General features: G+C 37.5%; 3 protein-coding genes and 1 long non-coding RNA gene across 6 annotated transcripts in view; 2 read left to right on the forward strand and 2 right to left on the reverse strand.

Moving 5' to 3' along the window:
- Positions 1-16689: 16689 nt before the first annotated feature.
- LOC138119142 (uncharacterized) lies at positions 16690-30622 on the reverse strand. The gene is made up of 4 exons (XR_011155400.1): positions 30523-30622; positions 28465-28593; positions 22551-22664; positions 16690-19396 (listed from the first exon to the last, which is right to left on the reverse strand). It is a non-coding gene; the product is annotated as an uncharacterized lncRNA (long non-coding RNA).
- A 37933-nt stretch (positions 30623-68555) lies between these two features.
- DYNC2H1 (dynein cytoplasmic 2 heavy chain 1) lies at positions 68556-225474 on the reverse strand. Its single transcript, XM_069014810.1, has 89 exons — positions 225148-225474; positions 222611-222781; positions 221967-222102; positions 221532-221650; positions 220833-220977; positions 219830-220062; positions 219456-219590; positions 219249-219362; positions 218956-219067; positions 218675-218799; positions 217399-217574; positions 215829-216024; positions 215182-215277; positions 214567-214719; positions 214358-214456; positions 212051-212190; positions 211732-211960; positions 211148-211275; positions 209756-209871; positions 208350-208477; positions 204648-204797; positions 203644-203849; positions 202644-202799; positions 202440-202554; positions 201756-201926; positions 201191-201573; positions 200339-200471; positions 200131-200248; positions 199857-199969; positions 199649-199768; positions 198936-199086; positions 197251-197453; positions 196596-196778; positions 196125-196307; positions 195750-195973; positions 195059-195174; positions 193992-194191; positions 193076-193340; positions 192048-192255; positions 191556-191685; positions 189923-190078; positions 188743-189002; positions 187859-188105; positions 187020-187171; positions 186357-186501; positions 185000-185102; positions 182937-183104; positions 182692-182816; positions 181278-181526; positions 180381-180489; positions 179273-179386; positions 178317-178459; positions 176944-177025; positions 175580-175734; positions 173767-173904; positions 171340-171453; positions 170032-170192; positions 169745-169868; positions 169030-169151; positions 168067-168153; positions 166574-166700; positions 164752-164893; positions 164095-164204; positions 161578-161676; positions 160340-160463; positions 157314-157477; positions 156476-156595; positions 153645-153779; positions 152739-152882; positions 151014-151103; positions 149009-149074; positions 146883-146933; positions 144763-144840; positions 143456-143587; positions 142034-142106; positions 138642-138802; positions 136597-136722; positions 133482-133592; positions 131536-131691; positions 129520-129595; positions 127790-128001; positions 125949-126053; positions 107254-107370; positions 99789-99998; positions 96829-96918; positions 81398-81507; positions 80986-81067; positions 73022-73138; positions 68556-69130 (listed from the first exon to the last, which is right to left on the reverse strand). Exons 1-89 carry the CDS (start codon positions 225346-225348, stop codon positions 68972-68974), a joined length of 12921 nt encoding a protein of 4306 aa, XP_068870911.1. The 5' UTR covers positions 225349-225474; the 3' UTR covers positions 68556-68971.
- Positions 225475-226407: 933 nt separating this feature from the next.
- On the forward strand, positions 226408-242544 carry DCUN1D5 (defective in cullin neddylation 1 domain containing 5). Of its 3 annotated transcripts, XM_069014780.1 has the most exons (9): positions 226408-226801; positions 227256-227293; positions 229387-229473; positions 231926-231996; positions 232423-232514; positions 237353-237461; positions 237556-237660; positions 238504-238606; positions 239352-242544. In XM_069014780.1, the coding sequence occupies exons 1-9, from the start codon at positions 226722-226724 to the stop codon at positions 239405-239407; spliced, it is 741 nt and encodes a 246-aa protein (XP_068870881.1). In that variant the 5' UTR covers positions 226408-226721; the 3' UTR covers positions 239408-242544. The 3 variants fall into 3 exon arrangements, with proteins under 3 accessions (XP_068870881.1, XP_068870890.1, XP_068870899.1); XM_069014789.1 differs by lacking the exon at positions 227256-227293 and having other exon boundaries at positions 226409-226801; positions 229391-229473; XM_069014798.1 differs by lacking the exons at positions 226408-226801; positions 227256-227293 and adding an exon at positions 228800-229011 and having other exon boundaries at positions 229391-229473.
- A 39901-nt stretch (positions 242545-282445) lies between these two features.
- The window catches only part of LOC138119149 (collagenase 3-like), a 6382-nt gene continuing 469 nt past the window's right edge, over positions 282446-288358 (forward strand). Inside the window, exons 1-9 of the mRNA XM_069030719.1 lie at positions 282446-282580; positions 282681-282922; positions 284035-284183; positions 284283-284408; positions 285306-285467; positions 286058-286175; positions 286764-286897; positions 287245-287404; positions 288091-288194. Of these exons, the coding sequence (XP_068886820.1) occupies positions 282458-282580; positions 282681-282922; positions 284035-284183; positions 284283-284408; positions 285306-285467; positions 286058-286175; positions 286764-286897; positions 287245-287404; positions 288091-288194 (1318 nt within the window). The 5' untranslated portion in view covers positions 282446-282457. The remainder of the gene's footprint in view (positions 282581-282680; positions 282923-284034; positions 284184-284282; positions 284409-285305; positions 285468-286057; positions 286176-286763; positions 286898-287244; positions 287405-288090; positions 288195-288358) is intronic.

Genomic DNA, 288358 nt, shown 5'->3' on the forward strand with positions numbered 1-288358 from the left:
CTGAATTATTTACTCAGGGTAGCTCAATGAGCACTTCATTCATAACTGTATGTCCTGGGTTAGGTGGTCCTGTGGGGGGGACTAATTTTGGCCTCAGTAGCATCAGACTGGCCAGACTTCCTCATCCTATTTTCGATATCCAAGGACTCACAGAGTTTTTACTGTTTTATGGTTTTCATGATCATGGGTACAAGCACTGAGTACTTTGCAATCCTAATTCAGTATCTCAAAAATCCAAATTCTACTGACTAGAGAGTCAAAGATGGCTGTCAGTACAAAAAGCATAAAATGCATATGAAGCATGCTAAAGATGATGTGGAAATGCTAATACACTTAGAGTTTTTAAGTCTGTATAAGTTTAACCATGAAAATTATGTCCTAGCACATCCTCAAAAGAGAAAAAAAGGATGCCGAAAGAAGCAGAATCAAGGGAAATGTTTATATGTGGCAAACAGTGCTCACACATCTAGAACAAACCACAAAATTAGATTGTCTAGGCAACCACTGAAATTAAAGTTTAGGTTAAAGGTAAAATTTAGTTTGTCAAGAGACAGACAATTAATATGTTCATTTATTACACTTGTAATAATGAAGTTTTCTGTCAGCAATTAGGCCATAAAAATTCCAATCAGCAGTTGTAATGAGATACTCTCTTCTGGCTTAACAGCTGAGGCTTAGACAAGATTAAGCCTTTCTTAAGCAGACCACCCATAAGTGTTTCTTAATATTTAAACCTTATAGGAATAAATTTATTAAAGCACTGTATATTTTACACCATTTCAAGATTTATAGGCTTCTTTCATGAACTATTGTATACTTATTTGACTAATTTTATGTTTCCATAAAGTAGCACATCAGAAAAATCCTTGACTTTCAGAACACCTTCAACATGAACCTCCTAACCAAGAGTTGCGCACTGTAGCTGAGGAAAAAATGAGTTTGCCATTACTGGGAAGAAGCCACAGACTTTGTATTAACCCAGTAGTACAAGTTCTCTGGACTTGTCCACAAATCTGTTGTCCTGAGCTGATTTTAGCATGTCATAGCTGTGACAGCAATTGTCTAGAGGTCACATAGCTATGTCCTAAATTGTTTTAGCTTTGGTTTAGCTGTGTGCAATGGTGCAGTGCAATGAATGCCTACTGCTAACTAAGAGGTAGTGATAACAAGTAGTTATTCTGGGTGGAGTGAGCTGCCTCGAATAGGATCCTAGAATAAATACGCCATGTAGTACAGCAACAGACATAAACAAAACCCCAGGACTGCAAACACAAATGGTAGTTGCCAATTACTTGGCACTGTAGGAGTGCAGCCATGTGTGTCTGGTTAAAAGTTTTTAAAGGATAATAACACAGAACAGAGAAGCAATAAAATATGAAATTGGGAGTTACTAGTTACTAGTTTCTTTAACAAGAAAGCAACATTTTAGTTTAGATAGTATTTAAAGATAATTCAAGCAGATCCTAGGCAAGGAATGACAGCATCACACTCCTCCCTGCAAACAACTTGAGACACTGACCACTTGAAAACCTCCACTGTTCTCTTGAGAGGGCTGTGGCAAGATGAGGGAAGAGGATGGGTGAGCAGAACAGCAGGGAAAAGTGATAGGTACCAGAACGTTTGCAAATATCAGTCCTAAATGTGTTGTTAACAATTTAACAATATTGTAAATGAACCAAGAGAAGTTTTAGTTAGACATAAAAGATTTTAGTTAAACTAATGATGGATTCTTGGTTCCCCCTAGGAAGCTTAGTTCTCATCAAGATTTTTGATGTAACAGCATTCATTTGGGACAATTTCCTTTTCATCTGTAATTCAGATTTCATCCTCTTCTTCTCTTTTCTATCCTTTTCTTTTGAAATGCATGAAATTGAAGCAGGAAGAAAATCAGACACTTTGCAGAATATTTCCTTAATTCTTGTAGATATTTTGCAATGGTTGCAAGTTATACAATATTGAAAAGTGCTGTGGATACAGTTTTTAATATTTGTTTTTAAAAAATAACATCCCTGAATTCCTCAACAAGTGGAAACCTTTAATTTCTTGAAATATTTTTGGGGAAAATAAGTGTACTGACTTGACTGTTCCCCAAGAAGTTACACAGTGAGTTACATGACAAAAAGAAGTTACCAACATTGTAATTTGATCAGCTCATCATTTTATAACATCTGGTACGACATGGCTCTGTTTACCAACAAGCAAGTACTTTACTTTCATGAGGAAGGACATTAACTCACTGGAATGCCTGACATTTTGTTCCATTGAAATCTATGAATTCAGAAGAAGGAATTCAGTAAAATATCTCAACTCATCCTGTGGGAGAGTACACTGCCATGGGGGCTGTCTCGCCGTGCCAAGAGAACACAACCGCTCTCTACTGGTGAACAGCCAAGAGCAGAGGGACTTCTGTGGCTCAAGGCCAACCCAGCCTCTCCCACACTGTGCTCTGGCTGTTAATATGAGGCAGAAAGTCAAGGCCAGGGCAACCCTCTGTCCCTCTGTCAGAAAGCACTCGTGTCACTGCAGCTGCTGGTAATGGTGAGGGAGGCGGGAGTGAAGTCAGGCTGTACAGACCTGTGTTAAGGGCCAGCCTTGGGACCAGATAAACCAGACATTGAAAAGGGAGGTTGCAGGTGGCTCTGTACTCCTCCAAAAAGCCTTATCATTGTCCCCAGAGGCACAGTCCAGAACTGAATCCAAAGTCTCACGGTGCAGTGTGTTTCCTTGCTCAGGATATTGACTCCTTTCGGCTTGCATAGTGCCTTTTTTTCCCAAAACTACAAACACAGATTTCCTTAGGAGTCATGCTCAATAGACATTCTTGTTTGTATTAGACTGCACATGCACTGGGACAGGAAGCTGCAGCATTTCCAAGGCATTGATAGCAAAAAATAATAAAAAGACACATTCTGCGCAATGAGGTGTAACTTTGTACGTCAATTAGTGATTGTAAATAGATAAAAGCTTCATTTGACTCAAAGATTTTCAAGACACTTACGGAAAATAAAAGTCATTTCCCTTATTTAAAATGGATCTGAAACCACTAGGGGAGTGCTTCAAATGCTAAGCGTTGGCCTGATCATCATCTGAGTTACCCTAATGCATTGTGGCTTCCAAACACTGCCTGCTTGCCCTACATTATTGCCATGGAATACCTGCCGGGCCTGCAAAGGGGCATCAGAAGCCCTAGAGTCTCTCAAATGGCATGAGATGGGTTTCCGTGCTTGAGAACGGCATCCTGCTCCATTGTCTGCTAACACCATCATCTTAGCAAAGAGAGGTCTCTGCACAGGGAGAAAGCAACAGGCAAACATCTCTCCTCCATACCGTGATTTTCAGGTGTATAAAATCTCTCTGAAGCATAAGGTATCACTCCAGTTTATCATGAGAATTAAAATGCTGTGTTCATCATGTTCACTACACTCCATGACGTCTCCATGAAAAACTGTCATTATTTTGGAGAAAATAATTATTTGTTGATCCACCTGTATTGGGTCTGGCTGGGATGGAGTTAGCATTCCCCACAGTGTCTTTCATAACACTGTGCTTTGTAGCTGGAAGCTGTTGATAATGCACCAGTGTTTTGGCTGCTGCTGAGCAGTGCTCCCACAGCATCGAGGCTGTCTCTCCAACCCTACAAAAAGTCAGTAGGATGGAATAGGTCAGGAGATTGGGAATGGACATGGCTGGGACAGCTGACCCAAACTGACCAAAGGGATATTCTGCACCTCATGACGTTGTACTCAGCAATAAAAGCTAAGACAAAAGAGGAAGAGGGGGGACATTTATTATGAAGATGTTTGTCTCCCATAGAAATCACTATACATAACGAGGCCCTGCTTCCCAGGAAGTATCAGGACACTGCCTGCTGTTGGGAAGTAGAGAATAACTATTTTTGTTATCTTTTGCCTCTGAACACAGCCTTTGGTTTTCCTTATTAAGCTGCCTTTATCCTGACTCAATAGTTTTTTGTCTGATTTTTGCCCCCTGACCCTTTGAGGAGGGGGTCTGAGAGAGCATTTTGGTGGGCACCTGACAATTAGCCAGAGTCAACCCACCACACCATTGTTTCAAGAAACTTATCTCCATAAGAAAATATAAGTTATTTTCAGTTCATTTCTCTACATAGTCACATTCTTCTGTGAGGTTGGAGTTACTGGGAAAAAAAAATGAAATTGAAAACTTTCTTTGACACAGGTTCTGTACAAACTGAAAATACGGTATTGGTAAATGAAGACAAATTCTTCAATGGACTACAGACTATGCAGGTTAGCAGTCTGGGTGGCAAAGGTGCCATGTAGCCAGACCTTGAGCAGTGGGCAACTTGATTGACATAGGATGTGACTTCTTGAGATGTCTCTGTTATATGCAGAAGAAAAAAAGACAAAACAAATCAAAAAATCCAGCAGCAACAAAGCCCCCCAAAAGTTCATCATTTGTTGCTGGAAAAGTTAGTAAGGTTGGTGGTTTTATACTGCTGGGAGTAAGGTAGGAACAAGATCTTACTCTAAGCAATTATCCAGTTTGTGCTCTCAGTATTGCTGCTTTTTTTGGACTAAGACCACTCTTAAACAAGCAACTCTATTTGGGAGGACCATGAAACCAATTGTGCAGAGACCAATTTCTGCAAGAAACCTATGTGATACAGCAGTCATTGCCTTAGTTGCCCTCTGTTTGCAAAGCCATATTCTGCCAAGAGTACGACGCTGACCATATGCCTAAGGCTTTGTTCTATCAATCATTCAAAAATGAGGCTGTTCATTTATGAGTGAAGCATGTCAACACAACCTTAATAGGCTAAGGCCTTACATCATTCAAATGGAAAAATCCAAACTTATCTACATTAATAATGTTATCAATTGCATAACAGTGTAAGAGGCACAAGGATCCACGGGATTTACCTGGCCCAGCAAAGCCCTGTGTGGAGGGAAGAAGTCCCAGCCTCCTGGCTGAACATTTGCTCCCATAACATTACCTCACACAGTAGACCAGTGTAAAGGAAAGAAGTTTCCAAAAGATCTGTGTCAGATTAGTTCCCTTGCTAATGACAGGAAGGACGGGGACTTGAGCCAACTAAGCTGAGTCAGAGTGTATCCTGCCCTGCTACATGCTGTGCTCTTGCTCTTCCTCTCACTGAAGCTGGAGTCAAGGGAAATTCCTGCATCTCAGGGCAAACATTTTAGTGGCAACCGAAGTGACTCTAGGTCAAGAGCTTCACCCCAAGTCCATGATATTTGTAAAGACTTATGGGATAACCATTACTGCTGTAGAGTAGCAGAGTACTCCTCATCCTCCCAAAGCCAGCTGGCCTTTGGGTGACAGGAATGCACTCTCCTGAGACAGCTCCAGGCCTTAAGGATACAGAAGTAAATGAGCACAAAGAATCAGAAAATTAGTAAAATCCTTATTAGAAGTGGAAGCATAGAGAAACTCTATTCTAAGCAAAAAATACACAGAGCAGACAGAGACAGTGAGGAACAGGACAGCTATTGCAAGGGCAGGGGATTGTACAGAAAAAGGTTCCGAAATTTTGGAGACAACCATCCAGGGAAGAAAGTGGATGCACAGAAAAGGAGCAATGAATGACATAGTAGAAAAGAAGGGACTATATTTTCCTGATAGGAGTGTCCTAGTGTCTACTTGGTGTAGAACTGAACTTGCTCTGCAACTCAGTTTCCTCCCACTTAACTTACCATGGTAGAAGTATTTAACTACTGCAAAACTTGCAATTAAACTTCTCATTTTCAAATCTCCACACTCCTTCTGTGCTGGAAGATTGTCTGCAGTTTCACAGCTTAATGTGCCACCGTGGTGGACATCCAAAATACCAGGAAATCACAGACGGTTATTTTTCACCTGCCAAAGTCAATGAAAATAACCTTTAGCTTTCTGATACCTCATTTAGGGTCAGCATTGTCCCATGTGCAAATTTCTTTTTTTCTTTTTTTTTTTGGTTGGTTGGTTGGTTGTTTTTTTTTGGTTTGTGGTGTTTTTTGTTGTTGTTTGAGTTTTTTTCGGTTGGTTGGTCAGTTGGTTGGTTGGTTGATTTGGTTTGGTTTGGGTTTGGTTTGATTTGTTTTGCCTTTTTTTAAAGGCAATTGCATTTAAAAACCCAAAACAAAACAGGAAAGCATGGCAAAGGGAGACATTCAAATGTAAATTCCAAGTTCAGTCCTCATGCAAACATTCAAACAGAAGAGAGCTGCAGATTTCATAATTGTTATAGTTCCCACTCCACCATCCCTAACTGACTCAGTGCCTGGAATGAACAGTGCTGCCTGAATAGCAGCTATTCATAATTTATCACAAGCTTCCTGAGGAAGTGGTGCACTGAATTCTTTTCTGTGCAACTACTCAAAAATATATCTACAGGGAGGCTATTACTACAGTATCTCAAACAGCAGCACTATGTGCATCTTTGCACAGAAAATTGCATATAAGATTAAAGCTTAGCAAAACAAGAGAACAGAAATGGGGTGAGGGAAGTAGTGCTTTTCATTCAGCGACAGAGGGTACAATTTGTAGGTACATACCTTCCCTCAAAAGTAAAATTTTACAAATTTCAAAGGTCACATTGAGATTAATCTCTCAATATCAAACATTTCCCAGGTCATTACAAGAGTAGAAAATAATATTAAACTCCAAACCACTGAAGCTTTTTGATCTTACCCAGACAGATAGTGGAATATCACCACAGTAAAGGGCATACAGAGAAATTCCATGTCCCTCTGACAGCAGAAGATGGGAGCACAGGTAATCCCATGGTCTTCCATCTCCTTTCTGCACATTTTATGAGCAGGAGTTAAAAACATTTTGCAGTGTCTCTGAAACAAGGATGACATAAAGCAGAAGTAATGTAATGAATAAATCAACACAGCTAGGACGTAAAAATATTTACCCTAAATGGCTATAAAAGTTTTAAGGACAATCAACACACAATCAGCCTTGGCTTTTTTATCCAGGTGGCTGAAGACTAGGAGAAGTGCTTGGGTCATCTCTCTGGAGAACGTCTGTAGTACTGGGAATGACAAGGACTTAGTAGCTCTTATTTTCTTGTTATTAGTGCTGTATAAATATGTGCAAAATACTTTTCCCGTGCTTAAAAAATTGCACTTGGTTCCATACAGAATAAAATAGAGACAATAGAGACCCTTGGAATTTGAATAAGATCCACATAGATATAGAAGTAGGAACTCAATACCATGGAGGTGGCACAGCAAGGGGCTGGCATGGCCTGTGAAAGCAGGACCTGTGCCCATGCTGGAGTTGGGCTATCTCTGCATGGAGCAGTTTAAGGCCCCTCATTCATGGGAACACTGGTGTTTGTAACACCGGCTGGGTGTCTAGCAGCGAAAGGTAGTAGCCAAGGAGTTAGACAGAGTGCAAGGTTAAATAAGGAAAATGAAAATCTAACTCAGCAGATGCAAAAATCAGAGCAGTGGTTAAGTTACCACCTATTTAAAACAGAAGTGGAGCAATGTGTGTTGTCCTGAGGTCCACACATCCACCATACAGGCCTAGGTGGGAGGTTTTGCTTTAGACTGGCTGTTATCTGGTGCTGTGGATGGAAAACACGATTGCCCAGCTGTGGCTCAGGCATGCACCCCTCCTTTCTCCAAGGATTGCAATTCATCCCTCTGGAACTGCTCTGTCCTGGAGCCAGAACACCGATAACAGGGACAATTGGGAGATTTTTACTTCAGAATCCAAGCCAATGTGGCGACACAGGTATAGCCTTAAAGGACTTCCTGAATGACCCCCAGTGGTAGCTGTTTTCCAGCAGCCTCTGTGTCCCACTGGGGTTTCCCTACAACAGGCTGTAAAGCGCTACAGAAAGCGACTTTATCACTTTTTTGGCTTGGTAGAATTGTTGTGGTTCAGCTCAGTAATAAGTATTGTTAACAAACATTTACTACTAGAATATATGATTTCTTTACAAACTCAAAATCTTCCATCCACTTTTCTGATAAATTTTAGCAATATACCAAATTCTGCTGAATCACACCATATTGAACTCAAAAAACACTGATTAATTATTATAATTAATACAAATTACAGGTTAAGCGATAGCCATCTGTCTTCTCTCCCATTCTTTGTAAGCATTTCAGGGATGTAAATATCAGGCAGGGAAAACAACTGTTTAAGCTAAAGGCCATGCTGACACAAGAACAAATGGGTATAAATTGGCTATGAATAAATTTAGGCTTAGGAAAATTAGGAAGAAAAAAAAGATACAGCAGCAAGGATCTAAAAAAGAACTTTTTATGAGAGCAGTGCAGGACTAAAATCAGCCTACTCTTAAGGCTGAGACAGATATGTTTAAAAAACATTCGAAGTAATATGGAACTTGTTAAAGATTGGAAAAAAGGAGGTACCTTCAGAGAGGCCCTTTTGAAGCCATGTACATGACAGTGCAGCTACAGCCACATCTCCATATGGCCCAGGAACAGGGAGACATCAGGCTTCAGATGACATTGGAGGTTTCTCTAATCAGACACCGTTAATTGCTTCGCTTTATCTGGTCTAGATAAGATCACATGTGGTTCCACAATATTTTGACTGAAGATTAAAATATGTGAATTTTGTTTGAAGCAACAGAATATGTTTTAAACACCTAGAAAGAAATATAGTGCAGGTGGGAATATTGGTAAGGCAGGTAAATTATAATCTACCACTGCAGTTTTGATGCTGAAATACCTCTCTTCAGTTGTTACTACTTTGAGCTTTCAATTTTTATCAGATTATTTATAGTAGATATAGGCTATATTATCCTGTACAATCCTTCTCTTAGCTTTAAGGGACCTACAGAAATACAGCAGGCACCAAGAAGAGCAGATCTGTCATGGGCCAAAGATAGATGAAAAAATATATATCCAATTCTGGAAAGAAAAATTCCGTTACAGGGTTTAATTTAGTCAATGAGAAATGAAACAATGTAAGCTTCAAATATATTTCTGAAAATGTTTCTTACTTTCTTACTCCTTTCATAGCCTTTGTCCACATTACAAATTCATAATAAAAATTATGTGGTTTATGAAGCATATGTATTAAATTAGCTTCAATTCCAACCTTTCCTGAAATCTTTGCAGCCTACATCTTTTTTCTCTGTTTGTGTAATATACCTGTAATCTTTTATTTGCATTGCAATTCACTATTCAGCATGAGTAAAGAGAATGGACTTTCACCTTACAAAAGAATTAAGATAATATTTTTTTAGCTTATAGCAGCTTATCAAAAATAAATAAAATATCTTTTTCTTTTTAAAGACGCATGAAGTAGCAGTTTGTCCTAAGGGGTACACTACCAGCTGAGAAGCTGAAGGATCATCTAGCTTAAGTACAGCTGGAGAAGAACAGATTTATTTGAATAAGTTTATCTTTGGATGGCTGCAATTTCATTTTTGTCTAGATTGAACCTGCTCAGGAGAATTTCAAATTACTGATTCCAGTGTCCAATACTTGCTAAACAGTGTATTATTGACCTGGTGAAAAGGAGGGAAATGTGACTGCTTGAACATTATCAGTACTTTCTACGACTCTGTGAAACATGCCCCAAAACACTGAACAAAGCAGAAGTGCATAAACTTGGAGGCTATCTTCATTATTCTATTAGCTGAGAAATGCTGAGGGCAAGAACATGGCTTTGTGAGTCCATGAGATAAGGGGGTAGCCTCAAAGTCTCAGCCGCTTATACTTCATAGAGTTACTAAGAAATTCAATCAGTTTTACTAAAAAAGGAAACCAAACCAACCCAAATTTGAATTGTGGGGGGTTTTTATTCAGCTAAATCTGAGACCCCTGTACTGAACAGTTCTGAGCCAGACACATCCTCTCCAGTCAGACACCTGCTCTCTGGGCCTGGCCTTGTATCCCAGCTCCCAGAGGATCCAGGAGGCTGCTGTGCACTTCTGAGCCAGATGCCTTTTCTGGCACAGTCCTGTGCGTGACCTTGCTGCTGGGTTAGGTTAGCTGGCTCCCTGCTCCATCTGAGAGTGCTGAACGAGCTCCACTGAAGTATGAAGGCTCCCAGCACAGTCAGCAGAGACTTTTTGATCAGCTCCACTTTTGATCATTATCGAGAGTTGTGCAGGGGTCCCTGTATCTCTGTGCTGACTGTGTAGGGTGTCTGGGACATACCTAAGTGCCTTGCATCCCACTGGCAGTACCTACATGTACATGTACCTACATGTACAACATTTCAATGCCTGACTTAGAAACTTTCTTAATATAGAACCACAGACACAGCAGTTTTGAGTCAGGAGTTCAGGATTCTGGCTTCCAGGTCCATTGTAGGAATAACAAGGAAAGCCAGCACAGGGCCTGTGAGAAAATGCTAAGAGTCATTGGCTTTTTTAGTCTGGTAAAGAGCTGGTCTACATGCAGTCTGCAAATGTGAATGTGGGAATCATAAAGGAACACAGCCAAATTATTCTTGGTCATGATATACATATGCGAGGAGTAACAGTCACACATTGTGAATTGAGATGTTCAACTTCTGCTTTAAGGTCAACTTTTTCACTGGTGGGTAGCTGAGCAATGAAGCAGATTATCCAGAGTGGTGGGGGATCCTCATTACAGGCTTTACTGGTCTATTGATGGTGACAGTTTCACTGGGAGGAGGGATAATATGCTACTGAAGTCCCTTCCAATCAACACCAGAAAGGTTTTCTGTTTCCATCGGAACCTCAGAACACAGCTTGTAAAAACAACCCCTCAGGTTCATACCAGTAGTTATAAGCAGAGTTTAAGGACTCCAGTGGTGTGAAATAAGTTTCTAAAATATAGAAATATCTTTCATCTTATGACTTGTATTAACCATCATCTGTTCAAAATTCTTTCCATTCCCTGGTTAAACAGGTAGAGCTGAAAAGAAGCATAGGGGACCTGAAGACATGTGCAATGTGTGGTTGCAGTGACCATAATGCTGAGGACAATCCACACCAGAGAGTTCCTAAGAGTTGTTTGCTGGGAAGCAGAGGGCATTGGAACCTCCTAAGCACCTAACTTGTAAAAGACATGGGTCTGGATGTAAGATATAAAGAGGTATTTCTTACAGCTCTGATTTTCTTGCAGCAACAGTTCTCATGATGTTTTGAAACAATTACAGAATTACAGTTGATACTCAAAAACAAGAGTAGGTGGATTTTCTTTTACTTTGGAGAAAAAAAAGGAGGAATTGGTAAACAGCAGTTCTGTAAAAATGTAAGAACATTCACTGAGATGACAGCAGCAAGCAAAAGAACTTTCTTTTTATCAGCTCTGTAGGCTTAAGTCATACACAAAGGCAAGAAGAAAAATAAAGTCAACTCTGAACATTCATTTCCATTTGTGAGAAAGATGGAAAAAAATTGCACAGTTCCTAAGAGAATTAAGAACTCAAAGAATGTGAAAGAGTATCTACAACCTCTCTGGTTAGGGGCCACAGATGAGAAGAAACTGCAGAGATCTCTGATTTCAAAACTCCAATGTGTGGATGCACAAACCAGTAGAGGTGTGAGAGTCACTGCTGATTGAGGCTTGAGCCTGGAAGAAGCCCAGCCATGTCAGTTCTGCTACGGCCTTGTTAAGGCACACTCCTGCACTTGGGCTGTCTCCCACACTGCCGATTCTCCCTGCTTGGTGTGCCATCACTTCAGGGATCAATGCAACTATGCTGAGCTCAAAACTTTTTGTCTGCATGGTCTAGATATGTCCAGCATGTTCAAGAACTAACAAAATCATCCTTACTAGCTGATATTTTTTTGGAAATATATGGACAAAAGTACACTGGTAAAAGTCATTAGACTCCAATTCTTTTTCTTCACAGAAGAAAAGAAGCAGAACCTGACTCAGACCTAGACCACTAATTCTGAAGTAGACTTAATGTTGAAAGAATCTGTTATGGTTAAACATATTTATTAATGACAGAAAGTTTCTCATACATATCTCTTTTCACTCTTCAGGACAGCAAATTAGTTAATATAATTACAAGTGCTGCAAATATGGAAATAAAAACTGAACCAGATGTTGCAAAACTTAAATGTTCAAAAGATTGATTTGATTTAATGCTGTCATTAAATTAAGAGAAAAGAAGTCAGTCTTAAACAGTTGTAATTGTATTACATAATTTTGAATGCTTTGGGGTCACAGTAAAGAGGAGGTGGCTACTCCTGCCAGTAGTTGCTACACAAGCAAGATGACTTCACTAACTTTCTGGAGTTGTTTCCAGCAAAACATAGACTAGAGCTCTGTAATATACTAAAAGGACATGCGGCTCAAAACCGAATATTATGTTTCACTACTATGCAAAGGAAAATTTTTAGGATCAAATAAACAAGGAACAGTTTCTTGTTATGAATGTGACAATGTTAAGATGTGATAATGGTTCAAATTCCACACTTAAATAATGGTAAGACTGGATCCAGCCTCTGGGATTGGCTTACAGTGAATAAAGTGCGATTAAATGTGAAAGAGAAAGGTAATTAATGGGCATTTATGGCAAGTAGCAGTATATTTCTTTTTCTTCCAAACTTTAAATGTCATCATTTGATATTTAGATTGCTGGGGGCTTCTCAAAGTTTCTGAAAAAGAAGCAAAAAATATAGGCTAAGAGGTAACTGCATATCCCAGCAATATGAATTAAGATTATTTTGAACTGTAATGGAGCACCATCTCATTCATTATCCTGATATTTAGTTGAAATAGAGTTTGAACCAGAAAGCAAGGTCAATCTTGTGAAGGTGCTGTAATGGAAATGGATAGTTTACAGCAGCCAGGATCATTTACATCAGTTTTCATCAAAATTTTAAACCCCTGTAAATTCTGAGTCCTTACAGTCTGGCTTTTAAATTACACATCCTGTCTTTAACACCTTCAGGTGAAGGTTCCTACAAGTGGTTCCTGCATCTTCAGTTCTCTTCCCCAAGTAGGAGATTGTGTCCATCAATGTTAATGGTGTCTTTGCAGACACATTCAGCACTGGCAAGAAGTGTGAATTTTCTGGGAGTGTCAGGGAAGACATTGCCTGCTCTGCTGTCAATAGTTAGAGAGACAAAGCAATCTTCAAGAAACCTGAACACTGCCGTGGCTGAGTCCTGTACAACATTTCACCTCACCCATGGTGTATCATGAAAATACAACTCCTTTCCCAGCAGAACAAATCCCATGGAACAGCAGGTCTTTGGGCAGCCTGGCTGAAGGCACTCCCTAACACCTGGACATCAGCACAACACTGCCTAAAGGATGAACAGGAACTTCTGGTGTTCCACCTCAGCCAGCACAAAGAGAGGAGGCACAGTGGGTCCTCTCAGATTAGACCTGGTAGGAGTTTTCATGGAAGTAATTTAAAATTTGACTGCATAGTACACTATTAGCAGATAATTTTGCAGCAAGGGGGAGGGCTATTACTAAATGGGTCATGACTGTGTAATAAAACACTGCATGTGGTACACAGGTGCTGAGCAAGGAAAATCAGAACTTCAGCATCTGCTGTGATTAGATAAGGGGAAGATTCTTACCAAATGCAAACTGTCTCATTCTTCCACACATTTATCTGACTATGATATTTACTCCAGTGAGGATCTATCCAGTGGAGTATGCTGTCAAAGAGATTACAAATGAACTAGAAAAATATTCTCAGGGAAGGGTGTCCTCTAATAGCAGCACAATCCAAATTCAGCCAAAAACGCCAGCCAGGTCCAGATGAACATTTCAGTAACAAGTATTAGAAACAAGTCAGGGTTGTGTATAGCAGCACACGAGGGACTAGTTTAAGGTCTGTGGCTGAGAGAAGGAACCTGCCACCATACTGCAGATGGTTTTTATTACAGGCTTCTTGTTGTTCATCAGAAGGCACTTAATGAAACAGATCAGCAAATAAAACAAGAACAGAGTTTACAGTTGTAGCACAAAACCAACTAAGCAGTAAAAAGCTCCAAGATACATTTTTTTTCAGTCCTGACTTCTTAAATGCAACAGGCAGAGCTCTGCACATTTCAGGCAGAAGGATTTCAGAGGAAGTCTGAAGCAAATCTTTGTCTGAAGGCTCTTCTGCCATTGTCATGGATAAGACCACGAACAGCTATGCATTTTGTCATATCAAATATTTTGAAAAGCTGCTGAGAATGTAACAAACCAAATTCTGCTTTTAGCAATATTCCAGATGACCCCACTGGCTATAGCAAACAAGCTTGGGGTGTTAATGACAGCAAATTTTAGTCAAAGGGATAAAGATTTCTTCCAAAAGGCAAAATCAAAATCAAGCTGCAATTGCATTTCTTTATTCTTTCTACCCCAGCTACCTAGGGGCAAATATGTAGCTGAAATCTTATCACCCAAATCAACTGATTAAGAATAACTTCAGTCTAAGCTGATGTAACTATATATGCCTAATTATTGCATTTCAAAATATTACTAGGAGGAAAATAAAAGCAGAGAAAAATTGACTGATGTGTTCTCACTACATTTCCTTAGTACTGTGTCAAAATAGAGGAGGTTTTGGGCAAGTCAAATACTCTCTTCTCAAGGTCCTTTCCAGTTCTCCTTTTTTCTCTCTCTCTGACAGTGAGATTATGCAAGCTTCATGAAGTAAAGCACTCCATGATCTTCAGATGAAAAGTAATTTGGAGAGTAGATTATTATTTTAGACAAATAAATGCCATACTTTACTGCAAGGCAAAGATAATTTGACTGCTGTTGGAAGAAATGGAAAGTAGCAAGAGCAAGAGAGAGACTATAAGATTATTTAGAAAGACAAAAACTCATGCCCTCTGATTTAACAAATTTGTATTTGTCAGATATAATAATACTAACAGATTGTGGTCCATATGCTTTAATAGCAAAAGGTAGAGTTCCGCTTGCTGACAACAACTGGGGTATGGTTGATTTAATGCAAGGATGTAGCTGATTTACTGAAGTGCAAAAAAAGATAAGGAAAGTCTAGGAGATATTCCAATAAGAATGGAGCAGAATCATTTTTTGCCTGGCTCCAATTTCATACAAACAGGCAAGTCTCTTGGAGTATAACCATCACTAGCCATGACTATGGCATGTATTAATGATTACTGAGATTTTTTGCTACCTTAGAAATTAAAAGGGAGGTCTAGTATGTAGACAGAATATGTTAAATTCATACAGAGGTCTGCTGAAACTAGGAACAGGCTTTAATACAATTCCCCTCACCTTCCAGGCCTTTTAGCAAAAGAATTGTACAAATAGATTCTGACTCTGTGACTGAATAGAACCCTAAGTATCTGTGTTACTGGATACTGCACAAGCAAAGACAAAAAAAAAAAATTATTTTCTACTTCCCACCAGTGACCAATGTCAGACTATTTCCTGGGATGCAGGGCTTCAGCACACGTCACAACTGCTCTGAATGCAAACACTGAAAATAATGTGTCCCTTTTTCCTCCTTCTCTCCTTAGCTTTTCTATCTGAGCTGATATGTTATGGAGTAGCCCTTTGGTTAATTTGGGACTAGCTGTGTCCCCTGCCAGGATCTTGCCCATTCCCAGCCCCTTGATGGGAATGTTAGAGAGACAGCACTGATGCTGTGCCAGCACTGCTCAGCAGCAGCCACAACACTGCCGTGTTATCCACAACTTTCTAGCTACCAATGCAAAGCACAGCACTATGGGGGCTGCCATGGGGAAAATTAACTCCATGTCAGCCACTCCCATTAAACTGGCAATTTATACATACGGCTGGTGGGGCAGGAATGGATTTTAACATGAGAAGACTTCTGGGAGCAAGAAGAGTTAATGTAAGAGCCTTCAAGAGATAAACAGAGATTCATGTATTCAGTTCATCTTTGTTTTAACTGCAAACAAGCCCTCTTCCCACTGAACACTTTTATTGTGTGTGAACATTTTGAGTCCATCAGCCCAGAAACAGCTGTACCTCCAAGCTGCATCCCCACAGCACAGACACCACAGGCACAGATCATTTTGCCAGATTTCAGAAGCTTAATCCAGTTGCCCGCATCTGGGTATCTTGTGACATTGGGGTGATTTAACACATTCTACCTGGCCTGCAACTGCCAGCCTTAAAGGATATGGGCATCTGTGTACATTGTAAATACCCCATGGCACCTCAAAGTCACCAGGTAAATATACACATCATAGATTTCTCAAGCTGATAAAATAAAGAGACAGGTCAGCAGTGAGCCATGAGAGTGACTTTGGTTGCTGTGTCCACAATTGTACAAGTTACACATCTGAGCTCTCTCGCTGAGCTGAGGAGTCTGAACAAATGCAACACTGACTAAAGGCACATGCCAAAAATAATAGAGCTAGTGGGAGATATTCATCACTGCAAGCTTAAAGCCAGTTTCAGTAAATGTTCTTTTGTTTTCACTCATTAATTTAACCATATAGCCAGTTAATATCTAGTGCAAATACAGGCTATAGCCATCATTTGCCATGGAGGAATTTGGGGCAAGGCATCTGGGGACAAGTCCATCTTCTCAGTGATATAATTCTAAAATGTTGTTTTAGAAATTATTTTTCCCTTGTCAGCAAAGAGCAGTGAACTAATAGCTGTGTTAAAAGAGTAGCTGCATGTTTCTGAAAAATTAAATAGCCAACCCTCAAGCTAATGAAGCAGCTTAGTGATGTACTGCAAAAGGTGCAAACAGCAGCAGGGGAAGCTTTCAGAAACTGAATCCCAAGGAGAATAGGCCAACACGACATTATCTGTCCGCTTAGAGCCTCAAAGCTTTTATTTCTCTGGAAAAAATAAAACAGAACTCAGAGCAAATAGGTATATCATGAATTGAGATTTTGTTCTCTCAAACGGGGGTTGACATTGTCATCAGAGCTTGCTCATGGGATTACAGTGGGGCAACAACTTGTTCTTAATTTTATTTTTAATTTTACATTTATTTTTACCTTTACCTTTATTTTTGCTTTAATTAAGCATGGAAAAGAAGCAAATAAGACATTTTAACCTGTGATAGTATAAACAAAAAGTCATTGTGGAAGTTTTATAAAGAAAAATCAATATAAATCTACACAATAATGAAGTGAATTAATACAACAACTAAAGACCATCAAGTTGAATAACTGCAGACAACTGACTTTATTAATTATGAAAAGATCTGAAAATTCCATAGTTTGGAGTTGGACTCTTAGCAAATTACAGTCTTCCTTGTCTCACTTGAGAATTTTAGCAGAAATGCAAGAGCCTGTTTTCCTACTCAGACTGATCTGTCTGCAATGATACCTTTAGTCAAAGTATTGCCTTGGAAAACAAATGTCTTTAGAGATATATATGGAATATTTTCCCACGACAACTACTAATCACCCACATGATGTGCCACTATTAAAGAGGAAATCCAGTCCTGTCCCAATTAAAGATCATTTCAGGGTTAATATTATATTCCAAGCCTTTCACGTAGTACCAAGGCCAGAGAGAAACAGATTATGGACCCTTTGTGCATGTGGGAAACTCCCGTGAGAGACTCTGTTTATGTTTTATGCATATTTTTTATGTCATTAGCTCTCTAATCAGTTTACAAACAAACACTCCTAACACAATTCATTCTCACAAAACAGAAGCATTTAATAATACAGGATATTTCTATTCTGTTCCTAGATCTGGGATAATAGCCTTTAATTATGTCATTTCCTGCTTTGAAATCTTTTAAGTAGTATCACTGTGGGTACACTCACCTTGAAATGCAGACTTCTATTAGAGTTTTCATGCCTTGAGAGGCCTCCCAGAAACAGAGACTAGACAGGAGTAAGGAAATAAAGGTAGTTATTTATTTGAAAGGCCTTCAAAGGTACACCCTGGGCAGGCAGGTGCTACTGCCAAGATGGACCCCAAGATGGATGACAGGTCACGAGTTCTTCTCACTTTTATAGGTTTGGTTCATTTGCATATCAGGGTTAATTCTCCAATTAAAGCTTAAGTTTAATGATGTAATTCCCCTCCACTTGCTCCCCCCTCAAAGGCTTTTGGTTTATACTTTTTGGGCCTAGGACGGTCTGGGTGTCCTTGGAGAGCAGGCCTGGGGAGGCTTTGTTATGTCTACCTAGCACGAGAGAGCAGAAGTTAACAGGCTACAAGAAACTTCAGAGTTACACACTAAGCAGTACAGAATTTGAAAAATATAAAAGTTACAATCTAAGGCATCAGTTTGAGCAGAAACATGAATATTGTGGCAGCTGTACAGTGTGATACCTATGAAGCGTATGAGGCAGGAGTACTACACAATACAATCTAAAAGTCTGTGCATATGTGTGTGTGTGTGTCTGTGTGTTTCTGTGTTTGAAATCCCAACAGTATATGAAAGAATATGGGAAAGATTGGCCTAGTTATATCTAACATTACTTGTACTTGCAAGAATGCTATAAAAAGGTACTGCCTCTTAAATCATAGCCAGGGCCATACCAAGAGGGCTACCCAGCCTGGCACCATGCCTGTAAAAAGCCAGTGAGTAGGCACAACAGGAATATAAAACCAGGACAAATACCAAGTTATCCTTCCCCTGGTGTGTCCTCCCACTTCAGTTTGGAGACTTTTCAGAGCAAGAGGTTTCTGCTGTTCCTTTGTGCTTTAAGGCAGTGGAGAGGGAAGTCTTCTTTCATTCCTGAGTATGTTTTCACTCAAATCCCAATCACTTCTTGTTCTTTTTATGCCATTTATATTTTTATATATCTACAATAGTCATCTCTATTCCAAACTAAAAGCTACTTGTCAATTCGATCTCTTTTTATAGCCATGCTATTTTAAAGCCCTGATTATACTTGCCATCCTTCTCTGATTAGCTTACACTGGCATATGCAGAAGCAAATTATGCTTTTGATAGCCTTGTGGTTAACACACTGATAAGGTTGTCCATAACTGAGAAATCAACCCCACACACATATCCCAGTTCCCACGTGGTTTCCAAGGCAGAGATTTACAGAGACTTGAGTAAGAATGATAGGAAAAATAGTCCTTAATTTCTCCCTTGCTCAGTCATTCCCTTCCAAAAAGACTTATCCAAGATCCATGGTCAGGTCCTTGACCCCTCCCCACCCAAAATGTCCAGATATAGAAATTTTTGTTTCTATTGATCAGAATTGCCAAAACTGTAAGACTTGAGAAAGAAACTCGTAAAACCAACATCAAGAGCAAAAGACAGTGGCAGGTTTGGCAACCAGTGTGCCATCCTGCCAGCCAGAGGCACTCTCAGTTTGAAAGCAGAGGTCAGTACTAATTCATTCCATTTCAAAGGCTTGCTGGTCTTTTCTTCCTTGTCAAAGTGAATATGTTTGTGCTTGACCAGTCTAGTCATGGCTCACGTGATGTGAACAGTGGGCAAACCTTGAAGTCCTCTCTTTGTGCAATTGCCTCGATCCATTGTCCCTTCCATGTGTTACGTCTTTGGAAAAAGAGACACGCTGGGAAAGCACAGCAGCATCCAATTCCTGAGGGCACATAAAATGGCAACGATTACCGGTTTAAGTAAATATAGCAACAGTGGTGGCAATGCAATCTATTCCTATAGTGAATAAAATTTAACATCCACTTTCAGACACTTCCTGTTATCCATCAATTACTGCATCAGCAGGAAATAGCATACTCAGGAGGAGCCACCTGGGTAATTGCACGGCAGGTAGTTAAAGGAGTAGGCAAGTCAGATGGTTAAAATTTAAAGGAGATCAAACAATTTCTGTTTGAAAATCTCAGATTTTAGTGAGGACCATGTTATTAAAAATTTTAAAAAATTATTTCTGCTTCTCAGTCAGAATTTATGTAGCACATAGCTGCATGAAAACAGGAAGAAGAAAGATCAGCTGGATCTGTTCTGTCAGTTCCAATATCAGGCTCTTATCTGTAGACCTTTTCTTGAAGCACAACAGTGAGTCACTGATAGCAAAGTGATGGTATTTCCCATTATTTCCCTTTTGCAGCTATTTCTGGCTGATATTAAGTTTTATCCTGACACTTTTTGACATTTTTTAATCAATTTAACCATCTTAAATATTTGTTTAGGTTCCTATTGAATGAAAAGAATAAATATGTATTTCAACCACAGCCTGAGATTAATTCTTTGCTGGTCTTACACAGAAGACAGTGCAATTCTGTAGTGGATTTAGTGACATCCACTAGCTGATGTGGTTAGATGGATAAAACTCCCAGTGGGCATCATACTAGGAAGCCCTTTATTGAACAGATAAGTTCTTCCCATCCAATATAAAAGCAAAACAAGGAAGAAAAATCTAAGACAGAGTACCAATATAAATTTGAGAAAGCAACACTAAGAGAGAAGTATCAATTTCCTTTTCAATAAAATGATGGCTGTTGCAGCTAGGAAAGGAAGATGTGATAGGTTCTGGCTACTCAGGTTGCACAACCTAATACCCAGAGAAACTGGTATCATACCTGGACATCAAATGTCCTGCTGTCTCCTACGCAAACTTTAAGTGTGCCAAAAATGCTATTATTTTCAAGGAAGTCAAAGAATGGCTACTTCCCAAAGATCCTACTTCCCAGAACATGCTGTCTTCTGCCAAACCCCACATAACTACAACTCTGACTTGGTGAATTTAATTTTGACTTAATTTTTAAGGGAGTTTCAAAGGGAGTTCTGTGCTTACTGTGTTTAGAACAATGCAAGAGGGAGTTCTTCTAACCCTGGGACAAAAAAATAATGCAGAGAAAAAGAAAGGAAATGGATCTGTACAACCAAAATTCAAATAGTAAATGACAAAAGCACCTCCTTGGCCCCCATCACATTCTCTGTCTTATGTCTGATGTTCATCTAAAAAAAAATTTGTTAATAAAGCTTCTTATGAAATTTCTTCTAGATATTTTTAAAATAGAAATTGTTAGGTACATTCAAGTAATGACTGTCAGACCTCCTTACATAATAGTAATAAAAATATTTATATTGCCCATCATTTACATATATATTTTACCCAATATAATCACTCCTAGCAACTATTTGAATTTCAGGCTATTTTCTCTAGCATGATAATTTCCCCCAAGTTACTCACTTTGCTACTTCCTTTTCTGATGGTTCCTTCTCTGTTTTCACTGAAGCTTTAAAAGCTGTGCAGTCCATCAGCTTCTGGCTGTTTGCATCAGCAAAAACCTTAGTTCATTTCCCACAGTTAAGGCCAGGTAACATCTTCTGTGCTTTTGCATAATATTTTCATATTAGCAATGTTAATATTGCTCTAGCTGTGTTCTTCCTTCACGGATATTAAATGAATGCTCAGAAATTCCTATTGTGTGGTAGGTCTGAGGAATCCATTAATCCCACTTAAAAGCCATATTACAAAGAGGATGCACAGAGCACACTGTGGAGAAAGGGACCTAAGGTTCTGACAGCAACACACTGTTACGTATACCTTCCCTATACAGGTATAGTATGGCTTCCCTTATCCAAATTCCAGTAGCTGCATCAGTGCATTAGACAATGCCTTGTAGTGTTTAAGCACAGAGAACTTGTGCAGTATTTTATGCTTTTAAGTGATGAAAAGGGAAAAAAAAAAAGGGAGCAGGCCTTGCTTGGCCTTCTTGAACCTGCTCACTTTGAAGCACACAGTGTGGTTGCTTGTCCTGGCCAGGAGCTCTCCTTCAGTGCTCAGCAGATTCTCTATCTCATGCAGCTGTTCCTTCAGGCACAGCCCATTGTGGACGACCATGGAGCCACCATGTTGAGGACATGAAAACTACTTGCAGGACTCCTTTTACTTCTATCCTGATGTATTTCTCCCGGGTAAGGAAACTTCAAAGTGAAGAAAATTGTGTTACCCGTTTTGAATACTTCCCTACTTCACTCAGATGGACTAAGAAAAAAATTATCCCAGTAGATAAAAATGTGTCCCAGAGTGAAATTCTGGCCCAGGAAAAGCCATGGGCAAAATCTCACCACATTCAATCTGACACATGGTTCTATTCTGGACTTTATATACATGGTAAATGGAAATTTAATTATACCTTTATGCACTGCTACAATCCACTATTTATCTGCTCTGAACTATTGACCTTCTTCTGTCATGCCTCAAGCATCAAGGGGCTGTTTGTTCGATTTAATTGCCCACAGGCAAGTAAGTCCGATGTGTTCTTCTTCACCTTGATGATGCGAGTGCTGTTAATTGAGAGTGATTACAGCACAAACCATGTTACTGGGGGAGCTGGAAAAGTCAGGCCAATATGTGTAGTTCTGAGGGATGATGAGAATCTTTCAGCTTTTAAGGAATCGATGCAAGTTGAAAAGCTGAAAGGTATGGCTCTGTTCAGGAAGTGAACATACGGTGATCACACTCCTGGAAGGGAGGCAAGGAGATGCCCTTCATGTCCAGCTAGACATGTCCTTTGTGCATTTCCCTAAAGACATGTCTTTTCTTCATGATACCCTTATTAAGGAGTGACAAGGTAGTGTTGTTTTTCACAAATGAATGTTTGCATTCGGCAGCATGCTCCCGAATTTCTGTTTTATCAGGTTGCAAGTAATTACCATGCGTCACATCACCTGGAGTGCCATTATGCAAATTTGCATATGGCTTGAATACTCTGCTTAGGCAAATATTTATCATCCTTTAAAGCTTCTCTTGGAAAAGAATGTCATACCTTCTGTTCTCTCTTATCACTTCACATGTACCATGATTCAATAAGAATTCACAGCTGAAGGGAAGGTCTGTGGAGAAAAGGCTTGGTGCCTGCAGAGAAATTTCTTTCAGAATTCTGGAAGAATAAGACAAAGGGAAAAATTGTAAGTAAATAGCATATAAAAAGAAACATATATCTTGATGGTCCACCTTGTTCAGAAGTAATTTTATTCTCTTGTCCCAGGTTCTATTCTGTATACTCTTCCCCTGAGCCTGACTTGAAGGGTTCAGTAATCACTGCAGGAATGTTATTACAGTGAAAGTCTTTCTCTCCTCAAGGTTGCTGGAAAGTTTGCTACCATCCCTCATTTGCTCTCTTACTGAATGTTCATAGAATAAAATACATAATAAAAAGTCTGTAAGAATAATGAGCAAGAAAAATATGCTCTTAATCAGGTTTCCTTGTGAGGTATTAAGGATTATCTGCCTAAAAAGTGAATGAGGACTAGCAATGATACTTCTGCCCAAAAATTAAGCTGGTACACTATTGCCTCATTTAAATTTCTGGACCACAACTGTAATTTAGAGATCCAAGCAAGCCACACTGACAAATGCAAGTACGAACTTGGTTTTGACGGAAAGAAAAGGAGCAAGATAAGAGCGTTCTCTGCTATAGAATTTTGGGTTTAGGCAAGTGTCAAACCTCACTTGAGACCCAGGCATTTATAAACTCCCAGTCTTGGCTTTTTCAGAAAAAAAATGGAGGAGGGAGTTTCTCAGGGAGACAGAACAGACAGTAGACACAGACTAGGCCTGCTTGGTGTTCCGTCTCCATGCATGGTGCTTGTGGGGTCTGGAAAGCATCAGAAAAACTTTCCATTCCACAGGGATGAGCTGCTACATCTGGAACTGGAGTCTTGTAAACATTCCTGTTGATTGGGCAGAGAAAGACCAGATGTTGTTGTGGTGAATGTTTGTTGCATTCACCACTGTTTCATCCAGCTAGACGTCATTTCACCCATCCAGAATAAACAAATTGCTGCAGGCCTTGTCTATCTGCTCTTCTTCCAGGTGTTGGCACTTTTCATGAGGTCTCAGAAGGCAGCAGCACAGCACCATTGCATCAGTTGAGTACCCTAAACCCCCTTGTCATTGGAGGACCCCACTCACATTGTGGAGCTGAAATGCCTGTTCTGTTTATTTGCACAAGCTGAATATATGACAGGTATTTTTTTCCCCAGTCTTCCTTACTCTTTCTTAGAGAGCACTACAAAAGATACATGTTGCCTTCCCAAAGACACGGCATAATAGCATCTGATTATCGGAGGACCAGCAATCAAGAAACGGGAAGAAAATAGAGCTTTTTATTTTAAATTATAAAAAAGAAACTAGCTTGACTTTATGTAAGTCAGGCTGATCTGGTACAAAAATCGGTAGATAAACCAGGGAAGGGTATTTTGCCACATAAGAAGGAAACTTAAAATCCCTTGAGTGCCCAGCAGTCTTGATTCTGTCAGCTGAAGAAAGAGATACATAGATGTACACATCCAGGTAACAATTTGAGATGCCTTGGAAGAAAAGGTGGTGGTAAAATCTTTGCTAAGCAGAAATTAGTAAAATAACGATTTGTTCTTTTTCTTACCTGTTTTTTCCTTAATTGTCTTCTTTGTCATGTGAAATTTACAACCCAAGTTGAACCAGAACATAGCAGTACATGGTTAATGGCTCACATAAATCAGGTAAATTAGCTATTTTTACCATTTTTCTTCCTGAAAGCTTTAAGACCAATTTGTGTTGCCCTCTCAGTTGAAAGAAAAATGTCTGTGCCTTTGTGTGTTGATAATGTGGGAGCTGCAGGAACTGTTGTATTAAACTAGCTGTTTCTTAACATACGATTTTTTTTAAAACTGTCCATGTTCACCTGCTTTAGAACTACTCAGTCCTGCCTCCTCTTAGTACTGGGATATGTTCAGAGCTATACCCTCAGTATAAAAGAACTTTAAAACGATATCATACTCTTAAGTCTCTAACTACAATCTCTATGAAAATGCTACAAAACACTTTCAAGCATGGTGTAGTGGGTTGGGTTTGAAACCGGGCAGAAACACTAATTTAGTGTAGTGGTTTGGTCCAAAATACTCATTACTGTTTATCTTCTGTGAGATAAGAATTATGAGAAATGCAAAGCAGGCACCAAACTTGAAAGAATATAAAGAAGTTTATTAACAGACCTAAAAGAAGGAAAAGGGAAAAAAAAATTATACCATACCTTCAGAACTCTCCTCCTCCCCCCACCTTCCTCCCTTCTCCCACTGACAATGTAACAAGACAATCCTTGAGATGTTCAGTCTGTTTACCACTTCCATAATAATCTTGTTCAGTTCATTTAGGAAGAGGAGTCTCTCTTGCCCATGCAACGGAGAAACTATCACAACAAGACAGCCGCCCGGGTTGGTTCTCTGCTCGCATCATGTGAGAGTCCTCCTCCCACGACTTGCAGCTTTTCCCACAACTGCTTTCGAGGGTCCAATCTTGAGCCAATGGGGTGCAATTTAAAGGTTGAGCTGTTCAGAAACAAAAGTTCTCTTCACCCATCTCTGGGAGCATCTTCATCTCTAAGAACAGAGGTCCTCCTCCTTCCCTGGGAGCAAAGGGTCCTCCTCATTTTCATCTCTAGAACTGTCTCTGGAAGCATCTCTAGGAACTGAGGTTTTCTCCTTTCCATTTGGAGCAAAAGTCCTCATAGCTTCCATCTCTCCCTGTCCAAACTTCTCATGAAATTACAGCTGCGTCAGCATCTGCCTATCTCAGCGCAGGTGCTTTTGCTCACAAGTTCAATGCTCCACCCCCCATATCTTCATAAAATTACAACGGGATACTCTGATATATCATAGCTTCACAACAGAATTTCAGCTTTAAGCATCTCCTCTTTCTTCTCCCTCAGGTTTTCAGCTCTTCACAGCACAAAAAGGGTTAATCTCACCTCAGCCTTGCAGCTGGAATTTCACTTATCGCTGGTGGCTGGTGGCTACATGATCCCTGCTGGACAACAGAGCAGCTTCAGCTGAATCTTGGCCGCACCGGAGAGGGGGAGCCGAGCTGCTCCATCTGCAGGTAGCAGGGCTAGGGGGCGGGGGGATGGGGGGGGAGGTGTTCCGTGGGTATAACAGAGCCCATCGGCTCCAGGATGGCCATGGCCTGGCCCGGCCTGGCCTGAGCAGGGCCTGGGCTGGGCCCACCGGGCCCCCGTACAGGGCCCCACAGCCACCTGTCCCAGTGCTGGAAGTGAGAGAGAGACCTGCCCAGGGTCTGTCTATTCTTAAGTGTGGATCACAGAGGTGGTCAAAATTTTAAGTGGCTTAAGAAATTGTCCATATTCAAACTGGCCACTGATAGGTTCTGTCAGGTCATAGAAGAGCTGTAAGCAGCTCTTTGCAAGAAAATCACTTTTCTTTGCAAGAAAATCACTGCTTTGCTAACCCATGACACATGGCAAAGTATTATTGTTTCCTTCATTTTGGAGATGCCTAGTTTCAGAAACCTTAAAAAGACCCTGGTTTTCAGAGAGAAGACACTGACCTTGATATCACAAGGGACAATATCTTCCTTTGGTTTTAGTTGCTGAGTGATTTGACCATGATCATACAAAATAAATCAATATTATCTTTTAGACTACTAAATGTTCATGATCAAACCAGGACCTGAACCCTGACTAGAGAGTGGCAAATAACTATTATAATCACTGAACAGCCTTTCATTTTACACTGGAGTTAAACTGCTAAATCTTAGTTAAAGCAAATCCTGCTTTGCTTTTTGTACTCCATGCCCTTCATTTACTTCAGATGGCTTGAAAGTCTAGTTGGTAAACAATGCTCTGAGGAACAGAAGTTACCTTGTCCAGCCCAGAAGTAACTAACATGTGGTATGGATCATCAGGGCAATGCACTTGCAGGGACAGCCTGAGTATTCCTGCATCCAACAAACCCCCTACATAGATTTTCCCACTTACTGCTTCAAAGCATATAACATTTTGCTTCACTTAGCACTTCTGATGTTATTCCAATAATGTTGAATGGACTTGAGCAGCAAGGAAGAAATTTTAATGATGTCATAAATACAGCTGGCAGAATATTGCACTTTCCCAGTAGAGACAATAGGGGTGTTTTGTGATACAGCTGAAGAGCTAATGCTGTCCATAGGTTTGGTAACCACTGTGAGAGCGTAACACTTCAGCTAGCTCAATAGCATTCCTTGCAGCCAAAGAGAAAGGACTGAGGCTTTGGAGTCCCCCCAGCCTGCTCATCTGCTGGCAAGCTCTCCCCACTACAAACTGCATAAATCACAGATGAACAGCAAGAATGGGTACCCAGGGTGGGTAATCTGTGAACTTCTGCAGGAGGTTTAAATACATCATATGTACAAAAAAAAGACCTAGCCTCTGCAGGGCACCAAGGCTGATATTCCTATGACACTCTTTCTCCAGGAGCATGAAGGCAAGCATTCCCCAAAGATGAGAGCTGGAATGCAAAGTTGTTGTACTGTCACACTGTGTACCCCCCAGCACAGACAAAGCTGCTATGCAGCTCTTGTTTTGGTATCAGTTTATCGTTTCATCATTCTTGGAAGGTTGGCTGCTGTATCAGGTGCAATTTCTCTTGACAGACAGAAACACAGTTATGAAACACCACCTATCACCATCACGTACTCTCAATTAAGAGAACTGGGCCTGGGGGCAATAATAAGTCTGGAATTATTTCACAACTTGATTTTACTCCAGGAAATAAATATTCCATTCTGCTATTCTTTTGTTCTTCATGAAAATGTGGATTTTCATTTCAAAATTAACAGAATAAAGAAGACAATCAGTTTCACAGTATAAAGCTAAATTGCTAATGTGTTGCACTTTTACATTTTGCAGCATGCCAGTGATCTTTACTGTTGGGAACTGGATTACATAGCATATACTTAATAAATAAATTTCCATGAATCTAAATTCCTTGTTTCATTCCACCTTCTACTTAATTTCTCTGAATAAATTAACTCTTGTTCACTCAAGCAAAAGTGGTTGTAAAGCACATAGCATGTTTATGAGACCGCATTGTACACATTCAAAGCTCCTCCTTCCCTTTCTCTTTCCTCCCCTCCACACACATGACTCCGGAGGAGAAAACAATGTTCCACCACAAAAGTTGTTGAAAGGACATAAACTTTAAAGGAAAAGTGAGTATGGACATGCAACTTTGGGATATAATGTTTCAGATTCACCATCAAGCTCCAGTCTAGGACTATCCAACCTTTTGCCAGGTAAACCACAATTTTCAACCACTTCTCTCTGTACTGCGGAAAACACTTTATCTTCAAGCTTTCCCTAATATTCAGTGAAGAGCCATCATCTAAACATAGAAGACCCATTTACTTCCATCCACTGACTGTCAGTGACACCCTAAGCATCTGCTGGGCCTTTGATCTGATGAGCAGGCAGAACAAGGGAGCTTCCTTAGCAATGAAGAGTGGCCATTTATCAACAGTGAACATATTAAATAGAAATGCATGTAAAAATAATACAATTAATGTTTTCAGAAGACAAGATTCCTGTCAATCTCTGATTATCAAAATATTGTCCAGCCTTACCCATGGGCAAAGCACTGGAGTAGAACTGTGCTGCCAACATCTGCGTCTTTGCATGATGCCAACATGCAGAACCATGCTCTGAGAGGCAACAAGCAGGCCCATGACCAACCCCCGAGGCTCTCAGATGCAGAGGCACTTGGGGAGCACAAGCCTGCTACATGGGATCCTGTTGAGCTATTTTGAAAACAGCTGAAGGTAGTGCAGGCATTGGTTGCCAAGCATTTCTGTTTGGTTTGCCAGCTACTCATATGCTTACTGGAAGGTGCACACCATTAAACACATCCTCATAGCCTCTATATTCCCACCTGGTGTTCCTGTATTTCGAGTTGCCCAAAGCTGATTTGTCCAATCTAGGCCACTATTCCTCTTCTTTTTTGACCTGGGACATCCTCCAAGCTGACACAGAGTAACTGGCTGATATTTCTCCTTGATGTCTGAAAAGTGAAAATGGACCATGGGAGACTGGTTAATGCAAACAACAGGGCAGAGATTATGGGATGTAATCTCTGTTTGAGCCTTGTAATAAAGTCAGGTTCCTGTTAACTTCAGAAAGGCAACAGAAATTTCTACAGAAGAGTAGTGCTAACTGGTTCTGGCGGCTCTTCCTAGTAAGGACACTCAAGCCTTGTACGAGACAAGGCATCTCTGGTGTGCTACTACAGCAAAATATTTCTCATCCTTCAGAACCCAGGAAAAATATTTAGTGCTGGGCTAGCTCAGACAAATATGATTTTCATTGTGTGAGACAGCATTTTGAAATTAATTTCTGCACTGAATTAGATTGTTTATGAATACTAAAATCTATGGGAAGAAGAATGCCTCTGCTAAAAATGGGAAATGCCACTAAAACTGTTGGCATTTTCAATAGAAATGAAAGTATTCCATTTGCTGAAAGAAAATCAATTTTAACCTGACAAATGGATGCTGTGTTCTTGTGACTTACTCACTTATGAAATGTAGGCTCCAATTTTCACCTTTCTGTTTTCATCATCAGATTTGTTAGTTAAATAATAAAAAGTAAGATTTGGTCTGAGAAGTTATTTACCTGTGTTAAAAAAAAATCATATTTTCTGAAGGGAATTGTCCTGCATCAGTCGCTTTAAGAAGCATTGACCAGAGCATGTGGCACGTGTGGTGTGTCCATGCACATCTCCACGCAGATGCACCCCTTTTTTTCCTTAGGACCCAAATAAAATCTCCAATTCTTAGAAAAACAGGCTTTAACTTCCGTTGCATGAGGCTCCCAGCAGTGTCTCTCCACCTCACTGCAGCAGATTTACTGCTTGTGCTAAGCTTTGCTGTTCTGCAGTATGTATGCACTTGCAAAGTTAATTCTGACTACTGAGAGACTACCGGAGCCCCAATTTAAGCATGGGAAATATAGCTGGAATTGGAAATGCTTCTGAAAGCACAGTGAACTCCTGAAGTGTGCCTGCTGTTTCTTCAAATTACATCTGCCTGGGAGATGCAACGTTATATGCTTTGGGATTTGTTTTATTTGGCTTCTTGTTTGTGTAAGGCTAAAAGCATAAGCAAAATCAAATCTAAGTAACTGAAAAGTTCAACTGTGAAATAATAAGCAAAGGAGAAACATTTCTTTCTCTTTGTCTCCCAGTGGAGGGTTATTGCAATCCAGATAATCATTTTCTTAACTTCTTCACTCTTCTTTGCACAAAGAGAGCAAGCACAGGCTTCACGAGATACAACCTCTCTCCTGCCCCAGAAGAAAAAATAAAAGAAAGAGCCCCTCTTTCCTCTAAACCCAAAAGCTACAGGAAGCACTTTGTATTCGGATTTGCCCTTGGCTTTTTCAAAGAGGATTTTGTCAATTTAAATTCTCTTCATGCCCCTCCATAGTTAACTTCTGTTTTCTCAAGCTACCCACTCACCATTAGCATGATGGGAATATTTTTCAAATGTCAGCCTTTACCCTGAGTCACCACACTCCCAAAGCATCTTGACTGTGGCGCTGGATGCAGAACACAGAGTGTTTTGATGAGGTTCCATCTTAAAAATCTGATATGGGCAACAGTTTTTACATTGTCTCATAATGCAAAAACAAAATGAAAGACTGAAATTAATAGGCTATGGAGAATTGCATCAGCTGCATGAGAGATAAGCTGGCACTGCAGAGTGCTATATTTAACCTTCAGGCTCTGGAAGCATGGAAGCATGCTGACCACCGACAGCAGAGCTAATGGTTATTTTTGTACTGCTGTTTATCATCACTGCTCACAGTGTTTAGGTGCAATAGTTTATAATACATCAAAGGCTTAAACTGAGAGAATGGATTAGTGAATTAGGAAGCAGGTGATAATAGCCTGGAGTTCTACAGCAAGACAGTAAAAATGTTTAGTACATACCTGCCTCCCTCCTTCAGCCTGACCAGCTGTGGTCTCCGGTTGTGACAGCTCCAAGATAGAGCTTGTTTCAAATGTACATCCATGGGATAACACAGGAACACATTGCTTTTCACAGTTGTGGCACTTAAGCAGGAAGTGATAGAGATTTGTCAGAGTCATGAGAAGGCAGAACATTGTAGAGGAGGTCATATGGATTACTGTCAACACTTTCGCAAGCATGTAACATGCTGCTCCCCACTGAACAGACACCATTTTGTGAGGCTGGAAGAAAGAAAAAATAACAGCACCATCTCAGAGCCACAGTCTGAGAAAAAAAGTAAAGTGTTATTAACAAAACAAAACTAACACAGGCTGTGCTAAAAAAGGACTTTCTTAGGTCATATCAGCAAGACAGAACATGCCAAAGGTTGCAGATGAGGCTTATCTCTCTATACAAGATAACTGCAGAGGTTCACAGATCCATGAAGTATGTCCCTTGTCAGTGCTGGGGACCTAAGAATGACTAGTAAAGACTATTCATTTCTGCTTTATACTGCTTTTTTTTTTCAGACCAAAGCCACCTTTCTAAAGAATATACTTAAAATCATACAGATTAATTCAAGTTTTCTTACTCAAACGCCTCACATGATAAACGAGTGTTGTTCATTGGTTTGAAAAATCTTTTCCTGAGAAGCAAAACATTCAGTTTATAAATTACACAGCTGAAACCACACATTTGACAACTGACCTTGCAGGATCTTAAAATCACAGAATCACATACGCTGGATAGTAACACTGGGAGTCATCGATCCAAACCTCCTGCGCAAACCAGGGATAGCTCCTATGCAGATCAGGTTGTCTGGGGTCTTGGGCAGCTGAGTTCTGACTACCTCCAAGGATGGGGATTCACAACCTCTCTGGGCAGTCTGTGACAGTGCTTTACCACTATTGCTGCACAGATTTTCTCTTCTCCTTAACGCAACTCATGTCTGTTCCCCACAGTCTCTCATAGAACCCCTCCGCAGACAGTCCGGTTTCTATGCATTCAGTGGTTAGGTGTTTAGACACTGAATAAGATTTCCTTGAGTCTTCTCCAGGCTACAAAGTTTTTGCTCTTGCAGCCTCTCCTTACATAAGATGCTACTGTCCCTTCATTATTTTCATGGTCCCTCCTGTTACGATCTGGTTTAAACCCAGAGAAGCAAAGAAAGCTAAGTCTCTGCATAAACTGGAAAGAATGTAGAAGGTTCAAAATATTCCCAGAAACAAGATTAAAACCAAACGAGGTTAGATGTTGATGCCAAAAATTGGATGTATTTTATTTAATAGGAGAGACGCAAAGAAGAAAGAAAGAAAGAAAGAAAGAAAGAAAGAAAGAAAGAAAGAAAGAAAGAAAGAAAGAAAGAAAGAAAGAAAGAAAGAAAGAAAGAAAAAAAGAAAGAAAGAAAGAAAGAAAGAAAGAAAGAGAAAAGAAGAGAGAAGAGAAGAGAAGAGAAGAGAAGAGAAGAGAAGAGAAGAGAAGAGAAGAGAAGAGAAGAGAAGAGAAGAGAAGAGAAGAGAAGAGAAGAGAAGAGAAGAGAAGAGAAGAGAAGAGAAGAGAAGAAGAAAAGAAGAAAAGAAAAGAAAAGAAAAGAAAAGAAAAGAAAAGAAAAGAAAAGAAAAGAAAAGAAAAGAAAAGAAAAGAAAAGAAAAGAAAAGAAAAGAAAAGAAAAGAAAAGAAAAGAAAAGAAAAGAAAAAAAAAAGAAAAGAAAAGAAAAGAAAAGAAGTGTGCGTGGGGGTTGGGGGGACAGGGAGAGGTGACAGGGGTTAGGTGGAACCCCATCACCCATCCGAGGGTCCCAATGCCGTCTCGTTGCTCCCCTCCATCTGCTCTGCTGGTGCTGAGGGTCCCCTGTTGCCGTTGTGGCCATGCCACCACGCGCTGTGCCAGGCCGCCCCACGGCAGAGTACAGAGTCCCATGGATTAATATATGCTTTGGGCCAGGTGGGAACCCCCACGTGTCTCCCCTTGCAGGGGCCAGCTTGACACACTGTCCCTTGCAACACTGGGGGTCTGTTGCATCATCTCTGGTGCAGGGTCTGGGGACCCCTTTGAGGGGGCCCCTGTGATGGGCCATGTCACCCCCTCCTGCTGTGGATAAGCTTCCCCCCCCCCCGGTGAGGACCCCTCAGCCGGGCTCCTCTGCACAGTGGAGGATGGGCAGTCACTGTGCCTCTGACCAGAGGCTTTTCCAAGATACCCAAAGCCTCTCCTCCCTCTACCCTCTGGTTCGAGGGTCTGTTCAAGCCTGGCAGCTGATAGCCCTGGGGCTGTGGTCTCCACCTTGGAGGTGTTAAGCTTGTGATCTGTGAATGTCCCCAGCCCTGAGTTGTTACTTTATCTTATCTTCATCAGTGAGCAGTGTAAGGCCTCAGTCAGAGCCCCATTCAGGGTGCAGTAGTCTTCTCTGCAGCTTTTGTAATACAGTTTAAAAGTCCTTTAAGAAAATGTTTAAGTCATAAACAATAATATTTCAATCTCTGACACCTTCCTGGACCTGCTCCAGAATGCCCATGTGTCTCTTGTCCTGGGCAGCCCAGCACGGGACCTGGAACTCCATCTGTATTTCACCAATACTGAGCAGAGGGGAGGAATCACCTTCCTCAACCTCCTGTCCCTTCTCTCAGTACCTGGAACCTGCCAGAGCATATTTCCACCTCCTGCTCCATTTGTGGTTCCTCAGGCCTCTCTCTGCAGAGCTGTTTCCCAGATGGTCATACCCAGCCTGTCATGTGCCTGGGGTTGTTCCTCCCTGGGCTCAGGACTTTGACATTGCTGTTGCTGAGCTTCATAAGGCTCCTGCCAGCCCATTTCTCCAGCCTCTACAGTTCCCTCTAAATGGCAGACCTGCCCTGCAGCTCATCAACAGCTTCTGCCAGTCAGGCAAACCATATATCTGTGCTCATTCCCAGAAAAACTCCCAGTCTGAAAACAGATCCTGAGAAAAAACTAAACCGAAGAAACAAACCAAACCAACCAACCAACCAACCAACCAACCAACCAACCAACCAACCAAAAAAACCCACTACAGACCTCCCATTATTGTGTATTACTTGTAAACACATTCCTGGAAGGAAAGTCTCTGTATGGAATGTGTTACATCCAAAAATCACCCCATGTGCATGATACTTCAAATCTGACACCATCACCTGAAGATCTCTGAGGACCTTCCATTGCTACCACTGGTAATGAGTGGGAATATGTGCTGAAACAGCACTAAAGTGCTGATCATTGGCTTTGCCTGTGTCATTTTGTGGTCTCCTGAGAATCAGTTTGGCTGGGACAGGGAGCACCCTGCACCTGTGTGTGTGCCTTGTATCCCCACCTTGCTGCCTAGTGGTGGTTCTCAGTAGGTCTGTTCTAAGATTCTGATGCACATTGTAATGTGAGAGAGCTACTGAGTGCCCAGGAGAGCTGTACTCCGTGAATACTAATTTCTCTCTTGCATTCCTCCTTTTCTTCCTAAGGTACAACTGATAAAATTCACTTTCCTGACAAATTGCTATCATCCACTCAGCATTAGAAGTGGTAGCTTTTAGGTGACAATCAGTATATTTTTCCAAATGAATTGAACAATCATGATGATAGAAGAAGAAAGTAATTTTTACTTACAGTACATTTGCAAAGTGGGGGGTAGCCATTAGAAATACCGAAGAGCACGAAGGTTAACAATACCTGATTTTGCACTGAGAGAATATTTGTACAAAGGGGAAAAGAATGAACATTTTTCAGTGTAACCATAGTGCATTTGTGATTCAATAAAACCAGAAAAGCCATGGAACAGGGACACAAAGATGGTTTAATCTATGACTATCAGAGATTGATTTCCATTGAGAGTTAATGCAGGAAAAATGCTAATATAATTACTTTCCTTTGGAAAAACGCAGTCAAAGTGAAATAGCATGTCTTTATTTTCCATAGTATTTTTATGTACAACAGTGTGACGGTTTGGACAAATTTGGAGAAAAATATCCTCTGATAGAAGGCAGGTTACAACCAGCCCTCCCCCACCAGGTTCGGGAAAAAATAAATTTTCCTCGGAGGAAAGCGAAAGCGATAAAAACTATTTACTTAACAAACACAGGAAAAGGATAATGATGCTAAATAATAAAACCTCTCGTCGTGGAGAGAAACCTGGGAAAATTCAGAGTCCTTCTTAGATTGAGTCTTTCTCCTCCTCCTCAGAGCTAGGTCGTGATGGGCCTACCTCCAAGACCTCAGTGGAGAACTCTCCCGATGTGTTCTGATGTTGAAACAGCCCAAAAAAGAATAAAGAAAAAAAACCCAAAGTCCCAGGGAAACAAAGTTCAACTCTCCGTCTCCCTCCGGAGAAAAAGTACCCGAAAGCTGGCTGAAGAGCAAGCAGGGTGCTTCCTCCTGCTCCCACCTCTGCAGAAGCAGAGAAGTCTGTATATCTCTGTGTCCTTGAACAAACTGCTTTGAAAGTTTGCTTGGGTTTTTTTTCTCTCCCCCCTCTCAGGCTCAGTTTAAAGGCACAGAAAGGTACAAAATTAATTTCTGGGCATAAAGCAGCGATAGGGGATACACATCATAAAGTTACCCCAAGAAAAACAGTTCAAAATATTGGAAACCAAAATTCTTGGATGGTAGGAATATGCAGATTTTATGATACAGGAGAAACCCTGCAGAATGCAAAGGCCTTGTTTCTACATGCTGTGCTTCTGAGGGTAAGGTCTGACCGCCTGCAAGACATGATTTGCTTGTCCCTTGCAATTTAAACATGACCTGTGTAAGGTCTGTTATAATTCTGAAGCTCTTTATGTGTGCCCATTTCCTACAGAGGACACAGATTTATGGGAAGAACAAATATTGTAAGAACCAACAGCCTTAAATCCATTATTTTAACAAACTATAAATGAATTGTCATCACTTTTGCATAGTTTAGAGGTCAGAAGAGAGATCTGATGAGGTAGTGCAATTTGCTGCATAGCACATTACAACCATCAGGCCCATTTCAAACCTCCAGATATGTAGAAGCTTCACTGGTCCCCTGCAGCCTTCCAAGTGAACCAGGGATCCTACTCTTGGTTTCAGTGATAACTGAATAATGGTAACAAAGTGAAATCAATTGGATTTTGAAGTCTGTCATTTTCTATGTTTACAGTTTTGAGTAAGCAAGATGAATGCACATGGGAGTGTGAGCGACTAATACAAATCATTTACATTGAAAGCATCTTTTCAGCAGAAAAATTTCAAAGCACAGGTATTTTATCTTGGCGAGATCTTCATGAAAACAAATAACATAAGTCATCTGTAAGACTGCTGGGCTTGCAGGAAAATATTACCTGACTTTTCCAGCAGTTCATGCAATCTGTTGTCATAGAAGGATGCTTCACTTTAAAAACTTAAGCAACTGCTGTCACATGCTTTTTTTTTTAAAACTCAGAGAGAACAACGCTACACCGCACATCTAAGGCTCTTTTGCATACAGTGCCTCATTATTTTATATCTGCTGAGGCCTCCAAAGTTTTGCTTACTGTATGTAAGAAAGCTCCAGTCCTTGGAAAGGTTCTTACGAGCTCTGTAAAAAAAAATATTCTCAGGTACACACCCTTTGGAAATAAATGGAGAGGTGTAGCACATGATCTTCCTTGAATGAAAGATGAAGGTCTTAGTCAAATTTTCTAACGGTTGATAGCAAGGAATTTTTAAGAAAAAACTCTTTTATTTAAAGTATTACATGACTTATATGTAATGATGATATACATGACCCTTTTACGTGGTCAGGGTAGTTTCCCACAGGGAAAGCAGCAAAGCTTGGGACTGTGCCTGAAATTCCCAGTGTGAGGCTGCCTGCATGGGTTCTGAGGGGCCCATAGACCCCCAGCCACCATGAGCTCCTCTTCAGCAATAACTGAGGGCACATTTCCTCCCTTCTGTTGCCCTTTGAGTCACAGACAGTTTATCATTTAAAATGCTTTTGGAGTTCATATTGAATTGTGAAACAGTGAGAGGACTGACTGTGGGAACCTGCCATGCCTGTTACCCCTATAATGTAACACATGGGTGGAACAACAGAGCATGAAAGCATGTGGAAAGCACAGGCTTTTTGGAAGAGTCTTCAAAGGCCATTCCAAGCCAAGGCACCAGGACATCATGCAATCCCATCCATACTGCCAGGGGGAGAAATCTCTGGACCATCTAACTACAAAACCACCCACAGTTTTTGCATACCTATTTCTTCCACTTTCAAAAAAAATTTTTGGCTAATACAGCAGGCTATGGTCAATCAGGAGAACAGGGTCCTGGAGGGAACCAAGAAGCAGTCCAAACCAACAGCGTAAAATGAGACAATGATTGTAACACAAATTTTGCATTAAATGAAATAATTCACTTTGAAATTCTGGAATAACTTTCTGAAGGTGACAGGATTGCTGATGATCCACGTATGAGTGCTTCAAGCATGGGCTGAAGACTTTCTGGTTTTGTCTTGCTGCTCAGATCAGTCCTCACATGAAATATTCTGACTCAAGCCCCAGCTCATGGCTAACTAAACATAGATCTTCTATTACAAAACAGTAATTCCACTAGAATCCTAGTAGAGCATGGACAGTAATAGATCCTCTACTCCTCCCTTTCCCTCAAATGAAGCTTTAACCTCAGGATAAACAAATCTGCAAAATTACTTCTGGAGGAATTTAATTTCCCTGTTCACTAGTTTTACTTGTATTAATTAAAAGAAAATTCTCAGTCATATCTTATTTGGCTGGGAGAAAATATTTTACCATCAAACCTTTCTGAATAAAATATCCTTTCTGCTTTGAATAAGTTCCTCCTCCATAAAAATCCAGGTAAATTATCGAGCTATGAACTTTTAATGAGTACATCTCAGTATGTAGGTATCAGTCAGAAACCTAAAATACATAAAAAATTCAGTTTATTTCACCTCATCCTGAGTTTAGCAATATTCATGTATGTTCCTGGGATGTATGGGAATGTTGGAGTTTTTAAGTGTATACTTTGTTCCTTGCCTTAAAGGCACCTTCACACTGCCTTTTGGTTTCTAATTGTAGAGCATGACAATCATGCCATGGAACATCTGAGATCTTCCTCCCAATCAGTCTCAGGAGTCCTAACAAGGGAAGAGAGTATCTTACAGGGAGTTCTAACCTAGATTTATCTTTGGGAAAAATCCCAGTTTTACATGTTCATTTCCTGCTGTCCTTTTAGTGCGGCATTCTGTGTCATGGGAAAGAACTGGCCATTTTAACATCTTCTTCTTTTCTGTAATATCCCAGAGAGGGACAGTTAGACTATTCTTTTATACCAAAGCATAGTTTTTACTAAAATCAGCAGTAGGAGAGTACATTTGTATAATCACAACCTGCATCTCTCCTCGAACAGAAAACAGTACCACAGTAGCAAAAAAACCAAAAAGATCTGAACAGTTCATTCAGATTTTGCTAAATGACCACTCAATTTGCAGGTGTATAGAAGAATGTAGTGTCAGCCATTAAAGTTATTTTTTCACTGTAGGACATGCTCAACACAATCATAAGCACAGGCAACCTTTCAGAGGCAGACTGGTTGCCTATCAGAAGGTTAGAGAGACTCCCCAGAGAGGTGGACTGTGCTTCTTGCCAGTAGTAAGGTCAAAGTGATCACTGCTTTTTGGCTCATCTTTCTACTACAATACTATATTTTCATACAACTGGGCCCATGGCATACAAAAACTCGCAGCCCTGGCTAGGTACCTACTGATACCTTTCTTCCAAGCTGGCAAAAATCAGCAGGTTTCATAATCTGTGTTTTTGCACAAGCATGGTACTAATAATGCCAAGGTCATGGATTTGACCCCCATATGGGCCATTCACTTAAGAGCTGGACTCAGTGATCCTTGTGAGTCTCTTCCAATGGAGAATTCTGTGATTCTGTATTTGTCTCTTGCTGTAATAGTTGAGTTTCTACAATTGGTAACATGTCTTAACAACACTCTTTGGAAACTTGTCATATAACCTGTGGTGGGAAGTATCACGGTTTAACCCTCTTTGCTCCCTGCAGAGGTAGTCCTTGGGCATTCAAGGTATTTTAAATTAAGTCCTCAGTTCTGTGTACGAGATGTCAGTGCCCTGGGCAGAAGGGATGCCATCCCACATCATGTGATTGTGGTTGCTGTCAGATTCTGTGGATTTGCATATCCTGCCAAACATTCCTGTAAACATACCATGGAGGGTGAACTTTTATTATGGCAACGTGATCAATATGCAGAAAGGCTACCTTTCTAGTTAAATGGCTGGTGTGTTTGTTAGAGTCCTCTCTTATTGTGAATGCCTTTCTTCCCTCCAGGACAACACTGACAGATAATTTGAACATTTATTATCCAATATGTGAGTCATTATCATAAAATATCATGAAAAGTATTGATTGAAGAAAAATAAACCTTTCTTAACATATAATCAGGAGTTTGGGACAGCAAAAATAATTTAATAACTGTGAACTGTCAGCAGAGATAATGTACATGATATCAATTCTCCAGTAAATACTGATCACAAAGGTTATCTGATCGAGATTCTCTGGTGTGGATAATACAGCAGGACTGTAGTAGTTTATGAGACAAGTACAGCTGAATAATCCAAGTTGACATCTGTCTGGGTGCACTATCACAACTCGTTCCTTAAATTCCTAGATGCTGGTCTAAGATGTTTGTTCACATCCGTGAGCAGTGAATGAACAATTCCCTCCCAAGACAGGTGTCCATTAGCAAAATGGCATGCCTCATTTGGCCTTAAGCATGGGTGACAGCTAATGAAAGCATATGAACATGTGTTATGCATATATATGTCATAAAGCATAATCCTCTTTGCTCTGTGCAGAAATATTTCCTATTGCCCCGATTATTGTGAGTGCTGGGAAGTATTTCAGCATGGAATATTATGTCCTTAACATCTGTGTCCAGGCTGGAAACATGCAAATATTGCAGAATACTTTTCACAAACATCCATTTAGGGGTTATTCTATTCCTGCTGTCTATCCACAATAGGATCCATATAAAAACAGTTCACTGACACGTGCTGCCTTCCTGCCAGCTGTCGCAGTCGCTGCTGCTGGGCCCTGGCGCTGAGTTAGGGCTGACAAGTGGAACAGGCAAAGGTCGATGCCCCTTCGTGGTGCAAAGCTATAGTCCAGGAAGGACAAATTGTTACTCTGGGCTACTTTCTGAAGCAAATCATGAATGGAGCATCTATCCTATAAACCACCAGATAGTTTTCAGCATTTGTGTACAACTTTTTCCCAATGCCTTAAAAAGAGATGTGAAAATATCTTCTAATATGCTCACTGATAGGAAAGATACATTTCATTTTAAATCTTTTATGTGACAGTATGTTTCACCAAGTAGATCATAAAAATTTAAATTACAGAAGAGGGGGAGAAGAGACATGAAAATGCTTCAAAGCTTACTGAGAGCTTGTACAAATCTGACTCTGCATCAGAATTTTCACTTAGGCAAATGCTTTCCATCTCCCAAAGAAGATTTATTCTGACTAAGGAAGGCTTCTGCAGTGGACATTGATTTCAACTGCATCTCTGCAATACAGCTAACTGCAATGAACATGTCAAAGCTGATACCCCCATTGCATCTGAAAGCAAGATGTCTCAAAGCAGCAACTGAGAGCTAGATGAGTTTTCCATGACAAAGCAAGGAACCCTTGTTTATCTAAAGCAATACGGTGTTTTCTTCCAAGCTGGCCAAAATAACAAGCCTGTGGTAGTTTCTGTCTTAGATACTTTGACAGCAAATAATTATTAGTACTGCAGGACACAAGCTCAGTAAGAAAAGAAAAACATAAGAAAACATCCTTCATATCATGATGTTGGTTTCTGCATCTGACAGCCCCAGCTAACAGCCACTGTTTCTCAAATTTTAGATCTTCTAACAATCACCTTCAAGCATTCTCCAAATAATGAAAATGTCCCTTTAACCAGTCTCAAACACTTACAGCATTAACTTCCCAAAAGCTCCCCAGAGATGAATGACTACAGAAAACGAACATATTGGACATACCTATGCAGTATTCATTACGATCAATATTCTTTTACAACTTCATTATGCTCCTTATCTGCATACAACACTATTACACCTTACACTTTGATTGTACCTGCAGATCCTCGTTGCCTTCTGGGCTTGTGCACAGCACTAATTAAGCAAAATGGCAAATTCACTTACAAAGTCTGGCCAGACGAGGATTCAGCAGCAGGGTGCTGCAGCCTGTGTGGCTGTTGGAGACACAAAGAGGCAGCTGATGTCCAGCTCCTCCAGCACTGCTTGACAGACATATAAAGGTCAGGGTTTCATGATATGGTGCTCTTGAGAGTATTGTGGACCCTCTTCCTTGTGCTGGCTTAGCATCTTGGTGTGCTTCTTTTTTCTCTCATTCTTCATTGCCGTTTTGGTTTCCTGGTCCTTGGCTTAGCTTCCAGTCATCTTTCCACGCTGCTGGGCAGATGACTCCTTATCTTGATGTCTAGCCTACAGACTTGGATATTAAAGGAAAAGGGAGAACGGAGAAATTATTTGCATCCACTTAGCAGAAGTGGAAGGGGAAGAAGAGAGAAGACTCTCAAGTGAGTATTCACAGAGAGACCAGGATTAGCCATTGGCTTGGGAGCAGAGGCCACTCTGGGCATGGTTACAACAGGGAGGTCACTGAAGAAGAGAAAGCACCAAGACGTGCTCTCAGGGAGATCTTCTGTCTGCAGCCAAAGCATGCACAGGAGGGTGAGTTGTGGTGCTTGGAGCAGATCATGTGTAGCCTGAGGAGCTATGACTCTGGTCTTCCAGATCCTCACTGGCATGGACAGCAGAGCCAGGTGGGGGGACACAGCCAGGTGGAGAGTCTAGTGCACAAAAACTGTAGAGAAGACTCCCTCTTTCCAAGATATCACACAGATATATGGATATATTTCCTGAAACTGAGCACCAACCAGGCCAGAAGTGTGTTTGAAACACAGAAAATATAACTACTGGTGTTGTGATTCGGAAGGTTTCCAAAATGGTTCTCCTAGCTGGAGGCAGATGCTACAGGCCACAGAGTTTATTAAAACAGTCCCAACCAAAGCTTTACAGCACTAAACTGCACACTTGAGGCCATATTAGTATAACAGATGGGCAAAATATAAAGCTGCACAGACTAATTGGGTGCTGTGTTAGTGGACACTTCCCATAATCAGGAGATTTTTGAATGACATATGTTTATTTCCCCCCCCCCCCCTTCTTGGGATACTATGTCATTATACACAGTAATGAGACACCTGGCTTGGTGGCTGCTGGGCAGAAAATCCTTATGAGGATGTTCACCTGCTGTGTGCCAGCTTCTTCATTGGTAAAACATAGATGGTCTGCCCTGACTGCTTCTCTGGGATCAACAGCAGACAGGCTATCTGGAAATCACTGTGATTGGAGCTATCAGCATTCAGGAGGCATCTCTGCCTGGGCTAAGAAGGTCAGCTGGAGGTCACTTTTTAGCCAGGTAGAGTGGGAAAAGGATGGAAAGGAATGGAAATGACTTCAAACATGAAATTACTTCAAACATGTCACAGACAGTATGAATAGAGGCACAGCAGCAGTGAGTGAGTTCACAAGACCTCAGTTACCATCCTTGCTTGGAGATGAGAATCCTGCAGCCATATTCCCTCAAATCCACATGCAAACAGTGGAATTTTTCCTCCAAGAAGGCGGGGGTCACTGAAGCATTGTGGTGGAGGTTTTTTATTTCTTTGTAATTCACAGATATTTCTGTTCACAGCCCCTGTTCAAGCAAGAGACCTCATGATGGACTTTTGCAAAACTGACTGGCATTTCCAACACCTTAAAGGGAATTTCTTCCTTCCTGATGTGGTATAACCACCATCCCAACAAACATCTAATTTTTTTTATGTTTTTAAGTACAAAACAAATCCGTTTGTGTCCCTGTCCATTTTCTTCTGCCTTTATATATATGTTCATTGCCCCTGGTGGACACAAGATCCTGCCACTTGCCCTGAGATGTGTGTCAAAGCTGGAGCAGGGCAGGTCTGTACAAGTTCTCACCTCTGAACACCTGTGGAATTGCTGGTATGGAGCTCTAGAGAGGAGCTGGCTCTAGCCACAAAGACTGAACAAAGCTCAACACTAGCTGAGTTATTGGAGACAGGCACTGAGTAATCATGTTCCTACCTGTATAAAATGGAATCAAAAGTGAGTTATTCAGTCAGTGGAAATAAATGGATTTTTCCAGCTGGTGTGGCTGACGTGTACCGTGTATATCACGTTTATATATCTTCCTTCCACCAACCAGCTCCCCTTTCAATAATCAAGCTCTATAGCTATAACAATTCTACTGACTGGAAAGAAATGTGTGTTCACAACTTGCTCCAAGAGATAAATCTTGTTACAGCACCGGCAACACATTCCATGCATTACATGTGCCAAAGGAGTAGGATTTATTCGGGTCATTTATGCTCCACTGGAGTGGAAAAATGAAAAAAAAATAGGCTTTGCTATAATGAATTGGGCTCTTTGAGTCCTGCAGAGAATAATCCCCATGCATGGGTTGACAGGGATTGCCATCCATCAAGGCAGCAAGGGGTGGCCTTGCAGGACGTGTCTGTCCTGGACTCACAGCTCTCTGTGCACCCTTCCTTCTTTCAGCCATCCGTACTCAGAGCCCTGCTCCGTGTGCTGCACACCCGGGCAGCAGCCCCTCACACAGCCGCCACCATGCTCTCCCCACACTTCACAGGAGCACCTCCTGCTGCCTGGCACACCCTGTGCCACATGAAAACCCTTCCTGAAGCTCCCTGCCCCTTTTGGACAGGCCACTCTGAGGGAGTTTCATTTTGCACAAGCTATTGTTCATCCTGCAAAAATGCCCAGAGGAAAGTGACCAGTGTCCCACTTGGCTGTGCAGCTGCAGAGCCAGACTCCTGTGATCTAAATAGAACAATGAGGAGAAAAAAGGGCAGAGGAAGGGGAGCACAGCAGGACAGAGCTATGGCTGAGACCAGAGCTGGCTTCAAAGCCATCACCATTCCCTCAGAAAAAGGAGGAGAAATTAATTTATAAACTTCTGGGAGTTGCTGCCTCCTCCTTTGTCTGTCCGTAAGGCTGTGAGCTCTCAAAGAAGAAAACACCCCTTTCCCAGGATTAAGAAAACAGCTAGCCCATTGTAGCTAGTGCTACAGCTACAGGGTAACCCAACATACATCCACAGGGAGCTGGCTGGTATCTCACAACTGCTGTAGGTAAACAGCTAATCTATCTATCTATCCCTTTATGCACCAGCATGTTTCCTTTATTCATCACACTTAAAATTTGTTGACACAGAGGACAGGAAGTTGAAGGAGAAGAATAGAGCAGGGAAAAAAGGCCAAAGTTCTGTATTTGAGTTTCAGCATCAAACAGAATAAACCCATCAGGATGTCACAGGCCACCTGTCCCTACACGGGAAGAAGCAGCAACAACTTCATCTTTACTCTAAGGGGAATAGCATCAATGGTGCTTTTAACCCTTACCAGCTTTCACTTTACCCAGAAGACACTGTGTGAAGTCAAAGCAGCCAAAAAAGTATCATGAAATGTAGAAATGTAGGTATGGAGTTGTGTTCACAAAGAAATCAAATGGCTCTGTTCTTTTTCAAAGTGAAAATTAAATGCATTTTTCTGAATTAATATCACTGCAGTAATACATGTGTGGATCTGAAAGGACATAATCTTTAGTCTTTCACCGTGAAGGTATTTTAGATAGTATAGATATCTCCAGCTTTTGAGTAAAAACCAGCAGACTACTAGGTTCACTTCTTTCAAAAAACTTCAAGCTACACAGGAAACCATCAATTATGTATTTGCCATTCAATCTATTGACTCTACATCTGCATTGTCACAGGGAGGAAGAAACAAGAACTATTACACTGTGATTAAAATGGTAATGAAAAGGTCTGGGAAGGGAGAGTGCCTTCAAAAGAGTGCAGGAAATGTTTGCACAGCTCCTGAGTGTCTGGTAACACTAAGCTTCTTGGTCTTCCTAGTTTGAGGCAGGTTTCTCATATTGTCATTGCACAAGAAGAAAGACCCGGGGAGGATGGTTGGATATATCGTGTTCCACCAGGCACAGAGAATTTTTTAATTCCTCAGCTGATGAACCAGGCCAGATCTAGGCTGACTTGTTTTCCCATCATCCTATCAAGCCTCACTGGTCTGGCCAAGATAAATGAACAGGAGGTTCGTGCTATACAGAAGTGAATGGGATGGAGGACTGCGGAAAATTTCCTTTTCTCTGTCATTTTCTCTGGACAATCAGAGTGAGACACCTATCTAAAAATGACATAGTTTGAGACAACATAGCACGATATCTGAGCCACAGGATGCAGAAGGATAGTAGGTGTCAGAGGATCAGTAAAGGAAGGGTGAAGTATATGGTAGCTTGGAGTGCACTCCAAGACTTGGAGTGAACTCTTGGGTCACTGACTGTAGTTGGCAACAGTCTTTGCAGGCTCCCTCATATAAACTCAATCCTTACTCAAGCACAATCCATCATGAAATACTGAAGGATGCTCCTGTTGGAAAGAAAATATACCTTAGTGTCCTCTTGCTCTTGCAGTCAGAAACACACCCATTATTCTGTCTGGTCTTACTCACAGCCATGTAGGTTTCTGTTTGTTCATGCAAATCTTCTCTGCTCTTGTTTATCCTTCCCTACTACTATCTCTAAGAAATATTAGTTAGTCCTAAGGTTGTTTTCTGAAAAAAACTTACTGCAACATGATCTGTTACTGCAAGTTTCATTTTATGCTATCTCATTCTCATCTCCATGTGTTCCGTTTTTTCTCACTCAGAACTGGATTGGGTTTTTTGGTTTTTATTTTGTATGTTATTCATGTGTAATTGACAGGGTATGGATGTTTAGGCTATGTTTTCCCTTTTATTTAAATGGAAATGCTGTGGGTTTTCACTTTCAGGGAAGGTATTTGAAAGCAAAATGGTGTAGGACGAGGAGGGATTAACACAATGGGATACACAGTTTCAGGGTGGGAAATGCAGTTTGAGGCATACATTGAACTGCACCTTAGGTTCAAATATGAATAAAATATATATATGCTTACATACATATGCACTCTATAATCAACAGTTCTAGAGACACAATTAGGTAAACTGTTTAGAAACACAAGAGATTTGAAATGCTGTCATTTCTTTCTAAAGAGAATTGGAATGCAGCCTCAACATGGAACTGGCAAAACCACACAAAAGGCAAACTAATTCACATTTTGTAGTTGTATGCTTATCCCTAAGATAGTAAACATTACTCAAAACAATAAATGGTAAAAAATAAAACACATATTATGCATATTTGTGTATGTCCTGATATCTCTGCCTTGTTAAAATCAATAGGAAAAGCAGAGCATGAACCTGAAGCCAGGGTACAGCAGTGGCTGCAGTATATTTGGCAGAATCCAGCTGCACTGCTGGAGCAGATGGCCCAATATAAACAAAAAGAGTTGTTGGTGTCTTCAGATAGATAGATCTGACTAAGCAGTCACTGATGTTTGTTTTTTTTTCACAACCTCCCTCCAAACCAGGTAAAAATTATAAATATGCCACTGGTGAAGTAACTGCTCTGTTCTTTATTCAGTCTCGGGCATAATGGTTTTTATAGCAATCCAGATTTCTTTCACATAGCATCCTGATGAATACAAAGAGCCAAGAACATGCACGGGCTGGGAGGAGATACCTGATGTTTTCCACATATAACTTGTGTCCAGTCCTGTATCCTGTCAAGTAGTTCAAGGTACGCTCTTCACATGGGTGTCTCCACAGGCTGCGGTAACTAAGAAACATCAATGTCATTAAGCATAGCTCAAAAAGGAGTGATAAGGCTACCCTTACTCATGCTTTGAGATCCTCCCTGTGGAAAAGTAGGTCTTTCTCAGACAAATCTGATGATGGGATCAATAGTGAAACACCACAATTTCTCCTCTGCCATATTCTCTATGCATACATTACCTAGACAAATCACCCCAGAAACAGGAGACTAGCACTGTTAATCAGTGTAGCATATTAAATATTCTTGATGCTTCAGGGGGGAGTGAGGGGAAGTCAAATGTAATTGTCCTGAGCAGAATATATTTCCATTACAATGAAATCTCAAAATCAGTCCCCTATTCATTTCAGCAAAGGAAAATTACCATACCCCCAGATATTTTGGGTCAGTGGGGATACGATTACAACCTTCTGAATCTGTGAGAGCCATTTTGAGCTGCATTGTTTTATGATGACTCTGTCACTGCAATGTGACAAAATGGCACAGGTTTTAGTTCAGACCAGTAGATGGGGATTAATCAAGCTGTTATTCTTGCTGTTGTATACCACCAGTGGAGGCTTTTAACTAACCAGCTGAGAGACTTATGAGTGTGGAAATTGGTTTTTTGCATATTCATTAAGAAGGAGAATTGTTCTCCCTTAGCAGAGCAATCTGTATGAGAGTAGAGGACCATAACTTCCAATGGAGTCAGGCAAACTGCCTGGTTACAACTGAGCCACATCTCTGGGAGTGGGAATGAGAGTTTGAATGCCTTGGGAACCTGGACTAGTCTGTAAATAAGAGATTTTCCCTGCAGACAAAATCCCTGCAGAGTTCAAAGGGACAGCAGGAAGCACTACATTTTCTCCTGAAGCCGTATAAAAATCAGGTAAAAATAGAAAAATCTGCTGTGTGTTCTCCTCACTGTGACATAAGAGACTGTTACCTCTGCATCTGGAGAGAATAAATTTGGAAGAGGCGCAAAACCTCCTATTGTCTTTATCAATCTCCAGGTGAAAACAGTGACATTCAGGGAAGAAACTTTAAGCTGCTGCTGGGAGTTTGCGATTGATTTGAGGGGTAGGAGAAGCAGCACGTCGATCTCTAAATGAGAGAGCCTGGTAGACACAAAGTCTGAGCATCTGAAACAATCACCTGAGATAGTTACCTTCATAACTGGCCAAGGAACAGTCATCATCAAAGCACAGGTCAAAACACCATGAAGTACATCTGGCAGGTACATATTGGGAGCTGTGCCCCAAATCAGTTTGTGTCACTCTACTGCCCGTAGATCCCAAACACTGTCTCCCAGCACTGGCATGGTGACCTGTTTTGCAGATATAAAATTGCTTGAGACAATTGCCACTTTATCCTTAATTTAAAAAATGACCCTTGAGATCCTCAGAAAAATGACTTTTTGGTGGTGTTTTTTGCAGCCTCCTCTGATGCACTGCAAAGCCATGTGCCACACATGGCTATAAGACGCCATGGTCCTGGGTGAGGTGTGCATAGAAACAGGTACCCCAGATCCAACTCTGCATGGTATGTAGAAAACTGCTGAACTCAGAAATAGTTGCTGATGAAGACAAGTTTACTGAATTTGGTAGGTTTATCTTTTTCTAAGTCATGGCTCAGACTGGGCCTCAACAGTCTATTCTTCAATGTCAAATCCCTGAGGAGTATATTGCCAGAAATGTTTAATGACTATTTAATAACAGCTGCATAAAATATCTCCGATCATATTTTAATATTCCCAATGACAGAATATTTCAGTGATGAAGTATCTTATGATTATAAAAAATATATCACTCAATTTTCAGAGAGCTGCCCTTAAAGCAAACCCTAGCCATGCAGCATGACCCTCTCATCCCAGATGAAAGGGCAGGCCAGGTATGAACTACATGAATCAGAGGGAGAAAAGGAGGGAGAGAAATCCTTTGTCTGTACATAGGAACTCACAGCAGCAAAACCTGTGTCTGGCTTTTTAGAAAGGCTGGAAAATCTTATCACTTAAGCATTTGCAAGTGGGCAGGTGAAGACAAGATATCAGTAATGAAATTCCTTGCTTGAGGGCACCAGCTGATCACCTATGGGGTGTGAGGCAAGAATTTAGCTCCAACAGCTGCCTGAAGAGCCCAGAGCAGATGCTGACATGTTACTGGAGTGTTTGGTCTTTCCCTGAAATGTAAGCTGCTGCCCAGAGGTGGGATACAGCTCTGCAGGGGGTTTTCACACCCCAGATGCATCCAGCCTCTCCCTCGTGAGCAGCCAAGGCAAAGCAGGCACAGCGGGTGCTACCAGAACCTGCCATTTGGTTTACCTGAACTTGCCAAAGGCACTTGGGGCTCCCTTTTGTGTCTGCAGTGTTGCTGCTCTCCTCAGCTCAGTCTGGCTGCCTTTCCCTTTGCTTTTGGTTTTGGAGCCAAATGACATCAGCACCTTGTGGTAGTGTCCTCCCCTAGCCCTGGGGTTAAGCCATAACCCTCAGTGGGGGCTGTGATGGCTGCATCCAGTTCACTCTGGAATCTGGGGAGCAGATGTCAGCAGGGTGGCTGAGGGTGGTCTGGCATGGTGACCCCAACATTTTGCTGGTTTGCAACTCTAAGTCAGTCATCTTACTCCATAGGTAGTGGACAGGCCAGGCCCCACTGAGCAACACTGCATGCCAGGATCTCCCCTTGAGTAGGAATGTCAAGGTTATTCCTCAGTGTTTAGAGAGTCCTTATAGCATCAGATACTAAACTTTGAAATCTTTGGCAACTTTAGTATGCTAAACTTTTAAACCTTAGCTGAGTGATATAAAAGATTGTGCAGATATAATCCTTCAGACATTAACTGTTGACCAAGCTGGGACTAGGACTGAACACAGCTACACCTAGGTTCCTCTCTGAAAAGGAGTTTAGAATAGTTTAGTTCAGTAGGGGGTCCTTTCTGAGCCCTACTCAACAGGAGGATCTTCCTGATAGTTCTGACCCTGCATGCAGTTAATAATCAAGTTTATCTTGCCATCAAGTCTTGTTAAACCACAGTCGCATTTACCATTGAACTCTTTTAACTCACTGGTTTAGATCAATAAAGTATATTGTAGCTTCCCTCTCACAGGTGAAGTGCTTGACTCCATCTGTGACAGAGCTACACCTGGGAGTTAACTTGCCTTGGGAGAGATGTGTGCCAAGTTCTCATGAACCAAACCACTTGTTAATGTGGATGTGATGCTAGTCAGGAACTTCCTAATGTAGAAGGTCTTACTTTTCTTTACCCAGATATCACCTGAGCTCCCTGCTCCTGGTCTCAGACAGGCCTGGGCATCACTGCCAGCCATATACCCCATTTTGTACAGTGGCTGTTGGGGTTCACGCTACTCACAGGGACATCTGTAATAACCCTAAATGGTCTCTGGTCCCAAACAGAACTGCAGGTCAAGCATGCAAAGAGGTTTACAGCCTTCAGGTAGATGAAAGAAATACGTTAAAACAAGTGAAATGTGTGTGTCTGTATGTGCATGAAATAAAATAAAAAGAAAATTTACATGAGTTCACAGTGTTTACACATTTACATGACCATTAAAAGCCAGTTTCTGGTAAATGGATTATTGGCCCAGTTGACTCAGATTCTTGGCTTCCATAATTTATCGCTAGTTTAAACATTTGCCACTCTCCTTATGATCAAGTTGCTGTGAACTGGGGAAGCAAAATGTGTTCTTAAAGCACTTTACATTCCTAAAGGGGATTGAAGTAATCCTAGACCCTGTTACATTTCCATTTTTAACTGAATTAGTGACCCTATTAAAATGTGCAAAACTTAGACTTTTCTTTGCAAATAGACACGGTTCCAGAAGGAATCCTTTTTTAATGTATCTATCCTCATCACTATCAGAAAACCATTTTCTCTACATTACTTATATATGCATTTAAATTCCCTTTTGAATGGACTTCACCAGTCTGAGACCTTTGAAGTGCAGCTACCTCTGAGGAGAAACACCTTTAGAATCTATTCAGACCATTGCGGAGTATTGATATGGAAGAAAATCTGCTGAGTGTCTTGAAGGTTTATGCCTGTTCTTTCAAGAATTTTTACAGGCTATTTATGTCTTTTTGGAACTGACATTTCCTAAAGCTGTCTGTAAAAGAACATTCCATGGCAACCTTAAGGCATCAGCTGCTTTCTAAAAGGGAGCAGCATCTCTTTATAATTCCAGCATTTACAGTAAATCTAAGCCTATGTACAATAGCATTGCTAAATTCCTTGTTTACGTATTGATGATTTAACTCCAACCAAGGAAAGCAGAGAGCTCCCTTGTACCTAAAATATTCCTTTGTGTGGTGTGATTTTAGTGCAAGTTGTATATCAGTTCCAGAGAATTTACTTTCTGTTGAGTGAGTGAGTGAGTGGCATGACTGATGCAACTCATGTAATCCAGACTTCTTGGTGTGTTGCAGGAAGTAACAGGGCATAGAATTCTCTCCCTTTCTGTATGTGGAGATGCTTGGTCAGTCATCTGCACAGGAAAGTTATCGTTCTATAGATTCTTGTAATGCCTTGATCCATCATCCTTTTGTAATACCTGGCTGACAGTTTGCACTTAACGAGCCTTACAAGGCAATACTGAAATGAGTCTGGCTGTTGCCTCGTCCTTCAAGCAGCTTCACACAACTGTGAACCAGTGTGGTTTAACCTCGCCAGACAGCTAAGCCCCAGGCAGATGCTTTCTCAGTCTTTACCTGTGGGATGCAGGAGATAATTGGAAGGGTAAAAGGGAGTGTGCTGGTTTGGGCTGGGGTAGAGGTTATCTTATTTATAGTAGCTGTTATGAGGCTATGTTTTGGATTTGTGCTGGAAACAGTATTGATAAATGAGGGATGTTTTCGCTATTGCTGAACAGAGCTTACACAGAGCCAAGGCCTGTTCTGCCAGTGAGAAGGCTGGGGGTGCACAAGGATTTGGGAGGGGACACAGCTGGGACAGTTGACCCGAACTGATCCAAGGGGTGTTCCAGACCACATGGTGTCATGCTCAGCACAGAAAGCTGGAGGGAGAACAAAAGTGAGGCACATTTGGAATGATGGAGCTTCTCTTCCCAAGTCACTGCTATGTGTAATGGATCCCTGCTTTCCCAGGGATGGGTGAACACCTGCCTGCTCGTGGGCAGTGGGGAATCAATTCTTTGTTTTGCTTTTCTTGTGTGCATGGCTTTTGCCTTAGCTATTAACTTGTCTTTACCTCAACCTATGAGGTTTTTTAGTAAATTTACTGTCTTGGATCCATTTGCAAATTCTCAGTGGAATGATCATAAAAATAATAGAATGGATTGGGGCAGAAAGAACCTTTTATCTAATCCAACCTCCTGGCAAGGACAGGAACATTTTCCACTACATCAGGTTGCTCTGGGCCACATTCAATCTGGCCTTGAGCAATTCCAATGATGTTGCACCTTCTCTGGGCTACCTGTTCCACTGCAATACCACCTTCATCACAAAAATTTCTTATTTCCAATCTAAATCTACCTTCTTTCAGGTTACAGCTGTCGCCCCTTGACCTGTTAGGCCCTGGCAAAAGAGCTCTTTCCATCTTACTTGTAACTCTCCTTTACATATTGAAAGGCCACAATAAGGTCTATCCAGAGCCTTCTCTTCTCCAGGCTGAACAATCCCTGAGGTGGTGGCTTTGCACCCATGTTGCAGAGAAATGGGGCACGATGGTATCTTTGTAGACAGAGACATTGCAGTCTCACAGAGAGAAGCAAAATGAACAAACTGGAGGATTTCACATGCTGAGGAAGACAGGCACACTTGCTCCTGCCCAGAGCCTAGTCCTGAGATCTCTAGACAGGGATGGTCTTTTCTTCTAGTCCTAGTCAGCCCTAGTCCTATGCTAGAAAAGACTGCCTGACCTCCTATGCAAGCACACTGTGGGATTTTCTCAGGCAGCATGCCCTTTAATGGCTGGCTTCAAACCCAGATCAAAACATCTGCATTCAGCCAGTACATGCTCAGCATCAGCTGCACGAGGCACACAAACACGTGGGGAGATAATTGCTCTACTGTTACTTTCTTGAGGCATTGAGAAGTACATCATGATCTCCTTTGGGATACCTTGTGAGGACAGAAAGAGCATTTTTGAACAGTTACTTGTGATCCAGCCCTCCTTTGGTCTGTTTGCATGGGAGACACATGGCTGTTTTGAAAGGAGTCTGAAAGAGATTTATTTATTCATGTGGTCTCTGAAAGGTTATTGCCTGCATCAAGCTGCTGAGGACTTGTCCTGTCATGTTGTCCGAATAAAAACACAGCTCCTAAACCTGCACGACTTCAATAACCTTAGTGAAACCTTGTTGGCTTTGATGGAACAAGTGGACATGACATCAGATGCCAAGGATTTGCTTGTCAACTCCATTGTAGCTCCACTTCAGGATGCTTGCTGGGCTACAGAAATCTGTCAGAGACTAATCTGCTTGGGATGTCAAGGAAGCCAGAACTGAAGCCTTGATGTATGAATCTTATGTGCTGATAACTCTCTGCTGAGCTTTGATGAATGCATAAAGAGTTGGCAGATGAGTGGGGTTTTTGATTAACTGTGCTAGTCTATGCACACTCAAGCTTCAGTGAGATTGTATATTGTCAGTCTGCTGTCTTCTATGTGCTGAATTCTCATTTAAGCTTTTGTATTTAACAGAAAATTTTGATTTCTCTTTCACTATGGAGTCTAAAATGAAGTTCAAATCAGACACAATTTACAACATTATAAAGACTGGGTAATAATTTCTGTCTCTGTAAGTAGCTTTGAGATGGGATTGCCTTTAATGTTTATAACTTCTCGTATTCACATTTGCATTAATGCATGTTCCTTAACAAGATAAAAATATTTCTCCACCAAGCACATCCATCTAGAGTTGTGCTCATGAATATTTTTTTCCCAGGTATCAAGTTCCTCAATTTTTGCAAAAAAAAAAAAGAAGTTAACTTCTGCTTTTTAAAGGGCAACTTGGATCTAACTGAATCATTTAGACACAGAAGAAACCTTAACAATAACTTGGAAGATCCAAATTTAAATCGCAACATGCATCCTGAGCAAGGCAAACAAAAATACAGAAAATTATGTATTTTCAAACCTGTAAGAGAAGACAAATAGTGTGTTCTGCTTTTCTTGTAAAAAAAAACAGTGCCTAGACAGCCACCAAGGTGGGGAACCACTATCATCATCATGGACAAACATTACAGGTAATACAATTTCTGTCCTGTTTTGCTTGTGGACTAAAAGCAAAGTGAGGCTGTAGGAACAAGAACAGACACACAATGTAAGAAGGATATCAAGCTATTAGAAAGCATCCAAAGAAGGTCTATGGAGATGGTGAAAGGTCTGGAGGGGAAGTCACACAAGCAGCAGCTGAAGTCACTTGGTCTGTTCAGCCTGAGGAGACTGCGGGGAGACCTCATTGAAGTCTGCAGCTTCCTCATGAGGGGAAGAGGAGGGGCAGGCACTGATCTCTTGTCTGTGGTGCCCAGAGACAGGACCTGAGGGAATGGCCTGAAGCTGTGTCAGGGGAGGTTTAGGTTGGATATCAGGAAAAGGTTCTCCACCCAGAGGGTGGTTGGGCACTGGAACAGGCTCCCCAGGGAAGTGGTCATGGCACCAAGCCTGCTTGAGGTCAGGAAGCATTGGGACAATGTTCTCAGGCACACGGTGTGATTCTTGTGGTTGTCTTGAGCAGGGCCAGGAGTTGGAATTTGATAGCCATTGTGAGTCTTTTCCAACCCAGGATATTCTAAGAGTCTATGATTCTATGATCATACAGAAATAGTCAACACTGTAAGGTGCAAATATGGCCCCAAGGTGTCTTGATGTGTTTTATGTTTTCATTTTGTGGTTTGTCGTTTTCTTATCCTAGATATTGAACATGTTCTTATAGCCCTTGGTTTTCATCAAGTTTCTATTCAGTCAGTATGTTGGACTGTCTGGTGCAAATCATCCTGGCTTAACTGTTTTCCTGCTTCAAATTAGCTGGAGTGCATCTCAATACATTGGGATGAAACTTCTCACAGCCAACATCAGATCTAATTTTTGCAGCATATCTGTGTTGACTATAGGAGTTAATCCAGTTTTCAACAATGCAGGTGAGGCCATACCCTGTCTCTGACCCGTGAGCTTGTACCTCTTCATACTTGATCTCACCTTGTCACTATGATGGCAGTAAAGCATTTGCCTGATGAAGAATTATATGGCTTCATCTGCTGTATTCTTCTGTACTGTCCCTTGCTACTATCCATTTTGTCCAAGGAAATCACTATGGAGAATTAAGCCAGAGTATGTATTATTTAATAATTATTGAATATTAGTTATTGAATAATTTTAATACATTGCCTCACTGCTCTATCTTGAAACCTTTCTGCCAGTGTCAGCTATATTTGTAGGAAAACATCTCTTCTAATTATTATTTTTGAACAGGAATCCTCTAATTTATTATTTTATCTCTGTTAAACAGGATACAAAAACTAACTCAATGCAACATAAAAGTTCCCAGTAGAGCAATTTATTGAGGTAAGTCGTCTCCACTGTATGAAACTCCTGAAAAGGAAGGGACAAAGGAGGAATCGCAGGCACTGGGTTTTCCTGCCATGTTTTGCACTCCTCAGTGCCTGAGTTTCAGAGAAGCCTCTCATCCTCTTTTAACCAATTTTCATTATGTTGGGCAATGGTAGCACTTACTGCTTCCATAGTTTCTTGTGCCCTTTACTGTTTCTAAGCCATGCAGAATTCATCCAGTCAAAATCCATGGTCTGGATGTGCTACTGGGTCTTTGCTACTTTCATGGCTCTGCAGCCTGATGTATTGACAATGTTTAAATGTTTTTATTACCTCTGTATATCCTGTCAGCTGTTCTTCCCGCAGAAATGCCCAAGAGGTCTTTAGGAAGAATTGGTCACAACTGACAGGTTTTGAAAACACAATTTTCAGTGTCCTTTATAGGAATGGTGCCATTTACAACTATTTCTGGCAGAGTGCCCCTCTGTGCCCAACAGAACCAGGAGAAATCAGTGAAGTGTGTGGCTGAAGTGTTTCTTTTATTACTTTAGGGACCTCACAAGTTTTGAGTTAGACATGAGGAATTAAAGGAAAAAAATTCCAAAGCCAGTTCATTTCATCTGTGCTGGGATGACATTAAAAGGTCTGTCTCCTACCAAAGCTCAGTATGCATGACCCGTTTGCTCTTAACAAGTCATCCCATCTCAACTGAAAGGTGTGCAAACCCTTGAATGGTACAGAAAAGACAGTGAGAAAAGGAAAAGAAGGAAAAATCCCACACATTTTGAGTTAACAAAGGCTCTACTTGTTCGCTGCTTTTGAACACAATGCAACATTTGCATACACCAGTCTTCAGTGACTTTTAAGTTGTCTTTCGAAGTGACCCAGTGCACTTCAGAGCGCAGCCTCCCGTTTTTCACCCAGCAAGCAGTGCACCTGTCCAAGCCATGAGCAGCCAGCTTCTTCAGGAGACTGTTGTGGGAAATGGTGTTAAAGGCTTTACTAAAGTCCAAGCAGAAAAAATCCACAGCTTTTCTCTCATCCACTGAGAGGGTTACCTGGTCACAGAAGGAGATCTTGTTGGTCAAGCAGGACCTGCCTTTCACAAACCTGTGGCTGGGCCTTATCCCCTGGTTATCCTGCATGTGCTGTATGATTGCACCCAAGATAATCTGTTCCACAACTTCCCTCAGCACTGAGGTTAGGCTGACAGGAGTTCTAGTTCCCTGGGTCATCTGATGGTACATCCTAACTCCCTTCAGATGGTTTCTTCCACCTATTTTACAAATTAATTTCAGCATAGGATGAAAGGACTGCTATGCTTTCACTTAAAAAAAAAGAGAGGCTGCAAAATAATGGCAATCAAAGCCCAGTGTTCCATGACAGCTGGTGCCAAAGCCAGCTGCCCTGCAACCCCTCCTAGCTGGTGTGGGGAACTGGGGCAAGGCTCTTGGGACCTACAGTTACACCAGGATTTTAGGTCATATCTTGACAGCTGAGGATGACTTGCCAGGCCAAGTGAAAGCCATGGAAAACACTTGGCTGGAAAACACTCAAATGCTGATGAGAGTAATTTTGTGTAGAGCAAAATATCCTGGTATTATTCCCAAGTAAAAGCCTGTGTCAACACTTCAGCAGAAACCTGAGAGCTGGGGTTTGCTGACTACCAAATCCTCATAAAATCCTTAGAAGCCCAAGACAGGATTTTTCGTAAGGTTCGTAACTCCAAAGGATAAATGTGCCTGAGGCACTTCCAAAGTCCTGTTCATAATCATCAAAGTATCACCTCCCGTATATTCTGAAGGGAAATGTTGGTGTCTGTGGTTTCAGATTGTTTTCTGTACTTTGTACTGTGCACAACAGCTATTTTAGTAACTGAATTTAAATTTTTGGTAGTCTTCTTGCTTGTCTGATAATACACCTTTTTTATACTTCTGTTCCAGCATCCAGAACAAACCCCAAATATTGCAGCAATCTGTAGGAACCAAACAGCATGAAAATCCAGTGCCACATGTTTTGGAGTCATAAGCTGGTAGACAATTTATCCAGAAGGAATCTAAAATTGTAGTTTCATTTTTTGGAGTAAAAGCTACAGTATGTACATTGAAAGTGGCCAGACTCTGTAAACTAAATTTTATAATGGCAGGAATGGGTCCCTGTAGTTCTCAAAAAATGCACTCACGTATCTTGGATTAAATCAAATCCTTGTTTACAAAGCAAATTAATTCTCTTGACATATAATTTTAGTGTTAACTGTTTCAAGATATTTTATTTTGTGATTGGATAATTTGTCAGAGAAACTGAATTAGATACATCTTAGATGTATCAATTTATTTTGGTGTCCTTTGGTGGTTTTGTCATATCTTTTATACTGGTATTCTTTTAGATATAGAGGAATATGTTCAGATTTCAAAACAGAAAATTCCTATGAATTGAAGGATAAAAACTTCTGTGTTTCAGCAATCCTAGAGGGACACTCTAAAGTGTTAAAACCCTTTTTTAGTCTCTTATTTAGGACTGGTTTCAATGTACTTTCCTTCTCAGAAGTCATGTTCTAGTGAATCATCATTTTCCAAAGGAAAAAGAAATCAGCATAAATTTCTTAATCAGGCCCATGAAAAAAAACCCAACCAGTAAGTTCTGCTGTTCACCACAGCCATGGCCCCCACTGCAGAGAGTTAAGGTCAAATTAACTCAAGGAGACATTTCATCAGCTGATGTGAACCAGCACAATTTCCCTGAAGACAACAGAGATGTGTTGACTTACAGCTGCTCAGACTGTCCACGTAAATTTTCCAAGTTTTCCACAGCACTTAACCCTTCTGATGATTTATGTTAATGACACTGCCCTAGACAGGTCTTCAAGGTGGTCATGATGGACTATAGAGAACAAATAACTTCTGTCATATCACAGAATAGTCTGAGTTGGAAGGGATCCACAAAGGACCATCATGTCCAACTCTGAACTGAATGTGGGGGTCAAACCCACGACCTTGGCACTATTAGCACCATGCCTCAACCAACTGAGCTGATCATATGAAATCTTCTGTAAAATCTCACTTGGATTAAACAACCCACACGATGGATCAAACCACCCCTGTCTCCAGCAGCATTCAGTAGCAGATGCTTTGCACTGAGTGCAAAGATGTTCCTTCAACAGATGTATCACTTCCTTCTTGGCTTTCCAAGAAAATCCCCACAACACTCCTCCCATGCTTTGCAAATGTCCTCCATAATGTTAAAAACATTTCATAATAGGCTAAGATAAGAGTGGTTTTGCAATTTTGAAAGAAAATATAGTTCCTTCCTGTTCTTATTCTCTGTTAGTGCATTTCTGTTCTGTTAGAAGTTTGGAGCCTGGCAGTAGTGGGAAGAGGTGTGTGCCTGCTCTGGGCAGCTGAAACCTCTGGGGAACAGAGGGGACCTTCCACCTGGGAAACAACTAGACCTTTCTTGCTGAAGGGACCTTCTGGAGAATAGGACAGAGGTAAAAAAACCCAAAACCACAGAGGGCAGGAATCATGCTACACCACAAAATAAGTATGTCACAAAATAAGTAAGAATTAATATTTCTTTTATCTTGAGTATTTTCTCAGAAAAATAAAAATTTCTCTGCCAAACACCTACCTCTGAAGTAGTTCCATTTGTAGGTAGGAAAGAAAGGTGATCTATTTATAAATAACATTAAAATTAAAAGATAAATTTAAAATTTTAAAGATGTATTTAAATTCCATGTTGCTTTAAAGTAAAATGGCAAGAAAAAGTAAGTATTTGCTTAATGGATCTTGGCTCAACTCCCCTCATTTAATGAAAGAAGATGGGCAACCCCTCACATTACAATATTTGGCTTGTCTTGTTCATGAAAAAGCACTGGGAGAGTGCTGTTCAACAGGATATGAACCTTGTAGGAAGCAATTTACTATAGTATCTGGATATCAAATAAAATAAAAAAAATTACATAGTTTTACCTGAAACTTTGTGACTACCTGATCATTAAAAAAGAAGGAAAAAGTTCCAAATTCAGAAAAACTTAGCAAAACCAGTTGAAGATGGCTAGATGGGAAATAACTTTTTTTTGCTATCAATAGACTCTGAAAGGCTGTGATTGTTTTGTTCAGGAGGAAATTATTAAGAGGGGATATCATCAATATGTATAAAGTAAACAATCTAGATAGAAAAGTCCAGTCATGAGTATGTTTCAGGCTCAAAATTTCAGACGCCTCAAAGAAGGGTTGTACATACATATATGCATCACAGGAACATTCAGGGATATACTGGGTAACATATGTTTTCCTGGAAAGGGAATGAAATCTGCCCTTTGGAAAAATTAAGAAACCTTTCATTTGTAGGAAAGAGAAGGAAATATACATGGCTTTACCTTACTGCTTTTGCCTGTTGCTGGGTGCATTAGCTTTTATTATTTTTGCCCCAGTATGTGTAGTGGCAGCCTACTGGATCAGTTGGTATGTGGTTCTGATCTAAACCAGCAATTTTCACCTTCCATTCATGATGGCAGCACCCAGTCAGATGCTAAATTTTACTCATCTTTCCATTATTCCACTGCAGAAGTATTTCGTGGATTACAAAGCATACAATTCTTCATCAAGTCAATATATTTTCACTGTGGACTAAATTCTACTCTTCAGGGTAGCTGGCATGATGCCAGTGGGTGACTGGCTCTTCCGACTGCAGTTGCTTCACATTCTAGTATTGAAACACTCCACTATTCCTCAACAAGCATGGCAAATCCATTATTTAGGATTCTTCAGTAATTTTAAATTTTTTTACCACTTTGTTTTTAGCTTTCCCTTTATTTAATTTTGTTCTGTTCAACTTTTTATTGGTTAGGAAATTGCTGTGTTTCACTTGCTTTTTTAAAATCTGCATCAGCTTTCTTTTACTTCAGTTTAGGCTGGTTTCCAGTTTCAATACTTTGGACCTTTTTGTTTCCATCCAATGAAAGACAACAAATTCAATAATACTGGAATAAAACATATTTCAAACATCTAGCTGAAGCTGTTGAAAAATGAGATTTACAGGGATTAGTTACATTGGCATCACAGACACAAGACAGGGTAATTTTGACTTGCCTGTGGCAACACAAATTTCACATCTCATCAGCTCGCTCCTAGAAGCAGCTTTGTGCTAGGAAGTGATCAGCTTGAAACCTTAAGGTCTGTTTCTTATTACTTCTGGAGTTGACCGGGAAATAAAGTCAGGATACTTTTATTTGCATTAATTCCTGTGATTCTGCTGTTGCTGCTCCAGGCAATCCCTTGTGTGATACAGTCTATTCTTTGATATGAACTGGATCATAACTGCCAAGATATGAAAAAAATTCTTCATTCCCCCTTAACACTATTTCAGTGAAGTTTTCCTCATTTTATCTACCTTAATGGCCAATCACATATCAGATGAGTTGGAGGGAGGGAGGGAGGGAGGGAGGGAGGGAGGGAGGAAGGAAGGAAGGAAGGAAGGAAGGAAGGAAGGAAGGAAGGAAGGAAGGAAGGAAGGAAGGAAGGAAGGAAGGAAGGAAGGAAGGAAGGAAGGAAGGAAGGAAGGAAGGAAGGAAGGAAGGAAGGAAGGAAGGAAGGAAGGAAGGGCAAACTAAAAATTGACTGATTCCCTGTTTGCTACCTTTCAAGATGATCAATCATACAACACCTAAGAGAGAGGCATAAAGGGTATGCAGGTTAAGAGAGAAGCGACCCTTGGGCACAGAATGTCTGAATGTGGAAAAAGCAGTAAAATTAATGCAGACTTCTCCTTAAAGAAGCATGCTGTTGCACTGAAGAGCCACAGCAAATATTCTTGCCTGGGATTCCTGCCCTGGTAAAGATCAAGTATGAAACTGAGATTCTCAGCTGTTGTAAAATGGCACAACACTACTCACTCTCTCCCTCCATCTTTCTCTCTCATTTTTTCTTGTTGTACAGTTTAGTTCCTTTCTCCCAACTCTTCCCACATTGTGAAAATCCCTGTATACTGTGTCAAATTATTTTCCTGACTCCATCAATAAATTCAAGCTTTTTTAAAGGTTAACAAATTGTTTCTCTAAAATCTGACCTCAAAAAATCCATGCTGACCTTCCTCGCTTTTGAGATAGTCGAGTATCAGATTTTTTCGGTTTACAATTTCAGTAGGCTTTACATAGAACAAAGTCTTTATGGAGGATTGTTTAAAAAAACAACTTTTCATTCCCCTAGAACCACAGCCACTTACATGATAGGTTAGACACCTACGTTGACCAGTAAGGCAACATTGTGCTGGAGTTCTTTGAGTTTCTTTAGGACTCTTGGATGAGGACCTAATAACTTATTTCTTACAAGTATTTTCTAGTTTCTTCTCAAACATTTTATTTTGACAGGTCAGTTTAAAATGATCCCTAAAGCTCACCCCTTATTTAAAAAACACAGAGCGAGATGTCAGTATGGGAACCACACTCAGCTTCTCTGAAATGAATTTTGATGTAAAGAATTTAGGTTTGTGTTGTGGTTTTGCCTTCCCTGCGTACTCTTTTTGCACTTCCTCTAATAACCAAATACTCCCCTTGGCAGGCATCTTGCTTCTGAAGTATTCAGAACATTTATTTTTGGTTTTATGCCTTAAGTGAGGTTCCTCTAAATTGTTTTTGTCTTGCTGTATTATGGTTTAACATTTCATTCATCCATTTATTCTGTGAACTGCTTCATTTTCCATTGACTAACCCCTGAACTTGCTGATAGCTTATGAGGCAGCAGTAAAACTGAAGGACTTGCAGGTCATTTCTATATGGAGCACAAAGTAGAAAGAGCAAAATTACATTATTTTCTTACTGTAATTTATACACTGTGCTTGAAATGATGAACATGTAACTAATCCACCAGACAGAGGCAGAGTGTATTTCAGATTGGAGGGGACACTGTGAGGTCCCCAATAGCAGAGTCAGCTCTGAGGTCAGAAAGCACTGGTCAGGGTTTTATCCAGTCCAATTTTCAATACTTCCAAGCATGGTGACTGAACAACCTCTCTGGGAAACCTGTGCTTGACTGTCTTCAGGGGGAAAAGATTTTTCCCTGTATGCAGTTATCTTGTGTCCCCTGTCCTCCTGCCACAATATTTGATAACCTCCGTGTAGGTAATGGCAAGCTGCCAATAAGTCCCTCCCAGTAAAAGCTGCCTCTTATCCAGGCTGAACAAGGCCTGGACAAGTTCCTTAAGCCTCTTCCCATAAGGCATGTGCTCCAGCACCTTGACCATCTTGGGTAACTATCTCAAGTTCTCCAATGTCTTGCTTGGACTTTCTCCAGTACGTCCATGTCTCTCCACCATGGAGCCCAGCACCGGGCCAGAATGCCAGATGTGTGTCACCAATACTGTGCAGGGAAGGATCACCTTCCTCAGCCTGCTGGCCTGATGCAGAGCAGGAGGCTGCTGGCCTTCCGTGCTGCAAGGGCACCCTTCTCCTCACTGTTCCTTCTTCCTATGCAGGTACTGAAGATGCACAGAAACAGCTGCACACAGGCCAGAGTGGTCAGTCAGTGCCTTTTCCACTTGCGCAAACCAGGCATCTTGAAGGAACGAGAAGTCCACTTGCTGAATCACTTACTTCTATAAAGAACTACATCATAACTAACTAGAAGCATTTGTTTACATTGTAGCTGCTTGTTCAGCATTGCTATAAGAAATTTCCTTTGGAATGGACTGTTGATGCCATGTTGTACAAATTGTCCTACCTCCCAAATCCCCCTAAGCCCCCTGTGCCAGTCTCTCACCAGGGTCTAGCCCACAGTACCACCTAGTGGGAGATGCTGATATGACCGTGCCCATCCCAAAAACGCTGGGAAGACATTGTCATTTCTTCCCGATCTCAGCAGGGAGAGAAAAGTGTATGAAAATCCCCTTAGGTGTGGCAATAGTACCATGTGGGATTGCATGAGGAGAACTCACCTTGCCAGGGGCTGAGACGAGTCAGCTCTGACGATGAAATTGCCTATCTGAAACACTTCATAAGCAGGATTACTAGTTACTTTTTCCAAGGCTGATCTGTTGAGAAGATCCATATCTGCTGCTCTGAAAAATTAAGTGGATCTAACACTGGGGGAAAATGATAAAGAATACATCTAAGACTTCTTCTAAAGAGAGCTGGGACAGCTTGCTGCCTCCTGAGATGCAAAGCCAGTAGCAACTCTGACACTTCTGTAGAAACTGCTCCCACTTAGAGTACACAGATCTGACATCCACCTAGGGCATCTGCTCGCTGCAGTTCAGGCAACTTCCTTTACAGGATCACCAAGTAGGAATGAACACCACACAGGGTACTTACTTACAGGATACTTACACAGGGTACTTACATGTCCTCAAATGACATGTGCTCTCAATTTTTGTGTTGGAACAACACACTGCAATGCAGATGGCTTTGATGAGAAGTAGAATAGCAGCATATTCTAACACAGGGTGAATACCCAAGTGCTTGCATTGACTAGCCTGTCATACCTACACAGCCATTCTAGAATTGGCGTGTGCAAAGATTTCTGGATATTCTATCGTGATTGTTTATGTGCTATAATCAAGCCAAATTAATTCAAGTTTAAAATAGAAGGAAATAGCCACCTCAGTTTCCACAAAGATCATATCCTAAGAATTATTCCTGAGGCCAACTGCAGCCCATATTAAGAGTAATATTATAAAGCAGTCCAAAGAAGTAACACCAATTTTGCTCCTTGATTTTCTAAAACAGGCCAGTGAAAAGTCTTTCTGTTTGCAGCAAACATATAGAAAGTGAAAAAACCCTCTTCTGTTGCTTTCTAGGTATCTTACATAAAGGTCATGAGAATCAGAAGTAAGACATCTAGATCTTAAAGACTGGCATTTCTTAAAACACATTCATTTGGTGAGCTCTGCTGTAAGGAGCTTCAGTATCTGAAATGTAAAGCAGATCCAGGAGATGGGGCTGAGCTACGCAGCCTCACTCGTTGGAGGCCATGAGCTGAGGTGAAGGACAATGGCCTCTCAGGCATATGGAAAGCTTCTGATCTGTGAAGAACTCCAGTGCACTGATGAAGCTGCACACCTTCAGAGGAGAACACAGCGTAAGAACTCACAGAGGCTGAGCTTGGTTTCTCAAATGTGACCTGCTCTTTATTGGTCTTGAGACTCTCCCACATGTCGTTTCTTATTTGCACCTTTCATTTTCAAAGGATTAAAAATGTAAAAATTAAAGGGAATTAAAAATATCTATTTTTACTATGTAAAACTATTTTTTTACTATTTTACTATGTAAAACTTCATATGGAAATTTCTAGCCCTGGTAAAGGCTGCACATTTGTAGTGGTTTGGTCTAAAATACTCATTTTTATTATGGTAACCAATATTAAGTATAATTTATGCAAACCCATTTTTGTTGATGAAAGACAGTCTATCATATTAATAAGTCATATAATTCATATTTGATGCTTTTGAGCATGGAGTTCAGGTTATTACTCCTTCAGTATATTACTCCAACAATATAGCTGTTTGGGGACAAATTACTGCTCGTCTGAGTATTGGTCTCTGAAAGCTGAAATAAAGAAACAGAGGGGAAAGACAATTTACATCACCAGTTCTATTTATACTCAGCATAACTTGCATAACTTGCCTTTCACTGCTGCATTTGGATTTTTATGAAATGCTAAAATTTTTCTGGAAAAAATCCTAAGTCAACTTGACTTAGCACTAAAACATGTGAGGTATTCTATCAACATCCTAAGTCTTGTTTCTGAAAGACTGTTTACCTCAAATAGCAAAAAGTGAGTCTGACTCTTCAACAAAAGTATATTCTTCTGTTTTGGCACACAGCACACTCTGTGACATTAGACTTGCAGTGAATTTGATAAATGCACCAAACAGCATATCTTCCAGTGAATGACAGCACCAATATCTCACAGAAAACTGACTGCTATAAGTGTAAAAGAAACTGTTCCTTTTTAAATTTAAAATAAATGCATTTGCAAAAAAAAAAAACTTGTATTTTAAAAACATTCAGATATTACTGCATAATCTTCATTTTTTCAAAGGTTTTGTTATTTGTTTAAGGTTTTTTCACTTTGCATTTTGTCACTTTGATTTCACTTTGATAACAATTTGCACTAACTGAAGATATGCCTTTCTCAAGTCTTCAGAAGAGAGTGTTTAGAGAGTAGCAATGTGTGTTTTCTAAGATCTCTTTACATATCTCTTTTTAGTCTTACAAGTTCCTATACCCTTGAAACTGAATAGCAGAACAGACTCTTTCAAACCCTGGTCCAACCATTAAGGCATTTCTGATGTTTTTATTTCTTGTGTTTCCTGATTCATACTTCTCAATGGCCTATGCATGCAATACAGCCGCACTTTGGTGGTAATAAAAACTCTACAGTTCTGTTTTTACTGCCAAAAATATAATTCCTATGATCTAGAGTAGCAGTTACCCATAGTATCTTTCATTTAGATTACAACATTGGGTGGAAAGAAAGCACATTGTACATTGCAAGCAGACAATACATATCAAGAATACATGATAAGTAATTTTTTTTTCCTCTTTAGGTCATCTGGGAGCCATCTAAAACATGAGGGTTATAACTCCAGTTATGAGAAGCAAAGATTAGTGAATCACTTAAACAAAATAAGTACCAAACATACTGCTTAATATACTGTGAGTGTAATATACAGCTCCCAAGGTTTGAGGGTCTTTTTGTGATGGTAATATTACATAATTAAAAATCTACTCGATTTCAAGCTGAAAAATTAGCTTCACATTTAAATCAGTTTATTGTCCTGTGCTAAAAAATAAAGACATCAAAGACACCTAGGAAGAGAGAGCCTTTCACATCTGTAACCAAGATCAGTCTCAGTGGGCTCAACAGGACCTCTGTCCAAATAAAAACATAACTCAATGCTCCAGTTATAGCTAAACATTAAGAAGGTTGGGGTTTTTTTGTATCATTCAGGGACAGTCTTAGAAAGAGCAGAAGCAAACAGACAGTTCTAGTAATGTGAAAGGGCTCCAAACTGAGAGGACAACCAAACAAAATGAGATTTAATCAAGCTGGCTAAGAGAAGGCTCTGACAGAAATGCATGAATGCATGTCCTGGGAGCAAAACTCCTGATGCTGTGAGGTGAGAAATATTCCACAGTTGTAAATCCATGCCAGTAGTGGATGATAGAAGAGGTAACAAACCTCCAGAGATAGGCCAGTTCTGAGGGGTTAGGATACAGACAAGTCATCAGTAAGAAACTGAATCAGTTCCTGACCCTGAAATAGAAATACGGTGTGATAGGTCTGGAGGAGTCCATTTTATATCTATTCTTTGTGATAGCATCAATATCTGTTGTCTTGGGGTGACTTTATGATGTGTATCCCATGTCACTGCCCTATGCCCAGAAATTAACTTTGTGCCTTTCTATGCCTTTAAACTGAGCCTGAGAGGGGGAAGGAAAAAAAACTGAGCAAAACTTTCTCAAAGCAGTTTGCAGCTTGTTCAAGGTCACACAGAGATAGAAACTTTTTTTTTCCAGCTGCGGCAGGGGAGTGAGGAAGCACCCGGCTTGCTTCTTTCCCCGTTAGCTTTTGGCCAGTTGTTCAGTTTCTTTTTCTCCAGAGGGAGACTGAGAGTTGAACTTTGCTTTTCCTTCCCTGGAATTTCAGATTTTCTCCCTTTTCCACTGGACTACTTCAACATCAGAGCACATCAGGAGGACTTTCCACTGAGCACAGAGGGCCTGGCCCTGGGCCAAGCCCCAGCTCCAAGGAGACCAAAGGGAGGACTCGAACACTTTCCCAGGTTTTTTTCTCCACAGTGAGAGATTTTATTATTTAGCATTATTTTCCTTTTCCTGTGTGTTTGGTAAATAAATAGTTTTTATCTCTTTCACTTTCCTTTGAGGAAAATTCATTTTTCCCGAACCTGGTGGGGGACAGTGGTTGTGCCTTTTCTCAGAGGATATATTTCTAAATGTGGCCAACACATTTAGAACATCTGTTTATTAGTAGGATGAGTAAAACTAAATATATAGCAAGAGGAGACTTGAAAAGAGAGACTTTAAATAACAATCGTACTTCTCTTGGCAATATGGAAGGCATTTTGAAGCTTACAATGAGGAGAGAAAAAAAATTTAAAAAACAAAACATGAAAATCCTCACAATATTCTACTAATGATTCACTTCAGGGTTTCTACCACTCACTACAGTAGATTTTTACTTCCCATTACAAGCAAGATTGGTCATCAAAGCCACCTACTACATCTCTGGTCTTTACTTTCTGTGCAAGGTAGGTGAAAATAAGATGTATTATTTTCCAGACATATTTGCCCTAACAGGCAAAACAGCCTGAACAGCTGAGTATCTCTATATTTCTCTACCTGCCTACAAAAGAGAAGCCGGAATTCATAAGAGCCAGTAGATCCCTCAGTTTTGAGAGATAGGAAAGCTGAAATCCAGTCTAGGTTATGAAAATGTTGGATCCAAAAGGGAAAGTTGCAGCATGTTCTTTACATGTGCCTATGGGAATTAAAAGCATGCCCTCTGCAAGACTTTTCTTCTCCCAGAAAGTCCAGTATGGCAGAATATTTTCTCTGGACAAGTCACCCTCTAAAAACCACACTGAGCTTGTACATAGATTTACACAAGTGCTTTTGTTCTGATGGAGATTGCAATTTTTTCCCCCAAATTTTCTTCAGACACAATTTATTTCCAAATTTGCTACCTTTTTACTCTTCAGTGAATCAGAGTGAAATATATACAGGAAGATGAGGCAATTATCTGAAAAATATTAAGTAAGTATATTCTGCTTTTAGATAGTATTCAATTTTAAAAATGTACGTTCAATGTATCAAATTATTTTAGGACAGCTTTTAATTAGAAGAACAACTAAAATGGAAAACTTTCCACAGAGACAAAAGATGAGAAAAGAAAAACACTTTCTTCAGGAAGTTGACCTGGAGAAAAGGCCAGTCTTTTCTCTGCTTTCTTTCTCTCTCCCTCAAACCATCAATGAAAAATATCAGGAAAGTGAAATATAGTCTTAATTTAAATACTACTTGAAAATGAAGATAAAATCTATCAGGTATCTCAGAGCCAAACCATCTATTTTGTTTCCCAAACAATCCAAGAAAGTGCTATTTTGCCTTTGGCTTTTAAAAATATCTTCACGAGGTGTGTAGTTCCAGTTAAAAATTAGACACTTTCAACTGTTACGTTGAGACATCAGTAATGCTGCTTCCTGCTGGATTTTGGGATTTTGTCCAATTGCACTCCAATGCTGTGACAGCATCCCATGATACATCATGAAACAGTGAAATCAAACTTGGGTATCCTGCACTAAGAACAAGATTCCAGGTGTTCCTCACGTCACCAAAAGCACTATTATACCCCTCTGTTATTCATTTAACAACTGGATGGAGATCTCTTTTTTTTTGTCTAAGGAAGTGTTTGGCTATTGTGGGCCTTTATGTGCACATTTTTACGTGAATTTAGTACAGTTTCATTATTTTTTTTTCAGTAACTTTTAGATAATCACCATGATAGTAGTCTAACTTTGTAACACCACATGAATTTGTAACTCCGCATGAAGTTAGTGGAAGTCCTATTATTTACTACTTATACAAAGAAATATAATTACAAGTGAAACATCATTAAAAGAGACTGAAACATTTATCCTGACTCTTATCCTCAAGTAAAAAATTAAAGTTCAGTTACAAAAGGTAAGTTTTATAGTTTTATTTTATTAAATATCAGAGGAATATGAATAACAGTTCCAAAAGAATAATGAAAAAAAACAATCAAAGGAAAAAATGCTGACTTTCAATTTATATTCAGTATTTCTGGGCAAACCAGAAGAGATTTCAGCAAGTTCAAGAAGAAATACAACACATTACAATCTAAAGAAATGTCCCAAATTAGCAGTCTGCTGAATAGTGCCATGTTAATTTTTACAGTATGCCACAAAGATACACTGAAGTTCTATCAAGTAGAATTGAATATATCTTAAAAAAATAAACAGGAATTAATAAACCATTGCTTTAAAAATATAAAAGCAATTAATCTAAAGTTCTCTTTTAGTAAGTAAGAAATTACATGTTTAAATGTCTCTTAACTTCATGAGTTAGCACAGTTTCAGATTACTGATTTTTTAAAAACAAAGCAGCACCACATTGAATCCACTGGTCCTGGTTTCCTCCACAAGGTACATCAATATTTGTCACCACACGGTCTCTCTCCATGCTAGTGTAGACTGGTAAAGATATACATTCTTCTGGAGAATATGGGCCACATGCATCCTGTCAACAAACAAGCACTTAGTTATCACCTAAAAAGGCAACAAAACATGAGAAAGCAATAATCTCCACTGGCATGGTATCTAAAGCTAAGATACAGTTTGGACACTGCAGTCTTGGGCAAGAAAGTCTGCATTCAGGCCACTAAGGAGAAGGATTACCAAGGAAGCAGAGATTTCAGAAAAATTGCTCACTCCGTAACTCAAACACCAGGAAGTACATAACAGGGTGATCCTATGAACTAGGTATAAAAACCTTCCTTCAGCTAAAACCCTCCCAAAAATTACATGCCAAAAGTGTCTGCAAACCGGGGCAAGGGAAGTGCTGAACAGTTTCCTGCAGGGAGAAAGCTGCTCAGGAGCCCCTGTGCTGAAGTGCAGTGAGCAGCTGTCCTGGCAGGCTGGAGTCCTGTGGTGGCTGTGCCCTTGGCAGACCCTACTGCCCCCTCCATCCCTGCTGCAAACCCTTGCCCTCCTCCTGGGGCACAGCCCCTGGTGTGATCCGAGATACCTGCAAGCATCATACTGCAGGAACTACAATCCAAAAAATCTTACCCCACACATTCCAGGGTACTTTATGGAACTGCTCCTCTCTGCTGTCTGTACACAAACTGCCTTGGTTGCAGTTTGCTTTTAGGGCTTTGCATGGGGCATTGTCTGTATGTGTGACCCCAGAACAGACCTCAAAGACTCAGTCTAGACTTCCTACAGCATTTAATTTCAACCCATAATATATTTAGTTACTGCAAATAATTCAGGGTTTGATTCAACTGATATATATTAAGCATCACACTCAAAATGTCCCTTCCTGTCAACAGGAAAATGTCAGAAGATTTTCACAAACCAAATAACAAAGCAGCACACTTGTCAGAAAAGAATTTAAAATAAAAATGAGTGTCATTTTAACTCAGATCACATCAAATGTGGCTTAGTGATGCTCCAGTATTAGAAAATGACTAAAAACGGGAAAAAGGAAACATGCAAACAATAACTGTCTCCAGCACTTTGCCTTGCATGTCAAGTGTAAAACCCTTACTGAAGAATTTTATTTGTCCCTTTTGAAAATCAACTTCTCAGTCTTTTGGACATCAGTGTTTAAATCCTTGCAGAAGATCGATGTGCAGCAATATTTGTATAGAGTAACTTAATAATCAGGAACTCAGCTGTCTCAGAAGGATTGTACTTACCCCATTTATCCCTTGGCTAACACTACTGAAGAAGACAAAATACTAGCCAGTCTGAGAGTAAAATGTTAATCAGAGAATTTAAGTTTTTCCAAAGCTGGGAGCCAGGAGCTGGCCAGTTTGCCTTTAAAGACCTTTTTTTACACTTTGTAGGGACAAAATATTCTTGTGCCTTTCTCAATCCCACTGATGTTTTAAGGAATTACATTATTGGTGGGTTGAAGCCATTCTGTGGAAGTCTTTTTGAATCACAAATCCTTATGTCCTTGGCTTAAGTACAATTCAAAAATTCTTTGTCAGACTGCATCACACACAGTTCCTTCCCCTTTAGTGACGCGCTTCACAGCATGGGATCTATCAGTGGATTAAAACTGGCAAGGACCTTCACAGTTTAATGAGAATAAGCATCATGTTAGCAGCTCAAAATATTGTTTTGAGCACTGCAGCATTTTGAGGGGAAATCCTGTAGGCTACTTTAAGTTTGGTTGAAAATTACTTCAAAGCATTACATTATAAATAGATTTTTGCTCACTAGATTTCAAAAGATGTATTTATGAAGAAATGAAAAAAAATTCAAAACCTAAGAATCCTAAGAAAATATGTTCAATTTTATGCACTCTTCTCCTAAGGAGAGGTAATGAAATTAAGGGAGATGCATGATATCCCATTTTGCTTTGGTTTCTGAGCACAGTATTTGATTATAGTCAATTTTTACAGTGATGCTCACAGCAAAAGAACTCAAGGGTAGACCAATTCAGAAAAACTCTCCTTAGAGAGACTTTGTTTTTAAAATCTGGGCAGTTGACAAGTTATGGCCTGTGTTTTATGAGAATTGTATTTTTTTCCAACACAAAGATGTCAGTTGCTACTCATTTCAAATATAAGTACATTTGAGAAAGTTGAATTCATGGATAATTGAAGAATCTAATTTTTTAATTTTATAGATAAAGATCTCTGCTGATTTCACATATTACTTCTGGATCCTACCTTTGGAGTTTAAAAAATACAGTCTTATTCAGAAAAGTACTAAAAAATTTGTTCTATTTCTAACACAAGATGAATATTTTTCAAAACAATGGGAAGACTACTTACAATTCTCATTTTCAATGTGTTTCCTCTTGGTGTTACCATGGAAAATCACATATATTGCTATCCTCCACCATCCACCACTGAGCCAATATATTTGAATGTCTGGCAATTCTGTATTTATCCCATGCACCACCTCTCAAGTAAATTAGAAATCTGTTTATTTATCTGAAAAAACCAAACCCTGTAAATACTGAAGAACTGGAAAATCTTTCACTGGTCAGCTTTGTAAGAGGTTTTGTGATGTTTTCATTTTCTGTCCTTTTTTTAAAATTTTCACTATTTTCTTTCCTAACCAAGCTGGGAGCAATGGTGCAGATGGTGTCTAGCATTTACTTCTGTGTTCAACGTCTAAATCTGTTGACCTTTACACTTCTAATGCTGTACTGTAATAGAATGCTATATTTCCACTGCTGGAAATAACAATGAGAGAAAAAAAAAATTGGCATACAGCAGTGTGTTAGCAATGGAGCTCCTTGCACAATATCTATCACAATATACAACAAAGGTCATCATTGCCATAATTTATCATAATTAATAAACTCAATTCTAACTGAAATTTCAACTTTTTTTGGTCCAGTGAAATTTTCTCTCTAACAGTTTTCTAACTAAACATGGCTTTCTTTAGTGATAACTCTGCTGAGTTATGTGGCTTGCCAAATAATAATCTCCTACAGTTAATGAATTTATCTGCCTGGTGAGTTAATTTCTACAGGACAGGATAAAAGTTGACATTTTTCTCCATATATATATATATATATATATATACACTGCTAATTTTATTTATTGTGATAAAGATGCAGGGAGAAAGCTGTGCCTGGTCCTATTTCTCACTTTCTACATTTCCACTTGTTTTTTGTTGTGGTTTTTTATGTCCACGTGCATGGGTGTACATGGGATTCTCCTCACTTGTCTCTCCCCGAGTTAGCAGTCTAGGTTGTCTCTAGAGTCATGCCTAGACAGATTTATCCCAGCTACCTTCTGATGGCATGGGCTTCCTAAATGTAGGTGGGATGAATTCTAAAATAAGCAATTTTTTAGTTAAAAGACACATCCTTGAATATATTCTACGTGACTTCTTGAGTTATTTATCAGTGACTGCTAGGATAATTGGAGGGCAGAAGCAGTAACAGTTTTTACTCTTTGGATTACTTTGCTCTCATCTGAAAATCTGCAAGCACTGGCATTTTTTAAATTAGTTTAACTAGGGGAAAGGCTTTCTTTGCTTACAGCTCACATCATATTCTCTATTTTTTTATTGCCGTTGTATTTACTTTAATATTTAAAATGCAAAGAAAATATATTCTAGGAAAGAACTCTTAAACACATGTATACATTTACTAGATACAGGTTTGGAAATATGCTGATGTTTTTAAAAGACAAATAAAAAAATGTATGACTGAAATAAAACCCTTGCCTTCATCTAAGCAATATAAGCAAAAGAATATTAACAAAATTATAACAATTTCTGTCTTAAATAAAGTAACTGTTTTTCCTAGTAAAGACTGGGATTTTTATTTTGAAATGGAAGGAAAACAGGTCAGCAACATCATAATGAAAAGCTAGTACACAGAAAAAATCAAATTATGGGTCTTGAAAGTTTAGGGCTTTTAATAATTTAGTACCTGTGGAATCCAGGCCATGTAACAAGGGAGAACCGATGACACACTGGGAGAATCATGCAGATTTTCTGAAAGTCGATTTCCATCGAAATGACAACCTTCCAGTTGTAAGCCACTGATCTGCCATGGAAATACAAAATATTCAAACATAAATAATAGACTTAATATGCCAATAATGATTACACTGTGCTTTAATAAATGATGAACCTTGTTACTGTGACCAAATTTTTAAATAACAGGAAAGTAATTATTGTTATGTCCTTTGTGAGAATAGGAAACATGATTTAAAAGCAAGATCTGGACCACACTTCAGTGTGAACTTCCTCTGATTTGGATTCACATTCTTTGATATGTTGGAGAAAAATACCTGTAAATGTCATCAATTATGAAACTGCAGTTGCCTGGCATTAGATCAATGGAATTATGATAGCAACAGCCAAGTTCACAATCATTATAATGTCTAGAAGAAGAGAAGAATAATCACTGCAATAAGCATGATTTCCTCCTTGGAAATCTGAGCACAGCTTTCAAAGAATGGAATGTGCAGTTACACAGCTTCAGCAAAGGCAAACAAAATATACTGAAATAATATGAGAGAAAATTTTATTTAGCAAACCCAGGATTTCTTAGACAAACTGTTGTTTCGCAAAAAATTAAAGAAGAATCACAGCTGCTTCTTTAAGTAAGTATGCAATGCTTTATATGCAACATGTTTCAAGTGTTTTCTTTTAATGAAGTCATTTCAGCCTTTGAATTACATGTTCTCTCTTTTCTTCTCTGAAGTCTTCCATAAGTTAGTGACAATTATACCTATTCTGGATTTCTTAAAAATACCTCCAGTATTTGTTGATCATATTATTTTCTGCATTACAAATAACACTAGTGTAGTGGGTTGGGTTTTGTAACCGGGCGGAAACACCAATTTAGTGTAGTGGTTTGGTCTAAAATACTCATTACTGTTTATCTTCTGTGAGATAAGAATTAGGAGAAATGCAAAGCAGGCACCAAACTTGAAAGAATATAAAGAAGTTTATTAACAGACCTAAAAGAAGGAAAAGGGAAAAAAAAAGTATACCATACCTTCAGAACTCTCCTCTTCCCCCCACCTTCCTCCCTTCCCCCACTGACAATGTAAAGACAACCCTTAAGATGTTCAGTCTGTTTACCACTTCCATAATAACCTTGTTCAGTCCATTTAGAAAGAGAAGTCTCTTCTTGCTCGTGCTATGAAAACAGTATCACACCAAGACAGTCGCCCACTTCCAAATATTGTTCAGTCCACTTAGGAAGAGGAGTCTCTCTGCTCACATGTGAGTCCCTTCCCCCGACTTGCAGCTTTTCCCGCAACTGCTTTTGGGGGTCCACTCTTGAAGTTGTTTGGGGTACAATTTTAAGGTTGAGCCGTTCAGAAACAAAAAACAGAGGCCCTTCCTCCTTCCCTGGGAGCAAAGGGTCTTCCTCATCTTCATCGTTAGGACTGTCTCTGGGAGCATCTCTAGGAACTGAGGTTTCTCCTTTCCCGTTTGGAGCAAAAGCCCTCATCTGGTTCATCTCTCCCTGTCCAAACTTCTCATGAAACTACAGCTGTGTCAGCATCTGCCTATCTCAGCGCAGGTGCTTTTGCTTATGAGTTGAACACTCCACCCCCCATATCTTCATGAAATTACAACGGGATACTCTGATATATCATAGCTTCACAACAGACTTTCAGCTTTAAGCATCTCCTCTCTCTCTTCCCTCAGGTTTTCAGCTCTTCACAGCACTAAAAGGGTTAATCTCACCTCGGCCTTGCAGCTTTGCAGCTGGAATGTTGAATTTTTCTTATTGCAGTGGAGATGGGGGAGAGCCGAGCTGCTCCGGCTGCCCACGGCAAGGCAGTGGGGGGGGGTTCCACGGCTGGAACAGGCCCATGGCTCCAGGCTGGCCGTGGCCCGGCGTGGCCTGGCCCAAGCAGGGCCTGGCCGGGCCCGCTGGCCCCCGCACGGGGCCTGCAGCCACCTGTGCCAGCGCCGGAAACGAGAGAGAGCTTGGGGGGGGAGTTTGTCTATTCTTAAGTGTGGATCACAGAGGCGGCCACAACTTTAAGTGGCTTAAAGAATTGTCCATATTCAAACTGGCCAGCTGATAGGTTCTATCAGGTCCCAGAGGAAGCTGTAAGCACCCCTTAGCAAGGATATCCCTTCTGGGACTATGCTTGCTAACCTATGACAACTAGTTATACTACTACTACTACTACTACTACTACTACTACTACTTGTTATTTTGGCCTGCTGAAGTGAGAACTTCAGTTTTAACTGCAGTAAAACTTAATAATTAACTTTCATGCAGCTTTTTGAAAGGCTAACTCTCCAGCTGCAGCTCTCTAACAGAAGCTACAATCTGAAAATCATCTTTCTGTTATACTATCATACTAAAGCACTGAATTAAATTTATCATGGCTGAGGACGGCTTTCACCAAATGCAAGGTTCATAAAGCAGTGCTGGAATTAGGAAATACAGTGCTGCTGGAAACTGAATGAGTGACCACATAACCAAAATGGAGAAGAATGTCATTTTCTAATATATTTTCCCTTGCAAGAAATTTTAAAACATCCACCAGATTGCAAAAAGGGGCTAAAGTATGATGTTACAATGAAGATCAATATCATAGAAGATATAATGCATATAATTTTCTTAGGTAATTTTAGTATGCTGAAATTATTTATTTGACACGAAAAAATGGAATTAAACAGTAACACAATGGAGGTTACTGTCATGCTTGAAAAGCAGTGCTTTCCTCCCAAGTGTTAGGGGTTTTTAATTAATAGTGTAGTAACTGTAAACAAGCTAAGATTAAATTTTGCATTTTTAATATCTAACTATTCTTTTTATTGTAGACAGGCATTACTCTTCAAGAATTTGCTTCTTTAAACTCATATTTCTCTTTTAACACTTAGCTGGGGACTCTTCCTTACAATGTGCAAGATGCAGATGTACATACTCTAACATGAAAAAAAATTGTTATAAAACATGGCATTTAAAAAGGACATAGAACAAAGCTGTGTTTCTGTCTGTTTTCAGACAGACAGTGACCAGAGAAGTGACAACATTCTTTGGAGCAATCTGTGCTTCATACAGAATAGGACTTAGAGTGAAACCACCAAAACTGTGGATAACGTGAACCAAAACAACCCCAAATGGAAAGTTCAGAGTAGACTTTTTCTCTAACTTTCACAAATTATTATAACAAGTCCTCAGTGAAATGAATGATATTTTTCAAGTTTTTATCTGGAACTGCAAAAACTCTTTTTGTCCTTCAACCTCTTGTCAAAAGCTTAAGGTCTGCGATTTGCTATTGAAGTGCGACACTATTCTCACTTCTGCTGCCAAGTCTGTGATCTCTTCAGGTATGTTCCTTTTAAGGTACAGTGTTAACCTTTGATATTTTGCACCACTTCTTTTCAAACTCAAAAACTCTTTATGCAGAGAGATTTTGGAAAAAGCTGGCTTTATGCAGAAAAGTTTGGGTGTCAGTAATCTTTAATGATAGCCTATAACGATAGCATTCCAGTGCCACTTCTGTCTTGAAACAACAAAGATTACGAATAAAAGTATCCTAAATGGCATAAAATGAAGAAAGTCTTACTAATGAATATACGGAATCTTTAACACAGACTCCTTCCTACTGCTCTCTGTTGTTAAAGCCTCATACTTAAGGCCTCACTTTATAATATGAACAAGTCCTAGATTATACTTTATCTCACTACAACTCTGATTGAAAGCTTTCAAAGGTCTTCCTTACCCCTATCACACAAATATTAGGAAGATTCATCTCCTATGTTATTTTTTCTGTCCTTCTCGCTTTCTGCAGGGAGTATTTTTAGGGAGTTTATTTTAATAAACAAGTTTGGCAAAGTTATTGCAGAAAGAGTGGTCTGAAGAAGAGGTTTTAAAGTTTATTGCTAGGGTGTTCAAAGGTCTGGCCATCCTGAACATCTCTGAAAGAAATTTCTGTAGAAGTGGGTCACCTATTGAAAAAACTTTTTACTGCACGTTTCTTCTTTTGATATCAGCAGTCCTTTTGACATTATAGTTATGTAAAATAATACCATTTGATCTCCTGGAAAACTTCAACCAATGGTAGAAACTCCTTTGAAGATTAAGACCAAATTTTTGCTTTGATTCAATATTAAAAGATATTAAGAAAAAACTCAACAATACCAGAACAATGGTCTTTCAAGACACCATTTGTCTGAGTACTCCCATAGCCATGTTTTCATTTCTATAATAAATTCAGAAAATACAAGTACTATGAAAAACATGAATTTCACAGCATCTGTAATATAATCATAATATCTGTGAAACTCAGCAGAGAGTAATGGCAGGAGTTGACCATAATTTTTAATTTTTAGAAAGAATTTGGCAGTTCACAGCTATTGGTACTAGTTTAGGTTCAAAAAAGTTATTTTTACACATTCCAGACTATGTTTCTTTAAAATACCTTTGTAGAAAGTGTGCTGATACCATGGTCCAAAGTATGTCTGTTTCCAAATTTCAAATTCTCTGCAACAGATTTTCCCTTACTAATTAATGCCAAAATTTCCCATGAAACAATGCAAACTGCAGTGGAATTCAGGAAGTCATATTTTCACTTCATTACCTCTGCAGGCCTCCATCACTAATTTATTGATATTTCAGGATGGAGGTATACTGTAAAAAAAACCTCTCAGGATGCCTTATAATAATATATCTCTCAGTTGCTAAGAGTATAGTTTTGATATCAATACTCATATTGTGAATTTGAGACTTTCAATAATTTTTTATTTTTCACTATTTATATTAAGTTCTAACCAAGGTCATATTACTTACTACCCAATAAGTCTCTTGCCATGTTTCTTCCTTTCTTTCACTCTTTTCTACAATACAGAAAATGGAAGGCCAAAAGGAATGACTACCTGCTTTTGTACAACAGCACAATCAGTGCACAAAGCAAACACAAGAGATGTATTTGCATATCAATCTGTGATTATAGTGCAATAGCCATACATTTTCAGTACCTTTTGTTAAAGCAATTCAGAGTGCTATTAAAGAATGTGTAATTTTATCCAGATTGATTCTAAATCAAATATTCATCACCTCCTACTAGAAGAGATCCGCTCCACATCATACATCTAAACCATCACCTGAATTGACACTGATAATTTAACATCTGATTTGATAATTCATACAGACTTAGGTGTGTTCTTGCCCTGAGTGTTCCTCTGCCTACTTTGTAGTTTCACTGACAGTATTAGCACTGCATGCTTCCAACTTACAGATGATCACTGGCTAAATTATTTGTATTTTTAGGCATAGAAAGATCAAATATCTACAATTGCTGAAGCTTGATGCCATTTTTTAAAATCACAGGAACACCAAGAAAGCATTTTCATCACACAGATCATAAAGAGATCTCCTTCTTCTTTTCCTTATCACAGAAAAAATTCTAAGCCATCAAAACCTATTAAAGGTAAGAAAAAATCTTGAAGAACATGTCTTCAAAACCTGACAGTGTTACTAAGAAAGTTACACAAAGTATGTGTGACTATCAGGTTTAAATTCATCTGCATTCCTATTTGTGCCAATCCTTTAACAGAGACATTCTATTAGGCTTTTAAATATTTGCTGATTCAGGGACTCGAGCACAACTCTCCCAGACCCTGAAACAGAGTCCCCCAACTCTGTGAGTACGGAATCAAGTCTCTCAGTGGAGTTAGTTACATAAAGTGAAATAACACCATTAGCATCAATTGAGACTGACAAACCTCAGAATAGCCTATACCTGCTCTGGTTCCTGTAGGGGAGTTTGCTAAACTCCAAATTTCTGATTTAGGTGGGGTAGAACAAGGTCCCAGCTATCTCATCACAGTATATGTTTAAGGACTTAGCTATTCTGCTGATTGAATTTTTTTTTTTTGAGTTCCCACTCCGAATAGCTTCTCATTCTACAAGGTTAGCCTGAATTTTTGAAACTGCAGATATATAATGTTTACCAATATTAAAATTCATATGGCTCAGGCAAACCAAACTTAATGTGCAAGCCAGAGGATCCTTATCAAACAAGACACATTTTAGAGAATGATTTTTCTGAATTGATGACATTTTTATGCCCTAGTTACAGTCCATGTGGTATTTAGCTTTACTAATGGGAAAGTTTCTCCTCAGCTCTCCACGAGCATGAGGAAGGACTCATGGTAGGGAAATCTAAATATTCAGCATTGCAAAGGGTTCCAAAGTGCTTCTGTTCATCAAAGATTAAAAGAAGCAGTGAAAATACTAGTGAATACTTACTAACAGAGAATCAATGAATATTTCTCTTACAGAGGAGAAGATAATATTCAAATCAAGTGAAGAAACATGACAAGATTCTTATGTTTTGCTAAAAATAACCACTCACCTAACTGCTTGTATCATTCCTGGGGCAGAGAATTTGCTCTTAAACAAAATTCTCTTTTGATTTTCAATCCCTTGTAGAACATGACACATTCTTGTAAAGCATTAGATTATATACATTAACCTTTTTGCTTACATATGATATAGACTGTTAACAGTGTACTTTAACTAGTATTGCCAAAAGTTTACCACATAAATTCTCACACATTAAAACATTTTAAACCTCAGTTAGAAGTTTAATAAAAACTGGAGTACTGTTACAAAACTCTTTCCTCTCATTCTTTATTTGATAAGCAGCTATTTCAACCTAGCAACTGTAAAATATTGTGGTATTTTTTAATAGATGAATATACTGAGATAATGTTATTCAGGGCATTGAGATACTTGACATTGACTTCAGACATTTTTCAAAAATGTTAAGATGGTTTTGGAGAACTTTAAGCTTCTGTAATCTGCAGCTGACAGCCAGCCTACTGGAATGACTGGCCTGAGATGTGAGTTTTGCTTACTGTTATGGACTTAGAAGTCTTGTCTGAATCTGAAACATTAGACCATGTGACTTGCAGGCTCCAAGGTTGGTCCTACACCAGGTTTATTCCTAGCCCTAAAAGTCCCTTGGTTTTTTAATCTCAAAGTTCTACACCCCTATCTTCTCACACTTCTCATGCTTCTCATGAAACGAAGCAGGCAACCATTACTCTTAATTAACTATCAAGACTGAAAACTCCTCAAAATTACATTTTCTAGTTCCAGCAGGAATTAATTCAACAACATTCAAAAGACTGTACTGTATTAAGGTCAGATTGGATGATTACAGTTATTGCAGGATTATTTTGGGATCGACATACCTGTAGGAAGACACAGCACAGAAAATTTATTTTCTCAATTCCCTACAAAATTAAGTATAAAAAAGGTGCACAGAGACCTGTACTGACCAAAGAGGTAGTTTTATCTGGAATGTTAAGCAGCTAAATTAAACCATTTGAGGATTCATCTCTATTTTGCTGTCTAAGCAATCAGTAGTGACTTTATGGCTGCTGGCTATAGGCTTAACTGGTCATTAAAAAATTGTTGTGTCTTTATCATATCAAAAACTAGTCATCTTATAGTTTACTTTGGTTTACTTCCTTAGTAGTCTCCTTTCAGTGACTAAAGAAATGCTAACACATGGCCTTAGACTTACAGATTTACATGTGTATTTCCTCTTGCTACAAGCCACTTGTCTTTATGGACAAGAGTGAGATTTTAACTAATGAAATTGCAGCTTCAATTTTCATCTAAGAGGTGGTTGAAGAGAATGGAGCAAGAATAAGCTTAATTTTTAAATGAGAACAGTGATGAGGAAGAAGAAAAAAGGATAACTGCTTTCCTTTTCTAATTTCTGTGGAATATTTGCACTGCCGTTTTTGTAGCTGTATACCATTAACCAGCCCTTTTATCTCAGGTACTCTAATGTATTTACAGCTCAGTTTTCCAGAAAGTTTATGGACAGATGATTTGGACTGAACTGATAAAACATCCTCATAAAATCCTAGTAAAATATTCTAGTAAAATACCTTAACTTGGAGTTTGCCTTCCTGTATTCGCCCTTTCCATGAAGCTGTAAATTTAAGGCTGTCCACTGAACAGCTCATTACTCTGCAATGGAAACACATATACAGTAAATCTTATGGACATGTAACAACAGGATATCAAACACAAAACCAAACCCCATGTATTTTCAATGTGTACCATATCATATTAAGTCTTACTTTGAAGAAAAATACATCTCTAACTGAAAAAAACGTAACAATCAGCATTTAAACAAGTAACAGCTATTTTACTTCAAGGCAAGAAATAAAAGTAAGATGACTGATGACAGCAATTGACAAAACTTTTTGGATCTGTGTCCTGAAAATGAAATAACCATCCTCACACATAAGGAACACTGGCACATGAGCACAAATAGCCACATTATTTTCCCCTCACCTTGCAGTCTCCTGGCGTAAGGCATTGAGAAAAGTGTCTGGATGAAACAGCTCCGAAAGGTCAAGGGTGTCCGACAACAGTTTCTGTTTCTCTGCTTTTTCTACCCAATTCTAAAAGACAGAATATTTTCAAAAAACAAAGAAAAAAGAAAGAAAGAAAAACATGGGAAAACAAAAAATCCTGAAATTATTACTTGATTTTTCAACATTTTGAGTTAATGTGGGTATGTCAATTATTATGATTAATGAAAAATGTTTCTGTAAACATACTGTAACCTCAAAGCTTAATATTAATTTCAATTATTTCAAACTGATGAAAAGGAAATGAACACCTTTTTAAAATATAAAGAAAAGCAACAGTTTATGTGTAACATGACTCATCCATTCTAAATAAACTCTTGTTTCATTCTTTTTTCAGTGCAGCTTACTTTGCACAGTGAAAATTCATCATTGTACAGTGAAAATTATCATTTCAACAATTTTATCAGTGTTGAAACCCTTTCACCTTTACTTACAGGGGAGTTTATATTTTCCATCAAAAGGGCTGCCATTACTGTCTTTGCTTTAATAAGTTCAGGAAAATAACTGCATTTAGGTAGGCTTTAGACCATTCTTTTGTATAAAGGGCAAATTATACTGAAGAAACACTTGATTTTCAATCTGCAGTTATAGTTTTTAGAAGTACTTGCCAACAGGCTTTTTTAAATATCTCCTACTACTATGTTGATGCTGTCATTTTTAGTATACTAGTTTGAGACGTGAATTCACAGAATTTATTATAAGACAAAAATTGGCCCCTGTTATATGTGGTAATAAATGAGTCTAATAAAGGTGGGGGGAGTAACTGTCCTCAATTATCCTTACAGAGCACATGCCTCAAACCTCTTCCACTCTTTCTGACAGGCAGCTATGAAGCCTGTTAGGAGCAGCAAGCTCGGAATTTCCCATCAATGCAACACCTTATGTGCCAATGTGAGAAAAGAGACACACATTGCACCTTGCAATCTTTATCAACCATGCATCCCAAGAAATGCAGTCTGAGTTTGATCCTCAAAACATTAACAATCTCAGACTAAAGAATTTGCTATCATCAAACAAGTTATTTAGATACCTGGGTAGTTACACAACAGTCCACGCTCAAAATCCTCTTCTGAAACTTACAATGTATCTCTTTGGTACAGTTTCTTTATATGATATAGCCCCAGTCCTGACTATGGCACTGTAGTATGAACCTGCAGTCACTGTATAACCCACACTATAAGTAAGCTCTTCACAGAAAGATTAAGTCTTCAAGGCCAGGTTGGATGGGGTTCTGAGCAACCTGGTCTAGTGGAAGGTGTCCCTGCCCATGGCAGGGGGTTTGGAACCAGATGATATTTAAGGTACCTTCCAATTGAAACCATTTTGTGATTCTATTAATACTAAGCTAGAAACTATTCAGAGAATAAGATTCTACATGCTATCACTAAATAGAGAAAGACAAGTCCCATTCCTTTCAAAATACCAGCTCCCAGGAAATTATAAAATTGCCATAGTCACTGAATGAAAAATCTTGGGAGTTACACTCTCATCACACAATGCACCTGCCAAGCACCTATATCTTGTTTAAAAAGTACTTTAGTGTATTGTTTGGACTGCTAAATGATGAATAATTCCATAGAACCATTTTGGAAGTGACAAAATTATATCACTCATGGAGTTTTATTTTATTTTGGCAGTGTGTCACACACATCTTCATAATGTTTCCACCATGTTCAAGCCTTTAATCAGTTTTTTTTTTTAATCTGCCATGTCCCTGATTATGAGCCCTCAACCCAAATGATTATGAATCAGTTTGGAGATTCTTGCTTTCCATTTCCATTAGGTAAATGTACACGGTTAATGACTCTTGTCTGCGTGAGTCTTTAAATGACTACATATAACAATTTCTTTTATCATACAGCAGTAACTCTGCATTCTGGTTAAGAGAGGCTTAGTAAACTGCTTTGTGTAATAAAAGTAGACATCATTTCAACTTGTAATTAATACAATCATTCTATTGCTGTCATCAAATAAACTTTTAATGTAACTGCTAAAGAGAAACACTGTCAGGAACACAGATGTTTATATTCCACCCAATTAAAAGACCAGTATGGGTGACATTAATTCTGAACTCATATAATTAAGTAGAGCTAGGATGTACTCAATAACGAAAACTTTCATTTGATCACAAAACCAAAATTGTATTGGCTTGTACTGCTCTATATAAAGCTGAATATGTAGCTCATTTACATCCATTTAATAAATAATTTTAGATACAATCAAATGTATTTTTCAGCACAGTTGTAAAAAATGTCCTTATGCTTATTTTAGTCCTATAACACCATATGACAGCCTATAAGGGAAAGGCTTCAGTCTCAAAAGACAACACCCCTCTATCAAGAGACCATTTGTCACTGGTAGTCCCACTGGCCTAAGGCTGGAAGAGATCAGGTGTTGATGGGAAGGAAGTTTAAGATTAGTTGTAGAAAGACTGAAGTGATGTTTCTTGAGAGGGAGAAATCCTGTAAAAGATAACAGCCCTCCCCTCATCCCAACTCTGACAGAAACATATATTGACTGCATTTGTCAAAGTGATGAAAAGTTGTTCAACTTGTTATTCATCTTGGATGGCCATGCAGCATTTCAGTCTCAAGGGCTTTCTTCCATCACCAACTCTTATATAACCATTATATGAACAATGTGGTCTACAAGTCCAAATATCCTAACCTAGAAAATATTTTTACTCCAAAATTTAAAAAAAAAAAAAAAAATCTATCATTCACTCTTTTTTGCAACTCTTTCTTTCAAAATTTCATTATTTCAATATTTCCTGAATCTTTCTTATTAGAATTACATTAGAAATTCAACTGTCTGTGATAGATCAATTTAGGAAATTATGATTATAAATATAATATCAAAACTTATCAGCAATACTCAAACTGCTTGGAAAGCAATTCCTTGCAGGATATTTCAAAAGTTCCATTAATGTGCGGTTCTGTTTACTATAATAAAAATATTTTATTTTCTTTTCCCCTTACAAAAACAAGTCTCTAAGTGTGGTCTCGGGTGGTTCAAATAATATTTTTTCATGTAGCTTAACATCCAAGAAACATCTACTCCATTTTCAGAGAGAAGTCTTCCTTATCATCTATAATCCCACAGCAAACTGAGAACCTCGTTGAACAGTGGAAGGAATAAGGAGGCTGCCAGATTTTCACATTTTTATACAGCTTTAGAATCACAGAACTCCTCTAAAATGAACCAAATACTCTTCCTTCACCAGTTTTAATTCATTCCAAATGTATAATCTTCTACTGCTGTGGTCCCCAAAGAGAACTTACACTGAAAAAGAAAATCATATAAATCACTACAGAAGTGATTTCATTTTTGTGCCTAGATGGAATTGTATTCAGTGTTATATGAATATGCATAGCCAGGAACCATGTGGTGTAATTCTGTTTTTCTACTAGTTTTAGAAGGTTTCCACTTTACTGGGCAAAAAAGTGCAGAAATTTGGCTAAGTCTGAGAGCAAACGATGGTGAGTAGCACTGCTAGGGGAGTAAGTACTCAGCTAACTGGGGTTTAGACTGAGCAAAGGTCAAACAAGCAGTTATTCTACAGTGCTCTTTTCCTCACAGTGTTCTACAGGTGCACTCTTAAGTGCAGGTATTCAGTGGTAAATGCCAGCAGGAGTGACAGTATTACAGCTCAAAGAAATGAAACAGAGGGATTTTTCCAGGCATTGAGCCCAGAGGGGATTATGCCGAAGTTCTGAGGAACAACTGGTATACAACAATTCGTTCCCTTGTGGTAAGTTTTTTGTATGTGAAATCCTTGAGTCATTATTCTTGAGGTAGTTATCCTTTATTAAATGACCATGTGAATACCGCAGTGTTTCAGGTATATGATAAGGTGTTGTCTCATACTATCTTTCAAATGGTAAATAACACAGTAATTTAATTCAGAGTTTATGTTTGGTTTAACATTTTTCCCCTTCTCCTCTCCTCTCCTCTCCTCTCCTCTCCTCTCCTCTCCTCTCCTCTCCTCTCCTCTCCTCTCCTCTCCTCTCCTCTCCTCTCCTCTCCTCTCCTCTCCTCTCCTCTCCTCTCCTCTCCTCTCCTCTCCTCTCCTCTCCTCTCCTCTCCTCTCCTCTCCTCTCCTCTCCTCTCCTCTCCTCTCCTCTCCTCTCCTCCCCTCCCCTCCCCTCCCCTCCCCTCCCCTCCCCTCCCCTCCCCTCCCCTGCCCTGCCCTGCCCTGCCCTGCCCTGCCCTGCCCCAGGGATGTTGAAATCTATACTGTGATGGTGCTGGTGTGACTAAACAGGGATAAAGAATACTCAATATATTAGCCACTAGTAATGACGGGATGCAGTGCAGTAATTTGTTTTACAGTACCAGCCTGAAGGCTGTGTTACAATAAAGAGAGCCAACAGAGAACTGCTTACTTTGCTATGGCTCGTTTTCCTTGGTAACACTCCATAAGATACAGATTTTCCACTAAGCATCTCCCTCACAGTCCTTGTTCCTCTTCTGAAACAATGACCCCTTGAACAGCAGTCAGCAGTCTCTCTCCATTTTTTTCCCCTTGTTTACTAGTCATTTATTTCTTGTTAACATCCTCTTTTAAGGCTGACAAAACAAAGAAAATCTGTCACCCATGCCTGTGTCACAGAACCCTACCATATTAGTAACTATTAAGGCTTAACCTAACTCTCAGATAAGTAGGGAATGTTAAACATACTAAAGCAGTCTAATCAGAAATTGTTTAACTCTGTGGGGGGTCCATATCCCAAAATACCCAAAAGATACCACAATTAAAAGGTAAAGAAGGAAATCTGTTTTTTTCAATGTGAAAAAAAGAGATCACAGAATGGCAACAGTGGCTGATGCAACCCCATGTAAACCAAGGAACTACACGATGTCATGGCCATGTCTGTGACATGGCATCTTGGCACACCATGCTGGCTCATGCTAAAGCTGCTTACATTCCATTAAACAGAACACTCCAATATGGGATTAATGCTCAGACTATCAAATAGTTTGTTCAGCAAAGGAGAATTTTGTGTAGACACAGACTATAATTAAGGTTTTTTTTAATTGGTGCAGTAAGCTGCTATGTATTGCTGTTTGCTCCTACACTGTAAAGCCAAGCCAGTTAGCATAAAGGTACCTCAAGTGCAGCATATCAGCTCTCTGAAGTTCATAAAACCTTTTATTAAACCTGAAAGCGAATTTTTGTTAAACACTTTTGTTAAATAGCACACTATTTTTTTGTTATATTTTTTAGTTAGTTTTTATTTTTTTCAGATAATGACTTTAGTTTTTAAATTACTTCCATTATAGAAAAAAATTATTCATAAAATTAAACATTTTGGCATCCAATCCAATTGCAATTCAGAGTCGTGCCAAATTCAATATCAATTTAGGTTGCTCAGAGCATTGTCTACTCTAGCTCTGAGTATCTCCAATGAAATCTCTACAAACCATATATCTCCACAAACCTCTCTGGACCATCTGGGTAATGTTTTTCAACTTCACAGCCAAAAACTGGACAAGGGTTTCAGATGCGGCCTCAAAAGTGTAGAAGAAATAACAACTCTATTTCACCTTTAGTAAGGTCATTAGGAATTTTGCATTTCCATGGTATGTTTGGATATACATATTGGTTTCAGTTTTATTATTCTAGTAATATCTTACTGGGTTTTTTTTATTTGATAGATTCTTCTGTTGATGTATTCAAATCATTACTTTGTACTTTCTCAGTGTGATAATATAATACATGAATACACATGACAAAATAAATCCTTTTCATAGCTTCATAATCTACGTATCTGAAGAATGAACAATATTTGGTTTAGTTCTAAATTATTTACTGAATTTGGACTGATATATAGGTATTTTCACTTGCTTAATTTATTGCATGGGATAATGAAATGTTAGAAATAATAGTGAAAATGTTAATGATAGAGAACCTATAGGAAAACACACTGTATGTATAAGGAAAAGCACATACAACACTGTGCAACAGTACAAACGTGACATGAATTTTGAAACTCAAGTTCAGATGTAGAGAACAGATTTCTCACTGGATCATAACTCTCTTAGTTCAGAATGACTGTGTGGAATTACCAATACAAATACATCAATATGCTTTTGCACATTCTCCTCCATGTAGGAGCACACATTTTAATTTAGTTGCTATTTATAGCACTCAGTTGAACACACTGGGAAACATTATAGAGCGGGAGGGTATTTATCCTTCCTGCCTTTAAGCATCACTTACACACCTTAAAAATAAGGATCTAAGCTTCCCATCACTCTTAACAACTCTTCTACTTTGACTCAAGGTTTGGTTTCTTTCTTCTTCAATTATGTACCTTGCTGAACATTTAAAGACCACACCAAAAATAACTGTACTGAGGAAAAAATCAAACAACAAAACAAAACCCCAAATCTGAATGCCTTTCTGTTGACTTCAGTTTTAAAACGCAGTTATGTCTGTTTACAGAACTGTTGAGTGCACTTGTATCCTGAACTGATTGCTTTATTTGACTGTAAAATCTCAAGAGTAAAACAACTGCACACACAGTAGATAAAGAACGGTTTAGTCAAGAATTATTTGTATGACTCTTTTCCTTCACAAACTAAATTTGAGATGTCAGCCTTCAAACTTAAAAGACTCTGCAATTTTAAATATTTTTTAATATATTTGCAAAGGAATACAATATGAAACTATGCTATAATTTCCAATTTGGTAATATGACATCTCCTTCAGAGAAAGATAGGTCAATATGCAGCTACATTTCTGCCTTCCCCCAAAGAAATGCCAAAAAGATTGCTAATTAGGGATGGTGCTTGCTTGTAGAAAGGAAATGTGTTTCTATTTAAAAATGGGCTATTTTTTTTTAAATACATATCTGCAAATGATATTTGAGAAATAGTTACAGCATCTTGCCATTGACTTTGACCGATTAAAATCTCAAAACAGGAGATGAAACATTTTGCAAACTGTTACACCAACCCAGCTCCCAGCAAACCATCCAGAAGTCAAAAAAAGAGCCACAATCACACCTACTTTTTAGTTACAAAGCTGTCTTATTACTCTAATTTATGTATGCACTTCTAACTATGACATCAGATTTATAAATAAAACAATAAAGGATTTTGAATAGATTGTTTATTATTAGTAGACAGAATATTTCTGTCAATATAGTAGTGATCAGAAGAGCAAGTTACTGTAAACAAGGGCAATCTGCCTGACCAATCTAGTGGCCTTTTATGATGGAGTGACTACAGCAGTGGACAAGGGAAGACCTACAGATCTGGATGTATGGGCCATCTATCTGGATTTCTGTAAAGCCTTTGACATGGTCTCTCACAACATACTTCTCTCTAAACTGGAGAGAGATAGATTTGATGGGTAGATTGTGAGATGGATAAAAAATTGGTTGGATGGTCACATCCAGAGGGTGGTGATCAATGACTCAGAGTCCCAATGGACATCACTGATAAGTAGTGTCCCCCAGGGGTCCATACTGGGACCAGTGTTAATTAGTATCTTTGTTAATGACACAGATGAAGGGATCAAGTGCACCCTCAGCAAATTTGCTGATGACACCAAGGTGAGCAGCGCTGTTGACACACCTGAAGGATGGGATGCCATCCAGAGGAACCTGGGCAGGCTTGAGAACTGGGGCCATTGGAATCTCTTGAGGTTTAACATGGCCAACTACAAGCTGCTGCACCTGTGTGGGGCATCCCCCAGTATCAAGACAGGCTGGGGATGAGCAGATAGAGAGCAACCCTGCTGAAAAGGACTTGGGGGTGCTGGTGGATGAGAGGCTGGACATGAGCTGTCAGTGTGCATTGACAGCCCAGAAAGCCAGAGGTGTCCTGGGCTGCATCCAAAGCAGCGTGGGCAGCAGAGCCAGGGAGGGGATTCTGCCCCTCTGCTCTGCTCTGGTGAGACCCCACCTGCAGTGCTGCAATGTCCTGGGGTGACTACATGCTACTGTATTCCCTATCATCTGCCCTATGCCAGACATGAATCCTGTGCCTTCCTGTGTCTTTAAGCTGTTTCTCAGGAGAGGGAGGAGAGAAGCCAGGCGAATTTTTCAGAGCGGGTTTGTGCTCAAGGACACACACACTCCCCTGCGTTCCTGCAGCAGAGAGAGGAAGCACCTTCCTGCTTTTAGCCAGCTCTCGGCTCCTCTTCTCGGGAGAGAGACCGAGAGTTAAAACTGCTTTTTAGCTAGCCTGCTAGCTGAGCTGCTTGCCTCCTTTGGCAAGAACTTTTCTTGGGACTGTTCTGCTCCGGTCTGGAACATCATTCCCAGGAGGCCCTACACCGTGGGGGCCATGCCGAACCCCAGCTCTGGAGAGGGCAGAGCCACACCGACAAGGGACTCAGCATTTACCAGGTTTTCTCCACAGTGAGAGGTTTTATTATCTAACATCATTCTTCTTCCCTGCCTGCGTACACTTTTCTTGTTAATAAATAGGGGTTTTTTTACTTTCCTCCAAAGAAATTTTTTCCCGAACCTGGAGGGGTAGGGGCTGCTGAAATCTGCCTTCGATCAGAGAATGTTCATTTCAGATGAACTCCTCCAATTTGTCTCAAACCAAGACGTGTTCAGCTCTGGGGTCCCCTGCAGCGGAAGGACACAGGCCTGTTGGAGAGTCCAGAGGAGGGACACCAGGATGATCAGAGGGCTGGAGCATTCCTCCTATGAGGAAAGGCTGAGAGAGTTGGGATTTTTCAGCCTGGAAAAGAGAAGGCTTCAGGATGACCTAACTGCAACCTTCTAGTACCTGATGGGAGCCCTACAAGAAAGATGGAAAGAGACTATTTACAAGGGCATGTAGTGACAGGACCAGGGGGAATGGCTTCAGACTGAGGGTAGATTTAGATTAGATATTAGGGAATAAATTCTTTCCTGTGAGGGTGGATAAGGTATTGGATGCCCCATCCCTGGAAGTGTTCAAGGCCAGGTTGGATGGGGTTCTGAGCAACCTGATCTAGTGGAAGGCGTCCCTGCCTATGCAGGGGGTTGGAACAAGATGGTCTTTAAGGTCCCTTCCAACCCAAACCTCTCTCTGATTCTAAGTTGTCTAGAAAAAGCAAAGCAGATTGACAGGATGAACCTACAAATTGGTGCATTAGCATGTGCTGCAGCCTTCTCATTTATTAATGGATGGAATTTAAAATTACCAGTCTTTGACAGAATAACATAAGGACTCATGTTCACATGTGAATGATAATAACATCATTTTCTACCCCTTATACTAAAATTAACCTTTTCTGCTTGAGCTTTTGTCAGACAAGACTATCCATTTTACTCTGCTTTCTCTTTTGCAGACAGCTCTGTCCATGATAAAGGAGATACAGTGAAAAACAAGCTATTAGAAACAGAGCAATCTACACTTTTAATTTTGACAGATTGAATGCATAAAATTTATTAATATTTTATTATTGCATCTTTTCAGATTTCTTTCTGTATTGTGAAAATGTATTTTGTAGCTTAAAGAGAAAAATCAATGAATGATGATTATTTTATTCGTTTAAATAAAGTATATCAACTACAATTTTAAATCTTATAAAATATATAGTACAGCTTTTTGTAATTTACTAAGTATATAAATACTATCTTTCATCCATAGAAAAAATACAAAATACTAAATCTAGGTTTTTTACATTTAAACCTAGGTTAGGAAAGAAGATAATTTTCTTTAAAATATGGTAATTTCTCAGAGACACAATGTCTGTAGAGACAATGACCTGGGTTCTTCTTCTTTTATTCAACATTTACAAAAATCTTTTTATGAGTCATTATCTCCTGCAATAAATATTTTATAATCAAAGAGCTAAACACCTGGTTAGTGGTATGATAAGGAGTGCTGCTCAAACTTCTGCTTACAAGGTAGTATTTCACAATTTCAACATAACAGCCATTCTCACAAATCATGCTTAAAATTTCAAGAGTTTAGTGAAAAGCAGCTGAATTCTGTTGAAACAGATTACATTTCACAACAGTTAAGCCTGATATTTATTGAAAAGCCCATAATTTGCGGATGCCTCAGTTTAACGGAGCACCTAAACCTCACTGGGAATAAGCTTCAAAAGCTCACAAGGAAAACCAAAAGAAATGCAGGTAGCAATATCTTCCATTTTCCAATGCTGCTTTTTAAACACCATTTTTCCAGTTTTTTTGTGCAACTGTTTTTTGTGCAAAAGGCACAATGTTTTTCCAAAACTTGACATAAGTCTTGCTCACTCGCAATCAAAATTACTTACATTTGAAATAGCACAGTTTGCAGATTTAGTGTTAAAACCCACTGTATTTTGGAGGAAAATAAACATTTCACTACGAAAAAACGGTGATGTTCAGTTTTGGGCATCACAATTTACGACAGATGTTAAGTTATTAGAGTGTCCCAAGGAGGGCTGAGAAGATGGTGAAGAGCCTGGAGGGGAAACTGTACCAATGCATGAACACAGCTTTCTGTAAGTGACAAGAGTACACAATCTCTTTAAGCACAAAAATTGCTTCAGCTTCTGATTTAATTTCCTTAGAAATGAGATCTTATTTCAGTGGACAACTCCTATTACCTATCCATGTCCAAAACTTTGATCTCACATTCTGTGTGGTCCCTTGTTCAGATGGTGCATCTTTACAAAGCACTACCACTCCGTATCAGCCATAACTTCATCAGTGCAATCTCATTGAGACAGTGATTAAGAGTGACATGATAAAACAGCTGCTAAGAGCTTCAAATTTGCATATTAAGAGAAACAAAACATATTTTTTTAGTAGTACTTGCAAATTTCCAAATTTTACCAAGCAGTTATCATTTAGATATAAGGTCTTGAAAGACATATCCTGGCTGATAAACTCTGAACAAAATGAAATCATGCTGCAAGATGATGAGAACTGAGGGAGCCAATTAAGGATCAGTTCCTTAGCAGATAATGTTAGGCTGTAGTTGTATTTTTGTTTTGATATTCATGACAGCTGAAGAGAAGCCAAGAAAAGTAGCAGAAAAATGCTAATTCTTCAGAATACAGTGGAAATTTGAACTAAGATAATGGAATGGGTGGATTTAAAACACATTACTTTTAAGAATTTTTGTGCTTTAGTATTAGAATACTAAATCTGGAGCATTCTGCACTGTACAGATACCTAGGTAACAGCTGTCCAAATAGAGAGCCATGAGAGGAACAATGACAAGGTGAGGAACAAGCAAAACTAATCCATCTGAATCAGCCTCTCCTAAAACTGTAAAAGACAAACCATCAAGCTATTGTCCCTGCTGCAGACTCTACTAAGGCAATGTATTAGAAAACACTCTGGAAACTAAGTGTGATTACTTGAATTGGGATAGGCCTTATTATGGAGTGCCCCAGTGGATGAATAGGGGGACTGAGCATGACAATTCTGGATTTTTATAAGAATTCTGTGAATTCTTTAGCCTGGTGAAAATTGAGAGGACTCAATTCCCTTGGTTTTCTAAGAGCAGACTTTCTGCCTGTTATCAGTGAATGAAAATTTAGTATCTCTGCCTAGATGCCTAGGATATGACAGAGAAATCCTGTGTTTCCTATTCCCAGAAGGTTTTCCAGTATATTCAGCAGGCAATTTCCAAGAATTCAAACCTCATATAACTTGGGTGTCCAATCCACCTTTCTGGGGGCCTAAGTGTTGAAATAGAGGACTAGGGTTCCAAAACAGGAACAAAGTCATTCTTTCTCAAATACTAAAAGACCATTAAAACAGCAAAAATATTATACTAGGTGCTCAAATTGGTATTGAAGTTAACTATTACCACCTTAGATTTTACTCAGGATGGAAAGGGACAAGAGACCAGCATCTCAGAAAATAAATATAAGTCTCTTGAAAAAATACGAAATTTAACTTCTTTATATACTAGGAGTACTTTATAGATAAATGCACATTTTCAACAAAACCGTTCATAAATTATGCAACTAAAGACTTTCAGTATTTATAACATTACCTTGATTAGAACGCTGAAATTGGTGCTTATGATTCTGAGGACAGAATGTATGCTGCAAGACTTTTAGCAGCTCTCTGACCAAACAATCATCCTAAGGAAGAACTGGTTTTGTAAATGACATAAAACCAGCAGAGTCCAAAAGAATGAAAAAGAAGGTCTTTTTGGAATAAGAAGGGTTTGGGGTTCTTTTTTGAAGAGGTGAAATTAAGCTCTTTATTTAGTTCTTGTGGAAACAAAAATTAATTTCCAATTTTTTGATCTGAAACATTTTTTCAAGGTTGCTGTTCAGCTGACATTTGCCTGGGCTGCTGTTTTGCCTCTTAACAGCTGCAGTTGTGAGTCTCCTCTGTCTCTTTCTCTCCTGCTGGTATCCACAGCCACGAGAAGACACTTATCTAGAGACTGGGATGCACTAAATACCCTTATACTGATGTGCATTATTGCTGAGCTATGATCATGAACCATGAGAGAAGGAAACCACAGAAAACATTTAGGGTGCCATCATGAGGAAACTGACAGTGTAAGGACCAAGCATTAAAACTTATACAATAATCCATGATAACTCATACGTTTCATATCTTAGTGTCAGTAGCAAATACGTCACTGTAGACAGACAAGCTGAAACACAAAATTATAAACTTCAATGTCAGCACTGCTTATTGAAAGTATTCAGAACTCCATCTTAGAAGAATGTTCAATACATACCTTTTGTTTCAATTTAAAGCAAAAGCTACCATCCAAATATCAGAACTTCCACATGGGAAGAAGTCACCTATTTATATCAGGTCTATCACCGTAACTAATAGTACACAGCAATGCATGCCTCTACTGCATTTTGCATATACAAATACAAATTTCTTCACACTTTCAATAGGCAGGTTTGGGTTTTTTTTATTTTCCTTTCTACTGAGTGAATTCAGACCTGAAAAATGCAACACCTGTTGTTTTTCTGCCTGTTGTATAATGCTCTCAGAACATCTTTACACTTCTAGAAATTCTGCTATAAATATTTTACCATCTGGCCTATATTTTGTGTTCCTTCCCATCCCCATTAAATGCTTGTTGCAGTTACTTTTACTATTTTCTGCACTGGCAGCAAACCTCTTGACAAGGCAGCCTTTAACTAATAACCTAGGTAGAGACTTACTGCATCCTTAGGAAATGTAATCCTTCAATACAACTTTGATCTTTCAATATCTCCTATTTCCTCTTAAAAAATGCCTAAATCAAACCTGTCTCAAACAGAAAGTCAATATCTTACAGTCAATGAAACAGAGGGAGATAAGAGTAACTATAAAAAAAAGCTTATAAAGTTGGTCATATAAAACTAAACTAATCCAAAATATGGCATTTATTGAAAAATAAATCTGAAGATAATTTTCAGAGTTATGAAATATCTTTATTGAAGCCTTTATTGAATTTTTGAACACTAAACCTAGAATTAACTAATGATTAATTACATTATAAAATCAATAATGAAAAGTCACAAAAAAGAAGAGTTAATTAAAAATGATCAAGACTAATTGGAAAGGTGTAATGGGCACAATCATGATTTGGAATCACATTTATGGACAAAGATGATTCAACTGAAATGCATAACTAGAAATAATCAACATTTTTCTAATCATATACACCAAAAAATATAGAAATCGTATTTCAGATGTGATTCAACTAGAAGCTTGAGAGGCAAAGCAGACTGATACTGTATTATTAAGAATTGCTCCAAACACAACTATATTACATATTTGCCATTAAAGAAATAAAATGAGACAACCAGTGACTGTTATGACTAATAAAAAATTTAACATAATTTACTGCTTAAGGACACAGTTAAGTATTTACTGTAAAGCTATGCCTTAATAATCTTTCTCTCTCTTACAATAAATAACTGATTCCTTCATAATAACTTTCATAAAAATGACTAATCCAAATGTACAATTTTGTCAGCAGTTTGAGCAATGAGAAAGGAAGATTACTATCGTGGTAATGCAGCAAATATAATGGAGCACACATTTGTCAATAGCTGACTGGAGTAATATATGGAAATAAAAACTTTTGGAATATGTGTGGTTGAAAATCATCTATTACCATTAACACTAATTTCATCCTGTTACCTCTGCATTATCACTTTGTATGGGAGGTGCACTACACACAGAAGCTTGAACTCTAATCTCAGACTTCCATTAAAAATAAATCATATAAGTAAGGAAAATTCCATGCAGTTTGGTCACAACCAAATGAAAGCAGAAGTAGCAAACAGTAAAGTACTCTTGAAGCTTACAAACATGCTGACTCACCACAAATGATGCTTTTTTAACATTAAAGGCTTTAGTAGTCAGCAAAAAGACAGATGAGACTTAAGTTCAACTCCAGCTGTATGACAAAATACCATTTGAACATGCATTATCACTTGTTGCTATACATATTTATATTTTTTTCTTGTTTATACTTTAAGCCTTTTTTAAAGAAAAAGATAAAGAAAAAATAAGCATTAGCCAAAAAGAAATTGCTTGCCTAACAAGAATCTTATCAATACTTTGGAAACATCTGTTTGACAGTTTCTTTAGAAAAAGTAATGCCTAGAAGTCACATGCCCCTCATATCTTTCTTCTGAATCTGACAGTCAACACTAATATTGATGGAAATCTTGCTATCCCATTTGACAAGATGTGTTAATCAAGATCAAAACCAATAGTTTTCTATTTATTGCCGGGACATAACAAAGATCTGTCCTTCCTAAAGTAGTCTTCCTTCCTTGAAGGTTCTCACAGTTTTCTCTCTATGTATCCAACACAGATAAGGAATCTGTTTCCTCAAATATTAATTAATTTAGATAAATTATTTTTATTTTTTCTGCGTATTATCTTACATACAACACTTCTGTCAATCAAAGTATATACAGATTTACCTAAACTAAAATTTACCTTCTTCACTGTCAGACTATGGACAGACAGGGCTGTTGTCAGACTCTGCACATTCTCTTATAGTCCCTTCTAAACCTGGAGAATGCAGATGTTTTCATTTTTTTCTTCAAAGACTAGTCATCTATGAATTTCTACATTACCTTTATTAGAAATGCTTCACTTCATCTTGATAGGCATCTCTCTACCAGATTAAAGAGTGTGTCTTGACTTAGATGCAAAATTTCATCTGGGTAAAAAAAGTCTTTTTTCCCCACAGTTCACAATAAAGATTAATGACTAAAATCTAAGATGCAAACCAATTGTGAACTAACAATATTATCACATTACTCCTTGATCTTCATATTTTTACATGCCTTTTCACATATCTAAAACTCTTTGGGACCTGTGTTTGTAGAGGTCTACTGCAGTGGAATTTGCATAATATACTGTGTCACTGAACACCAGCATGCTGAGGTAAATGACTCTTTGAAATTACCTGTATGGCAAGTGCTCGAGCTACAAGACTTCTGAGATATTGCAAAGGATCTTCTGGACCTTCCCACTTGCTTTGCCATGTGACAGGACACTGAAATAAAATATATATTTACTGAAAGGATCCATTTCAAATCCATCGTCATTACATTTTAAGCCAGAAACTTGAATGAAAATAAATAATCTGGAGATCAAATACATCAATAAAGAAAAAGGGCAATACTAGCAACATAATGATCAAGAACATACAACCAGAAACAGAAAGGTCATATTCCTGCTAATTCTTTGTGTGGCCCAGACACAGTGCTGATGGAGAATTTGCAAGAACCTCTGCTATTCAATAAGGAAACATCAGTTGGTACCACAAAGACTTCCAAAAGGCCTAAGAGAACTGTTTATTGGAAAATCATAATGCCATCTTTCAACTGCAACCACAGTTTCCTACTCCTTTGCTGCAGCCTCCTCAGACTTGAACACGCAGTTGTGTGGCTGTGTGGTGAAGACAATCTGGTACAATTCCTCTGCATGATTATTTTCTCATCACCTTACAGTTTTTGCAGAGCAACACCCGAGAAAAAACATCCTGCAAGACTTCCCTGTACAAATTTTTTCACTGACTTCAAAAAGAAAGGCTTAAAAGGGCATCTGTTAAATTTCCTCCTTAAAAATAAGGATAGGAACATTAACTTTACCTAGTCCACAGGAATCTAAACCACAGTGAAAGTGACTGCAAGATTCTCCTACTTATGAGAAAGAGAACTGATGTGAAACAGTACCTGTGGAATACTGCACACTACTGAAGATGCTGAGCAGAATAAACAGTTTATACTGTTTAATATTTACAGCTGCATTTTCCAGGAAGTTCCCATTCTAACAGCACATGTACTGAACACGTATTCAAAATCTGATCATAGAAGTTTGTAAAAAAAGGTATCTTTCAAAGTAAATACTCTATGTTTACCTTTTATAGATAAAAACCAGAACAAAACTAGATTTGAGGATACTAACTACAAATGAATTGAATAAGCTAGAGCACAGATGAGACAATTAATAAAGCATAGTTAACTGCATTGGGGGGGTCATCCTAATTAGGATTTTTTGAAACTTATTTTTTATTTGAAACCTGGCATTTTTGCAGCCTCTTCTACTTGATATGCATTTAAAAACAGCTCATCAATTCATCAATATATCACTTAAAAGGCATTTGCCTAATGTTGCTAATATATCACTAAATTACTTTAAATCTAAAGAAATAGCTTAGCTAATTGTTATTATGTAAGTGTATCTCAGATGTACTTATGCTCACTTTGGCTGGGATGGAGTTAATTTTCTTCACAGTGGCTAGTATGGGGCTAACATACCAATTTTACACAAATACAGCACATTGCTGAAACCTTTGTAAGTCATACATTTACTGAATTTCACAGTTCTATTAGTAATCCAGCAGTTTCTTCAGGTGCTATAATCTTAAAAGAACTACAACCTTAGTGGGTTTAAAATATAGGTTTTGAAAAATAGTCCTTTGCTACATAACACATGAAAACACTTAAGAAGAGTGTATAGAAAATACATGAAGCAAATCACTTTTTTGATGATAAATATAGTGAGGCTTAGCTGCCATGCCACGAATGTGGCACTAGCCTCTCTGGAAGGCTGCTGAAAAAAACGCTATATGGTCACAATCCAGTGCAGTGATCCGTGTCAAGGAAAGTGGGTAAGTAAGCAGATGAAATGACAGAAGCACTGGTCAATACATCAGGAAGCACTGAACTGATACTTGTGAGAGGTTAAAATGCATAGAATTTTTAAGAAACTTTCTGTGGTAGCCATCAGCTTCACAGCTGCTGCCGGTTCCAATTGAAGCGTGCAGCTTAAGCACCCAAGCGAGCCATGCTCTCCTGCTCAGTAACAAGAAATATAACTGTAAGAACTGAAGAATGGCCATTACATGTATCACTTCCATTCACTATGACTTGGACTTAGTACCAGTTTCTACCACACAGTCAAAATGTGCTTTAAAAGGCAATGAGATTGCTAACATGAAAACATTAATTTATTCTAATTGTACAGCAATTTTGCTAACAAATGCTGTCTTGTGAATCTGAAAAGAAAACAAATGTATTTATTGTTTTGATTAGAATTTGATATATCAATAAATGCATAACAATCTTTTTAATAGTACTTGTTCTCCTCATGAAGATAAACAGGATGCTAACAGGAATTATCATTCATTGAAGAAGCAATCTCAATATCTATGCATTAGCATTGACAGAATTTATGAATTGCTGGAGGTGAAACAAAACCAGAGTTTCATGTCACATCAATGCTTGACTATCTTTGTAATCCAATTATCCAGCTATTAATGATAAAGCATGTAAACTTGCTGTCACTAATTGTGCCAGATTATAAATGTGTCCAGTTTAATGCCAAAAATCATGGAGAAAGTACATGTACAAATTCTGACTGCTTTTCTTCTACATCAAGAATACAGGGTGAGATGACAGGCTGGTATGATAGGCACAGCTTGTCTGGTGTGGTATGGCAACACTCCATACTGAATAAATGCAAAGAGAATTGTTATTACAACTTAAATTTTAAGCAAATGTAAAAACTAAGTAAAGGGACAGATTTACATGTTCTACTAGCTAATGTATTTGACTTATCTAGCATGACTTGCTATTTAAAATTGAAATAGTATTCCACAGCTTCTAACCTTACTGCATTTGTCTGTAAGAGAGTAATACATTCAGAAGCTTCTGCAAATAGAAAAAATTTCTGAAAAAAATTCTGGAAAAAAAAAGATTTTGCTTTAGGTTTCTATCTTTGAAGAACTCCATTTTAGAGTCTTTATCAATAAAAAAACTTAGAACAAATGGTAACATGAAAATATGTGTCAGAATTAGTTCAGCTTCCTTGGGTTTTTCAATGCTTATTACAATGTATATTTATTACAAAATGACTTACCTTCTGGTTTAACAGAGCACTTGCTAGTCTTTGTACTTCAGAGCTCAGTAGTGAGGTACCTCTGATGACCTTACTTAACGAAGCAAGTGACTGATGGACACTCTGCACAAGGCGAATGGCATTGAATTGCTCCAGAGTAATGAATGATAAGACTGGAGATCCTTGTTGCTCTGCAGGAGGAGACACCTTCTGATGGATCAGGTTAGAATTCTAAGAAAGAACATGTGATATCCAGTTAATAAACTCAGGGAAACTCTGATGTTGTACAACATATTGTTTGTTTAATTCATAATACCTCATATGACCTCGTTAGCTTTGAAGTAGTGGCGGTATCATCCCTTTTCTGACACTGGATTAAAAGTATAGTGATATTTTCAGTACTGTCTGTGACATCTTCAATAAAAGCACCACTCTTCTGAGACAAGCCTGTCTGCCCAGTTACTTCAAAAGTACTTGAATTGCTGAAAAATCTTCACTTAGCTGAATCACTGCTTTTAGTATTTGTGTCAGTGTGCCAGTGTAAAAAGTAGCAGTGTACTCAGCACAACAAGATTTTCTGGATACTGTAAACTATGCTGCCAGTTCTTGCTTTGTGAGACTGGTTCAACATAGAATTAAATTAAACAGAATAAATACAAAAGATATATAATTTTATGCATAAATCTTGAGTAACTCAGGCTCTGAGAGATACTGCTGCCCTCACATTGCCATTTTTACTACTTACTTCCCTTCCATTAAAGCCACACTGAAAATCCAAATTTATTCAATAATTTCAAGAGATGGTGTAATTTTGCAAATCTTAATTTATATGCAGCTTATTACATAAGTATATTTTAGCATGTGTTTGGAAACTGCCAACCTGACATGTGACAAGATGCTGCAATGAATTCCAGTTATAGAATTAAAAACTTTATTGGAAAATTCTATAAGGCACAAATATAAAAAGTAAATCCTAGACTACAGGGAAAAAATGTTTTGCTATTTCAATTTCTAGTAATGTAGTAAAGATAAAATCAGATTTTACTTTCTCTGAAATATGTAGTCTTAAAATAACAAGTAGTTTTGATTATTTTTCAGGTTAAATGCATTTCTGAATTGTCACATGGCGTCTCGCTTCCCAGAACACAGAGGATATTTACCTCTATAATCTTTCCCAGGCACTACATGTTTGTCAGAACTTTTACATTTTTAATTTCAGGCTCATACTGCACTCAGCTACAAAGCTACAATAGGAGAGAAGCTAAATGAATGAGCAATACTTTGGCTTATGACTGACCAACAGAAAAATGAAGAATAAAGTCTTCAAACATTGTTAAAATGTATACAAGAAAGTTACTGATCACAGTGTAAGAAGCATATAGTATTTACAATTGTTATGCTTTGTATTTTTTGTTTGCATGCATTCAAAAATCACAGTACCAGTTTCACATCAGTTTTTCTGAGACCATAATCTGCTGAGTATATGTAAACTGTAATATAAAACTACCATAAACTAGTTGATAATTTCTTATTGAGGTATTTAATTGCACAAAATAAAGAAAAACCCAAGACACTGCACCTTGGAGGTTTTGCTCAATCTTTGACACTTTCAAATTTGCAAAAGCTTATTGAAAGAGAAGTCATCTAAGTTCCTCAATATTGTCCTTTACATAACAGTCTCCTATGAATTGCATATTCATTTCATCACTTTTCAATGCTTTCCCCAAGGAATTTGTTGAAACAACCCATCTGTCATTTCCATAGGAAAATTAAACATGAATACCAATATCAGCTTAAACATTTAATGTCCTATTACATTCCCTTAAAATCCATTATGTATATAACTCACATCAGCTTTTAAAATATGTGTATGCTCATGACCTGCTTGGGAATTAAGACGAAGAACTAATAAAGTACTGAGTGCTTTTCCTAATCATAAGAAACTGAAGATAGATTCTAATCTTTAATATTCAATATTGTATTATGCTACCAATATTAATCAGGTGTATTTTGAGACTTTGATTACTTTCCCTCTTTCATTTCTGTATGTGTTGCTATCTTGGTACAATGTAACACCTCATATAGTCTTACCTAAACTGTCCCAGAGCTTGACTTTGTTACCTTCTTAAAACTCAAGCTTTTGCAAACTCCAGTGTGTTTTGAAAACTGCCTCCTCAGAAATGTAACAAATGAAAATAAACTCATATACCTCTATTAGTTCTGCATTTGATTCAGAACTCTATTTTGGTTGTGGTGATGGGTTTTAGAAATCTCCATTGCCCTTTTGATGTACCTATTTTGCCTCCTCCATTGAGTCTCTCTGCCTATTCTTTTAGATATTAGCCTCTCACTGTTTTACAGGCTTTTCATTGTTGAAAATACAATAAAGAATGACCCTATATTTCTGTTTCACTGATTTTCCTTCATTGAAAAAATCCCTGGGCTTTTTTAAAGCTGAGGTAGATAATGAGGTGCCAGGCACATGGTGTGATTCTTGGGGCTGTTCTGTACAGTGCCAAGAGTAGGACTTCACAGATCCTTGTGGTTCCACACAAATTCAGAATATTCTCTGATTCTATGATTCTACAATGACAATTTTCTTGCATCATTATGCAACTTTATGAGAACAGTGAGTTACAATTTACAAACATAAGACACAGGACATACAATAATTCATGATTATACATTCAGCTAACAATTTTGAAGGAGTTGCTGCTGAAATTATGGGTGGGCCTTCTAACTTTCATGGAGCTGATAAGGGGTTTTTCTGAAACAAGGCAGAAAATGCAACCACCTTACAATGAAAATATAGCACCGACTCCTCTCTCTCTCTCGCCTCATGAGAGAGCACCATTTGGACATGATGAAACACTTATGCACTCTCACTGTGTCCTCATACTTTTGTGCTTCTCTGACAACTATTACATGATGGGTGATGTTCCACAGGACAGTGACTTCCAGCTGATCCAGTTATGTGACAATGAATGCTTATACAGGTGCTCAGCCACATTCTGTCAGGGCAGAAGGCTGTGTGGGATGAGAACGGACACCAGGACAGAGACTGGTTGAATTAACTCTGATTAACTCAAGGGCCCAGCCCTTGCAAACACCCTTCCACATTAAGGAAGGGTTTTTTAAATTTGGGTGACATTTGACAACTTATTCAGTGAAGACTTTATTTTACAGCGCAACAAGTCTTTCATGCAAACTAATACTGGGCGTATGAGTATGTGATTTTTTCTAACTAAATGGCAGGTTCATGAGAGTTTAATTAATTTGATGAGTGTTAAGCTGTTATCAAATCATGCCACAAAACACTGCAAAAGCAGTTTTAGGGCAGTATTCATTACAAGGGTGTTTTCAAATGGCAAGAATTAAAATGTATGTTTTCAAATGAGGCTAATGTAGGCGAAAATGTCAAGATATTCTGTATTAGTTCAGAACAGCTCAATAAAAGGAGAAGTTTGCTTGTGTAATTTCAACACAGGTGCACACTGATATGAAGCATGTTTTGAGTATCTACTTCATTTAGAGTAAAATTCAACTTAAAATTTCAGTCTGAATTCTGGCTGGACTAATAAATACCGGACGAAGGAGAGGCAGCTGCCATGATTCTATTGTTATAGATAAAGAATAATAAACTTCCCAGCTCAACAATTTCAGGATATCTGGTAGTAATATTTAACAGGGTTTTGAAACATGTATGGTCTGAGAGGAAAAATTAATTTTTTTTTCTTAAAAATTTCCAGAAATATTTCTGAAAAAGTAACAACAAATAAGTCCTCACTACTATATTACTGTATAAGAATTATTTCCCATTTCAAAATGTCTAAAATGGAAAAAGCTAAACTTTCCAAAGTATACCTGCCATTTTTGCTGTTTGGCCACAGAGAATGTGATTAAGCTCTGAAAACTGAACAAAAATTACTCCTATTCACAGAACCACAAAACAGCCGAGGTTGGAAGGAACCTCTGGAGATTTCCAGGTGCTCAAAGCTACAGCAGGCTGCCCAGACCTGGAGACTGCATCCAGTCTCCAGCCAAGATCCTTTGGAGCTTCATATGCTCCACACTACCCCTAGCAGTTGACTGGAGTCTATGTAGAAAAGCTCCAAGGAGTCATAGTCTGAGGGCCAGACAAGCCTTGGCAGTCTTTCCCACAACATCCCACAGCTGAGCCCCTGCAAGGCAGCAAAACTCCCCAAAAAAAACAACAGATGAGGTCAGAAAACGGGTGCATCCTTCTCCCACCTGCAGGGAATTGCTCACTATTTTTCCTTACCACTTCCTCCTGGTGCTTCTGTGTGGATCAGGCTTAGTTGGCTTGGGAGTTTCATTGAGTGCAGAGACAAAAATACAGCCACACTAAGAGATTGTGACCAATCATAGAGGCGTAAATTCTACAGGACATACCTATGTCAAGTGGTAAATTTTGGTGAATTTCAGAATTATCAGTACATAGATATACAAAAACTATTTTCAAGGTATTTGTAAGATAATCCTTTTTTAATTAATCCTTGACTTACATACTCAACATGGGAATAAAAATGTTTAAAACACACTTAATCTTTGTCTACATATTAACAAACTTCTGAGTGTCTTTCTGCCTCTGGAATAATTTTTTTTTACAGACTTCAGGAATACTTTTTTTTATTTTACTTCTTCATATCTGGGAAACAGTTTTAGTTTCATATTCTCTGCCCATTCATGCATAAGTAAAATAATTTATGATTGTTAACTTAAGCAGCAATTCAACAATCTTCTTCATTCCAATTTCCAGGTCTTTAAAAATTCTGCAAACAAAGACGATGCCTTCATTGAGCTATCAATCTAGAATGAGAATGTAGAACTGTATGCAATGTCTGTGAAATATTAAAGATGCCTAGGCTTTTTCAAAGCTTAAAGCAATTACTGGTTGAACAGACTATGAAAACTAATTTTGATAAAGAATATTATTATTTAAATTTTCTGAAACACTCAAGAAAGTGTCCCCCCCACAAAAAAACCCTATAAAATATCAGAAGCCATCCTATTCTAAAGGATCTATTCAAAAGATTAATTTCATTATCTGCTAATAGCATAAACACTCTAGAAAATCAAAGAAACTTCAAGATAATACAGAATCATTGAATGGTTTGGGTTGAAAGGGATCTTAAAGATCATCTAGTTCCAACCCTCCTGGACAGGCAGGGACAGCTTCCACAGACCAGGCTGCTCAAAGCCCCATTTAACCTGGTTTTGAGTATTTCAGGAATGGTGTATCTGCTAGTTCTCTGGCAACCCTGTCCCAGAGTCTCACAACCCTCTCAGGAAAGAATTTCCTAATATCTAATCTAAAGCCACCTGCTTTCAGTTTGAAGTCATTCCCTTTTATTCTGTCCCTACACGCCCTTGTAACACATCCCTCTCCAGCTCTCTTACTGGAAGGCCACAGTGTCTCCCCAATGCCTTCTCTTCTCCCAGCAAATAACTCCAACTCTTTCAGGCTGTTCTCACAGGAGAGGAGCTTTGCAAACAATATACAAAATTTCTGTACCCAGTGATTCTGTGAAAAATGAAATTGCTCTAGCTAGGAATAGGTCATGCTAACCAGGTCTTATGCTTACTGTGCAAGGCTGGCAGTACTGGCCTTCTAGATGTGTTACCAGCTTGTTAGGAGAGCTTGCTGTGTGAAGTGGAATTCAGCATCAGGTATCTCCTATTATTATGTGAAGCTTGGGATAGCATGGGATAATAGCAAAGGTCTTGAAAGTATGAGCACAGTTTGAAAAGAGAGGCCTCAGAACTATGAACAACAACCTGATGGTCATGTAATGGCCATTAAGAAAGGGCACAGTTAAGAACTGGCAAGGCTACTTGTGCTCTTAGAGAAGAGGCAATGCAATTATGCAGCAAAGAAAAGATTCTTAGTGACACAATAAAGGTACCTGCTACAGCCTGAAAAATAACCCCACCTAAGTGTCACCCAGCCTGTAGATCAGGAACTGAAGTAAAGGGCTAAAAAATCATATGAAAGGAGATCTCAGATTTGAGGGTAATGGTAGGGGTGAAAGAAGAGGCCTGCATCAGGTCCAGCTTCCCTTGTCAAAGAGCTCTCAGGTAATCTTGATTACCTCCATGTAGGTAACTAAGACTATCGAGAACCTCAGCCACCAGTACCAGCTACGTGGCTTCAGCTTCATGGTACTGCATGCTCACAGCTAATTTATGACCCAAGTTTTAAAGAATATGTACTTTGAATTTGCACTGCTAATAACTAACAATTACAAAGAACTAGCCATTAGCAACATGTGCTGTTAATGAGTACTAATGTAGTGCAGATTTGTTTTACTGTTTAAAACTGGCCTAATTTACCCATCTTCCAAACACTACAATCAAAATCTGTATTTTTCTGGTTATTTGTGTATGTATATGTAATAGTTTCATCTGAGCTCCTTCAAAGAAGATTTACAGGCCTAAAGGTATGTTTAACTCTAATCAGTAAGAGATAATGGAAGGTGTCACACTGAAATATACTTTTTCTTACAGGATCACAGACCTGGTTAATAGAAGTCCATGTTCAGAGGCCACAGATTTCAACATGAAGCTATTTAGTATTGGAAGACTATTTTGACACACATAAAAATGTTTAAAATACAGACATGATGTATCATACACTTAGCATGGATTAGATGAGAATTTAATGAGATATCCCAAAATGTAATGGTAAATTCTAATGTGTACTTCATGTCACTTCCTTGTATGTGGTTATTTGAGTAAGGGAAAGGTTTTTCCCAGTACAGTGTTGCTGTGTACAAGACAGAGTTTTAGGCCACAATGTCTCTGATCTATTACTTAATCATTGAGGAGACAAAGTAACAGCCAAATGTCTACGTGAGCACCTAGCATGAGGTGAGAGAGATCCTTCCTAAGTATGTGTAGTGTCTTCATTCACACACATCACAGTTAATGGGTGCCTGCAATAAGAATTCAATGGCTAGAAACCAAGCTTTACAATATATATTAAAGAACACCATCAAACTGAACCAAGCTAGACCAACAAAGGAATATAAAGGGAGTGATACTGGATAGTGAAGAAGGGATTTTAATGAACCTCAGTTTAAAGCTAATACCATATTTCAACAGTATAAAGAAAAAACTTCATTATATTTAAAATCATTAAACACTGCCTTGTGAGTATTAGATAAATGCAGAGACTAAATTAAAATCTAAAGTACATTAGTATTTTTCTTGGAAACACATAAAGGATGTTAGTCTCATGTTTTGAGTGTGGTCTCACCCATATGGAGACAAAAAGTACATCCTGCTATACCACATAAAGACTTCATAGCTAATTATGCACCTAACATTATACTTCCCAGCTCAAATGCATTTCATTTACTTTTTCTCTTCTTATGTTTCAAAACTCAAGATAATTCCTTAGACTATATTTTTAATGTAGTTACCAGGAAAAAACGTTGTCTTTTCAAATTAGGTACATTCCTACCTGATTAAGTTTCTTCCATAGGTTGAGAACAGGAGAAAGTTCTGTAGACCATATTTCTCTGTCAAATTTGCAGCCAGCAGTTACTGACCTACTCAGGATCCGAAGCTGTGAAATCACCTGAGTGATGAGAATACAAATGCACTCTTGAAGATGGATAAACAGACTTCTTTTAGTATAAAAATGTGATACACTAGCAAATACTCTTCAATTTATCTATAAACTATCCTTTCCTGCACACTTAATTACTGATCATGACCTGATCAAAACACAAACAATATCCATATTCAAGTCCAAACATACTGGAACCTCATTCATATTAAGCTACAAAAAAACCTCTATATATTTTTCTTATCACAGTAATTGTCTTTGTTCAATTATAATTTAAAAACGAATGAGGTGCATAATTAATTAAAAAGCCTATTTTCCACAAAATTTAGATACAAAACTCGAGCTCTGCCTTTGGAAACAAACCCCCAAAATATGTTACTAAATACATACAGTAACTATCAGGCATCAAAACTCAAGACAATTATAGGAAATTAATTCTGATCTGACCAAGATCTCTTATTTACACATTCATGCTACCTCAAACTATTTAAATGCATACTCATTAAAGAAAGAAAGCAAGAAATTAAAAGGATAACTACAAACCTTCCAGAAAGAAGGGGAGATTTTAATTCATTAGGTCCAACTGCCTTTTATTGTTAGCAACCCTGCTAAGTTCAAAAATCAACTGATAAAATATATACATATATTTGGAAGAAAGGACACTGAAATTAAAATTCTTCAGTGATATTAATCTGTTCCTTAAACTGTATATAAACACCCCTGGTATTTTTGAGGCATTTTAGCTACATTTTAGCTATTTTTCACAGTGTGTATTTTGCAAGGCATGTTAGAGAACAACTTATTAATTCTCTCTTCTTGCACTTGACAATAAAGAATTAAGCTTGATAGTAAAAAATGTATTAATCATTTAGAAGGACTGGACTCTTTAACTGTAACACAGACTGAGGGAGAAAGTCAAATTGTTTCTGCTGGGATTTGGCTTATTTTCTAGTCTTGAAAGATGTGCAGTGATGAAGTGTTTTCTTTTGTTTTTCATTTTCTTTCACTGAAGCAAACAGCACCTTCTTATTTATCAGCTTTGATAGGGACTATGAAGCACTATAAGATGATAACACACCATCATAGTAAGCCATCATTTTCACTTCTAAAACAAGCACTGATCATGAGACTGTGTTTTAAAATCCTGAGAGAAGATTATAAGGCCAGTAGTAGAATCAAAATCAAAATCAGAATTGAGGAAAGATTTCATCTTAGCCAGGGACCTTTTTAGCAGGAGACAGTTGGCAACTCTTTTGGAGGGCAAAGAGAGGCCAAGAGAGCTGGTTAATCCTCAAGAAAAAAAATTCTCAAAGCACAAAACCAGTTCTTTCTGATGCAGAGGAAACAAGCATGACAAGCAAGTCAAAGAACAATCATGGCAGAAGATCATAATGGATGTAAAGGAAGCTACTGACCTCCAATCACAGAATAAGCTGAGTTGGAAAGGCTCCACAGGCATCATTGAAGTCCAGCTCCTGGCCCTGCACAGCACCATCCCCAAGAGTCACACCATGTGCCTAAGAGCATTGTGCAATCATTTCCTGAACTCTGTCAGGCTGGGGCAGTGACCACTTCCCTGGGGAGCCTGTTCCAGTGCCCAACCACCCTCTGGGTGAAGAACCTTCTTCTAATACCCAACCTAAACCTCCCCTGACACAGCTTCAGGCCATTCCCTCAGGTCCTGTCACTGGGCACCAGAGTGACGAGATCAGTGCCTTGCCCCTCTGTTTCCCCTCATGAGGAAGCTGGAGACTGCAGTGAAGCCTCCCACAGAAAATGGGCACAAGGATGGACTACCCAGCACGGGCATAAAGACATAGCTCAATTGTGTTAGGATGGAGCGAGGAAAGCCGAATCTCATCTGGCTTTGAAAACAGCAGTGTATGCAAAAGCCTAAAAGGGCTTGTGGAAAGTATTCTGGTAGCTAAAAGAAAAGAAAATATAAGGCACTGCTCTTTATAGCTTCTGTTATGTAAAATAACATTTCATTCTCTCATTCTCGTAACTTAATTTTAAACTTTCATAATCCTTTGTGTGCCCCAGCTATTGTGTATACCAAAAAAGATTCTTGTTTAATTTAGCAAAAAATTAATTTCTCTGATGGATGTTTTGATCATAGTATCTTTATTATTCCTGCTATTCTTCCTCGTTTTCACTCTGCACATATGCAAATGTTCTGACAAGCAATACAGATAATAAACACACATTTGTGCCTTCCAGATATAATTCTTTTAGCTATAGTTTTGTATCTTTTAATTTGTTTTTGGATAGTTGCCTGCCATCATTTGCTAAGCAATAAAACATTTATATCAAATACACTTTAACTGGTAATTCACTATGTAGTACTTCATATAAACTTGCATATAGTGCATACTATAAAGCTGAAAAATGTTTATACGATTGCTTTGTGAATATGGGGGATTGAAAATACTAACTCTGATATTCATTTTTAAAGCGCCTTTAGAGGCATAAACATGTATCTCCATATAGCTGAAATGATTTTGAGAAGTAGTGACTGCAAGAGCAAGTAAACTATTTTTCTAACTCTACAATATGGGGTTAGCTGTCTGTTTCTAGTTATCTAATTATAAAATTTGTCAATAAAGTTTAAATAGGAAATATACTATCTACCCTTAATTTCAATTTTTTTTTCTTCAGTGTGCCTGTATGTGTTCCTGGTTTGCAAATTTCATCAAAGTAGTTCAAAAATACTGGGTTATCATTATCAAAAGTTAAACACTTAAATTAACTGAATCAAAAGAAATCAAGTTTTAGCTCTCAGTGTTCTAGAGTACTGTAACATACAATGATCTTCATCAAATATTCATGGAAAATCTTTAACTCTTAACAGTTCATCCCATTTCTCTCAGGTATAACATGTATGATGGCAACATAATTTACTCCTAAAGTTTCCATGACAGCAAAGATTTCAATTCACTGTAATTTTTTTTTAATTAATGGGTTGGGCTGAAACTTTGTGTACTGGTGGCTCTTTCAGCCTGAGTATTTTTTGAAAATTTTAACCTAGAATAGTCATTCACCTTCAAGAAACAGATGAAAATACATTTGATTCACATCAAAATACTCAGGTTAACCTCACCTTTGAACTGCTTCAACACCCCAAACTTTTGCTAATGAACTGCAAATTCGATGGCATGACATCTGTCCAAATTTAGGAAAGCATTAGAGATTGTAAAATAGTAACACATATTACTATTTAAGTACGATTAAAATTATGATTTTAGAACTTGAATGGCACAAGTATTTCATTCTCACAGATCCCACTGAAGTTCCTTGCATTATTGACCAGTCTGTGCTACTTTGAATCAGCCAAATCTTGAGAAAATGTTTACTCAGTATTTTCAAATCAGTCTCTTTCTGGATGTTATGAAAATGAAAAGAGAATTTTTTTTTTTTTTTTAATAGGACCATAGAACAATTAATGTTGGAAAGAACCTAAGGAGGTCTCTAGTCTAACCTCCTGTTGGAATCATGATGAGCTTTAAGATCACACCAGGTTGCTCAGGGCTTTATCTGGTTTTGAAAAATCTCAAGCAGAGAGACAGAACAACCTCTCTGGATGACCTCTTCCACTGCTTTACTGCCCTAATGATTAAAAGGTTTCCCTTAATATCAAATCTGGACCTTTCTTGTTTCAGTTTATGTCCTGTAAGAGTCAGATGCATGGATTGGGACAAAGAATGTGTTAAGATTGGGAAGGGCCTGAATAAAACCTCGAGTGGGATATATTACCCTGGTAGAATTCTCAGGTGTATCACAAGTGTCCAAGGGATTGTGGTATGTTTGCAGTTGCTCCACATAACTGTTTTCACCTCCAGGCAAGAGAAATAAGTTTTGAGTTGGAAGGGACACTGGATTTGAAAGAAAACGGATTATCAAGAATACATTTCTGGGGGTCATATGAAAACCAAAGTAACAAGACAGGAATGAACACACAGACTGGATAAGTACCTAGAAGGAAGGAGACCTTGGTTAGGATGACAAAGAGAATACGATTAGGAATCTGTATTTAAGAAGATGAAACAACTCTTGGGTTGAAAGAGGGCACTGCATGCAGTCACATTAGGCAAGCACAAATACACCCTTACCTATCCTCAGGCACTTACTTAAAGCTTACTTAAAACTAACTCAAAAATATTATCACCTTAGCCTCCCTAAGTAATCAACAGACAGATCTTAAGTGGGCTAACTTGAACTTGAAAGGCTCTCTTATTGAGTACATAGGAAAGCGAAGTTCCTTACATAGGTACCTGAGATAGATGGGTCTGTGCTGTGGAAATTAGAATGAGGGTTTTAATTTCATTTCCTGGAAATCTAACTACAAAGCTTGAGAAGAATTCAATTTCTCTCAATGTTCTATATATACAATACCATCAGGCCAACCTATAATCAACTTCAAATACCTACTCTAGATTAAGCTTGCCTTAAACACAGTGTTTCTACGGCCACAAAATGAGATCAGAAGTGACCAGCACAGATGCATATATCCAGGTCTGTGGAATCATATCCTTTGCACTCTAACCCAGTTATTTATTTACAGTACCAAGGAAACTGAAAATTTAATCATAGGTGTATAATAAGAGTACTTTTACAATACCTAACCTTTGAATGTTCTCCTTTGTTATTTCAATGTATTCTTTTTATATATTATACACTAAAAGCTCTTATATGTTGTGCTAGTCCAGACCAAACACACATTTGAATATTCTGAATAATGAGAAGAGTGAAAAAATCCACCATTAAGCAGAAAAACAGTACCTTGATTAAAAATATGAGAGGGATAGAAAAAGAGGAAACAAAAATATAAAAGGAATCACCATTAATGGTCTGTTTAAAGAGGAGCGAGAAGATTATTCAGACTCACAATTCTTTGCAGAATCTGTCTGTTTTAAGTAAGGTCACCTAATCATAACAGTATTTATACAAAAAATACAATAGAGCAATTTATTTGTGAACAATGCATCTAATACTGATGAAATGCCTACAGAAACTGCTACCAAGTATCTTCTCTATTCTTAGTGCAAAATTCATGCAGTGCATGTTTTTTTCTGAGTTATCAGTGCAGAAAAATACAAATTGCATATATTAAGAAAGGTGGGCTGGTCAAACTAAGAATTCAATATTTATTTCTCTAGTTATTAAATTACTTATACATCTCAGCTTTTTAATCTATTGCCTATTTTTGGGTGCATCTGTGGACATATGCTGCTATGATATTGACCAGCACATCAGAGTAAAACACAGATTAATCTAGAGAAATTATGAGAGATAATGAACAGAACGGAAAACTATAAAGACAACAAACGTTCCCATGTGACTTCATACGGAACTACTAGAAAGTCATGTTTTACCTGAAAATTAAAATTCATGGAAAAAAATAAAAAAGAGGAAATGAGAAGATTTTAACTTTTCATTCTCTGGAACTCAGACAAGACAGATTTCTAGGGACACAAAATCTATTTCTGTTCATTACTCATGCACAAGATGAGGAAAAAGTCTTGCCTTCAGTCATTCACCACTACTACAAAAACTGCTACTTCACAAATACAATATATAATAAACACAGACTTACATCTAAGTCTTGTGTTCATTTCAGAAGCAATATACCCTAAAAATCATGCAACAAAATCAAATTTTACACACAGTATTACGACTTGAAAAGGAGGAAAGTAATAGAGTCAAAAACATCTTGTGAAATTCTATGTCAGTGAATTAAAAAAAAATCTCAGATCAATCATTTCTGAACTCAATATGATTACTGTTTTAAGAACATAAAACTGCAAAGATTTGCTAGTCAGATAACAGGTATTTTTTCTCACAACTATGGAACACAAAAAAAGGATTTTCATTTTTGTACAAAAATCTAGCAAAGTCCTCTCAGTAAATCTACAGATGTCAAAGCAGATACTCTACTGCCATCTACCAGTTTTAGAAGGACATAGTCATAGCACAGAAACAACTTCGATGCTTCATTTCTCTGAATGAAACAATATATCCCTTTACACAGCTGTTTGAGGAAATATTTCTGTTTTTATAAGACTTTACAGCTCAAACTAAAGGATGAAGCTTTAGACTAATTACTTTGGTAAATATTGTGAAAGTACTAACCGAATACATCACAACTATGTCTTTATTGCATCATGAGAGGGAGGAGGTTTCTGTGTGACATCCCTTCTGTCACAACTACATGCTTCCAAACTGTTTCTCACAGCTTGGTTCCTGTTCTCTCATTGCTGTGAAAGTAGACTAAGACTGAGCTGCCACTGGAACCTCTCTTCAGTCCCTGACGGTGTCCCTTACCCTCTCTGCAAGAAAAGAATCCATGGATGCTGTTAGGATGAGGGTACTTTAATGGCACTTGTAAGCGAATCATTCCTACTGTATGTGGATCAGTAAGATACAGTGTAGGTTTAAGCTTGCTCTTTTGTTGTTCCATCAAGACCACCTCAAAGCTGCACTCTCACCCATTAAGGATCTGAAGTAGGGCTGGACTCTATACAGAGATACATGCCTTCTCAGTCAAATACAAAGCAAATGTGGCAAAGACATTGACCACACCTGCATCTTCCTTTATATAGAAGCACATCATTTATCATGTACCTTTGACAACAGGAAGACTCTCGGCAGAGCAGGGGTTCAGGAAAGGAAGGAAGGAAGCCAGCACTGTGCTGTATATGGACAGCACAAGCCCAGTACTGACACAGACAGTACTCTAGCTGAACCTTCTCCTGAAGAATAAGTGAGTTTTACTTCATACAGGTCCACAGAATACACATTACCTGGAGACCATGATGCTAAAAGGCATTCCTGAAGAGGTGGGTTGACCTTGACTAATTACATATCCTGACAAAATTCAAGGAGACTGGAAAATGGCAGCCTGTTTTTAGAAGAGAACAAACTTCTCATATGCAGAGCACCACCAATACATTCTCATATACACAGCACCAATCCCCCAATGGGAATTAATAAGGTTATTTGAAGCATTACATTGAATCACTAAATTGGTAAAGAGATGTTTTCTAGCTCTTTTTGCTAGAGCACAGTACTGTGGCTTCTACTCCATTAATGGCACAGCACATTTCTTTCATGCATCACCACACGTGTATTCAAAATATTCCCCATATTTTAAAAATCCTTTTTAAGTACTCAGATCTCTCAGTTGCAGGGTAATAAATACAGATTGACATTACTCATCAATTTCTACTAGAGACTGTTAGTCATATGTTTGTGATGTGGGATGTAATAAATGTCAGTAATTAAACTCTCTGAACAATTGAAGGGTTATATAATTGCCAAATTATTTTAAGAAAATAAATTTATGTTCATCTATAGTAATAACATAAGAAGTTCAAGAATAATATAAATTGCTTGTCAGTAATTAAAATACTTTTCAATAATTAAACACATTACTTTATGTGGCATAATTAGAATTACGGAGGAGCAGTAAATATAAAATTCATTCTCTGAGTTCTGTTGAGCTAGATTGTGAAAGAGAAAATTGTGTCTGTTGACAAACACTCAAGAAGCTGCAGGTATCATTACAGCTGCACCTTGAAAAATAACCCCACACCACAGCCCACCTATTCTATACACAGTAGAAGTACTGCAGAGTCAGACGTATGACTGCAATATTGGGAGGACATACCCTAACTTTCCTTTATCTGACTTGGGTAGTAACAGCCGAGGAGATTTGGTGTACAAACTCAAGCATGATCCAGCAATTTAAGAGTTGCCAGTGTCCTCATACACCCTCCCCTACACCTTCTGTCTCTGTTGTTCTCAGAAACAAGGCAAAAAGCAGCACTGGAACCATATACCTGATCACAGTTCTAGTAAGACAGAGAGCAGTTTTAATCTAAGTAAAAGGATATGCAAGGAATATTAGGAAGAGGTACAGAATCAGCCAGTGACTTGCTGAAAATAAGAGCACATCAGAAACTAAGTAAAAAAAACCAAGAACCTAATGATAAAATGCTGTTTTACTGAAGTCAGTGAGATCACTGCAATTACATTTAATGAGGCAAAATTTGCTTCATGTTTCCTGACCCTGGTTCATACCTTGTCTACTTTACTAGACTGCTCTACACTGTTCTTCATTATTAGTTTAACATTAATTTTAACTAGAGAAATACTCCTCACATAATAAAAAATAGTTATAAAAAGGTAACTTTTTTCCTAAAAATTTCTCATTTTCAAGTACAGACAGAAGAGCAAGAGTATTTATTTAAAATAAATACTGTATTTAGCAGCTACACTAAGGCCCAATTACCTATTCCTTTTGACTTCTGATGGATTTCATTAAACAAATTATTGTTTCTCTTTAAGCAATCCCATCTATAAAAAGAACGCATTCAGTGTGAGATTTCTGTGCTAGTATTAATTCCTGTGGAGTATTCAGTTGGGCAACATGCTTTTTGCCTGATTTTTTAAACTTGACATTGTTCAGATACCATAATTTTCTTAAGTCATCCTGATGTAATGTTAAATATGTGAATATGAATGTTAATATTAAATAACACTATGTGAATATTAATTCTCTATGTCAAGTTTCTGCTAGAACAACCTCTCAAGTTTTCAAATGATTCAGCTGCCATTCATGATGAGTATGAAATGTCATGGTATGAATCACAGAATGACAGAGTGGTTGGGATTGGAAGGGGCCTCTAGAGATCATCTAGTCCAACCTCCTCACCAAAGTAGGTTCACCCAGAGCAGGCCACACAGCATCACCTCCAGACAGGTTTTCAATATCTCCAGAAGAGGAGGTATTCAACCACATCCTCTCTGGCAGCCTGTTCCAGTGTTCTGTCACCCACACATTTAGGAAGTTTTCCCTCATATTCAGATGGAATATCCTGTGATTCAGTTTGTGTCCACTGCCCCTTGTCCTGTCACTGGGCATCAGTGAAGAGAGTCTGGCCCCAGCTTCTTGACACCCGCCCTTAAGATATCTGTAAACATTAATAAAAATCCTCAGTCGTCCCTTCTCCAGGTGAAACAGATGCAACTGTCTCAGCCTTTCCTCATGTAAGAGAGATGCTCCAGTCCCCCAATTATCACAGCTCTCCCCTGAGCCCTCTGCAGCAGCTCCTTATCTTTCTTGAACTGGGGAATCCAGCACTGGACACAGCACTCCAGATGTGCCTCACCAGGGCTGAGTAGAGGGGCAGGATCACCTCTCTCGACCTGCTGGCAAAGCTCTTCCTAATGCACCCCAGGATCCCTCTGGCCTTCTTGGCTACAAGGACACTGCTGGCTCAGGGACAGCTTGTTGTCCACCAGGACCCCCAGGTCCTTCTCTGCAGAGCTGCTTTCCAGCAGGTCAGACCCCAGCCTGGTGCCTGGTGCTGGTGCCTGGGATTATTCCTCCCCAGGTGCAGAACTCTGCATTTGCCTTTGTTGAACTGCATTAGGTTTCCCTCTGCCCAACTTCCCGCCCTGTCCAGGTCTTGTTGAACGTCAGGACAGCCCTCTGGGGTATCAGTCACTCCTCCCACATGAAAATAAGTATGAATACAGGCACGGATCATTCCTAGGCATTTTTAAATACTCTCTATAACACTCTGCACTGTAGTTCTGAAAAAATCAAATTGTTATTTATAGCAGTGATCTGCAAGATGAGATTTTTACTGAGTATGAGAAAAAAAACATATAAGCTTTATACTGTGTCAAAGAAGTGCATCAACAATTTTTTCATGGAAATTATAGCTTACAAAATCTTAAATTAAGAGTTACCTTTTAGTCACAGAAGCCCTCTAAATACCATTATTTGCAACTGTGCATCTTTGTATTTGAAAATATATGTAAAAAAGCTGTATAATTGATGATGACTTCACTGCAGGAAATTTCTAAAGTGGTGATTAACAGACAACATTGCAAATGCAGGCAGAAATTATTATTTATATTTATATATATGTTGAGGATAGCCAAGAAGTAAACTGCAGAGTTAAGATTTTGGACTTAAGGAAATAAGACACTGGTTTAATACACATAAGGGAGAGGGAAAATATGATACAGTATAGTAAGGAGAGAGAAAATTCGAGGCAGTAGAGTGGTCAGCACATTAATTTTAGTTAATTAAAAAGGGGAATAAAAGAATATTTTTGAATGAGCTTCAGAACAAGTTCTCTCATTGTGCAAAATGCCAGGATTTTTGGCAAAATGACTGAATAAGCATGAAGTATCTCTGTGGATTGAAAGGCAAAAAAAAAAAAAAGCAACACATAAGAAATATCAAGGACAGAGAAAGAACTGCTTGGGAAATGCAAGATGAAATTAGAAAAGCCAAAGCCCAGCTGGACATAAGACCAGCAGGAAACAATTAAGACAGGTTTTAACACATATGAAGAAGTTCAAAGAAACATGGAGCATTGGCTGAATGTAAGAGAGTGTAAGTGAGGCATGGTACATAGAACCTGAAGTATTCTAAGGCCTCTGTGCATGGTGTAGGAAGCAAAGGAGCAGATAATAATGGGAGAGAAACAGTCCACACAAAGAACATGAACACACTCATACACTACCAGGGACTTCAGTCCAGCTGTTGGCCAGTCACCAGTGGTTTTCCTGAGGCTCAGTAGTGGGGCCAATTCTGTTTAGTATCTTTATCAATGATCTTGATGAGGAGATCAAGTGCACTCTCAGCATGCTGGCAGACAGTGGGCAAGTAAAAGGTCAGTCTCACAAGCAAACTCTCTTCCATTAATGGGAATGATAGCCTTGCCTAAGGATGCACAATGGTGGGAACCATTCACTTGCTTTAGCACTTGAATAAAATAAAACTGGTAACAAACCAATGAAATTTGAAATGTGTTGGTCTTTACTGCCCTGGAAAATAAAACATGCAAAAAAATATGTCCACTAACTAATAAAATTCCCGTTTTGTCTTTCAGACAAGCACTATAACTTGCATACTTTAAGATGCTTTAAATTTCATTTCCTCCGCCTGAACTTTTCAATTTTAAATTGAATACTTAGATATGAAATGCAAGTGTGACAACTATACTTACACTGTTACAATATTCAATGCAGAAATGGCAAACACAACTATTTTCCAATTCCTGATATAATAAAAATCTAATTTTTCAAATAGTGCAGTTTTCAGTAGAAAATAAACCTTCCTGTATTCTGCATAGTTACAACCTCCTAGTTACAGCTGTTTTCTTTAATCTCCTAAATGCTCATTAAAATGTTCATTATACAAGTATTAGAAATGCTGCTGACATTATTACAAAGTTTGATCCAAAGTTCAATGGAAAGAAATAGGTAATTCCAAAAGGTGATTCACTCCTTTATTTTAGATGCCTATCTAAGACTGGCACAAATTATTCCCTGCAACTGCTTGTCTTTCCTTAATAACAAAAAAAAAATGGATGACTAGGTAAGAAGAGGTGGATAATATTCATATGATTGAAGCTAGTTGAGAGGTATTACACTGGGTTTCTTTTTTTAGTTTCAGTTGGGCTTTGAATTGGGCTTATCATATTTTTCTATCACAGTACCTAAACATTTAAAAGAAAAATAAACTCATAAGAAATTATTCCAATATCAGTCAGGGGAATTTCAAGTGGCTTGAATCAATAAATACATCAGAAGTCTTTTCTAGTAGGATTTAAACCAAATATTCTCTAAGAGTTGAACTAAAAATCTGACGGAACCTCTCTGTGTATTTCAAAGATAAACTCTAATTCCAAGGTATCTGTTTTTAAAATACCATTGACTTGTGGGAAATGTTAGAATGACATCTAAGTAAAATATTTGGTATAAAAACAGGAGGTATTTTAAGAAATATTAAAACACTAACTGAAGATAAAATCAGTAAAGGAAACAGGATTTCACACATCTACATAATTCACTCCATGGCAGGTATGAATACGATATTTTGGAGTTGGACTGTAATACATGGGGAGCCCAGATAACCATAAGATTAGGCACCTTACTCTGAGAAAAATCAAGCTTTGTTAGATGACTATCACTCTTAGAAAATATTTTTTCTGCTATATTAGTTTAGCTGCCAACGTGTATTGACTATCCAAAAAACTATGCCTGTACTGGTAAATAAAAGGGGAAGTTTGTGACTTCCAGCAAGAATGAAAAGGCTCCTTCTCCACCTGCAGATGTGCAATTGCAGAATGAGTAGAAACAGGTGAGGAGGGAAAAGTTCTATCAGCATGTGGGCTACTGGGGCCCAACACACGGATCAGAACCAGTGCCTTCAAGAGAAAGTGGTAGGTGACCAATGATGTGGGGGCCCAGGGGGTGCTCTCAGCAGTTCTGCTTGTGCAGGGAATGGGACAGAACAGGGGACTGTTAACTTGGCTGCACAGTGTGTGTCACCTCTGTGACAAACTGTGACAAATATCTGCCAGCAGGACCGGCTCTAGCAAGCAGAGCTTTAAACCAGGCTTATGAGGCAGTGATGACCACAATCCAAAGAAAAGGTGCTGGGCAGACAGTCAGGTAAAAGCACCTACAGTATAACCTGATGGGAAAGGTATTCCTGAAAACAGGTCAAATAGCAAGTCAGTCCTCTTGGCAATAATACAAAGCAGCACATTAAAGTTACAGGAATTGTTTGACTCCTTATGGTGCTTTCATGAATACCAGGTGGAATCCACAAAGAAATTAGTTAGATGGGGCAGAAAAGCAGAATCAATTATTATCAAAAGAGCTGAGATAAATATCTATGGTTAAAAGAAAAAGGAGCATCTCAAACCACTTATCTGCAACTGCTTTCAGTTAATAAAAATAACAGTGTTGCTAACTAGGAGAAGTGAGAGTCATTCCCGTCACTCACTCTGAGACAAAACACGCAAAGACAAGCATGCAGCTTGAGAGAGATGTATCTGGGAAAATATTACCTTACATCCTCTGCCCTGTCACAGAAAATGCTAGATGGATTTGGATTCTATTTGAGTCTATAAAAATTAGTATGTAAAAGGTTCTTAAAGCAAGTAACTTGGTTGCAAAATCTGAACCACCCAAACTGCAGAATATCACTGGCCTGGTTGAAAAGCAAATAAAATTACAAAGGATAAAATATAGGAGGATAAATACTTTCATCAAGTTCAGTTGAAGTGAACAGTTAATATGTAGGTTATAAGTATTCAGAGGTCAAAATTTTTAATTTGTATATAAATTCTACAATTACATAATTTTATAGTGTTTCTTTGAAAATTTGGTAAGAAGCTACAGTCTGCGGACTCTTCAGCAAATTATTTTGTTTTGTAAAATAAAGTATTATGTTACATTTCTGATGTCCTTAAGCTTTTGAAGATGTATTGGGTTGACCCTGGCTGGCCACCAGGTGCCCTCTAAAGCTGTTCTATCACTCCACTTCCAAGCTGGACAGGGAAAAGAAAATGTAAAGAAAGGTTCATGGGTCGAGCTAAGGACAGGGAGAGATCACTCACCAGTCAGCATCACAAGCAAAACAGGCTTGAATTGCAGAAACTGATTTAATTTATTGCTAATCAAATCAGAGTAGGATAATGAGAAATAAATCTTCAAATGCCTTTTTGTCATATCTCATTTCTTCCTGGGATCAACTTAATTCCTCAATTCTCTACCCTATCCAACCCAAATAGTGCAGAGCGACAGAGAATGGGGGCTGTGGTCAGTTCATCACACATTGTCTCTTTCTCTTCACTCTCTTTCCCTGCTCCAGCATTGGGGTCCCACTCACTTAAGACATTACTCCATGAACTTTAAAAAGCAAGTTTCAATTATGCATGCACAATCAACCTTAGGAGGTCCTAAAAAGTTACTGCAAATCCACAGACTTGCCTTCCACTTGTGCCATCACTGGGATGGCGGACACAAAAGAATCAAGATGCTGTCCTAGTACAGAGAGACTAACTATCCTTTATCTTTGCATGATAATGTGAGAGACTGTACTCATTCATTTACGAAAATATCAAAAACTACCTATTCTTCAACCTTACTGAGACTTAACCTGTCTCCCATGATACTCCCTTTGAAGCATTAAAATGTGTAAAAGCATGCCGAATTCCTGAGGCAAGATATTTTTAGAATTATTAAACATAGTATTGTATACAGAAGTTAGCAATGAGCAAATCACGTGCTAGCCATATTCATTATCATTGGCAGTCATATTTGAAGTCTTGCACAACTTGCCAGTTACTGATTGGCTTTCTTCTCAAAGTAATTTACTGTATTATTGAAGAATGTTTAGATTACCCATTCGACTGATCATATATAGCTACTACTAACAGGCTGTAGTCATTTGCATTTGGCAAGGTTTGTTGGGATCACTCAACACAGGCAGCTTTATGTGCTACACTCTCTGGAGTGCCTGCAATGACTATGTCTGCTGTGCAGAGAAGGGAGACAAAACAATAATGCCTCTACATTTTCATTTCATCTTCCTAGGGGGGTTACTGGCATAAGTCATATTAGTTGCAGGTATGGTAAATCCTGCACAGAAAAGGGTAGTCCTTATTGCTTTTTAAAGGTGTAAAAATACAGGCAAGCCTGTCTGTTTCAATCTGTAAAAATTCCATTTATCACATATGATACATTTTATTTTGATGATGACACATGTATAGTTCTATCAAAATTATAATGAAGGATGAAATTTGTTCATAAGAATTCATAAAAGCACAAAACTAAGAATAAGAGATGAGTACACTGGCACCAAAAGCCCACTTTGCAAGAAGATTACTGGAGAAATATCTAAATTACAGACTCTTCTCATTGCACAGGAAGCCTAAAGCCAACCTCCACATATTCTGACTGCTACAATCATTAGTTTAACACACTGGGAGACTGGACCACCTGAATACAGGCCAATATGCAGGCAAAATACAGTGTTTATCAGCTCAGGAGAAAGAAGCATGACTGTAACTAAGTGGTGAGGACTCTTGTTGAGTATGAGGAAACTGGAGTTGCAGATGTACAGAAAATCTCTACTGGTGTAAAACAGGTAGGATGAGGTATACTGACTCCTGCAGCTGCACTGTAAGCGGAGGTTTTTTTTATTTTAATGCACTGTTGTGCAAAGAGAAACATAGCAAGAGATGTGAGATTATTCATGACCATATTCAACACAGGAGATGTGTCAAAGGCTTGTTAAAACATCAGGTGAGGCAGAACCAAAGAGACACAGTGAACTAGAAATCCAGCCTCTAAAAATTTACTTATCCTTACCTATGTAGAGCAACTAAGCACAAAATTCAGAAGAAAAATCTAATTCATATTTCTAAAAATATCATGTGTTTTGAAGTACAATGTTTTCTTAAAAAAAAATGGCTTTTCCCAGTATGGATTCAATATTAATATTCTCTGAATTACACCAGAGAACACTGGAAGACATAATTTCTAAAATTTCAATTAGTAATTGCCAATGTAAAAATAATACTGGTAGCAATATTCAGCTTTTAAATTAGGAAAGCTGTGAATACAGTCATCACTTGTAAAATTTCTGAAAAAAGTCCCCTTCTTTTTATGGCTGTTTTAGGTTTACCCAAACACAGGCAATGCGTAGATGACAAAAGAGATATCTGCATGACTGCAAAATGCCGCACTGTGCTGCAGCCTATTTCTTCTACAGTACAGTGTGTTGCTGCAGCAACACAAACTATCACTCCTAGGCATGAAAAATTAATCATATTCATAGAAAGTCTACAGAATCAGTGAAGTAGTGGATGTGTTATTGCATTTCGCCTTTCTGGTCTTGGAGACATGGTGGCTGTGCTGGCAGCAACTGATTTCTGACTACCCTTGTTCATCCACCTTTGCTTTGCTTTAGCTTGGTAATGGATTTCTGAGAAACACTCCTGTAGGAAAACAATCATTCAATTTCCAGCTGTGAACCATGGGATCACCTATGGATCTAAAACAGCTGCCAAACTGTCAGAAATGGAAAAGGAGTAGGATTCACAGGGAGGGAGAAGCACAGTTTAAGGAAAATCTCATGTTTCAGTTACTTAAACTGCCTAAGACTTAAAGAATATCGCAAAATACTATTGGAAGGATGAGAAAATATCTCCTATGACAAAAAAATCATCTCACAGAATTTTAACTACAGCAATCTCACATATTCAAGACTATAATCCATAGTTTATAGCTTAGAATCAATGCTATGGCAGACCAGTTCAGCAGAGTGAGTTTACATGCAAATGCACTCATTATCTATTTCCCTTCACACAGAAACTCTGAGTATATTCTGATTCTCAAATATTAGGATTTTTAACAACTGCAGCTTTTAACAGGTTGTGCAAGCACAGATGAAATAAAAAAATAAGCAGCAGTCTACAGTGAATCTGAGAGAAACAAAAGCATCTAAAATGGTTGTTTATGTAAATGATTTTAAGACAAAACCAAAGACAGCTACATTGAATCTCGGAGCATGTATTAGCTTTGTAAGAGACAAGTTCTTGAGTTCATCCTATTATCTCATGCACCTTCATCCCACTGATTTGTCTTTACATATCTTTATATTTTCATTTTCTAAAGAAGCCACAAATAGTTTGACAATACAGCTATGGATTGAAGTGAATAGATGTATTTTAAAAATTTACAGTACCATATTTGATAGGTAACAATGCAATATGCAAATGCTTTTTTTTTTTTTCAGCGGATCAGAGGTCTTCTATCAATAGAAAATTTCTGCTTGGAGCCCTTTTTAAGTGACTGTAAGCAAACAATTAGATACTTTTTTAAAAAACTGTAATTCTTAGTCTTGAAATTATTGGAAATTCCAGTTATAGGGAACTTCCAACAGATTTTGCCAAGAAAGTTGGACCAGATGATCACTGAAGTTTCTTCCAACCTATGATTCTATGATTTAATTTTTTCCCTCTATAACTTGTCCATACATAAAACAGTACACTAAGGCTGTGCAGAAAATTAAAGAGAGCCTTGATATATATGACCAAGTCACTTTACAGCTCTGATGCAAGATTCTCGAATCCATCAACTTCCACGTTATCTGACACAACTAATTTACCAGTCAAATAAACTATGTTAGTAAGTATTTAAAAGATTTGTACTGTTTAACTGCACTTATACAGTAATTGTGTGCTCTCATCCAGACTTTATTGAAAAGCAATGAAAGAAAAATATAGAACAAAGAACTTAAGCTTTGCTTCGAAGTCCTGAACTTGCTCCATATTTGACCTAAAAGGTATTAGAATGACCAGCAGACCCAAATAAACAAAAGGTGAACTTTCACCTGCCTATGAGTATTACTGAATTTCAACTCAGGCTGAGGTACAGCCACTTCTTAGTCAAACCACTCCCTTGATTCTAGGCTCTAGGAGCTCAATTCAGTTGTTACACATAGTGCCATGAAAATGTTACAGATAGACAAATATGACATAGGACTCCCAGACCCATACCCTACTGGATCAGGGTGCTCAAGAAATGGGAATCAGTTGCTTAAACACTGGCTTCTAGTGCCATTTTGCCCTGAATTCCAGTTGCTGGCCCAGCAGAACATGTGTATTCACTTGGGTCCTGCATTATATTTGACACTTCCTAGTAGATGTCTTAAATGCACCAGGACATCTCCAGATTTATACAAGATACCAATTTTTAAGCAACTGAATTGACACCTAAGAGAAGTGACACAATAGTAGCAATGAAAAGCTTTGAAAAAAGAACCAAACATATTGGTGATGAAGACATATGGAATTCAAATCACTCCATCTTTTCCCTTCACAGACTGACAAAAAAGAAGTAATGAGGAAAAAAAGAGACACTCAGAATTTCTGGGCTCCCCCAAAGGTGAGAAGGAAAGCTGCCCCAGCTGGGTCCTTAGCAGTACTCAGGATAATGAGTGACCCATGTCACTCACACAAGCTGCAATTTCTACACACAACTCTTAAAACAAAGAGGTAAAAAATGTCTAATCATTGCCTGTTATTCCAGCACTAAGATCAATGCACTCTCACACACTAAATACATATTCAAATCTGGACTAGACTGCAATTAAATTATAGTGGAGAACTCTTGACTATTATATAGCCATCTGCCATATCTTACAGTTAAATCAATAAAGGAAATATATCAAATCAGTGAATTTTTAAATTAAGACCTACAGCACCCTCGAACTTCCTTTTCATTACGATGGAAATGTCATTATGACATGCCTAAGTAATTATATGCTATTCTTCAGTGAGAATAACATTTTTTTAAAAAAAACACATTTCTAATTGGAATAATGGAATTTTTTGACTAACTGGAAGAATTCTGGAATTTGTGGAAGAATTCTTCAGAATTTCTCTTTCAGCAAAAGCAAAAAATCTTACATCTTACCCATATTCTACGTGTAAAACTGTCATACCACTCTTCATTGTAAACTGAATTATACTATTGGAAACCTTCTCAACAAGTATTTGTTTATTTAAGTTCTAAATGAATGCTCTTGTAACTAAAGATTAAATGCTATTATATAAAAATATTCTACAGATAAAAGTCAACATATTAAAAAATACAACCATTTACTCTTTCTTATGGAAACTGCATTTATGAACAGGTGGTTGGGTTCTTCAGCTTATAATGGCCCCAGAAAAGATTCAGAAGTCAATGAAAAATGCTAAAGTTACCTGGGAACTGATCATACGCTGTGATGAACGAGCAATATTAGCTGGGAGGCCAAAAAAGTCAGGTTTATCATCTTCTGGAAGGCTTTCAATAACATTACGATAATCCTGCATAAGAAGAAAAAAATAGACATAGCAGAGGGAACTTTTTATTCTGCTCATGAAAATTAACAGCATATGCTGAAAAGAATTTCATTAAGTGCAGAGCACAACACAAAGCCTAAAATAAGTATATAAGATATGGAATATTATGGTAATCTTATTTATAGACTTCTTCATTTTATTTATCAGAAACTATCTTCTTTCATATAACTCTAAAAGAGCATAAAGCAATTCTGGTTACAGTAATGCTATCAAAGGAAAACAAAAATATGCCGAGACTGTCCCTGAAAAGTAGGTACAATACTTCTTTTGAAAACTTAAAGGCAAGAGTAATGACAAAATAAAAAATCAAAAGAATACTTTGGAATTCTAAAACAAGTATAATACATATTAATAAAATTAAGAGCACTCACTTCTATTTAAATCTAGGAAGATATTATCACTCAAAGAAAGTGAAACAGTTTAGGTAAAAATGGGTTTGCATAATCATTGGAGATGTGGAACAGCATCAATAGCAGTTGCAGTGTAATAGTCACTGGTGATGCTCTCTTGCACAAAACAGAAGGAGGCCTTGCAGACTAAGGTAGGCTGATGGTGTTAGACATCTCTTTTATTGTGATTTAAAGGCAAAAATATTTACTGTCTGAAAGTCTGGCTGCACCCTGTTGTGTATGTGTCACGTACATTTTGCCTTTGCTAGCAGCAGCATGTGCTGGATATGCACAACTCACTTTAATGTGAAATCTCATTTCAGAGACAACAACAGCAGCAGAACTCTACACCAAACACTGAGGGAACACTAACTGAAGACACAAAACTATAAATTCTTACATAAATAATCATACAAGATAGCAAGAGATATTAAATGCTGCGCAGGCTAGAAAAAAAGGTTCATCTACTTGAACATATTATCTGCAAGAACAGAGACCAGCCTGGTTTGTTTATTCCTTCTCTCTTTATGATGCTAACTCAGAACATCTATAGCAAATAAAAAATAACTTTCATATTAAAGTCATAAAAAGCCCCCAAATCAAACCAAGCCTAAACAGTCAGAATCCAGGTAAAGAATGCCAAATTACAGCTATTTACTTTAACTGAGATAATACTATTTACATCATTTCATATTAGAGGTCTACTATGGAGTCTTCCATTAAAATGCAAGTGAATCTTAATCACAGTAAAACCAATAATTACATTGTGAAAGGACAGGGAGAGATCAGTTGTTTAGACTGGTGGAATTCCCTCTCATTTACACTTCTACTGAAGGAGAATCAGAATCTATATTTATCACCAAATAAAATGTCATACACCCTCCATGGCCTGTCAGCAGATTGTCAGAATGTTGATATATTTTGGAAACAGGGAAGTATATTTAGATTTTCCTATTTCATTCAGAAGTTGCAGGAATATTTAGCAGTCTTTAAAAAACTACTGTTACATTAATATACTAATTATATAAAACAATATAACTAAAAATATAATTATATCCTTGGCATAAATTAACCCAATTTCTTTTACTGATTTCTTCATAGGTAGGCTGCTCTGCATCACAGTCCAATCAGATATAATAAAAAAAAAGAGTGAATGAACTGACAAGAATTAATGCTCCACAAAAAAGAGCTAATTTCCTGAAGAAACAGAGGTATCCTTTGAATTGCAACTTTTGTTTTCTTTGTGGAAATATTTCAAAAACAGTTCTTGAAAATAAATTATTTATTAGGTGGTAGAAGATGTATACCTACCAAAATACTGCAGGAATTTGGTAAAGAGATGGAACATGGGAAACTACTCATCTTCTTGCCTCTGGCATTTAAACTGCCAATGATTCGTGAATTGAAAAGCTGCTCCAAGTAGGACCGAAGAACCCTCATATCGAAGGAATTATCTACACGGCCTCCATAAATTGCATTTTCAAACAAGCCATGAACAAATTCCCACTGAAAATCTTTGGAACCTATGAATTAATTCATTAACATTAGTTTTGTATCACGGGACAGCACTGCATTATAAGCATTTCTTCTTGTCACTGCAGTTCTTCAGGGAAGTAAAAAGAAATTAATACATCAAATAATTAATTTTTAATTGTTCTTCTATATGACCAAATAGCAAAAGCTGCAGAAACTTGGAAAGAGTTTGTAAATATATGTCACTGATAAAATGAACACTTACTGTGTTGTAAATGAATTATTAGAAATTTTAATTTAGCCTTGAAGTGCTTTTTGAACCAGCTGGTTTTATTATTTATTTATTTGACATTATTTATCTATTAGAAATTATTTTTATTTATTTATTATAAATTATGTTATTAAAACTTTAATTTTGTGCTCCTTTGTCATAAATAGTATTTTATACACTATTTTCTACCATGGTACCATCTGATCTCATAAAATAAACTGACTGATTGTAGTGTAGAAACCAAAAGCAGATCATGCTCCAAATAGGTAAGACTGGTGGAAATGTCATCCTTTCAAACACAAAGAGGTCCAGGATAGATACTCTGCAAATCATTTAAGTCACACAACACAGCACATAAATTTAAGCATGTTACTAATAGTTTCCTGATGTTCCATTAGATTACTCTGACCTAGCTGTACCCCACAAGTTCAAAATGTCTTATTTTCCTTCCATTCTATCACAGTTGCCCAAAATAACTACATGAGACAATGAACTACTTATACCCTATAGCTTTCATGTGCAGGTAAAAGCTTGGTCAGAAAGGTACTCCTTAAAGTCCCTTGAAAGAGGGAAGTGGCAATTACTTTAAGAGGGGGTTTACTGGTGGTGACTGTTGTTTCCTAATGCTTCAATCATTCCTTTGTAAGAAAGGATATTTTCACAGTAATAATTAATGATTATCATTGACAGTTAATGATTCAATCTCTTTACATCACTGTGTGGTTCAAGTCTGCACAATAAGGTTTAACTTCAGAAGTATTAATCATCCAAAAATCCCATTTGAGTCAACGATTGTAACTTATCTCTATGTATCAGTTCCTAACTTTACTTTGAAATTGTACAAAATGCAAAGAGTTGAAGAGAATTACCCTCAACATACTAAATAATATTAGAAATTCCTATGCTGGTTAACAGAATAATGAAGTGGGGTCTGTCTGATACTGAGTTTCAATATGAAGAATTCTTTCAAATTCAATTCATATTCAATTCATTTATTCAATATTTAGGGGAACTCACACTGGGAAGGAATGGAGACACAAGATTCATCTTACAGGCTGCCTGCATATCCTACTTGGTCATCTGGATTCAAGAAGCTGAGCAGAATACTCCTTGGGCACCAAGAATTATTGGTTTACCCAACCACCCAAATATGAATTTATGATTCACCCTTTTTTCTAGTTTTGCTTACTGGTGATGAGCTCTACAGCATCTCCTCTTTTATATGAGTGTTGTAGAAAGATAAAGCTCCTACATGCAACATCCCTACTAATGGGACTTTCCTTAAGAAGTGACTTACCCTCAAAGAGTCTATCAATAATGTCAAAACCAGCACGGAGATCAGACAAAGAAAATTCGTAAAACTTGGTCCAACCCTACCATGAAAAGAAATCCAAAGAATTTAATTAGTCACACAGTGATGGCCATGAAGTAAAATACAAGCATCATGTGGTTACTGAATGCTGTATAATAAACTTAATGAAAAAAGAAACATCCTGTGTCCACTAAAGTGCATTTTTTTAAATAGTCAGTAGAAGTAGTATAAAAAAAATTCAGTTGTAACAGTGCATTTAATTTTATTTACTCACATAAACCAGAATTAACTGAGTATAAAAATGTAAACTTAAGGTTATTTTATTTTCTATCAATATTTACTTCAACTAAAACTCACTGACATCTGTGACTAGATCATGAACTGAATTACCTTTTTGTTTCTGAGGGCCTCTTTGTATTTCAGTATACAGACAGTATTTTCATAAATAGGACTGATTCTTCAAACATAGTCTTTAATATATTCTCATCATCTCACTCCTTAATTCATTTCACTTTTCTGACCAAAAAAAATTTATCAATTACTGCTACTATTACCATAAAAATGCTGACCACCATATGTGTATTTTACATATGCATGTACCTCCTTTTTGTTCTTTGGACAGTACTCCTTATATAGCAGCAATGCATACTGTGTATCTAATTCTCACAAAAAGCTTTCAGTGTAAATGGATAAGTATAAATAAATATTGATATATGAGAAAGAATTAAGGAAATCCAGATCTTATAGGAATGTCCTGTTGCTCTATCTTCTTACAGGTGTACATTTGCATATGGATCGTATCACAGAACAGTGCCTATGATTCATGATGAGAAATACAAATGTGTCAGACAACATGCACATGTGCAGTGAGATAGACACAGTCTGAGGTCAAGACTGAAGCTGCTCCACAGATCACAAGAAACTATCAGCCAGTCACCCTGAAGTCTGCAAAGATGATCCTAACAGTATTCACAGTGGGGTTTTTGGACAGATCTGTAACCAAACCAATTCAAACTTTATTATAAAATACAAGAACTTCCACCCGAGATTAACTACAGTCCATCAATGTTAGAAACTGGTAATCCTGAAATATAAATCCACCACTGTCTGCACATTCATGCAGTGAAATTAAAGAGAGCACCAATCCTATCTTGTGTTACTTGAAAAACTGGTGCCAAAGAACGTGAATTTGAACAAGAACAAAGGAGAATTCATGTGTCAGTTTAATACTTTAAATATCTTCACCCACTGTACTACTTGAACACAATATTCAAAAGCCCGTTACTGCAAAAGGTAAACAACCTTAAAAATATCACAGAGTCAAAACTAGCAAAAAAACTCTCCAACATTTCAGGCTTGGCCAGATCAAATCCTACAGATGAGAGTAACTTCATATCTAGTCCAAATAGAATAAAATAAACAAGACATAGAGCAGTTTGCTGTTTGGTGGGTTTTTTGGTCTGTTTAACTTAAGCACCTGCAGCCAGAAAAAAAGGTTCAGTTTAATTAAAAATTTAGCTAAAGAAAAAACACATCTCTGAAAATCATTATAATCCCCACAAGAATTTAACAATTTCCCTTGTTCTTCCTTCTCCTTGAAGAAGAGTTTGTATGAAGAAAGACAGTGTCATCTCCTTCCCACCAGTGTCTCTTTTTGCACATCTTCCACTTGTGTTTCCATAATATTTTGGCCTCTCCCAAGCAAACAGGATTCACAGACTCTTTTCCTCCATGGGACCCCACTTCTGCATCAGTATCACTTAGTACGTGAATCATGAAATAACCCCATGCAGGCAGGAGCAATTTTCAGAGGGACAGGAACTGAGGTTACCAAGATCTTATTTTGCAATGAATTCAGACACAATAAAGGCAGGCACCAGAAATATCCAAGTTTATCTCATTTCTGAATATGACCCAACATACACGTGACGAAAAATGCTTCCAAGTACAAGAGCTAATAAATGGGGTAAATTTTTTAAAAGATAGCAAATAAAATATTACCTGAGGGATGTAATTTCTTCTTTCTTGGCATACAGCATGAAACCATGCTAAACAAAAGAGAGAATGTGCTCTAGACAGATTTCCCTTTTTGTTGATTTGCTCTGGTGTCCAAGATTCATACGTTCGCAAGAGATTTTTTTTGAGGCCTGGGGGTGCCTGTATTGGAAGGAAAAACACTGTTCTAGACAGAAAACCTGATGTTTTTATGTGCTAGTTTCTTAAATTATAACCTAGAATTTGTAACTTAATGAAATGACAAACATTACTTAATAGAATAGAATTTAACAAGAAAAGAAAATGTTTGTAATAAATGGCCTAACAACAGAATGATTCTATACTGAAAATAACTTCAACATACTGAAGGAAAATGGTAACCAGGTTACCAGGACCAACTGACAGGACTGTACTACACTGAAAGAACTTAGTGAAAGAATAGTACTCTACCAAAATATATCAGCATAAAGTAAATTCAACTGTTTTCAAACAAAAGAACTCTTTTTCTGATTTTACAAGCTCAACTACCAACTACTTCTGTGATGTGATGAACGTTCAAATCGCCTTATGTCACCACCACACTCTGTTAGTTAGCATGTAGCTATGGGATATAAGAATGATAAAATGCCAGTTCTCTGATTTAGTGGTAGGTAATGATCACAACCACTAGAAATAACTGCATTTAAGGTGTATACAGTAACTGAAATTACAGTGCTTAAAAAGTAAAAACAACCGGATATTCAGCCATTCTCAAATTATTTGCAAGTCTGAAGACAAACATGAATATTAAGATATTTAAATTACAATTCTGTCTTTCTAAGAATGTTCTTTGTTCTTTCTTTTTAAAAATGGCTGTTAGTGGTTCCATAAGATTACCACAGTTGGTTCTGACAAATACCTGCAAAACACTGTAGTAAATTAACTTTTTTTTATAATGTCTGTATCTTCACTGGTAACATTCTACATACATTGGTACATACTATAACCATAATAATAATCAAATACCATTTGCCAAGTCATTGCCTATCATCGTTCTTTCATGATAACAAAATATTTACTACAATTGGAAAGGAAACAAAATTACTTAGAATATTGCATTTGTGCAAAGTTCCAATTATTCCAAAGATAGTGGGATGAGTAAGACAGTCCTGCACTTTCTGTACCATTGAAGACCTCAGTATAAGCAAGAGGGTACTCAAATTTAAAATACCTGTAGCCAATATAAAAATATAACAATTTTGACTTCTTGAAAGTCAGCAACATTGGACTCTAAAAGGTCAGAGTTTCTTGGATTAGCTGCAGGCAAAATCTCCACACTCCATCATGAATGGAAGAGTTAGGAGCAGTCCAGTTAATGATTTCCATACTGGACATTACTGCTTAAGTGCATTCATGATTAGACTACTTTCCAGTCAGCTGGAGGAACATGGTCCCAGTTATTCCTTAAGCTGAGCCATTTCAAATGCAAAGCTCTCAAATTTGAGTAAAGGCTTTTAACTGTATGCTCTGATGTATAGGAGGAGGAGAGCCATTTTTGTTGAAAGGATCCAGTCTACGGGGCCAAAACGAAAACAAGGAAGAGAAAGTGGGATTCCATGATCTTCAGATGAGGATATTCATCAAGAAGGAGAAATTCCTTGTTTTCCATCCATGTAACAACACCTGTGTAGATTTTTGGTTTTAAGAAAAACTGATTAAATGCACAGAAGTATTTGGAGCACAAACCAGATGAATTACTTCACCTATGTAAACTTATTTTCAGTTCATACTTGCAACTGGGAAAAGCATATAGGAAAAAAATCATCTTTCAAGGTAAACTCATTTTATTTTTTGTATTACATGTAATTGAAATATAAGATAAAACCAGTTTTTCTATCTAAACATATAGTTTGTTATACATCAAGGTTCATTCAATGTAAGAACCTAATAAAAGCTTTCCAAACAGATCTTACTTCATAGGTTATTTTCAGACTTGATTGAAGCAAAATTGGAGTAAATTTTGGATGAACTTCAGTAGTAAGCCAAAGACGGAAGTTTGGTTGAGGATGTAATGTATTCAGTTCCTATGAAAGAGATGTTATATACTGAAACAGGCTTTGAAGTGATTGGGGTTTTTTATATATAGAACAGTATTTACAAAATTATATCCTGGATTCAAAGTTTTATCTAAACTTTTTATTAGAAAGGTTTATCTAAAAAATCTATAGTTGTTTATAAACATAAGGTTATAGTTCAAGATGTGTTGCCTCTGCACATTCTGTATCATTGCTGTGCTCAAATTTGAAATTCATCCTAGCTCTGCCAAAGTATTTGCACCTTTCCCTTAGATACTTAATTCAGGACATAAAAATATAGAGCAGTTCTTTACTTCTTTTAAGTACAAAAACACCAGAAGGCTACAAAAAAAATGATGAAGGCTTGCAATGTGGGCTGCATATCAACAACAGATCTCAACGACTTTCAATACCAGTATAGCTATATTAATTTCTTTTTCTTCAAGTGTTTGCTGTATGGCCCCTTCATATATCATGATTCACAGAAAATTGAAGATTGGAAAATTGAGTTCTAAGAGAAATACTGCCAAAAGTTATTTCACATATAAAGGCTTCACAAAAATATATATTAATTGAATATATGGAAACACACTGCTGGTACTTTACGCTCAGCTGAAACCCATATTCTTCAACTACCATTGAAGACAGCAAAGTTGCCTGACAAGTGGTTTCAGAACAATGTCAAGAGTTTTATGTATGTGTGTTAGAAGAAACATAGCTCAAAAAACTCTTAGAAGATTTTCTCACAATCCATTCATCTCTAGAGCATAATCAGTATCATTTTGTTTTCAGTGTTTTTAGTAAAGAAAAAAATCTGAAAAACCAGTACCAGTTCATTCAGCTATTTGAGCAAAATGATAACTCTAACATAGAATTATGAAATTGTGGAGCTTGGAAGGAACCATCAGAGACTGCCTAGTCGAACTCGGTGCTCAAAGCAGAGCCAGATACAAGTTGCCCAGACCTGTAGCCAGTCAGGTTTTCAGTATCTCCAAGGATGGAGACTCTGCAGCCTCTCTGGGCAACCTGTTCCAGTGTTTGACCACCGTCACATTAAAATAAGTTTTATCATAAATTTAAATAGCATTTCCTGTATTTTAGATTGTGGCCATGGCCTCTTGTCTTGTCATGGGACACCACTGAAAAGGGTCTGACTCAGTCTCCTTTACTCATTCCCATCAGCCAATACACAAAATACTAAGATTCCCCTGAGACTTCTCTTTCCCAGGCTGAACAGTCCCAGTTCTCCCAGTTTCTCTTTGTGATACATGTGCCAGTTTCTTCATCGCCTTTGCAGCCCTTCACTGAACTGGTTTCAGTACGTCCATATCTCTCTTATCCTGGGTAGCCAAGCACTGGACTCAGAACTCCAGGTGTGTCTCACCAGAGCTGAATAGAGGGGAAGGACGACCTCCCTCCACCAGCAGGCAACACTCTGCCTAAAACAACCCAGGATGCCAGTGGTCTTTGCTGCAAGGTCACTTTGTTGGCTCATGGTCCCCTTCTTACCCACCAGGACTCCCAGGTCTTTTCTGCCAAGCTGCTTTTCAGCCAGTTCATCCCCAGACTGTCTGGGTGGCTGGAGTTACTCTCTCAGGGGAAGCACTTGCCATTTCCCTTTGCTGAACTTCACACGGTTCATGTCTATCAAGGGCCTTTTGAACAAAAGTACACTCATCTATTACATCAATCTTTTCCCTCGTTTTTTTATCATTTCTCCTTGCTGAGGATGCACTTTGTCCCATTATTCACCTCATTAATTAAGATGTTAAACAGTGTTGGCCACAGTATCAATGCCTAGAGCACAACACTAATGACTGGCCTCCAACTGGATTTTTGATGCTGAAAGTGCCCCTTGGAGTAATGCAATTAGGCCAGTTTTCAATCTACCTCACTGTGGTACACTCGGGTCCATATCCAGAGACTGTGAGAACTGAATTTCTGCCCCTGGATGGAATGGAATTATAAATATGCAGCAGTCTCTTAAAACGATGTTCAAACATAAGAATGACATAGCTCCGCACTTGCCAATGGTACACAAAACAGGCAAGGGGATGTGCAGAGTCAAACCTCAGCAAATCTTAGTCTATATTACGCTCAGCAGGAAGTTTAACACATTCAGTATTATGCTCATGTGGAAAGAATAAGAACCTCCTGACACATACCCATATTTTAATACTTACATTATCTGAAATTTTGTATTCAGTAAGGAGCTTACAAACATTTCCTTACTGCTGACTGTCTTGTTCAGACAACATGACACACATCAGCGTTATCTAGCTTTGCCTTTCCGTTTTTTCGGAATGGATTATAGGAATGCTAAAGGTACATGCCACATGGTTACTGCTAGACAGATGACAGACTCCAAGCTCACGTCCGTGGACTGCGTTTTACAAAATCATTGAAAACTGGAAAATTAGAACTGTAGTAACTGTTAAAGGAATTCCATGATTTTCTTCTGACTTAATTTGTTCTGAGGATTTCACAGTGATATACATGAAAAGTATATCATATAAATGCAATTTTAGTTAGAAAGTTAATGATTTCATATGCCACAAGTGTGTGTTTCTATAAAATACGAGACATTTTAATTTCAAATTAGCAAAAACCTCCTAATGACTCAGACTCAGGCTGCACTTCACAAAAAAAAGAACTACTAAAAAGAAAGTCCTAGAACTAAGGGGGAAAAAAATTAAATTCAAGCATACATAGATTGATAGTTCATGAAAAAACATGGGCAGCATCCCATAAAATACCAGAAGTCCTAATTGGAGCATTTGACCACTCATTGTGGTAGAAATACTCTACCTTGTATGAAAATTAAAGCATTCATGGAAAGAAAGAAGCTCCTTAGATCTGAAGCAGTTCACCTTCTGCATGACTGAGAAAACCGCAAAAGCATATTTTTAAACTGCAGTTTTAAAGATCACCGTGGAAATGCCTGAAATGCTTCAGAAATGTTGCATACTAATTTTGTCTGCTTTCCAGTATCTTCTTCTCTATTTGCTCTCACCTTTTCCAATACAGGAAGCCAAGATGTAACAAGATGCAGGTTCTTCAAACACAGCCATTCTCCGTTCTGTGCACATTCTCTTAAAGTTTGAATAGCCAGGTCAGCTTGGCCCTGGCCCATGGCAATCTGAAATGGCAGACACAGTTGTATCAAGAATCTCTCAGACCTCATTTAATAGTTAAATACAAAATCATGCTTGCAGGTTAGAATAAATACGTAAAAAAAAAAAAGAGTGCTAAAGAAAACCAGAATTTTCTCTAACGTGATAGGTTACTAAAGTAGAGAAAAGATTAAGAGAAACAAGTTTTTCTTTGCAACTTATCTAGCCAGAGTTTCTGAACGAACAACATTACCTAGTCTTTGAATGGAAAAAAACATACATCACTTGGTGACAGTGATGGTATTCCCTGGGAAGCCGAAAAGTAATTTAAATATCAATGACTAAACTGCATTACTGCAGAACCACAAAAGTAAGAGATAAATGAGAACAAAGTTTCTTTTGAATGGAAGTTAGGAGTATTTCCTTTGGAGAGAAATACTCAGTTTTGTATTAAGATGAGTTAAAAACTAAGGCTGCTCTCTTTCCAGCTGGGATATATGAATAATATATACTCCTTTTTTCATTTTTATACTACCATATTAGTTCTACTGTAGAATCTATTTGGAAGCTATATATAAAAAAAAAAACCCTGAACCAAATAAATTGAAAATAAAGAGGTCTTAGCCAATTGAAAAATCTTGTCTTGGCATTACGATTCTCTGACTAAGGAAAACTGAGCATAATATCGTGAAATAATTGAAAATAGCCAAGAGAAGACAAAGTCGCCAGCAATATGGTTACAGATGGCATAAATTTAGCACTCTGTTCTTTATCCTATACAAGAAGTAAATCAACAGAGAACAAAATTCTGTCTTTCATGTTCAACTCAAATTACATGAGAAAGTATAGGAAAACATAGTAACAAAATATTCTCATTAGTAAGACAACTTTCAGGTGATTTAGCTTTGAGTCCTGATCCTTGACCGAATACCATACCATGCTACATTTTGGAAGTCCAACATGTAAAGGATATTTAGAGATAAACATGAAAATCCATGTGGCACAATGAGAAATAGGCATTCTGCAATGTTCACAGATAGATAAGATGGCAGTAGGATATAAATATTTACAGTTTGATGGGAAAAATACATTGTATCAGTTCATATCCCGGGAAAGGAACAATTTCAAGGACTATTTAAAAGCAACATTAAACTTGACATTTTCCATTTCTATGCTAACTAGCGATCAGCTAGATAACAACTTCCCCCCCCCTTAATATATCAAACGACAAAAGGAAATAATATTTTACAGAAAGTTATAAAGCATATTCGTACTGTTTATTGGGAATATTAGGGAACCATTTGATTCATAGAATAATTTGAATTGGAATGAATCCTGGAAGGTGTCTAGTCCAATCTCCTGCTCTAAGTAGGGCCAGGTATGAAAGATCAGACCAGGAGCTAAGGGCTTTGTCCAGTGGATTCCTGGGAACCTTCAAGGATGCAAAACTTCTCAAAATATTTTGCAGAATTTCACAAAATACCTAGTATTCACAAACACTGAGCACCTGATTTATGTTTTCTGTTGAAGAAAGAAATGTGCAAATCCTACAAGCAGAGGAAATGATGAAGCCTAGTTTTCAGTGGGTTTTGTTTGTTTCAATTACTCCACACTAAAAAAGACAATGATGCAGCATGTATAACAATTCTCTGCCTCTTTTGTTCCTTTCCATCCATCTTCTCATTTTTTCCTTCTCCACACTGGAGGAATGTGTCTCTTTTTTGGATACTGCTTCTGTGAGCATGACTAATTGTGTCTCTCTCCTCCAGCCCATTTTGCCAATGGAATGAGAAGTTAGTTCAAGACAGGTGGGAACAACAAAACAACACGACACCAAACGATGATTTTACATCCTAACTTCTTTAAAAAACAAAGTAAAAGAGATATTACTACAGTAAAATTTACATGTTGTGGTTTTTAATAATTACACTTATCTAAGACTGACCTGATGGTAGCACTCAGTTTTTCTTTCAACACCGGCAAGTTCCTGCAACTCTTGAGAAGGGTCAGCACCAGGAGAAATTATTATCAAGATGGGCTCAATTTCCAGTGTCTCTTTATACAGACGTTTCATATTCAGAGGCGATGGAGATAATTCTTTTATTCCTACAATTAGAATTACAATTATTATGGAAATAAAGTGACCACACATGATGGAGTACTTCACTATCCATTTTAGAGCTCATCTGGCTGTCAAGAGTTCTGTTCAGCAGACACCATAAAATGGGCTTTAAAATGAAGAAAAAATCCTTACAACATGCAGGTATAAGGTACCCTATATTGATAAGAAAAATATACAAGCATGGTACCTGGATTTCCAGCTTGACAAATATAAACTGCAGTCTTTATTTAGAGTGAAGCCTTGAGGAAAACATACAAAGAGAGAATATGCTATTTGCTGAAACTAATTGCAATTTATATGTCCACATGCAGAATTTCTCTCCTTACTGCCCCGAGAGCCTGAATTATTAGACACACACGGTTTTTCGTACTGTGATTACTTATTGTCGCGAAGCCCAGCGGCCTGGCTGTGCCGGATAGCGAGGTGCCGCGACCTTCCTAAAAGCGTCTCCACAGCGGAGCCGCTCGGCAGGACCAGCACACACTCACACACACACAGAGAGCTCCAGAAAATACATCCATGGCAACGAGGCAGGAAGGGGCTCCGTACAGAGCTCCACAGGAGAGGTTTATTGCAGCGATGCTCGTGAAGGGTTCCAGGCATGAAGACAAAGAACAATGGAGGGTCCAGGTTTAAGTATGGGACCAATGATCTGAGGGCAGCGGGGTGGTACACAGGCAGGAGCAGGGAATGGGAGCCAATGGGGAGCTCTGAGGGAGTGGTGATGGGGCAGGGGCCAATGGGGGGAAGCTGGACTGGAGAACCTTCTAGGACATGGGACAAATAAGGTAACAAAGGAGCAGGGAGGCCATGGGCCAACCAAGGAAGCAGAACTGGGGTACATTAACATAGCAGGGCAAAGCATCCTGGGGGAAGCCTCTTCTGTTCGCCCTAACCTGGGGAGGATCTCTGATACTAGGGACTGTCTCACCAGTGGACTCTCTTTGTCCCTTGTATCCCACTGGCCACCACAACTTATGTCTATTATTTGTTTTAATGTCTAGAATGTCTAGAATGTTGACTTAGTATAGGCAAGGGATTTATACATGAGCCCAAAGATACGTGTGTAAGTGTATCATAAATGAAATAGTGTTAACCACATATTTTCATGCATCTTTAGACTGGGACTTAACTAGTGAAGTGTTGGGTGCAATGGGAAATCACGACATGCAGCAAGACAGAAAAGCCCAAATCTGTGACACCTATGCCACAACTACTAAAAGATGCCACACACACTTCCTTGAGGGCACAGTCTGTTTTCAGAATTGAGCTATTGTACGTTCCACACAGAACAGTGCTACATAATTTGTACCATGGAATCGCAGAATGGTCTGTACTGGGACCTCAAATATCATCTCGTTCCAGCCCCCCTGTCATGGGCAGGGACACTTTCCACTAGACCAAGTTGCTCAGAGCCCTATCTAGCCTGGCCTTGAACACTTTAAGGGATGGGACATCCACAATTTCTCTGGGAAATCTGTTCCAGTGCCTCACTACCCTCACAGGGAAGAATTTCACCCTAATACCTAACTTGAATCTGCTCTCTTTCAGTTTGAAGTTGTTCCCGCTTGGCCTGTTACCACATGCCCATGTAGAAAGTCCATCTCCAGTTTGCTTGTGGGCCCCCTTAGGTACTGAAAGGCTGTTAACATGGTGCATTTCTGTATAGCATGTAAAATAAAGAAATAACCATGCTTTGGGTGTTACAAAACACATTCTTAGCAAATTTTTATGAACCTTAACTTCAGAAGAAATTATTTTAGTCCCTCTTCATCCATAAATTTAAAAATACAGGTAAAAGGTGACAAAAGGAAAAAAAGGAGTATCTGGATAAAACAGAAGTGAAAGGCTTTCTTGTGGGAGATTATAGGTCTTTAGGAATTTATTTTTCTCACAAGAAAAGCAGCCAAACGAGATTGAAAACTTAATGGCTCCCTTTAGAACTAAGTAAAACAGTTTGTTTTAAGTTGTTTCAGGGCAAGGACAATGAAAAAAAATGGTAGAAAAAAATATGAAAAAATATTCATACAAGCATGACATCTTTTATTGTTTAGAATGTGCTAGTCATGATTTTACACCGATCTCACTGATACGCATGAAAAATCCATGGATGATTTGTGGATGATTTAATCATTTTGAAAATCCAAATGGAGTCAATGGTATTTTGCCTTCCTTGGTGAGGCTGCAGCTTCATTCACCAAAACTATTCCCTTGTGCAGCACTCCTCCAAGGAACTGGTCCCAGAACAAGCAATGTATGTCATACATTAAGATTTGGAAGCAAGCAAGCAAATAAACTTACTCTGCATTCAGGTCTCTGCTGGCTTTTGAGCCACACACACTGCAGGTCACTCTTGTCATTTGATTCCAACAGGCAGGGACATTGTCAGCATGGGCCATGTCACCATGACCAAAGTACCCTCTCTACCTACTAATAATGTTTGACAGAGAAGCTATACCTTAATGTTGAAAATCCCAGTCTGGGTGGCAGATATGGAGGCAATTTTGAGCAACAAATAATGTCCACAGACAGCATAAGGGAGTAAGATAAAGAGAGTTTTAAAACTTACAGTGTCCCCACTGATGAGACACTCGTAACTGCTAAAAATTCAAGGAAGGTTTTTGTGTGCTGTACTGCAATATTAAGATTATTTGGCATATAGGTTTCAAACTCTGGATATAATAGACTTGAGAGAGGAAACAGACTAACTAGAACAAATAGACAACCATAGCACTGAATCACTCTAAATCATGTGTACTTTTAAAAAGACAGTAAAAAGTATTACAGACCAAGAATTAAGACAAAAATGATATTAATTAATCTTTTGAGAGTCCATTTACAAAATCTCAAACCTAATGGTCTTTAAATGGTAAATGACATTAAATAAAGTAATATTTATGTAACATCTGAGTTTTAATGAGAGTGTTGCAGTGTAAAACTTACAGAAAACGTTATCTTCCTTTCTTAATTATCTAGTGGGCAAGAACTGACAGATTTTTTTATTATATTTTCAATCACTGTGCAGCATAACCCAAACCATTTTAAAAGCAGTTTCAAGAATATTTTACAAGAACAAAATCAGCAAACCTGTACAGCATATTTTCATATGCTAAAATTTAGGGAATCCGTAAGAACTATAAAATAAAAGAGAAACACAGGACCAAAGAAGATATTTAATTGTTGTGCAGAAATACCCTGGTGAAAAATTAACTTACCTAGGGTTTTACACGCAAAAAGAGCCATGGCACTCTGTAGCCTGTCTGGTCTGACAGCCTGGACTACAAGTACCTTAAAATAAAATATATTCAGGAGAGATGAGTCTATAAAAGTGTGTAATGAGAATTTAAAATGCAAGACTCTTCTAAGAAGGATGAATTCTTTGAATTTATCTTAAGAACAAATTTACTGTCTCTGAATATATAGAGCTATCTGATCATTCCTTTCCAAGATAATCTACTGTAACTGTTCTTTTGTAAGTAGCTTGTTCTACCAATAGAATCAGAAAATAGATCTACACTTAATGTCTATTTATACAAACTTTTCTACAATGTTTTAGAAAAAAAGTAGCTTTGTGGGTAGCTAGAATGACAGAAAGCACACTTAGCTTTATACTAGTAATCTAAACTCTATGCACGTATATAGGCAGCAATGTCCTACTTGGAATAGTAATATCTCTGGTTTCAGTTCAACTTAATTCATGGGTGGCACATCAATCTTACTACGTAGTTTCAGTATACTTCATCAACAGAAACATCCTTAATACTTTCTGTACAAGGTACAAGGTACATCAATCATTCCAGATTCACTTTCCTATAAACGCAGACATTTTCTGACCACACACTGCACACATAAGAAGTGCTCTTCAGCATTTCATTGAATCAAATATTACTCAGACAAATTCCTTTCCAAAATGGTTTATTCCTAAATTCCATGCATGCTATTTCAGAAATTGTCCTCCTCCACAAATAGGTCCAACAGACAGCTGCTAAGAGCCAATCAATACAAAACTACATTGTCTAATGCCTCATCCTTTTTCTGGATTTTTTTAAGTGAAGTAACTTCAAATGAAAAATCACAGCATCATTTGAAATTAAGTAACAACACCTTTTCATTCATAAGCACAAAAGTGATTTTCCAGTGGAAAAGGACTGTCAGGCTGAGGAAGGAACTTGCCTTTCCCATATTCTCCATGAGTTCTGTATCACCAGGTTTTCAGAAATCATTTTTCATGACTTCTATTCTAAAAAAGCAGAGGCTGCTACTGCATTTTGTGTGAATTTGCACATTCAGTGATGAAGTAAATTAAAGATGCTCAACAAGCTGACACATCCAGCAGTAACAAAGCAACCATGAAAGAATTTTAATACCTATTCATAAAATTAATTCTGTGTATATTTCTAAAGAACTTGTTACCTTGCAGGATATACCCAGTTGTAGCTAATATACCAACACTAAAAAGACTCAGATAACAGAGAAAATACACGATAGTAAAAAATATATAATCCTTAGACTAAAAAAAAATAGTTAAACTGCAAGAAAGTGTAGATACTGTCACTGATTATAATTCAACCAGGCCTGGATGTAAAATTTACTTTCAATGCTGAACTCATAATTAATATTATGAATGAAAAGATTACCTGCTGAAACAAGGAAATTCTTTTTACAACAGAAGATGGGAAGTCTTGTTCACATATAGAGCTCTGAGAAAAAGTGCGCCACAGACTTTCATCTTCAAAGCAAAGTGTCTGATAGAGACCTGGGAGAGATATCTACAAAAAAAATGGTGTAGATTTAACTGTAAAGAAGAATAGACATTTGGACATTGTATATTTTAATTTATTTCCAAATATCTCTATGACCACTACCTGTGCAAATCACAAAATTCAATTTTATTCTTGGAGTTAGAGAAGAAAAGAGTACATTTTAAAATTAACCACTTGTTTACCTATTCCCTGGAAAGGCTAAACCTATATTGCACTGTAGTTTTAGTTTTAAACCTTAAGGTTCTTTGATTTTAAACTTTGGGCTCTACCTTTAAGTCCTTTCCTCTAATGATGATCTGCTATCAGTAATGGTTTGCTATCAGTGCATGCTACTGATTCACTCAGTTACTCAATTTCTGTTTGTTTAAACCTCTAACTATTATGCTTGCCACACCTTTATTGTGATTGTTCCCGATTCCTGGTTGAAGAAAAATTAAATAGTGAACTCTGGGTTTAGCAAAAAAAGTCCTTGCCAAAGACCAGTCAAGGTTTTTCTTCTTGCTGATGAGCTAGATGCATGAGGAGAAGAGCCTGAGTCAGAATTTCAGGACTAGTATTTTCCTTACGTTCCCTTCAGGATCAGAGGACTTCAACACTGACTGTGGTAGAAGGAACCAATGCAAAAAAGTGGTTTTGTTTTAGTTCAATCTGAGCAATCACAAGGTCTGAAACACCTATAAAGATGTACAGAGAAATCTGACTAGGAGAATACTGATTTCTAAATTAACAGTTTATGGCTTTTAATACAAAATGAAGTGATTCGTGAAAGTCATTACATAAGTGAAATCTACAACTAAATATTATTTGCAATTTTCCCTCTATCCTCCTATCTATAAAAATTGTAGTACCTTGGGTAGACTTAAAGCATTTTCTAATCTCAGTGAGATGACAGGTTCACTCACATGCATTGAAATGCTTTGTTAGATGGGGTAGAAATGTACATGAAAAAGGCTCCGAAAAGTGATATTAAAATTAAAAAAATAAAACAAAAAACCTTTGGTTTTTTATTAAAGTGAGCGTATATTAAGCTATGGTTTCTGGAAGATGGAATAAACACCTTAAAGTAAAAAAATCTTTTTGATCTGAAAAATACATATCTGAGTATTCAAGTCCAAATTGCGATATATCTGCCAAAAACAAAGTCCTTTAAATTTAAATTCAACAGACCACATGATGTATACCTTTAAAGATGCTACTGCCCAGACTCGGTCCTGTTCTATCCAAGAGGGAATCTGGTCACGAGCACTTCTTTGTGAATCCTTATGGAAGCAAGTTACATTACACATGGAGGTTACACAAATTTTTGTGAAAAACTATATGGAGTAATAAGATTTTGAAATCCATGTTTTACTAAAAATAGCATTCATAACAGCAATCTTTCTCTGGCTAAGTACATAAATGGCATAACAAAAAAGCTACAAAAAGATTTAAATATGAGACATATTGTTCACATTAACATTAGCTTAGCTACTCGAGCATGAAAATACTTTACCATTTAGAGTATCCTTATGACACACTCAATTCTAAGTAGTTTTTCATTAAAAACAAGTGACACAAATGATTGGCTATCTGCATATGCACTCTGAGTAACTGACTTCAAAAAACAACTCCATTGCACATATTTGAAATCATGAAGAAGATGGTCCCTCACACAAAGGGCAAAACACCACCTCTGAACATCTCTGCACTGATAAAATCTGGCCACAGCTCTATTTTTCTGCTCTTTAGATGTTTGGCATGGAGGGTATTACAAGGATGAACAACACTGCTTAAGCTCCAGTGGAATTTCTGTATTCCCTACATCATTTGTTATTAAAACATATTACAGTACACATTAACCAGTCTGACGAGTATCTGCATGGAAATGTATTTGGATCTTTCAACCAGTGAGCAACTTCAAGAGTAATCTTAAATGCTCAGCAGAAAAAAGCAGAAACTTTCCTGTGAAAGGGTATCTCAGCCATCAGCTACAAAGTCTGAGAAAGAACAAAACTAGGAAACTTGGAAGCAATTGTAGGAATAAATTTGACATGGGTCTGCAATATACATTCCATTTAGAATTGGGCTGAAGGACACAAATGCACAATCTTTCCAAAATCTATAGGTTGTGTGTTAGGCAGGGTGGAAGTAAGACTGGTATTAAATTCCATTATACAATCAGATCTCACATTCCTTGAAAATGGCCTACAGGAAGAACATACTTGACAATCACTCACTTCACAGACATTTAATTGAATTACAACGACTCCAGAGAGATGAAGGGGGACTTCTGCAGTCACACTGAAATGCAAAGCCTGTAGTAGAGTCATCTAACAGCTAGAGAAACTGGATTTTAACCAGCTGCCTGAGAAAACCTGAGTAATACATTATATTTTAAATGACTTGCCACTTCTACCAGCATGCATGGGAACACAGTTGCTGTCATGAATATTCTAAAATCAAGGTACTCGCACTGGCCATCATCTGGTACCACTCAATGTACAAGATACCCTAACAGATATTTAAACAAGGCTATAGGTTAAAAGTAGTCATGAATGATGAAAAATGCAGCTGAGCCTGAAAGAGGAAAAGAGCAGAAAAGCAAAACAGGAGGCAAAGACTGAGCTCATAATTCCTGATCGTGCTCATGCTTCCTAGAAACACCTTTCAAAACCTTTGCCAAAATATTCGGCTCAAAGAAGGCCTATAATGGGCAAGATATGGAAAGCTTAGCTTTTTTCTCTACCGTTTCCTAGTGGAATCTTATGTTAATAGTATACAGACTCAATAGAACTGAAAGACACTTAGTAAACTACATCATGCTTGGTCAGACATGCAAAGAAAGCTTCACAAGCTTGCTCAGTTACCCAGGAAAACATATAAATCCATCTCCAGATGTAGAACCCTTGACACTGAGGAAAAAAGCAACTCAAAGCTAGCAAAGTGTGTGTACAGTTGCATTAATCCATACAAGAAGTACAGCTCAGACACGACTCTGGGTGAAAGGGGAATTCAAAAATACTGATTTTAGGTACAGCAGAGGGCTGAAAACCTACTCAAACATGCAAACATTACAAATTGTCATCCTGGTAAAAGAAAAATACAAGAAAATATGCAACAAAGGCAAAAAGTTATTCAAATTAGAAAATTAGTTGCCATGTTCAGAAAATTTTATATAAATTTGTATTTTTATATGTGAAAAGTTACTCATTTCTTTCATGTACGAATACAACTAATTAAACAACACAGTAAGAGTATTTTAAGTTTTCAGGATAAAAGTAAATGTTCCTTATTTCAAAATATGAAAATAAATGTAGCTTACTGATTTTCTGATGGTGTCTCCAATGATCACACCTGTAAAAGTCTCCCATTCCTGGGGGGAATAAGTGAACAACTCAGATAAGTCACAAGACATCTTTAAGAATGAAGATTAATATGTAGTAGGCATGTAGGCAGAGCAGGAAAATAAACAAATTAAATCCCAGATTCTGAAAGAGTTCCAAGACAATTTTTAAATGGAAGGTGATGCTACCAGAATGTAATTCCTTTTGCAGAATCCAAGCTAAGTGACTGGAGTGCTTTATAAGAAAAATAAGCAAAGGGGAAGTTCTATACTTCCTCAGCACTCACAGCTCCGACCCAGACTGCCCATCTATAGACTATCACGAAGCAACAAATGTGGCTGGCAAGGACACACATCCTGCCTGGTGGGGCATCAGCAGCCCACATAGAACAGGTAACTAAAAGCAGGATTGAATTTATGTATGATTAAAGCTTTTAGACTTGGTATATGTATCCAAGAAGACAGTTTTTAATTGTTTTACATCAGATCAGACAAGTACTTCAAACCATTAGACATTACAGAATCCTGTATTTGGAGGTGACAAGAAACAGACTAAAAATTCTCATGAGTACTGAAATTTTGCATAATTAATATCTATTGTCCATGATAAAGATTTTATATTAAAGACAACAGTAACATTAGAAATTTAAAAGCAACTGACTGAGAGTAGTACTGCTGATACAAACCCCAGCACAGATTTTTGCACCCATCAGTCTCACTGAGTCTCGAAACAACCCCCTCTTTCAGTTACAAACTGATGCTCGTCTCCCAATTACAAAGAAAATGTTTGTGCACACAAAAATGCATGGAATATTTTTTTGTTTGTGCAATATTGTTATGAAGAAAAGCAGAAGTATAATATATGGAGACATATAAAACTACCTCAGAAAAATCTATACATATTGATTCAGAAAGAGAATGTCCCTACTAAGAACCAAGGCATTCTGTAGTATATTGCTGAAGTTGTACTATAAATTTCATATTGCTATGCAAAAAAATATTTAAGTGCAGAAGGTTGAATTCTTTTGAGATAGGGACTTAGAATAATAAATTCTCTAGCAGCAGTTTAAGCAACTCCTAGTCTCATCACATTAAAAGCTTTAAAAGAAATAATTTTAAAGGAATAACTTCAGCTTCATTTTCCTCACTAAGTATTTTGCACTCTTCTCTTAGCAATTTAATTAAAATACCTTCTGTCTTTCAGAGAAGTAAAAAAAATATTGATATTATTTGCCTGTTTTCTCTCTTGAGTATTCAGATACAGCAGAAATATGCATTATATATAACCTAGATTAAGCTGTCTAAGAGCTCTAATAGCTGATGGAAATGAATGCTAAACAGTGGAAACCTGCACACAGCGTTGGACTTACAAACACTTAAGAAGCCAAAATTTAATTTAGTCAGAAAACTGTTTGCAGGTTGCTGCCTTCACGACTTTAGAAACTCAAGAAAAATAAAGCAAGGTATTTTCAGAAGCTCAAACAAAATAATGAATATGAAATAGGGAACTTTGGATAAGGAAGAGCAGCCAGGATATATACTCCTACTATAAAGATGAGTTATTTTTATGAGGCCACATCATTGCTGGAAGACTGAGATGTCACTTTGTCAATCTATATGTCTACAATGAAACTACTCTGCATTCATAACATCAGAAGGCTCCAACCAACTTTTTTTTTAACTTTGTACCTTAAGCTCACGTCTTTCATATAATCAAGTTCCATTACTTCCTTCAAATGTTTGATCTGCTTTTTACCTTTACCTCCATAATGGACTCTCCTCTATCAAACTGACATCTGCTATCACTTGATGTCCCTTCTGGTCTCCAGCTTCTAGTACATAGTTTAGACTCTCCATTCCATGTAGGTACTTTAGATAATTAACTGTGTCTTGACTCAGGATAATCAGACAAGTTTTAAGCAGCTGTATGAAGTCAATTATGCACACTCTTTCACTGCAGGCAGACTTTATAGCATTTATCAGACTACACTACAGATAATTACAACTAAGTCCTACATTTATTGACAAAAACTTTCTACCTACTTATTTACTTTTCATATTAAGTTTGAGTAAAATACTTGGCAATTTTCTTCTCTAGCACTTACATTCTCTTGAAAAAGTTCAGGGTGCATTCCTCGTACAAAATGTAGAGCAAACATTAGCTGATCAGCCTGAAATAAAAGCAGTAAAAATGTATCTATATACTCAGCAAAAGTCACATTTCTGGTTCTTTTTTATAAGTAACATTTTGTTAAAAAAACACCTCTAATTCCATAGTAATGACTTAATGACATATCCTAATGTAAAATTGCTACCTACCTTTGCAACTTAGAGACAAAAACTAAGTCAAAGTGGGCTGTGGAGTGGAGGGCAAAGAGGAATTAGCATCAATCTGTGCAAGGCACTGAAGTTCTCATTCTACTGATAAACATGAACATCATACGACACTGAGAACAAACCATACCATTTAATTCTTTCATCTTCTCAGACAAGGTCTGTAAGCAAATCCGTAACAAAACTGCGTATTAGGATGCTCCCTGGATGATCTAGTATCTAAAATTTGAACAAGAATCGTTTGGAAGAACACTAACTGGCCCAGACTAAACCTGTTTTGAAAAATTAACAGGAAAGGTGGGCCAATTCCAGTGCTCAGGTAAATTTCTTGGCACCACTTCATTTAGTAGTATACGTGAAGCCTATGTACACATAAATAATAACCACAGACAGACAAAATCATTCTTCCCAATTCTAACATGCTTCAAAAGGTATAAAGTCATGTCAGCTATACCTTTTATGAAGACACTAGTAAAGCCTCAGTGTCACTGCAGTCTTTAAAAAATTTCATGGATAAAAGGAAGAATTAGCAGTGAACTGTTGATGGTGTGAAGAGTTTATTTGTTCTCTCCATTACTAAACACAGGAGTAAGCTGCATGGACCATTAGTTTGAAGTGGTACAGCAACACACTTTCAGTATTTTCTAAACTCCAATCTGATCACAGTAAAAATCTTTCCTACTAGGAATCTCTTCTCTGCCTTGCATTTGAACTCTCTACTCTTTTCTCACATAAAAATAGCTGCCTTCCATATTCACAAGTTATAATGACTTAGTGGAAGGCTTCACATACTCATGACTTCAAAGACAGACATCAAGTATTACGAGACTATTTCATGAGAATCCACTTGGACTATGATAAACAAAACCCCTTAGAAATAACTGCTACCCCTATATCCACAATATAGCATTGCTAGATTGGGGGACAGGGGAAGGAGGTGGTGTAAAATTTTCAAGATCTCTCTGTTCTCACAGATCAAGGTACAGACTTGCATGATTTGTACTGCTCAAATCATATACGCAGATGTACTGTGCATTCTTCAGCCTGGTACTATGAGACAAACACCTCTCGTTATGACAGTTCCACGTGAAAGTAAAAATTAGAACTGAAAATGAAAGGCATATATTCCCTAGGTCTTCAGTAAGAAAGCAAGAAGTGAAAAGACACCGGATTGAAATAAAGAAGAAATACACTAAGAACATTATATGGAGGAAGGAGGAAGAACAAGGAACAGATAGAAACAAACAAGACAACAGGTAGATATTTGGGACAGGCTATGAAAAGAAAAAGGAGAATATCACAGTGTAGGACTTTTAGAAACATAGAATCATCTAGGTCGGAAGAGACCTTTAAGATAATCAAGTCCACCCATCAACCTAACAAATCCCCTTTTGTTTCCTTTAAAAAAAACCCAAACCAAAATACAAAAAACCTAAATAATCACACAAAACCTTATATTCAGGAATGCAAGAGATAAGAGCAAATGGAAAAAGAGTGCTCAGAAGACTTCTGAGAAGCCCAGGACTGACTCTGAAGCGGAGACTGACAGAATAAGGCAGAGAGGTAGAGCTCTGCGGAGAAATGAGCATCAGCAATATTAATTTGGTCATATCCTGGTTTTTAGTCCTCCTCATTTAGCATGTTAAATATTGATAGTGTAATTTTTTGCATCTATTACACAATACTGCTTATTTAAAGTAGATCAAGTGTTGACTGCTGAAAGAATACTTCCAAACCCAGTGCACTGCATAAAAGCCAGAAAAAACACAATCTTACCTTAAACAAACAACGACAAACATATTCATACACTGTATGCTTCAGTGAGCCAATAAGCAACTTGATTCTTTCCTCAGTACTACTTGAATCCTATAAAAGAAATTTCAGATTTCAAAAATTCATGTGGAAGCAAAAATCTTTTCACGTGCTTTGTTAATTTCAGCAAAATGACACAAATCATCTGGACTCTACACAACACTAGTTCTAAAAACATACTAATAAATTCATCTGAAGCTATCTGCACAGATGATTAAATGCGAAGTTCATGCTGAAGTATTAAGAAATAAATATTTTGGCACTGAATATTTTGACTATGAACATGATACAACTTTGTGTATAAGATGAAATACATCGGGAATGAGAAAACATTTTCTTCTCCTAACATCAGTATCATTGAAATCTCATCATTTTCATGTGATAAAAAATTGCTTATGCATTTATTTATTACACTTGATACTACTAAACAAGTATGTTGATCTTGAGTGTAGTTATGAAACTTCTGGTCAAATTTGGCCCAACTGAAATGAACATTGTAAAAAATATTAAGTGTACACTGTCCCTCAAAGCTCATAGACTGAAAGACTAATTCTAACGGGAAAAAATTTAAAAGGACAAAAGAAGAAAGGGACTGGGTGTGTTACAGGTAGTATGAGTTCCCTTCTACCATGCTGGAATTTGAATGATGAGTTTAAGGCGGGCACTTGGGCAACTGATTTGCCTAATACCTTTCCCACGTCTAATAAATCACCTGGCAAAAATGAAGAATTGGATAGAGGACAAGGAAAAAAGAAAGCAAGCAATGAAGGCAAAACCAGAAGTTGAGCTTTTTAAGATTATAGGCAGGAAGAAGAAAAATTATGAAGGAGTGTGAGAGTAAGAACAAGAAGTTAAAACCTCATGTTGTTGAAAAGAAGTAATAGGAACTTCAAAGAGGGCAAGTTCACATAGTCAGAACTGTGTTCCTAGTAATGACTGGAGCTGAAGGAGAATTGTAATCACAGATGCCAGACTAAAGGTGAATCCAAAGGAAACATGATGAAAGGTTGGTGAATGACTTTCTAAGTAGAAACAAAGAAAAATACGAAGGATTTTGGAGATGCTGAATAAAAAGAAAATGCACTATTACTCAGTGTGGGTATTTAGATCTAAAGTGAGGTGACAAGGAATAAAACCATTCTTTGCTTCAATAAGAATATACTAGTCTAAGAAAATAGAAGAATAAAAATTACATTTTAAACAGGAGAGGCTACAGACATGCTTACAAACTGTAAAAAAGTAGATAAAGTTTTAACCTTCCTCTGGGTAAATGAACCATGTAGAAAAATAGGTCTTTTCTTATTCTACCCCTTGTTGATAAAGCTACCTCTATTAGTATTTTAGATCATTAATTTATTTAAATAAAGCCTTCAGTAAAGTTACCATCAACCTTTGTTTTCCTAATTCACCGTAGACAAAGAGCAAGCCTGTAATCACAAAGAGTTACTTTGCTTTCAGATGATACAGAAATTCTGTGATTTATATACAACATAAGATAATTTAAGTCCATATGCCTGTATTCTGAACATCTAAAGCACCACAGGTCAACATCACTACTTATTATACACTTCATCATCAGTTATTCTAAGTTTTTTTTTTTAAAAATGTCCAGAGTAACTAATAAATTCTAAGGATCAAAGCAGATGGATTCTTCTGCAGCATTAGCAGCTTCAGGAGAAGAGAAAATACCTGCTCGCTTTGCAGAGCTCTTTGGAAAAGCCGCAGGAACGCCGCCAAACTAAAGCGGTACATATTATTAATTTTGGACAAGTCAGAGATAATGAAATACATTTTGCTGGCACTCTCAGCCAAAGGGAGATAGGCGTCCCTCTCCTGTGGAGAAAAACAACACACATATGAGAAAAGGAGGTGCATTACTGCCACCTACTGATTTTTGCATAAACATTTTACTCCTCCTGCCGAGAAAACAATCCTATGACTCCCACTGCTTTAGAAAACAGAATCCTTTCCAAGTCTTCACATTGAGGGACCAGCACTCCAGACTTCAACACTGTCCCCTTAGATTTCAAAATTGGAAGTAAACATTTTTAGCAAAAAATTCTTTAAATGATGAAGAACATGTTGGAAATTAATCCCTAGGGCACTAAGCTCTTTTCCCATCACAGAACACATCCCAAAATTCAATGGGAAATTTTAAGGTAAACAAATAGAACACAGAAGAAAACTCTGAAATCTGTCACAAAAAGAGGAGGATGTCAGATGAACAAAACATCACCCATGATCTAAACTGTTCCAATAGCAAGGGGCATACTAAGCAAAAACATCCTTATGAACGATAATGTTTGCAATAGTGGATGGCAAAAATAAAGTCAAAATCCAGGATTTGCCAAAATTCCTTTAATTCAAACTGGCAGACTTTATATTGTGTAACTATTCAGCATATACAAAACAAGCATTTTAATTACTTAAAATACTGCATGTATTTGCATATACCAAATACAATTTACTCAAAAAAACCTAATTTAATATGTAACTCATCTTATAATCCTGTGGATATATGTATCTTATCTAGATAAAAGATGAATATTTTTAGCACGAGAAAAACAGCACTTAAAGATTAAAATATTCTCCTACCTTATCAAGGAAACTCTGAAGTCTGAAAGATTCAGCCAGTGATTCTTGGATGAGTGCACTGCTTGCTTTAGTTTGATTCAAAGATTCAATCAGATCCTTATTTTCTAGTATATTGCCTTGTGATGTGGCAAGTGTCTGGAAAAAAGAAAGTAATCTATGTTACATTAAAAATAAAAAAATCCTGTAAAGTAACCATTTTGGAAGCTGTCCATCTTTCTGACCTGTACATATGTCTGAATCACTGAATGCATCTCAACAGTACTAGAAAACAGGTGGTTACTCCAAAAACTGAGATTTTTTTTTAAGAAGTATGGAAAATAAAGCTCAAGAACTTACTCCAAAAATCCAGATTCTGAAACACAGGTCATCAGCAGGCTTTTGAGAATGATTTCTATGATCACAGTCTTAGGCACTAAAATCCCCATGGTAAATACACATTAGGGTATTTTTTTCTTGTGTTTAACTTCCCATTTATCCTGAAGTTGGCTACTTGTAACAACTTCCTGTACACAGTCATTCATATTTGTTTTCCTTCAAAAGCATTCCATTATCTCCTATACAATCTAGTTCTCATTTCCAACAGTGAATATTCAAATTACAACAATTTAAGTTTCATAATCAGAGATCACTTCAAAATCCTTGAGATTACCCCACAGTTTTCCTGAGTTCTCCTCATTAAATTAAGCAATTAAGCAATTAATTTCACTTCTAATTAGTAGGAAAAGCTTGAATAGTTCACTTATATTTAAAGGTTTTTTACTAACCTTCAGTAAATACACATCAATACATTTATTTTAGTCAGACAGAAAATTGGCTGCCTGTCAGTCAAACCAGTTCTGAGCAACCACCTGTAGGACAGCATTTTAGGATATCTGGAGGCAGAGATTCACCAGTTAGAGTGGTAGAATGCACTTACTTCTCTACCTGAAACAAGTTTAGGACAAGATCATCTACTTTTTCAAAGAGTCCAATTAATCTATGAGGAATCATACTGTGAGCTATGAGACAGCAAGAGCACCAGTAAAAAAACAGTACAGTACTTCAGCTGGAATGGCAACATTGCTTTAAGACTAACTTAAATTTAGCTCGACCTCATCCAACATTGACTTCTTTGTTGACAGAGTCCATGTAGCACCTGCCAGTTTCCACAGAGCTTTAGGTTTCTTTCTTCAAGGTCAAAGAGCATCCTGATTGCAGTGCTAAGAAGAACAACCTTGCTGTTAGTACTCGGACGCTTTTTGTTGCAGACAGCTGCGGCATCAACTACTTCAGGTTTGTACTTGGTAATTCAGATCAGACAAATGAAAAAGATTTTTGAGTTCCAAGATCACAGAAAAAGTGTGTCCTAAAAAGTGAAATTGGATCTGTTGCATCTCTCAACCCTCAGCTTCTGGTAGACAGTAAGATGTTAAAATGGTTGAATCTGGATACTGAATTTTATTGGAGAGCAAGTTTCCCTCTTCCTGTAAGAGAAATCTGCCCCACCAGAGTTTTAAAAAAGGGCGGAGCTTAGTATTTGAGAATTAATAAGGAGTTCAATAGGGACTGTAAATGTGGAAATTCAAATCACATCAGATAATTATATGCAAAATTCTAAAACTGAGCTACTAATCATAGAATCATAAAATGGTTTGGAAGAGACCATCTAGTTCCAACTCCCCTGTCAATGGGTAGGGATGCCACTCACTACATCAGGTTTCTCAAAGCTCCATCCAAACTGGACTTGAACATTTCCAGGGATGAGGCATACACAAGTTCTCTGGGGAACCTGTTCCCAGAGGTTCCCAGAGGAGCTGGTGCCTTACCACCCTCACAGTAGAGAATTTCTTCATAGTGTCTAATCTAAACCTACCCTCTTGCAGGTTAAAAGCCATTCCTCCCTTGTCCTGTCACTACATGTCCTAGTAATAAGTTCCTTTCCAGCTCTCTTGTGGGCCAGTGTAATAAATGGCCAGGCTAATCTGTAAAAACTGTTATCTTATGCTAATCCATTGCACTCAATACTGCAAAGTTCCGTGACTTAGCTACAGACTGAGGGTTTTAAGGCACCGGGTCAATCTCCCTGCATCTCTGACCTTTCAGAAAGACAGAGGATTTGAGGATCCATTCCTATAAGCATGAAGTACAATTTATGTGAAATCCATGACAAGACACAGACAAAAAATAAAACAGTCCTTCCTTATAAGGTGAACAGCTGTTTCTGAGTATAAATACTTTCAATAAAATAAAAAGATGAACTGAAAATTGAGAATATTAATTTTAAATGCAAGACAGGGAATGTTAACTGGAAAGTATATTACAGCTCATTGCTAATAAGAAACAATTGTGGAGGTTTAAAATTTTAAATGTCTCTCTCAGCAATCTTTCAATTTTGTAGTGGGATTTTTTATTGTTTTCACAACACAGGATCATTTCTCAAGTTGAGAAAGAATCCTTTGACATGGTTCACAAGTTTAAAAATCTGGGGTTTTTTTAAACTCGTAATTTCAAAATGAAATAGTATAATTTTTAATAAAGTTTTCTCTTCTTGGTGTGTTAAAATTAATTAAATTTCTAATCAATCTAAATCAGCCTAAATCTAGTTCAACGAATTCATAAATTCAACTATAAAAATGCTTGATGTATTGAAATACTACAGTTTCATAATAGATGTACATTTTTATCTACTCTACTCTTCCAACAGGTCCAGGCAAATAATGCCTTTATTTTCTGTAATCAAAAATCCTGAGGGCTCATTATTCCAACACTCCCAGCATCTTCATTCAAACACATGCCAATGTGATCATTATCTTACTGGTCTAACAGATATACAAGAGGTAAATTTGTTTTACCTCCAAAAGAGAATCCTCAAGCTTAGCTAACTGTATCTTCTTATCTTCTTCCTGTTGTAACAGTTTTGTCTTCTGCTCTTCCAAATCAGGCTTTTCATGCTGAATTGTTAAAGCCAAAAGCTAAAAACAAAGATAGAAAACAAAAACAAAGTTGGGGGTTTTTCTGCATTTCCACGTAAAGAGGGGTCAGTTGTCATGGATACATTGTATGATGCCAATTCTCTATCGCCAGAGGAAGGAGCGAATCCATGTGGTTATCTATGCTTCACATTTTCAATTATATCTTACTTATGAACATCCTATCTACCCCATTCTAAGCATCTTGTTAGTATAGAAAAGCTTGTTTCCTACCAAATAAAGAGGGGATTTTCTTCCCTTAATTTATCTCTCTTTTCTTCCATTTGTATGTTACATTTTGATTTCTAGACTTTATAGAGAAAACCCAAAAAGCTACTAGCATTTTAAAGGAAATAAAATACACAATATTTTGGTTTCACTACATTTTTTCTGTACACAAAGTGTCTTGATGGTACCAGCATTACCCTCTAAGTAGGACACTGGAGAGCTATAACAGAAATGTTTCCATGGTACCATAAATGCATCTAAGCAAAGGCTTAGCAATTAGTCTGTTGTAGCTGAAGTCAATGAGAACATTTTCATTTTCTCTACTGGACTCATTCTCCTTGGTTCAAAAGTGCATAAAAATTTTACTATTTATATTTGTGAGCTAGAAAGTACCTCCATAACCATTAACACAAACTGCACTGGTTTATTCCAAATGCTGGATGCAGCTATGCATGTTCACTATACATACACTGGTTTTATTCTAAATGCCCACCTGTCCTCTTAAGCCACTTGCTGTTGTGGTAAAGTTTACTTCTGTAACAATTGAAGAAGCATCAGGTGGAATGAAGGGATTTGGGTTCCTTGTAGATAGAAAAAGACGGAACTCTTCATTATAATCTATCATTTTTTCACCTATTTGTACAGCGTAACGGGGTCCTGTAAATAATAAACAGATGTTATACTCACTCTGAACAGATGTTATACTCACTCTGATTGGAACATTCTAAAATTATGTGAAAACAATGGCATTTGTGTAATACTTTATGACCAATGGCTCAAAATATATTTTACAATATGTATTTATAAATTGATTGGAAAAAAATACAAATTCAAAAAATTTAAAGAACACATCCTAGCCTGTATTTTTACAGACAGAAAAGTAATAATGTAACACTAATACATGGAATTACATAGTAAGAATATTTAATACACCTGAGTAATTTAATTATTCTTACCCAGAACACAAAGCATAAAAGACAAAAAATACACTTGACATAAAAGTAATACTAACGACTTCTTGAAATCTTCAGACCATGAACAGGAGACAAAACACCACAGAAGATGACCTTGAGAATCCCCCTTATGTGTGAGTCTTGTCATAATTTAAACACATTCCTTTACCTTTAAACATTGGTCTACCACTCTATACTAGCCATTACTATACAATGGCTAACTAAGATGGTTCAGTATTTCCTGAAATGTCATCCAAACCCATGAGATTTCATCTCTGTGTCTGTTATATTTATTTGTAGAAGGCTGATGTTGTTGTATAATTCTATTAAGATACTATTTTCTATGATAACTGTTATAGAGCAAGTCTATGAAACTAAAAATGATGGAATATCTAGACAGTAGAAGGAAAGAAAAATATTCCATCAAGAAATATCCCATAAATTTGTGTTATTATAAATACATTTAATTTAATCATATTATGAAAGAAACAAGTGATTTATTAAATAACTAATGTCATGGTTTCAGTCTGTTTATACTCCTAATCTTTCTCAATATGCCTGTTACAGAATAAAACTACATGTATGCCCCCCCCCCACCCCACCCGTCTTCCTTAACAGGTTTCCATTCAAGCAGGGTAAGAAAATAATAGACTCAGACAATCATATGATTAGAGTGAGATTTTTGCTTCCTGATATTGAAAAAGAAATAAGAACAGAATTTTAAGATGAAAAGTGAAAATTTCCATTACAGAAAACTTTCCAAGATGGCATACTTAGGTGCTTCTCTATTTTTAGCACTGAGTGCAGAAATATAAATCTCTGGCTAAAACACTGGTAGAGATGAAAATCACATACCAATTTTGCCTCTATGCCAAAGATCAGAATAAATCTTAGGAGTATGTTGTAAAAATGTTAAACAGAAAATGGAAGCTGTACAAAGATGAATTTACTGCAGTATATACAGTCACATTTTTCTTAATATTTCATTCCAAGTAATGAAGAGATGTACAGTCATCACAAGCCAAATAATGCAGACAGGCCCCCACATTTTGACAAAAAGAAGAAGTGCGTGCTTGCTTGTAAAGTGATGGAAAAGATTCAAATAGTGACCCATTCTTCCTTTTCCAATAGCAGCTCTCTAGTTTGGACCTGCACAGACCTGGCATTAACATAGCTCATTAACAAGCAAAAGAGGATGTCTGAGTGTTATGAGCAATTTTCCTGAACAAACTGGTATATTTGAATTTAATCTGCCTTCTCCACAGTTCTGCAGACATAGTCATCTCTCATACTGTATCTCATCAGCTTTCCAAAATTCAGCAGAAGCTAGAGGGGCAAAAAAAAATTGTTACAGTGTTCTACCTAAGCCCCCACAGACCCCTGAAATCACTGCTCTGGTGGTGTTCTTTCAGTGAGAATAAACAAGCAAGTACATCTGTAATGGCAGGCTGATCTAAAATAACACTTTCTTCTCCCTAAACAGATCTTTCTGATATTGGAGATAAATGTAAATAAGAATCCTATGGTATTTGATTTATTTTTAGCATGTACTTACATTAAAAAAATTACTGCTACCTCACACATCATTAGATCTCAATAGTAGATGAAATGACAGCAAAAAAAAGTCTTGAGCTATCTTCAGTACCCAAAGTTCATACAGTAAATTACATGCATATGCTGTGGTACATGCTGAGGAATTATCACTTGAGGCAGAAATACGATTACAAAGGATAATGCAAATCTATTTTAATTACTGTACTTTAGAAAGTATTTAAAACACACACTGCTGTATTTTTTAATTCACTCAGTTCTCATGATATAATTTCAAAATATGTAACATAGTACAACAAAACTCATGCTGAGATACTTGCATAATTACTATTTATTTTTGCTAAACTTTCATCACAATTTTTCATATTAAAAAAAAAAATTTAAAGCAACTGAGTCCAAAGCAGTTATATAGACAGTTAGATAGAACACATTATCTGTCCAAAACAGAGATATTATATTGCAAAACCTAAATGTTATGTTTTTTCCTTTTTCTTGCATTGGTTAAGGGACTCCTTTCACCAAATTCCACCATTTTGCTGATCTCTATGACCCTTCCCATTCCAAGGGCACATCAGGAACAGACTTGTGTGTCTTCTTTAGTTTCAGAGAAATGCAAGAGAAGCAGAAACACCAACATCCTAAACCTTTGATCTCTAATTGCACAAACAGCTGTGTAACTTCTGGTTTATTTAAGGCCCAAGTTTCCAATTAAAACTATGTGTTTGAAATCATCACTAGAAATTAACTTAAAATTTAAATTTTTAAGAGTCGATAAAAACTTATTATTTTAATTTCAATTAAAAAAAAAGTTTTAAATACTTTTCAATATTTTTCCACTTACTAACTAAGAACATATCTCCAACATATTTCATGCACTGAAGCGTTAGCAGCAGGTTAATACTACAGAGGAAAAAACTACACAATATTCAAGTTTTCAGAAAAATCAAGTTTTATATAAATAGATCTATACTACAGGAGTTTTGAACAAGCATTTGCAAAGATCTTGGTGATTTACCTTGAGCAACAAGATCTTTTCTTAGCAATGGGTAAAGTACAGGCTCCACTCCATCCATTTCCTGTATAATAAGCGTTTTCCCAAATCTCACTGCCAGCTCAAGAGCAGTTAGGAAGTTGGTGTCCTAGGTAAATAAAAATATATTCCTTTGATTCATGCTTCTTTGAAAAATGTAAACACTTCAGAATGAGTAGGAAGGCACTACACCATATAGTCCAAATCTAAAAATCAGTAGTACAGATGAAAAATCCTACTAGAGGCATATGATACTTCAGAGTTTAGCCATAAATGTTTAGTTGAAATAAACTTGATCTACTCAGCTACTGACATGCAGAAAACCTATCTAACATGCCTAGATCTTCAAGTGCCCCATCAGAAGAGAGCAGGTTCACCCTCATGTCTGCCAGGTGCACCTGGAAGTCCTGACCAGGTCTCACATCTCGAATTTTAATATGTCTATGTCTCAAAACTGAACCCAGCACAGGATTCACATTATTAAGAGGTCTACATGCAGTCTTTTGTTGCAAACAGGTGTTTAAACATGCATGTGGTGCTTAAGATCCCATTAGTCAATACAGATCCTGGACAATATAGACAACAGAGGTTAAAAGGTAATCAGGCGAACCAGCTAGCAGGAAAAACAATCAATTACCCAAAGATGTATTATCTACTACCATCAGAGAGTATCTACAAGGCTTACACAGAGCTGTTGAAGCAATATTTGGAGGCCAGGTGGGGTTCAGTAAGGAACTTCTTAATAGCACCAGATGCCTGCCTACTGTGTGCAACTGAGCTGTGCCTCACTACTCAGGTCAACAGTTACAGGTACACAATGAATTTCAGGTACCTTAATCTCAAACTGAAATCAAACTTACTCTTTCCAATGTAGATAATACAACACAACAATCATAGGGAATTAAGTGTATATATACTCCTGAAATCCAGTGAATTGCAACCAAGTATACAAAAGACTTCTCTATTTGACAATCTTTTACTATCTTCCTCTCAGTAAGGAATATGACGCTCTTGGAGATAGCAGCACAAAGAAGCAAACATGTAGAAGGAATACCAGATGTTGACCTCCCAGTTTGAAATAACCTTGAACTCTTTGAGAAATTATATGCTTCATAGAATATAAACTCATTTTTGGTGATTGCTATCACACACCTTTAAACCTACTCTGTAAAATTTGGAATAGAGAAAGCTCAAACAAAAAAGACCTAGAGTAAATACTGCACCTGTTGGTTAATAACTTCCAAACGTGATTCCTTCAAATGTGTCTTCAACCATTCAGTAGCCCGGAAAGAAGGGTCTATCAAAAATGGGCAAACTTTACTCTAGGGAAAAAGAAATACAGATATAGTCACTAAAATCTATTTTAAGAATAAAATTGGAATCCTTTTTTTGATTTCCCCAAACTAATGGAATATATATTTTAAAAACTTCTTTAATTAACACACTGTTTAGAGAAACAATAACAGACTAGGAAATTTATGTCTTTCATTTTATCTCTCCTTTAAAAAAAAAGGAGAGCACCCAAATCCAAACTTCTCAGATGTTTGTCCTGCTGAAGTTAGGCAATTCTTCACCTTCTCTTAAAAACAGGAGTCTATTCAATGAGTATAATCTACAGCTCCTGTTATTCACAACTGCTTTTAAACTTAGAATTGTTAGTTTTCCTTTTTCTTCCTCTGGTGGGCAAAGTTACACCACTTCTGGGTTTGGACCACAATGCATTTTAGAAGCAATCATGAATACAAGTATTTTGCAGGCACAAAGCTACACTCAACTCTGTCCAGTACATCCATGTCTCTCTTGTGTTGAGGATCACACTACTGGACCCAGGAGTCCAGGTGCGGCCTCACCAGTGCCGAGTGAAGGCGAGGGATCACCTCCCTTGACCTGCTGCCAATACTTTGCCTAAAGCTGTCCAGGATACCACCAGGACACCAAGGAGAAGTCAAGGGCCCATTACTGGCTCATGAACAACCTGGTGTCCACCAGGACCACCAGGTCCTTTTCTGCAAATCTGCTTTGCAACTGGTTGGTCCTCAGCACATGTTGGTACATGGGGTTGTTACTACCCAGGCGCAGGACTGTGTAATTCCTTTTCCTGAACTTCAGGAGGTTCCTGTCAGTCCATTTCTCCAGTCTGTCAAGGACCCTCTGAGCTTCAACTTTAACCTCTTGTGTATCAGAGACTCAGTCATAGAATGGCTTGGATTGGAAAGTCCCTTAAACATGATGAAGTTCCAATCCCCCTGCCATGGGCAGAGATGCTACTCACTAGATCAGGTTGCCCATGGTCCCATCCAACCTGATCTTGAGCACTTCCAGGGAAGGGGCATTCACAGGTTCTCTGGGCAACCTGTGCCAGTGCCTCAGTACACTCTAAGTAAACAATTTTTACTTAACAACTTATCTAAATCTCTCCTTGTTTAGTTTATAATCATTCTCCCTTGTCCTCTTATTATCTGCCCATGTAAAGACTTGTTCTTCCTCTTTTTTTGTAAGTCCTCTTTAAGTACTGAAAGGCTGCAGTGAGGTGTCCCTAGAGCCTTCTCCAGGCTGCACAACCCCAGCTCTCTCAGCCTATCCTCAGAGCAGATGTGCTCCAGCCCTCGGATCATCTTGGTCTATCAGCCATGTCTCCCAGTTTTGTGTCAGCAAACTTGCTGAAGGTTTAAACATGTATTTTCAACAGTTCTCTGGTTCAGTCTGATAGAAAAGCATTTCCAAGTTTGGGGCTTTTTTTTAGATTGAGTTCCAGTATTCCAAACTGAGTAACTACAGAGATCTCAAACTGAAAGACAGGGGAACATAATCAGTATTCAAGCATCAAAACATGATGAACACAAGAGGCTGAGAACTCTACTGTAGATCACATTGATAAAATACCATGTCCAATTTCAGCTTTATAAGGATGCTGAAAAAAACTGTACAAAAAGAAAATTATTTGAGCTGAGGGAGTGCTTCAAAAAGCTCTTTATACACTGTGAAATTTTTAAGAGCTCAATCTACTCAACTAATGAAAAAAATGAAAATAAGATTTTATTACAGCATGTAAGTAGCTTTAATGGTACAAGACAGTATTTATTGAAAAGCTTTTTAATCAAACTGAGAAAAGAATATACAGATCTACTAAAAGAGGATGCTAAAGCAAGATAAATTCAAATTGGAGAAAAATCAGTAACTGATTTGAATCATAAATTATCCAAGCAAATCACCTGTGGTAAATGCAGTTTCTCCTCAAGCCATTAAATATTTACTTGTTAGCAGATCTAATAAATTATTAGAATATTACATACATAATTGTATATTATGTATTATATATATATCTATATAATAAAACTGAATCTTTTCCCATTCTCAAGTATTATTAGCTGTATATATATATAGATCTTGAATGGTATCTGCATATCCTTTTCCTTTTTCTGAGGAAAAAAAGAAATAGAAATTATATGTCAAAGTGAGCATATACAGGACATAATCTTCCACTGATTGTGTTAATGACTATTTACACTTTAAGCCTGAACAGACTGATATGGAATAAAACAGTAAAAGCAAAAATTAAAACATATATTTCCTTTAACAGGTTTTTTTTCCTTTTGCTACAAAATATCCATTGCTACATAAGTATTTATTTCTATGTGTGTGTGTGCTCTCTGATGCCAATAAATAACACAAATGAAATAGTTCAAGTTGCCATGTCACTGAAATTTGTAAATATTTAAATCCCAAAAAAGCAAATTTACCTGCAAGATGACAAGAGCATTTTCTATTGAAAGGTCATCTGAAGGCAAACCTTCACTTTTCCAGACTAACTCCTCACTTTCTGTACACAGGAACCGCCGTAAATCGAACTCTGAAAAACAAAAGTGTAGGTTTCTGTCAGCATTTACAGTCTACATAATTTTAAAGCATTTACCAGTCTATACAGAACAGAGACTTTGTCTAACAGAGTGCAGGTCCGTAGATTTCCCTTTAATCTATTATTTTATTGCTTTTATTAAACTTATTATTAATAAGTAGCTGATGTCATAGAAATATTAAATAGTTTTGCTAACACACAGATCAAAATGATTGCTGAAAAAGCAGAAACATTCAGAATGCACTGGCAAATTTACAAGTTAATGTGAACACATTCATTTTCGTAAACTTTTCTTTTTAAGCAAGGACTAGAAAGATACAATTATTTATAAATATTTATAATCTTAATAATTTCATTGAATGATTCTAAGAAATAATCTGTCAGCATGTAGAAATATTTATTGAGTAAGAAAACATCTCTTCTCATTCGGGATCACAAAGACAACTGAGACTGTTCATAAGAACTCACAGGCATTTCTCACTTCCTCAATCAAGCTTAATTACTTGCATGCAGACACTGACAAACATACACACAAAATTACTTTCAAGGCCTGCTGATTTGGTCCATTCATCCAAGCTGTTTTTCCTCTGATCCTCAGGAGCAGCAGAAAGATACGTAATAAATGCAGCTGCTAACTGAGCTCTTTTAGGCAATGTAGCCAGGTCATCTGTTATCTCTGACACCTTCAAAAAAAAAGTACAGAATGTATAGGTGTTTTGCAAACAAAAACTGCATTAATATATCTCATCAGTTACTAAAATGTCAGAATTAAGTTTGCCTGCCATTGGTAATACAGATGAGACAGTTTCTCTTCTTGCATTTCAGCTATCTCTACCTAGCTAAGACACACATGGAGATACGGGGAAAATTCCTTTTAGCTCTGGGCTAGGGCATGGACAGGTATTTCTGAGAATGTAACTGCTAAAAATCCATTAATTTGATGAACAGTTCAATTCATAAGCAAATGGATAAATAGTATTACAGTAAGAAAAATAAGAAATCTGTGATCCTAGTCACAGGCTGTAAGTATAACTTACAATATGTATACAGACAAATACTACATACAACTATTATACTTACTGTTATTCACTGCACACTTACATGATAAAATATATTCATCATATATCGTCAAATAATTTATCTACACTAAATCAACTCAGTTTTGAAATGTTCCAGTGTTTTGGAGAAAAATACAGTGTATCAACAGCATATGTGACTGCCATAATTGGTTTCAAATTACTGTCACTTTTTTTTTTTTACTTTAACCAAACTGACATTAAAAACAAATGCTGATACACAAATTAAAGGCAAATTTTTACTGTTTCTTCCTTCCTCTAAAGGGAGAAAAATACTGCCTTTTTACTGTCTTCATTATGGGATGAATTTCTGATTAATCTAGCTGTCAGTTTAGTCTACAGAATACCATTAATAGATAGCCTGAATTTTTTAATGTACCAGGGTGATAAACTGTGAGGAATCACTTTTAGAAGCATTTAAACTCTGGGGTTCAAATATATCCAATCCTTATTATAGCAGATGGAAAAGCTGTAAAGAGACTTTCAGAGGATAATCTTCCATTTTTTTCCAGTATGGTGGTCAACCTATAAGAAGGATTCATCTAACCTTAACTTTGGTTCTTCAAAATGTGGGCATTTAGTCAATTGTTTAGGCTTTTTCCTGTATCATTGGAGAGACAGGACCCTGTATCTCTGCAGGAAGATTTCTTCTGCTTTAAGATACCCATGAAAGGTACTTACGGCTTTCCGGAGGTGACAGCTATTTTCACCTCATACATATCTTCAGATTTTCCTTTTTGTTTCAGGCTGTAAAAGGGCCTGTGTCTCCAAAGACTTGACAGTTTCTCTCAAATACATCACTTGAACAAACAATGTATGCTTACCTTCCCTACTTTAACAGCAGAAAAGGTCCAAGCATCTAAGTGAAGACTTCAAAAGCAACCCATCACTTTGGATAGACCTACATCTGCATTTCCAACATTGATGGCATAAAGGAGATACACTTTAAGACTGTGATCATTTAAAATCTGTCCCTTTTGGCTGTATCTCAGGTTGGAGAGTCCAACTGCTGACACGTTCAGCCATCATAATAATTACATTCTTGTGACTGAAAACCAGCACAGAATTTTGTATGTTTCGTATTAAATACTGGGGATTTTTACACTTCTGGTAGATAGGTGACAAGTATGGTGAAGTAAAAAGAAGTTTCAGAAAGAAGGAAAGCTTTATTTTCTAATGAAAAATCAAAAAATGCAGAATGGCAGTAATTCACATTCTCCAAACAGTGCAAAAATTGTATTCTCAAATTATCAGCTATAAGATGTACTTATGAAAATTTTCACTAACCTGAGTGCTCCATCTTTTATGCTCCCTATCAAGTTGACTTATCAGTACCTCTGCAGCTTTCAACGTTTTCTGAGCTTTACTTAGTTCTGCTTCAAGTTTTGCTGCTTCTGTTGTTCTATTCTGGAACCTGTAAAGCAAATACCCTTTGTAATTGCTACCATGAACTACTAACTTATGGACAGTTATTTCCAAGGCAGTTTAATTGACTGAATCTGTAATGAATGCCTCACTTATTGTTAATGAAGAACACAACTGCAGCAGTTCTTTTTTTTGTACCTTCTACTTCTAAGTGGCAGATGGGCTTGTTGACTTCTAGCTAACAAAATTTAGATAGATGCATAGGTGAGATTTAAAAATAGATTTGAAATACAGACTATAATGTCTGAAAATCAATCCTCCTTCTGTTTAAACAGCCTGACAATTTTAGTGATTGTGTAAAGTTTTGATCTGCACCTAGTGAGGACAATAGCATGCTCAATACCATACCATTCCATACCTTTGTAACCATTTGGTCAATTTAATCTATTAAATGTTTAAAAAAGAATATTACTAATTCACATGGATGACTCCAGTTCAATGCACAGTAGTCTATTTTGTAAACTAATATGAAGTAAGAACATGTCCTAAAAACCAGGCATGGTTTAGGTATTATTTTGTAATGTTCACTATCTAATTATTTTGATTAATATATAAAATACTTAATACATTTAATCCATATCTTTAAAGTAATATATTTATATATTACTTTATAAATATATGATATATAGTACGTAAAGTAATATATTTAACTCTAATATATAGTATGTAATGAATTATAGCTGAATTACAAGAATTATCCTTTTTTTGTTTCTGCAGACTACAAAACATGACTTTCAGCAATATGTATAACATATGTCAGGTTGTAAAGTATCTCCTATACTAAGTACATAATAAAAACATCAAACTAAAAAACTTGGATTAAACAGAATTTGGAGAAAGTACAAACGTTTACCAGGCCTATTTTCATGCCACTATGAGTCATGGATTTGATGAGAGGCTAAGGAAAAAGGAGATAGCTATCTAACTAACTGTCAGCAAAACAGGCCACCCTAAAAGAAGTAGAACTGCCTCTCTTCAAGCTGTGATCAGTAGAAGTTTTGTGTAGGAATGTTTCCAAAGTCCTAAGGAGTCACTGAAGTCCTCTGTGATTCAGAAGGTGAGAAACATACTGTCTACCTTTGACATCTACAATGGCTACAATGAAGGCTACCAACACAGCCAGTAGTGAGAAGGAGGTACTTTTAAGGAGCATTTATTTCATCTGATCAAAGACAAGAACTGTATTCTAATAGTATTTATCTCCACTCAGAGTATAGATAGCCTAAGCATCACTAATTCTGATGTAAATATCTTGCACTACAGGAAGTTACATTTCCTTAGATAAAATTCATTATTCATACTGTAAAATCATCATTGCTTTTATTTATACCTTGAAATAAATGAACCCAACTTACTTGTCTTTCAGTTCCAATACTTTCTGACCAACAGAGTTCAGAAGATCCTCTAACTTCTGTTTTCTGTCTTCAGTTTTCTTGAGATTACTACAAAAATGTAATACTTATTTTAAGACTATGGACCGAAAGGGAAAAAAAAAGAGCAAATATAACAGGAAAGTAATTTACATAGAGATAGTTCAGAAATAGTTCTTCCTTGTGTTTTATATTAAAATACATGTTTTCACATGTCAAAACTTTGAGCACTTCTCATCACACAGTTTTAAAAATGGAAACCAAACACCCCATCCTTAAAGATCAGAACAAATTCTTCCAATACAGAATTTTAATACCTGGAAAAACAATCAGTACAGATTCCTCAGTTTATGGATGGTCATAAGACAATGCCTTATCTTTCTGATCCTAAGGACAAACTGGTAATGCTTGGTACATTGCTGAAAAAAGAGGAACTCTATATCTCATAAATAGCATGGGTTTCACTGAGAGAAAACATTTTAAGCATATCTGTGATGCTCATTTCTCCCTGACAGTATTCAGCTGAGACAGGTAACTCATAATTGTACAAAAGACATCCAAGGTGTAGCTTCCAGGAAAAAGAAACTACTGCAAACTTACTTTTTCTGTCTCAGTATGTACCTTTTATTACCTCTGGATGAGGTTATCTTTTTTCTTTTGTTTTTAATAAACTTCAATTCACACAGGATCACAGAATGGTCAGGGTTGGAAAGTGCCTCTGGAGATCATCTAGCCCAAACCCTCTGCTAAAGCAGGATCATGTCCAGGCACGATTTTAGTATCATCAGAGGAGGAGACTCTACAACCTCTCTGGCAGCTTGTTCCAGTGCTCTGTCACCCTCAACTAAAGAAGCCTTTCCTCATATTCAGATTCTTCCTTGGTGGCTTTAGTTCCACCCACCACCACTGGAATTAAAAACACTTATTTTGTAATAGAGTCTAACTTACGCTTCCAAGCCAGCCTTTTCTTTTTCCAAAGGCTGAATTCGTTCTAAGACATGGGAATACTGGATGTTGGCATTCACCCAAGCTGCTAATGGAGCAGCTGCAGCACTGGCTCGTTTAGCATTCTAAAAAATTCAGTACAAGAAAAGTTGTTACAAGAAAGTCCTTGAAGTATAATGTAGAAGAGATAAATACAGGATAAGTAACTGCAACAGATTTTGTAGTTACCAACTTAAATATGCTAATAAGCCAACTCTTCTACTGAACTAACCTTTTAAATTGTTACTAAGAATATATTGCAGGCCATCAATCCATGTAAAAAACCACAATGGGTATCTTTACAACTGTGAAGCTATACTGAAATTAACAAGTTTCAAATTAATGAATAATTTATTGCACTCTTACTGTTACAAGGAGACCAGAGGAGCCAGTTACAATTCCTTGGCCTGAGTTCTAATTTACAGCAGTAGAAAAATCTTTGAGCACTCGACTCTATAATAACTTCTCACCCCACCCCCTCTCACTCACCAACCACATTCTCACTGTTGGATACACCTTTATCTCTTTATACTGAAAAATTCTGTAAGCAAAATTCTTAAGCTTTTTCTCTTACTTAAGTTCATCCTAAAAATTATATTGCCAAACCAGGCAATTATGTCCTTTCTTTTGGTCTTTTTTTGGGCTTGTTTTCATTTTACATAATGCAATCGGGAATTACCTTTGGATCAAAAGATGCTCTGTTTTTATAAAGAAGTTCTTCAACACTCTCCCGTATTTCTTTTGGAATATTACGGGCATCAAATGATCCTATGTCCTCCCTTACACTTCTTTTGGCCAAGAAACTGTAAAAATAATTAAATAACTAAGTAAAGAAGAAACAAATGTTAAAAAGGTTATTTCCATATGAAAACAAGGATTCTGAGCACACCGTATTCCAGAATACAATAGGAAGTAGTTCATATTGTAAATTAGTGTTTCATTTTAAAGGCTAAATAAAATTCTCACCTCTTCATGCTCACCCATGATGTATCAAAAATCCCCATCAGCCGCAGAACTCCCTCTAGAATGTCTCTGATTATGTCAGGGGGCATCCGTAGCGACCGGATTTCTAACAAAGCCTCTGGCTTTATATTTCCAACAGCTAATTTAGCTTCACTAACCAGTGGCTTAAAACATGAAAACACATTAAAAAGAGAGATGAGGATATGAGAAAGTGAACATTTCCCATTCCAGTTTTCACACCATTTCTTGTTCTTTTTAAATATTTTATTGCCTAAGAAACTACCATAGATGCAGATTCATGTTTACAAGTTACCAAAAAATTGCCACGTATTCAATAAGTGGTAACAAGTATACTTCCATATAAAGCAGCATCATATAATCCGATATTGTGATACAGGTATCTTTTAATAATGATGCTAATTACTATTTATAGGCATGACTGAGGATCTCTTTGTAAACACCCACAGAAATACAGGCCACAAAAGCTTTTCATTTCCAGGAGCTAAACAAATCCTTCACCCTTACCAACAAAGCAACAAAATGGTCAGGAAACAAAAGAAAGTTACAGATTATCATTAAAGACTGTGCACACCTTGCACATCCTTCATATTTATCAGAGACCACAGAATGGGTCTAAACCTGTATTCCATGTCACTTTCAATACAAGGATATAATTCCTTGATACCTATGATATTTAAAAGGAAAAAAATTAAGTTGTTGTACTGTTCCCTTATTCTTTAATATAAACTTTAAATGGATAGGATGAAAAATACAGACTAAAAGCAATGACTGAACACACATACCTCCCAAAAACCCTGATGCTTAACAGCTGTGAAATCTCTTGAACATAGCGTCATTAGGATATATACTTTTCAGGATTTAATAATAACTGTAAATTATCTCTCACTAAACTATTTCCATTCAGCTGAGAGTACCAAGTCCTGTATTACCAGCTTGATCAAGGCAACGTAATGTAGTTGGTCTATATAAGATATGAGTAATTGAAAAATATTCCATAAAATCAGAACTCAGCTGTAGAGCATGGCAGCATAGAAATTGCAGGTGGAAGCAATATTTGGCTTGAAAACTCTTTCTGTACCTACTATCTAATAGAACACAAATGCCAAAATGAAAATGTCTATTTGGCAAATGTAATACTGTTTTCTAATGTATAAAAGTTTTAATATAAAAATAATTTAGAGTAAAATTTAAGAATTGCAGGGATAAATTCTGCAAAACTATTTTGCACAGCAGGACGTAAGTCAGATAAAATCAGACTGCAAAATATTACTTTTCCTTATCAGCTCTTACCTGAACCTCTTTTAGTTCATCTTCAATTTTTCTTTTTCTTTGTTCTATTTCTGCAGCCTCTTCTGCTATTCGGTGTTTTATTTTTTCCATTTCTGCTTTTTGCTCACTAGCACTCTAAAAAAAAAAAGAATACCTTTAGTTTGCAAATTTACACAAATTTTATTCCTTTTATTTTTATTTAGGTCTCTTATTTCTTTTAGTCTTCATTATAATATTTTGCATAACACCAATTACAATAAAATATCTGAGTCTATTTGATATTAGGCAGGCTGCCTAGGTAAATAAAGTATATGGAATAAGCATAATTTGCTTTTACTGTGTTTCCTTCCCTTTCTTTACCACAGACCAGATCTGTATGTGTATCTTTGAGGCTCATATGACTGTTTTCCCTTTGCTTCTGATTTTCCTTTCTTTATCAAGATGTCAGCCTTCCTTTAAAAGCATAGGAGTGACAGCCTCTGTAACATTCTTACTACATTTGAAAGTACTATTTTCCTGTCATTGTCCTTGTCCTGCTCCCATTTCTATTTCAATTTCTTGCAGAACACCACTAAAACACTCTTTTTCTATCATGTTCATAAAAGCAGCAGTTGTATTGGAACTACAGCTTATTAGCCCAGAATTACTAATCATGGAATGGTTTCTTTACTTGTAATTTTGTACCAATCTGTCCATACAGATACTTGTCTTATGTCCTACCTTTATATTGTAAGTTGTTGGGGTTTTTGGGTTTTTGTTTCTGGATTTGTACTGTGCATACCAGTGTCTACCAGCAGAGAGTAGCTATTAGCCATTTTCAGGAATGCTAAACACTTCAGTACAACAATTAATACCTAGTATATAAAACTACAATAGAAAGGACCTTACATGTGTTTTATCCATTGAGGATAAATGTATAAAACACATAAAATTAAATACTAATATTCTAGGCTCAGTTCACCTAGAAGACACAAGACAATGAAGCCCATTGTGTAGGTTTTTCCAGTATATAACACATTATCATCACCAGCAACTGCCGAGCTCAGTGAAGATGTAACAGAAGGTAACAGATGCATAAAAGCAGAGAAAATCTTAAAATAATAACAGTCCTCTGAGCACTTAACCCAAGCTTCAGAGCAGCAGGTTACTGAAGATTACATTCAAATCCATAAAACATTAGCTACATAAAAATAGATTAGACATCATGCAAATGAACATGTACTGAATGATCACTCTGAATAAGAAAACCTTAAAATTTAGTTGTAGGTCAAAAGCCTTTCTCTGAAAGGAGATTAAAAGAGTCTGTCTGTATTAGAGCTCTCTCTGTTATGTAAGCTAGACCATTTGAAGTGACATTAAAATGTTAGAGGGCACCTATACTTTATGCTAATCTAAGTAATCAGCCTTCCACTGAAATTTTTCTGATGTCAGTGGGGCCATCATGTTTTACTGCTTTTTTCCTATTTTGTCCTACAGTGTATAGTATGTGCTACCCACATACCCGTAACTCTACTGGACAAAAGCAGACACAGATTTATACACCAAGCCAATCATCATTATTCAAATTCAGTGTACAACAGGCAGATCGAGCCCAAAAGTACTAAAAACTGCCAATAGGAAGAGACTTACAAAGATGGGAAGTAATACACTTTTACAGCCGGTGAAAAATATGCTGTGGAAGACCAGGCATTTACTTTACTGCATACACAGAATGTCTTCGACATCGGGCTTCAGACTGACCAGATTAAACCAGTAACAAAAAAAAACCCAGTGCAGTCACAGCAGACTCATTACAGCTTATCCTACATTTATAATTCCAGGAAGCATCAATGTAGAGACCTATTTTCTACACAATTATTTTATTTGACAGAGAAAACACTCCTAAAGAAAATTATAGAATTTTGAAAAAAAAGTATACTTCCGAGCTGAAGAATAAAAATTCAAAGAGTGATGAATATTGAGGTATTATCTAGCCTTCTCTGAGGTTAACTTCTGAGAATCAGACCTCATGAAATACATACTTTTTTATAGTCCACAAATTTAATTCCTGGTATTTGTTACTTAAAATAGTGCTACTTGGAAGTATTTGGCTGAAAGCTCCTATCTGGGATAAACATAAAATCGATCAGTTTGGATTTACAAAGTTCTAGGAAAACTTTCAGACAGACTAAACTACAACAGTGAACACTACTCTGGTACAAAAGTTGCACTGATCTCTTCCTACTCAACCAGTTCTAACCTGATTTAAATTACATAATCCTCTGTCCTGTTGCAACTTTATTCAAGCCTCTGGGCTCATGCCTTCCTTTAGGCAAATTCTTGTAAATGCATCAGATTTTGTAACAGTTGAAAAGAATACAAAACATAGGCAGTTACAGAGACAAAAGACAGAAAAACAGCTTTTTTTCTTTTTTTCCCCCCCACTTTTGATGTGATTGTATACAGCACCTGCATAGATACTGTAATTTCTTGAAGAGCAGCATCAGCTTCATCCTGCTTTGTTTTGAGTAAAATGCTTTGTTCTCCAGCTTTCCTGTTCAGTTCATCTACAAGGGCTTTAGCTTCATTCAGCTTTGAAACACCTGCCTATAAAAGTTTACAGGAAGCAGATATTTAGCAAAAAATTTTAAGTGAATTTAAATGAAAGTTTGCTACAAATAGTATGGACAAACTAAGAATAATGTAGACTAATTTTATTTTTTTATTATTATTATTTCCACATTTTCTTGATATTATTTAACCTAAAAACGAGATCTGTCAATTCTAGATGTGTCGTTCTAAAATCTATTACTACATCAATAAGTTTATAAAAAAATCTCAAAATAATAAACTTTTAATGAAACAACAACTAGCACATAATCATTTTGCCAATAATTCAATAGCATTTCACTTAACTGATATTAACTCAATGTAACTATATCTCCCATAAAAGCAAATCTATAAAAATTAAACAGAATTAAACAAAATAGTTTGTCTGATTTCTACGTTTGTACACTCTCTAAAAAACATAGATATGTATAAAATAAAGTCTCAGTTATGCTTAAGATTAACATTTTCTTTACCCACACTTTCCACATTGTTTATGCTAATTATATATTACCAATATTTCAAGATACATTTGAAAAAAAATTACCTGGAAGATGTTTTGATTTAGGATACAGATTTCTAATTTTCATGTAAGTTATTACCTTTATTTAACCAGAGCATTTAACAAGCAATGAGCATTTGCCACAAACAAACCCCAGTTATTTTCTAAATAAACTGAAAATCCAATTTCTATTATTACAAATTGAAATCTTGTTAAACTGCATACTACAGTGATGGAAAAATATTGGCAGGCAGAATAAAAGCAAAGCAGAATACAAGGCAAGGAAGTAATTTTGTTTGGACAAGCGTTTTAAGAAAAAAATACAGATTGCCAGTGTGGTTCTGAATAGCAGCAAGGGTCACTGAGAAGAGGAGCTGAAAGGGGTGGGAGAAAGGTAAAGATAAAAGTTGCCTTGAAGGACTATACAGATCTTTCCAAAATACACTGGTGGGAGGGAAGTAGGTGTGACTGGAAAGATACCAAATGGGTTTCAAAAATAAGGATGTTATACGTACAGCACAGGAGTAAAGCAACACCGGCGAGAAGAACTGCATTTGGGCTACAACTGTCCAAAGGACTGATGTGTGCCAAAGGAATTCAAAATCAATTCCAAAACACAAAGAAAATTAAATCACAACACAGGGAACCTTGGTCAAAGCTACATAAGAGCACCATGAGGTTAACATTGAATATTACAGTTTGTTGAACTAGAAGGACATGAAAATCACACGAAGCAGGAAGTTGCTGTCAAGATATAAAGAAAGGGATGGAATACGGAGCTACAAAGGGAACATTTATAAAAGCACAGGCAGGACTTATATTGATGGAAAGATGATGGGTTTTTAGCAACACAATTCCAATACACATGGGTGAAAAAATGTAAATTGCTTTCAAGTATGTTTTACTCTTCCAAGAAAACATGCCCAGTCTGATACATTCTTGACAAAAAAATTAATGAAAAACAAGAAAACCACTTTTCACTCTTTCAGGCAATTGAACAGAGAAGGGCATTAAGATTGATACTATTTCTCTCCTGAAACCACAGCATGAGCATATGCCAATAGAGGACACATCACATAACAATGTTAGCAGCTACAGCCAATTTATACACAAGACATTTCCTAATGCAAGAATATTTTGAAAAGCAGTATTTTAAGTGTTTTAAACACATACCTGCAAGTGGTTCTGCCTTTTTATTAGCTCTCTTCTTTTACTGTTATTGATGGTACTGTATACATGAAGGAATGTCATGTACCTGCTAGGTGTTGCTCCGTATATTTTACATGATTCATGGATTGCCAAAAATGACTTCAGAAAATCAGAATCACCTGTACAACATCATTTGTTACACAGATAAAATTATACTGAATTTCATCTCACATGAAAATAACTAAGAAATAGCAAAAAAATATGCTTGCTCTTTGAGATATGAATTAAGGGTATTCAAAAAGCACAAAGACTGTTTATTTTAAAGTACTATCAGAGAAACATGTAAGTACATTTGAAATGCCTATTTCTCAGAAAGAAACATACTGAAATTGTTTGATGTTTGGAAAAGCCAGGAAAATTAACTGCAGATTACTGAGGGCTAATCATACAAGAAACTACTTCCACAAAAATTGAATTTTAAAATACTTGGACTTCTTTAGAAATAAAGCCCACGTGTTTTTGTCTTCTCCCTTATCTCTGATGACAGGCAAACTAAAGAGTTTTCCTGACATTCAGTTTGTTGAACAGTTTCTCAAAAGAAGCCCAAAGATACTGTAAAATAAACTGCATTACCCTACAAAAGAAAATAATTGCTAAAGCATATCTACATATAAATGAATGCCTCTAATAACTACTGCGGCCTGCATTAAGTACGATGATCTAGGATAAAGAGGGATGATCATGTGACCACTAAATTATTATTTTTGGCCATTATTCTGATTGGCTGGAATGCCTATTAAAAAGCAATATAAAACAAGAAACTCCAACTGAACCACTTACCATCTTATATTCTGTTGGTTCCATGACCTCTAAGTGTTACTTTTATAGAAAGTGGCTAAAAGTAGTATTCTGCAAGTGAGTGCTGGCACTGGTCTCTTAGATTATGTTTGAGACCCTATTTTTAACATGATCAAACTTGGAGTCTTATTATAAAATTTTTGAAATTATTAAAATAAACCCAGCAGATCTACAAAAAGAATAATGAAATATATAAAACAAAAAAAACCCAAAACATCAAATTTTCAGGTTGTGAAATAACATCCACATAGAAGGAAGACACAGACCAAAACAAGATACAGCTAAATCAGTTTATAAAATTGAATAGACACAGTGACTGCATGTGACAGAAGAGACCACATTTGATCAGCCAGGATGTATGTTCCAGACTAATACTTCCTTGTGCAAAATGCCTGCCATGTGACGACACCAAAGTCTATGGATATGCTACTAAACACATACTCCAAGTATCTATGTTATTATCTATGCCCAACACGGGATCAAGGGTTTAATAACAAGAATAATAACTAGTAGGTCTACCTAAATATTACCTGAATGTTTCTTCTTAACTTCTCTATGTGTCTTTCCAGTCTTTTCTTGTTCATCTGAATCATACAGAAACATTTCAGGTATCTAAAAAAACCACATGATTTTTTGTATGAAAATTACGAACAATGACAATTTAAGTTAAAATTTTTAAAAAAACCACAAACTTTCAATCTACCTTCTCTCTTTTGAAAAGACTGAAAATGATACACTTAGTCAGAAAAAGGAATCTACGAATATTTTTAGCATTAGAAAGATAAATTCTGCCTTTCCATGTCACTGATAACTTCCTGTTCTCTCAAGTAGAAGAGATTTTCCTGGCTGTAAGAAGGAGCAACTAATTCTCAGAAGATTCCAACAACGGCACAAATGTTGAAGTTCTAAAAGTATATACAATTACAGAGGAAATAAGACAGTCTTAATCCACATCCTGCCCATGTACATATTACCCACTAATTGACCTTCACTGAGATCACTCAGAAAGAGGAACAGGATGATGGCAATGCTGCATTGGTACTGTTTATGTTAGTGCTTAGGGGTTCTGTTTGTGTTGTTCTGTGCAACAAGCTCTGTGTTACAAGCACATGCATATATGTGCACGGGCTTCCCACGCAGTCATAGATTCCTTCAGGTGCTTCTACCTGCCTCAGCACGGGGCTCTCTATGGGCTACAGGTGAGTCTCTGCTCCACTGCGGACTTCCATGGGCTGCAGGGGCAGACCTTCCATGGTCTACACCACGAGCTGCAGGGGAATCTCAGCTCCAGCACCTGAAGCACCTCCTGCCCCTCCTTCTGCACTGACCCTGGGGTCTGCAGGGCTGTTTCTCTCGTGTTTTCTCACTCCTTTCTCTAGCTGCAGTTGCTCCTGTACAGTAACTTCTTTCCACTTGTTAAATGTTATCCTAGAGGCACTGCCAGCACTGGGCTCAGTCTTGGCTGGCAGCACGTCTTCCTGGAGCCAGCTGGCACCAACTCCACCTGACATGGGGGAAGCTTCTGGTAGCCTCTCACAGAAGTGACCCCTGAAGGCCAAGCCCCACACCAAAACCTCGCTGCACAAACCCAATACAATTGCCTTTAACATTTTGCTTGTAGTCTGTATTTTGTTGTTAAATGCTGTGTTTGATCAGTCCTAGCAGTCAGCATGTTGTTCAAGTCAGCCCACAGAGAGAACAAAACATAATGTTACTGCTAAAATAACAATGCTAATAATACTCAACTGTTCTGCAGAATCTTCTTTGTAAGAGCATAAAAATGGATTAACTAAGTACAGTGATAATTATTCCTTCACAACTTTAAATATCTTGACCTTACTCACCAGAGCTCAGTTATATTTAGAGATACTGATTTAAATGAGTCACAATTAATAAAATTTACCTTTTTCATACTGTCGTCTGACCAGGCTTCCATCCACAAAACCTGACATTTCTTATATAGTGCTGGATTACTTTCACAGTTTATTGTGAAATTTAAATTGGTAGAATCCATGATCAAGACAACATGCAGATTTTGTTGGATCCCTAAGAAAATGTAACATTTTAAATTTTTAACACATAACAATCTGACTACATGATGGTAGATTTATAACAAATACAACATCATTTACTTTCTTTCAAATACTTATCACAAGGTAATTTCAGAAAAAAAAAGAGCCTATAACATCAAATCACAGTAGGACAGGAACGTTTATAAGAGAACCTTATTTAGTATCATGAATTCTTGTTACGTATACTACAGTGTATTTTTTAATTCTGAAGAGCTGACAGTATTTAAATAGGTACCACTAATTCTCATTCCAACTGAGGTAGAGCAATAAAACCAATAAGAAGTAGTTCCATGGCCTGCTACTAAGACTGTATTCTTTCAGTTATATTCTTTGATTTATTTGTAATTTAATCTTCTTGTTGAGCCAAGGAAGAAACACAAATAATTAAGAAACCTATCTGTAAACTTGTTTATGATTAGTCAGAAGCCAAAGTGATTTCTTGGTATAACTGACAAATAGAAGAAATCTCTGTTACTAGATAGATATAAAAGCTATACAAACCAGAAAATAAAGGGAAAAAAAGCTTTCTTCCTTCTAATTACTTTCAACAGTAGATTTAATAACATTTGTTGAACATTCATCAATACAAAATTTCAAACAGAAAAATAAATTTTAATTTGATGATTCTATGCCCTCAAATATCACAAATATCATTATTCCTCCCTGGTGTTTAATAACTAACTAAAAGCTAAAACTGCACACAATAGAAGGACCATGTTAGAAATTATTTGTCCATTATTATACCACTTTTGTAACTTCATAATAAATTATAACTCTGTTGACATACGGTATGTGAAATAGTTGAAAATTGGTCCTGTAAATCCATCTTGCGAAGCTTGATCCTTCAGAGGAGATAGCAATGGTTCTAATTCTTCTATTTTATACAGCCCAGGAACTTCTCCTATTTCAAGAATGAATTTAAGTCAGATAAAATACACTATAATTCTTTAAATTGCTTTGAAGGGTTCCCTTGAATTCTCTGTATAGAGAATTCAAATATGGTAGTATTCACCTGTATACTTTCATGACAATTATCCCATGTACTTAATCATTTTTTTCATAAGATCATGAAAACAAAAAAACAAATTACAGTGATTCTATTTAACAGTCTACTTTGTTCATATTGCTGAAATGTGTTTGAAAAAAGCTCTTTCAAATCTACCCAAAGGCAGTGACCCAGTACTGCATACAAAACAAATCAACCCAAACTGTCAATATACCAGGACACAGGAACATGAAAATGAGTAGTCACCTAGATCCTCAGACATAAAGATCTGATACTGGATAATGGAAATCTGATACTGTAAGTAGATTTGAGGTTGCACCTGAGAGACAGGAAAATCTGGGGCTCTTATCAATCAGCTCTTAAACTACTGCAGTTCCAAAAAAACCATGTAGTAAGTTAGACTCAGTCCTTCAGTGATCCTCTCTCTGATTCAGGAACAGAACTGGACAGTAAAATAAAGTCACTTTTTTATTGTTATTTATCATCTCACTGCTTTCAGGAAAGTGAGCTCTACTGGTGTTCATTTAAGTAAAGGCCTCAGTCTATATAACCTAGTAAAGCATTGGAAACCTCTCAATTTTTAATTTTATTATAGAAGGGAAGCTGTAGAGTAGAATACATTCTCATTTTGTGGTTGCCCTGTTATAAAGAAGTCCTTTGAAACACGTTAGAGGAACTGAAAGCACCTGTACCATAGGGTAGGTTAAAAGACAGCTAAGTGAACTTTGAGTCAGGTTCTCATGTGGAAGGACTCTAGCTAAAACAGCATAGAAAGCTACCTAAACCTTCTGATAGAGACATAAAGTTAGAAAACATCATCTAATTCTGCCTCATTGAGCTAATTCTGTGTGGTAAAAGTAGTACCATAATCTCTTTGGACTTGACTCACCTGAGGACAGTAAACTGTTGACCATCTCCAGGAATGTGGAATGAACGAACTGATAGTCTTCGAGCAGCAATACCACCTGCTGTGCTTCAATGCCTGCAAGCTCCATCACCTAGAAGCAGGGAGGACATTTAAATCCCAGTGTATAGAATATATGTATTGATCATAAGAGAATGATAATCATACAATATCCTGAGTTGGAAGGAACTGACAAGAATCATAACCTTTCCCTGACTACGTATTACATACATATTTTCTCCACAGCATCTACACTATTATATATTTACAAAAGATTTCTAGGTGATGCAGTTATATATCAATTATAAAGAACACTTTGCCTAGATACACATCTTAGTAATGAAAAAATAATTAAAACAGACTCTTTCATAGAGTATATTTATGTATATGACTCAAGGGTATCACTCTTTTGTGTAGTCATAGATCTAGAATACTCTTTAGCATTGCTGAAGGCAAAGAGGAATACTTGATTCAAGGTTTGCATCTGGTTTTAAATAATATGTACACTTTCATCAATCACTAAAATTTTATTTGATTCAACTATTAACTGGTGGATCATAGTAGAGACAGAAAATAAAAGTATATATCAATATGGAAATATATACATGAAAAAGACTTTCCAATATTCACATAAACCTCTTTAAGTTCTATAACACTCAAAAAGAGCTCAAGATGTTCCAAAAAGTGGAGTTTCAGTTTGTTACTATAAAGAACAGTATACATATCTGGAGTGAGAACTTCTAAAAAATTACTTGTTTCATTTAGACTGTCATTTTTCTTCTCTTAAAATTTTTCTTCACACAACCCTTTGCGTCATTCAAAATTTCTTTTCTTTAACATACACCTACAGCATTACAAAATAGAAGAAACTGAGTGACTTACATATTTAAGATCACTTTTGAAGTGCTTCAGCTCATAACCTCTGGAAATTTTGGGAGTAATCAAAACAGCTCCATGCATATGACTAACTAAAGAGGTAACTGTCCGACGACCTACACCACTCCGTCCTGCCAAAAGAAGTGAACCTCCAGGGAAACTTAGCACTCTGTCCACTTTGGACATATAACTGAGGACTTCGTGGAACAGTAAAATATCCATCTCTTTTTTGTCCCGTCCATAATGAATGAGGCCCTATTTTAAAAAAAGAGAAAAAAAAAAAAAATCTGATCACTAATAATAAATAAAAGCAGTGAGATATGAAAACATCCAACATTTAAACATTTAGAAAAGAAGGGCTTAAAAGCTTTAGAGACCACATTGGTCTTCATTCCAAACAAATTATTTTTGTGACAGAATTTAGATACACCTCGCATACCCTTTTTGAGTAATGAATGTATCAGTAATGAACATATTCTACACCCAGCACCATAACACCCTGAAAGTCTCTGATATATTGAAATAGGAATCTACCACTGAACTAATTAAAATTGAATAATGGACCAGAACAAAGTCTGAACTGTGTCTCTGACTACAGATTAATTCATTAATAACTCAGGAGAGTGTTTTAGGCACCTAATTGCTGCATAATTGCAGATTATGGAAGTTCCTAGTGAAACACACAATAACAGATCCTATGATTAAATTCTGACCTTGTTATACTCATTAAAACCTCATCTTTGAAGCCCAACGTAACTGTGTAGTCAGAAAAAAGCCACAACCAACAAACTCCCTGCTTACTGGGACTATTGAATTTCACCATTTCCCATACAGTGTATTGGTTACAAGTTGGCACTTAGGGAGAGGGAGTAGAGTCCCATCTGCAAGAGCAGTCCATCAAACACTATGACTAACGGTGATGATCTCAAAGCTCTCATCCTAAAAATCACATAGCCTAGAAGAGTTAAAATGTTTGCGTTTCCTCATCAAGCTCATTTTTTGTACTTTACTGCTTAAAAACGAGCCAGATCGCCAAAAAGTCCATTTGCATCTCTTGAAATAAAAATTATATTACCAAATTACAAATTCGAAAAGGAATCATTTAATAAAACACTTAGATACTCAAACAATATACAAATATATATGGACATAAATGTTTGTCAAAATGTTGGTTCATCAAACTGTTGAAAATCAGCAGCAAATGCAACTGATGCCCTTTCATTAAAACAACCTTGCTACATGATACTTCCTACTGCCTGCACACGTCTTCCCTCGCTTCACCAAATGCAAATGATGATTCTTTGAACAAGAAGCAGCCCCCACCATAAACCTGCTGCTTGCATGTTACAACTCTTCACCAAAACTGTCTAGAATCATTGCTGTGAACCCCTGCAGTGTATATTCTTTAATTGTGTCTCACTTTTTGAATAATATCCTTCAGGTCTGTTGAGTTTAGTCTGCCAAGTGGCCTCCCATGTGGTGGCAGTGCCTGTCCTGGTGTGATGTATGCCTCTTGACAAGCTCCCCAAGTTACATAAAAGGTATCTGTGAAAATAAAAGGAAACATTCAAAACTTTCTATGTTCAACTCATATGCTATCTAACTTGATTATGCAGTTCCTAAACAATCATTTCAAGTTTGTGTGGTATGCTTCAAATGGCTTACCTGCCATATTGTCCAGAACATCTGAGCCCCAATCACCCTGAAACACTTTGATCAAAATATTATCAAATACATGAAGTTCTTTCATGCCAACAATTCTGTCACGGAACAAGCGACGTGCTTCATAAGCAAGAACTTCCAATACAAAGTCTGCAGTTTGTATCGATGAACCTACAAAATTTAAGGAGAGAATTAATTTTATGTATTTATAATAAATTTTCAAATTTCTATTTCAAAATATGAAATTGAAAATGAGCAAGAGAAATTACATACCAGCAGGAGAGCATCGGTAAGGGAGAAATAAGAGAAAAAGCAAACATTATGAAGTGCTTTTTAATAATATCTTTATGGATCATGACAAGATGAAATGAAATATATTCTATTAAAACAAGTTCTCTCTATTAAAACAAGTGTCAGCTTCTAACAAAATTGAACAAGGTGCTGCACACAAAGTTAAAATTAAAAGTCAATTTTCCAGGCAATAAAACCAAGAAAATCCAGAAGACATTTTTAAATGGAAAGAGAAAGACTGAGAACAAATACTAAAATAAGAATAGATACCCAAAACATGCATAGCAAAGTATGTATTAGAAAATGCCACTAGAGACTCCAAATCTTAAATATTCCTCACAAAAGTAAAAAGGAAGGTAAGGAACTAACAAGCCGTGTTGTTCATCACTGGAAAAGCACATGTGACACTGAACTGTGCCATAAATCAAATCCCTCCTGATGGGAAAGAATTTTCTAGAAGTCCTTGCAAGGAGTTTCCAAGATAAACTGAGACTTTTCCTGGAGTTTCAATGCTGCTGGATAGCTGTTTATTAAGTCTTACCAGAGGAACAGAGCCACTAGCATGACCCAGGTACAGCATAGAGCACAGAAAGCAGGACTGAAGTCTAATTATCAAGATTTACATGGCCTTTTAAAGATAATTTAACCAATAGTTACTAAAAACATATGTTATTTTCACTTTCCTACCAATTATTCAGTAACACGGGCAGGAACTGCAGAATTCTCTATCCAATCATTCCAAACCACTTTTACTGCAGAACATGGAGTAATAGAAGAAGAAGAAGAAGGTCTAGAGAACAACAATCCTCCATTTTGATATTTTTTACTCTTATCTATTTACTATAAAGAGAAGCCCAAAACCTCTAAATTTTTCTCCCTGTGACAATCTTACATAGTAGTCTATCACCTAATTCACACCACTGTATTTTCTAGTTCTTGTCTGATCGTTGGTAATTTTTTCCAAGGTTGGAGGTTAAAACAGTGCTGTTCAGGGGGGTAAGAACCCTTAAAAACAGGCAGAGAAATATTCTTGGCACTCTGGGTTCCTACACACATGCATATGACAACACTAGATACAACTAAGAAGTCCTTAAATGGGCTGAGATCACCCATTCACTGATTGTCAGTGCAGCTTTTCTGACATCATTCAAGCTGCCTTTACCATCTCATGATCCCAGAAAATAAGTGGAAATGAAGCACAACATTCTTATGACTATTATCCTCTTTAAGCAACCCTCTATGCAGCCTTTTAAGAGCTAAAACACGAGTATTGCTCATGATCTAGTAATAATACCAATTTCAGAGACAACAAGAAGATTAGAAAGCAGCCTATGAAGGACGTGTATAAACCAGGTTTATACAACCAGGTATAGCAGGACAAGCATGAGGGGTAAGGCTCTGGGAATCCAGAAAACAACATATATGCTCAAGAAAATCACAACACAAATCAAAAAACCACAACAAAACAGTGGGGAGTAGGGGGCACAGTTCAAGTTCCCATAGTAAGAATGCAGTCCCAACCTACTAACTTCCCTTAAAACCATAAGTAGCAGCTCCCACACATATTTTAAAACATCATTAGATTTTTTAAAACTTGTTTACTTTTATGTTATGGAATGAACTCTCAAGCATTTTTTCCCTCTGCTGAGTTACAGACAGTCCACAGTTTAAAAAGATCAATGAGTTACATGTGGAGCCAACAGCAAGACTGACATTTTAATAATCTAGGCCATTTTAGAACTGCTTTATTAATGAAAACCAAGCAAGTGACTTACCACCTTCTAAATCGTATCTGAATAAACCAAGAACCCACTGAGTAAGAATACATGGTGTAAAAAGGTAATGACTGTGATCATCCACAGTGAATTTTGCTCGTACCTAAAAACGGGAGTTAAGGGAAGGAAAAAAGTGATATGTAAAATGTAAAGCACTTTTTCTAAGGTACCAGATAAATTAGTTTTCTAGTTGGTATACATTTAGATATTTTATGAAAGCACTCCTTGTTTAAGTCTTGTTTTCTGACCACAAAAGATTTCCTCGGAACTTTTTTTCTGTTTTTTCTGTTTCCATTTTTGATGGAAACTACTGCACATCTCACCTAGGACTTTTAGTGCAGTATTATTAGACAAAATAGATTATCTTTTTAAAACAATACCAAATATGATACACAAAGGCAATACTGACATTTAATAAAAACCTACCTAAATTATTAACATTTTCTCACTAAAATCTACCTAAATTAGTAACGCTTTCTCACTACAAAATACTTCATACTTACTCTTCTCCCAGAGTAGATATTTGAATTTACAACTACATCTTTAATTTAAAGAATAGCTGCTTTCATCAGTTATTTGATTGCAGTGTAATGATATTTAAACTCATATTTCTCAGAATACATTGATAGTGTCATATGAAACTCCTGCTAACAGGTGCATGCCGGCCAGCAACTAAACTCACATTCCAGTCATAAAGATCAAGTTTATATCATGCTTCTGCCTGGATGGGGATATTCACACATTCTACAGCAAGCACCTACATATATTCTACAGCAAGCACCACACAGTACCTTCCCCTATGTACTCATTAAGAAAAGCAAGTAGTTAAGCGTTTTTGCTAAATAGAAGTCCATAAAATTCCAAGTGGGAGGCTAAAATGAACTTGTGTCCAGTTCTAAACACCCGCTTTTAACAGTATACAATTTTAGTAGGTAGTCCTTGATGTTTGTAAAGGACTCCACTCTCATATCTCCTTCTCTGTTCATAACATCATCCATAAACAACTGGGCACACAACAATCTGTTGCACTGTTTCCTCATCCATTAAGTAGGAAAACACTACTGTCCACATTTTGTAAATCAGGAACTGAAAGTATAGAAGTATTAAGATGCCAAAATCCGAAAATAAATCTGTGGGAAAGCAGGAGCACTTACTGCTTACTCGGCTTGCTTCCAATACCTAGGATTCTCTGAAAGTAAGAAGCTCCAAAATTGGTATCAACTTTATTAAAAATACATAAACTTAGATTTTAATACTGATAAACCTTTTTACTCACTTGTTAATATCAAAAGCTAATTATTTGTAATAAAATATCTGAATTCTCCATCTCCTTGAAGAAAGAAAAAAGTTTCCATACCTGTTCATAGATTTGAACCATAGATCCTGCTAGTTGATGTATTTTTGGTAAAGAACCCCAAACAGGGTGATTATTTAGGTTTTTCTGCAGTACGGGTTCCAGGTAGGCACTATAAATAGTTTGCAGCTGTTCTCTTTCTGGATAGCTAAAAAAGGGAAGAAAACTAACCATTATGGACTTTTTCTATTTAATTAAAACTGAGTTAAACTTACATACACAATTACTGAGAAATTTCATTGACTAGCATTTCCATCCAGCAGCTAAGTAAAATTATCATTTTATTGCAATAGGCCTCTCTCAGAAATTTTCTAAATACATATGTTGATATGGTCAAACTTAAAAACAAACAAATAAACTTTAATTTCTCTAACTTTTTAAACAAAGAGCACCTTAACATAAAGCTGCAGAAACAGTTCACTGAAAGCAAAATTATCCAACAGGAAACATATTTCAAACACTTCATTATCAACAGGCAGCTGTAGATTCCTCTTAGCTGGACTCTGGTGCCAAGAGGCACCAAATAGCACCAAATCTGACAATCACAAACTGTGAGAAAAGATGAAAGACTAGAACAGCTACATCTGCTTAAAGACTAAATTGACAAGACGTCCTTATAAAGAGAGGCTGACTCTGAGTTCTCACAGTAATTTACATAGGACTTACTCAATTGCACACAGACGAACAATAGAAGTGAATCTGGAGGTAAGCTTATGTCTTCCTAATGTTCCTCCAGCTGACATGGAAGCCACAATTTGGATGTTTTCTAAACCAACCCACTCCAGATTTTCATCATAAAATCCTTGATATGTAAGAACCTTTAATAATTAAATAAATACTTCATTAAAATAAAGTCAACAGAGTATCATACAAAATAAAATAAAATAGCGAGAAGTATACCATTATTTCTGCTTGCTTAATTGCCTGAGGTGTCTTACTCCTCACAGTTCTGTCAGCTGCAGACTTGCAGGACTCCACTGTCCAGGTCATGAATGAAGATGTTAAACAGATATTGGCCTCAAGTAGACTCCGTACCGTTGATGATCACCCTCTGGGCCTGGCTCTTCAGCCAGCTTTCAACCCACCTAACTATCTGCTTATACAGCCTGGATCAACAGCTTTTCTTGTGAGGATCTTTTGGGAGACAGCATCAGTGGTCTTAGTGAAGCCCAGGTAGACTGTATTCACTCTCCTCCCCTCATCAAGCATGACTTGCCCCTGGTGAATCCACGCTGACTACTCCTGGCAATTTTCTTGTCATTCATATGTCTCATATGTATTGTAACTCATTAAGATGATAATTGTCTTTATTTATTTATAAATATAAGCCAAATGAAAGTGGTATCTTATTTCTGGCTGACACCTACATAGCCTATTAAAGCACAAACAAAACTCAGATGCAGGATTTTAACTCTGAAATTATTTGATGTAAGTACTTACTACATACACTAAATTATATCCAGTATACTTGAGTCTCTTTATAAATAATAGACGTAAGTGTTCACCTGCTGCAGAAAAGCCACAAGAGTGCTTGTTCCCCATTTATCAGGTTTGGGTAGATTGATGTCCTTTAAGTATAAAACAAGCCTTTCACAGTCCTTTGGTCTGTACACTCTCCCAGTGTTTGTACTGATTACAATACAAGTTTGACTTAATTTTTGCAGAAGATGTTGAGAAGTAGTCTGTGCACTGCAGTGAATGGTAGCAATCTGAGTGGAGCGGAGCTGAGAAAATGCATAGTGAAGCAGCATCCTAGAAAAGCAAACAGTACATACATATAGGCATAAACAAATTAAAATGCTGTGTATCCAAAGATATTTTATAGGTTTTGAATTAAAATGCACATACTACACCCTGTATTAATGGAATAGGTGGAGCTGAGGTTTGCTGAATTCAACATCCTTGCTTTTAAAACTGTAACATTTTCCATTCTCAAAATTCAATGAAAATGTAGTGTATACAGCTACACAAAACAATTCATTTAATAACTTGATTATAGGACCCAAGCCATCTAAATAAGGAATCTAATAAAGGCAACAGGATGTGCTAAATTCAGTTGCCCACACAAGGCATCTAGAGCCTCTTGAAATGAGACTGATCTCACGTGCCTCTAAGCTGTTGCTCCATGACAGTTGGTTTTCCAAAAATCCTGTTTCATATCTAAAAGCCACATTTAGATGTCTTAGATGCATAGTGACAGTCTGAACTGTCCCTGTACAACTTCTTAAGAATTTACTTATTTGCCACTACAAAAGGTTCGTTTAATTAATGACCTAAACAAGTCATATTCTATCAGAAATTCATATGTTAAAAGCATTATAAAAAAAAATTTAAAAATCTGTCAAACAACTAGAAGTATATTTTAGTTAAAATAGGAACTATTTTTTACCCCTTTCCGCATCCTTCAGGACCCACAAGAAGAAATGGCTGCTTATTATTAATATCTAGCCATGGTCTAAAGTAATCTAAACCTCTCTGCATGTCAGGGGTTTGGATGACAGGAAGTGTTTGGAGATTATTGAAGTCATCAGCTGTCAGATTTTCAGGTTTTTTCAGCTGATACAGCATTAGCTCTCCAGTGTCAGTGTCATAGTATGTGTCCAGGGGCTTCCTCGGATCAGGAGGAGACTCTTGTGCCCAACTGAAGATCTTTAAAGAAAATAAAAACAAAACTTCAGTTAAATCCATACTCCTAACAACAAGATCTACCATTTCAAGCTAGTCTAAAGAAAGTTTAAAGAATACTTATTTAAAATCAAACATATAATTCTTAGACTTGATAGTTTGAGGCTGCCTTTGAAAATTCAATCATATCATGCATATGCTTTATGATCAAGTCCTTAACTAAACAGTGTATTACTCTTCCAGTTTTCATAATACAAAGAAATTAAATTAAATTGTATTTAGAAAAGCTTTACATTTTTTTTTATTAGGCAACCTAATAAGACGACTCATGATATAACTCATTCACATGCATGAATAACTAATTCCTAGAGCTGAGTCTAAACCTTTACCAATTGCCCAGTATATATATTATAGCTCATGGCTGTCTTTTGGAAGGAACTACTTCCCTCTCTCCAACACAAAACCCAAGTGTGATTGTGGAAATAACTATCTCCAAGGTCAGCATTCTCAAGCCACCATGAACCAGTACATCCACATAGTTTTCCAAAACCTTAGCCTGGCCCTTGTGCTCTCAAATATCTTCACAGAGACAGAACCTCACTCCAGTGCATACAATATATAACCTCAGTGTAATGCCCTAACAATACCTCCCTAATGAGGTGCAAAGTCCTATTATTATTTCAAGTATTCTGAACAGAAAAAAAACCCACAAAAATAAATCTGAATTACATATACAATGCATATATACAAACACAGCCTGCTACAGTGAGTCCTTGCACTAAGCAGTATGGACAAAGGTATTTCACAATCTCTTAGTGCAGAACCAAAGGATTGCTATCTGGGACAGATGCAATGTATCAGTGACACATAAAACATTCCTTTACTTCTCAGCTACTCCTCTACAGGTAACACAAATTAAAATCAAATTAGAGCACAGAGATTACCTCTTTTGCAAATTCATGTCGTGACTTCATGTTGAGATTGCCACCAAGACCACGTAACAAGTTAATAATAAACTGTCCACGATCAGTACTCCCATGAAGATGAGACAGCCCATTCATCACAGTTCCAACTAAACTTGTTTCTACCACAAAGTCGTTCTGTAAATTGAAAGTTGTAGTAGATTTAAATATATTCCTCAATATAAATGTGATGTGTTGCTAGCACGCAATTACTACTCATTTCTTTTTGACATTTCCACAAATGATGGAAGATCTCAACATTGCTATTGTTCTAGAAAATACACTTGGCATTAAATTATGTCTAAGCATTGATTTGGAGGTTTTAACTCCAGACTCTGAGTTCATGTAATTTAGGATAAGCAATCAAAACTTTCCTCACAGATCTTGAGAATCTATAAGGAATAAACTTAACTGTATACTGGAAACCTTTCTTTTGAGCAGAATCTTTAGAGATTCTGCTCTTTAGCACCAAAGAGGACTTGCAGCCTCAGGAACAATGCCATGAATGAAAGAACTAGGAGGAAAAATAATTAGAAGAACACAACAGGACCATATATGTACCCCAGGAGGAGACAATGCAGGTCTCTCAAACACTAGCACACTGGCCACAGCAGTGGGGAAGTCTCCTAAAAAATATTTTGTGCACATAAGCAACTTGAGATCAAGGCGAATCCAACTCCTCCAGAAGGAGAGTCTGGGAAGCATCTAGAATCCTTGAGAAAATCTAGCATATACAGAACAATTACTATGATGTACATCCCAGAGTCCCAGAATCCAGATAATTCACAAAGTTTTGGACTAACCTTTTCTTAAATATTCTAATTACGTACTACTTTTCACCTATTAAAACATTTTTCAGTTAAGGTTTTGAGTAGAATCCTAGAGAGCTAAAGTTATATACTTAAATTCAGGACAGATTAGTGGGAGCTGTTTGAATTTAACATTCTGAACAGTCAAAATATTTCTCCAGATATGACATTACATTTCTCCTCAACCTATTACAATCTTCAGTGTACACTGTGCAACTTGACAAATTTTAGCCACCTTTTTTTGTGATAGACAATAACACCAATCTAGAAAATAATTTCTTCACTTTTTCTTTTCTTTTACATATTCAAGTCTTTCAGATCTCTGAAAACATATAGAAAAATGTCTGGTAGGGAATAATGAAATGCATGTAAAATCTATGAAACTTAATATCTGTCTTTACTAGTTAAAATGGTATTAAATGTTCCAAAACTTTAAGCACAGTGATCAGTTGTTGGGACCTTATTAGAATAGCTCCAGAATTAATCATACTACGGAAACAGCATCATTAACAGCATCACAACACCAAGTGTGCCAGAGTACAAGAAGTTTGGACAACTCTCTCAGCTGCATGGTCTGATTCTTGGGGTGGTCCTGTGCAGGACCAGGAACTGGACTTCAATGATCCCTGTGGGCCTATTTCAACTCAGGATATTCTACAATTCTATAATTCTATCAAAAAAGCACTGAGTTGGGTTTTTTTACTTACAATTCAAACATTAATCTGAATGATCTATTCAGTGCTAAATTAGAAAAATGGATCATACTTAACAGAAGCTGAAATTTGATTAAGTATTCGTTTACTAACCTTCTTTACAACCCAGTCTAAAGCCTTTTCAAAATAGTCCCCAATCCAGTTTTCAAGGTTGTATCTGGATTCTTCAGGCTGACTTCTTAACCAAGACTTTATTAGAGCATTAAGATCTGTATCTTCATCACTAAGTCAAAACAAAACAAGATTCAGATAAATATAAGGCACCAATATCTTTAAATAGACTGCTTTAAAGGAACAACAAAATTCCAGAAAAAGTCTGGTAAAATACTTTAACAATTTCTAACCAGTATTTGGGCTCTCCAATAAAGAATTCACCATGTCTTTTTGAAAAAATCTGAGGTATTTAAGTCAAAAGATTATAATAAACAGCACAGAAGGGATATGCAACCTACAGAAACTTCCCCAGTGACTGGCTTCCTGAGTGTAAGCAACTAACCAACTGCTCCCTTCACTTGAGAATACTTTTCAAGAAAAGTAAGTATATATTTGCTTACTTTAAAAGTATGTAATACTCCTGTGACTTACCTCAGAAAGATCATTCCCATTCGAGATATTGTAGCAGGAGAAGCACAGCTAAGGTCATGAGTTTCAAATATAAAGTTCACATTTGAACCAAACTGAATTCTTTCTCCACTGGGCATAGTTAACAATTTGTTGTCATCCAAAACAGAATTCAAAGATTCAATCCATTCAGGATCAATATCACCATCACAAATTATCCATGAAGTAATATCTATTTCCAGACACAAAAACAAAATATCAAACCCAAGAAAAACAGTTTAAAAATATCACCCCTTGCTATCTTTGATGCCTTTTCCTGTCTTAAAATCAAGAGTCATACACGGTTAGAAGGGGAAAAGGGATTTTACCTTGGTATTTATTTTAAGGATCCTTAGGTGCACACGTCCAGGTCATATGCATCAAGATGCACCCTGACGAGTCTCTCTATGTCTCTCTCCCTCTGTCTTTTTCCCCCCAACATTGGGTATAACATTATAGGTTTTACTGATTAGCATATCTATCAAAGATTCCTCAATGAGAGGCTCAAGTGAGCCCCCCTCCCCAAGGAACCTTCCCCTGGATTGTTCTATCTTAGTTTACAGAATGTGTTCTGGGAAGGACCTTGGGGTCTGGGGCACACTGATCTCTAGCTACGAAGCTTCTAAAATGTTTAGTCTCTTAGCTTAACAAACAAGTCCAAGAATGTAGGCAAAAAGCTCTAGGAATACAGAAGTTGTAAAAAGGTATAACAGGGGTATAAAAGAAAAGGCAAAAATCTTCATGGCATCATCTTAACACTATTTATTATCCTTTCTTCATTATGACTTGAAGTTTTATGAAGGCACTCCTTATATGCTTTATCTTCTGCCGCCTGTTTCTGCTTTCTGATCACAAAATTTGTAAAGAATGTACCAAGGCTTTTGACTACAATTGTTACCAGTTTTTCTTGCCTTATGCTATCCACAAATAATAAAACAATATAAAGATGTACCCGAAAACGAACCATTTCAGTAATTCCAGCGTAACAATGTGCGAGTCCCTCTCAGACGTACCTCGGGGCTCTCGCACCACGTGCCGAGCGCTGTTGGTAAGCACTCCATCAGACCATTCCCTGGTATCCATGTCAATGCGGCCCAGCAGCTGATGCCGAGGCATGGCTTTGGGATTCATTGTGTATTGCTTCACTACTTGGCCAGTTTTACCAAGGGCTGTCTTTAACATCCGCCAGAGCGTGGATTTACCTCCACCACTTGGACCTACGATAACCACGCCCATTCTTTGACGCAGTTGTTCATACAACTCCAAAGCCTTCTTGATCTAGACAATGAAAGAGGTAATGGCTATGTGAAATTGTAAAGCTAAATCAAATATGTTCTTTTATAGTATTTCTGCAATTTACTTTGCATGCAGGCACTTTCTATAATTTTGATTTTTTAAACAATAGGTATTTGCAGGAATAATTAAAATTATGACACTGAAATTTATGAAGAAATTTATTTTACATGTTGGAAGCATTTCACTAAATTACTAATACAAAAATAATAGCCATCTTTGGGCATATTTTTAATGAGAATTTAACAAATCTTCTGTCACAAAACTTCGTCCAGTTCTACAATAAATAAATAAAAACAAGACAGGCAACTGCTTGCGAAAACCAAATATTCACGTATTTCATTCTTTCACTGTCCAAAATATTCACTGGCATTTCTACCTGGCTTGAATGAAATTGTGTCATGTTCACATCTTAATTTTCCTTCCACTATTTTTCTTTCAATTACATAACTGATCTACCATGCTTTGAACACACATCTAATTTCTTGTATGTATGTAATTAGAATCTAACTACCAGTTATTCTCACTTTTTTATAAAAGATTTTTCAAAAGAAAACAGAAATGAGTCAAATGAATGTAATATTAATCAGTTCTAATTCAGAATAATACTGTTTTGTTGCTGTAGTTAATGTTTACCTGGGTGCTTATAACTTCCAAGTTTGCTTCTTCAAAGACTTGTTGTAAAGCTGCAGTTAACTCAGCATATTCCACATCTTTAGAATCAGTGCCGGGAAATACATCTTTAACCAGCTCATCAAAACGTGTGCAGTCTGCAAATGTGAGCTTTGATGTGGTGTTCAGCTGCAAAGCTTGAACCACTATGTGACTTTCATTAACTGGAAAGAAAAACAAAGAAAACAGATCAGTTTAAGCTGTTTGTTGGGTTTTTTTTTTTCCTTTGAATATATCAGAACCTGAGTCAAGACTGCTTAGATGTTGAAAGTAGAATCAAGAGCATAGATTCCAGAATTCCAGTTCATGTACCATTCTACTTGGAAGCAAGGCACAGTTAGGTATACTTACTGTAAGTATGATATATGCCCACAAATGCACTCTACACAGATATGAGGTGGTTATGATGCTGGTCAGATGCAGACCATTTATTATGTCAAAATTTGTAAACTTTCAGATACATGCTGTTTAAGCAAACAGGAAGCAGTAGTTGTCTCCTAAAGATGTGAAATGCTCATCCATTCCACACTCTTTAATTCCCTCTTATTAAACACCTAAACAACAATAATTAAAGAAATCTTAAAAGAATACATTGACTCAGTCGAGTCCAATACATTTCTATGCTTCCTACCTATCCTTGTATTTGTCTACCAATCTAAATCTAGTGCCATGTGACAATTTTTGCAAAACTCAAATAAAATCAAAATGGTCTGATAACTTACAGAATGACAGCATCAGAGGATCAACTTTCCTGTCCTAAGCCAACTGAAAACAAGTCTTTGAGAATCATTTTAAATGATTCCCAAATGTGTGTAATCTGGGTGTTATCATCATATAAAAGCTAAATCTAGAGTATGAAGAATCTTTTGTAGTCTCCTAGTGAAAGTGGGCTCATGGATATTTTCCTCTTTTCTAAATTGCCTACAGATACAATCAGTGGCTTTTTAAAACTCCAGTGAACAAGAAAGCTGGAGTGAATTATATTTGTACACGATCTTAAAGAATCAAAAGTTTGGTGTGGTCAATCTTACCTTCTTGCTTTGCATTGCTTTTCTTCAGCTGATGAAGAAGACTGCCACAGCCTCTCAAAACCGTCTTCAGTGCTCGTAAACCCCAGTCATAGTGCTGCTGTGGTGTCAGAAGCTCCCTGAATTTATAAACAACAACATGGTAATAAGCTCCAGGTGACAGCATCTGAAATTTTGGGTTGGTGAATGAACGCACTTATAATACAGGTTTGGTCAAAACAGAAACTAGCACATATTTGTAGTGTCATCTGAAATGCATTTCAGAAATACAGCAATGACACTCTGGAATTTTCAGAGGGGTTATATTCAACATGTATTTATTATTGACCCTAACAGCATTCAATATAACCTCTGATCTTTGTACTCTCTAGTGCACATACTTTTAACCAAATAGTCACTTGCATTTCAACAATTTCAAGAGTCTAGATACAACACAACGCTTGCAAACATTCATATGCTCATATTTATATTTAGTGAGATACTAGGGGAGCAGCACCTTGATCCCTTGACATTTTAACTGAATTCAAGATGTTTTCATACCTCAACCTCCCAACACATTGCAGTATTTTTAAAAGTTAAAAGTATCTGTACAGAGATTTGCATGGTATACCATTTAGATTTAAGAGCTACAAGGGAAGAGAATTAGAAAGGGAAGTTTACTAAGGAGCAGGGAGGTGGGATGGGGAAAGCTTACCTTGCTAGATTAAAAATAGCCACTAATTTTCTACCCAGTATTTTAGCATCCTTAAAGCCTTCTGAATACAAAATAACTTCTGCAATGAGTTCATTGTCTGGATGAGTCATAGCAACAGGTCTGAAAAGTTGTTTGAGATTATCAGGCAGTTTCTGTCTTCCTCCATAACCTTTTCCAGCAGGATTCAGAGTGATAAAAATTCCAGAATTAGGATCCATTTCAACCTAGCATTAGAAGTGCATTGTAAGGATATATTGTCAGATGAAACAGTATTGAGAAATGATGGACATTGAGAAATGGTGGACTATGTTTAGTTACAGTAGACAGTTTTTAAAGTTTGGCCTATGTGAACAAAATAATTAAGTTTTGCTGTACCTTTTTGCCAAGCATCTCACATACAGGACTGTGTTTCTTCAGTGCATGTTGAATTGTCTGAACCTGCATGGATACTGCAGACAATACAGCTTCCTCCAGTCTGTTGAATTCATCAAAACAGCCCCAGGCACCACACTTCACTAAGCCCACAAATATGCGCCCCATTGACTTCACATCAATACCCTTGAAATTAAAAAGAATGTTGTCAAAATTCAAGTAACAAGAAAATATAAAAGAACGTCTTCCCATCCACTAAAAAATAGGTCCTTGGAAATATCCACAAATTTCAACTGACAAATTATCAGAATAATTTCCATAATAATTTAAATAATATTAATAATACTAATACTACTACTAATAACAATTTAATAGTTAATATTATAATTTTAATATTACTTCTGGAATATAATACTGCTTTATGAAGTATGGGCATAGATATCCATTTCCTAAATTAAACAAAACCATATTCACCTCATCACAGTTAAAGACTAATACTTGTCTTCCAAGAAGTCCACCCAAGGCCTTTACTGATTCTGTCTTCCCAGTTCCAGCTGGACCATAGGGATTTCCTCCAAGGCCCATCTTCATGGCCTGAGTAAGAGTTAGGTAACACTTATCTGTCAAAGGTGTATAAACAAGTTTTGGGGAAATCCCCTGCAGAAACAAAACAAATTATATTGATTGGTAGACAGAAAATACTGGCAATGTAATTTCATTGATTTTATTCATAAGTAATTAATTTAACAATATAAAGCAACAGCCAAAATTTCTGTCTCATTAAGTATATGAATTTGTTTACAAAGCTTTCCTTGTTTTATATCAAATGCCAATGTATTGTTCAAATTTTTTCACAACTACAGATGAAACTGCACTTGGATATATAAAAGCAAGCACATCAGAAAATACTTATATGATAATACAGCTACTTTGATACAACTTATATTTACCCTGTCAGCATCAGGAATGAAAATTATTACCCTATCTTTTAATATTCTCTATGAAATAGCATGTTAAGGACATAGCAAAGTTTAGAATAATGGCAACAGTTGGGAGACAATCAGCAGCATGTATGAAATGAGAAAATGTTTGACTCATATATAAAAGCCACTAGGTAAAAATATCACACCTGATATTCGTAAGTATATTGGAGTTCAGCATCTACCATCTGAACATAACATTTTTGGTTGTTCATATAAAATCTCAGCTGCTTCTTCCAAGCCCAGTCTTCAACACTGTGAACCTCAGCTTGATTCAGCTGCTTCACCACATCAATGTTATGAATGATATCAAGAATCAGAGCTTTAAGCTTGAGCTCGAGGATTCCAGATTCTGCAAAAAATCACACCAGTGTGGTAAGGAAGACACACATACCCTTTCACAAGTCCATTGTGCTGCTTTCTATTATCGGCAGATTTTATTTAGACCTTGTTTGAATTATATAAAGACTCTTATTTTCTAAAGCAAGCAGCATAAAATAAGATCCTGACAGACAATGTAAATCATGTAACTTCAGTCATGTTGAAGTGATTTTGTCTGCCTCTACATGGGGGAGAGGGGGGCGAGAGAGGGAGAGGAAAAAGGAGAGGGAGAGGCTTTTCTGCAAAGCAATTTACGCTGAGAGTGTTAAAAGCCATGTCCACTTCAGCAGTCAGGGTGGCCCAACCTGCTGAGGGATCTGTTGAGCATCTGAAAACCACACTACATGCACTCAGGAGATTTCACTCAGAATAATTATGTTGATGGGGAATGAATGTTCATTAACAGATTGGGTGCATTAAGTGTACTCTTAGAGCATATTGTTTAATTTAGTTTCATTTGAAAGAAATCCAGTTTGTGTGCTTCTATGCCATTCCATGATGGTAATTAAAGCACAGGAAGTGGGAATAATCAGGCAACTCACTTCAAAATCACACTTACTATCCAAACTAAAAAGTTAACAAAATGTATTATACAATAGATGAAAGGAAGACTCCTCTGTAACTGATGAAATTTCTCAAACAGATATAGAAAGAGCACAGAAAGGGAGCTCAGATAAAGAACCACACTTACAGACTTCTTGAGGTAGGTGATATGAATGCTATTTCTAATTAACGTATCAGATGTTTACAGTTCACAAATTGTAAACTAGAATCTAATGTAGTAAGCAGCTATAAAAATGTGGTGGAAGACTATAAACCATAAGTCAAATTGAGTCTTTTTACACGTAAGGTAAAAGCCATCTCACATAACCTACAGTGTAGAATTTTACATCTGAAGTAGTCACTCAAAGCCTCTGGTCAAAAGAGAGGAAAAAGCATTCAGAGGCATAATTATTCTAACCCATTCGGACTATGTAAGATTCAGAACTATCATGCCTTGAGAATCACAAGCTTATTTTGCCTCAAAGGTACTCAGGAATTATTAGTTCAGAGGCAGATGTGAACTTCGAACACAGAAAAAGAGAATCACCTGTACAGTTGTATGGAATATACTGGCTTGACATAATGTACCTCAACTGCTGTTTGGCCACTTCCTGTGAAACAGTAGATACATAAGCTAAAAGATAGAAACTTATTAGAAAATTGAGAAGAGATGCCTCCAAATACGTAAATTCTCCAAGATAATTTCTAATCTAAATAAAAATCCTTTTGCTTATTCTGAAATATTGAAGATTTTAATCTTGGCTGTAGTAGGTGAGTGTTTTTATTTAACTCAGCTTTATGAAATCAAATTGAGACAGATTTATATCATTTCCTGTTTAAATAAACAATGTAAAATACTACATAACTGCAGTCATAATAAAGAATTGTATATTAATTGTAATTTTTATACCTGTACTCCCAGTATCTTCTATGCCATTACCAATGTTAGTATAATGGTCCAGTTTGGCCGTGAGTTCTAATTCTAATTGCGGCAGATTATGGTTTTTGATAGCACTTTCAACATCTTCAGTGAACAGAATTTGTTCTGCCAAGGAAAGAATCTTTGGAAGAGAAAGTTCAAATTATACTTCATAAATACAGAACACATATAAAAACTAAGCAGTTTTCCAATTAATTTGCAATTACTTATTATGTCTGATATTTTAAGTATTTTATTGTATAATTTTATTGTATAGTTCTTATTATTTGTATAATTTATGCATTCTATAATTATAATTTCTATAATTTGTATATTTTATAATTTATTGTAAAATTTTTACACAAAAAATATTTGCTATGCTCTTAAAAAATAACAAATGAAGCCATCTTAAAATCTGACAAAATTTTGCCAAAACTTGTAATGTAATCTAATACAGCAAGTCTTTTTCATTAAATGATATGTCAGATTGCCATGTAAAAGATTTGAATATTTCAAATGTTTACAAAGAAATTTATAATAGCACATATTTTTAAGAATTTCTCTATATGATAAATGAGCAAAATGGATTTGACTGGGGTTATTTTTTTCATAATCTAAATGTATAGTTCTTTACAGAACTAAAAAAAAATAACTTATTTGGCAATTCTAAGACTACACAGAGGCATTACTGGATCAACTACTACCTGGGAAGGAAAGAGCGATGGATCAATTGAACCTTGCGATTTTTTTCCAGCATCAACACAATCAATTAACATTTTTTTCAGAGTTTCCTTCATCTCTGAAGCCAAACTGTTTAGCCACACCTGGCAAAGAGATGAAAAAACTCAAAAATTACATTACAAATTAACTTCTCTAAGATGTTTGAATTAGACTAGGATGTGATTTTCTTACCTCCACATCACTTGACAGAAGAACTTTATTTCTAAGTGGCACGGTTTCTCCTTCTACAGACTTCATGGCAACTATGTACTTAAATTCTTCATCAAAGCTCACACTATTAATGCCTATTAATTAGAAAACATAGATAAAGTTATATATTCTCAAAGTTAAACATTAATTATTAAATTTCTAGTCATGGAAAGAGAGGAACTGAAACATATTATTTAGCTTTGAAGAAGCTTATTTCTAAATAAATATATTTCACAAATAAAGATTACCACATTACCAGCAAAAAGTTTCTTAAGATGAGACTGGATAACCAGAGGATTCATGGACTGTCCTAAAATCTCTAATAGGTCATCATCTCCAATAAAATAGAATCTTGGAAATGCTGAGCGTTTTTCCTATATAAAAACAGAATAAATCAATTTTGTTGATTTAAACTCAAGCTTACTGACTTTCTTTATAAAAAATTATATTGATGTTTACTGTACCTCCAAAAACTCATTCAAAGATTTCTGACATCTCTGAAGCTGGTCAAGTATGGTAGTTAAGGTATTTTTTATTCCAGCCCGGGCATTCAGTGATGTTATCCTATTGTCACTCTTAATATCTGACATAATGGATCTTGACAGGAAAAAAAAAAAGAATTCATAAATCCATTATAATTTTAATTTAAATATGATATCTATAAAGTTAAGTAAATAGAAATTAACACACAGGCAAGTAATATAAACAGCTGATATATAACTTTCAGGTTTCAGTACTAATGATGAAATATTTCAGAATTTACCTCATTTCTCTCCAATATAATTTAAGAGCAATGGTTTCTTGCTAAAATTTCTCTACCCAGAACCAAGAAAATTCAATTCTTGACTTTTGTTTCCTTTTAAGTCATTTCAACTCAAGCCAAGACAGATAATGGTACATATGTTTCCATATTTCTAAAACCTACTCCCTTTTTATCTTATGACTTGTTTGGAAAAAATAAACCATCTGTTTCTCCCAAAAGTCTGTGTGTACTTTCTGATGGTCTTCAGCATGATTCTTGAAAAAATAATTACATCACCTCTACTTCTGCTAAGACTAATCTTGTGTTTGCCTGCCTTGCTCACAATCTGATGTTTCACATGATTCCCTTCTTCACATGTACCCCACTAAATGAAAACACTACCACCTTTATTCAGATATATGTCGCCATCGTACATATTTATCTTCTGAATTCCTGTCGCTGACCTTCTTCTCCATACATATTCCAATTGTTCCATATATTTTCACCACGAAGAATGTTCTAGACTACATGTCAAAGACACTACAAAAGGTAAGTCGTATTCCGTAACACTAACCTGAAGTTTTCATCAACTCTGTTAAAACGAGCTTGTTCTTTGGGTAGAGCTCCACGACCAAATATTGGTTCCAAATAGACCCATTTCCTTTGAATTTGGTTTAAATTCTGCAGGTATTCATCCAAGTTAGCTAGCTTTTTTTCCCAGATGGACACTTTATCTTCAAAACCTTTGTAATATGGAGAGTCCTTAAGAGACTGTAGAAGACAGCGATGATCTCCAACTTGGTTGACTGTGTCCTTCCAGTCTTTAATAAGCCTGATAGTCTTGCCTTGGCTGTCTTCATAATCTGTTAACATAAAGACAGCTCCAACTCCCCAGAGTTCAAGCTCACGCAACGCTTCTCTGATTGTGATTTCACCTTGAGCTCGACAATTCAAATCCTATTCAAAGGCAAGAACAGATCTCATATGAAACTAGAGAGCTTGCAATAAACTCTCCATTCAAAAATATAATGCAAATTCTACTTCTATAGTATTAAAAAAATATGCATATGGAACTACATATACCACATAAAATAAACCATAAAAAAAACTATAGATCCTGTGTTTAAAATTATTCATACCTTAAGCTCCACTGCTTTTTCTATAATGGCATCTGTCACTTTTAGTAGATCTCCAAATAGCAAACCCTCAAGTGTAGTGCCTCGGGGAAGACTCAGAAGACGGAAGAGATCCAACCAATGATCTGGAGAAAGCTGTTCTCCTCTTACATATTTTAGGAGTGGAATTATCATCTATAGAAGAAAAGCACATGTAAATCCATCTAGTCGTTATGAAAATTGCATCTCTTTGTTTTTGGAGTGACACGCTATTCAAACAAAAATAAAATTTAAGTTCTTAAACTGAGGTACAATTTTTCCAGTTCCTGAATTTAAAGCTTAGGAGTATGATTCTGAAGACAACTCATTATAAATCTGTGTCTCTGTAAGCTGTAATGACCATTCTGTTTACTGTAGAGAACTAAAGGTTCTCAAAAGTAAGTGAAATGTTCAAAACAGTACCAGAAGACATTTTGTTGTATTTTAATTGACTTTATTGCAAGAAATGAACAATGAGGTATAGAACATTTTTTGTTTCACAGGCCTTGCTGAAATTCATAGAATCACAGTTATTTGGGTAGAAAATTACCTTAGAGATCACCTGGTTCTAATCCCCCTGCTGTGAGCAGGGACACCCTCCCCTACGCCAGGTTGCTCAAAACCCACCCAACCTGGCCTTGAACACTTCTATGGTAATTAGCATCTTACTTTGTATTTGTCCACTTCTTTTTGCAGCTTTACTGTCATTACAGTATGCTCTTCCATCTTCCTCAGTTTGTCATGCCAGTTAAACAAAAATTCTTCAAATAGGTATATTTTACTTCTGCACGAAAATCAAATGAGAAAGTCATAACAACACAGTATTACTACCACACCTGTATGTCCACTAAAAATAAAGCAACAAAATGTTACCTAAAAGTAATCCAGTCTTCTTTGGCTTTTTCCTGAACACCTTGATAAAACTCTTCATACAATGCCCAGACTTCTGCACAACTCTGAATATCTTGGCTTACAGCTTCTGACAGTGATAAGTCAGGCTCTTCCAATTTAAAATGATGGCATTCTTCACTGCATAGAAAGATCATTGCATTATGCATTACATTATTCCACTGTATTTTTACAGTTTAAGAAATGGTACCATGAAAAAATCATCATATTTTTTTAAGAAAAGTCATTGGCTTTACTGAAGAATATTGCTGCCAGCTGCAATTTCCTTATAATCTCCTTCTTGAATAGAAATAATAAAGAAATATGAGAGATAACTCTTCTATACAAGAATCTTCTCCCATATTCACATTTATTTCCCATAAACTTTCATTTATTTCCTATTTATGAGAAAAGTGAATTAATTTGTACCCTCAAAATCGAAACCGAAAAGAGAATAATTTTGAATTGATTGTTTCTTCCTGCTAGGTTAAAAGAATATGCTGATTTTATTTACCATCATTTACATGCCAAGGTAAGAAGTTAAATAGAAAACTTCATCCTCTCAAAATCTGCAATAATGAGCAAGGACACCTACTGGTGGGAGAGGTGAGCTCCTGCCCACTTAAGTTTCAAGAGGATTGAGGTTTTGAAGTTCTTTTTGGATCAATATCCCAAACCTCCTCTTAGTGAGAATTTCAAAAGTCAGAATCAAGCCTTTAGTGTACAAACTTCCTTTTTCAAGACCTTAAGAGACTTCTCAAATTATTTATCCAAAAAAGCATCTAGAAAACCTTAGCTTAAGAAATTCACGTCAGGTAAAATCAACAAAAAGGACCCAGAAAAGCTAATGAAAAACATGTAACACAAATTATATTACTTATATTATCTGTCGTGATAAAAATTGGTGAACATTTTCTGAGATACTATTGCTACAAAAGATCAATATATTAATGAATAAGATATACAGGGAAATAAACATACATACATGAGTTTTTCTTTCACTGTTTTAAGTTCGTCAAATTCTTTTTTTTTTTCCTTTATCATCTGAGCACTTTTCTCAAGTACATCCTGATCACCTGTTTCAATGACATCATCACTTGGCTTTAGCTGATCCCAGCGAGCTTTAAATTTTTCCAGGTCTTGAAGATATATAGTGATACGTGAAAGCACATTTCCTCTCATCATTTCCATCTGCAAAGCAATAGGCAAAATTATATTCTTTCAATGGTTTGTATCTACAACTGTGATCAAAATCAAAACATCATCTTCAAAACTTGATTACTACAATTTGATCAAAAATCAAACTCAAAAAACTTCTTGCGTAACGCCCAAAGAAATAGTTCAAATAGTTCAACTTTATTCTCCTTGTTTTGTTTTTCTTTTAAAGGGGGCACTACTTTTTTTTTTATTATGCTAGCACTTGAGTAGTACTTGAGACCTATTTATTCAGCCTTTGCTACCTACTTAGATTGCCTCTTATAGCACATAGAAAGATTGCTGAATTTGTATGGCAAACTGCTATCTTCAGTAGAACTTCAAACGAGTTCAGTAATTTGCCTATGGACTGGAATTACAGGACTGTGCATAGGATAGCAAAGCTAAGTGAAAAGAAAATAAAAAGCTTCAATACTAAAAACATGATAAAGTAATAAAAATGCAGTCTTTGAACTGTTATCCTCTTTTCCTCTGTTAACCATTTACTAAGCCATTTGTCACCAGAAAGTTGTTTTGAGACAGAAGTACAACAATACAACATTCATTTCAGCATCAGTTCAACAAAGTTTCCCCTAGTTACTGCTTCAGAGTTAACAGTTACTGCTTAAGAGTCTAAGTATTTTTCCTCAGATGGCTCATCCTCAACTCAATAATGCCTGTGTTAACACTGAACTCACAACATTTATAGATGTAATCTAAGAAAAAAGTATTGTTCCAGACATATTCAAAATAATTTCAACATTCTCAGGCAAAATTTTAAGCCTTCATCGCTACCTGTTCAGCAATCATAAGCTGGTGGCTTTCCATCATTAATACAAATTTATCCCACGTAGCTCTTAGGTTACTGATACTGTCCAAACCTGCACCAGCCACAGTTCGCAGAAGTTTGTTTTTGTCTTCAGCCTCTTGAAACAGGAGAAACATCTAAAATCAGAAAAATCAAAAATAAGCGTGCATGCAAAAACTCAGCAAATCATGTTTATCTAAAGCAAATACATATGAATCACCAATTGTGTATGCACCGATAATAAGCTGATATACAGCTGCTTTTTTAGTAACATCTAAACTTTTGAAAAAATAGTGCCTGAGGTATTTAGAGAAATTCTAAATCTTCATCCTAACATGAGATATTGAATGTTAACTACGAAAGAGGTAAGTGACACCTTACATATTGCCGAGATCAACTCAATCAAATTGGAGAACAGCAGCAGAGCAACACAACTCAATAAATCTGTGTGTATGCTTCCTGGCTTTGACTGGGATGCAGTTCATTTTTTTTTAGTAGCTGGTACTGGGTTGTGTTTTGGACTTGTCATGAAAATGACATAGATAGCACAGGGATGTTTTAGTTACTGCTGAGCAGAGCTTGCACAGAGCCAAGGCCTTTGCTGCTCCATACCCCACCCCACCAATGAGGAGACTGAGGGTGCACAGGGGGTTGGGAGGGGACACAGCCAGGACAGCTGACCCACGCTGATCACAGGGACATTTCACACCATATGGCATCATGCTCAACATAGGAAGCGGGGGAAGAAGGAGGAAGGGAGCGTTCAGAGTGACGTTTTTCTCCCCAGGTCACCGTTACGCATGATGGAGCCCTGCTCTCCTGGAGATGAATGGCTGAACACCTGCCTGCCCATGGCAAGCAGTGAAATAATTCCTTGTTTGCTTTGATTTTGTGTGGCTTCTGCTTTACTTCTTAAATTGTTTTAATCTCAACCCATGAGATACAGCCAGGCAGAGATATTCCATGCCATGTAATATTGCCTCCTTTCCGTTCATTTCCTTTCCTTTCCTTGCCTTGCCTTATTTATGTCTTTCTTTTACTTCTTTCTCTCCTTCCTCATTTGTTGAACTATTTTTATTTCTATCCATGAGGTGTCTCATTTCTACTCTTCCTTTCCTTTTCTCCTGTCCCATTAGGGGTGGGGGAGGCTCTGAGTGAATGAGAAAGTGACCCAGCAGCTGTGTAGTGCTTAGCTGCATATCAGGGTAATCCACAAAAATATGGTATATTAAAAAAAAAAGAAGGAACAGAGACAATCCAAATAAATAGATATTATCTGAAAGAGCACCAGTTTTTATCACCTGTCTAAGCAGGGCAAAAAAATCCATCTTTTTTTCCCACATATTAAGAGACAACAGAATTCAAAAGAAAAACCAAACCAACTCTTTTAAACTATGTAAGTCAGAAGAATCATCTGAGATAAACACACACAGTTCTATACATTTACCAAAATTTCCTGTTATGCGTGCTTTCCTTTAAAAATTAAAAAGAGGTAACAGGCAACAGTACTACAAAGTAATTCTCTTCAATATCCAATAATTCTCCCAGAGTTCCTACAAAATGTACTGAGTAAAGGGCCAAGCAGATAACCTGTATGCAAGACAAAGCTAAAATTAGCTGTCTGTATGTGGATTTGTTAAGCAGACATCTAAAACTCCACTGATACCAAGGTCTCAATTATTTAATGACAGAGGCTTCCAGCACTACTTGAGATCCTCTACTCTATCCCATCTGCCTTACATTCACAGCCCCGAAAGTTATGGGGCTTCCTATACATCCTGTGTCCTACCTACCTTGAGCCTTGTATGGAGCTCTCTGATATGCAGGACATCCCTCAAACAGTAGACACCTATGCATCAATAACTGCACTGAGCTCTCAGTGGAGCTAAGAAATCATCTCAGGAGGATGAGCCACAAGGTGCATACGCCAGGGTAACAAGGATTGCTCCAGGCTGCAGCTGACTATACCGCTGGGACTTAATTCAGTTCCTCCCAAATACATCTATTGGGCCATCCGAGATGTCCTGTGGCACTTGCACGGCCTGCAGCTGCAACTACAGGAAGGTAAAGGCCTCCAGAACTTATCTGTTACATCTGCCAGCCTTGTGAGGATGCTGGAAACGCATCTCGATTAACTCTAGAACTGCACTTTCGGGCAACTGGACCAGACTTCTGCCGAGTATATTAACAGCATATGCACGGCAGACACCTGCACATAAACACCTGAACTCAGATGCACTCATTTAGAACTGAATCTTTCAAAGGATAAATCTTGTCCAGTGGGGAAGAGCTAATATGGGTTTTGTAGAACTCCACAATCTTGTAGAACCAAAGCTCTTTAAAGGCATCGGTACAGGTACAGATGAAGGAAAGTTAAATCATATATTCCAGTTGAGTTTCCAAAAGGCTTTTAACACAAACTCTGATCCAAGGCATTTAAGGAAAAGTGGTAACCTTGACATAAGAACAAAGGTCTTTGCACAGATAATTAATTTGGTAAAAGACAGGAAACAGTATTAGGAGGAAACGGCTAGTTCCTGCAATCAAAAAGTATCACCCATGGAGTTTTGTAGATATCTGTTCTGGACTGCTCAAAGTGCTTATAAAAGAACTGGAAAAGGAGACCAGCCTGTGAGATGATAAAGTTTACTGATGATACTACGTTATTTCAGGCATTAAAATACTTCACCTGTAAAAAACTACAGAATGAATGTAGAAGAAATAATGACTGATGATACTGGTGACAAGTAAAATTCAAGTAGATAACCATGAAGTGACACAAATGTGAAAAAATAAATTTCACATATACAAGCTGAGTCCTAAGATAAAAACTGCACCTCAGACTTGGTATCTTGGGGTTATGACAGCTAGTTTTACCAAAATGTGAGCTTAATCTACGGAGCAGGAAGCAAATCAAATGTTCTGAGTCACAGAGACCAAAAAGATAATAAGAGGTAATATTACTATTTCATCATGTAAATCCATGGTTTGTTCAGATCTTAAAAATTGAGAAAAATCTGTTGGTCACACAGAAAAATGAAATAGAAAGAAAAGACTTATCAAAAGGCAACAAGGATGATCAAAGTTATGAGTGAGTTTATGCATAAGGAAAGATAAGATTAACTAACACTCTTCAGTCTACAACAGAGATGGCTGATACCAGACACAACAAAGAAGACTACAGTCATGTGCCATGAAAAGAAAGAATAGGAACTGTTTGGCCCATATCTCTCCCAGTTTAAGACAAAAACATTATGAAGGTAACAGGTGGCAATTGGAAAAAAAATGAAAAGAGGGGTCCTTCATGTAATGGTTAATTGATCTACACTTTACTAGAGTGTATTTTGGATGTCAAACATGTATTTGCTCTCCAGAGAAGACGAGGGAAGGTTGTGGAAAAGAAATCCACGAAGTGTTACTATATGCTCAAGAACCACATAAAAAAATCAACAAGGTTCTGGTTGAAGATTAGAAGTAAAAAGTATCAAATATGCTACCCTAATTTTATATTTTCATCTAGATAAATCACTCCACTGCTGGACACAAGTTACTGTGCTACATGGACTACTGCCCTGACCCTATATGACCTCTGGATGATCTTTATTAGTTATTACTAAATGTAAGTTTCCATACTATAAAGTAATTAGTTTTATAGCTGTTTTTCTGAACAGAATAAAATAGTATCTTACCCCTTCTTTTCGTTCATTTAGGCTTAAATATTTTAAATTGTCTTCTGCTATTTCCTCTACAGTCTGGGGCCTAATCACTAGTGTTTCCATGGCATCGGTAAGAAATGTAGAAACATCACATAGATGAGCTACATAAAGATGGAAAACAAAGTCACCACAGAGAAAATATTTGTAGTTTTAAACATCCAAATCAGACAAATGCACAATGATACAACATCATTCATAAGTATGCAAAGAATTTACTTAACAAATTGCAGACTCTAATCTTGTCTATTACCTGAACAAAAATTGCAGATTTGTGTTTACACACAGCTTTTCAGTTGTGATCCACTGCATTCAGTGTATGATTTAAACCATAAGTATTAGTCCCTTCTGAACATTAACCATAAATACATTTATTTATGTATTATATACATATAGGCATTTATTTATTACTTTCAAAAGCTATATAGTTCTTTTTTTTTAAGTAAACAGAAAGATGTTAAAATAGGTTTTGGGTTCTTTGGGGTTTTTTTCTGTTTGTTTTAGTTTGGCTCTTTTAAAGAAGCTAACAACTAAAGCCACCTTGCTTTACATATTGAAAAGTCTCACAAACAAATGCCTGAATAAGCTATAATGTTGTTTTTACCTACCAAGGTAAATCTTTTCTGCTACCGAGAAAGGAGCTGTATAGCTCCGGGAAATCTTCCAGGAAAGATTCACCTTTCAGGCTATGGAAGTAATTCACTTTCTGCACAATCCCTGTTCTATGTTTCCTGTTTCTAAATCATTAGATTTAAAGCACAAAGCACTGTTATTCCTCATCATGTACACTTTATTCCACTTTGTCCTACTGTTCCAGATATAGATCAACCACCCAAAATAAGGAAATGTTTTGCATTCTTCAACACAGTTTTAACAGTTTTGACAATCTAAGCAACAAGCAATTCTATGGAGTAAGTCTAGATTATTTTAGACTCTGCATGAAGTATTTCAATTTGTAAAAGGAAAATCTAACAGCATTTTTTATTACAACATTTTACGATGCCTTCTCAAACACCTAGGAGGTTTTCCTCCCTCAAACATCAAATAAATTTTCCTCCTGGAAGCAACAGAATTTTCTTTCAGATAAAGGAAACATGCAAAATAATGTTCGTATGTATTCTTTTACACCTGGAACAGAAGTGGCAAAAACAAGAGAACAGGAAAGATACACAACGGACATCAAAGGGTCCTAGGTTACATCCATAGTGAAAAAGTAATATTGTGGAATACACAGCTGTAACAGATTACTTTCTCTGCATTGTGATTTCTGCAGTTCACTGTGCCTGAAAGCACAATATTTCTTTAAAAGAGTATTTACATTAACACAAATGTGCCCAAGTACAACAGAAACAAACAAAATACTATTCATTGAAATTATTTACCTTGAATAGATTTTCTCAAAGAAACAACTAGAATGTCGTACAACTTCTGGATGAAATCATCAATTACAGCTTTCACAGGGTTGCAATTAACAGTTAAACAATCTATTCTGATCATGCTTCAAAAAAAGAGATTAAAAGAGAGCAAACATTCAGTAGCATACTTATATGTCAGTATCTCTAAGATCTATGAACATCTGTAGTTTACCCTTTGTAGCTTAATGAAAAATTTCCTTTATAATTCTACAAATAAAGTCATAGCTTATTGGGAAAATTACTCATAGTATTGAAATATTTATAACAATTATACTTTCAGTTTTATGAGGACTGAGGTCCCATGCTCTGCTTCTCCAAACAGTTAGAAAATGGCGTGATTTTATATAACCAGTGCCATAAAATTCTGAAAGGCTATTACCATACTCAAAAGAAAAATACTTTCATTGTTTGTATACTCATGTCTTTAATTCTCTCATTTCCATAAGAGTTTACTAACTGAGCCTTCAATAGTAGTAAGAACAGAAGAAAAGCCAAAGAGAGTCATTTCAAGGCCCCATACCTAACATACCAGCGACCATAAGTAGTTGCCTAAAGAACACTAAGAAAACGGTCTACCTTATTTGAGATCTTCCTGAGAAATCCTCCCTCAACACCAATATTTTCAACTCATGGATTTCTTAGCAACATGTTGTTTCTGGCTATAAGGCACATCAGCCAGTTTCTCTTCTATTCAGTCTGTCCATGAACTCATGGAAATCTTTACTACTCAGAGTATCACTAGCCGGCAAGTTCTACCAGTCCATTCTCCAGCATGAAATCCCACCTTTTTCCTTGTTCTGAACATGATTCCTACCAGTTTTACTTGAGAGCTCTAACCATATAGTACAATAAATTCATGTGAATATATGTAAGAATAAAAGCCTGCATTAGCATATTTTAAACTATAAGAGGTAATCAAATGTTTCAACACAGGAATTATTCCATGACAAATATTTACAATGTCTGTTCTTAACTGCCATATATATTTCACATGTACAGGACTTAGCTAAAAGATTTGTTAAAATATTATGTTTTGTAGTATTTCAAAATCAGCCCTGAATTTTGAAGAAATTAGATCACATTAGATCACAGGAGAAATTAGATCACATTAGATTCCCATTAGATCACAGGAAGTAATTAAAAGTTTTGAGAGAAAGTGGCACAGATAAAAGAGAGCAAGTATCTAAAAATAAAAATGAAAAATTAATATCTAAACATTTAAGAAGTACATCAACATTTTAAAACCACTTGAAATTCTATCTATATCTTCATATAAAAAGAAAATCTCTATTTTACTATTACCTTTAAAATACCTGATAGAATACATTATTCAAACAAAAGAACAGAATTACACTATACCTTGGAAGACGTTCTGCTTCTTTCCCTCTCACTTTTAGTGCCTTGAAGTTTTTTTCCCAATCCTGTTTGCTAGAAAGATGTGTCTTCACCAAAGGTTCCATATCTACTTGGCCAATTACGATCCATTCCTTTCCAACATTATTTTTTATTCCATGGGAAAGAAATAGTTTCCAGATTAAAAACTGTTTCTCAGTAACTTTAAAATATTTTCATAATATTTTCAAGTTACATTCTCTTTAACCTTTGTTCTCCTTCAATTATCTGTAGATTTTCTTAGTGCAAAAATCAGGAGGTAAAAATGGTTTGACAAGATTCACACATTTAAGGAGAATCAAAACATGAAGACTGAAAAGTCAGCTATTATACAGAGCTTTCAAAGGGAACTATACATATAGTTCAAGTCAGGCATGTGCTTAAGCAGTTGGCTTAACATGGATGGACTCGCTAAGCTTTTGCTTATCTGCCTTGAAGAAACGGACAACAATGCACAAATGTCATTGCTCAGCTACTTCTAGAATGCCCAAAGCATAAAATGTTACAAATCTAAGAGAAAAAGGCATGAGTCAGCCCAATATTGAAAATACCTTGAATTGATTAGAAACATCTGTCAGCCTTCTGAACAAATCTTCTGCTTTACTGAAAGCGGTCAGAAACCCATTTGCATTTCTTTCGGTCATAACAGTGAATATAGACTCATCTTCTGCTTCACTTACTCCCCTAAACTGATTTGGAATGGAGATGAATCTCTTCATTTCTCTGTAATATCTAGCTCGTACTTCTTCAAAAGGAGGCCTGAATTGCAACCGGCCTTGCCTAAAAAGTGAAACAAATAATAGAAAAACTAATACTTGAATGTAATCTGCACCTGAATATTTTCTTTTAAGGTCAAAAAAAAAATCTTACTTGAATGTTAGATCAATAACTATCTCTGGTAAATTCTCATTGAGTGCTTCTAAGCCCATTTGATACTGATGCTCCAGAGCTTTGTAAAGTTGATGATTCCAGTGTTGTCTCCAAGCTTTCATATCACTCGATTTGAAACCCTAAAATTGAACAATGTTTATTTTTCTTTTATTTTATTCCCCAAACCATAATTATAAGATGAAACTGCACATGGTATAAAATCTGAAGACCAGGATCTTAGTAAAATTCAGTGATCACAAAACTGGAATAGACTTTGTCACAGCACCAAGCTGGTCAGAGGTTAAGGTCCACCTGGACAACATACCTAAGTCACACTGTTCAGTTATAGGTAGTCCTGTGACGAGCAGTGAGTTGGATTTGATGGTGCTTGTGGGTCCCTTCTAACACAAGATATGAGTTTTTGATTATGTGACCAGTTATTGCATTTATTAGATTTATTGCATTTATTTCAAATTAATATAGGAATAAAAAAAATATCCAAATCAAACAGTCTCTATGGCAGATCAGCATAAGCACTTCACTGAGGTTCATCACCCATTGGTTTACCAGAACGTTCTTCAAGGTTCTCTAAAATGAGTAGGACTCTGCTGGAAATAACATAAAGAGCTGGCCAAATGAGATATTTAAACCTGTATCACACCTTCTATTTTCTTGTCATATGTAAGCTGCCTTTTAAATAGTATTTATAAAAATTCTTGTGTGTTTCCACAGATAAATGTTAACTAATAAATTAACGGAAGATTTTACCTCAAAGAATTCCAATTTTCATTGGAATCTGCTACACTGCACTATAAAAACACGTAAAACCTTATCATACAGTCAAGTTCTGTAAATCACAGATTTGGGAAGGGACTCACAAGGATCAGCAAGTCCAACTCTTAAGTGAATTGTCCCTACAGGGATCAAACCCATTACCCTGGCATTATTACACCATGCTCTAACTGAGCTAAATGGTCATTTGCAAGTCATGCAGCGATTTGCAAAAGTACAACAGAAGCTAGAAAATAAATCAGAAATTTCTTCCAGCCTAAAAGGTTCTCTTGTTTAATTGGAGATTTTCAGACAGGGCTTTGGAGGCAGTCCGGGGTTGCTGCAGGAAGCTACACACTTCAGGTCTGCCCTACAGTTCAAAGCTGCCCACAGGAGCTCCTCCAAGAGAAAGATTCTAGAGATTAAGAAAACCTGAAATTGTCTTAATTAAGCCTTAAGACAATTATAAATGGAGTTTTTAAAGAAATACATAAAATCTTGATGATGACAGCAGTAAGACTACACCATCTTATAATTTTTGGAATGTGAAAAAAATATACATTTGGTTAAGTTTTATCACTTCTACTCAAAGATTTTTAAAGAGTGACTCAATACAGTTCAGGTAATTTTCCATCTAAAAATACTGTGCAATACCAAAATAATTTTCAAACAGATTCTAAAGCAAATCTAGATTATTTTCATACTGATTTTAAGATAAAAATCTGCAAATTAAACTTCAAAAGAAATTAAAAGCCAGAAGCTGAATCAATACACTTATTTTTCATATTGTCTTGAGAGACTGGAAACAAAATTAGAATTAAAATACTGTAAAGATACTGTATTTATTTGACTGGCAAATACCAACAAAAGTAATCTGCATTTGCATTACAAAGGATAAGAACAACATGTCCATCTAAGAATAGAGTCCTTTGATTGCTGAAGGCTATAGGAAAAATTAAACTGACTTGAATGATAACTCAAAATAGCTCACTTTGATAATATGATATTCTTAATCAAAATCTTTGACATTTTACTCAGTGATATTAAGGGTCTTTTCCAACCTTAATGATTCTATGATTCTACCCTAAAAGTTGTCAGTTGATAAGTGAACAAACAAAAATATGTTTTTCTCATTATTTCAGGCAGAAATGCATTTTAATTCTAAATTTTATACATTTGTTCTATTCTGTGTGGGGATCACTCACTATCTTTACCAATTTCTTCATTTTACCTTGCATTAATGGCTCAGACACAACTGATCTACATTACCCGAGGTTTTCCCATTTCCTCATCTAACACCTGTTATTGAGCAAAAGTTCTTCCCCCATTACTAGTATGACAAATAAATTACCTCCGTCCTCCTCATCTGAGATTTTACCTCACATCTGGCATTAAATAGGACACAGATGTTTTCCTAAGACAGCCAATAACTCCTTAATCAAAATTAATTAAATCATGCTATGTTTGAGTCTTAATTCTTGATTACTGTTGAAAAGTCAAATGTTCACAGTTTGCAGCATGAAAATCAAACCCTGCCTGTGACTCAAGGCTGGCAAAACCAGTTCTGAGCTCCTGAAGTCCCTCTTTCCAACGCTGCTGCTGCCGAAGTAGATCAATATTCATAAGCGATATGACCTGTTAAAAGAATTTTAAGGGATAATAAACATATTCATTATCATGTAAATCAAAAAAAGGTTAAGGTATGCCATAATAAACATGATTTCAATTTCATCTGGAAAATATACCTTTTGAATGAAGTTTGTGTGCCACTTCCTTAGTTTTCTATTTTCAGTGGAAAGCCGTTCAGCAGCAGCTTGGAGTTTTTGGATATAAGCCTCTAGTTCTCTGGGATTATCCCATGTTATTTGAGCTTTTCCTCCAGGACCAGATTTTGAATGCTTTAAAAACACACAAACTTTGTAAGATTTAATGACAAAAAAAGTCTACCAGCTAGCATACAGGAAGTGATAATATGAGAAAGATGGTTTTATTCCTCCCTTTCCCTAGCTGCACTAGAGACAAAATAATCTGGTAAATCACAGACATAGAGGGGCATAGCATTATAGCTACATCAGTGCAGTGGAGAAGGAATAATGACAGACTCCTAAGAGTTTGAAATAGATGAACTGATGCTGAGACTTCTGCTCCACAAACATAAGCAGACAACTGAAGATTAGAGGACACCTTTGTTCTGCACAGATCAACATCAAAAATGTGACATTAATAACTGCTAATCAACTTCACCTGTTTATCAAGAAATAATTTTTTAAATTACAATGCAATAAACGTAGAAAAAGTGGCACAGAATATGCACAGACACCACTGAAATTAAAAAGACAAAGAGAGGGGAATTCCTTCACCTTAATTATCTGTTCAAATGCTAGAGCAGATTGTAACATCATTGGCTTCTGACTCCCAATCATTTGTTGATCAATAGAATTATAGAAGTGTGCCACCTGTAAAAAAGGAGAGCTTAAATTGACTAGAACAAATAAAAGGTCTTACATCATCTTTGCCTTAGTTGTAGGGGTATCTCAAATATCAGTGACACCCCATGTGAAATTTAATTGAGTGGCATTGAGTGTAACCAAAAAAATATACCACCCACCCCCAAAAACCCCATTAAAATGCTTACTAATATATTTTCAGTTGAAAACTAGCAATGGCGAGCAAGTTGCTCCATTTTATGACAACTCCCTTTAGTCACAATTATAAAAAACTGGGACTAAAACTTGGTGATCAATTACTTGTCTTATTTTTTACAGTAACTTCATATGGCTTTAATACTGTATTTTAAAAGAAGACACATTCTGAAACCATAAAGCATATCTTTACTTTTTTGTCTTTTATGGACTTAGCTAATTTGTTCAAGAAAGAAGTCACTTTCATGCAGACAAGCACAGTGAAAAGCTTAACCCCACAGACAGAAAAGACAGCACTGTAGAAAAGTTCTACAAACTAAAGATGGGAAGTCAGAACAGGAAGTTATTATGGCATAATCTTATACCTGCTTGAGGATGACTGCCTGCTTGCAGAACTTTTGTGCAGTGTTTGCAACATGCTGTATTTTAGCTGGTATAGCAAACCCAAGTGCTGATAGCTGACGTACTTCTCTTAGCAGAGTCACCAAACGATCTGAGTAAAGTATGTTTAATGTTCCAGAAACGGGATCCAGCTCCATCACAGGGCTATTAGCTTGGATACTGAACCAAAATCAATCATATTACTGACTATAATTTGATATTTATCCTTAGGTGCATTTCACCATAATACAACAAACTATTCTAAACAGCTTGATGTCATTCTATTTATTCTATAGTTATTAACATTTTAATTTACTCATAAATTATTCTAGTAACCTTTGCTTTTATTCAAAGCCAATGAAGATAAGACAGAATTAACAATGCCTATCATTTTTGCTTATAAAGTTTTTCTGGTTTGTGACAATAGCTAACATGTAACTCACAGCTAGACAGTATTTCTAAATTACACTGTATCCATCATATTCTCTCAAGCAGGCACTTTACCAGCCCCAGTCTTCAGTGCTGCAAAGGGGAAGAAAATAATGAGGGAACCAATCTAAGAACCAGAATTTGCATCAATGGAGCGTTTTGGTATATTCAACCAGATGCTAATAAGAACATCAGCCTATCTTCAGACTTTACTCCAATATTTTTTCTACTTTAGCAATGCTTCTACCACCATCCTTTCATAAACACTTCAGCCTTACTCATTTTTTTTTCTTTTTTTTTTCTCATCTCTTTTCCACTTCCCATATCCATTGCATTCCCCTCTGTATGGAGCTACTTGTTTTCTTGTTCTTTTAATTAACCACATCACATCTTTTAAGATCTCACAACAACAATATGATGCTAATAAATTAGATGGCTATTATATATTTTGAGTATTTTCATTAAAGGTTTTCACTTAAGTATCAACTCCTGTAGCCTTTTTAACTGCAGACAAATTCTTTTCAGAGGAATTCTGCAACATTCAGAGTTGAAGACAGAAGCTATGTAGCCAATCAACTAAACCAAAAAAACTGTTAAAATATATTTTAATATCCCACAAAGAAGTTTTATTATTTTGGGAAACAAAATTAATAAAATTTAAATTGATATGTTTACCCTTCTTTCATCTGCCTTATGTAGACTGCAGAATTTCTTGTGAATAACAATTAATTTTTTACTCTGCATGTGTCATCTATATATTACAGATATACTCCCATATCATCTGGTTTCTATACATTATCACTCTAAGGATTACAATGGGTAACAAGTAAAAACAACAAGAAAATCAAACATATCTTTCATTCCAGGTGCTAACAGGAACTGCAAGATTAGTTATTAATCTGCAATATTAGCTATTAATTAGTTATTAATAATACTGTTCTGTATACTTCAGCTTACCAAGCAAGACTGGCAGGATGATGAAAGTATAATAAATTGTTTTGTCTCTCCACTCATTCTTAATCCTGTAATTTTTTTTTATTTCCTTTGTCAAGTTCTAATGAATTAGAAGCCCACACTACAGATTTCATTATTTAATAAACATTATTTTAAAAAGAGTGTATTTACCAAAGTCCTGACTTGGGATTTGATAATTCTGACTGGATATTCCTAGACCAATCATCAAATTGTTCTTGCTCATATACTTTTAACTGTTCCAGAAAACAATCTGCATTTTGATGAAAAGTTTGAAATCCGGGTAAGTCAGACAGAAGAGCCTTTGCCAGCTTGATAGAATCATCCACCTTAAACACAATAACAAAGAAAAGAAGCTTAACTTCTCAGTATTCAATCAGAAAAGAAAAATCACAGCAATAAGGATCAATATTACAAAATATCCAAGTGGGATTCAAAAGCTGATTAGGAAAAAAAAACCTGAATTCTGAACTGTGTCCCAGATGTTTGAATTCTCTGTACAGTAAATTGTGTCTGAATAAGCTGTCCCCCAATGGCATCCACCACTATTAATATACCCCAGGATATCCCACTTAGTCTTTAATTAACTCTCTGTAAAGGTACAGATCTCCCATGAGTCTTCTGTTGTATATGTAAGGTCCATGATAATACTCAATGTATTTGAAATGGAATTTCACATCTACATGTGGACAAATTAAAACCCTAGTCAATACAATCAGTGGAGATTTGAGAGCAGTTAAAAAATTTAGTACAGCATAAAGCAGACATACAACTGACACACATCAGCAGAACTGGGCTAATCATTATTCTGGGATAAGTAACTTCTATTCTCATTCAAATCTACAGTTATTGCAGGGGGTACTTATGTTCATAAAAAACATTTTGGTTTTCACTGGTCAATGTTTTCCAAAAAATGTTCAAGTTTTCTTACTAAAGTGTGAATACAAACTTACAAAAACAAGATAAATTAAAACAGAATTGTTGTACATTTACTTTTACTACTGTAAATTCCCTGTGAGGCACAAGCTCGAAGTGTACTACCAAGAAATCCCTTTGACTACAAGAGGACACTACAAAGGTTAGTAATAACAGGTGAGAATTAGGATTTCAGAATCTGGCTGTCTGTGAATCTTAAATACAATTTTAAAATGCAAACTGGAGGGTAAAATTTAACAAAAACACCTCCTGTCCGAACTTCGGTCTTTTTTTTTTTTTTTAATAGAAAAGGTTCAGTTTACTACAAAAAGACTGCATTCTGGGTCTGCTAAAATAATTAAACTTAGCAAGCAGCACCACTGATAAGGAACCTTGATTACGTAACTCTTGGGAAGCCCACAATTTTTCTGTGTGGAATTCCCCACAGAAATGTCAAATACCATGTTTTACATTCTATGATAAATTGTGTGTAAACAGTAACAGAATCTCTTACCTTCAGTTCCAGCTGCTGTACCCATACAATATTATTGACAACTTCAGAAAGGTTCTTGCCTGACAGTGGTCCAGTAACATCACCAGGAACACCATGGCATCGAGTTTCAAAGTCTGACTCATAGTCTAACACATGCAAAAGATGTGTTGCATTAGACCAGAAATTTAATAGAACAACCTTAGATCATTACTGCAGTTTTAAAAATATACCAGGAAAACTGACATAATTCTAGAAGTAAAAAAAGATCCTAGCATTCACAAAAAATGAATGCAATTAAATACCTTTGACATAATCTTGAAGCACTGCTAGCAATGTTTCCCTTTCAAAAAGCAATTCTTTGCTTATATTTGGGTGCTTTATCAGTTCCTTATGCTTCTGAAATATTTGAAGAAGCTGGAATATGAAGATTTAAAAATGTTATCACTTTCTCATTAAAAAAATTAAACATAGGCTGACACCATCCAGTAGTGTTGTCTTTGGCCCTAAGTACTTACTCTTGTCCCCTAAACTGACTACTTAGGCATTAAATAACTTGATCTTCAGGAAAGTTTTCAGACTACAGAATTACTCATACCTGCTGTGGACTGTCCTGAATTTCTGAAATAAATTTCTTCAATCTGCTTGCTATTTTTTGTTGCGCTGGTGCAATAATTCTTTCATACTGAGAGACTGCTGCTTTCCATAATGGCTAGAGATAATGAGTTCGTGTGTTAGTTTAGGACTATATACATTGCAAAAAGACAAAGAAAGAATGCGAATAAATCAAAAATAAGCATTATACCTCTGTGTAAGGATTATAGTGTACAGGATTTAGGCCAGCAAAGGGTTCAAACACATGAGAAAGATGTAAAGAATTTTGTTCTCCAGCGGGCAAGAAGAACATAAGTTTTTCATGCAGTGTTCTAACAGCTAGCACCTATAAGAGAAAAAAAATATTTGCTATATCAAATGCATTTTTACATAAAACTTACATTTACAAGTACCCATCTCTCTCCTTTTTACAAGAAACTTTTGAAAGGCTCAGACAAACAGATTATGGAATACTATCTGACTCTGAATAGACTATCAAAGTATTTCAATTCCCTTTTGTAACTTAAAGTAATGCTGTTTAATTCTGTGTCTAATGAAACTAATGTGTATAATTCAAATCTCTACCTCATCAAGACGTTTGCCAAGTTTGGCTATTGATTCAGGGAAATATTTCTCATTTTTCCATGGATGTACAGTATAAGGTTGCCACAGTTGTCCAGTTAGGTATTCACAAGCTGACACCCACTGCTCACAAATCAAGATGCCAGCTTGTATATTTTCTTTAACACTGTGAAAAGTATCCTCCCACAAATTCAAAGCTGCTAATTTTCTCTGAACAAATCTACCTAGTGAGCCACCTAGAAGACAAAAAACCAAGATGTTATGTTTAAGTAATTCCTTTAAAGGCTACACCACATTCCAATCACATTTTTTTAAAAAACAGTGTAGTGTCTTGATTTCAAACCACACAAATGCAGCAGTAACTGATTATTTTGTTTCAGATTCAATAAATCTCTTGAATATCTCCAACGTAAACAGAGGTTGGTCCAACATGTGAAGCTGATGGATTTGGATTCTGGATTCCACACACAAGCACCTGTCCTTATCAGCAGCAATGGCAGTATCTGGCTGCTCCCCACAACTCTTCCTCTCATGCACACACACAGCTGGCAGCAGAACACAAACTCACTGTCCTATGCCTGTCCCCAAACGTGGGGCTGCTGTCAAGAGAATGAGAGAAGAACCTCTCTGCACATCCTGCTCTCACCTCCATACAGACTGAACTGACCTTTAATAGGGGTTCATGCAAATAAATTTTCTCCTCTGAAAGAAAGACAGGGAGTCAAAGCAAGTATCACAAATCCAGCCCACAGGCTGAAAGGTATCCAACTCCATCTTCTAACTATCTATCACCTTTCCAATCATGTGTGAAGGCATCTACCAGAACTGGCTGAATTATTGCCTACTGGAAGGCAAATAATATTCATGGATCATAATTACAAGAAGCAAGTACCTTCATGCTGTGGGCTGTTATTGGTGCCTTTACAAGGAAGAAGGTCTCTGCTCAAGGAATCATTTGACTTTTCTCAAATGTTCATTTAATAATAAAGACTGCATAACGGTTTACCTATCACATCCAAGAGATTATGCATGCGAGACTGTGGATAAGGATCATGCTCTGTTTGTCTCCACACACCATCAACGGTATCCTTGGTAGTCTCCACCAAATCTACAACTTCAAATAACGAGAGAGTATCCAAGTTGTAATAATCCTAGAAAAAAAATCCTTAATGTGTTTACTTTGCAGATAGTATTGTAGAAACATTTACACTTTTCTGAAGCTGGCAAGTGGTGGTTTCCTGAGGTTTACTGCACAACAGAATATGTCATAATCCTCTCAAAAAAATGAGCATTTATATAAGTTTATTCACGTGAAGTATTCATTGATATCTGAAGTACTACTCAAGAAAGTGCTTTGTGGGTGCCGAAAATTTTGCATGAGAGCATTAATAGTGTCCTTTTCATCTCGTGAATCAATCCCCAGTTCACAAACTGTAGAATATAGTTGTATTTCTACAGCAGCTCCTAGATCATGATCAAACCCACTCCCAATTAAATGTCAGCATTCCCATGCACCACCATCACTACAACTCACATGAATATAACTTAAAGTAAAATTTTGCCTAAGAAAAAAATAACTAAATCTTTATATATTCATATATCTGGAAAGAGTGTACATATACTGACATACTGACATATATTTCATAGAAGAGTGTTTTTTACTAAGTCCAGAAATGTATCACTGATCACACAAAATAAAACATACTTTTGCAATGTCCTCAAATAGGTCTCTAAAATATGAAGCTCTCTCTTTACTACACCCTTTACTTCCATGACGAGAACATTCTCTCCAGAACTGAAATTCATCTGTTGGTGTAAGTACAGCTGCAAATAAAATAGAAAATATTTATATATAAAATAAATGAATGTTTATAAAATATGTTCAGTCAGAACATACTTTCTAAAGCAAATTTTTACTATATGATTATGTAAATATCCTTAAACTTCTGATCCTGACTAGATGCAGTATAAAACTCAACTCTGGTCTCCTGGCATGACCACCAGTAATTCCAGTCTACTAACAACAACCAGTTATATTTCACACTGTGCAATCACTGAGAAGCCTAAACATTCAACTTGTAAATAAATTATTTACTCTGAATTCAAAATTAACTATAAAATATATAATTGCAAAACAAACCTCGCACATCATCTTCACTGAATTTTGTTCCTGTGTAACTGGGATCTGGTCTTCTGAGAGCAGTACACAAGCCAGCTTCAAGCTCACTTAGAAGTTTCTGGAGTTTGGGATCAAATGCTTTACTCCACTTCTCATCCTGTAATGAAAATTTTAAAAATTGTGACTCACATGATAGAGCAATTACTATTTTCTTAAAAAATATATAAAATTCAGATTAAGTACAAACCACGTGGTGGGACAATGTAGCATTTTTTGTCTATAAAGTCAAAGAAGAGCCTTCTCATTTAACAATTGAAAATAATACATTAAAAAGCATTTTTATCACAAAATCACAAGTCAGTTGTTGGGTTTATAAAGGCACTCTGCAAATGTGTGAGCTGTTTTCCAAATCAACCACCACTGGCCAGTGTATTCCACATTTCCAGTCAGGCATGTGTATGACCAGAATTTTCCTCTAATCCTTACTGATAGGAGCTTAAGTACTTTCTTTAACTTAGAAATTATAACTATCAGCCATTGTTTAATCTCCTCAAATACTTTGGTTTCACAACATAAAATATTTAGCTCAGAATTACGTAACATCCAATTGAATTCCAGTGTCTCAATATAAAGCTACAGAACATTTAAACTGGCATATTGCTCACCTTCAGTAATACTGGTGCAAAAACTTGTCGTACAGCTTGATAAAGGGTGTTGATTGGTGAATCTAGCATAGATGACACAAGAATATTACTGTGAAGATTATCCTCAGTAATTACATCAGGTCTCAGCTTAAAGAACACCAACACGCTATTCTTTGAATCGGTAGCTTCAATCTGTAATAATCAAGAAGACAGGATTTGTTTAGAAAGCTGTTACTGACTGCATATTATACCAAATTACATACATCATTTACACAAACAATTGGCATCAAGAATAAAATATAAAATACCTTATTACTCCCTCTGGGTTCTGATAAAATTCTGGCAGTATCTGATTTGCAGAGAAAATTAAAGTTTTTATTATACTCATTTCTGAGTCCATAGGAACCTGACTTCCAACAACACATACATAAAGCCTTCTACAGCATGTAATGTCTGCAAATACCATAATTTCTTACTATATTTTGAAAACTCTACTTATCGCTTTGTCTGGACAAAACAAACTCTCTCTTGTGCCTAGAGAAAACTAAGCATGAAACCTATTATTTTTTTTGTCTTTTTATGCTACATACCTTTGGGAAAATTTTTCTATAGTCTAAATATTCTGCATTGTTCTCCTGAGTTTCTAAATACATAACTCTATTCATAAATTTCTCAAGGACAGAGAAAGGCATGCTCCTTCATCAGTAAAACCATAAATTGTAATATGACTAATGTTCCATCCACAACCAAACTTATGGGTAAAGTTCCAAAAATTGCCATAAAGTAATTACTGAAACTATTTGTGGCTGAGGAGAATTCACAGAAAGGGAAATATATTAAACATTTGATAAATTAATAGCAAAAAGATATGCTAAGTGAAATCCCAGATTCTGTGCAATTGTATACATCTGTGTACTATTTTTCTGTTAAAAGAAACAAAGGGTAGTAAGAAGAGCTTTCAGTTGTATTGGACAGTATCAGTTTTACTTTCTTATCAACTCTTTAGCCCAACACCTACAGACATAGCTTCACTGAAACAACAAGTACACAGTACAGCACCAATATGCATCTGATCTTCCACAGCTGCTGAAAGCTGCTTTGTAGTTTAGACAGTGGCTCAACAGCACCCCCAAAAACTGGTACATAAATGTTACTCTTGCCTGAGTATAGCATGCACTAGACTTCACAGAAGATTAACCAAGGAGTTATGCAAGTTACTGGTCCAAATTTCACGTCGAGGACTCCTTAGATACATCTTCGTGTGTGAAGCCACTGACATAACAGACACCACGTCCCTGATCTCACTGCACAATGACATGTCCCATGTCAAGACCCACACCTTGCCTGTACAGCCTGTCTGGCTGGCACCACACCATGCCCTCCTTACATGGTGACACTTCACACCCCATGGTATCAATCCCATGAGTCAATTGCTGAACACAAGACTCAAGGCAGGACACTTCACACAAAGAACCTTAGATTTGCTCGCAGCTGGACACATCAGTTTGGAAAATGCATGCTTTGGACAAACGCCCACCTAGGATTCGTCAAATATCAGCCAATGTGCCACACATTGGGTCCCATTCCCTGCACGGACATTGCCCATGCAATCCTTCCCATCACTTGCATGCAGCTATGCCCAGGAAATCATACATCCAACTCCATGCCCCAGGCCGCCTTATGTTCACAGAGACAATATACAGCTAAAACTGCACCAACATGGGCACAATCCACCAAAAAATGGATTGCCAGCTCATGATATGGTCTTCACAGACTCTGGGGACAGTGTTCTTGTTTCAGCAAGGATAGAGTTAATTTTCTTCTTAATAGCAGGTACAGTGCCATATTTGGAGTTTAATATGAGAATAATGTTAATATCACACTGATGTATTGGTTGTCGCTGAGCAGTAATTACTCAAAGTCAAGGACTTTGCAGTGCTTTGTGATCTGCCAGTGAGGAGGGGCACAAGAAGCTGGGAGGGAGCATAGCCAGGACAACTGACCTGAACTGGCCAGAGGGATATTCCATACCACAGAGCATCATGCTCCGTGTATAAACTGGGGGGAGTTGGCCGGGAGGCACCGATCGCTGCTGGGGGCAGGCTGGGCATCAGTCAGTGGGTGGTGAACAACTGCATTGAGCATCACTTGCTTCTCCTGGGTTCTGTTCGTCTCTCTCGCTCCTTTTCATTGCAATTATTAACACTATTATTAGTATATTAGTAGTTAGCTATTATTATATTTTATTTCGTTTCAGTTATTAAGCTGTTCTTATCTCAACCCACTGCGTTCTTTTCTTTCTAATTCTTCTCCCCACGGCAGGGTGGGGGGACGGTGAGTGTACCTATCTGCCAGTTGGGGTTAAACCACGGCAGCTGCCAGTACCTTGCAACAGACACAGAGACCGGCACAAACACTCGCAGGAGGGAGATGTCTCCCAAATCTGACACCAGTTTTTACGACCACTAAGCCCGGGCTGACTCCGGGCTCTGCATCCCCGCTCGCACGCCGGGAGGCGGCAGACACGCGGCACCCGCAGGCGCCGGACGCTACGGTACCTTGTTGGAGGCGCTGAGCTGCGCGCCCGAGCGCTGCACCACGAGCAGGAACTCATTGCCGTCGTCGAGGAAGCGGCTCAGCTCCGGACGGGAATGCAGCTCCGCGGCCAGGGCAGCGGCACCGCCCGCCGGGTCCAGCCCGAAGTAGTTGGCAGCCGTGGCTGAAATAAAGCGCTTCCTCCTGTCTCCCTCCCCGGCCATGGTGGCGGCACGCACCCCGCCAGGCAGGATCAAGGCGGGGGCGGATCCAGAACCGCACGGGAGCACATGCAGGCGCTGGCGGGAGAAGACCCAAGGGGCTCACGGCGGGAAGGACGGCGGCTCGCTCTGAAGCACAGGGGGAGAGGCCCGGAGCCGTCGCAGCGTCGCCGGGACCCGTCACTATGGTGACCGGAGATGGCGGCCCTGGCGCGCAGGCGGGCTAAGTCCGGGTGGGGCCGGGCAAGACGGGGAAGGAGGCGGCGATCGACGCGCTGGGCTATCAGCGGGACGGGGCGGGGCGGGCCCGATGGGCGGGGCTGGGCGGCGAAGATGCTGCGCTCTTCCCGGCACGGCAGCAGCACGGGGCAGTCACACGCGGCTTAGCTGGTCCGAGCCGCTGGCAGGCTTCCCCAGGGTTCACCGCAGCATCTCTCCTGCCACCAGCTGCGTCACGGTGTCACGGCCGCCGCAGTACTTGGCGCATTTCCCTTACCCCTGCCCCGCTAGGGATCGCTTCCGCTAAGGAGCCCGTGGTGCCCGGTACAGCAAGGCGCAGGACTGCGGGCCCGGCCCCGGGGAGCGCTGGGCGAGTGCTCGGACCGCACACCCGGAGCACGGGCTCGTGGCTGCCCGTGGTTTCGCGGGCCAGTGCGGGCGTAGCGATGCGCGCCCCGCTCAGCGCTCCCGGCCGCTTCTCCAGAGCGTTTGTAAAGGGACACAGCGCATCCCGTCCCGCCCAGCAGCTGCCGCTGAACTCGGCCACCGCTCGCGCCTCTCGGCAGGCGGCTGCCCCAGCCCCACACCCGCTTCCAGCGCTGGCGGGAGACGACCGGCAGCTCCCCCCCCCCGGTGCGGGCTGTGACCTCGCGGGTTCGAAGGGACTGGAAGGGGTGGCGTTTCCCCATTTATTTCGCTGCGACCGCTGAGCTCTAACCGGCCCACGACCCCCGCCAGAGCATGCGGCCCCGCACGGCTCCCCCTCCGCCCGGGAAGCGCGCGCGGCAGCCCCGCCCTCCCGGGGGCGGGCCCGGCGCGGCCCCGCCCCGGCGGCGCTTCCACTTCCTGCCCGGCTCCGTCTGTGTCCGGGTCGTTCTCGCCGTTCCCTCCGCAGCCGATACCGCCCGCGCTCGCTCCCGCCCCCGACGCGACGCCCGCTTCTGGGAACGGGGTGGCGGCGGCGTCTGCCCGCGGCGAGCGGGGGGCGGCAGCGCCCGGTGGGGCTGGGGAGGAGCAACAGGAGCAGGGCGGAACGGGCTCTCCTCTCGTCTCCTCAACGCCGGTCTCGGGAGGCGGCGGCGGCCAGGGGAAGCGAGCCCGGGGGGGCCTCGGCTGCGGGCCCCGACATCGGGGCGGCCCCGCCCCGAGGCAGGACGATGCCGGTGAAGAAGAAGAGGAAGTCCTCGGGGGCGGCGGCGGCGGACGACACCGGCCTCAAGAAATGTAAACTCGGCAGGTACCGTCTCGCGGGGCGGCGGCCGGTGCCGGCGGTCGGTGCCGGCGGTCACGTCCCGGGCCCGCTCCTCCGCGGGCCCCGGGCTGCGGCAGCCGTGGGGCTTCCCGGGGCGGCGGGCGGGGTGAGGCCGTGCGGGCCCGGCGGGCCCCGGCAGGGCCTCGGGCGTGCCGGGGGGCACGTCCCGGTGCAGGCGCGGGGCTCGCCGCGCCGGCCGCAGCGGCGGCGTGCTCACGCCTCGGGGAGAAACGCCACGGAACGGCTCCCATTCCCGGCTGGCTTTGCCTTTGGCTGTACCTCTAGGGCCAATTCTGGCATTTGTCCCCATATTCGTTCTACCTCCCTGGGGTAGGCGGCTCTCGTCACTTTAAGGTTGCCAGTACTCAGAGAGTGTTGGTGCTAAATCGTCCTTTCCTCTTTTTTTTTTTTTTTCCTTTTTTTTTTTTTTTTTTTGCAGTGAATTGGAAGGATTGGTCAACACACTGGAAAACAAGAGCAGGAAAGGTTTCTCTAATAAATACAGGAGTCCGAAGCATGTTGTTCCTTAACTACTGTAAAAAGACCATTTTATGCCGTAATACCCAAAAGTTGCTATTAGAATGATAAGCCGTTAGTGTGGTGCAGCAGGAGCTTACAGTGTGGCTTCCCTGAAATAACTGCCTGCTTCATCTATTAGACCTTGTTAAGTATGCCAGTAAAGCAGTAGTTACGACTAACGTCCTGAGGACATGAGGGCACAAAGGACTTGTGAAATCAACACTACGGGAATGGCTATTGCAAGAAATTGCGGTGTATGGCCTTTCTCATAGGCTGGCCAAGCTTGAGTTTAGAAGTACCCAGGCTCTTATTTTGTTATGACTGTTCATTCTGGGTATTCCAGAGCTCACTTTCTGTGGTCATTGATGACCTTTTAGTTTCAGTCAGTTTATTCATTGCCTACAAATAACTGTTCTTGTGCCAGCATTATCCTCTATACAACTCTACTCCTCCATGATTCTGTCTCAAAGTATATTTGGAGAGAACACTTCTGTTTTCTCATACTTTTATTTTGTATACTTAAAAAAAGCTGAATTGTTCTGGTTTGTAATACCAACTTTCAGTTTCCTTGCTCATCTTAGCTCTTGTTTGCATGTGTTCAGTTTCAGTTCTTTCTGGGACATTGTTAACCGAAATTTTATGATCTTAATTTCTTTTACTCAAAAAAAGTGTTTTAAAAAAAGTAGCTCAAAAAAAAAACAAAAAACCAGATTCTACAGGGAGCTAGTTGCTGGGCGAAAACTATGATGTGAGAGTTCGTGCTAGGTGATCGGAAAATGTTAGATACACAAGCTTTTTTGGCATTATGTTCTTATACAGCAATGTATTGGTAATATTCTTTAGTAAAATCAGTGATTACAAATAGATCTGTGTCAATCTGGGTAAAACCAATAAGCAGTAGCATACCGTATGACTGCCTCTTTCTGGTGACTTGTGTTCCTAATGCCAGTTAGATGGATGGATGAGTGTTTGTAGGACACCTTTAATTCTAGCTTTCAGCACAGAAGGCTTCATCTTGGAGTGTTGCATTCTTTTCCAGTGAAGCTAAAAATGATGCATGGGAGATAAAGTTGTTCACCCCTCTCAGAACTCTTCTTCTCCTGCTTGACGTTTTAATTTTAAAATTGCAATGTGGGAGCTGCATAATTTTAAATCCTATTATATGATTAGCTCTCACCTCATTGTTAGAAATAATCTTAGCTTGTTCTAAAAGTCTGTAATTTGTGTTTGAAAGGAGGATGCACTGGAAAGGTGCTGCAATGCCTTACTGACTAAAGATGCCTTTGTGTGGTTGGTGTTTTTACTGGAAGAAATTCTATGCATTCTTTTAATGAATGATGAATTAGGAAATTCACTTCCTAGGCAAACTGGGTTGTGTGTTACATAATGAAGACAATGATCTGGGGAAGCTGTGTGTGCTGAGCAGCTTCAGTCTTACCACAGATTGCACACTACTGTTCTGGTGTATATATACCAAATATCTATAGAAGTTGCAGATTCTTAGTTATACATATAATGTAAACAAACTGACCAAGTTTTTTTCCCAAATGAACTATAAATAGCCTGACTTTTAAATATGTCAAACTCTGCAGCTCCTGTTGACCTTAATGGGATCTGTGCATACTCAGCACTCTTGAAGATCATGCTGCTTATTAGAGACCTAACTTTAAATGCCTGTATGTATAAATATAAGTAGATAATAAGGCATTTGAATTACTGAGGAGTGATAATTTGGCCATCTATGTGGGTTTGTTTTTTTTTTTATTAATATCTACAAGATAACAGTACTCTTCTGCATTTCAGAAAAAGTAATAGTTGCAATAAATTGGGCTATGAGATGGTTGTAATCTAAAAGTAGTTTTATGTTTCAACAAGAGTTGGGGATGACAGACAGTTGCCCTTTATGAAATGCAGCATAACTGTAGATGTATATTGACCTCGTGAAACAATTTAAATAGATGATTAATAAATATGTTTTAATTTGATTTTTCCTGTTTTTCACGTGTGTCATTAAAATAACACTGTTCGTCCCTGTGTTTCTGTTTGCTATTGCAGATCACAACCATCTGGTAAAGTAATAAGTGGAGAGGAACATTTTTCAAGCAAAAAGTGCCTGGCTTGGTTTTATGAATATGCAGGTAATATGCAATGGATTAGTGTTTAAAACTATATGGTTTTGTTTTAAATAAAGCAATACATCAAATACTAATTGCATTTTGCTTTTTTTGATGCTGATGTAGACATAAAAATATGTCCATGTTTGCTTCCTTATAACATGCACTTGAATTAGTATAGCTTTTACTATTACTTTCTTGGTATTTATTCTTTTTGACTTATTTTTCCTTACTCTATGCTTTATAACTTTAAAATGAAAGAACAGATGTTGAGCAGTACAGTTGAACCAGGATATACTGAGTGATTCTACTTCTTGCTTTGAAATTGTCAAGTAGAAATCAGGACATTGAGAGTGAATTCAGATTGATGTGTATGTATCTAACTACATCTTTTTTTGTGATCATAATGGAAGGCTAATGACATAGGTCATGATTTAAGCTTCTTGGGTTTCTATTTTACAAAACAAAATAATAGAGGTTTATACTGTTTTTCCATTTGAGAATTTGTACTAACATTTTTGATATTCTAAATAACAAATGTCTCATTCCAAAAATATTTGAAGTAGCCTCTTTCAAATAACTCAGGATTGCCATTGAATAGCTGCTTTCAGTGAATATGCAGTGTATTTTGCAGAATTTATTACACTATTACTGCTGTGTATTTACCAAGTATATGGCTTTCAAACTCAGGATTTCTAAGTTGTTATTGATTTCTTGTCTACTCACTACTTATAGTCTATCATAACTGGTTGGTAATTAAAACTCATTAGTGGCCAGTTCTTAGTGTGGAGTGAGCTGCTGATTTATCTGCCAGCGATTGGTTTGAGTATGTTTATCAGGACTGATAGTTTCCTTGCAGTCTTTTCACAGCAATAAACTCTTTTTATAGTAATCTGCTTTTTACTTCAGGTTTGAGGCATACTCTTCTGGAGTAGAGTCTTTTCTAGGGAAATAATAATTCAAAGTTAATTTTCTTGTGATAAATATGTTTGCACATACTTCAGACTTAATGTCTGTAAATTCTGTCTTTGTTGTTGAGTCAAGAATTGAATGTAGGAGGTTATACTTTGTTGGTTAACCAGTAATCAAAAAATGCCACATTTCCATTGGAAGATAAAACTATATGTGTGTGTGTACGATTTCTGGACCAGAAACACTGATTCAAGCTTTTACTTGTCATTGCCGGTGAACCCTTGCATGTGTTTATCTTCATAACTTGTTGGGGTTTTTTAACAGTTTTTATCTGACACTGTTTGACCTTGCTTACCTAGCCAAAATGTCCTTTGCAATATTTTTCAAGAGGTAGGGGTTCATGATCTTAAATGTCAGTTGCATTTTATTTTCCTGTAAAAGTAGCCATTCTCAGTAGTTTTTATTAACAATGTTCTTATCTCACAGTGATACTCAAAGCTCATTATCCAAACTCTTAAAGGGGCTTCTGCTTACACTAGTGGCAGATACAGTGGAGATAGGTATCATGAAGGACTCTGCCTATTATAAGTAGCAAAATTTGCCAAAAAGTTGTAAAATGGCATGTTGTTTTGGAAGACAAAACCTTTGCCTTTTACATGAGTTCATCCTCAGTGAACGTTAATGTAATGATTCAAGACACATCAAAATACTGTGCTGACAAGCCTTTTAATAATATTTGGCTGCCCAGTAGGAGTAATTTTTGGAACAGGCTTAGTCAAAATAACTGAAACCAGAGAGGGATTAGAGGAACAAAACGCCGTAGCGTGTGTCCGTATGCACTCTTTAAATGCACTATTTTGCTGCATTTTAGAGACTTTTTTTGTGTTAAAATGGAGAAATTACAGCTTAACACTAACTGTTGTGGTTCTAATCAAGCTGTTTTCATTTCAGTCCTAAAGCTTTTTCTGCTTTGTATATGGCTAACATGCTCAGCATTTCTTCAATTTATTGTTACCACTTTGTTTATATTACTTAGCATCGTAAAACTAATCTTACATTATTTGCAGATTCACTCTCTACTCTGTTAGTGTAAACCCGTAATGTTAGCACCATCAAAAGAATAATATCTGTAATAGTAGCTCAGGCAGAATTAGGTTTTTTTTACTGTTGATAAAATAATTTTTCGAAGAACATTATTCATAAAGTAACTTCAGCAGAGAGTAGCAGTACCCAAATTGTCTTAAACAATTGACTGCCACAGTTATTGGAGTTGAGCTGCGTCAATAGGAAGCTCACCAGAGTCTTTTGAAAATTCGGATACAAAACTAAAATGGCTTGTCTGCTGTCATAGGAAGGCAGTGCACAGCACAAACATTCTGGTGTAGCACATAAGTGTCTACACAATTGTACTTGATAGAATAGTTCTAGCTTAAAAGCTATTTAATTGTGTAATTCAGTGTTTTTAGAAATACCTTCGGTGCAGTATAGCCTAATTATTGTGCATCACCGTTGTGAGCAGTGAATGTTACTTAGATTTCAATCTGGTGTGGTTTTTGCATTGAAGGTCCTGATGAAGTTGTAGGCCCTGAAGGAATGGAAAAATTCTGTGAAGACATCGGTGTTGAACCTGAAAATGTAAGTTTCTTTCCTAGTGTCAGTAACACCTAAGAGGAAATTAGATAAGGTTAAGTTCTGTGTAACACTCTTAACTCCACTAAGCAAAGAGTTTGTCATCTTCCTGTATGTAGGAGCTGCTCTAAGATACTTCAGCTGAATACATCAATTATATTTGGCTGGTGTGTGAGGTTTTTTGGGTGGGTTTTATTATAGTAATACTTCATTTTCAGAAATTGAAATTAAGGGGAAAATTGCGTGTAGCTGAATTATTTAATGGTAACAAATATGAAGTGCAAGCATGTACCACAATTGCTAGAATGTTTGTATGCTTACGAGTTTTATTCTTGGACATTAGTAAATCAGCCTTTTCTTACATACTGACTCCTTTTCCTCCCCTTGTTGTTTGTTTGTTTGTTTGTTTGTTTGTTTTTTTGCTTCCTCTAGATTATTATGTTAGTTTTAGCCTGGAAACTAGAGGCTGAAAGCATGGGATTTTTTACCAAGGAAGAATGGTTAAAAGGAATGACCTCATTACAGTAAGAGTGTTTTTACATATCTAATAGAATGTTCTAATTTTTTGGTTGTACCTATAGCTTAACTATTCTTGCTCTATTTTTTGTATGTTGGAAGTAAGACACAAAAAAGCTTGCTTTTAGGTCTGGCCTTGGTCCGCAACTGCAAAATGAATCCCATGAGTTCACTCAAAGGATTAAGTTATTGTCTAAACCTAGTTAAGTCAGGTTTTGGTGGCTTCCTTTTCTTGCAAAAATATGTTAAAATATCATTGTAGTTAGCAGACATAAATAAGTAGATGTGGAGATGCACATAAGCATATTTCAGCAGTGATATTCTGGAAAGATTTTACTGATTTCTGAGCTTTATAGATGAGAACTGCATGGATAATAGTTTTGGCTATTAGTATTATTTATTAGATGCATTCTTGCTCTTTCTGTTTGTATTTGAATTTTTGGTGTGTTAATGCCCTTCCTAAAGAGATCGATTCTTACATTAAAGTAATCAGCTTTTTGTGAGGCTTAGTTCAGTTGTTACTTTTTGTTTGTTCTTTGTGTAACTACTTATGTATGGTCCCTTAGTGTTTTAAGGGTGTCTTGTTATGACACTGCATTCAATATTAAAAATAGGGAGCTACTACTGCAGCTAGAGCAGAGTAGGAAAGTGGGGTTGATTTTGCCCTGTCAGTTGTCGATTGGTTTGGGAAATTGTATCAGGCAAATACCCTCCAGTTACTCTAAACTATGGAGTAAGTGACTCTGGACTGACTCTCTTAACTCTTAATTGATTTGGGATGAGGCTTCTGATAGATGCCTTGATTATTTTGTGACTATCACCAGAAATTAAATTAAGAGCTGGAATGATTAAATTGACTGAAATTCAGGATGACAGAGATTAAATTCTGGGTGCATGATTTTTCAGATGCGGTGAATGGGTGTTGCTTGCTTATCTGAAGTACTTCGTTTTTATGCCCAAATAGAAGCTTTCAAGAGTTAGCCAATCTCACAGAATGCAAGTACAAAGATATATGAAGTCAGGCACCTGTTCAGAGCCTATGTTTTAGATTTTGTTTCTAATAATTTGCTGTGACTGGAAGCCTTGCGGTTCTTTTCAGAACAGAGCTAGTCGTGCTGTAGTCTAATTGTGTTTAAGACTGAAAATGAAGTGCTGCTGTGTGTTTTTATAGAAACAGACTTGTGATGAGAGCACTTGCCTAACCCTAAAGCAGTAAACCTGTATGTTTTGCTTCCCCTGTTGTTCTCTAATAAGCTGGCTATAGGCTAAGCAGCTGGATGAAGCAAAGACACTCACATAACACAACTCAAGATCCATTGGCTAAAAGAAACGTGGGTTTTGGCTGGGAGTGAGTGAACAGCTCTGTGGCACTTAGTTGCCAGCTGGTGTTAAACCATGATGAAAGAGAATATAAACCTGTAGACTTGTACTGTTGTTGCTTACTAGGAACGGAGGATCGTATTATGGGATTCCATCTGGAATGGGGTAATCTAGTTTCTCTTGAAAGGTTTGATGGAAGTTTGAAAGAAAAGGATTTTACACTTCAAATGATAAAATATTACTACATGCTTGCACAGCTTTTTTCTTTTTTCTCTTTTAAGTTTCGCATGAAGAAATGAGATTGAAATGCATTAAAAGCCCAGGGTGTCTTCTAGTCAGAGTTACATTATAGAATCCATATTTCAAAATACACGAAATGTCACACAAGGTAATGGCCTGAGCAGGGTTGGGTGGAATTCAGCTCCATAGTAAGATACCTAAGTGTTTGGTTTATATGCAAGAGCTGGATTTCTTAAACTCTTACTGCAATCTTTGGTGATCTAGTCAGTGTAATGGAGCCTAGGAAGGTATCCAGTTTGCCCTAAGACCTAATGACTGGTCACCTGAATTGCCGTTAGATGTTGCTTGGCTAGTCCTGTATGAATGGTAACACCTGAAGCTTAGGACATCCATATCTAATCTACAGTTAGATGGCAGCATTTGGGTGCCTGAATCTTGAAGTGACATTCTCTCTCTGCATGTTGTTTTGTAATACACTGGCGAAGTTTGTTGTTTAGAGGTGAGAAAAGTGCATGGTAAGGTAGACACTGTCAAAATTAAGGTGAATTGAGCCCTAACTAGCATCTTATGAGACCTAAGCAACTTGGGCTGTGAGGTTTCCAGTGTGCTGTGTAGGTAGGGTATATTCTGCCACATATATGTGTGTGTGCATATACATATGTGTGCAAGCTCTCCTCATACCTGAGAGAATCGAGTACCTCTGCTAGGCAGTTTATTTCAGCTACTTTAAATACCTCCTTAGGATGAAATATATATACTAACATTAAATGCTTTTGGTTTAATGTTTGTATACATCTTACTGATTTTTCTTGTAAAAGACAAGCATATGTGAATAACTATGGAATATAAAACATTGGAATGTCTGAGTAGGAGTTAATGAATCATCCCTCTGTCCATGTTAGCTATGCCTCAAATAATCTCTCTACCTCAGTAGAAATTAAAATACATCCGCTTTGTGGTGCTAATTTAAATTTTGTTAAAAACGTGACATGGGGATGAAAAGAGAATGTAGTAAGATAATGTCTAATTTTGTTGATCTTAGGTAACATTATTTAATGCTATCTTTCAGTAAAAACAGTTTGAGAAATCCCATCTTTTTCTAGTGTCTGTACAGGAGTTTAGTGTTAATTCACTTGTGCTAATTAGAAGGTTGTTCTGGTTGTTAGGAAGATTATTCTAAGTATGGGTGACCTCAGTCATCTGTTTTATGGTGCAGCCACACAAGCAACTGTATCTCTGTAAAAGAGGAGTTTGACAACTCTGTGCCTCCTTTTGGGAAGAAGGTCAGTGGCTAGGTAGAGAAATGCCCTAAACAGCTTTAACAGAGACGTGTCCCTGTATCAGGATCCAGAGGGTGGTGCTTGTCTGAGCATGATCTGTTTGGCTGTTTGGTTATAAATGCACTGACAATAAATTGCTCAGGAGTCTTGACACTTAATAACGGCACATTTTCATATCAACTTTTTCAAAATATTTAATTGTGCATTAAAATACACATAGCCAGTAGTATAGTAGACAATAACTGGCATTTTACTTTGCATTTAAATTTATGATTATTTGACTGATTTTAATGAAGTAGCTTGTAAGAAATTTAACCATACTGTAACTTGTGTTTACCCGTGGTATGGTGAATAATCTCCATCAAATTATTTTTAACAAAATATGTGGTAAACTCACTATAAATAGCTTATATATATCACTAGTACACTAAAAACTTGAGCATTTAGGTAGATGTTAAATAGGTAGATTTGTCCTGAAATGTGTAGAACATTTTGTTGGAAGTATGAAGGTTGGAACATAGGAGAGATATGAATATAAAATGAGATGCCTTTCTAGCATAGCATAATGCTGTTTTAACAGTTAAACAGTAGAATACAGACCAGTTAGATGGCTGAAGACAAAAAAAAGTCATTTTATCTTTAGTTAAATTTACCAAAGCTCTTTTGACAAGAGTTCTTTTCAATTTATTGTATGATTTGTTGCAGAATATATTAGTTCTGTCATCTGAATATGTAGCCTAATTAGCTAATAGTTTTATTTATTTAGCACCAATGTTGGCTAGGAGTGCTGCTTGAGGTAGATGCTGCTAGAGACAAGTAGTAATAAAAGGCTGCATCAATTGGAATTGCTCCATTTCTCTTGTCGCAGTCTGAGAGGGACAGACTGACAGACAGCTGTGCACACAGGCTGGGAGATCTGAGGAACAGGAAGTATCAGCTGTGGCAAAGTACAGCATCAAAGCACAGCATCTCAGCAACCTGCTGCAGTACCCCCGAAGGGCCCTTGCTGGGGCTGTGTGACAAATCCATGTGGAGCTGTTAGAGGTGCACGTGTATCCTCTGAGAGGCAGGCTGCCAAAAGGGGGACACGTGACCAAAGGAAATATTTATGTACATCTGCCATTCTGAAAATATGCTTCTTCACAAAGGATAGAAGGCAAGGTAGATTATTTAATTGATTTGGTTTTAATCTTGGCAGCTTTTTTATAGGAATAAAATGTCATGTTATAATTGTTCTATTGAGTGAGTATTTTCTGGAGGATTAGCAAGGTTAAATTGCATTCTCCTTTGCCATTATTGGTGAATCTTACCCATTTTCTATTTGGAAACAAAATTCCTTGCTGAGTAAAGTACAAGGAGATCTTTCTGCCAAAGGATTATTTTTGCTGAAGCTTTATCCTGTTGACTAGCAGACCTGTACATTCTCATACAGCCTTTGATTTTTCAGTTGAATACCTACTGACTAATTCAGGTGATTAAGGTTTTTTCAGAGCTTGCATTTATCAGTCATAAAACATGAGCAGACTAGTATGTTTTGCAGAGTGCCTGCTCAATCCTGCCATTTGTAAACTCTCACTTAAAAGCTACATGTTTAGGGTTTGCATTTTCCCGTTGTTTCCAGCTGGATTTCACCCCTTAATGCACCTCTTTAGAAAATGATGTTTTCTTCAAATGTTCATAGTGATTGAAACATAAGATACTGCTGGGTATGAATACAGATTGTAGAGTATGGAATAAAAAGACTATTATTTGAGATGTGAAGCATACACTTTGTATTATTGTTGCTGATATATTTAAAACAAAAAACTTGCTTACAGAAGCCAGCATTCATCATTTCAGTAAACTGCAAATGTGTTGAGCATGTTCAATATTAAATCAGTTCTGTAGTATTACTCCTGTGTATCTGATGACTGCATTCTGGTGATTTTAGTTTTTTGTGTTTACTGATTCATTGCCTAAATGTTGTGTTTTGAACTTCTAATGTTTGGGGTTTTTTTTATTTTAAGGTGTGACTGTACAGAAAAATTACAGAGTAAATTTGACTTCTTACGGTCACAGTTGAATGACATTTCATCCTTTAAGAATATCTACAGATACGCCTTTGATTTTGCAAGGGTAAGACTGCTGAAATGTTAGGAAAGTTCTCACTTCTATTTATTCAAAGAGCTTGTGGTTGATTGGTTCCTGTGCTTTCTTTATTCAACCTTAGGAAAAAGACCAGCGAAGTCTTGATATTGATACTGCAAAGTCCATGTTAGCTCTTCTGCTTGGAAGAACTTGGCCACTGTTTTCAGTATTTTATCAATACCTGGAGGTACAAGTTTCCTTGACTTTGTGAATGATGACATAGTAGTTGGACTGCTCTGTGAAAATATTGTTTGTTTTACTCAAGAATGTATCTGTATTAGTCCTCTTTGCTTGCTCAATGTGCTTATGAAACAGTGATGTTCTTGCATGCATCACACACCCTTCCTCCCTGTGCCCCACGCCCTTCTTGTACCAAAGGCAACTAAACTTCCATTTTAATTATACTGTAAAAATAAATTTTAAAGTAAGTAGTAGAGCCCCACCAGTCTCTTCAGCTGTGTCTGCACTGCATTTCACATTCGCTTTTTGCAGATACAGTGTGTAGGTACCTTGATCTCTGGCTGTCTCTGGAAGACTTTGGTCAGCTCAGCTACAAGTGACTGATTAAAGTGAATGTGTGTAGGTTGCAGAGCACATTAGGCTTGAGACTATTCCCTGGCTTCAAAACAGTACTAACATTGCAGAGTAGATGTCCTTATGATCATAATGTTTTGTACCCTGGAGAAAAGAAGATTTTTTTTTTTAAATAGTTCGTTCTGGAAATATATCTGAGTTAGATATGCCCCGCTTCAGGGCAAGGCAAAGACATACCAGTTTCCAGAGCTTAGCGTGGTGACTTACTGATTTCCAGGTATTTTGATTCTGCTCTGACCTTTGAAGAAATCATTTTATGTAGTTTCATAACTATGAAATACGTTTGTGTGTAGTATTTTTTAAAATGGAAAATCAAGTAAATAATAGCCATTGTTACCTATTAAATTGTTTGTTAGGAGCTAATTGAAGATAAAATGAGATGCAGCAGTACCAAATGCAACTTGACATTTTAATATTTTGAAATTACTTTTCCTAGCAATCGAAGTATAGAGTTATGAACAAGGATCAGTGGTACAATGTACTAGAGTTCAGCAGGACTGTCCATGCAGACCTTAGCAACTATGATGAAGATGGTGCATGTAAGTATTCTTAATGTTTTGCTTATTCAAATATTAGCAGAGAATTTTAAGCATAAAACAAATTTCTGTAACAGAAACAATATTGTAAGGTGTAAAATATTTCTTCTCCAAAAATATATAGAAAACAGCCCTGATAACCATTCATCTTCAAACTGTAGATACTAATTGTTGTTAATTGTATGTTAGGGGTATAGTATGTCAGTAGTATGATGGTGTTCTTGAGCCAGCTTGTATTCAGTGAGGATCTAGTGAAGGTGCTTGCTGCATGAAACTGTAGACTTGCAAGTAGAATTATAAACAGCAAACTCTCATTTTGTTCTAGTATATAACAAGCTGTAGCTTAACAATTTTTACCTATCTGCTGGTATTCGGGGCTGAACTCTCCACCAGTCATGCTATGACTGAATTACCTAAGTCCCATTTTCGTCCATGTTCTAATTATTCACAATTTTGAAAACTTTAGGAACAAGGAATTGGTTGTGCTGATTTACAATATAAGATTATTTTTATGCTTTCCATTCAGTTTGCTCCACCTGTCAGATATCAGGAACCCTTTTTTCCATGATTCCATGTAGTGTTTTTTGTGCACTTTTTGTCATCCTTGGATTGGAATGATCATACTAATCTGAGTATTTTACCATAGGATTGACATGGATGTTTCCTAGACCAGTAGTTTTAACCTCGTACTTTGAGAGATGTTTGAAAGACATTGGCAAATGTAACTCCAAGTTTTGTCCATTTGCAGGGCCTGTACTTCTGGATGAGTTTGTTGAATGGCAGAAAGTTCGTCAAGCATCATAGCAAGAATTCAAAAGAAAATGCAAAAATTTTTTTTGGTGCCCGCCTGTACACAAAGTAATGAGAAAAAGAAAGGATTGCATTTTCATTCATATGAAAGACTTTACAGTAATTTTTTTTTTTTCCTTTTTTAAGGAGACTTTCTTGTTACATGTGATATGGGCATTGAACCACACCTCTTCTGAGACTGAAAGTTGGAGTTCTTGTTTTGAGTCTTATGTTTATAGCATTTATTTCAGAACAATAAAGATTCAGATTTGTGACAAAGGCCTAAAAGTGAAGGATGTCCCTTGAATGTGAGTGTGGTGTCTATTTTTAAAACCAAATCTATAAGATTATCTTTCTCAGAAGTGCCCTTTGCTTGAATTTTTGAAGACCTTAAAAATGCTTAATTGGCGCTGTTGCTTGCTGTTGGTATGATTGTCTTGTGTGGCAAATGTTAGAGTGACTGATTTTGGAAGCCCTGGGTGGGAGTGTGCTCATTTGGGTAGTAAGTATTGGTCATGGGTTGTGCCACAATTTTCAGCTCCTTGTGGAGACAAAGGCCTTAAACTCCTACTATTGTTTTTTATTTCTTTGTTTATTCCCCACCCAGTGGCATGGCATTTAATGGCAGCCCCTTTCAGAGCAGAAGGGTGTAGAGCAAATGGCTCTATGTGCAGGATGGCTGAAAGCTTGTCGCCTGTACTTCAGATGCTGAACACAGATACTCTTTGGTACAGCAAGGCAGCTTCAGATTTTTACTGCTATTTAGATTTTTTGGATTGCTTTGTATAAAAGTGTGATTTATATTTTAAAAGGGAAAGCTGGGAAGACTTGGTTCCAAGCTTTGCTTCTTATGTGTTTTATACTGGAGGCACTCATGACATGACTTTTTTTCTTCCCTGGATGGTTTTCATAATGTAAGTCAAGAAGCAGCTATTTAATCACCTACCTTTGACCAAGTAACAGTCTTTTTCTAACAGGATATTAATTGTCACCCTGTTACTCTGTGTTTTGAGTCTAATAACTACTGCCCTTTTAGGCATTCAGTATTCATGGCAACCTTTAAATACAGTAGAAGTTTCTCACTCTTACTTTCCTGCCCAGGAGACCCAATGCCACCCTTGAGAAGGAAAGGGATTTTAATCAGTAAATGTGAAAAACCAAACCAGAATGAGAGAATGAAGCATTTGCAACTTCTACTGTATTATATAAAGTGTATAATACAGGCTGTGATAATGCCAGGAGTCTCAGTCAGTGATCAAGGCCTCAGTGTGCCAAATATTTCAACAGGTGAAATAAGAATAGACAACGTAAACTAGGCATGACTTGAAGATCTTTGCCTCAGGGAGATTACTTCTGTTTTGCACATCCCTTAGCCAGGCTAACAAGCATTTTTCCTGTCTGTATTAAGGAAAGCTGTATTCCCAAGATGATATTTTTTTTTTTTTTTAAAAGGGCAGGAAAAAAAAAGAAAAGGTGCAAGGGTAAATAAGTGGTACCAACCAGTGGTGTGTGCCTGTGCTCTTGTCCTACTACCGAGGACCACACTTGCAGCTTACTTCCAGATCTGCTTGCTGTGGACTGCTGGAAGCAGTGCAGTGGTGGGCTGTGGGCTGTTCTGCAAGTCACCTTGATTTCACCCAAGTTAAAAAAGCACTGGAGAAAAAAAACAATCAATCATTGAGATACTTGGAAGATCACTGCTTGTACAATGACTAGTGTCTGTGTGCACGTAAACAGATGCACTACAGCTGCTCTAGATATTTTTTCACCTGTTTTACAGGAAGTACCTAATTTTAGACCTTGTGTAAGCTGTGGCATTTCTCTTCAATACAAGTTGTCCATTTGCATTGCTGATAATTCTGATTTCGCTCATAACAGAGTGCCTTTCATTTGGAAATTGCCCTACCCCACAGAAAAGTTTGTGCCAGAATGAGATTAATTTCAAGAGTCCTAAGACCTACTGCTGCAGTAAGGTCCTAAGATGCACAGATAAACATGCACCACGTAACTGATGTCAAGGGATGTACTGCTGTATACTGTAACTCTTCAGGGATGCTGATTCTGAAATGACTTTCAAATTCACTACAATGACTCTCCTTGCATACTGTATTTAGTCCCCACTGAGGTGTTCTCTTTCCAAAAGTTTTGAAATACTGGTCAGAAGAGAATCTTTTATAGCTTGATTTTAAAAAATCCTTGGTTTTAGGTAACTGCAAACTATTGTGAATTCAAACCATTTGGTCCTAGAGGATGGTATTAGAGTGTAAGAGTAGGAGTGATGCACCTACCAATCATGAGGTGGTCAAGTACTTGCCATTAAGGTGTAAGACAGTATGTGATGTATCATTTGTATCTCTGTTAAGGTTTTATCAGTATTCCTATAATAAATCCATGTTTCAGGGATTTACAATGTGGTTGTGTGTGATTGAAAATTATCAGTTACTGTAAACCTTTGACTGGGGATGAATGTATTTAAACTGGTTAAAATAGTTTTTCAAATTTGAATAAAATAGAATTTTAAGTTATGGGTTTTTTGCTCAAAACTGCAATCAGGTGTATTGTTTCAATGTGAATTAATGGCTTGTGCAGTTTCATTGTGAACTGATCATGTTTATTAGCTATGTTTTATTACATCATCTTACAGCTTATTGTGGATAGGTGCCAATAGCTGTTAACTTAGTTTTGTTTTGTTTTTTTAATTTTGTGCATGTCCACATGCGAAAACTTGAGTTCTGCTAAATGCTTGCTTTAGTCTTTAAACTTTAGTTTTTGTTTTGCTCAGGTGCATTTCAGTCTATTAATTTTTTTTTAGAAGTTATACCTTATCTTTCAGTGTTCTAAGATGAAAGTTCACAGGTGAAATATGCTTCCAGAATATGACAAATAATTGAAGGTGAAATGTCTTCCAAAATTAAATCATAGGGGTCTCTATCTTAATGCTATAAATTTCACATTAATTTCACTTTCGTGTCTTGACACTAATTCTTCCTAACATAGTTAATTACTTCTAGTTTTCTTAGACAAATAACAGTTTTCAGTTTAAAATCTGAAAACACCCACCCATTCATGGAAAAAGCCATACTGGTCGATAAGAATGTTGTATTTCTCCTGTGTAGAAATGTGATCCTGAATTAAACGGTTGTGTGAGTTCACCTGCATCTTTAACTGTATATGTAGTTTTGATCCAATTTATCTTTACTGTTTAAATTAGCTTCTTAAATTCTTCTTAGATTCTTTACTAATGGATGTAATTTCACATTTCTATATAGCAGACTTCGAATTCAGCTTATGAGATTACCACGGGCATCAGCCTGATACTGTCTTTAGTAGCCCTAATGAGGGCCCTGTGGTCTCTGTGGCCTTTGTTCAGTTTGTTTTTTTTTTTTTTTTGAATCTGTCAAAAGCTTTGAGCTGATACATTGATGCTGACTGCACAAAAATTGCAAAAGGGGCCGTAAGTTTAATGTTTATGATGTTTTGTTCATTTTTTGAGCTAGTGAACAGTTCTTTCAATGCACTATGTACAAACTTGTACAGGTTTAGCTTTAAGTATGATGAATAAAATGGTATGTAATAGGGCAGAAAACCTTTTTGTCATGCTGCCTCTTAGTTTTTCCTTTTGTGTTTCTGTGTATGTGTAATTGTTCTTAAAATCGCTGAGAATTTAATTCTGGTAAGATGGATCAGCCTAATTGTTAAGTTAACCTTATTGAAGAATTTCTTTGCTTTTATGTGTAGATTTAGGAACTAGAACTTTATCTCAACTGGGAGTAACAGCAAACACTATTCGTGATTATATCCCATGTTACTAGGTGCTGATAGGACATCATGATCTTGGAAATTAACCATCATTAATTATTCACTGAATGAACGCTGTTCCAACAACCTGTTGCAATGCATGTGAATGAAGAGAGAATGAGCTTTTCTGTCTTCCCCAGCCGCCTCCCTTCACTCTCCCCCAGCATGTCTGTTTTTAGGAAAGGACTTGGTGTTTCCTAATGTACTCTTCCATAGGGTCTTTCAGAGCCCATAACAGAAAGGATCAAAGACAAGGTCCTGTCATATGTTTGAGTTAATGATACTGTTTTCCTTGCAGACGCCGCTTGTTCCACTCTTGAGAGTTCCTAGTTGAGGTCTGATGCCAAACCTACCTCAGGACAGTCTTCCCTCAGTGTCTCTCAGACCTAAGGCAATGCCTGTTTGTTGTTTCCATGGTTCTGCTTTTATCTTGGTTTTGATAATGAAGTTCCTGATGCCCTCCTGAGCCAGTAGGAGTTTAGTGGTATATGCACAGCAGGCATCTCATACCTACAAGAGGTGGCCGGAGTTTTGTTACTTTATTACCCTTCTGTATTGTCATTCTTCCTGTATTTCTTTCTGTCTCTGTGAGAAAGAGCACTGAATTGGTAGGTGCATTAAAGCCTGAACATGCACTGCAAGATTATGTAGCCTGTGTTATCTTAATTTTCGTTTTAGTTTTAGGCCACTGCCAGGTGAGTCACCACTAGATTCTCAGCATCATCTGGATTCTAAACTTTAATCTTGTTCCTGTTTTTGTTCTAGTTAATCAGAGTATGACTCTCTCTGCATATTTGGATCTCCTTAGTTTTTTCCCCTGAATAGTGACCATATTAACAGTGACAGAAGATGTAAGTTATTGAATTTGTTTTATAGGCCTTAGAGTGGACAGATCTTTGTCTTAACCAGCCAAATACTATTTCTTTAATCCAAGTTGGTTCCAGTGGATTTCTGCTGAGTAAGTTATGAAAATGTAATGGTTGTGTCCTGTTTCTCTAGAAACTGCATATTGATAAAGATGCTTTAAACACATAAAATTCTTTAGCTTCATAAATTAAACTTCTTCCCTAATTATGGCCATTAAAAACTAAATCACTCTATGTTTCAGGGGTTTGTCCATGTATGTATTTTTGTCAGCTCAGTAGTGAATTAGTGCTGATTATAAAATAAAGGTATTTTTGGTTGATTGCAATTCTAGCTAATATGCAGCTTAATTTGTTCCTTACTGTTTCCAGAATTACTTTGTTTACTTTCACTATTCATTTTATGGTAGTAAATTAAAGGGATAGAACATAAAAATGCTAGCTAGCTAATTTTTTTTCTGATAATAGCACTGAGGGGAGTATTTTTTATTCTTTTAAATACTAGGATATTTCAGAAAGGTTTATTGTGCCTATTACAGTAATTAAATTATCATAAAGTGAAATGGTAGATGTGGCATCTAGCCTCCTAACTATTATAGGCTTAATTTGAAATTATTTTAGCATTCAAAATCAATTAACTATAAATTAGTTTTTTCTAATGAAAAAGGAAATAGTATCTATGTAATGTCTCTCAATAATTAAAGAAATATGATTAACATATTTCATCCTCATCTAACTGCTCAACATATGTCAATTTGAACATAGACAAAATGTTAGTCAAGACACATCTGAAATAAATCATTATTAATCCATAAGAAATGTAATGGCTTTAATTTTTTTCAGATTACAACATTTATATAAAAAAATAGGCTCTCTGCATACCTGACCATTGCATTGAAATGATGCTTTGTGTAGTAGTTATATTGGTTCTATCTACAAAACAAAGAAAGTGGTTTATTCCCTCATGCATATTAGGGTGGTTTTGCATTGGGACTGAGTAGTAATACAAAGCAAAGGCCAGTGCTGGAGCTCCAGGGACTGGGCATGGGTCATGACACAGTGCTTCTGCCAAGATGGAAAATGGAGATGGCACATAGGGGAAAGAATAGGAAATATATCTCAAAATACAGTCATATCCTACTATTTTCCCCTGTATTTCTATGGTTCTTGGTTTAATCAGGGGTATGCTCTCTCCTTGTTTCAGACTTGTAGCCTCTATACATGCACACACATTTTATATATAAAAATATATAGATGTTTCCCATCTAGTGTTCAATGTGGTGGAAACTGCCCAGAAGGATTTTGAAGCTGAAAGGGGAATTAGAAAGGAGGTTCTGTTCTGCTCAGCTTTCCTAAATCATATGTACTTCTCTGGGGCTGTGGAAGTGGCTGGCACCTTTCTGTCCTATGCAAATCTACCCTTGATGGTGTTTTTTCTGCATTTGAGTGGTTTTGTCCTAGGAGCCAGTTTAAAGGTCTGGCAGTGAAATGCTGTTCCCTTCCTGAATTTTCAGTAAGCTGATTCCAGACCCGGTGACTGACTTTTTATGGTTTGGGGTTGGTTTGTTGGGGGTTTGTTGGGTTGGTATGGTGATTACTGGCTTAGAGAAAGAATATTCTAATGTGGAAAAATGTCTTTGTAGAGTTGAAGATGCCAGTGTTCATGGGAAGACAGTAATTATTACTGACACTTGAGTGAATGACCAGGATATTTACGTGCCAAGGCCTACCCTTTGCCAATGTTTCTGACTTTTCTTTAATTTGTTCATGGGGCTGTGAATTTAGGTCGTGTATTAAATCACATGAGGATGTTGCTGTGCCTGTGCTGTACAACTGAGTCTATGCTGTAATGAAGTTCATTCCAATGTGTAATTCTTAAATGCAAAGCTTATGGCTTTAATGATGTAGTGTGATACAGTTTGTGGGTCTTCACATAATTTTGCAACATAGTGAGTATGCTGCTTTGCTCAATGGAAAGACACTGATTTCTGAAGTCATGGGGAAGCATCTGCAGTGTTAGGAGCTGTTTGAAGCAGTGAATAAGCTTCAAAACAGAGTTTAATTTGAGGTTTTATTTTTTGATGCTCATTTTATTTTCCTAAAGGGCAGCTGGTTATCAGGGAACCCTTAATAACAGAGTATTATTTTTCTATCAGTTTGAGAGTTTGTGGGACAGCTAGTGTGCTAACATGTAAGGCTTCAATTTCATTGTACTGGGTACTGTGTTAATAAAACTTTTGTTCCAAACTAATGATACTACTGTCCTACTGACACTGTGCTTCTGCTTTGCATAGTGCTTGTCTTTTAACTAGACTATCTCTGCAATCAGAATATTACATTTTTTTTCCATTTAAGTACATCATCTATAGTTGCTCAGTATTCCTTAAAAACATCATTAAACAAAGAACTTGTGTACTGGTATTGATGGTAACAAACGCCAGAGAGAAAAATCGCCTCATTCCCATTTCTTGCTTAGTTTGTTTATTGAATGTTTTTGCTTTTTTTAACTCAAAGATTTTATGTGTATTAGCATAGTTTGACTTCACCAATGGTTATTCCAATCAAGTTGTACAATTATTTTCGTTAAGTAAATAAAGGAAGTAAATAAAAGAGACTCAGTTCTCCAAACATTTTAAGATTTCATCTTTACAGAAATTAGATTCCTATTGATTGACAAGACATTTATTTTATGCCCTTCTCTCTTAGATTTTCATATGTATTTTAAAATGAATTTTCTGCTGTCCCTGAAGTAGTGCAGTCATTAGTGCACACTAATTGCTAAGCTTTTGCTGCTGAGCAGCACCAGGTGGAAGACAGGAAGAGCTGACTTTTAGGTTGGATTGCAGGCCAGGTCTGTGTCCATCACTTGGGCTGCAGTTTGAAACACGTGTGAGGTTGGTGGTACTTCTTTTTGTTCTATGGGAGTAAGAAATAAAGATTGCCTCACTACATTGTGCCACATCTGCACAGAGTTAGAAATAGGGCACAGTAAGGCACAGGGAGATAAAGGGAAGTTTCCGGCAGTTTCTGAGATAACTTTGTTTGCATAAAGCAAACAAAAGCTATTTGGTCTGAATTTTCAGGTTTTGGGTATTTGTTACTCAGATGCTTAACATGCTACAGAGAGGGCCTGCTTTTAAGATTTGAATATCCAAAAATGTCACTTTTCTTTTGCAACAATGTAACTCCTTACATTGTTCTAGTGGCTGCTAGGAAGAGGAATCCATTTAATACCTGGATGTTTCCATTAACAGAGTCCACAGGAGACAAGACCAGTGAACTCCTGTTGAAACTTCCATGAGTTTCATGCCTTCAGCATGAAATTAAAGGACTCTGATTCAGTTGTATGGCTGGAATTGGTGCTGCACGTGTATCTACTGTTCTGTAGCCCTCCTCACCATTCAACTTTATTTTATCTAAGTATGGAGGGGTAATTTTGGCCAGGAATTTATATTTATTGACTTACCTTTTCAACAAGCAGAGCAGAGCTTTCCATCTTACATGCTGGCAAGTACATCTTGCCCCCGAATGGTATGTGCTTACTGTTACTAAGCATTGTTTATTGATACAAAAATTGCCAGTGTTTGATGTTTAGGGCCAAACTCAAGTGAATTAGCAGTATGCTAAAAAAGTAAATTTACAATTTTATACAAACACAACACAAGTTTGGAGACAAAGTAGAAATTACGCCCACAACCAAGAAATCTGTCCCTCCCTAACCTGCTTCCTTTCTCTGTAATGTGTATCTTTCCAGTATATGAATGGAAAAATCCTGAAGAAAAATTTCAGAATAGTTAAATGATAAACTACTTTTAGAGGTAAGAGTTTTTAGTTATCATTTTACTGAATAATTTGATTGGAAAATAGTGGAGTTGGAAGCTAAGCTTCATAAAGTGCAGTGAATTAAAGATACAGTATTTCAGGGTATAGTATCAATAAGTTTTGTGAACATCTTGGAGAAGTCATGCTTGTATAGTTATAATTGTTGTTTTCGTCCTAGTTTCAGTAAAAGATAATAGAAGATCCATGGTCATTCAAGGAAATATTTAAATTGGACTGTTACTACCGACTATCAAAGTTAAATGTTTCTGTTTCATCAAAATTACGCCTTCTATCTAACTTTTCTTAGTCTTTCTCTGCATAAAGAATCCAATGGGGAAAAAAGTAGTACAAAGCAAGAAGTGGTTTCTCACTTTGGTAACATGACTAAACCTAACTGTGAAAATCTGCTAGATACAGCCAAGCAAATTTCTCTGATGCAAGAGATTGAGACCAGAGGGAGTAGGAATAATTCTGTATTTGAAAGAGTATTGAAACTGTTGGTTTCTGGCTAGAGGAAGTTTAGAAAAAATCCCACAAAAAAATTTGAACTCAGACTCTGTGTTATAAATGTATTGCAATATTTCAGGCTTTCCACAGTGGCACTGACTTCGAGCAGTAATCTCAAAATTATTTTAAAAATAATGAAATTAATTCGATTTAATAGAACTATGTTGCCTTATCCAATGGGTCTTTATTATTGGTGCCATCAGTGCAGCCCAGTGTTGTGACCAAAAGAGAAATAAACACCTCCTTACTATCTAATTTTGGCTTCAAGGAAAATGGGCCAGATTTTGGAATACTGAAATACAACGGGTTGTTTTCAGTTTTAACACAGAGAATTTGGAGCTTTTAACAGTGCAGCTTAGCAAGTTGACTTTTAGGTAAATATAACTAGGGAAGAATCAGTGAATGCTCATCTGTTGATACAAGCATGTGCATTTAACAAACATCTTGCATATGCTGCAGTGCAACAGCACAATTTGCTCTTCTTAAAGGCCGTTTGTTTTTTAAATTGAGGTTGATTTCATTAACAATTAAATCCACACCTAAATTTTGGTCCACAGAATCTTTTAATGGTACCAGAGCCTATCAGTCTTCAGGGCTGTCTCCTTGCAAAATATATGCTGGAAAATGAGCAAAGAATAATGAGAGTCCTGCTACATTCTCCAAGAAGCTACTATCAGAGACTTATCAGTAGGACTAAGACTTTAAAATACTGTTTTCAAATGAGACCTGGAAAGGCTATCATTAGGCTATCATAGATACACCAGTGAGCACAGATAAAGGAATACACTTGGGGCAATATTATTAAAGTCCACTTGTAAATGTGTTAATGCAATACATGCACAAAGCACAACCAGCTGTGCAACTGATGTGAGAAAATGTAGAGGTTGAGAGAGGCTCTGCAGAGTGAGGTTACTGTGGAGAAAAGGAAGCTTTGCATAAGTGTTAGCCTGTACACACACAGAATCCTTAAAAAAAAGGGGGGGGGGGAAGAAATACTGCTTTATGATATTTACAGTGATGTGATTTTTAATACCTGTTTCTAGCTTTTTAAATATATTCATTGATGTTATCATCATGTCCTATAGAACTTCAGGTAGTGGATGGAGGTGGGTTTGCAGAGTGCTGTGGTAATGGAAAAGCAATATAGTTTCCCCATGTCCCTGAATTGGTCCCTGAAACTCTCTGTGCATCTGTAAATGAAGCTTCTTGTTTCTTCTAATTGGTGTCATTAGTGTGCAAGGTGTGTTGGGGAGGTCATGAGAACACCAATCTCTCAGTGGCCACTTCCATCTGGAGTGAGATTCACAGAGGGCATCTAGATCCTGCTAAGGCTTCAGGCAGAACTTGGGCACCTACAGGCAATATCTAACTACAGAGGTGACTATAGCTCTAATGGCCCCAGGCTTCTTTCTACTGCTTCCACAGGTGTCCAAATACCTGCTGATGGGTGTCCCCAGAACTGCTGCATTTGACATGTTGGAGTCAGTAGATGCCTAGGTCACATCTAATCCCAGTGGCCGTTCAGGGGGTTGGCAGCTATTTTGTTTCTGGCAGAACAGGCGAGGCATCCCAGAATATACCTAATTGTTTGAGCCACTCAGAAACAACAGTCACAAACAGAGATAACAGTCTTCCTTTTGTCCAGTAGCCCAGTAAGCTTTCAAGGCTTTCAGGCAAATTCAGGTAAATGTTTTAAATATTCATTTTAGTAGGGCTTGGATTTCTGATGAGTGCACTCTCTACCAAGGGGAGTTTAGGCACACTCTAAGTTTTCTCTCCATCTTCTCTTAATATCACTTTTTGCTCTGACTCATAAGTCCTATTTTATGGAAGAAATAAGGTTTACAACTGAACATATTCAGCATAATCTGTCAGTTGATTAAACAGGTGAGTTCATCAGTCTATTGGAAGCTAGAGCAGGTGGGTCACAAGCCAGTTCCTGTGGGAGATGGCATCACTAGCTGTCCTGCAACTGAAAAAGAGCAGGGGATGTGGATCAACTCTGTACAGAAGAAAGAGCTTGTAAAACTGCTTTGTTCAGCACTTAGAATTTCCTTGTAGATGTCATCCAGTCCATCTCAGTTTAATGGTTTTCATTTAACAAATGCCCAATGCCTGCAGAAATTCAGAAGGTGTAATAAAAATGGAATTAACAGTTTAAAGGAACCGTCACAGGTACAGGAATGAACTGGGAGGCTAGGCCACCAGGGAGAGAGACATGATGGTTTTAACAGCCATAAAAAGCGTGTGCTCAAACACATTTCTGTTCATCATTTTTGTATTGTCTCTTGCATTTTTGTTCTATTTTAAGAGGCATACAGACCTAGAAAAACTTTTAAGAACTTTTACCTTTTTTTTTCCCTCTATGGTTTGTAGAAAATTAGAACAGAACAAAAGTAGGTGCAGTTACTTCATGTGAAGAATCACATCTACTCAGCCCACTTCTGCTATTCAGATTAGCCTATTCTGGCTAGGTTGTGTTTGTTGTGTTTCTCAACAGTGCTGCACAATGAATGTTGCTTAAGTGTGAATTTTACTTGTTATCTATGTAGGACAAATTGTTAAATGCTCATATGGCTTGATCTGATATCTATAAAAAGAGTTGATTTCAAAGAAAATCCTACCTTTGCTTTGCTTCTCCATGTATATTTTGAAAAATCTAAGGACCAGTTCACTTGTGAAGTTTCCAAATGAATAGAAACTTCAAATAGTTTCTCCTGAAAAATGATGGTAGTTCCTTTACCTCATGCAGATTTCTCTTTCTAAAGTAACGTTATCAGGAAGCTCCTTACTTTTCTGTTCAGGAGGTGAGTTCTTTTATTGTTAAAGGGACCACACTGAACACAGACCAGGTTGATCAGCATTCCTGCAGAGACTGTTTGGGCCAGCATTATTGTTCCAGCTATAAGATAAAGAGAGGCTATGAAAGTGTTAGTTCTTGAGGTCTCTGACATGTTCTCAAGGAATTCTTCTCCCTCTGTTTCTACATCTTTTTGTTCCTGTGGAAATCATATTCATAACCTCATCTGGACTTGATGACAGGTCATAAAAGTTATCAGTTGTTTATTAGATTTAAGTAAGCAATGCAGTCCCTTTTAAAACTTACACCTCATACAGAGATGCTTACTAACAACTTAGATGTTTCGTGTTTTTCTCAGCCTTGACATGTCACTGATGAACCTCATCAGTCTTTCTTTTAACTAAGTATTACAAAATGGGAAGTGTTGTTTATAATGTATCAGCCTTGTGATAGGCAAGCGCAAAAAACTCAGAAGGCTGCGATTCTCCAAAACTGGGAAATTTTGGAGGAAAACTCCTGCAACAAGTGTTGTAAAATGTATATCTGTACAAGTGCTGTAATATGTATATGTGCTCTACTGGTTTTCTAATCTGTATTCTTTATTACCTCGTATACACATCTTCTGTAAGAATGACACTTTTCTATTACCTGTTCTGTAAATTGACCACTGATTCAGAAGTCATTGAATAATATTATGTGGCCCAAGCAATTTAGAAATAAACTGGAACCACACTAGTCCCACCCTGTCTTAGAAAACCCTGTGTCTATGAATGCAGTAGTACTGTGGATTTGACCTGCTTCGGAGCTGTACAATTTTATTAAGGATTCTTGGCGTAGCTGCCGATTTTTTCACTTGAGTGAAAAAGTGGGCGTTGTCTGTATACAACTTGGTTACAATAGTGTTATTTTAAGAAAGCTGAGTTACACGTGTCAATTTGCTATCTACCATGCTGTGATTTGTTATTCAGTATTATCCCCTCCTGGTTTATAAATCAGGGGGTTCTTGTTGTTTTAAGAATTACTATAGTTGCAAGTCTAAACAAATATAGAAATATTTTATATCAGTTTGCTGGTTTTATTCCAAAGTACAAAACTGATTCATAACACTCTGTACCACCAAAGTTTTGGCCTTAGCAATTCTGCTCTTACCTATTGTTTTCCACTAAGTGTCTGTGCCTCTTATCTGTCCCAGCTTTTTTCTGCTATTCCATCTCTTTTAATCAAGAGAGCTGAGAGCCAGGTAACTTCATCTATCCATGGTATGTGCCCATTTTCTGTGTTAAAACTTTGTATGAATCATAGAGTCATGGAATATGCTGAGTTGGAAGGGACCCTCAGGCTTATTAAGTCCAATACCTGACCTTGAGCAGGCCTCCCCAAGAATCAAACTGTATGCCTGAGAGCGTTGTCCAAACTGAAACTCTTTCATTGAGCCCAGAGAATCCAGATGGCAGTGATGAGTTAGTAAACCTGTACAATTCCAGAACTTTATTGAACCATAAATATAGCCATAGCTCATTTATGCTACAGGGAAACTGTATGGGCCTTTGCTAAATATCTGCTGCTGGAAAACCATGAACTTCATGCCTTTTTTTTTTTTTTTTTTTCATTATTTTCTTGTTTGTGCATGTCATTTGCTTCTGTGAGTGGGATAAATACATTTTAAGGACCGGAGCAACCAAAATTAACTTACCTGGTTTTAACCTCTGGGTCACACTGCGACAGATCTTTGCCTCGTAATTCCAGCTCTGGAGGAAGATGCTCTTTTAGCTGGTTCCCCGTGAGCAGGATCTGTCGCTGAACAGATGCTGTGCGTCGGAGCAGCCCTGAAGGGCTGCGGCGCTTCCCAGCACACGCGTGTTTTGTTGCAAAAGCCGCACGCTGACAGCGGAGCGCCGCGAGGGGGGGCCGCGTCCCCAGCGATGGCGGTGCCGGCTGCCCTCGGCACTCCAGCGCAGGACACGGGACAACGGGAGCGGGACCGGCCTTCGCCGCATCCTCCGTGCGGGACAGACAGCGCTGCCACACCGAGAGGGAACACTGCCTTGTCTCGTTTCGGCACGCGGAACTCAGCGGCTTGGGAAAGCATCTGATGCTGATAAGGCTCCTCAGATAAGCCAGCTCTGAGGTTTCTTCGAGTTACTCAAAGATATGGACAAGGTGAATCTCTGGATCGTTTTTGCTGTTCCGAGTGTAAAGCCTTGCTGAAAGCCCACAGAAAGTCTCCCGTGACCCAAAGTATTTAGTACGGCAGGGCACAGGAGTGGGGGTTTCTCAGGTACCAAGGTGCTTTAACTCCTTAAACACTTACAAATCCGTCCCTAACATTCAAAAAGCAAACAAAAAAAAACCAAAAAAACCCACACAAATATAAAAACCCCGAAAGCTGAAAATATAATTTAGAATGGAAGCCAATATCCCTTTTTAACCTATAATGAATGGTGACCATGTAAGAAGGAACAAAAATTATACCCTCTTATTTAGACACAAAGCACAGCATCTTGTCCCACTGAACTGGGGTTTGCTTCATACCAATACCTTGAAATGCTGAAAATTAAAAAAACAACTTTCTTACTTTTCAACTTTTTTTTTTTAATGTGGAATACCAATGTGCCTTAGATTTTATTTTAAAAATTCTCTTACTCAATGATCTCAAATATATAATGTTAAGTCCCTAGGATTCTAGTGAAACTCTGTCCCAGCTGATACAATAAAATAAGAATTTTAAACAATCTGGAAATTTGAACACTTCTCATATTCACTATATACTTACATATAGTAGGCTAACTGTGCCACTGCCACTATAGGGACTGAAATAAACCATAAAACCACTTTGACCAGCCAGTTAAACCACTATTTTGTTCCTGCCCATACAGCCACATTTTCCTGTTGGCTTTCATCCTGCACTTTTTAAAATGGCATGGCTGTTGCAAGAATATAATCAAAATATAGTCAACAATCATCTGGCTTCTTTAAAATTCTAATGCTTCTGCAAACTCCCTAGCAGAGTAGAGATGACATCTAAGGATTTTATTGTTTCAGAAAACATTCCATAATATACTGACTTGTGAACTGATTTAAGTGGTCAAACCATGCTGCAGTAGACAGAATTTCAAAGGAAATGGAATACAGTTCTTTCCCCTGCTGATTCAAGTGCTGAGCTATGCATCTTGTGATGAATATGCGAGTGATTCTTAATGGAAATGAGAAACAGATAGGAAAACTGCATAGTTTTTGTGATTCAGGGAAGTTTTCAAACAATAGGCAGAACTGACTTACATCTGGATGGCAGAGTGAGGTGGAGCTCAGAACTAGGGTGCAGACAAGTAAATGTAGTGCCTCAACTCCAGGGAGCCATGAGGTGTTTCACACACTGATCTGGTGCTACCTGGGCTGTCTCACAGCCCAGTATCCTATGGAGATGTATGATAGTGGCACACAGGACACTGGACCTGGGGAAAATGCACTACATATTTATTTTAATCTCAGCTGTGACAGCTAGAGGTCTGCTGTCTCTGTGCATGGACAGTGAGCTCACACCTGGCTACCCAGAGCAGGGTTCAGGAGCATGGGAACAGATGCTCCTAATAATTAATCCTGATGTTGTCTTTCTTGAGCATAATGCCCTTTCCCTAGCTTTTGAATATAAACACTTTATATGTATGTGTATGTTCATAAAGAGTTTGGCTATCATACATATAGAGAGTATAATAGAATAACTAGACTTGGTGCACTAAAGATTTTAGCATGGGAATACCTTTATATGCATATAGCTTTTCTATGCAGATATAAAGTGTTTGCAGACTCCGAGCCTGAGAAAAAAAAAGAACACATTTACAAGAGGTAAGGTGATTGGAAACCTTAGTATAAAGAATAAATATTCCAGAAATAAATGTGATGGACAAAAATAGCTATAATGAAGCATTCTAGATTATTATTAAGAACCATGAATTAGAATTGAATTAATTTAAGACGTTAGCCAAAACATTGCTGAGAAACAGTCTCCCAAGAGGAGTCATAGAAGCAAATTTGCAACATTTAAAAGTAGACTAAATAAATTACAACTAAAAAAAATCACACTGAGAAATCTTAATGACCTGGTAATAAAAGGCACCAGAAATTTAATAATGTGGTTTTAAGTCTAATTTCTATGATTACAGTTCTTGCTATATTCTATATTCATAGGTAGCTAGCTACTAAGTCAGACAACTGTCATGCCTACTTACTGATTTGTGCGCCTACCACTATAACATTTATTTTATTAAGGACAAATGTCTAAAAGAATCTATGGTCATGTTAGTCATATTTTCTCTGTTATTGTCATAACAATATTGTCTGGGAGACTTATTCTTCCAAAACTGGACAACTAAGTCATGTATAAAGACTATGAGAAATTAAAAGTTAACATACAAGGGCTCTCTGAAACTAACATGGCATTGAGGCGGCGAGTTGGGCATAATGTAGAGCTGTTTCCTACTGAAGTCATTGGCAGTTAGGATATTCTTTTTTACTAAGATGTAAAAAATATTACTACAGACTTTCAAAGCTATTGTAATTCCATATAGACATTCCAGCTACAGACACCAATGTTTCCTGGATGTTTCTATTCAGTATTTGACTTGGTAATTGAATTGGTGGACAGGACTGCTCTTGAACACATGGCAGTGTTTTCCTTGCAGCTGGGTGTTAAATGCATAGAGAACCTTAGTACCTAGCTCCCATTGCTGCCTCCACATTCTAAAAAATCCGGTTAGGTGCGAGCATGAATTTTTAGATACCTTTGACCAAGTGGCTCATTATCTTGTACTAGAAAAAAGAATATCAGTAGGAAATAGGTCTGTGTCCGTGAAGTCTTGTAATTCAAAAAAAACCCAAAGTGCTTAGCTCGTAGGTCACTGCCCAGTTATTTTTATCATCTCTCTATCTTGGGACATGGAACATACAACCACAAGCACAACTTTTGGTCAAAGCTGGATAATCATCTTATTCCATTGAGAAGAATGAAGATCTGTGGACATTTTTTAAGTGATTGGCATAGTCGTAATTGACAGTGACACAGCACAGTTGAAAATTTAAGCTCAAAAGGAAAATAAATATGGTGTTTTTTCCAGAGGAAATTCTACAAAGCTCAGGTTGCCTAAAAATTACTTGGCACAGAACTCTAATCTGGGCACAGTAGGTAATAATCCGGTGTTGGCAAGGAGGCTGATCAGATGACTCATCACAGTATTGATCCCTATCTCTTATTTTTATGATTTACGTTTTGATTCGAGCTACCTCTGAGTTGGCAGAGAAGCACATTGCCTCAACTGCAGAATGTCAGCTCCAGGTTTCTGTATCTCCAGGTACTCTTTATGAACAGAAGACATTGGCAAAAAGCAAAGTGAAGTAAAGCCACCTGCTCCCTTTTGGCGAGCAGCTGGGCTGGGCACTGACTTGCAGCCATGGAGTTTCTGTCCAGCCCTGTTTTTACTGCTCAGTCACTCAACCATGAGCTCTCCTAAACTGCAACTACCGCAGTTCATTTTCCTTTTTGCATTTAGAGCCAGGAGGCTTCTGGAGCACAAACCAGAGCAACGAACAGACAAAATTAGTTCTATATTGTGAAGGGACTACAGTTATATTTTACTGTTAAATTTATGTGTTAGGTAATGGGCAGTAATCAATGCTCTTTTCCTTTATAGCTTCCAACTCAATGCAAAGCCTTGTTACAGCCCCTCTGTTTCAATGTAAGTCGCTGCTTGGCAGCCCATTGCAGAGTGTTTATAGCAGCGTGTAATGACTGGTTTGGTTGTCCATCTCTGATTGGAAAAATTGTTTTCTTCTGAATTCCAGAGAGTTGCAAAGTCACAGCTGTTCAGGTATAAACAGGCAGAAATCAAGATTTACTGCTCATTTTACTTACTACTTGTTCCTTTTTTTTTTTTTTTTTTTTTTTTTTTTTTTTTTTTTTGTGAGATGTATCATCATTTTTCTTATTACTTGAATGAAATAAATAAATAATCTAGTTCTGTTGCCATTTTAATAGTTTGTATGGTACCCAGTCTCCTCATCCTTCATTTCTTTGTCCTTCTAAGACCTGGGACTACAAATTATATCGATGATATCACAGTACACCAAATACTGTGAAGGACAGGATTAGACTGAATTTGTGAAGCTCAGAAAGGGGGATCCTTCTCTCTTGCCCGAATATAAAGCTGTGATGACACTCAAATTGCTCCTAGAAACACATTCAAAATATTTTTTTTTTTTTCAGATATGTCAAGCCCTACAAACCTTACTCCTAACAAGCTAAATCCAGGAACAGCTGAGAACAAAATTGTATACTTTGTCTCCATCTAGAAGTACTTACAGCCAAAGAAGTGAATCCTGCAAATAGAACAGCACATTAGATTCTTCTGGGCTCCCACTGATGGTTTCCCAAAGCAGAAAAGATTTGGGTAATAGCACAAACATGGGGAAGCTCTAAAGACTTCAATATACACATATTCTAGTAATTTTTTGCAGTTATTCTTAGATCAAAATTTAGTGAATGTTGTTTTTTAAGACAGATCCTGAACTTGCTTCAAAAGTATGTGATGAGAATGAGTTCCAGGGAAAGAACAGAACAACAAAGTTTTTAGCCCAGCTAAGCTAAAGTTAAGGTAAAATCTGTTTGCAATACCCACTGCTGAGCAATTAAGTGTTCAGCATGACTCTCATTTATTGAGTAATTTTATAGATTGATAACTGAGGAGAAAACATTCTCTCTTGTACTTCTGCTCTTTGTATTAATTACTTTGAATTCTAGTGCATTAAGGAAGATTAATTAAGGATTGACCATAGGACCCGTGTTATATCCAATATGCAGTATTCATCATAAAATCCACCATAAGGATAAAAGACAAAGCTATTACCCAAAACTGTGTGCCTTTGCAATCTTTCCTCTCAGTGGCATGGCTGCCAGCTTCATTATCTAACAATTCTGAATCAGCATCTATGTATTGTGATGGGCAAATAAAATCCTGAAATCTGAAATCGTAGGAAGACCAGAGATTTATTGTTTTCAATACTGATATATTTTTTACTCAAAACCACTGACAAAATCAGATTGTTAGTGTTGCTATTTTGATTTGTATAAATATTTGGATTTTCTCTGCCACCTCGGCTAAGATATTTATCCATAAATGAAGTGTTACTACTTCCTGATGGTGTATCAGCTATACTGTAGGATCTATATAAATAAAAAACTAAGCACCAGCAGCTTCCATAGTACACTGAGAGACTGCTGAAGTCATTGTTAAATAGAACTGACTTGCAAGTCCTACTCAGCATGCCAGAAAACAGAAGCCAGCAACTGTTTTTATAAATACAAAGGTCCTGGATCCAAAAGGGCTTCATTTCACTATGACTGGGAGGTTCTGAGAGGAATCATTTTATGTAGTCAGTAGTTTATTCTGGCACAAGTAACCAAATGTTCCTGAGTGAAGTGAGAGCTTATCATCTTAGAGATGGTGTACAGCAATCTAGGCTGGTAAAGATCTAAGAAATCAAATAAATCAAAGTCCATCTGTACATTATTTCATAAGACATCCTTCAAAATGCCTTTGGGAATATTCATAAATTGCAAAATAAGGGAATTTTCAGCATCTCTAATTGACAGAAGGACAGGAAACAGCATTTGCTCATAAGTTGAACCAAAGTCCTAGTAAGAAGATGCAGAAACAGTCCTTTGCCTGTGACTCCAACTTTGCCTTCAGATCTGTGGTCCAGCAGCTTGTGATCACCCTTCCAGTATTGCCACTAACTTGGGTCAGCTAAAACAGGCCTGCTTTCAGTTCAACAGCTCTATACTCTAAATCCACATCATTCAGTCACATCTGAATGCACATATTTTATGAACCTGACTGAGAATAACTGGTATTTGAAGCATACAGTCACAGGTAAAATTAGAACTTGTATGATGATTGTTTTTTTCATTAGTTATATAATGTCATTTATTGATATAGCTGGAGAAGGGTTTAGAGACTAAGTCCTATGAGGAGCAGCTGAAGAAGCTGGTTTAGTTGTGTAGTGGTTTGGTCTAAAATACTCATTACTGTTTATTTTCTGTGAGATAAGAATTAGGAGAAATGCAAAGCAGGCACCAACTTGAATGAATATAAAGAAGTTTATTAACAGACCTAAAAGAAGAAAAGAAAAAAAAATTATACCACCTTCAGAACTCTCCTCCTCCCCCCACCTTCCTCCCTTCTCCCACTGACAATGGAAAGACAACCCTTGAGATGTTCAGTCTGTTTACCACTTCCATAATAACCTTGTTCAGTCCATTTAGAAAGAGAAGTCTCTTTTTGCTCATGCTATGAAAACAGTATCACACCGAGACAGCCACCCACTTCCAAATATTGTTCAGTCCATTTAGGAAGAGGAGTCTCTCTGCTTGCGATGTGAGTCCCTTCCCCCGACTTGCAGCTTTTCCCGCAACTGCTTTCGAGGGTCCACTCTTGAAAGTTTTCTGGGGTACAATTTTAAGGTTGAGCTGTTCAGAAACAAAAAAAACAGAGGCCCTTCTCCTTCCCTGGGAGCAAAGGGTCATCTTCATCTTTAAGACTATCTCTGGAAGCATCTCTAGGAATTGAGGTTTTTCTCCTTTCCTCTTTGGAGCAAAAGTCCTCATCTGGTTCATCTGGTTCATCTCTCTCTGTCCAAACTTCTCATGAAATTACAGCTGCGGCAGCATCTGCCTATTGCTTATGAGTTGAACACTCCACCCCCCATATCTTCATGAAATTACAACAGGATACTCTGATATATCATAGCTTCACAACAGACTTTCAGCTTTAAGCATCTCCTCTCTCTCTTCCCTCAGGTTTTCAGCTCTTCACAGCAATAAAAGGGTTAATCTCACCTCGGCCTTGCAGCTGGAATGTGGCTTATCGCTGTTGGTCCCCTGACCTCTGCCGGACAGAGGTGCCGCTTTGCTGAAATCTTGGCCAAAGTGGAGGGGGGGGTTCCGAGCCTCTCTGGCCGCCCACGGCAAGGCAGTGGGGGGGGGTTCCATGGCTGGAACAGGCCCATGGCTCCAGGATGGCCGTGGCCCGGCCCGGCCTGGCCCAAGCAGGGCCTGGCCGGGCTCACTGGCCCCCGCACGGGGCCTGCAGCCACCTGTGCCAGCACCGGAAACGAGAGAGAGCTGGGGTGGGAGTTTGTCTGTTCTTAAGTGTGGATCACAGAGGCGGTCACAACTTTAAGTGGCTTAAAGAATTGTCCATATTCAAACTGGCCAGCTGATAGGTTCTATCAGGTCCCAGAGGAAGCTGTAAGCACCCCTTAGCAAGGATATCCCTTCCGGGACTATGCTTGCTAACCTATGACAAGTTGACAGGGTGTTTTTCAGTGAAAGGTTGGACTTGATGGCTTTGGAGGTCTTTTCCAACCTCAATGATTCTATAATTTCCCAGAGATCATATGCTGCCTTGTTAACGTTTTAGGTTCTGTCACATTAAAACTAAGCATTTTCTAGGAGTAGCTGGAACAACATTGCTGCTGGTATGGCCTGCTCATCTGTGCATGGTTATGTGGAACAGAGGTGCCGCACAAAGGTGCTCATGATTTTGCCTATTACTGCAGCACCTCAAGTATTTACTATACATTGCCCCTGAACCTTCAACAGCAAAGAGACAAATCAAAACAAATAAATAAAAAATCAAAACAAATAAACAAATAAAAATCCACAAACAAACAAAACCCCAAAACAAAATGGAAAAAAAAAATAGAAAGTCAGAAAAAGAGGGTTAAGTTCCTTGACAGAGAAAGCCACCAAGGACATGTAAGTACATGTGGTAACACATTCTGTCATAATCCCCATTCCTCCATCCATCTGTTGGTGCAAATGTTGATAAAAATACATGGAATTCCTGGTGTCACTGGCAGCTCCTTGTGCTCCCACGTGGTGATGTTCATGCATTGATGATTCACTTCCCCACATGGCTCATTCACCTGCTAAGCAATGGAACCAAGTTTCTTTTGTCTTTATTTCTAATTAAACTGTATGATCTGCACTTGTTGCTTATGTGACCCACAAAAATATTTAATGCCCTAATCTTTTAATCTTTTCCATTTTATGCCCCCATGCTACTACTGCTGTTCTACATTCATACTTAATAGTGTTTCTGCTTTTATTCCATTTGTTCTTATTCTCAGGTATCTTCAAGTATAATGGTACTATTTTTGACTTTTCTCTTAGTTCAGAAGAGTTTGCCTTGGCACAATTTATATAATTTTTACTTGCTTCTTTTAAAGGTTACTCTGTCCTACACTCTTAAATTATTTTCTTAGACTATTTTCTCGAAAGATTGCATCTACCACTTCCCCAATTTTGTTGCGGTTTCTTTTCCTGAAACCAATTATTCTTATTCCCTCCTTCTTTCTTTCCAAAACCAAATTTATAATCCATACAGCACAGAAAAGAAAGCTGTGACAAACAATATAGAGCAGCTACAGTTTCTAGGTAATGACCTAGATGGTTGATGAGGTCTGAGACTAATTTTTTAGCTTTATTTTAATCTAAAGAATTTCTTTCATATTCATTTTCATATATGTTTAAGTGGATGAAACATTATATCACCATTAATTTCTCATGACAGTGATAATCATTTATTCTCACTTCCAAAGATCTCTAAAACATTTAAAGGTATACAGAAGAACCTTTGTAAAATTTATTAGGGAAGAAACCATGGGAGTTCTATAAAAAGAATATATTTGAGATGTAGATAACTAATTATTTATTTAAATCTGTATTAAAAAAAAACCACAGAGGGATAATTTCTACCTCATTTGAAAAACAACTTATGATTTATATTAAATAACTGAATGCCTTTAACAGAATGGTAATGCTTCTATAGCATTAATTAGCAGAATAAAAGTATGAAAGGAATGAAATCTAAACACTATTGGAATTTACTGAAACTTAGCAGTCTAAGCAGAACTTATTAGAATTTAGCAGTCAGCTTCATTATCTGAGTGATGCACATTAAAAGAAAGGAAGGAAATACCTTAGGTAAGAAATCCAGAAGTAAACTGTGCTCTTGTGAAGGTTTTCACAGGACTTTTAAAGATCAGAGGCAGCTTCAGTTATGAAGATCTCAACTAAACAAAGAAGAAACTGCAAAGGTTGCAACTTACTTGTCATGAGAAGCTGAAGGGCTAGAATATGCTTTGTGGATTAAGGGATATTAAGATGCTGTATATATAGAATAGAAAGGTGCTGGATCCTTTGGCTTTAATACAATGGATAAAGAATTATGATTGACTTGAAATTAGCTCTCTAGAACAGTCAGAGAGTTATTCCTAGCACAGGGCTCAGCTCTGAAGTGAAGAACACTGTGTTCCTGCTCCCAGCATCTGCAGGAGGTCTGCTGCCATCCTGCAAGCTCTGCTGCTGAGCACCCTGGCAGGATTGAGCCCACAATGTATTTGTTTGTATTTGTACAAACCTGCTTTTTCCACTGCAGTATTGTGGAACTTAAGCAGGACAGCAACTAACACAAATCAGAAGGAATATTTAGAAGCATGCTTTGTTTCCTCCTGCCCTTTAATGCTTTGTGTGTTGCCATGTTTTTCCTCTTTCCCACAAAGTTAATTTCTTTGTTATTAGTTCAGGTTACTGTCAGAAGCTACTGTCACTTCTGCTGTTTATAGTCACTATGATTCTCAAAGTGGGCAAAGTTTATTTGGAGGACGAAGGTATATTTTTCATTCAAACCTTAGTGTATAACAACAAAAGCAGGCCAAGAAATGCTCTGTTCTGTGGCACCCTCTGGTCCTTCCTGGCAGCAGCAAAACCACTGTTAGTGTTGTATTCCTTGTGGTGCACTCTTCCCACACTAACCAAACCTCCCCACTAAGGTAACTCAGAGCCTCAAACTTCTTTTCTTCTCTATCCTGACAAGAGGGAGACTTGCTGTCTGTGCCTCTGAATTCCCGACGTAAACAGCAATTTTTGTGGTTACCATTCTTGGCAAAAGTCATGCTTCTAGTAACAAAAACCCCTTTGCTTTGAAAACAGGAAAAAGCAGTGAGGGCCACTCAGAAGTCTGTATTACAACAACCATACTAAATGGACAAGAAACCAATGCTGTTACCCATAAAATCTGCTGAGTTACACAATGCTTAAGAATAAGATTTACAGGACCTAATGTCAGGTCTCTGCTCCAGACCCCTCTGCCAGCTCAGCATGCAAACTGATTTTTAGCTACCCTATACAGATCAGGCATTGATCTTGCAGCAAGACAATGGGACAAGATTTTGAGATATCAGTTAGGAGTGAGACAGAGAAGAACACGTGAAGGGACACTTGTAGTTTATTTGTTGGGGAGGTACAACACAGCCTCAGAGCTGCCAAGTTACAACAGGATCCACAGCTCTGCTGTATATCATACCCATAGGTGTGCCCAGAAAACATGACTCCATTCCATACCTGTTACACATTGACTGTGCACAGAAAATGGGGGAGAGCCACACTGCTCCATTAATCACCTGGGAATGGCATGGCTGCTGCTCTGCCCTGAGCAGCACGCAGCACAGATGTGCCTACACAACCACACTGTTTCACCAGCCCCACTTCACCTCTACATGGTGATGTTTAAGCCTTTGCCAAGGGTTACTCCACATTCTGCAGGGCTGAACTGTAGTTATGATTTTGGGGCTGTGAGGCCACTTCAAGGCAATTTTTATGACTAATTTATTCAAGTTAATTTTTTGGTAAGATTCATAATCAGAAGTCCAGTTGGAAGTCCAGATACTGCTAATGAGAAACAAACCATGCTCTGAAGCCATAAACACAAGCAGACGTCTCAGCAAAAATATGATACTCTCTGAGGAAGTTGAAGAAACCCTCATAGGAGGTTGGAGAACCCTCAGAGGAGATTAGAGAAAGCAACCCATGCTCAACAGTAGATTATAACTAAGAAAAACAACACCCTAGAGATAAAATAAAAGAGAACATACAAAGACTCCATGGGAAATTAATTTTCCTTTTTTAGTACATGTTCCATGGTTCTTTACAAGAAAAATTGGTGTTCTTGGGTTTGAATTTTTATTATGCATGTCTTTCCCTGCACTCAGAATCATAGAATATTCTGGGTTGGAGGGCACCCATAAGGATCTTCAACTCCAATTCTTAAGTGAATGGCCCAGCCAGAGATCAAACCCACAAGCTTGGTGTACCGAAACCTGCATTTGCTGATTTCCTTCTAGTACATCTTAATAATGAAATGAGAGTGAGCTTCTTTTCTGCTCCCCTTGTCGAGCTATCCTTCAGGAGCATTCTGCCTTGTGACCATGATGGAGATGCCTGTCAAACACAGGTACTTGCTGTACCCTCTGGCACTGTTCCTCTCTTTCCAGGTTTTTCTCTCTTCGTCTCAGGGTCTCCAGGAAAAGAACTGTCTCTCACTCCTCTGGGTATGACAAGGAGAATACTGAGGCCTTCCACAAAGAAAGCCTTCCAGACCCTGCTGCAGGAAGCTGGGGAATTTAAAAAGGCTTTTGCTGTCATGGGGAAAGTACCTTGGATAGAAGTGTATGAGTATCTTGGTGCCTTTGAATGAGTGATAGGAATATATTCCTCTCATCTTTAATTGTGAGAAAACTGAGAAACAGGGCTGGGGAGAAACCACCATAGGCTGGTACCCTCAGGCCAGGCAGCAGGAGAGAGGAAAGAAAAGGGAAAAACAAGATAAAACTATCAAGAAATGATTCTTGGAAATTACTCTAGAGCTCAGGTAGGGAGGTATGTTTGTGCCCTGCAGTGTTGCAAAAAGTAGGTCACAGACTTCCACACAGGCTGTCTGGAAGCAGTTCGAGCCATTCCCATAGCTGTGGTTTGGCTCAGGCTGCAGGCTCCCTGCAACATGCCCAGCAAAAGCAGCACCTTCTGGAAGATTCTGCCAGCCTCTGCTGGGCTCAAAGGGGCCTGAGCTGCTCTGAACCTCTTCTTCTGAGTTTACTACAACTGGCCATAACTTTAGCCTTATTTTCTGCTAAGATTACATAGCTGCCAAATTGTCTCCCTACTGTCACAAGATGAATTATTTTTATTTAAATGGCTGAATTATTTTGAGCAAATATTTTATTTACAACTGACATGGTAATATTTCTGTAATTTCCACTTCCCAAGGGCAGCACAGGGGAATGGCAAGGATGCTCAGTGACGATGCTTTCTCAATCATTTCAATTCACCCTGCATAGTTTTTCTAATATCAGTGTAACAATTGAGGAGAAATAGCAGAGCTAGAATAAAGGAAGAATTTACCAAAGTGCCTAATTGCATTTCCTTGCTTCTTAGGTCCCGATGAAAAACAAGAAAAAGTTTGCTGATTCCTTACTTCCCAAAATGAGGACTGAATTAATGGGAAAGCCACAAATAGCTTCTCTTTCCCGTCACACAACTGCACATAACAAAATCATCTGCAGGCAGGAGGAAACCAGCGGTGGTGCTGTTCTCCAGCAGCTGCTGGAATGACACTGGGAGGTAGCTTGCCCTAAAAATCTTAAAACCTCCTTTTTTCTTACTGTACTTTCACTGTCTTTCCTTTTGTTCCAGAAAAATAAGTCCCCAGTATGTGATGGGGAAGATACTATCCTAATAAGGCTCCAAGGAAGTTACTACAAATAAATTTTTGGAATTAAAAAAAAAAAAAAAATTGATGGAATAATTGTCTTTTATTTTAGCAGACAAAAAAGAGTTTGTAAATCATCTGTTCTTTTTCTAATATCTTTTTTCAAGATACAGATATGAAAACTTAGTTCTCAATCTGACTTCAAATACAATCATTATAAATGGGAGACTAAAGAAAAAAGACAATGTTAGCCAGGAAAAATTACATATATCTTATAATTCTTTGTTGGTTCCTTAAAGCAGAGAGCTGTGATATTAGAGAAACGTAGGATCATATATTTACAAAATACATTTTTACTGAAGTCCAAGAGGCAAAGTACTGATCTAAAGAGAAATTATTTAATAATCAACAAATTTCCTATTGTGCAGCAGTTGAGACTAATTCTCTGTAGAATTTTTTCGCTCTGAATAATCTCCTATTTCAGACTATTACCTTTTTTCACTTCCAAGGTTTCATATGATACCCAATGAAGTCATCCAAGACCTTGTGCTGTAACTCACATGAATAGGGGCACCAGTGTTAAGGCCAGGTGTCTTGAACTCTTTGTGGGCTTCTGTTCATGACTGATATAGAATAACATAAGTATTGGTAATCGTATGTGCAAGTTTTATCTGGAGCAAGTACATGTCCTCCACACTCATCATTAATAAAGCCCAGAAACTCAAAACATAACCTATATTTTTTAAATCATCAGGTAATTGAATAGAAAATAAAAATATTTGAAATCTCTATTATTCCTAGTAACATTAGTTCTAAAGCATTGACAGTGTTATTAATATTTGATGCATTTTTTTCAACTCCCTCACATTTCAGCTTCTGTATTACAAAGCAGATGTTCAAGACATGGTTCTCTTGATTTGGTAAAATGTCCATGAGGATCTGTCCTGGAACATTTGCAGCCTCTGACAGGATCTTCAGACTTATCTAAAATGTCAAATTCTATTAATCAAAGAGCTATGGGATAATTAACCTGTACTTGTGTCCCAGATACCACAGACTGAGCACACCATACCACCTCAGTAGTTTTATATTCCCTTTGGCCATGAAAACTCATCCTTGATGTCAGTATTTACACTGCTCAGATCCCTGTAAGTAGTGTTTTTTAATGGGCATCCGATTTCATGCACTTGGATTTTAACTATGGACCCTACAAGATAAGCTTGAATCCACATTTCTGAAGTTTTCAAGCTTCTTCATGAGCTACAGACCTGGAGAGAGTACCTCATACACTAAGAGCACCTCGTAATTCCTGCTCCAGTAAGTACATCTCTGGTTTTACAATGTAGGAACTGCCAAGTAGTGTTTAACAGCTGCTGTGCTGCTATAAATGTGACTGTTATACTTCCTTTCTTTATCATTAATTTGTGATGACTAGTGTTGTGTGTAAGACACAGGGTGTTTCATATACAGTGTTTTTAAATATCTTGGTTTGTAGTAGGCAATAAACATTTCTTCACTGGAATGCAAAAAGTCATTCCAAGTGAAGACAAAACGAAGCAAGTTCGAGATACATCGGAAATCGGGATCTGCTGCTTCATTAAATATTTTGTGCTTATTCTATTTATATCTAGCTGTTTTGAGTTCAGTACCGAGACATGAATCATGTGTTATGTTTACTGGACCTTTTATTTCATGTCATTTTATTTCCTGACATAATATAGACCATCAGCTCCAGGACACCTAGGATTACAGATATTAAGCCAAAGTTTGGGCCATAGTTTCCTTCCACTGTCACTTTGTTCCCTCTTTAATTTTAATAATTTCACACTAATAAGCTTATTATTTGTTCTTGATAGAGGGAATAGGGAACACAGTTACACTGTCTTTTGCTATTATTGTTATATTTATGTTTATTTAGGAAGGGGCATCTACCAAGAAATGGTTAATTATAAAGTTACCTCCAGATATCTAGCTAAGCAAAATTTCTTGATCCGCATATTTCTCAAAAAGTCTAATTTTCAACAGGTTCCTCTGTGGTGAGTTGCAACTGGCTTTACATAATTTCATATCAAAAAAGAGCTAGTCCTTCAAGAGAAAAGAAGAGGGGAAAACAGGAATGTGTGAGGAAAGTGTTTAAACCCAGAAATCAGCTTTTCTTCTGTGTCCTCTTTTTGTGGGAAAAAAGAAATTCACTGACTAGAAAGACTGCAGCTTGATTAACTCTTCCTAAGTCTGGGACTGTTCTTGGGACAACATGCAGAATATTTCACAGGAGGAAGATGAAGTAATCCCATCAAATCTTTCTCCCTTGGTGCCATGACAATCATCCAAATTAATCACCCAAATTAATTAGACTAATTAATTTAGGACTCTATGACCCTTTATGAACAGTGTACACAATTATCTCCATTTTTTCACTTCTTCATCTGAATTCCCTGTGTTGTTAATGCCTAAATCATAGGGTGGTGTCTAGTTTGCAAACATGGTCTTTCTTATTGCATCTCGGTATATTTTTCAGCCCACAGGCCTGTTTAAAATACAAGTTTCTGTAAAATTAGATAATCTTGAGAACTTTCATTTTGCATTAGAGAATTTCACATGTTTATAAATATGGTATGGTAGGCAGATGAATACATTTTAGGAAAGTCCCCTCAACTAACCATTTAATCAGATGTTACAGTATAAAGACTGTAATCACTGTTTTATTAATAGTTGTTGTGTTATTGGCTTTTATTCAGAGGAATGCATGACTGACCTCTCTTTCCAATACTGCTGTCAAAAATTTCATTAACTGAGGTTGAGTAGGAGTAAATAATTACAGTGAATGTTATTCATTCTCCTCTGTGCCATGCCCATTCTAACAGTATGTGTATCACTTCTACCATCTCAAGTTTGGGGGTTTAGCCTTGAGCTGTACAGGCTCAACAATTTAGCACTGGAAGTCTGCCCCTTGTTGATCAAGAGAGGGGTCATTGCATCAGAATTTAACCACTTACCCTATAAAGATGACTGACAGCAAAGTTACCCCTTTGATGGTTTGGTTTGGTTTCAGTCTGAGTCAGACAATACTCAAACATCTAACAAAAATCCCCTGGTACTTAGCAGCTCCTCAAGAAATAAACGTTTATGTAGCTTCATTGCTATCAGCAAAGAATGTCTGGATTAAAGTATTTTGCAGCTTCTGTTATCAATAATGTCTTGGCTGAATCATCAGAATCTGTTGGAGAAACAGACAATTATTTGTCTAAACAGAATGTTCCCTGACAAAAGGCATTTGGGGCAAACTGAACAGGATTTTCCCCATGACACATTTTCAGTGTCTGCATAGACAAGTCCAGTGATATGGAGAGAGATCTAAGTTTTTCAGAAAATAGTTCTGAATAAGTATCTAAATAACTGAGTATCTAAATATCTGCATAAATATCATGTTGCTGCTACTATCTGCATAGGATTGTATTAGAATAACCATAAAAATCTTCGATTTAACAGAGCCTGGGAGCTATGGAACAATTCTGATAAAGTGAGAAAGTTGGTTGCATTTTACCATATATATCCAATATAGATTGTCTGAAAATACTAGTGTGAATAAATTAACTGTATCTTTCAGACATTTTAACACCATTTTTTGATTTTTTGCAAAAAATTTAGAAGTTGTTCAGAGCAGTGTCTGTCTACAACCATAGACTTCAAAAAAAGAACACTAAAAATAATATCATGTCAAATGGATCATTCAGCTAAAGTATTTGAGAATATGAGAGCACACTGTTGTGCCTGGACAGAGTTTAAGTCTCTATTGCTTTAAAGAGAAAGAATTAATATTTAGAAGAGGTTAATTTGAGCCTTCTTTAACTTGCAAGTTGTTTAGGAATTGAGCTGCTTGTTGTTATGCTTCAAGTTATCATCTAATAGTCATTGTGGAAAATCCACTATGACTCACGGAACAGACCTCTGCTTTCAAGTCTCTGTGAAAAACACCTTGCTCTCCATTCCTTAGGTAAACAAGACAAAGGAGTTCCCTGCCTCAATAGTCTCCCCATTTTTTAATGATCTAAAAATACTGACTGAGTTTCAGACTTAGACCTGAGTCATAGTTTTAGGCGACTCATAGAACCATTAATCAAGTCTTATCAAATCACAGAACAGTTTCAATTGTCTTAGGTTAAAGTGGGCACAATAGCAACAGGCATGCTGGCTTTGGCAACCTACCTACTCATTTTATGTTCCAAGTCATTTTCTAACACTCATATACATGGTGCTCACCCACACATCTACATTTCAGACTGAAAGAATTAAGAACAGTCCATTTTGAACACTTCACCCTCTTACAAAGCATTTGTAGACAGCATTTTCAACAATTTTTTAGCCTGTCTCTTTGACTTGTTTTTTTTTTTTTTTTTTCAAATGAAGGTGGTATGCATATGAATCAATAGAGAGCCTGGCATAGAATTTAAAAGGAGAAACCTATCAAAGATCTATGTATTTTGAGTCATCAAGTTGCTATTTATTTGAAGCTGGAATACCAACACACTGTGACTACATGGAGATTGGATTGGGAAACCATTAGAAGTGGATACCCTTTTGTCACCTTTATTGGTTGAAGAATTCATTTGCAAACTTTATTTGAGCATCATGTAGTAGAATTTGGACTATGACTGTCACTAATGATTTTGTCATTAATGATGTTATTGGTCTGTAAGTTAATATTTATTGAGGATTTCACCAATATCTTTAGGATCCTCCATTATATACATACCAGTGAATTTTATTGACCTGTATTTGAGGACAAAATTGAGGTTCTTAACAAACTGTCAGAAATGAATGCACTGGAACTGACAGATAACTTTGAAGTTAGGGACCAATCTTTCTCAATTTTACTATGTATTCTGCATGAAAATGCTGAGTTGAGCAATAGATATATATGAGGATTAATCATCCAATGCTTGTAAAGCACTCTGAAGCTAGAAGACTAGTTTTTAGAATTTTATCATTGACTCACTACTATGAAATCTGAGAAAATTTAGAGTTTATAAAAACATTTAAGACAAATATTTTTTCACAAAAATAAATACAATTTCAGTGGACCTGATGATATTCACATATCTGAACTGGGTGGGAGAAACATGATCCAGCCTAGACTCACAAGTTCAGAGAACCAAGAGCAATGTGCTGAGTGTTATTTCTCAGCAGCTCAGATATAAAATACTTACATTCCTTCTGAAAGATTTTGCTATTATCTACTGGATCAGTAACAACCATCATTCAAAAACTGCAGAAATATAGGTTAATTTAGGTTGGAAGGAACTTTGAGAGGTCATACAGGCAACCCCTGCCTCATATTTGTTTTGACCATGTTACTTATGGACTTGACTACATGAATTTCAAACACCTCCAAGGACAAACAATCAAAACTCAGCTGTTTCAAACATTTTACATCCCTCAGGACAAAGACAATTTTCCTAATACCCAAGTGGAATTTCCAATGTTCAATTTTGTCTTCACTGCCTCCTGTCCTGTCTCTGCACATCCAAGGAGAGTCTGCCTCCATCTTCTTTGCATTTTCTTGTCAGGTACCTGCAGATATGACTAAGGTTTCCCCTTCACCTCCTGTTCTCCAGCATGAACAAATCCAACTTTCTCAGCCTTTCTTCTTATGTCCTGTGCTCCAGCCCCTGACCATCTTGGTAACCTCTTCTGTGCACTAAAGAATCCAGACCTGGACACACCGCTCCAGACCTGGTCTCACGTGCCAAGCAGAGTGGGTGATCATTTCCCTGGATCTTATGGCTGTACTTACTACCCATGGGTTTTAAACTGGGCTTGCTTGAGCCTTAGCTCTCATTAAGAAAATATGAAATATGGGTGGTTTTTTCCTTCTGACAAGAAAGATAAACACAAAATACTTCACATGAAATCATCGGGGTTTTTAATTTTTCTCATTCTGACTGAACAAAAACATCAGTTATTCACACAGTTTTAGAAAAAAACACACATTTGTCTGGTGCAAAGCACATCATATATCCTATAATTTAACTTACAGTTTGTTTAGCCACATGGGGTTTTTGGTCATGTCAGCTTTGAATGGGAAATAGATCTTTTCTTCCTGTTATTTATTCTTTTCCTGTAAATGATAATGAAGCAATGCAGCTAAAAATGCACCATAAGGTAAAACAATCCCTATGTTTTGATTGTCAGAAGACAGTGTGCCCTTCTAGAGTTGTTGTTTTGCCACCAAAAATCTGTAACCATGTCAACCTTGATTTTGTTAGTTCACATTCTTTCTGCCTTCTGGATTTGGAATGTAAACAGCCTATTGTATGAAAGCAAGAGTGAACTCTATAAGACTAAATCTTCTCTCAGAAATCAATGTCTCAGTATGCAGTGGCAGGCAAAAGAAGTCAAGAAGTGCTGGAAGCCATCAGGGTAAGTGCTGAGAGCAGGAGTGATGGGAAGAGTAATTTTCCCACTATATCAAAACTGCCCATGTCCAATTCTTGAGAACTTTGTGTAATTTCGTTCTCCAGAACTCAGAAAGGATATGATAGTGAGGAAAGTACACAGAAAGGCAATTTCAATCATTAAATTGAAGGACCAGCTACCAAATTAGGAGTTTGGGGAAAAGGAGATCAAAAACTTCATGTAACTAAGATTTACAAAATAATGAAGGTACATCTGAAGCTGAATATAAAGCTGCTATATGCCAACTGCACAGTATTAGAGGTATGGGGCATTGAATCAGACTTGCAGGAGTCTGACTTAACGACAGAGAAGTTAAACCATCTCTTATACAATAGCAAGTGAATATCTGGAATTTGTTCTTAAAGAAGATTGTGAGGACATCCATCATCAGTCAAAAACTCATCAAACTCATGTTCTCCCTACATGCTGTATTTTATTATCATTGCTACAAGACAGAATACGGAGATAGATGGGTCATTTAGTCATTTGCATGTTAAATAGAGAAACTGAAACAATTGAGCAAAACTGAATGCAAGTAATTGTGTTTAATGGTACAATCAAAGTTCAGTGCTGTGAGAATTAGGTACTCTGTGAAACAGGATTGAAAACGGGATTGATCCCTTCTTACACAAAGGCAGGAGAAACTGATTCAGCCCTTCACTACATGAACAAGAGCATTCATCTGGGATGTGGGTGAATCTCAATTTCCTACTTTGTTAGGTGCATGGATGTAAAATTTTGTCTCCTGGTAAAATTCTGTAATAACCGAAAGTAGATCTGTCATGTTGTAACATCTTCTTCCATCTGGAGACTTTCAGTTTGGATTAATATTGCATAGAAACAATATCTATTCTTTTTGTTCAGGTGTAAATCAGGAGTTGCTACATGTGATGTTTCTTAAACATAAGTGATAAAAAGTGTTTAATTCATAGTTATTTGAATAGTTTCAAATAGTTTTTTATAGAGAAGCAACCTTCAGAGAAAATCTTCGTGTTTTATAGTATTTTGTTAAGTTTTTAGAAAAAGCTGGGAAAAAAAAGCTAAAAAGATAAAAATTATTTCTTCAATGTTCCTCTTTCCTCATCCAGGAAAAAGGAAAACAAGAACACACAGACCTTATTTTTAACCATTGCAATAATCTCATTATTTGACAGTAATGGAAGTATTTTTCATAGCCAGAGATTTATATGTCAACTTTGAAACCTTTATATGTCAAGGTTTTATAAATTATTTTGCATTAAAAGGACGTAAAGCAATAGCTCATCTTAATGCATAAGTTCTGTGAAACTTTCAGTGAACATTTGTTATGGCTCACTTTCAGGCAGGAATTTCCATTTAATATGCTAAGGAAACCAAGCCACATATGACACCAGATTTTTTACTAACTTGAAAGATTCTGACACCACTATGCACAGATATTCCCTAATTTGTTTATATAATAAATTCCACTTCACATCTGGCTAGAGAGAAGTGGAATAAACAAACAAAAATGGTGAAGGTTTGGAGCATATGGCTGGAAATTTTCCCAAGACCTTGGTCTGACTGTCTTATGGCCTTGCCAATATCGTGATAACAAAGGCTGAAAATGCTCCAACCATTTTAAAATAGTCAGGGAGAGAGTCTATTCTGATTTAAGCCCTATGTAATTTAATGAGCTTTTTAATGGTTATTAATCTGCAAGTATGAACCATCATAGAGTAATTCTCATAAATTAGATTCATATTTCTTGTGGTTTGTGTGCATTCTTTTGCATAGGTAACATTTCTTTCTTTTTCTAGATCTTCCAATAAACTGAACCATGCTTGCCCACCCGAAGGGAATATGAGCTGAAGACTCCCAATAGCCTCTAGTCTCCCACTTGTGCACCCTCAGTTGACAGAAAAGGCAGTAGGAAATTAAGGGCGATTAAACAACTCTGAACTGTTTTGGGGAGGTCGGTTGCACATATAAGTCACGAAATGGTAACTGTCTGTTAAGATACATACACATTTAACACAGAGGAAGTGCATCCCAGAGTCCTGAGGCAACTGGCTGATGTAGTTGCCAAGCCCCTCATCACATTATTCAAAAAGTCACGGCAGTCAGCTGAAGCCCCAGATGACTGGAAAAAGGGAACCATTGCTTCCAGTTTTAAAACAGAAAGATGGATCCTGGGAACTAATGACGTGTCAGTCCCACCTCCATGCCTGGGAAGATCATGGAACAGATCTTCCTAGAAGCAGTGCTAAGGCACATTGAGGATATGGAGGTGATTTGAGACAGCCAGCATGGCTTCACCAAGGGCAAGTCCTTCCTGACCAAGGAGTGGCCTTCTGTGATGGAGTGACTACAGCAGTGGACTAGGGAAAGGCTACAGGTGTCATTTGTCTGGACTTCTGTAAAGCCTTTGACACAGGCCCCCACAAAACCCTGCTCTCTAAACTGGAGAGAGATGTGTTTGATGGTGCACTGCTCAGTGGATTCCATACTTTGCAGGAGAGGTGCTCCATCCCTCTGACCGTTTTTGGTCTGGGCAACTGGCTCTATCTGAACCATGACCTCCAGGCATCTTCTGCAACATCAAAGCTATTGAATTCAGCTTTTCATCATGAATATGAACAAGCATTGCTAACAAAGATCACAGCTTTGTCAAGTCTTCTTCTCTTAACCAATAATATTTCTAATTTTATTTTTCTATAGTCCTTTAACACCTACTAACCAGTTTTAATTACTAGCAGCTGGTCTTTGTCACTGCAGTGAATCAGAGCACACTGCTTGATAAGGAAAGAGGAAGAAGTAAGTGAAAGAAGCCACTTCTTGCTATCTGCTAGTACAGAAAAGAAAATGCTGAATGCCAAGGCTAAGGAATGCATGAATGGAACTTTTCAGCTGACTGAAGAATAGAGATAGTGCGATGAAAAATTCATTTCTAAGACTTGTCAGAAACACTCTTTTGTTGTCATTCCATCCCACAGCTACCATGTGAAAAAGAGGAATTGAAGCTGTTGTCTTTTTCTGAAAGTGAATACAAAAGGACAGTTATATAGCAGAAGCCAGGGTGACAAGGGTAGAATGTCACAGAATGCCAGAGAAATTAAGAAATTTGTAGTAATGGCTGAAAATACTCTGTTAATATCATTCATATAGAGCAGTGTTAGTGTGCAAGATAGTGTTAAGGCATTAGATAGGCTAATACAATGTTCAAAATATTGCAAATATCTATCTTGAGAACTTAGTCTGAATCACATTAATTTGCATATGCAAACTGTATTGGCTGGTTAATTTTTCTAGATCACCTTCTGACCAATATTTCACAGTAACTGAAAATTCACTGATATCATGAAGATATTGACTGATAAATTTGAACGTGAGAAGTCTCTGAAGATAGATTTCAAGGGACAGCCAACATTTGGAGCCCTGTTTTGTTGGTTTTTTTTACTAATTCTCACTGAAAAATCTGTAATGTATGGAACTTTAGATGTCTAAAGTGTCACATAAGCATAGTCACTAAAATGTTTTCAAAATTAAAACTTTGATGTTCGGTTATTATAATAAGGTATAGAATCACAGAATAACTCAGCCTGGAAGAGACTTCAGGTGGCCTCTGATCCAATCTCCTGCTCACAGCAGGCTCAGCTCTGAGGTCAGACAAGGCTACTCAGGTGTTCACCCAGCTGGTGTTGAAAACCTCTGACAACAGGGACTGCACAACCTCTGTGGGCATTCTGTGCCACTGCCCAGCTGTCCTCATGGAGAAGAGGTTTCTCTTCCTACCCAGGCTGAACCTCTCTTGTTTTAGGTAGTGCTCACCGTCTCTCACCCTCTTGCCCTTTACCATAGTGACATGCCTGGCTTCAGATCCTTGGAAACCTCACCACAGGCACTGGGAGCCGCTGTTAGGTTGTCCCGAAGCTGTCTCTGCTCCAGGCAGAACAAGTCCAGCTCTCCAGCCTCTCCTCATAGTGCAAATGCTCCAGCCCCATCATCTTGGTGGCCTACCTTGAATTTGATCCATATGGGGGAATAAGATTTTTGATTAAATGTGAAACCCCTTTTTTATTATATTTCTTTGCAATGGAAAAAATTAGACATTTATTTCTGTGCCACATCACTTTATAGTTTAAAACATGCACTTTGCTAGGTAGCACCAGGAAATTTCTTAAACCCGCCTTTAGTAACTTTTCACCAGTAATTCAAACCTTAATTTTAAGCTTACCGCTTGCTTTTAGTACTTTCTATAAAACTGTATGCAGCAGTCTTCTAGTATATGCCCCCCCTTATCCTCAAGAGCTTTTGCAATGGAGTTGAGAAACTGCTTTGTAAAAAGCCCAGCTGTATAAACAACATGAATGTGGTTGGGAAGCAAAACCCATAGCTTTAAGCATTGCCCTTCCCTTCCTAAATGTGTTTAAAATGTATGGGTTTAGTCATACAACTCCTTACAAATCAAAAATTTACAGTAAACTTTACTTCCATGCATTTCTGTGAATGACAAGCACCTGTCCATAAGATTTGTGATGCTGTCTCTTTCAGATAATGTCAATGTAACTCTCTAGTCCCCAAAACTTCAGAAAGAAATGTTGAATTGCTTTATAAATAAATCATCAAATGCATTTTTCTTCCTAATGAAGATTTTTATTACAGCTACAATTAACTACAATTAACATTGTTTCTATGAACAATGGTTATCCATTCATAGTGGAGGTCTTAAGTTCTGAGGCTAAAGTTGCTACAGTAAAATACATAAACAGTAAATTGACAAGACAGAGAACATTTTTTGCTATGATGGAAGAGCTAAAATAAAAAGGCTTTGAGGACATAATGTATGTATTTTCAGGCTGACACAAGAAATAAAATACATCAAAACAGACCTAATCATGGGTGTCAGAGATTCATAGTTCTACCGAGGTAGTCTTTAAACGTATTTTTGAGACCATGTGCAATCATAAATATCAGAATTGAAAAACAAGTATAAGATGATGGATGTATTAAAAAAAAAAATAGAAAATTAAGTTTTTACCTTTGAGCTAGTTTTCTGCAGTTTTATTTTCCCTCAGTTTTTATTGTACTGCTGACCAGCTTCTTCCCCTGAGCAGCAAAATTATGTTGGCTATACACAAACTCATAAACTCATTGTTTGCCTACAGTTTTCTAGCAATAGAGATAGCTAGATATTTTGTACTTGATCTGAGCAGTCACTTTGTTGGGATAAAGAAAATTTAGATTCATGTACTTCTTTGAGGCATTTTATCTTTCAGTTTGGCTGTGGGCATGAGGTGGGAGTCCCTGTTTCTCCCAGGTCAGATGCAGCTGTGAGCAGGAGCACTGTCCTGGAAGGGATGCACATTGCCCAACTGCCTACCAGCTGCAGAGCTGCCACCTTGCACAGCAACAAAACAGTTCCCTGCAACGTGATAGCTCCTGGCTTATTCAGGCAGCAGCAGAAAATGGGCAAGAAGTTCTGCTGCAGGAAAGGTCACCTGAACCAAAGAATCTCTGTGTGCACCAGCTGGGGCACCATTGGAGTCAGCAGAGCCCAGCTGTGGGGGACTCAGCACAGCAGCCTGAAGAAAGGCTTCTAGTGCCAGCTGAGATGCAGGGGGAAACCCAAGGCATCTGCATGAGACTGTCAGATATGACAGAGGACCGATGAGAGCTCTCTGTCCTTCAAGAAACTTCAGATATCTGTCTGTGGGCAGCTGAAATAATCCCAAGGTGCCTACCTCAGTGTAAAAACCTAAACTGCTGTCTAGGGTTTAGAGAGTGCATTGACTTCATTGATCATAGTGAGACTTTAGACAATGCACCCAGGAGAGTGCCCAAATTTAGTTCTGCAGATAAAAAGGCAGTCCATCTGTGGTGTGCTTTGCCTCTGCTCCACAGGGTCTGCAGGGTCTCATTCAAACAAGAGCCGCTGCCTCTTGGGAACATGTTTATGTTTCTTTCTTCTGACACTGGACCATATTGACCATCTCTGAGCAGCCCAATTGCATCTTTTTGCCAGCAAATGGCACAGGGATGCTGCTGTTTAATGTAAAACAGAGTCAGGTTGGTGTAACATTCCCTTCATCCCAGCTCAGTTGTCTTGGCCCACGCTTCTCACAACAGGTCCTTGAGATGGAGTCCCACCTGTAGAGGCAGATCCAGAGTAATTCCATGTGTTTGGAACTACTCTGAGACTCCATTTACCCATTTGCACAATGGGCCTCAGAATAACATCCTTTTTCCCAGAGGAAGCTGATCTAAATACGATGGCACAGCCCCAGGCACTGGAAATGTTTCACTTGAAATACAACTGCCTTGTGGTAAGAAACATTAACAAATGGGACCATAGACTTTTGCTTATTTGTCTTAAGTGAAGTGTCTGCTGTTCTGGGTCACTGATCATTCACCACATTCACTATATACTGTTATTTTGGGCACCAAACACAGACTGTAAATCAAAACAGGACACCTTTCAATTATTTGTGTTAGCAAAATGTATGTTGAAATCACATGGTTGGCACAATTCTTGTTTTCAAATAAATAGTGCCTAAATGCTGCTTTAAGGCACTTCATTTCATCTTGACACATCTTCCATCCCCATTTTCCATTTTTCCTTGGGGGGGAAGACCGTCATGATTATTCCAGTCTCTGGTGTGCCTGTGTAAATTACCATCAATCCAGCTAACTTTACCCACACCCACAAGATGACAGAACTGCAGAAATTTTGCAGTGCTTGTTGAAATCTTACTATTCAGCAGTTTTGTGGGTTTCAGAGTTTTTAAAATAAAACTTTCCAGGCTTGCTTGGTTGCACTGGGGTCAGCACAAGGCCTATGAACCACTGCTGACTCTTTTTACCTTCATTTACACCCCTCTTCATAGTTTTAAATTAATTTTCTGACTCAGTGGCATCACCTGCACCATAGATTTTAAATCTGACAATGCACAACACTGGGTGGCTTTATTGTTTATCATTGCTGACCTTTAAAACTTCATTTTTTTGAGGTTTTAAAGACTCACTGTATATAAAGCAACTTCAGAGGTCTCTACATCGTTCCCAGTTCAGTCAAGACTTTGTCTCCCCTTAAAAAAACATCATACATTACATCTGTGGTGCTATTTCAGAAAAAGGGGGAATAAAGCTCATTTTTCGGGGCTTTTTATTTGCTTGTTTGCTTGGCCTGTCACCAGTGTTCCTTCACTTTGTCTACAGAAGACGAAATCCATGCCTCAATATAGGCTTCTGGCCACTGATGTAGTATAAATAGCAATAAAATGTGTAAGAAAACATTTAGGATTCTGTATATTTACATGGCCAGGACTCCCATAAGATTTAATTAAATGTTCAGAAAACACAGTTCAGCCATAATACACTCTCACATGGCTCATTGCACACAGTCTTTCAGAAACCAGTTTCAGGTTTAGCATTTTGATTTACTCCCTGTGACAAAACAACTACAGACTCCCTGCTTTTTTTTTTTTTCTCTTTGTATGTTTTTCTACTCACATGCAGAATACAGCGGACTATCTCTTCACTTGTTCATTTCATTTCATTGTCCTACAGTAGCAAAGAACCAGCTTTACTCATCTCTTCTTACACAAAAAGAAGTTGTTTGCAGAAAAGCTGCCTGTTCCAGTTTTTTCCTGCAATTGCTTTGTCCAGTTTTTAAAATATTCCTTGGAAATGCCTCAGGATAGCTCTCTAAAGGTACCAAAAGCAAAAGTTTTGAAAGAGATTTCATAGTGAACTTCAAAGAACTTCAGAGCATTTGTGCAAAAAAGTTACAGAAAGTGGAAAATCGTTCTTCCCTGCCTAATATATCATTCACTTCATGCAAGACAATTATAATTACTCCTGCTTTGTCGACTGCAGCTTAAGCATTTTAAAGAACAGGGCTCCACATCTCCTTGGAGCACTGTTGGGTAGGCTAACACTGTTCTTTAATTTTACTCTTGAGCCTGGATAATTTTTTTTTTCAGTTCTACATTTATATAAATCAAATATTGTCTCTGAATATTTGTTTCTGCCTTTAATTGGCAGTTAGCTGACCTATGTTTATTAAGGTAAATCTGAAACCACTGAGAAATAATTTGGGATCGTCTTCACCTCAAGTATAATGGACTGATCCCATTTTTGCTGTAACAGTTGGTTAAGGAATTAATTTCTCCTATTCCATAAGCAAAGATTCCAATATCCAAGCTGAGAAAGAGTAGTGGCATAAGGACTTGACTCAGAATAAAAAACTTTTAACTAAGTCTGGTAAAGGGCAGTGATACACAAACGGTGATATACAATTGTGCTTCTTTATCTATAAGTAACCTAATTTCAGATAATTTGGAATTCACAGGAATGTTACCTGTGGAGTTTTAAGCTATTAATTTAGCTTGTAGATTTCTGAGTTATGTCTGGTACTCCTGTGAAGAGCAGTAACATTCACGGCTTCACGGTCTCCAGAAAGTATTCCCTACAGCCACAAAACACATGGCAAGGAAACACCACTGCCCCTAAGCTCCACACAAAGCAAGCAAAACCCACTGTAAACGTTGCTTATCTGCTAATTGTATCCCCAACATTAATAAAAGCAATGCTGCAAATATCAATACAAAAATGTTGGAAGGAAGGAAGTGGGATATATACAGAATCTGGCAGTCTGCACTAGCAGGGAGTGCAGTGAGAGCATCAGCAATATGGATTCAGTGCTTGCCCTGAAGCGCTTCAGGGGAGAATACTTCTAAAGAAGGTGGAATAACCAATTAACAGTCTTTATGCCCCATTGCTGAGTAAAAGTCTCAGCACTGATGACAGTCAGTGTAAAGGAGAACATACAAACTGCTTTAACAGATGTCTGTTACTAAGGGGTGTGACCATATTTAGCAGTGGCTGACATGGGCAGAGAGGCAGAAATAGCCTACATAAAAAATCCTCTTCAGCTTTATTTGCGTTTGCTGTTTGTCATCATGAGGCATCATTGTTTGAGTAACAAAGCTTTTACACGTACAACTTCACTGATTTTTGTCCTTTTCCTCTTTTGTCAACAAGGCAACATCCATGTCAGGATAATGCATTCCAGGATGCCTGTACCAATGTCTACCAGAAAGCTGCCTGAGGCTTTCCATACAGGCAAAAGAAATTACCCATGGAAGACCAAGGCAAATTCAGCAGAAACCGCATCTCCCTTTGGACCCGCACTTGTCAGCATGTGATATAAGTTATAGCAGAAAATGAGACTGTGGTGATCCTGGGGAGATAGAAATAATCCTTATGTTTTGAAGTATAGTAATGACCATCTCTGTCACAATGTCAGATTTATCCTATTACTCACCTCATAAGACAAAATCACATTTTTCTGTTATTCTAGACACACAGATCCATTGCCTACCTGTAGCTGGTAGATTGCCTCTCTCAAAGTATTAGCTGTCTCATTGATATATGGTTTTCATCCTCTCATAAAACATATTGCATTCATGTTTTTTGAAGAAGATAAATTGTATGAATTAGTCACTCTACATGACCTGATTTATTACAAACAAAAAATGCTTTTAAATGTTCTTAAGTATTTCCTGATATTTAGCATTTCTATTTTTGAGTATGTCAGACAGTAAAGTATTCTGTAATATAGATAGAAATTCTCTTTAAGGATTGCTGAAGTAAAATTTTTGTTAATGCTATGGAATTACAGTTCTTTACAGAAACAAGGAAATGTAATATCATATTGTATATTCTATAATGTTATTTCTTATCAGCCAAGGCAATATTTATTAACAATTGCAGTGCTAACAATTTCAACTGCTAAAAATTGCTGTTGTACTAGTGTAACTACTGAAAAGTTGCAGAATTTATTTTCAAAATCATGAGATTTGTTATATATTTTTATTGTTTATTAAACGTTAAAAAAAAAAAAATTCTAGCCAAGAAAAGTAAGTTATTGCAGCATTGTTGCCAGTTATTGCCAGTGCAAGTTACTGCAAAATAATTAAAAGGTGTGGTTTGCTTCTGCCCATTTCTTCCTGCAGTCTGTCAATATTCAGAGACCTCATGTTTGTACGAGGATACAGTTTCAGAGCCCTCAGCTGGAGAACGGATGCCTAAACCACAGTGTTGGGGAGGAGAAACAAACCAGCCATCTAAGCATGTTTACTTCCAGCAACAAGGAAGTTCTAACTTGTCCCTAAGTGGTGACTCACTGGGTTGGGACTATAAAAGTTAAGGTAACTGCTCTCTAAAACATCGGGGCTTCAGACTTCAGAAATCCAACATGATGCAATCAGGACTTCCAGCTGTTTTCTTTTTCTTGTTGGGTTTGTCATTTTGCCTGACAATCCCTATTCCCCTTGAAGACAGCCATGAATTCACAGAGAAAGACCTTCAGTTTGCCGAGGTACAGTATAAAATAATTTATTTGCATGTTCCACAAACAGTAAGTTGTGCAGTTACAACTGGTTGGAAACCAGGCTTATTACTTCTTTTCCCCTTCTTAGCGCTATCTCAGGACTCACTATGATCTCCGTCCGAATCCTGCTGGCATAATGAGGAAGAGTGGAAACACAGTGGCCGCTAAACTTCGGGAAATGCAAGCTTTTTTTGGCTTGGAGGTGACAGGCAAACTAGATGAAGAAACATATGAGCTGATGCAGAAACCAAGATGTGGTGTCCTAGATGTGGGAGAATATAACTTTTTCCCTAGAAAACTCAAATGGTCAAAAATGAATTTGACATACAGGTAAATGCCTGGTATTTTGAGTGTTATGGCTGTTATTACCTTCTTAGCAGGTGCATTGTCCAGTAGGTCGCTCAGTATTTGAGTTTGATGTGAGAAGGGTGCATTTGAGTTTGAAAAAATTAATATTGCAGTTTAAAACTCTTACAGCCCCACTTTTGGAAAGGTGCTCCCAGCCTACCTTGCATTTCAAGGAATTAAACATGAATTTTTTCCATTACACTTTGTCATGGAAAAGGAAACCTGGTGTGGTGTAAGCTAGCAGCTCCTCCTTTGGCCTCTGTATAGACACTCAGGACGCATCTATGGGGCCAAAAGAAAGAGGGGTAGGGACTCAGATCATGCACTTCTCTGGGTCACTTCTTAGCTCTGTTAGGACCTGGTTTAGTGCTTGCTCCACAGAGGACTTGACCGGGACAGAGTGGTGTAGATGCAAACCAGTCTGTGCAGCATGGCTGTGAGAGCAGTCTCTTCCCCTTCACATTCCAGGTGCAGATGTCTGTGTTTGATCAGACAAATCCCTGTACCATGGCCTCAGAAAGTTGACCTTAGGAAGTGAAGGGCTGACAGCTCACATGTTAGCACCTTCTCCTCTAATTCTGCAAGGTTGTCAGCCTGGAATCTTAAACAGCTGCAGACTGAGTTTATTTAGCAGATTCCAAATATGAAATCACTAAACTCTATTAGTTCCATAGCTGGTGATAAATATTATTTTAATATGGACAATTATAGCCTATAAAAATCACTTTGGATAATGCTTTGCTCCTCCAGGAAGTGAGGATCATGAAATATTTTTATTACATTAAAAAGTTTGAAGTTACTGATATGATTTTACTTAATACTGAATATATCTGTTATTTTCTAAAACTTCTGGTGCATAGAAAACCAGTTACAGAAAGCTGTTGTATCATTTCAGATATCTCTGAAATATTTTAATGAAGATAGAAATGTTTATTTTTATTTTTTTAATACTGTATGCAGCTGCTAAGCTCCTTGTTACCCAATAAGGCCATATGATAAAAGCAAAATTTAATGAGGTGTACAGTCAGGTAAAAGTGCATTTCATATTTCTTCAATTCACACAATTTAACTGGAGATATTAATGTGTTTGACAGAATTATGAATTACACTTCAGATCTGAGACATAATGAAGTAGACAGAGCTTTCAAAAAAGCATTTAAAGTTTGGTCTGATGTGACACCACTGAACTTCACCAGGATACGAAGTGGTATAGCTGACATCATGATCTCCTTTGGCACTAAAGGTAACACAGAACCAATTGTTCTTACTTTATAAGTAAACAATATTCCTATATACATAAGATGGAGTAATTAATTTAACTGCTTTGAATTTTGCTTTATAGAACATGGTGACTTTTACCCTTTTGATGGACCCTCTGGATTACTGGCACATGCTTTTCCCCCAGGCCCAGACTATGGAGGAGATGCCCATTTTGATGATGATGAACTTTGGTCAGATGATTCTAAAGGTAACAGAAGATCCTGAGATTATTTGAAATGATGATAGATGGAAAAAGTATCCCTGTTTGATACCTGTAAACAGTTTGTTTTGCCTGTTTTCTGTTTGTTTATCATTATGTTCACTGTACACACATAGGAAGCTGAGTTTAACCTCCAGTCATAAATGGAAGTTTAGTGTGTGCTTAGCATAAATTTTAATATAACTCTCCTAAGTAAAAAAATTACACAAATGAGATTTTGTCATTTTGGCATTTCACTAGGGGCAGCTAGGTCTGATCACAGACTGATAGGAATAGCCTTACTGAAGCCTATAGCTGTACATTGCTTGCATTGAATTTGAAAACTCATTACCATGCCTATTCAGGACAGTGTTTTAATAGAACAAAACCCCATTTTTTTTTTTTTTCTGCACTGTATGAGGTCACCCTCCTGTCATTAAAGCTAATTTCTGCAATACTGAAAATAATATGGACTCTCTACAGCAGGTGAATTCCCAACTAAAAAATGTTCTTGATATCAGTAGGACCAAGACTTCAACCTAGAGCTTTCCTGTGTTGCTAAGAAATTTCGAGAAATCTAAATCTCCCTACCTAGCAACATTTTCATATAAAATTTAGGCTGAACATCAGCTGCGAGACACTAGAACTATTAGGCCCTTACCAATGCAAAACCCATCGTAGTTCACAAATGACAAGCAATTATGTTTAGTGGAAGGTGCCCCTGCTCAAGGCAGGGGGGTTTGAATCCTTAAGGTCCCAAACCATTCTACAATTTTATTAGTTATGTGTAATTTTTCCATGTATTCAGTTGTCTCATTCATTGTCCCATATGTTAAAGCACAGTGTCAAAGTTAGTACGGTGATGCAAGGAGATAACACATTTACTTTTGCTGTGGTTTGTTATAGGCTATAACTTGTTTCTTGTTGCTGCCCATGAATTTGGTCATTCACTGGGACTTGAACACTCTAGAGACCCTGGAGCTTTGATGTTTCCAATCTACACATACACTGGAAAAACTGGGTTTGTTCTCCCTGATGATGATGTGCAAGGGATCCAAGAGCTCTATGGTAAGTCTGTCTAATACATAATATATGTCTCTCGTATCATTATAGCCTGTTGCACATGCACTGCACAGTTACTGTGAGATGCAGATGTTCAATAACAACAGTCATGACTGATTAAGAATGATTCACTGGAACAGGAGATGGTAGATTTAATAGTTCAGAGGGAAAACAATTAAGTGATGCTGTAGACCAGAGCTGGTCACTGACCTCTCTCCTTTAGTGGTAGGTGATGGGGAGCAGAGTCTTTCTACTTTTTGGCCTGCCTGAAAAGAGAGGGTCTAAAAACAGAGTCTAAAGGTAGAAACAGAACTATCCATGCTTCATTATGGAAAGAATAAAGCTTTTGGGGACCTTCAAAACCTGGTATAAAGAAAGCAAGTTCATTTAGCATCTGTGCAGCATTCTTGAGCTGCCAAGTCCATGAAGGTATTTGGTTATAGGAGAGAGAGAACAGACTTTCCTGGTAAAAATTTTTTGCCTGTTATGTTTGTATTCATCATGATCTTGGGAGTTCTTCCATGCTTTATTCAATATCATGATCAACAGAAAGGAAATTAACATTGTCAAGCTTACATCATATGATATGATTCCAGGTGCTGGAGACAAAGATCCAAACCCAAAGCATCCCAAAACACCAGAGAAATGTGATGTAGAATTATCACTTGATGCAATAACAGAACTTCGTGGAGAAATGCTGGTCTTCAAGGACAGGTAAAGAGACTTCCACATCATGGATGGTGGGTAGTGGATAAAGTTTGAGCAAGCAAAAACACCATTTCAGGTTTTTACTAAAGATTTGGGTAAACATACATTTAAAAGAGCACAAATCAATATAGATGTCTCTTAAGGAACTTTTTAGGCAGGATTTATAATACAACTACAGACTTGACTGCCCAGTAATATGTTGTGAAGATAATATGGCTGAAGACTGACATTTTTGTACACATTTTTAAATTCATGGGACTTTCTTCAACATGCGTAATCTGCTAATATTTATTTGGGTGAAGTTGTACTGCACTCAGGAGTTTCACATGGGACAGCAGTGTTTCTCTTATTCTAAATGAAAGAAGTTTAAAATTTGTTATTTTTTGAGGTGACCACTGTGTGAGTGACAGAAATTGTCTGCAGCTGATGACTATGAGGAAAGGAAAGGTCTAAGAGGGGCTCTGTGTATTCAATATTCTATGTTACGATAACTATTAATTCACCAGTAATTTATTTTAATTATAGCACATCAAAGATACTGCTATTCTATGCTGTGACAAGAAGCCTAAAATATATCCTCTTTTTCTCAACTAGGTTTTTCTGGCGACTGCACCCTCAGATGGTTGAGGCAGAACTGGTGTTACTTAAGTCCTTTTGGCCAGAGCTTCCAAATAAAATAGATGCAGCCTACGAAAATCCCATCAAAGATCTTGTGTTCATGTTTAAAGGTGAGATTTCGATTTTGTTGTTGGCAGAAAAATATACATATTTAATCAAGCTCAACAGGTGGTGTAAAGGTAATCAATAGAAGAACAAAGCATCCTACCTTCCTCGCTCGAAAAACAAACAGTTGGTTTCACCCCATGCGCATCTATAAAATTTTCAGTGAATTAGGAGATGTACAATTAAGTTAGGATGCCCAGAGTCATAGTACAAATAGTCTAATACCTACTGAGTACGTGAGCCAAAAATCTCTTTGTTGTATGAAAATAGGGATCATGGTATGCTCATTTCATTCTGCTCTCAAAACTGAGTCTTTACAAAAGAATCACCCATACCTTGTTCATATTCTCAGGGAAAAAAGTCTGGGCTTTGAATGGCTACGACATAGTTGAAGACTTCCCTAAAAAGATACATGAAATGGGATTCCCAAAAGAAATGAAAAGAATAGATGCAGCAGTCCATGTTAAAGACACTGGCAAGACTCTCTTTTTTACTGGAAATAAGTACTGGAGGTAAGCTGGAGACAGGTCAATCTCGGTGTCCCTAGTCATAACCTGTCCAGATGTATGGAAAGATCAGGAGTTTGGTTCAAACCAGGCATTTGACTGTTCCAGTCTGTGGTTGTCATTAATGCTGTGTACAACATGTTGTAAAGGCACATGCAAGCCTTTTATAAAAGTATGGGCACAGACTGTAAAAGCTGAATGAGTGTAAGGAAATGAGAACAAAGTGCTCTAATCTGGAGGAATTTGTGATTGGTCATGCCTGCTAGACAAAATTCGCATCTTGCTTCCTTGAGTTGCTTGTGTGACATGAAATGCTATCAGTGCTGTGAGTAAGAATTCTGTCCCACTCTAGGGTGTCTCTTTTTTATTGTCCATGAGTGGGGCTTGCAACCAGGTCTCATGCATAATTAAGACTTTACCATAGGCTTGTACTACCAATACATCCAGGTGCAATAATCTCCATATAATATATACTTTATAGATCAGTTCTGAAAATGTAGCTCCATTTGCTTTGTGCTTATTCTACTTCTGGTGGAGGTCTTCCCTGTGTATTGCCCCAAGTTTTACCACTGCACTAGACAGACTGCTGGCTTGCTTTGGGTGTGGGTAACTTCAAAACTTATGGAGGGCGCAAGCTAAACTCCCAGGCTGCTTAAATCCCCTGATTCTGTTTTCTTTTGTGTTTCATATAGTTATGATGAAGAGGCAGAGGTTATGGAAGCAGGCTACCCCAGGCTGATAGAGGAAGAATTCCCAGGAATTGGTGAAAAAGTGGATGCAGTCTATGAAAGAAATGGTACATAATCTGATTATGAAACTTGATTACAATTAATTGCCCTTGAAACTTGAGATTAAGGTTTTGTAGGAAACTCTGGCATTTGTAATTTTAATTTCTTCTCATCAACACTTCTGTTCTTGGCTGAATCAGTTTTCTGATCTAAATTGTGCTCTAGCCAAAAA

The sequence above is a fragment of the Aphelocoma coerulescens genome, chromosome 1 (genome assembly GCF_041296385.1).
Source record: "Aphelocoma coerulescens isolate FSJ_1873_10779 chromosome 1, UR_Acoe_1.0, whole genome shotgun sequence".
Classification (NCBI taxonomy): domain Eukaryota; kingdom Metazoa; phylum Chordata; class Aves; order Passeriformes; family Corvidae; genus Aphelocoma; species Aphelocoma coerulescens.

Coding starts and splice junctions, on each gene's coding strand:
- DCUN1D5 (XM_069014780.1), top strand. CDS start 226,722: ATGCCGGTGAAGAAGAAGAGGAAGTCCTCGGGGGCGGCGGCGGCGGAC. Junction 229,474..231,925: donor TTGGTTTTATGAATATGCAG/GTAATATGCAAT, acceptor TTTGCATTGAAG/GTCCTGATGAAGTTGTAGGC. Junction 238,607..239,351: donor CTATGATGAAGATGGTGCAT/GTAAGTATTCTT, acceptor GTCCATTTGCAG/GGCCTGTACTTCTGGATGAG.
- DYNC2H1 (XM_069014810.1), bottom strand. CDS start 225,348: ATGGCCGGGGAGGGAGACAGGAGGAAGCGCTTTATTTCAGCCACGGCT. Junction 216,025..217,398: donor AATCCCAAGTCAGGACTTTG/GTAAATACACTC, acceptor ATTTTGGTTCAG/TATCCAAGCTAATAGCCCTG. Junction 214,720..215,181: donor CATTTGAACAGATAATTAAG/GTGAAGGAATTC, acceptor GTGTTTTTAAAG/CATTCAAAATCTGGTCCTGG.